Source organism: Mustelus asterias, chromosome 16 (assembly GCF_964213995.1).
Source record: "Mustelus asterias chromosome 16, sMusAst1.hap1.1, whole genome shotgun sequence".
Classification (NCBI taxonomy): Eukaryota; Metazoa; Chordata; class Chondrichthyes; order Carcharhiniformes; family Triakidae; genus Mustelus; species Mustelus asterias.
In genome coordinates, this window is record NC_135816.1 from 41,464,000 (window position 1) to 41,752,357 (window position 288,358).

The 288,358-nt window shown below is 43.1% G+C and overlaps 1 protein-coding gene across 1 annotated transcript; it reads left to right on the top strand.

Moving 5' to 3' along the window:
* Window positions 1–2,400: 2,400 nt before the first annotated feature.
* On the top strand, window positions 2,401–160,726 carry LOC144505484 (pro-neuregulin-2, membrane-bound isoform-like). Its single transcript, XM_078231602.1, has 10 exons — window positions 2,401–2,507; window positions 23,257–23,419; window positions 29,913–30,031; window positions 105,044–105,167; window positions 124,397–124,467; window positions 150,906–151,008; window positions 151,239–151,362; window positions 152,897–153,024; window positions 156,829–157,047; window positions 159,143–160,726. Exons 1-10 carry the CDS (start codon window positions 2,432–2,434, stop codon window positions 159,789–159,791), a joined length of 1,776 nt encoding a protein of 591 aa, XP_078087728.1. The 5' UTR covers window positions 2,401–2,431; the 3' UTR covers window positions 159,792–160,726.
* Window positions 160,727–288,358: the final 127,632 nt, after the last annotated feature.

The following is a 288,358-nucleotide window of genomic DNA, read 5'->3' on the forward strand; positions in this document are numbered from 1 at the left end:
CTATAACCTATCCCAGCTGGATGAACAGGGTGAAGGATTTAAAGTAATTAAAACTCAATGAAGTAATTAAAATTAAAACTCAATGAAGTAATTAAAATTGATCAATTTGACTAATCTCACACTGTTCTGGCTGTAATCTTAAAGGCCCCATTTGAATTACTCAATTCGTTTGAGTGGCTTCAGAGTCTGTCAGAAGTAGGCTCATGAATGTATGCAAAATAGATAGTCTTAAGATGTCATTAGGACACCAACATGATTTTGGCCGAGTGTTCAACAGCACTTTTCTTTAATCAATTTATGGGACATAGGCATTGCCAGCTGGGCTAGCATTTATTGCCCATCCCTAACTGCCCTCCATTTCAGAGGGCATTTAAGAGTCAACAACGCTGCTGTGGATCTGGATAAGCCAGACTAGGTAAGGACAGTGGATTTCCTTCCTTAAAGGATTGGTGAACAAGATGGATTTTTACGATAATTCACAATGGTTTTAACATTACTTCTATTTCCAGATATTTTATTGAATTCAAATTTCACCATCTGCCATGGTGGGATTTGAACGGGGGTCCCCAGATCTTGCCCTAGGTATCTGGGTTACTAGTCCGGAGATACTTTCTGACAGAGAAGTAGAATGGAATCAGGAGATATGAGCCTGTCATGTTTGACTTTGTGAATAAATATATTCCAAGTAGACTCTGGTTTATCCTTTCACCTACTGGCTACTAGAAGTATTACATCTACTGGCCCAAGTGGCCATGCCAATTACTATCAACTGATCACTGCTCTTAATGCAATACGGTAACTATTCTGTGGTCCATTATGTTGTGTGTTTTACAGCATACTTGTCTTTAATTGACTTGTAGTGGTTGTGTCGGATGAGTGCTTACAAAGGTTCATGGTGCTCAAGGCTCCAAGGAATTATAATTAAGTTATGTGGTGTTTGTATATTCTTGTATCTTCCTATGATGGATGGAAAAGAAAATTTCCCTTCCCATTCTCGTCTCTTTGATTAGGATCCCCAGGGAGACCCCAGGAAAACTGAGGATTTTCTGCCAAAACGTAGCCGCAGAAAATCTTCTTGCATCAGGATGCACGGTGGCATAGTGGTTAGCACTGCTGTCTCACAGTGCCAAACCTGGGTTCAATTCCGGCCTCGGGTGACTGTGTGGAGTTTGCATGTTCTCCTCGTGTCTGTGTGGGTTTCCTCCTGGTGCTCCAGTTTCTTCCCACACTCCAAAGATATGCAGGTTAGATGGATTGGCCATGCTAAGTTGCCCCTTAGTGTCCAAAGATGTGTAGGTAGGGGGATTAGCCATGCTAAATTGCTTCTTAATGTCCAAAGATGTGAAGGTTAGGTGAATTGACCATACTAAATTGTCCTTTGGTGTCCAAAGATGCACAGGTTAAATGGATTGGCCATTCTAAATTGCCCCTTAGTGTCAGGGGGATTAGCAAGGTAAATATGTGGGGTTATGGGGATTGGGCCTGGGTGGGATTGTTGTCAGTGCAGGCTCAATGGGCCAAGTGGCCTCCTTCTGCCATAGGGATTCTATGATTCTATGATTAGGATCAATCGTGTAGCAATGAGCTCAACCTCCCCTTAAGAGGTGTATTCCCTCTGTAAATAGGAGGCCCACCCAGGAAATACTTCCTCCAAATGGACAGGATAATGAATGAGTGAAAAACCTGCTTGTCAAATATAAATGAGGTCCAGGTTTTAAAATCTCTCCTGACTCAATTTTTTGCTCGCAAGTATGTTTCGCAGCCGCTCACCCTCCCATCCACTTGAAACCCATTCAGGATTAAAATGACCCCATAGCGTTGTTCATAGTGTGTACAAAGATTGATTTTTCAGAAGAGCACAGAGTTGACATTAGCATTTGTCAGCACGGTCAGTGTTTAAATACTCCATGCTGATTCATTTTGGGGTCTCCTATCACTTGTGTAATGATTGAAATAATATGATGCACTGTTGCTGTGAGTGTTTGTTAATGATGGTTTCTCATGATAACACAATTTAACTCAACCAGTTAAAACTACTTTTGAAAATGTACATCTTTAGGATTGGTACTATTTTCTGCTTGCTTTTCAGTGAATAAGTCAATTTTGATTTTAAAAAGAAGTGTGTCCAATTCCCTCTAAATAATGTTTCGGGATAGATTTAGCTTTTCTGGACCTAAACAAAATTGCCTCTGTGCTACTTTAACCAAAACAATTAAAACATACAGTCAATAAATCACTGAGAAAAGCAACTCGTTTAGTTAATGGTTGCTGGATGGGAAACCCCCATCCGGGCAGCCTCAAATAAACGTCATCAGTAGTAGGAGGCACCCTAGTGGGTGTTGAATAAACATAAGGGACGAGGAAGTTAAGCCAATCTTCATATAGCACAGTCTGTTGCGTCTGTGTTAGGATTAGTTTTCAACTGCACAGAATGTCTGAAAACAAGAAAAAGGGCAGAGGAAAAAAGAAAGGTGACAAACGTGGTAAAGGCAAGGGGAAAAGAAAAGGTAAATTGTTTCAAACAATGTCTCCATAAAGTTAGTGAAGTTACAAATTCAAATTACTTGCTATTCCTCTGACTTTTTTAAGGTTGTGCCCTTATGCAAAAAGGGACAAGTTACTGCAAATCAGTGTAATCTTTTTGAAGGTATGATTTGGATGAGTTTTAACATGTAAGGTTAACATGGGTTATTTTGACTTTTAAAGATAAACGGTACAATAAATTTAGTACTTTACAAAAAGTCTTGATGGAATGCTTAAGAAGTAGCAAATATATATTCTGAAGTTTATTTGCTAAAACTGGAAGAAATGAAAATAAATGCAGTCAAATATTCACTTCTTAAATTCTTGTGTAAAATTGGGCAGAATCCCCTTTGGGAGTAACCTGGCATACTGTTATGCTCATGCTCCATTGTGGTACCTGGAAAGACAGTCTGGCTCAAGCATGTGGATTTATTTGTGCAGCCTGTTGAATCATGGTGCCATCCCTAATACTAGCTGCATTCCTTTATGCCAAGTTCAATGTGGAAATGTCACTTCTTCTAACTTTTATACTCAATTTAAACTCCTTTACTGCTATAACCACTAAGGCATGGCTATTGTAACTTGTAACCTTGGTGAGATTTTGACTTGAAATAAGTCTGAATAGCAGTTTTCCTTCGAATAGTTTTCAGTGTATTTTAAAGAGAGTGGATTTTGTGTTACATTTTCCAATGTGCTATGGCTGCAACATATCAAGTGTATGTGTGTTGACAGCTTCTGTGCTGGTAATCGTTTAATATCTATTTGTTTACCAATGTTTAAACACGATCTCTGAAATGAATTATATGTTATATACTTTAATTTGACTAACCAGTTGTTAGTACTGGTAGATAAGTCAAACTGAAAGTGCAGTATTTTTATTTAAATGTATCACTACTCAGAACAGTACATCTATTCAACCCAGTGTTAATTTCTAAACAAGTAATCCCTTTCTGCATTTCTTTAAGCTGATGATAAAACACTTTCAATGTTGTATTACAGTTAGTAAAACATTGAGTAGCTAAAATTGTGTCCACGGGCCATGAATCAAATATTACCAAGAGGGTAGGTGTGTATCCTTTACCCAGCCCAATATCAATGTTGCTGTCAAGCTAGATGCAAGGCAGTGAATGAAACCATCCTCCATGTGGAAGTATGTGACTTTGTTTGGAGCCTCCTTATTTCTGCATGGCTGAGATTGACAACTCAACGCGGATAGCAGCCTGTGACATTCTGTTGTGCTGCACATTGAACTTCAATGTCGTGTGGAGCTGTGCAGCCCTGGATAAGCCATAACTCAAAAAGACATGAGGTTGTTGAAAAGCCAGCCACATTCAACTTTACTTATCTAACTGCAGCATCCAGCAATGAAATTCGTAAAATGAAAAAATTCAGAATTGATTTCTTGAAAACAACACAACCTGATTTCTGTAGCAGCAGATATTAATGTGTAACTCAGCACACTGTAGCAGCAGATATTAATGTGTATCTTAACCCACTGTACTTTGCTCCTATTGCAATAGAATCTGATCCCTCTGCTCCATCGCAACATTTCCGCTTTTAATTCACTCACTGCCAAGCTTGTGGACAAGTTCTATACTTCATTTCCATGAGGGGTTGCTGATGTATCACTGGATGGGGAAAAGTAATCAAATCTGAAACTGGGTTTGTCTGGTTTATGTTCCATTGCAATACACAACACGGTGAGCTTTGGCAGCTGATATTATTCAACTAATGCATGGGCACTCTTAACGAAAGTGTGAAAAATTTTAGGTGTGCAAAAGTTGGCTCACAATATTTCTGCTGTCAAAATTGTCATCAAGAGCATGGTTTAAAAATTGCCAGTTATCTATATCTGCAGGCAGGTTCAAAATATAATGCATCAATGCAAGTCAGTGTTCTTAAAGATTGTATTCAAAGAAAAGTGCATTAGACAGTGACTGGCTGGTATAGTGTTCAATTATAAACACTACATGTGACTGCTTAGGTTGACATGTGGAATAATGAACCTCCCAATTCCCCCTTGCCTTCAGCCTGTAGTCAGTTCAATTTTTATAAGGCAGATATGTGTTCCTAAACCCTCATTCGTGTGACGTCATCAGCAGCAAATTTCCATGAAATTAAATAAAGAGTATTATTTATTCACACACCCCCCAGAAAGGTTTATCACCACATCAATGACATTGCAGTTGCCCAAGAAAGATACAATTAAAGACAGTCGTGCACTTTCATAAATATTAAAACCAAACAGAATAGTTAGCAGTTCACGCGTCCTGGAGGATACAATGAAGGAGGGAAATTTTCCGACTTTGGAATTGAAGTTCAGAAAAGTTCATATGGATAGGGTCAAACCCCACTTATTTTCAGGGCTCCTGCAAAGTAAAGACTGTTGCAGGGAATGTAGGTAATCCCTGATGGCTGTTGTAACCGGGGGTCCAGTTTCTTATCGGTGAACTCGCAGCTGTTCCAAACAGGTTAGAGGAGACTTTTAAAAGACTTAAGTCCCACAGGTCTTGAAAAGGCAAGATGGTGCAGCCTTCTTTTAATTACAGCTGTGATATTGTTGTTGGTGTTCTGTGAGCTGCCTAATCTCAGTCTTTGAAGAAAAGGATTTCAAAAATCAGAGGACAGTTTTGATCACATGATAAATGGTCAAATGGCTATTGATACACAATGGAAGATAAATCATGGTCTTTCATAGTTAGGTGGGATTTCAGTTACACGGTCAAGTGATATCCAATAGAAGGGAGAGAGTGACCTTTAAATTTTTATTGTCTACTTAGTCTTGATAGCCCTCCTTTGTTATATGGCAGACCCAAAGTCAAAGAATCTGGGAATTTGTTGTCCTTGTGTTTTGGAATAAGCCTTAACAATAGCAGAAACTCCACAGAAGAGTACTGTTTAGACATGTCCATTCAAGGGAGACCCCTGTCCATTATAATCCAATTTGGAACCACCCAGAAAGCTTGCTTGGCTGCAGACGTTGCAAAATTGAGATTATCCCTTGGCAACCATGATACAGTTCATCAAAGTCCATTTTGAAAGGCTACAGTTAAGACAAAAGTAATTCATGCCTGCATTGGCATGTGTATTGTAAGGCTGTTCAGATTGGTAAGGGTTAATTTGGGACTGGAGGACAGTGCCTCCCGCAGTATGCTGTAAAGAATCACGTGACAATAGAAAGGAGACAGTTGCCGGAATTTTACCACCTCGCCCGCCCGAGGCTCGTAAGATCCTGCCCCAGGCCAACGGAGAATGCTGTTCTGCGAGCCTCGCCCACCCTGATTTCGGGGCGCGCATGGCGGTAAATTTCTGGCAAGTGTGTGGAGAGAATCTGAGAGAGGTTGACATGATGATGGCATCCGGATAGGGCTATAACTTGGAGATATTTATATATTTATGAATTGTTAATAAAGACTTTATGTTCTCGCTCAAAAGCTTTAGATCTCTTTGTTAAGACACCAAACAACCATATAGCATGGTGGCAGCGGTGGGAACCAAACCTGCCCCCCAAAGAGACTGGAGAGCTGAAGAAGCAGCTAAATGGAAAAGAGGAACATAGAAACCCTACAGCACAGAAAGAGGCCATTCGGCCCATCGAGTCTGCACCGACCACAATCCCACCCAGGCCCTACCCCCATATTCCTACATATTTACCCATTAATCCCTCTAACCTCCGCATCTCAGGACACTAAGGGGCAATTTGAGCATAGCCAATGAACCTAACCCGCACATCTTTGGACTGTGGGAGGAAACCAGAGCACCCAGAGGAAACCCACGCAGACACGAGGAGAATGTGCAAACTCCACACAGACAGTGACCCAAGCCGGGAATCGAACCCAGGTCCCTGGAGCTGTGAAGCAGCAGTGCTAACCACTGTGCTACCGTGCCGCCCAGGAGGCTTTAAACTGTAGAGCTTTCCAAGTTGCAAGCAGATAATAAAGCCACATGTAGCACAAATATAGAATTGAAATAAGTTAGGACTTTGCCAGAGACAGATCCAGCCAGATCATAAAAAGGGTGCGAAAAATTCAGGAAAATGCCGTTGCCAAATATAATGAAATGTAGAGTCAAAGGCCCCAGCCAGATCACAAAAGGATGAGCCAAAAGCCCAGCCAGATCGAACATAAAAGTCAAATGACCTAGCCAAACCACAAAATGGCATTCAAAAGCCAAACTTGATTAGAGGCAGAGTTAAATGATCTAGTAAGATCACAAAAAGTGTGAGCAGAATTCAAAAAAAGTCTGAACTTACCTTTAAAAATAATCAGGGCACTAACCAGGCAGTGCATACCGATTATTTAACCAGCACAGCTAGAGGAGTGCTGGAGCTGAGTCCGAAGCCAGTACCATACCACATAGTGGCTGAGTACAAATTATTGCCAAAAAAAGTAAGCTTAGCATGTAAGGACAGATTATATTGTTAATATGTTTGGTAAAGACTTGCGGGAGGTGTAGTATAAGGATGTTTAGACTAGTAAGGGGGAGACTGGGGAGCAGTTCCGCCAACACAGTATGCTGTAGAGAGTCACATGACAATAGACAGATAAGATGGACCGTCGACTTGATGGTAGCACCCAGATAGGTCTATACCTTGGAGATATGTATATTATTATAGAATTTTTAATAAACACTTTGGCCGGTATGTTACCACTGTTCACGCCAGTGGGATTTTCCGATCCCACTGCAGTGAACAGAGATTTGGCTGGGCGCCAAATTCTCCGATCTCGCTGCAACAGGACCGTGGCATGAACGGCCGGTAAGGTCGCACCCTTTACGTTCAACCACACAAACGTTCAGACCTCTTGGTGGGACATGGGGGAGGCAATGGCCTAGTGGGACTATCACTAGACTATTAATTCAGAAACTCAGCTAATGCTCTGGGAGCCTGGGTTCGAATCCCACCACGGCAGATGGTGGAATTTGAAATTAATTAAAAATGTCTCCTGATGACCATGAAACCATTGTCGAATGTCGGAAAAACCCATCTGGTTCACTAATGTCGTTTAGGGAAGGAAATCTGCTGTCCTTACCCGGTCTGGTCTACATGTGACTCTAGAGCCACAGAAGTGTGGTCGACTCTCAATTGCCCTCCAAGGGCAACTAGGGATGGGCAATAAATGCTGGCCAGATCCCACGAATGAATGAAAGAAAATGGAACAACCTTGCAGCAGCATGACGCTGTGTTTACTGAGTGTAGCCAGTGCTGATCAGTGCAAGCCACTTCTTAAAGTGGAGGTCTCCAAAAGGGTTAGGCCCAATGGTGATTGTCCCTTTAAGAGTAACACAGCCCCCTTCTTTGCAAAGGGAAAATGCTTGTTTCAGGTATAGGCCCTGAATGCCAATTTTTGATCCTGCACCGATATGGCAAGTGCTGCACTTCATGCCAGAAATATGCATGCGTTTCCTACCCATCGTCTTGGGGCCTATGCCAATCAGTTCCCAGAAACTGAGTGCTGCAGGATGGAATATATCAGCCGTTTTGTTGAGCAGTTACAGGATTAGCACAATAATGTGAAAGACTGTGTCATCTTTCCACTGATTAAATGTAGATTATGTGCATAAACTAAAATTGAAGCAGTTATTTTGGAGGGCATTTTGAAAATTAAGTAATATATTTAAATATTTACATGATGTCCACTGAATTTTGTTAACGCTTTGTTGAAGTTATCTCTGTCTTTAAAATATCTTAGTAAGAAGCCTCACAACACCAGGTTAAAGTCCAACAGGTTTATTTGGTAGCAAATACTATGAGCTTTCGGAGCACAGCTCCTTCGTCAGGTTGGGGTGGATATCTTAACATATAAGTGAGACTGATTGTTAATTAGAATGTTGTGCAATATAAAGTGCCCTTCCTGACCAAAGAGATGATGTCAGAAGAACTATTGGAGAGAGAGTCGATGTGGTCTAAATTCTTTTGAAATAATACTCATAAAATATAGTATTAAATTTAACATTAAGTTCTACAGTTGGTTAATGTGTTGCCTAACAAGAAATAATCTACATCATTTGCAGTTTTCTGCAAGTTATTAAAGAAGGAAAACTGTGAACCTTTCTTTTCATAGTCTAATTATGTGCCAAACTACTTCAAATTATGCTTGAAATGATGTTGTTTTGAACACAGCTAACATTTGCGTACAGCAAAGTCCTGCAGACTGCAGTCAGAGGAATGGCCAGTCTTCCTGTTTGGTGGTAGTTCGTAGATGAGATGAATGTTGCCCAGGAAACCAAGATCTTTGAAAAGTGCCATGGATTCATAGAATCCCTACAGTGCAGAAGGAGGCCATTCGGCCCATCGCACCTCCACCGACAACAATCCCACCCAGGCCCTATCCCCATAATTACACATATTTACCCTGCTAATTCCCCGAACACTAAGGGGCAATTTAGCATGATCAATCAATCTAACCTGCACATCTTTGGAGTGTGGGAGGAAACCGGAGCACCCGGAGGAAACCCACGCAGACACAGGGAGAACGTGCATACTCCACACAGGCAGTCACCCGAGACCGGGATTGAACGCAGGTTCCTGGCGCTGTGAGGCAGCAGTGCTAACCAGTGTCCCACTGCGACGCCCCATAGGATTTTTCGATCCATTTAAACAATCAGACTGGGCCTTGGTTTAATGTGGGGGTTGGCGGTATTTTTAAGGTGTGTGTTGTCTCATGAAGAGGTCTAGAGGCTTGTATAGTTGAACAATGACTGTTATTAATAACACATAACTATATATAAGCATACAGGATACAGCCCTGATTGGGTATGAACTTCATGTCGATTTCTACCAGCCTCACTCCATGTGACTCTCTGCATCATCATGTGGGTGGTACTGTCCCACATTAACCCTTACAGTTCCGAACATTCGAATACTATGTGGTGCTGATCTGCAACTACTGGCTGCCTGCTTATTATCAAACATAGGCAGTCACAATGGAAAATTGGATGGGATGGGGGCAATGATGATGTTGGGATGGACATCACAGTTGCCTCATAATGCCTGCATGTAGAGGAGCATGGAAGACTGTGTAAGATGCAAATCCGGATTCTTTATTCGTTGTAGGACCTCTGTTCACTGGGTGCCAATAGTAGAAGAAGGCAACTCACTACCACCTTAAAATTAGGGATGGGCAATAAATGCAGACCTTGCCGGCAATGCTCACTTCCCACTACTAAATATAATGGCCGGGATTTTCAGATTTGATGGTCCAGCCAAAGGTCCATTGACTTTGGGCAATGGGACTAGAAAATCCCAGCCATAGAGTTACATGTGGCCAGAGCCTGTATCGCACATACTTTAACCCAACATTTGTACAAAGCTAACCGAACAGCTAATAAGTTGGCTTTTTGATAGGCCTTGGAAGGAACAGGAATTCAAAGCTCTCCTGCCACCCTGCAGCCCCGACCTGACTGCCAGCTCTGTGTAAACTTATTTCGTACTCAGCCAGAACTAGAAAGCTTTGGCGAGGTGCTACTTGGCACCTGCAGCTTGCCAGTGGTTCAGGCCTCCCACTGGCACAAACGGGCAGATGGTGTGATAACCCCACCATTTATGTGCCCATTTTGAGCACTGAGGGTTTCACCAGTATCCCAACAATGCAGAATTTGCTCAGTATCTTAGTGAGGAATCTGGTTATCATATCCTGAAGTAATTCTCAAACCCCGAATTCCTGACTCAAGGCAAGACAGCTCTCAGTGAGAAATGTTACTCGAGAGGTAACTGGTTGCAAATATTGGTGGAATAAGAATCTATTAATTTCCTTGGTCGTCTAAGGGATTTCTGATAATATCTGTCAGTTATATGAGCCGTTGCGGACTGTTCTTTAGATGTGCCACTGTTAAGTTTTGGGATTTCTGTCTATTTGGCAGAGGAAGGAATCAGATGAAACTGATGCTAATATGTTACTTTGAAGTTAAATTTCATTCACAAGGGGTTCCATCCACAGAACAGCTTTGCAAGGGAGTGCAGATTAGATTTCAGATGTAGCTATTAATCCAGATTCTTTAGAACAATAGACGTTCGTTTGAAACAGCTCAGTAAACATTTACGCGTGAGATGTTGGAATGGCTCTATTCATTTGAAGTCAGCTGGGGTTCGTTGCCAGGAGCTCTCACCTAGGAGGGTGGTTAGGCAGATCTGATTGGAAACACAGCTGGTTGATCCCCAGACACACACAGCTGAGACAAAAACAGGCCAATGCTGCAAAAACCCAGCAGGTTAGGCTGCATCTAAGGAAAAACAATCAAGTTCACATCCCAGGAATGTGACCTTTTGCCAGTCCGAGCGTTATCCACCTGAAGCATTAACTTTCCATCCTTTTCCCACAGATTTGGTACTTTTCAGTTTTTGTTTTGGATTTCCAGCATACATGGTATTATGTATTTTCGGAGTTGGGTGATAGTCAGAGGTGAAGCCCTTGGTGAAAAGCAAAGGAACATCCCCATGCATGCAAATTATTAAAAGTAGTTACACAAAAGTAAAGTATTTCCAGCAAAAAGATGCTGGAAACCTGCAAAAAAAAAGACACCAAGTGCTGGAAGAATTCAGCAGGTCTGGCAGCATTTGAGGTTATTTGAGGACAGTAAGAAGTCTCACAACATCAGGTTAAAGTCCAACAGGTTTATTTGGTAGCATAAACCACAAGCTTTCAGAGCACTGCTCCTTCATCAGGTGAGTGGGAGTTCTGTTCACAAACAGGGCATATAAAGACACAAACTCAATTTACAAAATAATGGTTGGAATGCGAGTCTTTACAGGTAATCAAGTCTTAAAGGTACAGACAATGTGAGTGGAGAGAGGGTTAAGCACAGGTTAAAGAGATGTGTATTGTCTCCAGATAGGACAGTTAGTGAGATTTTGCAAGCCCAGGCAAGTCGTGGGGGTTACAGATAGTGTGACATGAACCCAAGATCCTAATTGAGGCCGTCCTCGTGTGCAGAACTTGGCTATCAGTTTCTGCTCAGTGATTCTGCGTTGTCGTGTGTCGTGAAGGCCGCCTTGGAGAATGCTTACCCGAAGATCAGAGGCTGAATGCCCGTGACTGCTGAAGTGTTCCCCCACAGATTGTGGCCTCTGGTCAACATACCATTTATGCCATCGAGTCTGCACTGACCACAATCCCACCCAGGCCCTATTCCCGTAACCCCACATATTTACCCTGCTAATCTCCCTGACACTAGGGTCAATTTAGCATGACCAATCAATCTAATCTGCACATCTTTGGAGTGTGGGAGGGAACCGGAGCACCCGGAGGAAACACACGGGGAGAATGTGCAGACTCCACACAGACAGTGACCCGAGACCAAAACTGAACCCGGGTCCCTGGCGCTGTGAGGCAGCAGTGCTAAGCACTGTGCCACCCACCAGTGGTTATGCTGAGACAATTAGTTAAGGAAGGATGGACGGTGGCCAAGTGGAACATAAACATTCCATGCAACATTACCATGACCCATTTGGCCAAAAGGCTTTTTTCTATGCTGAATGTTTGTGTAGTTCCATGGTTCGGAAGTCTAACCTAAAGTGCGAAAGATCTCTTATGTTCCGCTTCCACCAGAGTTAGGGAATCTTCTAGTCAATACTGTTTACTTTTCCATAGATTTCCACTATGACGGAGGAACTTGCAGAGCAAATACACAAATGCCCAAAAATCTAAAGTCCCATCTCCAAACATGGCACTTCCTATTTTCATGGGGGTAGGACTGGGGTGGGGTGGGACTGGGGGGGTGGGGGCTAAGGTTGCATTTCACCATGCACATTTTACAGAGGCAGCTGGCCATTTAAATCATCAGCTGCCTCCACTGAAGTGGGATTTTGTTAGGCCAAGAGTGTAAAACCCAAAATATGCACTTTACAGCAGGTAAGAGCAGGTGCGGAGGTTTTCGTGAATGAGTGATTTTTTCAAGATAGTAAACTGTGCATCAGACACTTAGAACTTTATTTTAAACATTTTTACCTAATCTCTGTATGGGGCCCGAGGTCTGTCCATGGTGAACACTGGGTGAGATGGCATGATAGGTGTAAGGGCAAAGGTTGGTGGGTGGGGTTGGCCTCAGTTGGCATGAAGTTGGCATAGCGACTATAAAGGGCAATGGGGTTGGGTGGGAAAATAGGTTGGCATGAAGGGTCAGAGGGGTTATGGGGTAGGTGGGGAGAATAAAGTGGCATGGCTTGGCATAAATGAGACATGGGGAGTGTGTGGGGGATTGAGGGGGGTAGAAAGGGTGAGGGTTGGAGGGATGTTTCATGCTTTAATCATAATTTTTAAACGTCAGACATCGTGCTAGAGCCTTGAGGCTCGTCTTTTACCCAGCCTTCCTCCGCACTCAGCATCCTCCTCAGTTTCTCCCAGGTCGCCCACCCTGACATCTAATCTAGTGCCGAATAAATCCGATGTCCGGGCGGTCACTGACAGGGCAAGTGAAAATCTGGGCTCTCGTCTGCCAAGAGAGCAAAGTGCAACATACTTTGCAATGAAGTAAAATGAGACTTGCTATAAAATGTGAATCTGTTTTAAAATGGAGCTGCCTGTTGATCTATAATCAGCTACATCTTCAGTGAAGTATTTATCAGACTGCCTTTGGAAGATTGGTGTAATGGACATAATGAGCCATGTGGGATAATAGTGTAAATATCATGTAATTAGATATTGAGCAGCAACAATGAACTACTCCTGATCATAAGGAGCACAGGTTCTGCTCAGAAGAGCAACCAGAGACCAAGCGATGCCAAACCCAAGAGAATATCCAGTGCAGATCAGAAATTTATATAACAGCCTTTTAAGCATGGTCATTTTACTTCTTGCCTGTGTATATTTGATTTGTTTCCCTCTTACCTTGTTCTGTTCCCTTTGAAATGCCGTTCATTTAGAATTTTCTCTAATTCTGACAAAGAATCTATACCTGACACATTAACTTATCTGTTCTCTGCATGGATGCTGATTGATCCACTGCGTACTTCCTGCATTTTCTGTTTTGCTTTTAGATTTCCATCCATTTGTTTCAGGTTGATCTCATGAATCTTCTCTGCAGCAATCAGTGTGGTGTATATTTGTGGAATGGGGAAAGGAAGGAAGGGAATAATATAAGAGTATTGGTAATGAACTTTGACTTTTGAGTCTGCCGTTGGAGATTTTCTTGAAATGAAATGACTCATTAAGCTCCCATTTATACCCTGCATGTTTGTATGACCCATGGTTGGGATGCAAACCAGTGCTGCACATCCAATTAGTGAGGGAAGCTTGTACATTGAAAGGTGTTTGTAAATTTCTGGCTGCAGGTCAGGAAAAAATGAGCAATAACTTCTTGTTTTTCTTCTCCTTTTTATTGTGCTTCTGACACTTTTGAATGTTAACATTTCAGCTCAATATTGACCTTTTAATATATGCCAGAATTTGATTTGCTTTCCTCAATGCCACCAAGCATTATTGCAATAGCCTCAATTTATTGTCAATCCAGCCTTCCAGATCGTTTTCATTTACCATATATATTATTTTCTTTCCTTTTAAGTAATAGTCCTTTGCTGATTTTTTTTTGCCTCAGACGTTTCTCTACATTGAATTTCATCTGCCGGTCGTCTGCCAAATTCCGAAGTGTATTCTAATCATCCTGTAAGTTTATTCTATTCGGTTTTGCAGTCTACCCCCTCCATATGTTTGCATTTTCTGCAAATTTAACCACTGAACTTGAGACTCCCAGCTGGGGCTGCTTATGTAATTTATTGTGGTATATGAACAATGCTGTTTCCCAGGAATCTATACAGGGGCCTCAGCTTTTCAGCGTCTATATGAATGACTTGGATGAAAGAAGAGAAAGTTATGTATCCAAGTTGGTAGTTAACGCTTGCTCGGGGGCAAAATAAGATGTTTAGGTGAGAGCAGGAATTTATAAAGTGGCATATACACTGAGTGTTGAATCCGAGAAAGTGGAATGTTACCTGACTGGTGGAAGACTAAGCGAGGTGGAGGAGTAAAGAGACTTATATGTCCATGTACGCAAATCACTAAAAGCCAGGGCTCAGGTACAGAAAGTAATTGAAAAGAATAATGTCATGTTGGCCTTTATCTCAAAAGGCTGCATTTCAAAAGTGAATAAATGGTACTTCAGTTGAACAGACCTGGAATAGCGTGTCAGTTTTAGACAACAAACCTCAGGAAAGCTATTTTGGTCTTGGAAAGGATACAGTGCAGGTTCACCAGAACTATAAACAGAACTTGCTGGAAATACTCAGCAGGAGCTGCCAGCGTCTGATGTATGGTCATTGACCTGAAACGTTAACTCCATTTCTCTCTCCACAGATACTGGCAGACATGCTGCATGGTTCAGTATTTTCCATTTTTATTTACGATTCCCAGCATACACTGTATTTAGCTTTTGTTTCACCAGAATTATACCTGGGTTCATCTGGGTGGTAGAGGTCCCAGTTTTGGTGTATTAAACAAAGCAGGTGAAAACAGGCCCTGAATGAGATCCCACTGGCAATATTCTCCCAGACTCATAGCAACCCCTGTACATTGGGTTCTATTAATCAACATATCCATTGTAAAATATTTCCATTAATTGCAGCCGTTTTTATTTTCAGTACAAAACTTCCAAACACCTTACCTCAAAGACCTTAGAGAAATCTGAGCATACTGCCAACAGTGCCTTACTCCAATCAACTAACTTTGTCGCATCCACAAAGAAAACCAACAATTTAGATTGCAATGACCTCCCTTAATTCATAAACCCATATTGGCTATGTATTTTTATAATTCATTCTTGGGGTGTTGGTGTCACTGGTGGGGCCAGCATTTATTGCTAATCTCCAATTATTCTTGGAGCTGCAGTCCATGTGATTCTATTTCTATCCGATTGCCCACGTTCTTATCTGTTATTCAGAACGTTACACACAGTGAACGTCAGGCTTCACTGCCTGTAGTTTCTAGGTCACGTTTGCAGCCCAACATCTGTCCTTTTTCCAGACTCAGGCATTCTCTAGTATTCAGTGATTTCTGGAAGAATCATGCCAGGATTCTGACAATCTCATCCTTTGGTTTATTTATCCGAGGCTCAGTTATTTGGCAACCCATGCTGGTAGTAAAGTGAATAGTGTCACAACACACCACTGCAACTCCCTTTTGTTCCTCTTTCAGATCCAAAACGTTGCCTGTCCCCTTGAGAACATTCGCAGCCTGTGCAGCATCAGCTGTCATGCTCTCATCGAATCCCACTTTCGGTATCCCTGCGCAATCTTTGAGTTTGCTTTTTCTCTTAAAAACCAAACTTTTATGATCATCCTTTACTTTTGTGGCCATGTAAAATCAAAATGCTTATGTGGCATTCTAATACCTTTTTATTACACTCCCGGAATACATTGTATCCAGCTTCATTCAGCATGACCTAGAATTCCTTCTATTTCTTCTTCAGCTTACACAGCAGCCTCGTTCAGCCAGGCAGAAGTGCTTTTAAGTTTTCAGGGGTGCATCTTAGTTCACTGCATTCAGAATCAAATTCCATCATTTCTCTATTCACTTCTTAATATTCAAACCCGCCAAGTCCAAACTGCTCAAGTACAGAAACTTGTCCTCTTAAAATTTGACAAGTTTGTTAAGGTATCTATAACTACTCCAATCCTTGTCATTTCAAATGCAATCACAAAATGATAATTGGAACTTAATGCCCCGCCCACTTTTGTGTTAGGGATTTAATTGTCCCTATGATATATAACTAAATCAAAGATATTTTTTCCCATGTTGATAATTTAACAAACTGAATCGTAACCAATCTTTCATGAACTCCAGACACCCCTTTCCTGCCTTGCCAGTAGAGACATTATTATGACAATCAATTTCTGGGTAAGTTAAAAACATCAGCTATTCCTGCTGGTCCCTTATGAGTCGCCTTCACCCAACCATTCCAAATCAAGGCTTTCCCTGGGCCACACAACCCGATGAATGGTATCCTTTGTGTAAAGATGGAACTTCATATCCACAAGGACTTTGCAGTGATCACTCCTACCAATGCTGTCATGGACAGAGACATCTGTAACAGGTAGATTAGTGGGGGTGAGGTCAAATCAGTATTTCCCTCTCGTTGGTTTCCTCACCACCTGCTGCAGCCCCAGTCTAATAGCTATATCCTTAAGGAATTGGCCAACTTGGTCAGTGATGGTGCCACCAAGTCATTCTTGGTGATGGGCATTGAAGTGCCCAAGTGCATCCCCCACCCCCCATCCCCCGGGTACATTCTGTGCCCTGACTACTTTCAGTGCTTCTTTCCAGTGGTGTTCAGCTAAAGCAAGGTGGTAACTAGCAGGGAGGGTTCCTTGCCCATGTTTGACCTGATGCCTTGAGACCTCGGGTCATGTGGAGTAAAATGTTGAGGGCTCCCAGAGGTGTAATACCTGATTTTAAACATCCTTACTGGAAACTGGGCTATCCTGGGTGAAGCCCACATCCTCAGCTTTTCCAGGTTTGGATGCAGCCTAACCAGCAGCTGTGATAGAGGATGTAAGTAGTTTCTTTTTAACTGCATGTGATTGCTAACAACAGCCAACTACCACCGTCCCATGCCCCCTTGGATACCCTTGCCCTCATCTCTCCCTTACACACTTTTGGAGATAGTCACAAAAACAGAAAATGCTGGAAAACTCAGCAGTTCTGACAGCATCTGTGTAGGGAGAATAGAGCCAATGCTGTCAGACCTGTTGAGATTTTCCAGCATTTTCTGGTTTTGTTTCAGATTCCAGCATCCACAGTATTTTGCTTTTATCTTTGGAGATGGTCAAGCTACTGAAGGCATGACCCGATTGGTTAGCCCGAAAATAGACTGAGATTAATCTTTACCCCATTAATATTGATTGGTCAGTAGTTACAGTCATCACAACTATCCCCACTTCTAATTTTCACGCTTCCCTGCCATTCTATCTATCCTATCTGTCGACAATTCTATGCATCATTTTTGTTCAGATGGAGTCTGTGTGCTCTGTAATGTTCCAGACGTTTCCAAGTTTTGAAAAGCCTCAGCCACACGTCAGCCTAATTATCTTCAACCATTCATCACTGGGTTGTGGCAATTGTAATATAATTTTTTTAAAATGCCTTTCAGGTCCTTCCCTTAAACTTGATCCTTACTATTGTCTCCATTTAGCCTGAGCAACCTCTTGTCTGCCTTTACCTATGTTATTTTGTTCCCACATGGGTGACAACAGTTTTGCTCACCTATACCTGCTGGTATTCTTAAAAAACTGGGACATTGGGTTCTCGACCTGTACACCTTCCAGGCATTGCACCGTTCATTTTTCTGAGTTCAGCTTGCTCAGAATGTTAGTGTGAATCAGATAATCAAATCACCTCATAACAGAACTTGTCTGTTACTCTTCCTCTTTTTCCCACCTTCACTGACAGGCTGCAGAATTGACTCAGCGAATGGCATATCTCTTAAGTCTCCACATCATCTCCTTTGAAATGAAAGGAACTGCTGGCGAGTACTGGGGACGTCCTACTGTCCATTCGTGACTTCTTTCTAACGGACAAAGGCCAGAATTTTACTGCCTTGCCCGCCAAGGGAATCGGAGTGGACGAGGGGTAGATCATAGAAAGGTCTGTTGACCTCGGGCGGGATTTTACGGTTTTGGGACAAGCGAGACCGTAAAATCCCGCCCATATCCTCCTCCTTAAGGCACCAGGATTTTATTTTCCCTACACTGACTCCCAGCGTGGTCTTCCATAAAAACATAAACCTTTCTAATCTTTTGATGCATGATCAAGTGCTCACTAAGGCTGACCATTTCAGTCTTGAGTCCATCAACCAACTTGCACTTGTCACAGGTGATACCCACCAGAATCTCAGTCTGGAAGGCAATATTTCAGAGGTTCTGCCACAAACTTCAACAGAAAAGACAAATTTGGTTAAAATTCTTGAATTTTCTCTTTGTCATTTTATTTTCTGTTTTTGTATTTGTGTCTTTAATTTAGTGAGAGCATCCTTCCCACCTCTGTACCAAATACCCACTTCTGGCAAATTCCTCCTTCCCAATTCATTACATTACCAGCTCCGCCTGCTGTGTGCCCCCCACAGCCACAGAGGAGGTCATTTGTGATTTTCATTTGGTGCTGTGGCAAGGGTGGAGTCATAGAGCCATAGAGATTTGCAGCATGGAAACAGGCCCTTCAGCCCAACTTGTCCATCCGCCCTTTTTCTAAACCCCTCAGCTAATCCCATTTGCCCGCATTTGGCCCATATCCCTCTATACCCATCTTATCCATGTAACTGGCTAAACGCATTTTAAAAGATAAAATTTTACCAGCCTCTGCTACTACCTCTGGCAGCTTGTTCCAGATACTCACCACCCTCTGTGTGAAAAAAATGCCCCTCTGGACACTTTTGTATCTCTCCCCTCTCATCTTAAACCTATGCCCTCTAGTTTTAGACTCCTCTACCTTTGGGAAAAGATATTGACTATCTAGATGATCTGTGCCCCACATCATTTTATAGACCTCTATAAGATCACCCCTCAGCCTTCTACGCTCCAGAGAATAAAGTCCCAGTCTATCCAGCCTCTCCTTATAATTCAAACCATCAAGTCTTGGTAGCGTCCTAATAAATATTTTCTGCACTCTTTCTAGTTTAATAATATCCTTTCTACAATAGAGTGACCAGAACCATAATAGGGAACCAGAATAGGGTGGAATTGGAGAGATTCAAATGCGAAGTTGCAGCAAAGGTGTGCTCCAACTTGGGAGGGGGCAACATTTGCAAGAATTTTGGAGAGGAAAGGAAGGTTGGAAATTGAGCTGTACTTTGCAAGACAGAAGGGTCGAGGGTAGGCTTTTTGAATTGCTGGGCTTTCAGTCTGAAGTGGACTTTGGTTCCATGGCATAATGTCAGGAAGTGCAGTAAAGTGTTCCCAGAAGTGCTCTAGCCAAAATGTATCTTTCAACCAACATGATTTAGGAGTAAAATTCAATTTCAGAAGTTGTGCAAAATGTCAGTCGTGGATCATCTTCCCATCTTGGGTTCAATCTGATTTTCCTTTCCTGAGACGTCAGCCTGTTTAGCACCTGTTGACTGTAATAAGTCTTCAGAGGCAGAAGTCCCTTCAGCAAAATTCCTTTGTTTACAAACTTTAACAGCAGTACACAGAGTGTTAGCAGTCTACCTCCAGGGGTGTCAGAGGAACTGACACACCTGGTTAAGTACAAGGCAAAGACTCCCTGATTGGCCCATTAATTGGATTCTTAATCAGGGTGTTCATACTCCAAGAGGACAACCTCAATGGCCTGGTTGAAATCATTACAAGATATTGAATTTAGTCTCATTAACTAGTCACTTATCTCACCACTGTTTGTGAGTTGTTGCTTGGCACAAACTATATAAGCATACTTTACAACAGTGACTGCACTTCACAGGTGTTATATTGGCTATGAAGCACCTCATGACACTCTGAGGATGTGAGAAGTGCTATGTAAATGTGAGGGAAAGGAGGAACACGGGTCTGGGGGTTGTTCAGTGGGCTGCCCAAGAAATCGAGCCAACATGGGGAGGCACAAGGAGGGACAACATGGGGAGACACCAGCAAAGGAGAGGTACAGAATAATATCTGATTTATCTACCACACATGTTCTGAAAGTCAAATTAAACTGCTGACAGTGGTGATACATAATCCATCACTGATCAGTCTTTCGGTGGGCTTTGTGTGATGATTCAAAAGGAATGTGCAACTCTCAGGGAATATTTCAAGGTTGTCCATTTCTGCCGGGGGAGGGAAGATAGTTGAAGCACAGAGCAGTCAGCTATCAGCGGGGGAATGCTGCCAGCAAGATTTAATGTTCGAGATTTCTGAAGGTTCATTTACGGCAATTGCTTGGTCAACACTAACCAAGTGAAGCCCAGACATATAAAATGACCTGGGCTCCTGAAGCCAGTGACTGAAGGAATGAGTCATGAGCAATTCTCTCACTGCCTTTCTGAGCTGTAAATCACTCCACTGGTTTCCACCAAGCTTCCACCAAATGTACTGGAGACAGAACCACAAAGAAAATTTTCAGCAATGCTGTAGATTCAATGGAACAGAGACAAATATAGTTATTTTAGATCCACCTGTAGTGGTGGGAAAAACACTATTTATGATCCAGGATAAAATAAATGTCCTTCATCAGCTTTTGTGGATCATTTCAGTGGAAATGTGCTCTCCCAGGCTCAAAGAGCATCAGCCCACTGGAAGCAAAGTTGTGAAACCGGCCAGTCTAGCAGAAAGAAACCCTCTGACCCTTCCACTTCACCAACTGTCAGAATGAACACTGTTCAGTCCTGGATGTGATTAACAATAGAATCCAACCCCTGTCATCACTTGTGAACTCACTGATGTCTCCGCAGGTGGGATAAATCAATGAATTCCTTCCCACACACACAGCAGGTGAACAGTCTCTCCTCGTGAATTCACTGGTGTGTCTGCAGAGTAACATCCCAACTTTCCTTTTTGACAAACTTGAATGACTTTCTTGTGTCTGTGTCATCTAAGAGTCAAACTATTTTCTGTTTCTGAAGTCAAATCTGGTATTCCACTTCTGTCTGTTTTTCTCAAATTGTACTAAACGCATATGATTTAACTCAGTGAACTATACCCATTGGTTTACGGGTGTTAGGTTGCACTGTTAAAGCCATTTTACTATTGAGCTGTGGGATGGCATGGTGGCACAGTGCTGCCTCACAGCGCCAGGGGCCCAGGTTCAATTCCCAGTTTGGGTCACTGTCTATGTGGAGTCTGCACGTTCCCCTGTGTCTGCATGGGTTTTCTCTGGGTGCTCAGTTTCCTCCCACAGTCCAAAGACATGCTGGTTAGGTGCATTGGCCTTGCTAAATTCTCCCTCTGAGTACCTGAACAGGTGCCGGAGTGTGGCGACTAAGGGATTTTCACAATAACTTCTTTGCAGTGTTAATGTAAGCCTCCTTGTGACTAATAAATAAACTTTAACTTTATTGGTCAACAGTTCCTCCCTTTCCTCCTAATTGCTCTCTTGCCGGCTTATTCCTCTTCTGCATATTTTTGTCTGTCTCCAGGAGTGTTTCCCAATCGTTTCCACCTCTTTGTCACTCTGACCCCACAGCTCATTTCATTGAACTTCCACTGCAAATGAATAACCTCGCCATGACAGACAGATCTCCCAGTGACTGACCTGTGGACCAGCTCTCCATCCACAGCCAGCGCTTCCACCAAAATATACTACCGGAAAGATCTTCAAATGATAATATGGAACAGATCAGGACAAAAAACGAATCTCAGGAATACAGGGATAACGGAAGATAGAAAAGTACATGCAGATAATGTTTCATAGATTCTTGTCAGGTCAGGATATCCAGGGGTGTGGAGCAAATGTGGATAAGCAGGGTTGAGGTGTAGATGAACCATGATCTAATTGTATGTGGAACAGGCTCCAGCAGCTGAATGGCATCCCACTGTTCTTCTTATTCCCATGTTGCTGCTGTACTGCAACACTCAAGTTCTGTAGCTTTATAATATGCAATGATTTATTTCACAGAGTTCACTATTTGCCAAAGAGTAACTTATATTTATCACCAAAGGAAGCAATTATAGAACTTTTAAAATCTGCTTTAGTTATTATCAGAATATTGACTCTGATGCCTACAATCCATATAATTTCTATTTAACATGTTGTAAGTCTATTACACAAGTAGGAATAACTTTATGTGGTTGAAGTCTGGCAGTGTGTAGTGGGGATGGGAGTGGAACAGATTCTTGTTACACACATTGCACCATGTTATGTAATGCTCTGTGTTATATAATGGAAAGTGAAAGTGGGTGGGGATTTATAGCAAGCGACTAATCCACTACTCTGTTTTGCAACCCTGCCAAAGTTGAATTTCACCCCCTCTAGCTTTATGTTTTCACACCAAAGGCATTTTTTTTGGATAATTCTACTGTCAGCAAAGCTGAAAATGTTATGCGTTTCAGATTGACTTGGAGATGCAGGTATCAACAGAGAATTGAATGATAGATCCCAGCTGTATCTGATTTGCTTTCTGTACTTCCCCACCCTTCAAACTGGCATCAAATAGCTGAATATACGATTTGAAAATAATGCTGTTAAATCACTGACAGAGATTTTAGTAATTAAGTTGCAGCATTCCAGCAGACGATACACTTGTGTCAACAGATTATTGAAAATAGTCCTATGATAACTCTAGAGATTAAACTAATTGAGGAACTTTGACAAGCTCCCACTAATATCAAGTGTTTTTAGGCGACCATACAGAGTAGGAACAAATTCCTACTTCGTGTATTTATACCCAAAACAGTTCTTACAGTTAATATTATAAATATATGCCAAATACAATCTTTCTGGAGCTCCTCATTTATTTGTTTGATATCAGGCATATTTTCATTTGGCATTGTATCGTGGTTTCTGCTATGAGCTTATAGAAACGTTAACAAATGAATGCTGAATGTTACAGTGTGCATCAGTTCTGCAGCCATCCAAGATCAGAAATCTTCTCGGGGGTTTCTCCCTACCAGTAATAGTTATCACCATGGCTGTGGTAGAAGCCATGTCGACAAAAGCCCCTCTTTTATCCGGGCTTTCTCTTGAAATTTTGGTGACCAATTGGGAGAACCCCTGAGGAAATTTCTGGCTACCACTTTTTAGAGTAATGATTACTTAAGTGAATATCTATTAGTATTTGAAGAGAGTTGATCGACAGGCTCTTTCAGTGAACTGATTCCAAGGCTAAATTGTGTCTTCACAGATGCCCCTCCAAAGCTTAAGAAACTGAAGAATCAGACTCTGCTGGAAGGACAAAAGCTTTCTCTGAAATGTGAAGCTGTAGGAAATCCCCGACCCACGTATAAGTGGTTCAAAGATGGAAGAGAGATAAAGAAAAACAAAGAAATCAGGATAAAAACTGGGAAGTAAGTTCATAAAATATGCATTGCTGCATTTATATTTGACACGAGAGTTTTTGTTAATTCGCTAGGCAATTGTGTAGAGCACTGTTTAAATCATGTTCCACTTACCCTGGATTTTACAGCTGGAGACAAAAATACAAGGAAAACTTTATGTAGTAAATACACATTAGTAGATGTGAGGAGCTGCTTTGGTTTAACCACTGTCCTTTTTTCTACCTGGACCTGGGACTGAATTCAGCCAGATTGATTAATTGGAAGTTTTCTGATTGATGTAAGAATCCTGTCAAGGGAGTTCAGCAACTTTGAGTGTAAGAAATCCAGCAGAAAGGCCATGAGAATTGGCTGGGGTTGAAGGAGGGAGCAGGAATGGAACATTGACACTGGTACAATAGGCTTGGATATAGGGGCCGAAAATGCAAGTTCCTGCTCTACTGCTCTAACTATGACAGAATAGTAATCACGCTGTGATGAACCCCAAAGAAAAAAAGGAGGAAAAAATCTGTCCTTAAATCAGAGGTCAGACCCACTTGGGTTCAGGATTTGCAATTCCCAGTGGGCTCTATGTAAAATGGCCACACATGCTCAGTTGGTCCATTTTCACCGTCTTCAAGTCGGTAAAAAGCCCCGTGCATATGCACCGTTTGTTCTTTTTATATTTTCAGCTGAAACTGTTCCTGCGCAGAAAGGAATAACAAGGAAGAAAGTGAAACAGCATGTAATTTGATCTGGAAGAGGAACGCCATTACGAAGAAGGTGCCAAACAGAGCAGGCCACAGAAGGGAGTCATGGAGCAGGTCCCAAACAAAGGAGAAGGTTCCCAAACCAGGGAAAGGGGTGGAAAGAGTCCCCAAGAAGACAGTCTTGTTAAGGGACAAGGATGGGGATCTGAAACAGCTCCTGTTAACTGAAGTTAAACGTAAGAGGCAGAGAAAAAAGATCCTGAATTAAAGAGAGAGCTGCAGTGAGCAAACTTAGAGCAAAGTGGGCTTGAGAGAAATCTGAAGATCCGAGGCAGCAGCCAAAGGCTGGTGACCCGGCCTTTGAAGCAGTGGCATTTTGCTTGGCATTGCCAAATATCAAAGTGTGTGCAGAAGATGAAGCATGAATGCATGTAGAGATCCAGGGGGAAGGAACATCAGAAAGAGGGATTGAAACCCTGGAGGTGGATCATTGTTGAAGACATCTGGCTGAAAGCATCATTAGGGAGTTTGTGATAGTATCCCAAGGTAGGTTCTTCAAGCGAGGAGATTGGAAGCCCTGACAAGACTGGTTGGCTTACGATGTGACAAGCATCAGTGGGGGGGGGGGGGGGGGGGGGGGGGGGAAATGATAAACCCATAAAATCTGTTTTGGTGGCATCTGTCACTTGGTTTTGGAGTGTGGGATGTCCGACCACAGTTTGCCTATTAGTTTACATGTACTGCATACTTACTGTGAATATTAGAGTATAAGCTGGATATTGTAAATTGTGTTATTTTTACAAATTTGCATTTATCTGTAAAGGTATAGTTAAGGTGAACAAATTATGTGATTTGACTTAATTGCTGACATTTGTATTGAAATCTTTCCAACCTTTTTGTCCAGTGTAATATAGTATTTTCCTTGTTTAATAAACATTTTATCCTTTGTGTTAAAAGTACACTAGCAGAGTTCTGTGAATGTGTTCAGTAACTGCCCTCCATGGTTTCTTTAAAAAAACGTTATCCATCAAGCCAGGTTCCACTGTGGGATCTGACTTGTCCAGTAATAAAATCAATTGGAATCATGACAACATCTTGTCAGTGACTCAAAAGCTGACCCCACTAAGTTTCCTGGAGTAAGGTCATTTAGATATTATAAGTGGGCGCCAGTATTTCATGCATCTTGGAAACATGCAGAAAATGAGAAGACAGTTTGTTTCCAACCTTCAAATTCACCAGGTTGTACAAGGGCAATTATGAATGGGCAAAAAATGCTGGCCTTGCCAGCAAAGTCCACATCCTATGAAAGAATAAAACAAACTCTTTGGCCAGAATTCTCCGGCCATTCATGCCAGCGGGATTCCCCAGTCCTTCTGGCAGCGCATCCCTGCCCGTGGGTTTCCTGGTGGCATAGAGTGACATCAGTGGGCATTCCCATTGACGGCAGTGGGACCAGAGAATCCCGCCATTAGCAAACAATGCGCCACCTCCCGCCGGCGGGAAACATGTGGTTGGCAGGCTGGAAAATCTCGCCCTATGTTATTTTTTTGAGAGTACAGTGACATCATCAGGATACAATGGGCCTGGAATATTCCTATGGGCCTCATTTAACAGCTCCAATATCTTGACGGCTGGTACCCGTCAAAATACAATGTGTTTTGTATAGTCAGCTCTTAAAATAAATCTTTACTGTTGCTAATGGGAGGAATGGACACATGTGGCACATGATGAGTAAAGTGCCATTCCTCTTATGATCAATGAAGCATATGTGAGGAGATGTAAACTGATAGCGTATTTCTGCTAACTCTGCTACATAACTGGAGACTGGTGATGAGATTGGTAACTTGCCTTTGATTTTCCCTCCCACTTTGGGTAAGTGCCTTCTATTCATTTGGTATCTTTCTCTAATGACAGTGTTGAAGTCAAAAACTCCCAGTTTGACACATCGGGGGAGAAAGCACGACTGTCATGGGGAGTGCCTTTTCCATACGTATTTGCAATTCACCACAGTTTTTATGTTTCTGGTTTATGATAATTATGTTACCTCTGAGAACAAGGTCACATTCAGTTGTAAATTTTCATTTAGTGTAAATAGGCAAGGTTGGAGGAGTTGAGATGCTTTTTCTACTGGCATTAAATGTGAAAAATGAAACTAACCATATAGCTCTTCATGCAACGTAAACAATTGAAGGAGAAAGCTCTTAAATGAAAGTTAGAGACCTGTGCTTTAAAATTCATACAAAGCCTCAGTCTTGCAAATGCACTTTCAACTGAATATGTCTAGACTTTTAAATGATAAACAAAGCAGTTTGATCTATTACAATGAGCCCAAGTAAATTCCTCTCTGTAATTCTTGAATCATTAGGATGAGTGAAGCAATTTGCTCACCTATGTTAAAAGGATGATGAGGATGCTTTAAATAACTCCAAACTCCTAAACAAATCAATGATCAAACATTCTAGAAATTTTGCAGAGTCCTATCTTTAGCAACCATTTTATAAATAATTTAGCTATGCTGTATATATCAAAAATGGAAGACTGGAAAGCTTTTGCACACAAAATGCTTTGGTACATGCTCCACCGAATTTAGGAGAGGTGATGGCCTGATGGTATTATCGCTTGATTATTAATCCAGAAACTCAGCTAACGATCTGGGGACCCGGGTTCGAATCCCACCAAAACAGTTGGTGGAATTTGAATTCAATAAAAAAAATCTGGAATTAAGAATCTACTGATTACCATGAAATCATTGCAAGTTGTCGGAAAAACCCATCTGGTTCACTGATGACCTTTAGGGAAGGAAATCTGCCGTCCTTACCTAGTCTGGTCCACATGGGACTCCAGAGCCACAGCAATGTAGTTGATTTTCAACTGCTCTCCAAGGACAACTAGGAATGGGCAATAAATGTTGGCCAGCCAGCGATGCCCATGTCCTATGACTGAATTTAAAAAAAGACCACTGTGCCACAGCTAATTTCTAAACAGAAAAGCTGAATAGGGATTTGATCTTAGCATTGAATCCATTGCTGTGATGTTTGAAAAGACATCAGAACTTGACTTGACCTCCAATTTTTACCTCAGTCCCTTTTGGTCAATGACTCCCTGGGATTTCTTGGAAGGTTTTGGCATAACTAAGGCCCAATATCACAGGTGCACTGTTTTGTTTTCAGAGCAGATTTGTATGCAAGCAATTTATGGAGTTTAATGCTGAAACATTGTGACAATTATATTCCTAATCATTTCCACTATCCCACATTCACCTGCAGGAACACCACATAGCTCCTTAGGATGGTTCCCCTCCCATGTAAACAACCGGAGAACACAAATTTCCTGCATTTACATCAATAATATAAAACAATCACTGGGATTTTGTGATGGTAATGGTGGTGAAACTTTCAAAGTTCACTGTCATAACTTCACTGAAACTGAGAGGAACTTTCAGAGTCTACACATGTGCAGAATAATGTGGAAATCCAGGAGTTGCTGCTAGTGATTCTATGCTTTTCCAGAAGGTGCACTATTGAGGTACCTCTATACTGTAATCAATAGTATATCTTATTAATTGATGAGAACTTCCAATCTTATGCACTTAATCTCACTGTGAAAAATCTTGTAAAACTTGCACTTTGTTGAATGAGGCATAACTGAATTTTTAATGCTATCCTAATCTCACAATTACTGTTAAACATTTTTGTTTGTGGTATGTCAAATTTCTCCATTGTGATTTTAAAATTTTTAAAATTTTTTTGAAAAGCCTGCTTATATTCACATTTCAAATACTATCTGAATTAATTTTGCTTTTATCTGAAAAGTATGAATTAAAAGTTAAGGATAATTCCTCGTTTGCTGTGGATGAATACTTCAGTGTGCTTTGGCTGCCATCTGCTTGCCGCCATCTCCTTGACTTAGCGCTGGATTTATACAGTCAAAAAGAATAGGGAAAAACCCACCACAGAGATCACGAGATATTTGTGGGCAGTTTTCCTTGAAGTCAGTCGCTCATGCTTGCTTTGCCACTAACTGCAAAATCCAGATCAATATTTCTGAATTTTGCAGCAATAGTGCAGTCTAAAATGTGGATTAATTGCACTAATAATTATGGAATAGGACATCAAAAGTGATGCAATTTAATTCTCCATAAGTCTTTGTAAAACGTGTTGCTGGCTAGATCCCAAAATGAATGTAAAGCAAAATACTGGTCCTGTTATTTCCAATAAGTCCCAGTAGATTCATATTGCACCTGTTTAAAATAAAATTCATAGAATCCCTACAGTGCAGAAGGAGGCCATTTGGTCCATCAAGTCTGCACTGACAACAAACTGACCCAGGCCCTATCCCTAGATATTTATCCCGCTAACCCCTTAACCTACGCATCCCGGGACACTAAGGGGCAATTTAGCATGGCCAATGCATCTAACCCGCACATCATTGGACTGTGGGAGGAAACCGGAGCACCCGGAGGAAACCCATGCAGACACAGGGAGAACGTGCAAACTCTGCACTGACAGTGACCCGAGCCAAGAATCGAACGAGGTCCCTGGAGCTGTGATGCAGCAGTGATAACCACTGTGCCGCCCATATTCTCCTGGTCAGATACTAATGTCATTGGCAGCCTCGCCATATTCCTCAGTGTTGTCAATTTTATTTATGAGGACAAATGTATCAGTAATTTATGCTGAAGTATATCATTTAAATAATTGTTATGACAGGGTGAGGAGGAGTGCACTCAACAGGTCGCAACAAAGGTATTTAAATGTATATTCCCCGTAAATCCTTTTTCCAATTCAAATGTATTTATTTATTAATTGTGAGCCAATCAAACCAGGTTTTCTTGAGTCAAAGGAAGAGTAACTTTATTAGCTACGAAACACACTATCACACAGATATCAGAAGAAAGTTAGAGTCCAATAAAAAGTTAAAAGAATATATGATTTTGCTTGCCTTTAAAGCATAGAATGTCAAACAATGTCGCCATTTGAAGTTAGTTGATTTCCTGCAGAATTCTGGAGTTGATCTGGTCCAGGCCCCAGGTCTACGCTTTGTTAAAGACTGGCCTTTAGCTTCATTGAGAAAGTGAGAGAGAGAGAGATCTCTATCGCTCTGTACCATTAGTATTTTTAGATGACTGTAATAATTTTTCTCTTCCTCCTGATTCTGCTTGACAGAATTAGTTTTTAAAACTTCTGTCTGTATATTCTCAGAGAGGAATTTGATTAGCATATCTTAGAGTCATTGTTGCACTGCAAGTAATCAAGTAATCCCATTTCTTGATCTTCTCATCTCGACACATTTGACACATTTCAGGATAGAAATCAACTGGAAATGGGTTATTTCATTCTCCACAGGGGGTTCTGAATGTCGGCTGAATATCTGGCTGGTTAGCAGTTCCCATTGTCTTGATAGAATTGAAATTGACCTTGACACCTCCCCCCCCCCTCCACCCCATCCCCCAAAAAGTTCCATGCAACACATCTGCACTGCAATTTGTATAAAAACTTTCCGGAGATGTGATCAATTTAGATGTCAGATGACTCATGGCAGTCATTTTCGATCAATGTCTTTTCTTGTGTTTTTTAAAACAGATCTCCTTTAAACAGTTTAATATGTCTGGTTAGCTGGTAAAGATATAGACAAATCTCACTCAGTCACAGTTTCCTGTTGTGACACAATTTAGAGCAAAGAAAATGAATCAAAGTGCAGATTACAAATGTCGTCTTCAGTAAAACTGTGTCTTGTTCAACATTTCCATTTCATTATTCTGACAATTTACATAGAGATATACTTTAGATTGATTCAATTTCATTTTCTTTCTGCAGAAAAAACTCAAGGCTTCAGATAAATAAACTGAAGGTGGAAGATGCTGGGGAATATACATGTGAGGCTGAGAATGCATTAGGCAAGGACACTTCAAAAACTACCATTAATGTGCAAGCTGGTGAGTATGTAAATGTACTGTAGCTTTGTTAATGTTTCTAATATGTGGAGTGGAGAGTGTTATCATATGAGTATTAGGGAGTTAAATTGTGTTGATTTTTAGAATTTTCTTCATAAGAAAGTATTTATACATGATCTGAATGTTCTTGTACAGTCAACATACTTGTAAACAGGACAGTGCTAATTAAAGTCTACCGAGGAATGAAATAATGAGTAGACTCTTTCACCCACACTGGGAGAGGGAAGTTGATGCAGGCAAATGGGTTTTCAGATATTTTGGTATGTCATTGTTGTTGTGGCCAAGAAAAGGCTGTTGATTCCTATGCATCTTTTAATAAAACAGTTTTGACAATTTTTGTTGATGAAGAACAAATATTGTCTGGGGTCCTATTTCAATTTTGTAAAGAGTTATTCAAGTACTGAAGCATTAAGTGCTGCTTCTATGAAAGGAAGCCATTGAACTCTCTCTTTTGTTGAACTGCTACTATTTCTGCACAATCATAGTCAGCTCTGCTTTTGGTGCCCTTATTCCCAGTAAAGACCACCTTCAGTTGCTTCATCAATGACCTTCCTTCCATCGTAAGGTCAGGAGTGGGAATGTTTGCTGATGAATGCGTAATGTTCAACACCATTCACAACTCCTCAGATACTGAAGCAGTCCAAGTCCAAATGCAGCAAGACCGGGACAATATCCAGATCTGGGCTGACAAATGACAAGTAAACTTTTTGCCACAGAAGTGCCAAGAAATGACCATCTCCAATAAGAGAGAATCTAACCGTTCCAGCAACACTCAGGAAGCTTTACACCACCCAGGTCAAAACAACCCTATTGATTGACACCCCATCCACAAATATTCACTCCCCCTACCACCAATGAACAGTGGCAGCAGTGTGTACCACCTACAGGGTGCACTACAGGAGCTCACCAATACTCCTTAGGCAGCACCTTCCAAACCAATCATCTCGTCCATCTAGAAGAACAAGGCTCAGATAGCTGGGAACACCACCACCTGGAAGTTTCCCTCCAAGTTACTCACCATCCTGACTTGGAAATGTATCACCGTTCCTTCTGACTTCTCTTCCAGGAATGTCTACCCTGAAGAAGTACTGCTCTTCTCTTCGACACTCTTTTGGTTTCAGATTGCAACATCTGCAGTAATTTGCTCTTATCACCATTCCTTTACTGCCGCTGAGTCAAAATCCTGGAACTCCCACCCGAACATCATTGTGGGTGTACCTACACTACATGGACTGCAGCAGTTTAAGAAGGCAGCTCACCACCACCTTCTGAAGGGCAATTAGGGATGGACAATAAATGCTGGCCTAGCTAGTGATGCCCATATCCAAAAAAAAAGCAAGAATGACCTTGTTCTGAGTAGCTGTAGTTGGCCAGATCACTCAACATCTGGTATCAAGTTCTGTTCATTGGTACCTAAAAATTGTCTGGGGATACTACATATATCATATTGGAATGTTGCTCCAGTCTCAAACATTTCCCCAGGGAAATGATGGCAAACAGGAATGGGGTCAGAATGGGTCAGTAAGTACAGCACTTAAAACAAGATTTTCATTCCTACCCTAGCAGAAGAAGCTAAAATGATTGCACCACCCAGCCACCTTCTCACAGTTAATGCATATGGCAGGAAAGTAATGACATACAATTCGTTGTTTGTTCTTGGAGGCAAAGATGACAAAGTTCATATTCTGAGGTGTTTGGTAAGGTTCCGATGAGTATATAGATGACTGCCAAGGCTGATCTGCATCTGGAAACTTCCGCTGCAAATAGGGCAGGATACCAAAAATGATTGAGTTTTGGGTGAGTTACTGGTTTAGAATTTCCTCTCCTGGCATTTTCTCACTGCTTCTAGTATTCTTTTGTTTTCAAAGGAGACCACACCCTTTATTATTTGATTGCAGCGATCCTGGCAAGCTTCTTCCAGAATGAATAGTTGCTGTCAAAACTCTGAAGTGAACCTTCAGAGTGTCTTTGTAGAATTCCTTTGACCACCATGAGAGCGCACCACAGACTTGAGCTCTCCACAGAAGATATGCTTTGATATGTAAGTGTCAGGCATTCTGGATACATGACCAGCCTAATTCAGCTGTGACTGTCTCAGTATGGTGTGGATGCTTGGATTGCCAGCTTGGGTGAGCACCTCAATGTCTGGCATTTTGGTTTGCTATCTCATCTTTAGAAGCTTCTGAAGGCAGCTACATAATAGAATAATAAACAAAATAGTAGTCTGTGGCGTTTTCTTTCTTTCTGTCTTTCTTTACATTGTTGTTTTGTTCATTAATTCTTTCACCAAATCATTCAGCATTTTAATATAAATAAATAGCCAGGCTATTTAGTTTCAGTTGACCATCAGCATCAGGGAGTTCAGGATCCTGGTCCAGGATGTAGCCATACAGCCAATATGACACTGGAGGCTGTTCACATATCTAGGCTCCACAAGCACCAGCAATCTGTCACTTGATGCCGAAATCAACACACACATTGCAAAAGTTGCAACTGTTATATCCAAGCTGAGTAAGAATATGAAACAACATCAGGCTGAATGAGAACACCAAACTGTGAATTGACCAAGCTTGCATCCTCAGCGCACTCCCCTACAGTGGTAGGCAGGAGAAAAATTTGAACAGTTTCCAAATTTGCTGCCTCAGGTGTATCCTCAGCATCTCTTGGCAGGACAAGGTCACCAACTTGGAGGTGGTGGAGTGTGCTAATTCCATCAGCATACACACATTGCTAGGTCTGCACTGGCTCATCAGCTGGATGACAACCGTACACCCTAAGGCCATCTGTACAGTGAATTGGCCACTGAGTTATGATCTCATGGTTGTCCATACCTCCACCACAAGGACACCTGCAAGCGAGATATGAAAATGGTGGATATTGACACTAAGAACTAGGAGACAATTGCTGATGGCCATGACCTCTGGAGCCTGGACTGTTTGGAAGGGCAATGGATGAGGTGAGCAGAAATGAAAAGCTGAACTGGCTGAGAAGAGGGTCCAGAGAAAAGAGGCTTGCGGAATGTGCACCTTCTCAGCCCACTGTTTTCCTCTGCAGCAAAAAACTGCCATGCCAGAGTGGGGCTCCTGAGCCACTGCAGGTAACAGTTAACACAGAGTTGATGACCACGGCACAGACCATCATCTTACAAGGCATAAAACTGCCATATGCCTGCCATATGATATGTTTGCAGCTCAAGAACCGCAATGGCAGAACACAACAGGGCAGCAATCTTAGTGAACAGAATTTGTGCCAGATACAGAGTTGATATTCAGTGGATTATTATATAAATCATTACTTCCCTAACAAATAAGTTTGGGGCCTCCTGAGGACCTGTATCACAAGTCTTATTGATTGATTATGGATGGCATGGTGGCACAGTGGTTAGCACTGGTACAGAAGGTGAAGTCAGAATTGAGGGATCAGAATTGAGCTGGCAAGATGGATACAGAACTGGCTCAGTCATAGAAGACAAAGGGTAGGAGTAGAAGGGTGCATTTCTGAATGGAGGGCTGTGACAAGTGGTATTCCTCAGGGATCAGTGCTGGGACCTTTCCTGTTTGAAATATATATATAAATGAAAGTGGCAACGCAGATGGAGAAGGTAGTCAAGAAGGCATACGGCATGCTTGCCTTCATTGGCCAGGGCAATAAGTTAAAAAATTGGTAGCCATGTTGCAGCTTTATGGAACCTTAGTTAGGCCGCACTTGGAATATAGTGTTCAATTCTGGTCACCACACTACCAGAAGGATGTGGAGGCTTTCGAGAGGGTACAGAAAAGATTTACCAGGATGTTGCCTGGTATGGAGGGCATTAGCTATGAGGAAAGGTTGGAGAAACTTTGTTTGTTCTCACTGGAGGTTGAGGGGTGACCTGATAGAAGTCTACAAGATTATGAGGGACATGGACAGAATGGATAGTCAGAAGCTTTTTCCCAGGATGGAAGAGTCAATTACTATTGGGCATAAGTTTAAGGTGCGAGGGGCAAGGTTTAAAGGAGATGGACAAGGTAAGTTCTTTACACAGAGGGTGGTGGGTGCCTGGGACCCGCTGCCGGTGGAGGTGGTGGAAGCAGATACGATAGTGACTTTTAAGGGACATCTTGACAAATCCATGAATAGGATGGGAATAGAGGGATGTGGTCCCCGGAAGCGTAGGGGGTTTTAGTTCAGTCGGGCAGCATGATTGGTGCAGGCTTGGAGGGCCGAAGGGCCTGTTCCTGTGCTGTAATTTTCTTTATTCTTTGTTCACTGTTGCCTCACAGCACCAGGGACCTGGGTTCGATTCCTGGCTTGGGTCACTGTGCTGAGTTTGCACGTTCTCCTCGTGTCTGCATGAGTTTCCTCCAGGTGCTTCGGTTTCCTCTCACAGACCGAAAGACTGGTTATTGGCCATGCTAAATTCTCTTTGTGTACCTGAACACGCGCCGGAGTGTGGCGACTAGGAGATTTTCACAGTAACTTCAATGCAGTATTAATATAAACCAACTTGTGACTAATAAATAAACTTTAACTTTATTGGTCTTTAAAGGCATTCTGACCTTTGCTTTAAAGGAAACAATATCTTTGGTTAAGAAGTTTAAAATTGTTGCTTCCTTTACATTTTTGAGTCATCTGCTCAAGTCAAGTTACAGGTGATTTCCACCATCAGATTTTTTAATTGGCATCTGGGATCCAAGTAAAATGCCAGGAAAGAGCGAGCATGATCAATTGTAATAGCCTTCTGTATGTGAGTACAACTCTGTAAGCAAGAGGACAATGAAAGCAAGACGATGCTGTTACTGTTCTGCCAGTAATGTGCAATATTGATCTACTGCTGTGAATTAGGGATTTTTAGCTGCATAATAAAGTGGTTTAGATAATTATACAGGTGGCCCAAAACCTACAGCAGTAGTAGTTAAATTGCATAATTATGGAGTAATCAGAATCAGGTTATAATCCAAGACAGAGGCTGATTTATCAGTGATACATTTGTTCAAGCAGATTACTGAACTACGTTCTCCAGCATTTCTAATCTTGGTGGAGTGGAAACCATGTCACGTTGCACAGAAAAGGAAAGTGATAACTCCACAAGGTCTTTCTCTTTACCAGCAGCAGCTTCTTTTCTTTTATTTCACATAAAGCCAATGGGTTCATCGAGTGCTGACCAGACCATAAATAAATGTGTTCTTAAACCTGCACTTGCTGCCATTAATTTTTGCACAGGCAATAACTCTTTCCACAGCAAGTAGCTGTTGCCAAAATCTATGAGTTAAATCTGTTTATCTTTGCAATGTTAAGATAGAAAGTTTACAGAACTGAAATTAACATGATCACTTAGTATCTCGGCACTGATTACGGGTTTGATCTATTGTTCGTCTTCAGGCTTTTTACCCGGGTTCGGTGCCCAATATCCATTGCTTTAAAACATGGCAGGTTATGCGTATTCAATTTTTTTTTCCAGTGTTCCCCATTGCCAGGTCTAAGTGGCCAGGACAGAAAACCTTTCGTGAAAAAAACTAAGTATTATGGAAAATAGCCTTTCTTAATGTCTTTCTTATTGAGGAATCTACAATTTATCATTTTCAAGTTTCACAGTAATTTCACCAAGTACAATTAAAGCCAATGAAACTTTAGTGTTATAATTTTAAATGACCTTATATATACATAATGAATTATGTTCCCATAACAGATGCAAAGCAGATATGTAAGCTGAACTCACTGTATCATCCTTTAGAGGGCAGTGTGACAATTATACATTGGCTATTATGTCCTAATAGTGCTATATTGTCATATTGTTAGGCATATTGCTGTCTATAGGCCGAGTGAAGCAGTGATGCAAAAGACAGCTGCTGTTCCAAGTAAGAAATCTGCTGTCAGTCGTAAGTTTCCCTTTGTACAGAGTATGAGCTGGTTGACCTTTCCATTGTGACACACAGGACTTAATTATTGTAATTATACAACAAGTCGTCCGAGGCAGCAGGTGCAATTGTTCGGAGTTCTAAAACGTGATGACATTAATGGCTAACATTTTGTATATTTCTGAACATGAGATGCACAACTGATTGACTGAGGTGGTGTGTGTGTGTGTGCTCAAATAAATGCAGAGGCTGGAAGTAAATATTAAATTGCATGGCTAAAATCTCTCAAATCCACAAGATGAGTAACTATAGTTACATTAATTTACACTGCTAGAATTAAAAAATGTGAAAGTGCTTGATTCTTGCATTGTTGTTCTTGCGTCAAACGTTACGAGGAAAATCTTAGTCAATATATTTTACCTGTGGTCAAAAAATACAACTATTAGTTACTTATTAATCTCGTCTTCTTATGCATTTTTCTTTATCATCTGAAATCCTCTCTTCATAATCAGTGGTATATTGTCGAGTGTATGATGGCAAACTGCAATCTGAAGTAATTCATGAAAAGCTGTTTGATTCAAAGTTAAATTATAATTTTAGAAATGCTGACAATTTAAAAGTGACAAACCAAACTTTAAGTCAATAATAGTATTATAACTTAGCAGCAAAAGTGCCACAATTGAGCATATGTTGCTCTTCAAATTACTCTGTAGGTAAATTAGATGCTGCTCTGAACTTGGGAGTAAACCGGGCGACTTAGAACATGTGGTTCATTTTACCAAATCAAATCCACCAAGATCTAAAAACTCGAATGCATCAGCATTAATTGTTACTGGACTAAGAATCCAGAGGCCTGTGCTAATGATCTGGTGACATGGGGCTAGAATTTACATCCACCAACCACACCCCCTCTCCCACCCTCATCGATAAAAGCAGGTTTGAGGGTGGGGGAACCATGTAAAATCCAGCAGATAAGAACATAAGAACATAAGAAATAGGAGCAGGAGTAGGCCATCTCGCCCCTCGAGCCTGCCCCGCCATTCAATAAGATCATGGCTGATCTGAAGTGGATCAGTTCCACTTACCCGCCTGATCCCTATAACCCCTAATTCCCTTACCGATCAGGAATCCATCTATCTGTGATTTAAATATATTCAACGAGGTAGCCTCCACCACTTCAGTGGGCAGAGAATTCCAGAGATTCACCACCCTCTGAGAGAAGAAGTTCCTCCTCAACTCTGTCCTAAACTGACCCCCCTTTATTTTGAGGCTGTGCCCTCTAGCTCTAGCTTCCTTTCTAAGTGGAAAGAATCTCTCCATCTCTACCCTATCCAGCCCCTTCATTATCTTATAGGTCTCTATAAGATCCCCCCTCAGCCTTCTAAATTCCAACGAGTACAAACCCAATCTGCTCAGTCTCTCCTCATAATCAACACCCCTCATCTCTGGTATCAACCTGGTGAACCTTCTCTGCACTCCCTCCAAGGCCAATATATCCTTCCGCAAATAAGGGGACCAATACTGCACACAGTATTCCAGCTGCGGCCTCACCAATGCCCTGTACAGATGCAGCAAGACATCTCTGCTTTTATATTCTATCCCCCTTGCGATATAGGCCAACATCCCATTTGCCTTCTTGATCACCTGTTGCACCTGCAGACTGGGTTTTTGCGTCTCATGCACAAGGACCCCCAGGTCCCTTTGCACAGTAGCATGTTGTAATTTTTTTCCATTTAGATAATAATCCAATTTGCGATTATTTCCTCCAAAGTGAATAACCTCGCACTTGTCAACGTTATATTCCATCTGCCAGATCCTCGCCCACTCACTCAGCCTGTCCAAATCTCTCTGCAGACCTTCTACGCCCTCCACACGATTCACTTTTCCATTTATCTTTGTGTCGTCTGCAAACTTTGTTACCCCTACACTCAGTCCCCTCCTCCAGATCATCTATATAAATGGTAAATAGTTGAGGCCCCAGTACCGATCCCTGCGGCACGCCACTAGTTACCATCTGCCAACCAGAAAAGCACCCATTTATTCCGACTCTCTGCGTCCTGTCCGATAGCCAATCCCCAATCCATGCTAACACCCGACCCCCAACTCTGTGTGACCCAATCTTCCTCAGCAACCTTTTGTGAGGCACCTTATCAAACGCCTTTTGGAAATCCAAAAACACCGCATCCACCGGTTCCCCTCCGTCAACCGCACTAGTCACATCTTCATAAAAATCCAATAAGTTCGTCAAGCACGACTTTCCCCTCATGAATCCATGCTGCGTCTGCTTAATCAAACCATTCTTATCCAGATGGCCTGCTATTTCTTCTTTAATGATGGCCTCCCATCCCCCACCCACCCTTGATCTCTCTGAAATTTTATGGAGGAGAGAGAAGCATTGGACGGCCTGGCAATCGTTGGGCCTATTGAGACCCTTAGCCAGCCAATTAATGACCACCAAAAGGCCCCACCCCGCTCCATGCCATGCAGGAAACTCAACAGCTTTAGCTTCACAGGTTGGTGTCATGCAAGGTGGGGAGAATTTCCTTTTGGGTGCCCCTTGGCCCATCAGAGTCACCCTCCTGCCTCCCCCCTACCCTGGCCTTATGAACCTGCCCACTCACCCCATCATCCCCCCACCCCCTTGTCTTGATCCCCAACCACAGATTTAGACATCAGCCCAAGTTCCTCAGTGCTTGGGACAGAATGTCAACCCCAATTGATATAATGGACCCATAAATATTGCAATAGTAAGCAGCACGTATTTAAAAACTCTGTGACCATCGTTTACATTGACAACATGTAACCACATATGCATCAAAAATCATGTAGAAGAATGTGTCCTTGTTAAGTGGATACTGTAAAACGTAAAATGGAACATTTTTAAAATTTTACTTGATTCATTTCTACTTTAATTGTCAAACTTTAAAACGAGGAGTGAAAGCTATTGTACAGTTGAGCCTTCAGGCAGCATTCCAGAAAACAGTTGTGAAGTAATAACTTTGTATGGATTGACTAGATTTGCTATGGGCCTGATTAGGAATGAGATTCGAACATTTTAAACAGTCCGTTTTTGGCTGAAGCTACTTTGTACACCATTGATAGATAAAAGCGAGCAGTTTCTTTGTATTTGTGCCAGTTCCGAGCTTACAAGCAGAAAAAAAAACCTTAGCAAATGCAAAGCAAGTAAATTACTCAGTCTGAGGGAGCAGTGACTGGATGTCAAGAGTGCTTGCATTGAAAGCATATGGTTGAGTGTTTGATTTTTCGTAAATCCACAAGTGTCAGAAATGTAGGGGCATGTAATTTGTAAAATGAGATAACTCAACAGCTTACTGCAGAAGGAACTCTTTTGTACTGCTCCGACATGTTTACAATGAGGAATAGGATAGTCAAAGTGAAAAATTGCATCTGCAACCTTTAGTCAGAAAATCTGAGACTGAATGACTGAAGTCTGCTAGACAACAATTGTGAAATGTGCAAATCTCTCTCTTGGTGGTTACCCTCCAGTGTGTAAAAGCAAATCATTTGTTTTCAAAGGCATGGAGTGAAATTGGTATTCAGTGGCAGAACAGAACAGGTTTTACTGAATCTGCAGCCTTTTTAACAGCCTGTCCAATTGTTTTCCAGTAAAGTTAATGGAAAACCAAAATGGATTTCAATTTGCAACGGTCTATTTTGTGCTATCGCTTAGATCACAGCACCACCCGTCCCCACCCCACAACATTCATACACAAATACTGATGTGCATAATTTACGCATTGTTTACGTATTGTTTGCAGTGTTATTTTTCTAACAACTTTATCAGTACGATTATTTCGGTGCCGCTTCATGGTCTCGTCTGGACCTGGAAAAATGTATCAATTTTGCTTCCAATTTCCACCCCTCTATCACCTTCACATGGTCCATCTCTGACATTTCGCTTCCCTTCCTTGACCTCTCTGTCTCCATTTCTGGTGTTAAACTGCCCAGTAAGAAGTCTCACAGCACCAGGTTAAAGTCCAACAGGTTTATTTGGCAGCACTAGCTTTCGGAGCTGGTTAGTGCTGCCAAATAAACCTGTTGGACTTTAACCTGGTGTTGTGAGACTTCTTACTGTGCTTACCCCAGTCCAACGATGGCATCTCCACATCATGGTTAAACTGTCCACCAGTATCCATTACAAGCCCACGGACTCCCACAACTACCTTGACTACAGCTCTTCACACCCCACATCCTGTAAGGACACCATCCCATTCTCTCAGTTCCTTCACCTCTGCTACATCTGTTGATGATGTCACTTTCCAACATAGCGCTGCCAATATGTCTTCCTCAATCGTGGTTTTCCACCCACTGTGGTTGACAGGGCTCTCGACCGCATCTGACCCATCCCCCGGGCCACTGCTCTCCCACCACCACCCCCCCCCCCCCCCCCCCCCCACCCCGACTTCCCTCCCTCCCAGAACCAGGACAGGGTCCCTTTTGACCTCAATTCTCACCCCATCCACATTCAAAGGATCATCCTCTGCTATTTCTGCCAATTCCAGCATGATGCCACTACTCACTACATCTTCCCCTCATTCACCCTGTCAGCATTCCGTTCTCTCTGGAACACCCTGGTCCACTCCTCCATCATACCCAACACCTCATCCCCTCCCCACGGCACCTTCCCATGCAATTGCAGAAGGTGCAATGCCCACCCCTTTACCTCCCCCCTGCTCACCATCCCAGGACTTAAACACCCTTTCAGGTCAAGCAGTGCTTCGCATGCACCTCCTTTTAATCTGGTGTATTGTATTGTATTTGCTGCTCCCAATGCAGTCTACTCTACATTGGAGAGACCAAACGTAGATTGGGTGATCGCTTTACAGAACACCTTTGGTCCATCCACAAGCAGGACTCAGACCTTCCTGTCGCTTGCCACTTCAACACACCACCCTGCTCTCCTGTCCGCATGTCCATCCTTGGCCTTTTGCAATGTTCTAGTGAACCCCAATACAAACTGGAGGAGCAGCACCTCATCTTCCGATTGGGCACTTTACAGCCTTCCGGACTGAACATTGAGTTCAACAACTTCAGAGTATGAACTCTCCCCTCCACCTTCTCCCTCATTTCCATTTATTTTTTCATTCTGTTTCTTCTTTTCATCTCCTTCTTGCCCTCCCCCCACCCTTTCAGGGCAACTGTCTTAACCATCTGTACCTCTGTTCTGCTTTTCACACATTCTGATCACTTAATGGACACTTTTAGCACCTCTCTCAGCCTTCTTCATCCTCGATGTGGTGATGCCAGTGTTGAACTGGGGTGGACAAGATGAGAGGTCACACGACACCAGGTTATAGTCCAACAGGTCAGGTTCTGGACCTAAGAACATAAGAACTAGAAAGGATGAAGGAGCAATGCTCCGAAAGCTTGTGATTTCAAATAAACCTGTTGGACTATAACCTGGTGTCGTGTGACCTCTCATCTTCTTCATTCTCATTCACATTCCCTTTGTCCCATTACTGCCCCATCTCCCACCACCCTCATAGTATAAATCTTTTCTGATTTTCTTTGCTCTTAGTTCTGACAAAGGGTCACCCAGACTCGAAACGTTGGCTCTGTTCTCTCTCCACAGATGCTGTCAGACCTGCTGAGATTTTCCAGCGTTTTCTATTTTTGTTTCTGAAGAAATTGAATTAATATGAGCAAGATGTCTGATCACTGATTGAACAGAGAGTCTGCCGTACCCAGAGATTACGGAAATGGAAGCAGAATGTGAAAAATGGATTCATAATTAAGTGAGACAGCTCCAATGCTTTAGACTCTTTAAAGGAGCTAATTTAATTAAGTCATGCTCGTTTTCATTGTGGCACTGCATTAGAGTATCATCTTTCAAAAATGCTTTCTTATTGCAGGCTGCTGGAATTGTTGTTTTCGTATATTTATATTCATATGAAAAATTACTTTTTTCAAATGTTCTTTATAAGCCTGATGGTCATGTATTAAGACATTAGGAATTAATTTGTGGGTAATAATGGTTGACAGTGACCAGAACATGCATCTTCACTTTAACCATTGTGGTTACAATTAGCAAGAATCATCAGTTGACGTCAAGATAATGCCTTGTTGGAATATTGTTGTAGCATATTTATGCCCATGTATAAGCAGAAGATATTAATTTAAATCAGCAATGTTCGAGATGAGGAAAACTTGTTTTCTTTTCCAAACATGAATATGCAAAACTGATTCCCAGAAAAACAGTTAATGTTAGGCTAATTAATTCCTTTGAAGGGAGTTGGACAAGTGTCTGTTTAAAACTAGGTTGCAGTTTATCAGAATAGTCTCACATGATGTAATACATTATGGAATACAAGGGTTCATGCTCTCCTGAGAACATGGATAAGTTGTCTATGCAAAGCAGCTGGTTAGAGTTGTGTGTTTGTGTTGTGTGACTGAATTAACATTCTGAGGTTATAGCTTCTTCTGTTTGCTAGTATTAGCAAAAGGTTGTCATTAATATGGTGTTGGGTTATGCCAACGTTAGTGAATGGAGGAAACAATGAAAAGCAGGGAGAACTTTTACTGATCTTTGCTTTCGGCTACCTGTTTTCAGTGTCTTCTTTGATGGAATGAATAGATTGAGTGAGTTCTCAATGGGACAGATTGCATGTAGTTTGTAAAGAGAGACCTTGGTAGATTGATTGCCATTATTCTTAAACCTTCCAAACTGTGTAAATACTATGTACTTTATCCTATCATTTGGGACTGCAGAAACATTGAATATGATTTTTTTTGCTCAGGCCAACAGCATTTAGAATTCTGCATGCTGATTCAGTGCACCAACAAAGATTGATTTAAAGGACACTTGATAATAGGCTCCACAAGTAACATTTCTCCACTGACTACCACAACAGTAGTATACAATTCTATCCATCCATTCCACCCACCATCTACCATTTATATGCAGTGAAATTCAACTATGGCAATAGCGTAAGATGTACGGTAATGAATTGGCTGCCTGCTATGCCCAACTCAATTGAGTTCAATAGAAAAGAAAGCTAGGTGGGACACATAAGTGTGACTAATTCTCGACCACAAGTTTTGTGAATACCAAAGTTAAAGTTCACTTCTATAATCCCCTCAATACAAACGTAAATTCTAGTTTTCTCTTTCAAAATATGAAAAGTTGATCTTAAAATTAAACCAAAATCATACCAAAGTCTCATTGGAATATATTTTGAAAAATTGAACCCAAAATGACACACTTTAATGCATCTGTTATCCACCCCACCTGATTTCCTTCCTGTTGACTTCAAACAGCCTACTTAATGAGACTTCCAATTTAATGCCATGGGCAGAATTTTATTGTCCCGCCCGTCACGGGAATTGTAGCGGGTGGGACACAGACTGTGCAAAGGTCTGTTGACCTCGGGCAAGACTTTCCGCTCTTGGGACGAGTGCGGCCGGAAAATCCCGCCTCATGTGTTTCCATTACTAATGTGCTATTCTACTGGGTAGTTGTGACAAAATGTTGCTTTCAGTGATGTCTTGATATTTATTCACTACATATCTACCAAAGAAATTTAATTAACTAAAGGAAAATTAGTTGTCTGAAGCTGCTACTTTAATATTTGGCTCACTTTTCCTCAGGCATTATATATTGTGTGATTTTGTAGAGGGACCTAATGAATTAGCTCTTGCATTACCTGATTCTAACTGGGTTTAACTTAATAGTAAACTGTATTGCTCGTGTACTTCTTCACATCCAATTACTTTGTAATGGTGGTCTTCTGGAAGATATCTGCCATAACAGACATTGGCTAATGCTGCAACTGAGGTACGTAAGAGAACAAATCCCACCCATAACAGGTGAGTTACACAATTTCCTACATTACAAACTGGTGGGTGGTATTGGAGCCTGATGGATTGACAGCTGCCTGTGGGCAATAGTTCAAACAGAAAACTGCCCATGGAAACACTCAGCTATACCATGTCTCAGGGTTAAAAGCAAAAAGAAAGTCACTGCATTAATGATTGAATACTTGAAGATTTTCTTATAATCCAGGAGCTGCGTCACAAGATTCTTGTCTTTCTTTGTTCATAGTAGTCGACTGAAATCTGATCAGTATGTGCACAAACTGCATTTGGTATTCCTCATGGAAAGACAAACTGTGATTGCTATTCCCCAGGGCAGCATCATGTGCCCTTCATATCAGTTTACCAGCAGCTCTCCATATGTGACTCTTTATATTAGCACAATCGATTGCTCATCTTTCTCACCTAGAGATATATTAGATGGTTTTCCTTGTGCCCTGTTATGACGATGTGCTGAAGGTTGTTTAGGCGGTGTGCAGTTCTGACTGGAATATTTCGATTGCAAGTAGTTTTTGACTGGAGGACACACTGCCGCGCTGCTAGTTAGATTTTAATACAACTGACAGCTAAGGTGTTCAGAGACCTTGTTCATCTGCAAGATGTCGGGGATTGCTTGTCAGTTGTGCATATCTAGTAAAAGGGAACAGCTTTCTCAGCAAAAGGAGCTGCAATATTTTATCTCTTGGTAAGAAATAGTGCAATTTAAAAATAATATCAATTCTTGTTTCTACTCATCCTAACTCCATTATGTTAGAAGAAAGAAACAAAGAACTTGCATTACGCAATGTATTTTTGACAACTTCTGTTTATTACCCTGGGTGAAGTGGAGAACATAATTTTGGCATAATTCGTGCATTTCCCCCAGTTTTTCTATGATACTAACATTTTCTGCCCTTCTGGATTTAATCGTGTATTTCAAGACATCGGCAATGGCTCAAGGTGGGTCTGCTTATTCCTTGGCACCACCTGTGCCCTGTTTCTCTGCCTCCAGCCCCATTGATGCCTCAGGTGAGGATGAGGAAACCCAAAGCCAACTCGATGGACATGATCCAAGTCCAGCAGAACCTACTGTTGATTATTTTTGTTGTGTCGGCACAGAGAGGAGCCATGTGCAAAAGTATATCAACCCTGACAAGATCTGTATCATTCTGGTCCTGGCATGTTTGATTTTCTTGATATTGTGCATTGCTGGTGCAAAATGGTTTCTTGTGAATGGAAAAGATGACGAGCGTGATCTTCCAGATTTACTTGATCTAAAAGGAGTTGCGCAGAGTTCAACTGGCACCTATTTCACTGAAACGTTACCTGTGCCTTCAAGTGAAGTGACTTCGGAAGGATCACTTCTCAAGACAGAGCAACAGGCTACAACTTTCTTCGATGTGCTGCAAGCTATACCCACTTCAAACTCTCCCTTCAAAAGTTCAGACAGTTACCCTTCGGCCGTATCCTCAACTATGAAGTTATTGTTACAGTCATCATCTGTTGCAGAGATTTCAACACAATCCTTATCCACCACAGAGCACAACATGATTACAACACAGGAATTCCGTAAGTAACCTCCTCTGTGGTTTATTATGCTAACATTGAGCATATGGTCTAATTATTAAACAATTATTTATTTGTATAATCTGTTCCTTAAAAATCTGTAAAATTAAATACTTCCAATACTTCCTATTTGTAAAGTCGCTTCTGAATTCAGATTGGTGTTTGGTACTGCACCATGGTATCATTAATTCTGTCCCAATGAAACACATATTGTTGCATTTTCTGTGCTGTACTGTTCATAATATTCTCACTCACTGGCTCGTTGCCTAGTCCTTGATTTAGAACACTTCTAATATTGTCATGAATTCTTCAAAATGTCAAAGTGCCAGATGTGTTTTATTTTGTTAATGTTTAACTTTTAAAAGTACAATGAATTTGAAGACATGTAAACATTTAGATTAGAGAAAATGTCAGAATTAATAGATGGCAAGAACCAATCACTAAAACAGAACTGAAAAAAAATAACCAAGAAGAATCTGTGCTTCATCAGTAAGTAGACAAAAGGGCATGGAGGTCACTAAGAGGAGTAGAGATTGTGCAGTTCATGCTAACATGCTGCATATAGAAAGAATCTTTACTGTCAGTATTCTGAGTAGTCTTATTCTATATTTGTATTTTCCTTTAAAAGAAGTGCTACCCAAATATTTCTGCTAAGTAAGTTTATTTATTAGTCACAAGTAGGCTTACGTTAACACTGCAATGAAGTTACTGTGAAAATCCCCTAGTCCCCACACTTTAGCGCCTGTTCGGGTACACTGAGGGAGAATTTAGCATGGCCAATGCACCTAACCAGCACGTCTTTATGACTGCAGGAGGAAACCGAAGCACCCGGAGGAAACCCACGCAGACATGGGGATAACATGCAGACTCCGCACAGGCAGTGACTCATGACAGGAATCAAACCCAGGTCCCTGGCACTGTGAGGCAGCGGTGCTAACCACTGTGCCACCGTGCTGCCCAATTTCCAAAAACATTAATTGAAATGCTGGGGGGGGACTTCTCTGGCCGTTCATGCGGACGGGATTTTCTGGTCCCGCTGGCAGCCCACCTCCCCATCCCGGATTCCCCACTACTGTGGGGTGGTTTCCCTGGGAAATCCCACTGACAGCAGCAGGATTGGAGAATCCCACCACTCGCAAACAGCGTGCCACTGAGAGAAACACAGCTAGGAGGCTTGTAGAATTCCTTGAATTTTAATTTGGATACTACAGTAGGAAAGAGAACTGAACAAGGCAGAAATAGAGCTTTTGGTCTCTTTTCTTGCAAATTGAAATCTCAGTGAAGGGCCTATAGTTTGGGCCCCAACTTCTGCAATTCTCTTCTTAAACTTTTCTATCTCTCTACTCATTCTCAACAATGGTTTATATTTATATCGTGCCTTTAATGTAATTAAATGAAATGTCCCAAGACACAGTAGCATCACAAAGCAAAGTTTGACACCAAGGCACATAAGGAAAATTAGGTTGGATGACCAAAAGCTTAGTCAGAGAGGTAGATTTGAAAAAAAGGGCCTTATTTTACCAATTTGATTCCAAGTGCTGGATGGACTTGAAACTGGGAGTGTATCAGATCTGACTTTTAGACCCGTTCTACGGCGTCCCCATACGCACTCTGCCTGAAAAAAAATCAGCGATTCCGCATCGTGCTGTACAAGCCTGTGGGCGAGGCTTAACACGTCCAAAACACTGCAGCTACAATCAGCGCCTCCAGCTGCGCATGAGCAACAAAACAAATGATAGAATGGTGCTCCCCTGCCACATTGCTCCCGGCCGGATAATGCCCCCTGTGGCCCCCACAGACATTGCCCCACCCCCACAACATACTGACCCCCTTATCCCCCACTCCCCTGTCACCAGACGGATCTCGATCCCCTCCTCGCCTTCCCCACACCCTGCCCCACCGATCTCAGGCAGAGTGGCAGCGCCCCCCCCCCCCTTCCCCCTCGTGCCGAACCAAGTTTTTGTGCCCGGAAATGGGAGCAAAGCCCAAAGAGTTAATGGCAGAAAGTGAGGTAGAGGTTCAGAGACGTGTAAGGAGGGTATTCCAGAGTTGGGGCCTGGGCATATGAAGGTGGAGTTAATGCAAAGGAAGACAGAGTTCGAGGAGTGAAGATATCTCATAGGATTATGTAGGGCCAGGGGAGATTACAGAGATTGGGAGGACAAGACCACGGAGGGATTTGAAAACAAAGTTGACAATTTTCAAATGAAGATGTTGGTACGTCAGCTAGTGCAGGGTTGATGGGGGGAAAGGGACTTGCAGCAAGTTAAGACACAAGCGCCAGAGTTTTGGATACCTTCAGGTTTATGGAGGATAGAATGTGGGAGACCAGCCAGGAGAATTGGCTAATGGTCAGGAAACAGAGTGGGGATAAGGGGATCTCTTTCAGGTTGGCGACCTGTAATCAGTGAGGTTCAACAGGGATCAGTGCTGGGACTGCAATTGTTCACAATATATGTTAATGACTTGGAGGAAGGAAATGAATGTACTGTAGCCAAATTTGCAGGCGACACAAAAATAGATGGAAAGGCAAGTTATGAGAGGGATACAAACAATGTACGAAGAGATATTGATTGATCGGTTAAATAAGTGGGCAAAAAGTTGGCAAATGGTGTACAATATAGGAAAATGTAAAGTTCATTTTGGAAAGGAGAACAGAAGAAGAGTATTATTTAAATGGAGAAAAACTGCAGAAAGCAGCAACACAAAGGGATTTGGGTGTACTTATGCAGGAAACACAGAAAGCTAGCACACAAGAGCAGCAGGTAATCAGAAAGACTGATGCAATGTTGGCTCTTATTTCAAGGAGGTTGAAGTATACGAGTAGGGAAGTCTTGTTGCAACTGTACAAGGTACTGATGAGACCACATCTGGTGTACTGTGAGCAGTTTTGGTCCCCTTATTTAAGGAAAGGTATTATTTCATTGGAGGCAGTTCAGAGAAGGTTTACAAGGACGATCCTTGGTATGGAGGGATTGTCTTATGAGGAAAGGTTAACCAGGTTGAGACACTACTCATTGGAATTTAGAAGAATGAGAGGTGATCTCATTGAAACATATGGGATTCTTAAGGAGCTTTACTGGGTAATGCTGAGAAGGATGTTTCCCCTCATGGAAGAGTCTAGGACCAGAGGACATAGCCTCAGAATAAAGCGATGCCAAATTAAGACTGAGGTGAGGGGGAATTTCTTCTCTCAGGGGTTGAGAGTCTTTGGAACTCCTTGCCACAGAGAGCTGTATTGGCAGAGTCCTTTTGTATATTTAGGCCTGAGATAGGTCGATTTTAAATCTGTAAGGGAATCAAGGGTTATGGAGAGAGGGCAAGGATGTGAGGAATGTTGGATCAGCCATGATCCTATTGAATGTTGGAGCAGCCTTGATGGGCCGAACAGCCTACTGCTGTTCCTATTTCTTATGCTTTTATGGGTGCATTTTTAAAAATTCATTCACGGATGTGGGCGTTGCTGGCTCGGCCAGCCTTTATTGTCCATCCCTAATTGCCCTTGAGAATTGCAATTGTTGAGTCTAAAAGTAACAAAAGTAACATGGGTGACGGTTTCAGTACCAGATGTGCTGAGATAGGGGCAAAGTCGAGTGATGTTATTTCTGCTCATCCAAGACTGGATGTCAATACAACACTGGAGGAGTCCTCATTTAAGATGCACCCACCTTTATCATTGACCTTAGAAGATACATATTTGATCATGTTTTGGTTACCTGCCCTAGCTTCTCGTAATGTAGCTCAATGTCAAATTTTGTTTGATAATGCCCCTTTGAAGCCTTTTGGGATGCTTTATTACATTGGGGGCCCGATATGAATTTACTTTTTGTCGTTGAATTGCATTTACCCAAATCAATCGGAATGCATTCTAAAACCATAGAATGAATCTCATCGAGAGCAATTATCTCAGTTTGAATTAACTATACATGGAATATAGAACTCGGCCTTTTGGCCCAGTCAGACTAAGGCAACTTTTACCCTCCATGGAAGGAAAATGATCCGAATCACATTTAATCACCCTGTTTCTATTTCCTTTTAACCCCTTTTCCTTTATCGAATTAGCCAATCTTATCTGAAATGCTGACATAGCTTCTGCACCATTCAGTGATTCTGGACATCTGTAACACATCCACACAACTCTCTGCATAAACTCTTGGCTGCCCTTTGTCCTAAGTCTCTCACATTTAATCTTGTATCTATCACTATTCATTCTTTCCATTGACTCACCTTTTTATAATATTAAACAAATTTTATCATTAGAATAGAAAAGGACTTCATTTTTCAAGTGTTTCTTCATATTTGTATTTCCTCCAACCAGGCAGCAACTTAATGTGTCTGCACTGTACTCTCTATAAATCCTCATTATCCTTCTTGTAGTGCGGAGCCCAATAATACACATAGTGATTTGAGATCATACTCATTTCTATCTATTGGCTTTTATATTCTAAACCTCTCCTGACTCAAACTTAGAATTCCATTATCGCACCCGAGGTAACATTTTCTTCAGCACCCAGGTGCTGAGAAGGAAAAAGGATGAGATAAAGTGGCATTGGGAGCCCAGTGCCATCCTGCAGTATCACTGGCAAATTTTGTTAACAGTGTAATATCCCCAGCAAACTAACTTTCAACAACAGCAGTGTGTATTTATGTAGCACTTTTAACCTAATAGAACTCTCCAAGACACTTTACAGGAGCATGATGAGACAAAATTTGACTCCAATTCACATAACAATTTGCTATCCCAACATACTGGTCAGCAATGTGACATTCCTGGGAAACTAGCTGAAACTGCAATATCTGCAGCAAACTGGTAAATCTGTGGCCTAATCTCATTCATCAGAACTCAATGGACGCATTGAAAATATTGGAGCTGCTCTCCGAATCTGTTCCAATGAAATCCATCCAAGGCAATGTAACCCTTTTATTGTCCCACTTATTTAACCATTATTAGTCTTGAATCTCTTTACATATCCATAACGTCCTGAAAGTACGAGTAGTTTCCTTTTTTTAATTGAGTATTCTTTAGCTGCAACTTGGCAATCTCACCTTGTTGTTTGACAACTTGTGTGCCAATTTCTCCTTCCACCTCACCTCAGTTAGCTTCCCAAATTCATGGCTTTCATTGCAGTTTTTCAGGAAATTGTACCAGTGTAAAGGTTTTAAAGGGTGGATAATTAATTTAGAAAATACAATGAAATGAAAAAGATTAGTTTTTTTTTCAAATATGCTCTTAATACATTCGAGACCATTCTAACTACACATGTCTCACTTTTGACCTGAAATTCTCCAGTAATGATCAGCACATGTGCTGCCACTTCCTCTGTTATTATATCTGAAGTTGTCACGGTCTGTCTGTTTAAATGCTGACAAATTACTTGGACAATGTGCTGATGGCTCTGGTCTGGTTACACTCAAAACCTGGTTTAAATCAGATGTAGTATTTGATTTTGACTTCTAAAGAGGTGTATGGGACAGTGATGATCTGCATGAACTTGCTTAATTCTTTGAGGTTATAGTTAGTATTTCTAATGGTATGTAAGTTGGACCCTGCATGTTCCCCATCTAAATCCCTACCCCTCCATCCACCCCAGAAGTCCCTTCAGTTTGACAAAGTTTCATTATAATTAAGGCCATTTATGAATTGTGCTTTAGCCTATGAAACATCAGACTTATGTGCAGCTATTTACATCATCTCCTTGAAAGAATTTTTACCTTATTCAAGATGAAGCGTGTTGTCAAAAGGAAAGTTTAATGGTCCAAGAAGAAAGAATGGCAAGTCAGGGTTCTAATTATTTCTAAACCTTGGTACATTTCCTGTGAAGTTTGGGAAGGCTGAAAGCCAAAACAATGCTTTATTTAAGTATTACTGTAAATGTGACATTATCTCTCAGAGGAAATGGTCAAATTACTCAATCTTTCCTGCTATGTAACTGGATCTGCCATACTGTGAAATTCTTCATATTCCCCAAGTCAAGTAGAAAATAGTAAAGTTAACTTAAAATTCTCCTGGAAAATCTCAACTTTTATTAGCAACGTTCAGCATGTAAATTTCTGTATTCAAACATTTTAAATGTTATGACCATAGTGAATGAATCTCTTTTGAGTCAGTGCTACTCCAGGCATGAGTGCTGTTTCCCGATTATGCCTCTTTTAAAACCTTTAGGTAAGTTATTCCTGACAAAGACCTTTTAGCATTAGTTTTATTGTTGGTGTGTGATTTTTGGATAGGTTTTATGGTGCCGAGAATTTGGATTGGTGATTGAGTGAAGCATTTGTTTCGGACAAATGGGCCTTGACAACTTAGCGACCGTTTCGGTATTGGACCTCATTAGAATTGACAAGGCAATCGGGCATCTGGATGCAGCTTGTCGGTGGGAGCCTAGCAAATTATTGCTGACTCCTATTCTGATCATCCCCCCCATCATGTGGATTCATGCAGTGACGCCACTGATTAACATATATGACCTCTGAACATGACTGGAAATAAAAATATATTAGCACAGTGAAGGTAGGTGTCCGACGTAGTTATGCGCCTTTAATGAATTCTGGCAACATTTGTTCATTTATTTTCTATCTTCACTGATGATTCTAATAACTTGTAACAGCTCTTTCAAAATGGCCCATTTGTATTTAGCAAGATTTTGATGTATGCTTCAGATATCAGCAATCCCAATTTAACCAATTAATGTATAGGACAAGAAGCCTTGTGAGGATGAAAGCGGCTGTTCCCTTTCAGCCACTCTAGTGTCTACTTTAATGATTTTCAGATGTAGATGTTTTATTTCAAAAGAATCATTTGTTTTCTGCCCTAATTAACCATCTTGTAATAAAGTTTTCAGATTTTTGAATTAAGCTTGATCAGACGTCTACTTGGAACTAACGATTTTCCCTTTCATTCATGCATTGTGTTAGAATGATGCTACAGTCTATGATCTCTGTTGTAACACTTGCAACTTCAGTATGTTGCTTACACTGGAGCTATCTCAGGGAGGGATTAATTAATGTTATCAGTTCCCACAGATACAAGTATGTCCCCTCACCTTAACACTTGAATAATCTTAATTCTGTCTGAGGAAACATTTATGCTCTTGGCTATCTTCCTGCCCTGGTCCAGGCTAATTGGAAACCTGTAATCCTCTGCAGGTGTATAAAGAAATGAGCGATATAACAACAAATATTAAATATGCCACTATTTAATTCGCACAATGCCGTGACTAATTAGAAATCTCACCGTTTGTGATCCAAGCTGTAAAGTAGCACCTGCCAGAACACTGGAAACTGCTGGAAGTTTCAGGAGTTTCTTAAGCTACATTATTTGGTGGGCAGGTTTGTGGGAGTGATACCCACTCATTGGGTCATTGGACATGGCACATTTTGGGGACTCAGCAATTAAGCCAAAGGAGCCAAATAAAGCCTTTGGAAAGACACTGCAGAGAGATCTGATGTCACTGATACATAAGAAAAAGAATGTTTTTAAAGTGGCTAGGCAGAATAGTGATGGAAGAGAATCTGCTTTTGCAACATCCCCTATTATCATAATCCATACACCCTACTGTCATATCCAGTAACCGTGAAAAATTCTGCTGTTCTGTGCTTTTGTGGTGCTTTTAAATGTTATTGTGCGGCTACACATGCCTATCTTTTAACATGGAACAAGGCCTTTATGATGCCTTCAAACCTCCTGTATTGCTGTGCATTGCACGCAGTTTACAAAAACATTGGTTGTAGCAGAATCATAGATTAATAATTCCTATAGCAACTTATGCCACCAATGCGCCAATTTTATTAATAACATGTTATGTATTTACATGACTACAATTTAAACCGGCCTCTATTCGGCAGTCATAAGCATTTTAATCCTTCCTCCTTCTTTATAGTCTCCCTTTTTTGAATATCTGCCAATGCTGCCTCTCCCTTTTGCTTTTCTTTCTGCTTCCACATCATGCTTTTTCCTTTGTTTACCAGGCCACTCATGCGCCAGAACTGGTCCCAGGAGCCTGCATGCTTCTCATCTATGATATTTCTCCAAGCATGTATTTAATTTCTTGATATTCTCTCCGATACTGACAGCATGGTACTCATAAAGTCATCAATTTGTTGAGATTTCTTTCGTAGGACCTCATTTTTCTTATATGCCACTGGTCCCAGCATGCACATAACTTCTGGGCTGATTCCTCCTCTACCCAAAACCTCTGTGATCATCCATAACACACAGGAACAGGAGTAGGTCATTGAGCCCCTCAAGCCTGTCTGCCATTCAATTAGTCATTGCTGAGCTGTACGTCAAATTTATTTGCATACCTTTGCTTCATATCCCTTGATACTCCCATCAAACAAAATCCTCGATCTCAGACTTTAACATTTTGATTGTGCCTAAGAGAAAGGGTACAGATTTAAGAAAACAATGGCAACATGAGGAAAAACTTTTTCATGCAGTGATTGGTTAGGATCTAGAGCAGCCTGCCTGAGAGTGTGTCTGAGGCAGGTTAAATCGGGACAATCCAGAGGCAAATGGATTGCTATCTGGAAAGGAAGAATGTGCAGGGCTACAGGGAGAAGATAGGGGAGTGGCACTAGGTGAATGGCTTCTTTGGGGAGCCAGGCAGACACGATGGACTGAATGGCCTCCTTCGGGGCTATAACAATTCCGTGATTCTAGTAGGATTTCGCCCATTAGGCTTGTCAGCAAAATTGAAGCTCAATGGATTAAAGGGACATTAGAAGCTCGGATAAAAAATTGACTAAGTGCACTGTTGCACTGAATGGTTGTCTTTTGGGCTGGAGGGAGTTGATTTCACCCCAAGGTTTATCCAAAGGTTTACCTTGGAGTTACCCAAGACTTAGTACAAACAACACTGCTGTTTTTGATAAACATTAATGGCTTGGGAATGCAGGGGCACCATTTCAAAACTTGCAGATGTTACAAAACTTGGAGATGCAGTAAACAGTAAGGAAGATAGTATTAGAATGCAAGAGAAGATAAACAGGTCAGTGGAATGGATGAATGACTGATGAAACTCAATGCAGATAAGTAACAAAGTGGTACATATGGCAAGTAGAATGTAGAGATGCATATTAATTAGTTCAATGTTAAGGGACTTGCAAAAAGAGAGAGATCTTAGGGTATTTGTGCACATATCTTTGGAGGTGACAGGACCGATTACTAAATAAATTGTTAAAACAATCCTATTCTTGAAAAATACAAGTATCGAATACAAAAGCCAAGAAGTAATGCTAAACCATATAAAACATTAATGCAGCCCTAGCTGGAAATCTGTGTCCAATTCTGAGCCCTACTCTAGGAAGGTCATGAGACATTGGAGGGGGGTGGAATATATTTACTAAAATTGTTCTATGGTTGAGGAATTACAGCCCTGTGGATAGATTGGAGAAGCTGGGATATTCTCCTTAGAACAGAGAAGGCTCAGAAGAGATTTGATATAGTTGTTTAAGTCGTGAAGGGTTTCGATCAAGTAAATAAAGAGAAATTACTTTCAATGGCTGAAGGGCCAAAATCAGATGGCACAGATTTTAAACAATTAGCAAAAGAATTGGGAAAGCCATGGGGAAAATACCTTTTTAATGTAAAAGATGCATGGCTTGGACCTCAGTAGGAACAGGACGAACATTTTTGCAGAGATTTGCTAGTGGTAAAGGGATGTTTTAAACTATATTGGCAGGGGGATGGGAACTTGAGAGAGAGCTCAGCTTGGAGGGAAGCGAAATGGATAACAGGAAATTAGAAAGCAGACAAAACAAAGGCAAGCATCAAATAGGATCAGAATGCAGAATAATGTTAAAAAGGCAAAGTTAAGGGCACTCTATCTGGATGCACACAGTATTTACAACAAGGTAGATAGCTTGAAAGTGCAAATAAACGGAAATTGGTATGATTTAATTACCATTATGGAGGTGTGGTTACAGAGTGACTAGGACTGGGAACTGAAGTAACAGGGATATTCATTTGTTAGGAAGGACAGGTAGTTAATGATTTGGAACGCACTACCTGATGGAGCATGGATACAGATTTAATAGTAGTCTTCAAAGGGGAATTGGGTAAATGTTTGAAGCTGAAAAGAAATTGCAGGAATATGAGGAATTGCAGTGGAGTGGGACTAAATGGATTGCTTTCAGCAATGGTGGAGCTGGCTCACAGGGCTATGTGGCCTACTCCTGCTCCTATGTTTTTCAAAAGAACTGGTGTAAACTCTATGGACTGAATGGCCTCCTCTTGTGCTGTATTTATTATTCATTGTGTGAAGAAGTATTTCCTGATTTCACCCCTAAAAGACTGAGCTCCAATTTTAAGATTGTGCATTTTGCCACCAGAAAACATAGTTTCTCTGTTTCTACCCTATCGATACCCTTTAATCAATTTAAACAATCAATTAGTTCATCCGTAAATCTTTTAAATTCAAGAGAATTCCCTCATAATTTAACTCTTTAATTCTTGTACCCTGTCATGAGTCCCTGCCCCTTTAATTTTGAAAATATGATTTTTCAACTTTCCATTGATTGGAAATTTTGTAATTTAAAATGAGACCGAACAAACTACTTAAAAATGCAAGGGCACCTTCCAAGGTGAAGATGAAAAACAATCAAATCACCCTCGGGAGAATGTGAAGAGAGGGACATTGCCTATAATTCAGAGACCAATCAAAACCTGCTACTCGCTAAGGAAGAAATATAGAAATGCCAAGTGCTGAATATTGAAACAATGGCTAACAAAGACAGATCCACGGAAAACCTCTTACACACAATAAGGCAAGGCTGCAGCCACGTGCTGAAACATAGAAAATAGAAGGAGGAGTAGGCCATTCAGACCTTTAAGTCTGCTCCATGATTCATTTTGATAATGGCTGATTATCAGATTCAATATCCTGATCCTGCCTTCCTCCCATATCCCTTTAGAGTGCGTGTGTGCGTGCGCGCGCGCGTGTGTCACACACACAATGGCCGAATATATGGATGACTGTTCCTCAGATGCAGTGCGGAATGTGTCTGCTCTTTCTTTTACTGAAGAAAACCATCTTTGATTGGCTCCTAGTTGTTAACAGCTTAAATATATGTGGATTCGGAAAATGCATTTCCTTGTGAAAAAGAAGCTTGAACCTTTGTTGTAACCAGCGAGGAGGTTGAGTAGAGGGGAACCAGTTCACCCCTTCTCATTGGGTCCTAATAACACTTTTTGAGGCCAGTGATTGGAGTCCTAATAGCCATTTTTTGAGTTTCAGTGCCCAAAACTAAAGGCTAATACCCTAGGCTCTGTCTTTTGGGCTCTTGATTGTAGTCAGAAGGACCAACATGGATTCATCTGAAAACCTGGGAGCCCTCGCTTCAGCTGACCCCAGCCCTCTCTTCCTACAACCACTCCAGCTCCACCCAACCCACCCCACCCCCTCTCTTCCTGAGACTGGTGATCGTTGAAACATCTGCTGACTGTCAACAGCTGGGAGATAGATGAGGCCCTTTAACTCACTATGGTGACAGACATAACAAATGGATTAGCAGTGGATTCAAGTGGACAGTCAACATTGCTGTTCTGCTGCTAATCATGCCTACATCAGCTCCTGATGGTCTTTGCCAAAGAGCCAACTGGCTTCTAAAAGCGCAACAACAATAACTCTCTAATGTCTGCACAATCTAACTGGTACCATCAGTTGTCCTCCTGTTGTAGTGCCATAGCTCGAGACAATGTTCATGGTCTTCTCTGGTTTACTGCTGTGAAACACTTTTAACCAGCTTCCTCAGATACCTGTTCATACAGTGTCAGTATATAGGCTCAGTTTTTCCATGTAACTACAGTGGCAAAACATGCTGTTGAAGAGTAGGTTAGATCTCTGCTGACAACTGAAAGATCTTGTACTGAAATAATTTCATTTTAATTAATTTGCATTCTTAATGCTCATAGTGATGTATGTATTTATTAATAGCCTTTATTGATTGTTTATTACCAATCTGTAGTGGAAAGGTTTTTGAGACATTTATCACCATAACCAGCAGATGTTCCTGTTAGCATAGAACCGGTTAGTCATGTGTGCTCCTGGATATGAAAGAATTCAGTGGTTGCTCACAGACTTACTTTGAACATCACAGACTACATTGAAATAAAGGATTAATACTAAAAAAATATTCAAAATTTACAGTAACATTAGACTATTAACTGCAATAATCTCATTTGTAGTTGTAACTGAATATCTGTGTCTTTGAATGAAGTAACCAGATTTGAATTTGAGCTTATGCTGGTTTTGAGCTTGATGATTATTAATTACTGTGCCATAGGGGGGAATTTTCTCTGCCCTTTCAAGGCAGGCTTAGAGGTGGGGGGGGGGCTGATAGGGAAAAAATATATTGGTCTGTTTTCCTGATGTGCTCCCACCTCCTTGTGCTTTTACCAGGGGGGGAGGCTCAGTCCAGTGTTGGCAGCCTGTATGTCGGAAGCACAAATCCTGTTGAGGCACTTAAAGGATCAGTTTACAGCTAGTTTCCCACCTCAAGGCAATTTTTGCAGGTGATGCTTGGATGCAGCCACTGTGTCAGCATCCTGCAACTCAGAGCAGGCAGCTGCACCACAGGAAGTTGTGGTTATAACACGGTAAGACTTGAAAGTGTTTTAACGTGTATTAGCACAAAAGGGCAAGGCTGATATCTCCCCAGGTCAGAGGTTTAAGAAGGCATGCTTTCCTGCCACTCCAGCTATTTGATCTTCAGCAATCATCTCACTGATGACGGAGTAAGGCTGCTGTGTACTCTAGCGATTGGCAGTACTGTATCCACCTCATCCTTTCAAAACCCCAGCTGCCTGCCCCAGTGGAACGTTGGAAAATGGATTCTAAATTGGCCCACTCCCAGACAATTGCTTCTGAAGTCTTGTTATTGTTGCGAGCATGATGGGGACATAAAAATGATTTTGTCACCAAAATTTTTGAAGTTCAGAACTTTCAGCCCATATAGTTAAAATCTCAAGGTGGATGCAAAGAAAACACAGACTACAAGAGCAAATTAACATTAGACCACAATGCATTAACAATTGTAGTACAAGACAGATTGCTCTGTTGTTAGAATCCTTTTGGATTCCCGTGATCAACTGAAAGGAGCACACAACAATATTTCACATTAAGACTTTAATTGTAACAAATGAGCTAAAAGCAATATTGACCAAACACTATTTAGTAGGAAACTAATATTCTAAACAACAGAAAAGATACCCCCATTAATACGACTGAAAACACCAAACTAGTTTTACTTCATTGCCCACTATCTGCAGAATTGCAGGTTTTACAGGAATGAGTCCAACATCATTCATAGCTTCCAATGAGTTCACTTCTTCCTGTATGGCAATAAGTGACTGTCAAAAGGCTCTTTCTCTCAGTTTCGCTCTTGCAAAATGTTTGTGTAGGACCAGCTGCTTGTCACTGAGGTATTTTAAATACACATTAGAAATGGAATCTGTCCCAGTCAATAAAATAATGTTATTCTGGAAAGCACTTGGATGTTATTTCTGAAAGTACACTCATCAGGTTTGAATTACATCAGTGGTTCTCAAATCTTTTGATTGAAGAACCCTTTTTCAAAGGGTGCACTTATGACAGACCCCAACTCCCATCTAAATTATAATAGCACATAATAATCATAATATGAAAGTTCTGTGTGGAAAGAGTGTGTTGATAATGCTTTTAAGAAAATTGGTTTTCCCAATCTCAGTGAGTGAGTTGGATGTACCTGCTTCTTACTCCGGAGCCTTTCTATCCCTCATGGAGTACAAGAGAGTAGGAGTACAGAGAGGGCAGGAGCCCAGAGACATCAGTCGCCTGGAGAAGGTAGAGGACATAAAAAGCAGTGGGGAATGGAGGAGATCATGAGCATTGGAAAAATTTATTTATTAGTGTCACAAGTAGGCCTAGATTAACACTGCAATAAAGTTACTGTGAAAATCCCCGAGTCGCCACACTCCAGCGCCTGTTCGAGTACACTGAGGGAGAATTTAGCATAGCCAATGCACCTAACCAGCATGTTTTTTGGACTGTGGGAGGAAACTGGAGCGCCCAGAGGAAACCCACACAGACATGAGGAGAACGTGCAGACTCCACACAGACAGTGACCTAAGCCAGGAATTGAACCCAGGTCCTTGGCACTGTGAGGCAGCAATGCTAACCACTGTGCCACACAGTATAGAGAGAGCAAAATCTCAGGACGTGGGGAGCAGTGAAAGAGCAGGTGCACTGTGGAAGCAATACAGAAAGGGAGCAGGACCATGGGGAGAGCTGGAATCCAAAGAGAGCAAGAATAGAGCAAGGTTGGAGTGGGCAGTTGGTAGCAGCAAGAGAAGCAGCAGAAGGGCAAAAGCAGAGGGGTGACATAAACCACTTCTAGATGCCTTTCACTCGCTTACTCTTGATCAGACTCCCTTGTCTACCCTCTGTCTGGCTTTGCTTCATAAACCTCCAGAGAGTTCCTGTAGTCACCAATTTGAAAACTACTGAATTACAGGCACTGACCATGTTCTCCTGTGTTTACAATTTCTTATGATTTCAATGGCTTATTAGTAACTGATCTTGGAGCAATATCTCAGGCTGCTGCTTAGTCACAAAGAGCCCAATGGCCAGTGCCATTATTTTTAAGGTTAAATGACAGCACTGTGAAAACTGGCATAATCCAGAAGGATCTGGATCGCCCTTTGTTTAGCTAGATGATGTTAATTAATATCCGACTAAGTCAGTTAGAATTATATTCAGTGGAGTTTAGTAATGTGAGAGGGGATCTCATAGAAACTTATAAAATTCCAACAGGGTTAGACAGAATAGATTCAGAAAGAATGTTCCCAATGGTGGGGGAATGCAGAACTAGGGGGTCATAGTTTGAGGATAGGGGGTAAACCTTTTAGAACTGAGGTGAGGGGAAATGTCTCCACCCAGAGGGTGGTGAATGTGTGGAATTCACTACCACAGAAAGTAGTCGAGGCCAAAACATTGTCTGATTTTAAGAAAAAATTAGATATAGATCTTGGGGCTGAAGGGATCAAGGGATATGGGGGAAAGGAGAGAAAATCAGGATATTGAATTCGATGATCAGCCATGATCAAAATGAATGGTGGAGCAAACTCAAAGGGCTGAATGGCCTACTCCTGCTTCTAGTTTCTATGTTTCTATCCCACTGTTTTCAGCTGGGGTAAATGTGGCACAGCACAAATGTCTCAGGAAACTATGGAAACATAGAAACATAGAAAAACGACAGCACAATACATGCCCTTCAGCCCACAAAGTTGTGCCGAACATGTCCCTACCTTAGCGGTTACTAGGCTTACCTATAACCTTCTATCTTACGAAGTTCCATGTACTTATCTAAAGGTCTCTTAAAAGACCCTATCGAATCCGCCTCCACCACCGTTGCTGGCAGCCCATTCCACGCACCCACCACCCTCAGTGAAAAACTTACCCCTGACATCTCCTCTGTACCTACTCCCCAGCACCTTAAACCTGTGTCCTCTTGTGGCAACCATTTCAGCCCTAGGAAAAAGCCTCTGACTGTCCCCTTGATCAATACCTCTCAACATCTTATACACCTCTATCAGGTCACCCCTCATCCTTCGTCTCTCCAAGGAGAAAAGGCCGAGCTCACTCAACCTATCCTCATAAGGCATGCCCCCCAACCCAGGCAACATCCTTGTAAATCTCCTCTGCACCCTTTCTATGGCTTCCACATCCTTCCTGTAATGAGGCAACCAGAACTGAGCACAGTACTCCAAGTGGGGTCTGACCAAGGTCCTATAAGCTGCAACATTATCTCACGACTCCTAAACTCAATTCCTCAATTGATGAAGGCCAGTACACCATACACCTTCTTAACCATACGCCTTCTTAACCACAGCCTCAACCTGCACAGCTGCTTTGAGCGTCCTATGAACTCGGACCCCAAGATCCTTCTGATCTTCCACACTGCCAAGAGTCCTTCCATTAATATTATATTCCGCCATCCTATTTGACCTGCCAAAATGAACCACCTCACACTTATCTGGGTTAAACTCCATCTGCCACTTCTCCGCCCAGTCTTGCATCCCATCAATGTCTCACTGCAACTTCTGACATCCCTCCACACTATCCACAACACATCCAACCTTTGTGTCATCAGCTTGTGTGGAGTAGGATAATGACAGGTATATCACAAACTACAGAAATTAATTTATTCTTTGTGCTATTTAAGGGTCTCTGTGCCATAGGATACACGATGGATAGAAGCGAGAAGCAGGTGTAGGCCATTCGGCCCTTCGAGCCTGGTCCGCCATTCATTTTGATCATGGCTCTGGGATAGAATACAAATGTAGCTCATGGGGGTAGTTGTAGTTATCAAGCTGAAGGTGGGAGACTGAAAGGATGATCAAAGAAGCAACTTGTAAGGATGCTTTTGAAATAAGGAAACTGTTACGAATTCAGGAATGCTGCAGATAACTTGTTGGATTCGGTAGCATCACTTTCATTTGTATGCTAAATATCTTCACTTTATAACTGTTGACTCACATTGCTCTGTATTTGTTTGATAGCCTAACTTAGGGAGGAAACAGTAGCATCTGGGCTGGATTTCTGCATTTTTTTAAACGTGTGTCTTAAAAACCATGAAGATAGATTGAAAAAATACTTGGTTCGACGAGTCTGATACAAACAATTAAATTGATTTGTTTCATAGAAAAGTGAATACATGGAATATCCATTCCAGTCAGATTCAAGTTAATCGTTTATCTTTGCATGACAATAAAAAGTAAAACTATCCCACCCTTGTCCACATCTGTGGCTGTGTGGCTTGACTCATGGGCGATATTCTCCAGCACTTCCCACCGGCGGAATCTTCTGGTTCCGCCAAAGTCAACTCCTGCCGCAGGTTGCCTGATGGCGTCAGGAGTGAGGAATTTGCATTGCCATCAACTTCAGCAGGACTGGAAGATCTCACTGAGAATTCCACCCTTAGAAATTAACCACCCTGCATTCTAACCATCGTGCTGTCTTTTCTGGGCTTTGCAACTGTCTCTTCAATGATCTCTGCTTGATTGCCTGTGTTCATACATTTTGTCTTATATCCTTCACTAATCAGAGCTATAGAACATGATCAAAAACTATACAATAGTCATGAGATCTTTATCATTTATCAGGACCTGTTAATAAATTGCTCATTGACGCGCGATATAACTCACGAGGCTAGAGATGCTCGAGGAAATAAAGGCTTTTATTAACTACTACAATAGAGCAACCATATATAATACACGATCCCAGACTGAAGGGTCCCAGACAGAGCAGTGACCTTTATACCTCTTCCAGGAGGCGGAGCCCAACTGGGATGTACCATAATAACTATAATACAGGTAGAACAGCCCAACTCTAACCCCAACAGTAACATGTAGAACAACCCAACCCTAACCCCAACAGCAACATATATACAGACTCATAGTACTGGCCAGACCCTGGCTCAGTACTACCTGGTGGGAACCAACGATGGTTCACCACACTCATAATTTACAACCAATGAGAAGAAGCTAGCCCATTAGCATCGAGACTTGCATTCTGTTTTAAAACTCGACACTAACAAAGATATATTTCCGAGCATTTCTGTGGATTCCAGAATGTGACAGAGACAAGCAGCAAAGCAAGATGCTTTGTGAAGAGAATACCAGAGTGTAGGTACCTGGTAATTGAATGTTCCAGGAAAACTTGCTTCAGACTGGTCTGAAGAATAGAGGGAATGAGCTGGGATGTAGGGCTGGAGGGGATTCATAGAATCCTACAGTGCAGAAGGAGGCCATTCGGCCCATCAAGTCTGCACCAACTGCAATCTCACCCAGGCCCTATTCCCGTAACCCCATGCATTTACCTGAGCTAGTTCCCCTGACACTAAGGGGCAATTTTAGCATGGCCAATCCACCTAACCTGTACATCTTTGGAGGAAACCGGAGCACCTGGAGGAAACCGATGCAGACACGGGGAGAACGTGCAAACTCCACACAGACAGTGATCCGAGTCTGGAATTCAATCCGGGTCCCTGGGGCTATGAAGCAGCAGTGTTAACCATTGTGCCAACCTGCCACCCTGATTTAGGATGGAGTGAGGAAATAAGATTGTGTGAGATCAGGATGGGCAATATCAAATCTATAAACCAGGGGATGGGGATATAATGGATCTTGCTGAGGACAATAGTAATGAATAGGGGAAAAATATTTGTGGGAATAGGTTACAGCTATTGAGTTCTAGATGAGTTAGGAGTTGTGTAAAGTTGAGAAAACCAGGGAGTAAAGTGTTTGTGAAATGAAAGCTTGACATGAAAAGGTATGAATGAAAGTTTTAGCAGTGTAAGGGTTGAAATGGGTGTTGTTCCAGAGATGGAAGTAAAGGCTTTGGCAATGGACCAGAAATGCAATTCCAGATCAGTATGGACATTGTGATTGCAGCCTTGTGGATTCTGTATGAGCGAGCAGCTGAGGAGGCAGACAGAAATGGCATCTTAGGTGCAACATTTCTGGTTAAGAGCTGAATCAAGTTGCATTTTCAACTGCTCATCAGTTTGCAAACACTTGTTGAAACGATTGATTTTCGAACTTGCTTTGGTCAAAATAATTCATTCAGATTTTATGATATTCAAGGACACTTTGCATGCAGAGTGATTTGGTCTGCTCAATCTTCAGTGACAGGACAACTCAACTAATGCTTTGCACTTCTGCAGGGAGCCTGGTAAAGGCATCAGCAATGTAGAAATAAGTACTTGTGATGCGTGAAATTGTGAAAATTACCAACCAGTGGGAATATGATGACTCAAACTCTCTTCCCGCTGAAAGGAATGTCATGTTGTAGCATTGTCCATCAATTGATCTGTGGGTTGGTCTGTCAACCACAACTTCCACTTCAAAGATATGCTTCATTATATTCAGCCAAACTCCATTAGTAACTACCTTTCATGTAATACTTAAGGGAAACACCTCAGGGAATAACAGTTCATGGGAAATAAACCATTGCGTGGTACTGCGTGATTTCTGATGGATTTATAATTAACAACAGCCAAAGTAATTTATTGTCAATAATCTAGCAGCCCCAGATGTGAATTCTATTTCTATGACAAATACAATGAATACTAAGACTACTTCAAGGAAAACGTACTTCAACTTTTATTTAATTCATAATTTTATGGGGAGACTGTGGTGCTGTGCAACGTCACTAGGCCAGTCATCGCACAGCCCAGGTTAATGATCTGAGCATATCCCACCACGGCAACTGGTGAAACTTGATTTCAATTATAAATCTGGAATTAAAAAGCTAGTCTCAGTAATAGTCCCTAAGAAGCTATCATTGATTGTTGCAAAAATCCATTTGGTTCAATAATGTCCTTTATGGATGGAAATCTGCTGTCCTTATCTGGTCTGGTCCACATGTGACTCTAGATCCATAGCTATGCGGTTGACTCTTAACTATGAAATGGCCTCGAACGCAACAAATGCTGGCTTTTCCAGAGATGCACACATGCCCGGAAAGAATAAATTAAAAAAATGGTTTTCAAGCATCATTATCATTTCAGTTTGTTACACTTACAATTATTTTGGGGAATCATTAAAATTAGATGGCTATTATTGCAAAATCTTCCACTTCCAGCACCCAGGTTCAAAATTTAACTCGCCCTGATTGATGAGAAGAGGATGGGTTGAGCAGTTAGAATTGCGAAAACCCTTGCAGTTGGAAACCCACCGACTGCCATTTTAATTCCAGAGCTGAAAGGCCGGGAACAAGCCTGTTCTATAAACAGATGTGTGCCTCGTGAATTAATTCAAATACAGATCTAATCATCTCTTTTGGAACCCAATGTAATTTTTAATTGAGCGGGTTGGAAGTCGGCCCAGTAACTAGCCCACTGAGCAAAATTTGGCAGCATTGGTTTCACAAACTGGCTGACATGATTGAAAGCTAAATATAAAAAGGTATTCACCAGTACTGCACTTAACATGAGAATCTGTTGCCATTGTCAATGGAGCATTCCAAAGGCTTTTATGGGCTTCCAGTTTGGGTTGTTCTTTTTTTCTGTTTTTTTATCTCCTAACTTGACCTCATTGAGCACACTCAGATTTTGCTTCACTTAATTTGGAAGGATGAACAGTTAGAGATGAAGAAGCAATCTGAACAACCAGAAAAAAACAGCTGTTGGATCTTTTAGAAGATAGCAGGTCTGTTTGTAAAGGTCTTACTTAGTCTGCAAGATCTATAGGCCAGAACTCCTCATTGGATATGATGAGCAATGCCTGTTGCGGCAAGGACCAGCTGCCTGGTGGATCAGGGGCCATACTTTGCCACACTCACCATCGCTCATAACTTTCTCACTGCAGAGGACACAATCAACATCTCCTAGTTCACAATACAATACTACATTAAATAAGTTATCAAAAGCAAGCTCGTGCATTACTTTCCCAATGGATGACAATGGGCAGAATGGAAGAGCTGTGAGATTTGCAGCAGCGACTGGTTTTGTTACTTGTACAGGACATTTTACTCATATAGCTATCAGAAGATTATGTGGACATCAGAACATGCGAAATAGGGACAGAAGTAGACCATTTGGCCATATAAGCTTGCAATACCATTCAATAAGATCATGGCTAAATTGATTGTGGCCTTTGCTCCATTTCCCGGCTGCCCCCTATAGTCCTTGACCCTCTTGTAGATCAAAAATCTTTCTTGAAAATATTCAATGGCTCAACTCTGGGGCAGAGAATCCCACAGATTAATGATCCTTTAAATGGGAGACTCCTTATTTTGAAGCTTTGTCTTCTAGCTATTCCCCCACCAGAGGAAACATCCTGTCAAACCCCCTTCAGAAATGTTATGTTTTAGTAAGACCACCCTTCATTCTGCTAAATGCTGATGAGTACAGGCTCAACCTGCTGAATTCTTTCCTTATGAGACAACACCTTCATCACTGGAATCTCCATAATGAACCTTCACTGAACTGCAACTGTATCCTTCCTTAAATAAGCAGACCAATAAGGTACTTAGTACTCTAGACACAGTGTCACTACTGTTACCAGAATTTCCTTCATTGATACTCCATTCCTTTTGCCATAAAGGCCAACATCCAACACTGAACAGGCAAAGTTTCTGCTCCACGAATGTTGAACTGGTATGTGACCATCACAGGTGGATATTGCAAGCCTACATCAGTTTCACTGACAGCTGCCACATTACCTTCATTCTGTGACACTCATCCATCATCTCACTTTGGTTCTTCTCAGAGTTGAGGGATACCCCATTGACAGCAGGCTGATAACATCCCTCCTTGTTCTTGATCAACACATGTACATGGGACCACCAAGAACATCATGGGTTGAATTTCACAGAGGAGTACGTTGCTTGTCCCCATACACCATTGCAAGAATCAGCCAGCAGTCGACAGACCTGAAATAAAAAAGAACGTGCTACAGTGATAACATGCTGCGGGTGGGTTAATAGAGAGTGGGAGGAAGACCCGCCCTCAAGAACTGCCAGCCAATCTGATTGGCTGGAAACTCTACCAATCCCAGCAGCACCAGAGCTGAGAACATAGAACAGCGCAGCACAGAAACAGGCCCTTCGACCCACCAAGCCTGCTCCAACACATGACGCCTTTCTAAACTAAAGACTTTTTGTCTCTACGCAGTCTGTATTCCCCCATTTCCTGCCTATTCATGTATCTGTCAAGATGCCTCTTAAATGTTGTAGTATGGACACGAAGACCTCTGATGGATCCTGGACTGGATAGGTCATGGGCGTTTAGGGCATGGGGAAATTAGGCACCATAGGGGTGAGTGTGGTGGGAGCGGGGTGGGGGAGGGAGGGTAGTTATGGAGGCCAGGAGGGGAGGAACAAATGTTGGGCAACATCCTGGGGATGGGATGCCTGCGATGCACAAAGAACACCCCCAAACGCTGTGCACCCACTTTTCTTCCCAAATTTTTTTTTTTTCAAAATCGGGCTCCCCACTTCTGCCCACCTGCCCATGCCAACCATTTTATGATTTAAGTAGACATGAAATACAAGTCAGTTGCCTTGGTAACAAGCTCAATTACCCATCCATTATTTCTTTAAATGGTGGGCTGGCTGGGCTGCCGGTGTTGGTGCCGGCTCAGCCACTGTATTGTAGGGACCAGGTTAGGGATGGTTGAGAGGCAGTGGGCTTGCCACACCTTGTACTTAACATGTTTCCTCTCCATCCGAAACCATGCCCAGCAGGGGATTGTGAAATCCAGCCTCATAGAATATACCATGGGGCTTTGGAGCAAAAGTTCAGATGCTTCCATCATTCTGGGAATCCCTGCAAAATATGGCAGAGACTAAATGGGCCGCATCTTTGTACTTTTGTGCATTCTGTACAACCTGGCAATGCAGTTGGATTTGCAGGAGGCAGAACAACAAGAGAAGACAACATCAGATGAAGAAGAATTGAATGAAGGTGAGGGAGAACCACAAGAAGTAGGGCAAGCAGAATACATTGCAGTTAGAAGAGCCAGGGGGCAGTTGAGAGCAGTTCTATTGGTGATCCCCTCAATCCCTTACTTGAAAAGTCAGAAAAAACCTCTTCACTGCATCTATGACTGTACATTGGATGCACTTAGCCTTCCTCTATGTGACATTCCAACAATTCAGGCAAACTGCAGTAGGAAGAAACCATAGACCAAAATATCTAATGTGATTAATCGTGGTGTTGAGTTTTGTTCCAAACATGATATTTATTTATTGTCACCCAAGTGGTCGACTTATCTTCTCTTTAAAAACAAACTAACTCTGCTGCTCCTATGTGGTTTTCTCCCAGTGGCTTCAGCAGGTTGCTGTTGCTCCTGTGGGGCCACTTGAGGTTCTTGTTGATGGTAACTTCGGGCCTCTGAGGCCCCAGCTGCAGACGGCAGCACTCTGTACTGATGTTCTGGCACTGTGATTAGTATTGGTTCAGGGAGTGGCGAGGAAGCATGCAAGTGACATCCTGAGAAAAGGCACCACATGCCATTAGAAGCCTATCAATATTTCCACTGATTTGCAGAAAAGCAAACTACAGGAGCTAAATGATACCTTTATCCATTTGCTCTGCTGCCCTTTCAAAGATGGGTATCTAGCTCTACGAGGTGAAGCACATGTTTGAATCCAAAGGTTGTATGGGAACTGTTTGAGCTTCCAGCAAAGCTGTTGTAGGCTGCCAACATTGACTGCTGGTCCCAGTAACAACATCCCTGGACGTGGCTGAACTCTCAGGTAGACTGCAGAGTCCTGGAACTGAATATTCACCATAGAGACAGGTTTGCTTTTGGGTCAGAAATTTGCCTCTGGTAGGAAACCGACTAAAGTTCAAACTTCCACACGGAGAGTCCTTAATTGATAAAGGGGCAGCTTTCCTGTCCACTTCGGGGTACTCGGGTTGGGAAGGGATGTGGGTCAGATGAAGTGTGTGACCTATTTAGACTCCCCAGTACAGCCTTATTGAGGCTGCTGGTTGTCCAGAGGGAGGATCTGCAGTTTGTGTCACAGTTTTCCACGGCACCAGAAGAAGGCAAAATGTTACAGGGGAGCTGGAAGCCTGACACTCGTGGCAGGGCAGCTCCTTGCTTCATCAGTGCTGACTTGGATCTAATGATGGAGGCCATGGGGGAGAGGCGAGAGGCCCTCTTCTCAGTGGGTGGGAGGAGGAGGCCACCGCACCATGCAGCAGGGGCATTTCTGTCCTCTGTGTCCAGTGACATCTTCTTCAACTCCCAATCCATACTCCCCCCTCACCTCCTGCTCCTCCCTTGATGAATTATAACCTTTCAGGGCCTCAAGGTCCATTCCTCTCTCGAGGGAAATGTTGTTGAGAGTGGAGCAGATCATTGGCACCACCTAATCCACCCAGGAACTGGAATTTCATCTTCAGAAACCATTGGTTGTCCTCCTAAGCAAATGGCATTGGTTCTGTGCCTCCGAGGGAGGGTTCAGTTGCCATCCCTTCAAGGGACCTCTCTGACCTACAGGGATTGATCCAGGCACTTTCAGAGCTGGAATGAGGATATGAGGCAGCCTGGGCTGGCCTAGGAATCATGGCAGCTTCCAGAAAAGCACCTGTGCAAATAAAAGACAATCTTAATGTGGTCACAGACCAGTTGGATGGTGAGAGTGTGGAGGTTTTTCCTGTTGATGGATCACACTGGCTGGTTGGTGGATACCGTGATGGCCACATGGTCCCAATTGATGATGCCCTGCATGTGGGGGTATCTAGTGATGAAGGTGAAACCCAATTCTCTCTGTGCCTGTGAGGCCATGTCTATTGTTAAAGGAACATGTTGTCCAGCACTGGCAAAACACCCTTCAGTGACTAGTGAGGTGAAGTGGGATTCGGCTACTTTGCAGTGCCACTAAGTCCTGATCTTCGAAAGGAGCCACAAGTGAAGAAGTTCAAGGCTACAGTGACTTCGTTGACCACTGGTAGGGCATGGCGACTGGTGCTGCAAGTGAGGTTTTCGGCATGAGGGCACAGATCTAGTGAGATTTCTAACGAGCCTTGGATCTTCCAAACCTAGTCCCAAAAGTAGCATCGGGACACAAGGGAGATGCAGTAGGAAACAGTTCTTTCTTTTGTCAAATTTTTGAAGGGCCAGAAAAGGTTTCTTCCCCAACTTCTCCCCAGTGCTTCTCATTTGTGCTTTTAAATACCACTCATTTTCCTGGCCAGGAGGGTGTGATTAGAGAGATATGTATGCGTGACTGTGGGTTTTTGTATATTCTTATTTAAAATCCATCGATCTTACATTTCCTGGTTTTTAATTTGTCTGTATTGTAAACTCTTTTTCTGACTTTCCAGAGTCCTGTCACTGCCATTGAGTTCAAAACTTTCATGTATGAATGGTTCGACTTAAGTAAGCTGTTTTGAGGGAAGAAGCAAATGCTGATTAAGAAAGGGCGGCATGGTAGCACAGTGGTTAGCACTGCTGCCTCACAGTGTCAGGGACCCAGGTTCAATTCTGGCCTTGGGTGACTGTCTGTATGGAGTTTGCATGTTCTCCCCGTGTCTGTGTGAGTTTCCTCTAGATGCTTTGGTTTCCTCCCACAGTCCAAAGATGTGCAGGTTAGGTGGATTGGCTATGCTAAATTGTCCCTTAGTGTCAGGGGATTTGCAGGGTAAATACTCGGAGTTATAGGGATAGTGCCTGGGTGGGATTGTTGTTGGTGCATGCTTGATGGGCCAAATGGCCTCCTCCTGCACTGTAGGGATTCTCTGACTCTAAGATATGCACCCAAAATCAGACCATATTTTAAGATCTTTTCTCAACCACCTTTAGAACATTGAACGTAGAACATTACAGCGCAGCAGAGGCCCTTCGGCCCTCGATGTTGCGCCGACCAGTGAAACCAATCTAAAGCCCATCGAACCTACGCTATTCCAATATCATCCATATGTTCATCCAAACACCATTTAAATGCCCTTAATGTTGGGGAGTCCACTCCTGCTGCAGGCAGGGCATTCCATGCCCTTACTACTCGCTGAGTGAAGTCAGTCTTTCAGGAATTCTTTGTTTCCGATTGTTTCATGTTTATTCTACCCAGTAAGCAAATCTGGAATCACATTAAATTGTGCATAAATGTTCCATATATTAATACTGAAAGAACACCAAATTGTGATTCAGTTCCGAAACAGACAAGACTGACCTTGAATTTTCTGGTGAGTTCTGCTGGGCTCCTGTCATAATTCAAGCGATACTCCAGTGGAATGTGCCAGAAACCGGGACCCAGATACGTTAGATCCCAGTCAGTGCTGTGAAAACCTGGTCAGGATTGTAAGATATTGTGTGGGATGCAATCTTGGCCGTGCCATAGTAAGATGGAAGTAGTTGGGATGAAATGTTTGTTTGCTGATCAGTTACACTTTACGAGAGAGACCCAGCTCAATATTGGTGGTCATTATGTCAAGGCAGCTAAAACACATGATGGCCTTCAAAGGGGTGCCTATGAGTAGATTAGGAAGGGAATTGGAGAATGCCAGAAGCAGAAGCAACCACCAAAGGTAAAGTTAAAACTTTCCTAAAACTCTTGGATTGGCTCTCATCTACAAAATACTGAGAGGGGACTCCATGATATTTCTATGGAATAGAGGGGCTGCCTCCCACGGAGTGACCAGACACTGGATTTCCCAGCAGAATTAAACATCGAGAGAGCCCGAGTTACAGATACCCTCTCTGACCCCAATGCTAATTTGACATCCTCTGCTGGTCATCATGTAGACACTGAGATTGAGGCCAATAAATATTTATAGTCAGAATCTCGAGTTGCTGTGTGGGATCCACCATAGCAAAACATCTGCAAACAATTGCTGGTGCAGTATAGAAATAGGATTTAATTTTTTTGTGTGGTATTTAGCAGCTTTTGCAACTTTTTCTTGGACATCCTTCCTGGTCTGCACTGCATTGAGAAGCGCATTGAGGGAAATGTTGCTGAATTTGGGGGCTGGAACTCCCTGGGATCACTGGCTCACATCTATCTTTCACTGTGGGTTTGTGATAAAGGAAAGGTGCCAGACATCTTTTAAATATGGTGCATGAATATGATGGCGGGACACACATCACCCAGCCTGCCACAAAACACAATGTTTTAGGCAACCCCCGACTGCATAATTAATAAGCCTCTATCAAGTCTCCTCTCAGCTTTTTTTTCTCCAAGAAAACAAGTCCCAACCTCTCAATCTATGCTTACAGCTACAATTTTTTATCCCTGGGATCATTCTTGTAAATCTCCTCTGTACTCTCTCCAATGCCTTCACATCCTTCGCGTAAAGTGTGGTGACCAGAACTGTACGCGATACTCCAAATGAGGCCTAACTTGTGTCTCACACAAATACAGCATGACCTTTTTACTCTTGTACTCAATGTCCCTATTAATAATACTTCAGTTATTATATGCTTTTACTAACTGCTCTATCAATGTGTCCTGCCATTTTTAATTACTTATGTACATATACACAAAGGTCCGTCTGTTCTTGCACCTCCTTTAGAGTTGCTCCCTTCATGTTATGTTGTCTCTGTATTCTTCCTCATAAAATGAATCTCCTCATACCTCTCTGCATTGAACTTTTGAAGTTCAAGATTATCCTCATTACAGTGTTACTCACCTGATGAAGGAGCAGTGCTCTGAAAGCTCGTGATTCCAAATAAACCTACTGGACTTTAACCTGGTGTTGTGAGACTTCCTACCATGCCCACCCCAGTCCAACACCGGCATCTCCACCTCATCACAGTTGACAACAATTCAAATCTTCATATCATCTGCAAATTTGGAAATCATGCCCTGAACACCACAGTTTAGGTCATTAATATATATCAGGAAGAGCAAGGGTCCCAACACTAACTCCTGATGAACTCTTGATGAACTCGACAAACCTTCCTCCCAGTCTGAAAAAACAACAATTTATCACTATTTTCTGTTTGCCTTCACTCAGGTAATTTCTTGTCTAAGTTCCTACTTTCCCATTTGTTCCATGAGCTAGAATTTTGCTCAAAAGTCTGCTGTATGGCATTGTATCAAATGCCTTTTGAAAATCAACTCCACCACATCAACAGCATTGCCCTTATCAACCTTCTCTGTTACCTCCTCAAAAAACTTCTGCAAATTAGTTAAACATGATTTTTCCTTAATGAATCCATGCTGGCTTTGCTTATTTATCCTTGTCGAAGTGGCTATTGATTTTGTTCCAAACTATAGTTTCCAGAAGTTTCCATAACGGTGAAGTCAAACTGACTGATCTGTAGTTGCTGACTTTATCCTTGCACCCATTTGTGAACAAGGATGTAACATTCGCAGCTCTCCAGTCCTCTGGCACCATCCCTGTGTCTAAGGAAGTCGGAAAGATTATCACTAGTGCCACTGCAATTTCCGCTCTTATTTCCCTCAGTACCCCTGAATGCATCTCATCTGATCATGGTATCTTATCAGTTTTAAGTAAACATAGTCTTTGTAACACCTTCTCAACTGTAAATTTTTCTAGTGCACCAGTTGTCTCCTCTCTCACCTCGGCCTGGGTAGCATCTTCTTTTATAAAGAAGGATGCAAAGTACTCATTTAATTCCTCTGCTATTTCTCCTGCCTCTATATGCAAGTCCCTTTTTTAAAATCCCTAATCAGCCCTACTCTTTCTTTCACCACCCTCTTATGATTTATGTTTAGAGAAGACCTTGGGATTCCCTTTTAAGTTAGCTGCCAGTTTTTTTTTCATGCTCTCTCCTTGCTTTTCTTTTCAGTTTTTCAGTTCCACTCTGTCCTTCTATATTCAGCCCGATTCTCTATTGTATTTTCTATTTGACATCTGTCATACACGCATTGCTTCATTTTCATCTTCACCTCTATCTCTCTCGTCATCTAGGATGCTCTGGATGTATTTGTCCTACCTTTCACCTTCGAGGAAATATGCTTTGATCAGCCTAGTCTCCTCTATCCCTTACCCGACATGATGGAGCCCATTATATTTATGAAAATATTGTTTGTGACATAACTTCTTTTTTCGATGCTCAGTCAGTAATAGAACAATTTTTGTAGCCACAGAAATGCTGCACATGCCTCTTGTTTCCTCTACTGGGTCAGGCTGTCTTCAACAGTATTTGGACGTGTAATAAGGAAGACGTCTTTTGAAATAACCAAACTGAATTAATGTTGTATAGGCAACTTACTACCTAAGTGATGGTTTGTCATCAGTTTTGGGTACAAACAACACTTAAACACAGAGTACTCAATTTCCAAGCTTTAATAACTTGTGCAAAGTGAGAACATGGTGCAGCGTAATGCATCTGTTGACACATACAAACAATTTAGCAGTTATAGTTAATTACAGCAAATGAGAAATGAGCAATTTTCTAATCCTTCATTTGCATACATATCCACCAATCATAGCATAGCTTTTGCCCTTTCTTATCCAATAGAAAACGGTCTCCTTCATTAGCATAATATGTCCCCATATCTTGCTCCTTGGTATTTTGTTACGGAATTGGCTCATTTTCTATCCTCTGGAGAAAGCTGGGAACAAAATATTTACGGAACTTATACAAGGTGAAGATTAGTTGTTTATCCGAATGTGCAAGCACTGGCTTCACTGAAGGCTTCGTATGCTGAAAAAAATATTTTCCATTACCTGACTTTTTTTTGACAATTATGGAACTTTAATTTTCACAATTGTTGTGGCCTAATTTGCACAGGTTATTTTCTTTAAGTTGTGTGTTAATTATCATTCAGTGCTTGAGAGAAGGGTGTGGTATTTAAGAATTGATTTCAGCATGGCTGTGAGACTGTATTGGGAGAAGGATTCCCATAGAATAAAAACATCCAGCTGGTGTTGAGCTCCAGGCAGTGCTTCATTTATGCAAAAGACCATCATGGCTTACTTGTGTCTGCATGCAATGTTCATGAGTAAGGGTTTCTCATATTCAGGAAGGAACTGCCTTTGCTCCAGGGTTACTGTTCAGATTTAAAAACATTAAATGTCAGGATGTGAAGGAATTAAATGGGTGAAATGTTCTGTCCTGTGAGGCATTGGCTCGCACACAATCTTAATACAGTAAATTCTCTTAGAACTGCATGTTTCACATATCTGCCTGTGATTATTTCTATACAAATAGCTCAACTGGCAGAACAAAGGTTTTGAGAGGTGGGGGTGGGGGCAGAGATGGAGTGAAGCAACTGATCTCAAAGGCAGACTAATACATTTCATTCATTCCATTGGTAATGGTAAAGAAGAGTAATGATGTGGAAATGCCAGCATTGGACTGGGGTAAGCACAGTAAGACGTCTCACAACACCAGGTTAAAGTCCAAGAGTAATGTCAGAGATGCAAGGCAATAAACTAGTTTTACTGCCATCACTGTGGCTGAGAAGTGTTTTTTGGCCTTAGCGCTAGGCAGCTGGAACCTTCTCCAGAATGGGGAGCTAAGCCCATTTAAATTTTTAATAGGGTGTCCTATAATGTACTAGCTAAAAGAAAGGACTGCCACTTCAGAGAACATATAGAAAATTACAAGGGCGTACAAAAGTAAGGAGATTTTCGAAGTGTAGCGGATAACTTTGGCAAGTGAACACACCTGGGCTGGATTAAGATTTATTACTATAGTAGGAAAGATAAAATTTGTGCGTTACCCAAGAGATTACATGAATCAAACAGATACCGGGACTCTATCAAAGCAGAATAAGATGAGGCCTAAATAGAGATGCCAGCTTCTATTGAACACTTCATAGAATCATAGAAACCCTACAGTGCAGAAAGAGGCCATTTGGCCCATCAAGTTTGCACCAACCACAATCCCACCCAGGCCCTACCCCCATATCCCTACATATTTACCTGCTAATACCTCTAACCTACGCATCTCAGGACACTAAGGGGCAATTTTAGCATGGCCAATCAAACTAACCCGCACATCTTTGGACTGTGGGAGGAAACCGGAGCACCCTGAGGAAACCCACGCAGACACGAGGAGAATGTGCAAACTCCACACAGACAGTGACCCAAGCCGGGAATCGAACCCAGGTCCTTGGAGCTGTGAAGCAGCAGTGCTAACCACTGTGCTACCGTGCATCTTGTAAATCAAAATGATTTAATGGGAGGGTCAAGCTGGTTAGACATCCCAAATATGAAAAAAAATCCCAGGTAGCATTACTCCTGGTCAGCTTAGGCAGGAGGATATTTTTCTCTGTGTAATAGTATGAACTGGAAAGTTCCACCAATCGGTCCCCCAAAAGTCAAAACTAATTCCATTATTTGTAGGACTGGAAAATAGAATGGATTCCCAGGGCTCAGATTGGGGCGATTAATATAGCTAATAACCTAGCTTTTGAAGCACAATGCAAATGAGTCAGTTTTGCAGATGATACCAATTCATTCAGAGTTGATTCAGAAGAGACATTGTGAACATAATAGAATGAGTTGGATAGAATCAATAAATAAGCAGGAGAATGGCAAATGCAGTTTAATGCAGACAAATCTGATATATGACATATGAAGTGAAAGTAGGAAATGCATGCATCCCCTGAATAGTATTGAAATAGCTAAGGAAGAAGATGAAACAAACCATGCCGTCTTAGTTAGGAACATAGGAATAGGCCATTCCATCCCATGGAGACTGCTGCGCTGTTCAATATGATCATGGCTGAACCTTCACTTCAATGCCTTTTTACGCATATATCAACTTATTCCTTTATGCCACTGGTATTTAGGAATCTGTCAAGCTTTACTTTAAACATACTCAATGACTAAGCTTCCACAGCCCTCTGATTTCCAAAGATTCATGACCCTTGAGTAAAAGAAATTCTCCTCATCTCGGTCCTTATTTTGGAATTGTGTCCATCCACCAAATCTCCTTCATCAATTCTGTTAGCAACATCCTCAAAAAATTCCCAAGACTCAAATTGACTCAAGTCTCAACATGCCCCCCCCCAAAAAAAAACAAAGCAGCAATCAGCATCACCAATTACATGTTAGTGTTAGTCAGCAAAACAATTAAAATCAGATGTAAAAAATATTACTGATGTTCCAGTCAACCTATGCCTTGCGTAGTTTTGATTACAATACACAAGTAAGGCATTCAAGCACTTGAGACAGTGTAGAAAACTGCTAAAGAGTTAATCACTAGTGTCATGGTTCTTGGCTGCCAAAACAAAACCGGATAATCTTGGGTTTTTCAGGTTGAAGGGATGTGTAACAAATTATCTCATAGCAACAGTTAAGAGAATGGAAAAGGTAAACATAAAATGTTATGATAACCAATGAGAGTAGGACAAAAGGACATAGATTCAAATGAACCAAAATTAAATTTTGGACTGAAGTCAATAAATTGTTTAAAGGAAACAGTAATCATCACACAGATTAGACTTGCAGGAAGGCTAAATAGGTGGGGAAAAAACTGGAATTTTGGAAAATAAAATCAGATGCTAAAATCATAGTATTTTACAGCACAGAAGGAGGCCATTCACTCCATCGTGTCTGCACCAGCTCCCAAAGAGCTACCCAGCTAGTCCCACTCTCCAGCTCTATCACCGTAGCCCTCAAAATTCATCACTTCCAAATATGTATCCAGCTCTCTTTTGAAGCCTCCTATGGTATCCGTCTCCACCACTCTCCCAGGCAGCGCATTCCAAATCCCAACAACTTTCCAAGTAAAGAAGTTTCTTCTCATCTTGTTCCTAACTCTCTTGCTGGCCATCTTGAAATTGTCACCCCCCTAGTCACTGACATACCAACTAATGGAAACAGAATATCTACTTCACCCTGTAAATATTGTTCATAATTTTGAACACCTCAATAAGGTCACCTCCTAATCTTCTCTGCTCGAAGGAGAATAAGACCAATTTCTCTAATATTTCCTTGTACCTAAAATTCCTCATTACTGGTATCATTCTAGTAAATCTAGAGTAATATAAATGGTAAATAAGTGTAATGTTAGGATCATTTTCATTGGATAGTGTTTTGAACAATGTGTAATTTTCAGTTGAATTTATATATATTGGTGTGTTGTAAGGGGGTGGTTAGCTCAGTTGGCTGGACAGCTGGTTTGTGATGTGGAGCAATGCTAACAGCGTGGGTTAAATTCCCCTCCTACCTGAGGATATTCATGAAGGCCTTGCCTTCTCAACCTTGCCCCTCAGCTAAGGTGTGGTGACCCTCAAGTTAAACCACTGCCAGTCAGCTCTCTCTCAAAAGGCGAGAGCAATCTATGGGACTGTGGTGACATTTCAGTTTTCATTTTGTGTTGAGAAAGGTAAAAATGTTTTCAGTTTCATGTAGGCTTTGTTTATGAACCTTGGTGCCTGGGAGTCTGGATAGATTTGTGGCTAAAAGGTCTTTTGGTGACTTTGTATAAATACATTTTAATGAGATTTTACAACACCTGAAGATAAAGAGGTGGGTTAAAAGGTGTTCAAAGTTCAATGAGTCTTGGAAAACAAATACAAAGTAGAAAACTTTACTGTTAAGATACACAGAATAGCTTTCTTCATTCTATCTATGGTCATGGCAAAAATATTGGATTTGTACAACCTTCTCTATTCATTTTCACCGATCTACTTTCTACTTCTTCTGGAATGTTTTTAATCGGCACTGCAAGTGATTTTGCATACCGTACATGTTTTTCAAATACTAGTTCCTTTCATGTCCCTACAAGGGCAGCATGGTGGCACAGTGGTTAGTACTGCTGCCTCACAGCACCAGAGACTCTGGTTCAATTCCCGGCTTGCGTCACTGTCTGTGTGCAGTCTGCTCGTTCTCCCCGTGTCTGTGTGGTTTTCTTCTGGGTGTTCCGGTTTCCTCACACAAGTCCGAAAGACATGCTGGAGGTGGATTGGCCATGCTAAATTCTCCCTCAATATACCAGAACAGGCGGCAGAGTGTGGCGACTAGGGGATTTTCACAGTAACTTCATTGCAATGTTAATGTAAGCCTACTTGTGACAATAATAAATTTAAAAAAGTATTGCATCTTTCACAGCTCAAGACATTTTATATTGGGTAATGAGTTAAATGCTTTGAAGTTTAGGAATGTCAGAAAATATGGCAGCCTTTCTGTGCCAGTCAAAGGTCTCTCAGCAATGAGATAAATGACCGGTTGCATCTGATTATTTGATATTAATGGCATTGCTTGAGAGAGAAATAATAGTCAGCCTGCTTGCAGATCTCCTCTTCTGCTGGACTAATGACAAGGGATCTGTTATGTCCACCTTAAGAGGGCAAATAGGATCATGGTTTAATATCTCATCCAAAAAAATGACATGTCCAACAATACCCTACTCACTCAATATTGTATTGAATTAAGCATCAGGCTAGTTTATGAGCTAAATTTCTAAAGTGGGGCTTGATGCATAATCTTTTGATTCAGAGGTGACAGCCTAATCACAAAGCCAAATCTGACCCTCAAGTGTTCTGTGTTCCCTTACTTCACAGCAATACTATTCATGATTTCTTTTGCGCTCACTTTCAAATCCTGCTACTTCTCAAGAACAGCTCATCCGACGAGTTGACTATTTTCCTCCAAATTTATCCACTCCACAGGAGATTAATGATCTTCTCAACATCTATGCACTAATTAAATTCATTGCAATTGGCTATTAGTTTCTTTTGTAACATCAATGCAAAATGTTTGGCCGGAATTCTCCGGCCGTTCACGCCGGTGGGATTCAAAAGAAGAACAAAGACCAAAGAAAATTACAGCACAGGAACAGGCCCTTCAGCCTCCAAACCTGCACGACCATGCTGCCCGACTGAACTAAAACCCCCTACCCTTCTGGGGACCATATCCCTCTATTCCCACCCTATTCATGTATTTGTCAAGATGCCCCTTAAAAGTCATTATCATATTTGCTTCCATTACCTCCCCCAGCAAAGAAATCCAGGCACCCACCACCCACTGTGTAAAAAAACTTGCCTTGTACATCTCCTTTAAACTTTGCCCCTTGCATCTTAAACTTATGCCCCCTAGTAATTGACTCTTCCACCCTGGGAAAAAGCTTCTGACTATCCATTTTATCCATGCCCCTCATAATCTTGTAGACTTCTATCAGCTCGCCCCTTAACCTCCGTCGTTCCAATGAGAACAAACCAAGTTTCTCCAACCTTTCCTCATAGCTAATGCCCTCCATACCAGGCAACATCCTGGTAAATCTTTTCTGTACCTTCTCCAAAGCTTCCACATCCTTCTGGTAGTGTGGCGACCAGAATTGAACACTATATTCCAAGTGCGCCTAACTGAGGTTCTATAAAGCTGCAACATGACTTGCCAATTTTTAAACTCAATGCCCTGACCGATGAAGGCAAGCATGCCGTATGCCTTCTTAACTACCTTCTTAACCTTCGTTGCCACTTTCAGTGACCTGTGTATCTATACACCCAGATCCCTCTGCCTATCAATACTCTTAAAGGTTCTGCCATTTACTGTATATTTCCTACCTTTATTGGACCTTCCAAAATGCATTACCTCACATTTGTCCGGATTAAACTCCATCTGCCACCTCTCTACCCAAGTCTCCAACCAATCTATATCCTGCTGTATCCTCTGATGGTCCTCATCGCTATCCGCAAATCCACCAACCTTTGTGTCGTCCGCAAACCTACTAATCAAACCAGTTACATTTTCCTCCAAATCATTTATATATAGTACAAACAGATGCCCCTTATATATATATTACAAACAGCGCACCCCCGCCAGCGGGTTTCCTGCTAGCGTGGGATAACGTCAATGGGAATTCCTATTGACAATGGCGGGACCAGAGAATCCCGCCGCTAGCAAACAATGCGCCACCTCCTGAGAGCAGGAAACACACGGCTGGGAGGCCGGAGAATCTCACCCTTCACATTTGAAACCTAGCATCATTTTTCATCTGTTTAAGCCAAGACTGAGCTTGGCTGCTTATTCCTCCATTTGGAATGGATGAAAAGCATCACGAGCTTGGGAGCTCTTTAAAAAGTTCAGGACTTTTGGCTTTGTTTTCTTTCACAGAGAGTTTTTAGTGTGGCATTCAGTTTATAAATGTTTGCTGACAGTTTTGTGATTTATTTATTTTTCTCTGAATGTGTATAAAGAATCCAAACAAAGTGAATAGTATTTGCCAAATCACTAGAAGCATGAGTAAATAAAGTGTGCGCTTGACAAAACAAGAGAGCTGAAAGAGGGATATGAAAAAGGAACTCCTACAAGACAAATTTTCACGAAAGCTTAGAATTATACAAGATGAAAGAAGACGGCCAGAATTCCACTGCCCCGCCCGCCACGGGGATTGGAGCGGACAAGGGACAGACAATGGGAAGGTCTGTTGATTTTGGGCGAGATTTTACGGTTTCGGGATAGGCGAGGCCATAAATTCCTGCCCGGCATGGGAGATCAGCAGGCATCAGATCCAAACTGTTTACAATCATCTATACCATCAGATCCTGGCACGCATATGTCACAATGAGACTGAGGAACCACCTCTACAGGCACTGGGTCAGCATGGCATCAGTTACAGAGATGTGCATGGGCCTGAATCAACTTATACCCAAAGATCATAAAATGCAAGAGCAGAATTGGGCCATTCGGTCCATCGGGTCTGCTCCACCATTCAATGATGGCTGATAAGTTTGTCAGAGGATGACACTACTGATGTCCATGAATGTTATCTCTTCTGTTCACCTTTTTCACTGCCATCTTTTGTTAGGTGTTCGTCTGGACTTTGGGATGAGATCTTCAGAGTGTTTTTTCAAAAAAACAGCAAACCATCCCATGCAGTAGCACTCCACTTCTCACGGAATCAGATGAGCAGTGTGGATGCTATGTCATTCCAAGAGTTGCTTACAGACTCCATGAGCTGGATTTTCAATCTGGGGCTGGGGATTTTCACTTGCAAAGTGCCTAATAGGCCCCGGGAGTGATTTTGGTGCCCAAATAGAGGATCCTGGAGGTGGGACCCAGTAACTGAGGGCCCTTTGAAAAGGAGGGTGGGAGCCGTGACTCAGAGTTGGTCTTCGCTGATGAGGTGGAAAACTGTCAAATGGAATTCACTTAGGCAAAGATTTAAAATGATTTGTAGAATATTTAGAGGGGACAGGAGGAAAAACATCTTCATCCAGGGAGTGATGGTTGTCTGGAATTCGCTGCCTGGTTTGATAATGGAGGCCAACTCATTTAAGCGATAATTGGATCTGTACCTGAAGTGCTGTAACCTGCGAGGCTACGGACCAGGTGGCATTAGAATGGTTGGTTAGGTTTTTATTTTTTAACCGGCGCAGATACAATAGGCTGAATGGCCTCTTTCTGTGCTGTAGCCTCTCTATAATTCAGCAGAGTGCTCACAGGGCCAGCACTGACACAATCAGGTGCCTATGGGCAGCACAAAGGTTTCCAATGGCTTCCTTATGACTTTAACCCAGGCAGTGGTTGATAGGCATGAGATATTGCTCCTGGAGTCTGGCAGAAGTAGTCTATCCAGAGACATCAGGGAGGCCTGAATGGAGATCAGCAGTGGAGGAGTGACTGGATGAATGTAGGTCCAATGTAGAAAAAGATGCAGTGACCTGATAAGGTCTGGAAAGCTGAGTGGCAATCAACACCCAGATGTCAGTCTGTATGCAGCAGCAGCATGTCCCCCGATCTGAGAAGGTGTGTGCCCATTGTTCTCCCTAACACTGTCAGAACAAGTGGTCAGTTAAATCACTGAGATGCCAGTCAGCTTCACATACTGGGTGTAATTGAGAAGGGGCATCACTGAGGAGCCCAACAGCTCAGGTCAATGTGATGCTGGAATAAGTGAGCAATTCCAGGCTACTCCTACATCATTGTCTCCTCAACCGGCAGGAAAAGAGAGTGCACAAATCTCAGGAAATGTCTCAGACAGCTGGTGGTGTGGCAGAGTTTCACATTCTGACCCCAGTGGAGGAGATGGTGATGGATATTGCGAGGGTGCCATCGCAGTTGGTGATGGCAAGGACATAAGGTCATAAAGCACAAGATTATTGGATGGTTCCATCTTTAGGTGAAGGGAATAGAAGAAACGTCTACCCAGTGTGAACTGTGGTTGTTCTATTCTTGGCGTACATGGAGTTAGCAGTGCTGGTGTATTTGCTGAGTAATCCCAGTTCTCATTAGCAATCTCCTTGTCTCTCCCTCAGAATCTGCAGCAGAAGAGAAGCTGTGTATCCGAGCACAGTCACTGCCAGCGTCTTCAACAGGCAGACTGTTCACAGAGCCAGCACCAACAAACGATTCCTCCGCACTACCCCAGTAGTGGAGATCCATTTACCCCAGTGGGGCCTAAAGTAAGATTAGAATGGGGAGCACTGGGTGAGCAGGAAGAGAGAGTGAGGCAGAGTCAGCATTGCTGCATTAGCCTGGCCTTGCCAGCCTAACAGTTGCCGTGAGCCTCAGGACATCTATGGCAATCTTCCTGTAATACATGGCGTAGGCCTCCAGGCTGCCACCTTCATTCTCCAGGTCCAGATATGCCAGGTCCTCCTTTTCATCCAGCTGACAGCTTCCTTGTATTGACATTTTGTGCAGGACACAGCAGGTGACCACAAAACAGGACACACTGCCTGGATTGTACTGCAGGAAACCACCTGATTAGTCAGGGCAATGGAAGAGCATCTTCAAGGTCTCAATGGTCAACTCAGTACAAATTCATGCTAGTAGATGGCTCTGGTTGTAGGGCCTCACTGCTTCCATGTCTAGGTACAGACGGGGATCAGGAGTTACTTCCTTAGAAGCTGGATGTTGGCCTGAAGAAGTGCAGCACCTGGGAGTCCCAAAGGATAAAGAATCATGCCAGCTGCCTGGGAACCAAACAGAGACTTGCAATATACTCTTCCTGCGGTCAAAGAGCAACTGGATGTTCAGTGAGTGAAAGCCTTTACTGTTCACATTTCCGACTGGCTCATCTCTCAGTGCCTTGAAGGTCACACTAGTGTGATCAATAATGCCCTGGACCAGGAGGAATCCATTCATGGCGGCAGACCCAAATGCCCTCTGTGCCTGTGCTGGCCCATCGCTCTCAAAATGAATGTATGACCCCACGCTCCACAATTGAACATCTCTGACCTGCCTGATGACGTGATGAACTTCTGAATGGAAGATGCCATTGATGTTCATAGATGATCCTTGGAGTAACCTGAATTCAAAAAATTCGGGGCAGCGGTGTCTAGATGGTTGCAGGTAGATGGTTACCATGGGGGCACCAAGACTCAGGTCATTATGGACCAGAGCACAAAATTCGGAGACCCTCTCCCTGGATAGGCACTGCTATCTATGGTACTAGCACTTTGTGATTTGAAGGTAGCTCACTCTGTACCCAATCACATGGGTAGCACCTTCTCTCCTTTGCAGGCGCTCTCTGTTCTCTTCTAGTTGGTTCACCAGGACTTCCTCTGCTGCCTAATTGATGCCAGCAGCTTCATGTCCCTCTCAAGAGTCTAACCTCATAATGTTCACAGTTGGGACGCTTTGTTAAAGTTGACATTGGTAAGGCCACACTTGGAATACTGTGTACAGTTCTGGTCACTATATTATAGAAGGGATATTATTAAACTAGAAAGGGTATAGAAAAGATTTACTGGGATGCTACCAGAACTTTGAGTTATAAGGAGAGGCCCGATAGACTGGGACATTTTTCTCTGGAGCGTAGAAGGCTGAGGGGTGATCTTATAGATGTCCATAAAATAATGAGGGGCACAGGTCAGCTAGATAGTCAATATATTTTCCCAAAGATGGGGAGTCTAAAACTAGAGGGCATGGGTTGAAGGTGAGAGATACAAAAGGGTCCAGAGGGGCAATTTTTTCACACAGAGGATGATGAGTAGAACAAGCTGCCAGAGGTAGTAGTAGAAGCGAGTACAATTTTGTCTTTTAAAAAGCAGTTACATGGGTAAGATGGATATAGAGGGATATGGGCCAAATATAGGCAGTTGGGAGTAGCTTAGGGGTTTCAAAAAAAAGGGCAGCATGGACAAGTTCCATGCTGTAAACCTCTATGGCTCTATGTTCATAAATACCAGCCTCTCAGCTCCAGCAATGATATCTCTGTGCCATTGGTTTAACAGGGAGTATTATTCTCCACTTGTTATGTGTGTTGAACAGTGCACACATTAGCTCTCATGACTCCCTGTTGTGTTCACAACAGTTGTGCTTTGTCATGTCATTGGCACTGCGTTTTCCCCTTGCCTCCTGATTCAATAGCTAAAACTGCTACTTTGAGATCTGTTAATGCACTTAGCAACAAGCTTAAAATCACCCATCATCTCTTCCTGCCAACCACAACCGCCCTTTGAACCTCCAGAGGTGATGGGGTTCAGTGAAAAAGACGTATGCACATCCACCGTCAAGTCACCACTGCCCTGTGCTCGCCTCCAATTGTATGTTGAAAACCCAGGCCCATATTCTGCCAAAACAGAAAAAGGAGTCTATAAGCAAGTGAAGGAATGACACAGTGTCTGTGTACTATTATTTTGGTGCTTGGAAAGTGACTGCTACTGCATGAGGTGGGCAGGAGTGCGTGGGCGAGTGATTGGATGGTCCAGCAGACACATTATTGAAACAGTGCCACCCTGTCCGACTCAATCTCCAGCTGTGGTGGGGGCATTAATTCCCGAACTGGCATCAAGAATCCAACTGTTGGGGCTCCCAACTCCATGGGGACATTTAATTCCAGGACTTTGCCCATCGGGTGGAAATCCAACCCCAAGGGCTGCCAACCAATCAAAGGTTGCCAGCTCTTCATTACCAGCAGCACCACCTGAAGCAATTGTTGCAGCAGTGGTACACTTGGGACTTCATCAGGGTTCATTGTGAGATCCTTGGAGAATGGTAAGTGAGGATGGAGTCTGAGGAAGGGGGTCACCAATGAGAGAGGGAGGAGGGTTGGATGATAGGGGCAAAGGGTGTCTCTCACTAGTCTCTGCGCCCCCACAAAATGCTGGGTCTTTCAATCAGGCACTGAGCGCCTTTGAACAAGGGACGTGCACCTCACATGGTGTGGTGAACCATTGTTGGTTCCCACCAGGTAGTGCTGAGCCATGGTTTGGCCAGCACTATGAGTCTGTAGATATGTTACTGTTGGGGTTAGGGTTGGGCTGTTCTACCTGTTAATATAGTCCTATGGTACACCCCAGTTGGCTCCGCCTCCTGGGAGAGGTATAAAGGTCACTGCTCTGCCTGGTGACCCTTTAGTCTGGGATCGTATATTGCCAACAATAACAGTAGCTCTGTTATTGTTGGCAATAAAAGCCTTAATTTCCCGAGTACATCCTGCCTCTTGTGTGTTATATTGCGCATCACATGGTAAGACCCTACCCACTGCTAGCCAAATTGTTCACTTAAGGCCATTAATTGCTCACTTAAGGCCCTCAAGTGACATCTGAGTGGGAAACCATCCCCGAGCCGGACTTCATAAGGGCAAGGCAGAGAGGCCCAACCCACACCCTCCGAATTCGCCCAATCGAATGGCTCCCTCACCTCCAAATGTGCCTCGGAGGGTAGGGAGATGCACACACACACACACACACAATTCAACCCTACATTGTCAGCCATCTCTTAAGACACAAAGGTCAAAATTCATTAAATTTATTTACAGCATCATAAATGAGGGCTTATAAAATGTTTGTCCCTACACATGGGCACACCTTTTATTTTCCACATCCTTTTAATTTTCCCCACCCCTCCAGTGAGATCTCAACACACAGCTCAATTTAGACCCGCAGCTCCCTTGCATTTTTAATTAAGTCTAATCATGGAAATCACAGTTACTACATCCTCTTGAAACATAATATGCATAAACATTGCCTTTTCATTAATTAATGTGTTTTTAAACCTATAGAGAATCTATGCTTTAAAGAAAAATAAGATTGTTTTGTAAAACATTATCTGGAAAAAATAAGATGTACCCTAATTGTGTATGTTTGGCTGGGAGCCCAGACTCTCAAAATGATTTTCTAAGTGGGCATTTGTTTTGATTGCTGGAGGTAACTGTTGACTTGGTTGTCACCTGTCGTGGTTATAATCAGTTCTTTTTTCTGTGATCTCTTTTGTCAATATCTCAATGTTTACTTGAACAAGCTTAAGAGGTATGAAGTCTTTGGAGCCTCTCTGTTTTTAATACTTTAGTGGTATGTCCGTTTGACATTTTATAGGGTTATAGGAACAGCAGCTTGCTTGGAATAAAATGCTTTGTAAATGGGTTGTTTTTTAAACAGTTTCACACATACCATTGTTACAGTAGAATTCATTGGTGCTGTCCAGAGTGTAGACTGGATGAATAATGGAAGGCCATGTTTTGGCACGGAGGGTATGAAGACTCACTGGGGTGTGTGGGGGGCATGTGTTGACATGGAATGGGTAGGGAGAATGGAGAGGGCATGGGCAAGAGCTCTGACGAAGGGTCATCCAGACTCGAAACATTGGCTCTATTCTCTCTCCACAGGTGCTGTCAGACCTGCTGAGATTTTACAGCATTTTCTGTTTTTGTTTCAGATTCCATCATCCGCAGTATTTTGCTTTTGAATTCAAGCAAAATATCGTGGATGTTGAAACTCTGAAATTGCAACAGAAATGCTGCATAGACTCAGCAGTTCTGGCAGCAACTGTGGAGAGAGAAACACAGTAAACATATTGAGTACGTATGGCTCTTCTTCAGAGCTGAAGAGGATCTAGTAAACCTCAATCTAGCAAACCTTCTCTGAACAACCTCCAATGCATTTACATCTTCCCTTAAACTTCCAAAACTGCACATAGTATTTAAGATGTGGTCTCACCAATGCCCCGTATAACTGAAGTCATGGAGAAGTTGGCCCGACTCAATAATAATTGCAAGGTGCTAGGAGATGCCTACTCCTGCAATGGAGCCAGCCAGATTGAGATTGCAGGGTGTAGGCTTTTTACCTGCATCCATATCCCATGCCAGAGATAATCGAGGGCACCAGGAATGTGGGAACCTCAGATTCAGGTCCACCCACCAGTTTCAAATGACTCTGGAACCATTCCAATTGTACAAAAATCCAGGCAAGTCTCTCAGACATCGGAGTATTTTGCTTCTGCGTATAGTAAATAAACCAAATCACTATCTAAGGGCAGAATTCTTCCAAGCCCCCACCAGCGGATTCAATGGCGGGAGGCGGTGGTGGGAGAATGCAGTGGGAGGCCCAAAAATTGGTTTTCCGCCAGTTTGAATTTACAGCGGGATTTTCTGCTGGTGCCTGCCATTAGGGATCTGGAAACCAGCTAGAGGCTGGCTAATGGACATGCCAGCATGAAAACACACTGGTGCAAAACATATTTGGAACATATTTGGCATGCAGATGTTGGGACTTACTTGAATAATGCTTGGTGTGTCTCCAGAGTTCAGGATGGAGGCCAGTGACAAGTCTGGACCCTAGAACACCACAGCAGAGGGTCAGGGAGCATTTACAGATGGACCTTCCAGATATGGTGTCCTGGAGGAGGTCCATTTTCAAGCCTCCGATTGTTCCTGAAGATCCACCTTCTTTCTCAGGAAGTCCATCTTCTGGCCTCAGATTGGACCCAGAGATCCATCTTTATTTTCAGAATATCCACCTTTCTTCAAGAGTGGGACAGTGATGTTGAGTTTCTGTTCAATATGGCGCCTGGATAGGATGGCAAACTATGCACCATGAGGCCTCCCTTGCCGCGGAATATGGCGCAAAGCGCCCAGTTGCATAATTATTGAGGTCGGAGCTGGAAATTTGGTGTGTTTTCCCGCCAGCATCCGCAGTGTGAAACACTCCATGTTCTTACACCCACCATGGGGCTTTGTTCCCGGATTGGAGAATTCCACTCTCCAAAAGAGATTGCTTTGTGATTATAGGTACAGGAATGACAGTTTGTAACCTCAGATATGTAGCTAGGGGTTTATTTTAACGTAACCCACTTGACACATAGAAAATCCCAGCCTTAGTCTTCTTTCCAAATCACCATATTGTTGCTATATTCTACAAAATAATAAAGAAGGAGCCATTGTTCACACAGCCTAGTGACAGTACTTCGGTTTTGAGAAAAGGAGAAATATTTATCCAAGAATAATGTTTTCCAAATGAAAAAAGTTACGGACACAACTTAGAAGAATCTAAAACTTAATTGTAGCGGCGAGTTTTGCCTTGCCTTTAGTGCGAATCTAGCATGAATCATTCAAAGTGAAAAATAATCTTTTAAGAAGGAGAGACTCAGTCATTTCCAAAAGCTTCTTCTGACCTTGGAGAGTATCTGGAAGTTTAAAATCGGCTTCTAATTTACACAGAGAAACAATTACCATCTAATTGACCTCATGATATCCTTCAGAGGAATTTGCTTGTGATTGCCCTTGGAATATTTCTCTTATGATGATTAGTCTTGTCATGTTAAAGGGATAGACTGCAGACGCAGAGCTAATACACTGCATGGTGCTTGATATAATGCTCTTTCCCTTCTAAAATAATATATCCTTTGACTTACTGTGAGAAGCGCTGTCAGAAATCCACTCCGATAAATTTGAAAAGAATGTTGAGCTTATCTGTTCCTAGTACGAGGTCTGACTGGACTACGTGACTGCTCTCTCCATCATGGTAATGTGTTCTATTGGGCAGGTGTTGACCTTTAGTACAGAATGTGTTTGGGGTGAGGTGGGATGGGTCGCCGCACAAATTGATGTTGGATTGATATTGCGAAGATTGCAGAAAATGACATTAGGAATCCCCGCTGAAGCAGGGAACCAAATGAAGTTTTTAAAAAGGCAAAAAAAGTGAACTTGGGTGTTGATTCCCTCTTCGCACCTGAGTTCCGTGTTATATCTGCAACCCGGAAAGCTCGAAGAGTTGAGTGCACGCCAGCAAGAACTTCCTCAGTGAGATTGAACAAGTAGTGACGGCTTTGATAAGTTACACTGAAGAGCTGTAGCCAAGGCCAGGTGAGAGGCTGCTGTTCAGACTATTCTTTTTGTCAGAGAGTGTCTTCAATGCTTGACGGATGATTTCTGACTCCGAAGAAGACACTGCATTTGTCCAACACTTCACCCATCTTTCGCTGCAGTGCTCTGCTGCCAGCCATCAGAGTAACTGTGTTTAAATAAATAAAACAGAAAAAAGGTTGATTGGCCATGCTAAATTGACCCTAGTGTCAGGGGGATTAGCAGGTAAATGCGTGGGTGACGGGAATAGGGCCTGGGTGGGATTGTGGTCGGTGCAGATTCGATGGGCCAAATGGCCTCCTTCTGTACGTAGGGATTCTATGATTCTATGATTCATGTCAGTCTATGCCAAAAACCAACCACTCTCGTGTCCTTGGACTGTTCCTGGAAGATCTTTGACACTTCCTAGATAGCTTTGACATATCTTTAACAGTTCCTGTACAGTTCTTTGACAGCTTGAAATTTCCAATGATTTTGTGTGTAAAAAGTACAATTCATGTTCACTTTTTACAATCACAAAGGGTGCTTTATCTCTCCCAAAGAGTGTCATAACTCCCCCATTTACACCACAGGACCCTATCCAATGAGGTAGCTTACCTCTCAAATGAGGTAGCTGGCTATTCAAATGCATCCACCAAGTTCAGACCTCCTCTTAACTGTTCTAATCTGCACATTCTGGATTCCACACTCCTGTTCTTCCAAAACCCCACTTCAGTGAAGGCAGCTCGTGCTTTAAATGGCCAGCTGCCTTTGTGAATGCGTGAATCCTTGCCCGACTCCAGTCCCACCCCAATGAAGATGGGAAATCATAGAATCCCTACAGTACAGAAGGAGGCCATTTGGCCCTTTGAGTTTGCACTGACCCTGACAGTGTATCTTACCCAGACCCTCTCCCCTGCCCTATCCCCATAACCCCACACATTTAGCATGGCTAATCCATCTAACCTACACATCTTCGGACACTAAGGGGCAATTTAACATGGCCAGTGCACCGAACCTGCACGTCCTTAGACTGTGGGAAGAAACCGGAGCACCCAGAGGAAACCTACGCAGATATGGAGAGAATGTGTAATCTCCACACAGGCTGGAATTGAACCTGGGTCCCTGGCGCTGTGAGGCGGCAGTGCTAACCACTGTGCCACTCTGCTGCCCCAGATGCTGGGTTTGAGGGCAGGTCTTAAAGATTTTCACCATGATGTAAAAGTTGTCATGATGAAAATCTGAGTCAGTGTTCCAGATCAATGACCTTCCATCAGAAGCTCGGAAAAGTCATATGTTTTGAGCAAGGAGTGGGTGGGTAAGGACAAAAGGAAGTTCTGTGCACTGATGGCAACCAGCTCTCCCCCGCCACTATCTCCCTTGACCCCCCTTCTATCTCTCAATGATCTTGTTCAACATCCAATACTGGATAAACAGAAATTCCTTCTAATTCAATGCTAGGAATACTAAAGCCTTTGCCTTTGGTTTCCAGAGCGAACTCTGTTCCCTCGCCACTGACACCATCTCTCTCCCTGGCAAGTATCTGCGGTTGCACTAGACTTTTCACAGCCACCATATCCTGAGACAAGCTTGCAGCTATCTATCCAAGCCATCACTTCGATTGTCTACTTCCACCTCCTTATCATCGCCTGATTCTGCTCCTGCCTCAACTCACCCATGTTCTTGTTACCACGAGACTTGACTATTCCAATACACTCCTGGCTGGTCTTGTGTTCTACCCTCTATTAACTTCAGTTCATCCAAAAATCCTCTGCCCTGACTCACGTCAGATGCCATTCACCCATCATTGCTGTGCTCACTGGCCTACATTTACTCCTTATAAGGCAACACCTCAATTTTAATTTTTTCTTATAATTTGTTCATATGAGGTGGGTGTCGCTGACTGGGCCGGCATTTATTGCCCACCCCTGAGGACATTTAAGAGTCAATCACATTGCAGTGGCTCTGGAGTCACATATAGGCCAGACCAGGTAAGGACGACAGATTTCCTTTCCTGAAGGACATTAATGAACCAGATGAGTTTTTACGACAATTGACGATGGTTTCATGGTCAGTATTAGACTTTTAATTCCAGATTTTAACTGAATTCAAATTTCATCTGCCATGGTGGGATTCGAATCCAGGTCCCCATAGCATTACCCGGGTCTCTGGATTGCTAGTCCACCGACAATACCACTATGCCACTGCCTCTCATCCTTGAGATCAGATGTCTCCATGGCCTCATCCCTCTCTATCTTTAGAATTTCCTTCAGCCCCCTAAACCTCAGATATCTGTGTTCCTCTAATTCTACACCCTTGATTTGAATCACTCCATCATTGGTGGCCCTGCCTTCAAGGCCCCAAGTTGTCAAGGCCCCAAGCTCCTAGAATGCTCACCCTAAGCCTTTCCCCCTCACCTCTATCTCATTTTTCACCTTTAAGACACCCCTTATAACTATTTCTTTGATCAAGCTTTTGGTCATTTGTCATAATATCTCATGTGGCTTGGTGTCAGATTTTATTTTATAACGTTGATGTAAAGTGCCTTGGGATGTCTTGTGTTAAAGGTGCTATGTAAGTATAGGTTATTGTTGCTTGTTACCCAGAGTCTCACAAGCACTGTCAGTCAAAGCATGTAATTCTCACATTTCCAGTACACACTGCAGCTGACCTCAGTCCTGGCTCCTGGTTTGTTTGGGCCTCCTTTCTTTGGGCTTTCACCGTGGTCTCAGACGGAAAATTTGGAAGACAAGTAGGAAGCCAGAAAGACAGATAGAACCAGCCTGTGAAATACAAGCAGAGGGAGAGAGAGACAGATGATTTTTTTTCTCCCCCCTGAGATTGACACATTTTTCCAATAGTTGTTTTCGTTTTGCTTAAAAACTTCTGCAATTTCCCCATGGAATACAAGCATCAAAATACTTAATGTTTTCATCTGAAATTTATTTCTGTGCTGTGTTAACAATGGTTATGCATCTTTATTCAAATAGCAGATAAGAGAAGTTTCAAATGAACATATGAAGTGTTTGTTGGAATCCCACCATGTAATTTTAAAACCTATGTTAGCTAATAATGCAAACCCATTTGCAAATTAATTTATGTGGCTTATCTTATGCTGCTGACTGCCATCATTCTAATTCCATTTGATCCAATCACATATGTATCCTGCATCGTGTCTTCTTAGGGTTATTTTACAACACCTTTTCTCAGATCTTTTTTTATTCCCCATGAGTTCAGGATCATGTCCTTCCAAACTATCATAACAAATTATTTATACCATATGTGCTTAATCATTTTAAATTCAGACTGACTGTCTTCTATACCTGAAGGTGAATGATATGTTTTGGCTTTGTGCCACCAAAGCAAGATGACACTCTGAGTGAATGGTCTGGAATTATGCATGAGGAATGATTCCTGTACTGCATATTTAAAAGACGTATAATCTTGCACGGCACCAATTTCTGTAGGATAATTTATAGTTACAATAACTTGCATTTATTTAGTGCCTTTACCACAACAAAATATCTCAAGGCACTTCAGCGAGCACATTATAAAACAAAATCTAACACTGAGCCGGAGAGTAAGATGTTAAGAGTGGAGGTTGGAGGCATGGGTGAAGGGGTTAGCAAAGGTTTTGGAGGGGGGAAAGGTTTGTGGAGGGGCTGCAGATGGCCGAGGGTGTCCAGGGAGAGGACGGGGTGCTGGTGGAGAGCGGTGGGACCATGGGGGAAGGTGTAGCAAAAGACGTAAGAGTGAGGGAAGGTGACTGCACTGGTGTGGTAAGTGGGGGTAAGGGATGAGGTTGCAGTGAGGATGGATGAGGAGTGAGGGAGGGAGTCCCGAGTGCTGGAGGAGTAGCGGTTGAGGAAGAGGTGAGGGAAAGAGTCAGGAACGCTGAACGAAGAGGGGAAATAGAACAGGGTCAGGGAGGATGAAGGACTGGAGGAAGAGGATGGAGTGAAGGACAATATTGAGGTGGAGGGTAAGGGTAGATGCCAGAGTGGAGGGATAGGAGGAGATGCTGTAGGATGGAGGGGTGGAGAGTGAGGTTTGAGGGAAGGATGATGCTGGGATTGAGGGAGAGGATAGACGGAGGGTTGCCCGGAGGGAAGGGAGAATGTCAGGAGGTGTCAAGCTGAGCCATGCATCCTTGCATGATGCCTGAACCAAAAGCTCAGCCCATATGTGGGACGGACACAGGTGCTCCATGGGAGTGGGTGGGTAGAGACACTGATCAGCGCAGGTGGACAACTAAAGGAGAACTCCAGTGGACAGCATCGGAAAATCTCGGGACAGTGAGATGAGTGAGATGGATGGAGGATGTGTTTGCATGAGGGAGTGCTTGCACGATGCTATGAAAGGCCCTGGCACAGACACTTCCCCCTCAGAATCACTCATGGTACAGCTGAACTGCAAGTGTTGTGGGGGTGTGGGGAGGCTTCGCAAAGCCTGCAGAATGACACTGAAAGACAACACTAGTAATTTAGTGCATCCGTGAATATATTTATATAGAATACAGTGACAGTGCTCACCCATGCAACTACTTGTGCTCAAAAGTTCTTTATTTTTCTTGGCCTAGATGCTGCCGGTGTTTCTGCAGCAGGGGTGGGTCCGCTGCCACTCTGCCTAAGATTGATGAGGAGAAGGGGGGGAGGGGACCGTGATCGGTCTGGGGGTTGGGGGGATTCGGGGGTCAGTAATGTTGTGGGGCAATGTCGCTGGGGGCCAGGGGTAGGCATTATTCGGCCCGGGAGCAATGTGGCGGGGAGTCGCATTCTATCTTTTTTTTCTGCGCATTCGCAGTTGGAGACGCCGATCGTCGCTCAGGATTGCGGGCGCGTTAAGCCCCGACCACAGACTTCTGCAGCACAATTCAGAATTGCTGATATTTTTTCAGGCAGAGTGTGTATGGGGGCGCCTGAGAACGGGTCTAAAAGTCAGATCTGAAACACCCCCAGTTTCAAGTCCGACCAGCACTTAGAATCAAAATGGTAAAATAGGGCCCTTAGCGTCTCAAGGTGTGTAGGTTAGGGGGATTAGCATAGTAAATACTTAGGGGTGTGGGGATAGGGTGGAGGTGGGCCTGAGTGAGATGTGCTGTCGGAGAGCCGGTACAGAGTCGATGGGCCAAATGGTCTCCTCCTGCACTGTAGGGATTCTAAGTTCTATGAGTATAACAGGGATAACCCCTCAGCTCTTCTTCAAAATAGTGCCATGATATATTTTACATCTACCTAACAGTGTCTCGGTTTAACATCGCATCAGAGACTCAGCACCTCCACCAGTGCAGCACCCCCTCAGTAGTAAGAAGGCATGTCTGCTTGGAATTTTGTGTTCAATTGACACTACATTGTGTCAAGGATGGTAAAATTGCAGCTAATAGTTAAATTACCTACAGGGACAGGCAACTGTGACAAGAAAGACAAATTCAAAGGAAGTGGGGAAGGATAGGGAAATTGACTCATTAACTGTCTAACTTGAGAAGTTATTTGTTTAGGAAAGTAAGGACCAAATAAAGGAGTTGAACAAGGGACAAGAGGGTAAAAAGAGGAAAGGCGGGGTGCACAAAAAAGTGATACCTGCCATCCTGTAACATATCAGTGGAATTGTAGAAGAGTCGTTGGAATATAATCAATTGTGAACTGCAATTGTGATACAATAAAAGAGATTAAGTGGCATAAATTAAATTAGGAAAGTGGGTGAAGAATTGGGCCATTAGAATTAGAAAAAGGTGACTTCACTGTAGATGGAGAAAAACTCTGTTCACAAGAATTGGACAGCAATGACACACTGTGAAAGGAACGGCTGGTGTAGAGCAAGGTCGGTAGACCTCATTTGCTGGACCCATTGGGGCAACCACATCCCCCCAAAAATCAACCCCTCTCCCATCCTCTTGAATCCGGACTTATGTCCCCCCTCCCCACCCCCACCCCCACCCCCCCACCCCCCCACACCCCCACCCACCCACCCCCACTCCCTACCCCACCCCACTCCCCACCCCACCCCACCCCCCCCACACCCCCCCACACCCCCCCACACCCCCCCCACCCCCCCACCCACTCCCCACCCCCCCCACACCCCACCCCACCCCCCACCCCACCCCCCCCCCACACCCCCCCCCCACCCCCTGTACACATTGCAGAGACACCCAAACCCAGACTTATTTAGGCTCATCTGCATGGTGGGACTGTCTGTAGTCCCGCCCAGTTTGCCAGTGCTTCTAATGGTGCTGGTGGGACGACAAAGCTCCTAGTCATCAAATTAGCTGGCAGCTCTCTTAAAGTGAGATTTCCTCACTTCGGAACAGCAATCTTGCCATAAAACAATTAACGCAGCTCCCAGTGCTAAACTGCTGCGAGCAGCCGTCCAGATTGTGGGTCAGCTCCACACCCAGCAGGGGTGGTGGGGTGACGGCGCCCTTTAAAATCCAGTCCCGGCTCGCCGCAATGCACAATTCAAGGAGGTTTATGTTCATCAGATTCTCCCAGTGAAACCCTGCAGCTGGTCAGCAAACCAAACTCTTTAAAAAAGGGAATCAATTAGAATGACTAGTAGCTCAGATATTGCATATATGAAACGAAATATAAGCATCAAGGGGCAACACCTCACCATATCAAGCTGACATCCTTCACATACTGCGTAATGAAAAAAATAAACGGCCTGCACTTGATTTGAACAATGACGTTGGTTTTAATGAAGTCAGAATCCAGCATAATAGAGCTGTAAATAATATTTGAAAAACTGAACATGGAAGTCTAGGAGGTGGTAGTTTCAGTAAAATTGCTTTATTGATGTAATTTGCAGCTTTGGGTAATGGTGCATCTTTAGTTCATTGAAAGGCATCTTGAATTAGTGCCAAGCACTCTCGTCTTCCCTGTTGCATTGCTAAGTCCACAGCTAATTCTGTCATTTTCACATATTTGCTCTGGCATTTCCAACCTGTTCTTTGAGCTGCAGGATGAGGCCTATTCCCAGAACTTGACCAGGAATTCTACATCACTTCATTGATTAATTTCAGTGTAAAATTGGAAGGTTACATGAGTGAAGCACCTCGGGATGTTTTACCACATTTAAAGGTGTTATATAAATGCAATGTTTTATTGTTGTTGAAAAGGTAACGTTTTTGGCAGAAGAATGGAATGGAAAGCAATTTATGCTGGTTTTCCACCCATCATCAAACTCCCTGAACACCCTTAGCCTTTCCCAATGTTCACCTAATAAGTCCTGGGGAAATTTGTTTGCATATATTTTCAGATGCAATCAAATCTCTAAGCCGTGAAGTTTCAAATGAATGTATGCATTAGTTCACCCATAAATAAAACCTCCAGGCCATGAATTTTAACCACTGCAGTAAATCATATGATCGTTGCTAATGCTTTGAACATAAGATGCAGTTGATTTGGAGTCTGGCTGAGGATTGTAACTTTATTGCAAAATTTTCCTCCAGCAATTTCCGATGCTCTGCACATAGACACAAATTAAATTTAAGATAAGCATTATTGTATAACAATGCAGAGATTAAGTTTGACACTGACACTAATTCCCAGCTTCATTTTAAAAGGCAGACTTCAATAATCTGGCACTAGCTCTGTGTTTGGTGTGTGGTATTTAATTAAGAAATATGAAATTATCCCCACCAAGCAGGTGACTGGAGCCGTAGTTTCTGAATATTATGTTGACATCCAGCAGGGTATTTGAGCTTGATGGGAATGAACTGACAACCATCCGTCACATTGAACCATATCTCCAAGTAGGGAGATGTGAGCCAGGCTCACAACCTGTCACATAAAAAGGGACTAAGTTATGGAAACAGCACAGAGTAAGATCTCCTGCATATAAATCAGTGAAAGAAACGGCTTGCCTCGTGGGCTGTTAGGTATGGAAGAGAAGGGGAATATGAAATTACACATATCATACAAGACAATGTTGAGAATCTTCAATTAAGAAAATCTGCAGACAAATTCATGTCGACATTGCAGTTGCACATTAGCATCAATGGAGGAAAGTTGAGCAGGTTGTTTTAAACTTGCACTCCAACTCAGCTAACTTCTGATATTTACTGCATTGAGGCAATCCAGTAAATCTGAATACTGATCTCCCCTTAAATACCATCAATGTTGCTTACTGCATGACAATGTTAACAAGGATTCAATTGGAAGAACACTGCTGCTTATTGTCCAATCTTTTCAAGCAAGTCCCAGTCTGTAAGGCAGGTCTTATTCTTGCATGCTTGCACAGCCATTAGACATTTCTGTAAAATAAATTGCTGTTCAGATTGCTGAATTGTCTTTCTAGATACAAGTTTGCACTTTAATGGGACTGAGTTGAAGGCGTAACATTTTTATGATGTTCGTAGTTCACTGGCTGTTCAGCTAAGAAGTATAAAAACCTGTGGGAGCACTCTTTTATCGTTGTTAGAAGAAAGCAAATCTTTGTATTTACCTGTTTAGTTCAATTTGCTTTGTCCATTTATGGATTGTTATTCATGGTTGTGCCATTATGTATAGGTTAAATCATACACAGGTAGAATTATTTAAATGCATTACTCTGTGCTATGATCTGAATTCAAGTTTGAGTTACAAAGGCATTTACACACACAAACAGCAGATGGGAATTAGTGTCATCTGGTAACTTTTGACTATGATTAATAGTTCTGTCTTGGTATCTTGCATAAGGTGCAGGCATTAGCAGATTTTTGGTGCATGTAATCAAGCTAACTTTGTTAATTAAACCTAAAGTAGCATGTGGTATATGTATTTCAAGGATTTCCATGGATAATTATTTAATTGTATAGTTGGTTAAAAGCAGCAACATAATTTGCTTTTTCAGCTATCTGTTAGAGGTGATGTTCTTATTTTTCTTGGTCCCCATTGTTGGTCTTATGTAGTGCAAGGAAAGTCATCTTAGAAGGTTAATTAAGAAGTTCACAACATGATAATGCTGCATGAACAAATATAATAGGACCTAGAGACTTACTGAACCATGGAGATGGAAGAAAGTGTCTCTTGAGCCTGGCTGACTTGATCAAACAGCACTTTCTGGATCCATTAATTGTATTTTCCACAAACTAACATGTAGAGTGAATGCCAAATAACACTTGATTATGGCTCATTTATATCCCACACATTGGGTAGAATTTAATTGTGTGGATGCATGCAAGAATAAGACCTGCCTTACAGACTGGGACTTGCTTGAAAAGATTGGACAATAAGCAGCAATGTTCTTCCAATTGAATCCTTGTTAACATTGTCGTGCAGTAAGCAACATTGATGGTATTTAAGGGGAGATCAGTATTCACCCACATTATCTGTACCTTTAAGACCTGGCTGGCTGTAGAGATTTGCATTCTAATTAGTATTCTGTAACTTGATTTCTGTGTCTCTGTGCACTGTTGGAGAACAGATTTTCACTCCATCTGACAAAGGGGCAGCGCTCCGAAAGCTTATGGTATTTGCTACCAAATAAACCTGTTGGACTTTAACCTGGTGTTGTGAGACTTCTTACTAGAATTTAATTGTCAGGTATCCAGCCAGTGGAGTGAAACAGCTGGTGTGTGTGAGTGTGTGTGCTCCACCATAGTCCCAGAGAACCAGGGGCTGCTCTCCCCTTTGTGGGGGAGAACTGACTAGTGTTGATTTAACATGAGGTTCACCACACCTCAGGTGAGGGGCAAGGTTGAGAAGGTGGGGCCTTCATGGATAAACCCGCGCTGTTTGTGTAACTCTGCATCACAAACCAGCCATCCAGCCAACTGAGCTAACCAACCCCTGAACTAGCTGGTAGCCCATTAGTGTTGGCGCAAGGACTGATCGATATTGAGGGTCGAGCCTCTTTAACATCATTTGGCAGGCTTTGGGTGGCAAACTGTCAGCTTGCTGGCTCTGGGTCAACCCGAGGGAGGAGTTACGACTGCAGAGGTAGAAGAGAAGCCTAGTGTACCAGCAACCTATATTGTTCTTGTGGTGCCCAGAGGAGAATATCAGGGAAATAAATTTAGCCCTTACCTTTCTGAGCCTCTTCTGCTGTACTATCAAGGTTTACTGAGAGTAATATTGTTATGATGCCCATAGAGACTGCTAACTTTCAAAAAGAGATATGGATCTCCCAGAAGCCGATGGAAAGAATTGCATAACAAGAGGTTGACATTTTCGACAGTGACTGTAACAAACAAACAAACTAAAATCAACATCGACTAAACATTACTTAGTGGGCAACTAATTCATTAAACTACAGTTAATATAGTTTCCCCATTAACTAATTAATAAACCTCACGCCACCTTCATACATTATGCTACGCTGCCAGCAGAAATGTAACTTTAGATAAAGTTCTAACCTCCTCCTGGCTGTTCAAACTGTTCTCTTCTCCCTGTCACACCAATGTGAATGTTCTAGTCTTTCAGTATCCCTTGAAAGCACCCTTAGCCAATCTATTAGGCATCATCTAACTGACTTCCAGCAGCAATGCACGCTCTGGAGTCACATTGGTCTTGAAAGGATGACAGATCCTGTCACTTAAAACAGGGAATCTGTAAGCACCATCCTTCTGCATTGGGTTAACAGCAAAATGATCTTTCCCTCTGCTAAGCAGCACAGCTGCTGTTTTTGGTCTTACTCTTTAGGTCCCTCTGTCTGTCTGAGTCTGAGAGTCTGCATCCAGCAGACCAGCTGCTCCTCTTCTGCAACACCAGATCACATGGGCCAGTCTCTAGGCAGATGATTACCATCCCCATCTCAAGGGCATTCTGCTTTACCTCAACTTAAAATCAGCCGTTTAAAACATCATCGCCTTATAAAGTCTCACATTTGTTGTAATATACGCTATGGATATTCTGTTCAGTAGGCATTTAAAACACCATTGAAGTGCTATACATTAAATTTTATTTATGAGTGTCACAAGTAGGCTTACATTAACAATGCAATGAAGTTACTGTGAAAATCTCCTAGTTGCCACACTCGGGCGCCTGCTCGGGTACACTGAGGGAGAATTTAGCATGGCCAATGCACCTAACCGGCACGTCTTTCTGACTGTGGAAGAAAACAGAAGCATCCGGAGGAAACCCACGCAGACACAGGGAGAACATGCAGACTCCGCGCAGTGACCCAAGCCGGGAATTGAATCCGGGTCCCTGGTGCTGTGAGGCAGCAGTGCTAACCACTGTGCCACCGTGCCGCCCCAGAAGATTGCTGAAGATCCCTGCGTAAAGTTATGATTTAACAGGTGCCTAGTGTTGCCCAGTCGAAGAGTCTTAAGCCTGTCACCTCTATCTTGACTCCACCAGGTGGAAGAGTTTAAAATGCCCCCATTGTATGGCACTTGAACAACGTTTATACATGAGGCATTTGAAATTGTTGTAGAACCAATCTGAGATCCTAGATTATCACTCCACCGTGAATAGCAGAAAGAAAATTGATCTTAAACTGGAGGTCATCGAGGCTTTCCAGGGATCTGTGAAATAAGTGAATGAATGGTGGCTGGAAATGTCACTGGGGCAATTGGATTGGAAGCCAATCATTAGTACATATTTGCGACTCTCTGGGTTATTGTTAATATTCATGACTTCAACTATGATCGCACTCGCACAGAAATATTTCAAATGCTTACAAAGGTACTGCTAATGACTGACATCCAGTCAACATATGACATTTCATCAATGAACCAAAACAAAATTTAGGGAAAGTTAGATTTTTTTTTATAAAAGCTCTCCTGTGAGCATGAAGGTGGTATAAAGAAGTCAATAAAAAGATTTGACCATAGCAGTTAAAGAAGCTGACTAATGTTTTTGGACTAGTTTCAAGTTGCAAGCTTAAGTTGATCAAGCACCATAATTTAGGTGGATGTTCTATAATCACTATTCCATTCGAAAATGGCCCTTCAATCAAAAAATGTTGAAAACCACTGCATTACAGAATTTATAGCTGTCATCAGTTACTTATTCTGCACTTTTAGATGTTTGGCAAGTTTTCATCGTATTACTTTCACACACTTTAACTTTATTATTGAGTAATTATTAATACATGACTTAAATGATATGAAATTGCATATTCATGATTTTTGCAAAAGAGGCATTACATGTCTCCTGATTCATTTAATTTCCATTTGATACAAAACTTTACACTAAAAGGTTTGATTCTAACATCGCCTTAGATATTTTCAACTTGCCACCAGAGCATTAAAGGTCAGCTATAGAAACTGTCCTATTTCCATTTCTACTGATGGGGAAAGAAAATAGGGCCATTACTAAAATAGGTGGCCAATCCACAATGCCAGAGGTGTACAGGGCAGCAAGTTCAAAATCTGCCCCAGAAAAATAAATTTGTAATCTTGAAACAGATCTGTGGGTTTAAATGACTCCTATATGTTCTTGAAGACAGTTTAGAAGCAAGAAATCAATTAACCGTTACTTTGATAAATGATATATATATATATATATGTGTTACTCTTGTAATTGTGCAACCAATTGTCATCATGACAATTTTGGAGATTGATTTGACTACGCTACCATCCTTACCAAGGAACAGGCCAGCAATATCATGCAGGCTTTACAAATAGAACATGATTATTATACTGACCAAGTTATCCTTAGGGTGTGCTCTTACCGGCCGTTCACACCACGCTCCCGTTACAACAAAGTCGAGAATTTGGTGTCCAGCCAAATCTCCATTCACTGAAGCTGGATGGGAAAATCCCGCCAGCATGAAAGGCCATAACATTTCGGCCTTAGCCTTTTATTTGCAATATTACAACTCAATGATACAATTAACCAACTTGAAAATACAATGGGATCTTCACAACGTCACTGTGATCTGTGATTGAAATGATAGGCTATCCCACTGCTAACATAAATGATTGTAATTTAAAATATGAATCATCCAGGAAAGACATTGTTAATTAAGGATTTAAAAACAAAAGATCTTGGATACATTGAGAAAATTTGGCAGCATCTGTGGAGAGAGAATTAGCGTTAACTTTCATTGTTATCTTTGTTTCTCGCTCCAGATATTGTCACGCCTGCTGCATATCTCCACCATTCGGTGTTTACATTTCAGATGTCCAGCATCTGCAGTATTTTACTTTCTCACCCATGGTTTTGCACCCATGGGTGCCACGAGTGGTTACTCGGGTTCGATTTCAGCCTTGGGTGACTCACTGTGTGGAATTTGCATGTTCTCCTCGTGTCCTCCAGATGCTCCAACATCCTCCCAAAATCACAAAGATGTGCATGTTCGGTGGATTGGCCATGCTAAATTGTCCCTTGGTGTCCAAAGATGCGTAAGTTAGGTAGATCAGCCATGCTAAATTGCTCTTTATTGTCTGAAGGTGTGTAGGTTAGCCATGGGAAATGCATGGGCTTACAGAGATAGGACGGAGGGGAGGTGGGCCTGAGTGGGATGCTGTTTCGGAGAGTCAGTGCAGACTCGATAGGCTGAATGGCCTCCTTCATTACTGTAGCGATTCTATGATTCTAAAGATTATCAACACACATTTTTAAAATGCAAGTTACGTCTGATGAATTTAATAAAATTCTTTGAGGAAATAATGGAGTACAATGATAGAGGAGATGCAGTAAATGCTGTGTATTGGTAAGGTTAATCTTGAGAGGCTTATTGATGAAATGAGTGAAAATTATATTATAAGTTCTGTGATACTATAGTAGGAAGTTTGTTGTGGACATAGAACATGTGTAGTGATTCATGGATATTTTTCACACCAGAGAGATGTCAGTTATGGCATTCCTTTGGGCTCCTGTGTTGACATGGGGACCATTACTTTTTCAATATATAAAATAGTCTGGACTTGGGTATCAAAAGCTGCTAATAATGCAAAAATAGGGAGTGCAATTAACTAGTCAAAGTGACTTCAGGAAGGTATAGACTGGTTAGCAGATTGAGCAGCTAGCAATCAGATGAAATATGAAACAAATGAATATTAGGTAATAAATTTTGGGAAAAGAGTAACAAGTGACATACCTAATTAAATCTTGAAAGATTCAAGGAGCAGAAAGATTAAGGCCAGAATTCTCCAATGTCATACATACCACTGCCAGTGAGAATGGAGAATCTGGTGCTCAGCCAAATCTCCATTCACAGCAGCGGGATCGGAGAATCCCAGCCACGGGCATGGCGAGAGAATTCTAGCCTATCTGTGGAAGGACAAGCTGAATGATAAACAAACTGACGCCTTGATTTTAATGAGCAAAGATATAGGGGGCGATTCTCCCAAAAAATTCTAAGTGTCGAATTTGCATCAAAACTGAAGTAAATCACGTTGGTTTTTTTCAGTGGGAGTTTCCAAAAGAATGTCCCACACTCTGTGCACTGCAGAGTTCGCTCGCGTGATTCATGTTTAAATGATGGGGGCGGGGCCTATCTCCGCGGAAGAGGCCAGCAGCATTGCGTCGAGCAGGCCACTGTGCATGCACTGATCTGTTAGCGCCGAGATCAGCACATGCGCAATGGCTCCTGTCTGCCAGCCTACCGATTGCTGGCCAGATCGATCGCTGGCCAGCTCCGTGGCCCCCACAATGCTGGCCCTCTGCCCCACCTACCTCCCCTCACGGGGGGCAAAGGGCCAATCGCTAGCCCCCCAAACATGCCCAGGTCCAACCTCTCCCCCCCCCCCCCCCGCAGCCCCGATCTCCTACCGCCTACCCCATCCCAATTTCCCCCCGCACCCTACAGTCCCAATTTCTCCCTGCACCCTGCAGTCCCGACCTCCTCTCCCATCCCCACCCCGATGCCCAGCCCCAATCACTGGCCTCCCTCCCTCTGCCCGATGCCAAAGTACAGAGTGGCAGCGGGACCCCACACCCCCATTGATTCCCCCCCTATTAGGCCCTACCCCCTATTAGGCCCCCATCCCTGGTGGGCAGTGCCAAGGTGCTCCCTGGGCATTGGCACTTTGACCTTTGGGCAGTGCCAGTTGCCCATGTCCAGGGGGCACCACCCCCCACCACCCAACTCTCTGCGTGCCCCAATTGTCCTCCCCTTCACTCCAGCTGGGTCAGGCCGCCAGCTCCCTGAAAGTGGGGAGCTTCTGTACATCCTGCTGGAGTGAAACACCCTGGCGGGTGTAGGGGAGTTGCTAGCGGGCCTGGAAACTTCAGTCCCGGCATGCCCGGAACCGAAGTCTCCACACCCGCAAATCGTATTTAAAATATATGGAGATGCTCATTTAAATAATTTATGCACCTCCTTTGAGTTTGAAATGGCTTTGGATCAGTCAGAGTCTCTCCGGATCATGGGTGCTGAGCACTCACCATCCTGAAAATTCAGGCCTAAGGCATGAGAAAGGGCAGTGAAATGGAAGTAAGTGGATTGCTCTTTAAGGGAACCATATCAGATAGAATGAATTCTGTGACCTTTTTTTGATGTGCAGGAGATTCTAAATTTGTCCCATGTTTTATTTTGCAGCTGCTACTACAACACTCTCACCTGAATCTGGCCATGCTAGAAGATGCAATGAGTCTGAGAAATCCTATTGTGTCAATGGCGGTGTGTGTTATTATATTGATGGTATTAATAAAATTTCTTGCAAGTAAGTGAGTGCACTTTTCTATAATATTTTAGAAGGGGTTTATTCAGTATCTCCTTTGAGATTAAGCATGTTTCATTTGATAATATTGAAAATATTTTGGCTTTCGAGTACTGAAGGGTTAGTTTGATGATAATCAAGGGACTGATTAGACTAATTGGACTGTGAAACTACAGCACTGCTGCACAGGGGGCCCAGAAATGTAAGTGTCGAAAAAGTTGTCACTTCATTGTACTGCGAAATGTAGCAACTATTCAACAATAATTACAATTAATATTGATATAATATCTTTGATACAGTAATATGCCCCAATTCACGTCACAAGAACTATTGTAAAGCAAAATTTGACACCGAGCCACATTGGAAATTATTGGGACATATGACCAAAAGTGGTAGACTCTAAGGAGCACCTTTAAAGGAGAAAAGAAAGTTAGAGAGGCAAAGAGTTTAAGGAGAGCTTAAGATCTTGACAACTCAAGTCAGGGATGTTCAAGAGGCAAGAGTTAAAGGGGGGCAAATATCTTGGGGGGCTGGAGGAGATTACAGAGGTCGGAAGACACAAAGCCATGGAGGAATTTTACAACAAAGATTAAATATTTAAAGTTGAGGTGTTGCTTAAACAAGGACGAATCTAAATCAGTGAGCACAGAGGTGATGGGTGACAGGAATTTGGTACACGGTAGGACATGGGCAGCACAGTTGGATGATGTCGAGTTCGAGAATGTGGGGGAGCATCCAGGAATTTGTTTTCATTTGTTCATGGAATCTGGCTGTCGCTGGCTATGCCAGCCTTTATTGCCCATTCCTAATTGCCCTTGCCATAATAGTGGTGAGCAATCTTCTTGAACTGCTGCAATCCATGTCTTGTAGGAACATCCACATTGCTGTTTGGAAGGGAGTTTCAGAAGTTTGACCCAGCGACATTGAAAGAATGTCGATATATTTCCAAGTCAAGTTGGTGTGTGACTTGAAGGGGATGGTGATGGTGTCCCCATGCATCTGCTGCCCTTGTCCTTCTCAGTGGTAGAGGCCTTGGCTTTGAAAAATGCTGCCAAATGGGTGCATTCAAATTTTTGTGTCCAGAAGTAACAAAGGTATGGTTGAGGGTTTGAGCAGCAGATGACTTGAAGCAGGGGTAGGGTCAGACAATATTACGAGGTGGAAAGAACAGTCTTAGTTATGGCGCACATATATGATTGAAAGCTCACCTTGTGGTCAAATTTGATATCTCAGCCTCAGACTGTTGCTGAGGAGAGAGATGGAATTGCTGGCTAGGGGACAGACTTTGTAGTGGGAACCATTGGCAGTGGTTTTAGTCTTCTCAATATGCAATTGGGATATATTTCTGCTCATCCAATACCGTATGTCGGACTAGCAGCCTGACAATTCAGTAACAGTGCCGGAGTGGAGAGAGATGGCGATGAAACAGAGCTGGATGTCATCGATAAACTCATGGAAACTAAATCTGGTTATGATGCTAAGGGGCAGCAAGTAGATCAGGAATAGGAGAGGGTCAAGGAATAGATTCATTGGGGACACCAGATGTAGTGGTACATGAACAGGAAGAGAAGCCATTGCTGATGATTCTCTGGTTATGACAGGATAGATAAGAATGGAAGAAGGTAGTCCCCATCTGAATGACTGTTGAGAGGCGTTGGAGGTAGATGATGTGGTCAACTGAGTCAAAGGCTGCAGACAGATCAAGAACGACAAGGAGAGATTCTTTACCTTTGTCATAGTTACCCAAGATGTCTTTGAGAGGAGCTCTTTCAGTATTGTGACAGGAGCTGAAACTAGCTGATTGGAAGGATTCAAACATGGAGTTCTGAGAAAGATGGGCAATAATTTGAGAGGTGACAACATGTTCAAGGACTTTCGAGTGGTAAGGGAGATTAGAGAAGGGCCAGTGGTTTGCAAGGTTTGGAGGGATCAAGTGTTGTGTTTTATGAGGAGAGGCTGAATAATGGAATATTTGAGGGAGAAAGGGAGACTACCTGAGGGGAAAGAGTAGTTAATAATATCTGCTAATATGAGAGCCAGGAAGGGAAGTTGGGCAGGCAACATTTTAATGTAAGTAGTATCAAGGGAGCAGGAAATGGGTCTCATGAACAATCTTCAAGTTGTGTAGCTGATAGGATTCTTTCATATTGTGTGTCAACTAAATTAAGTAAATACCTGAAAACTACCCATGTCTTGGCAATGCTTATTGTAATAAAATGAAACCCCCTGTAAAAACATTACAGAAAGGCACCTTCAGTACTCATTGCTTGATATCTACACAGATATACTTATTATTGTATCATGCAGAGGGTATATGGATCTTAACAGTGTGCAGCGTGGCATTTCTGATTTTGGCTAAATGTTGGAAGAAATGTTCAAGTAACAGGATATAAATTGAAACCAGCAATAAGTCACTCCTTAGAGTTTATTCTCTAGGAAGATGGCATGAGTCCAACAAATCAGATAATACAGCTGATGCCTCTTGAGATTTGAAGCCCTAAGCTGCCATGTTCAATAGGTACATTCCTGCTACGTAATAATTTATCCCTTTACAAGAGAAAAAAGACAAGCTGTTCCTTATTTATTGTTAAATCTTTCACTTTGAAATATAAAGTTGTTCAGAGGCTTTTGTTAACAAATCATTCTGTACAAACCCAACGGAAAGCATTTCTTATCTGACATATTGAAGTGATTTCAGGTAACATCTATATTGTTTGTGAAATATTTCTCAAATAGGTTAATTCATTTGTATGCCCTAACAGCTCTCTCTCCAACACAATTTACCTTACATCAGTTTAATATTTTCAGTCCTAAGCTAAATTCCCCACAGTGCATTTTACCAATCTAAATCATTGCTACGATGTGGTTCTGGCATTTACACAAGGATGAAAGATCATTCCTCTCTAATCCTATGGCTGTAAATGAATTAACTACATTTGGGACTTTTAGTAACTGCTTTTCGTACTAGTGACTGGTTTTCAAAATCTTTGATGGAGCAATGACCCAAGTTGCCTAACTGGTTTTATTTATTGGGGGAAAGATAAGTTTCAAACAATCACAACAGCATCGTGTCTGCGTGGGTTTCCTCCGGGTGCTCCGGTTTCTTCCCACAGTCCAAAGATGTGTGGGTTAGGTTGATTGGCCATGCTAAAATTGCCCCTTAGTGTCCTAGGATGCGTAGATTAGAGGGATTAGCGGGTAAAATATGTAGGGATATGGGCCTGGGTGGGATTGTGGTCGGTGCAGACTCGATGGGCCGAACGGCCTGTTTCTGTACTGTAGGGTTTCTATGATTTCTATGAACATTATTAATTGCAATAAGTTATGAAGACAGTAATGGCAGCTACAATTCACCTTATCATCTTGGTTAATTGGATAAGAATTTAACTGCTCGGGATTCAATTTCCTGTTCAAAATAGACACATTTTTGTTCAAGAACGTGTGCTAATGTATGTGTGAGAATGTTTGGATGTTGGGAGAAGGACAGCATTTATGTTCAGGGACTTACGAGGCTCTGTGCCCACTCTCTATCCTGCAATGAATTGAGATGGTGAAGAATGAAATAAGGTAGGTGGTAGGGGAGGAAATTAATTGTATATCAGATTAGTATTAAATTTTAAATTCAAAATATTGAGCTATAATACACAGATTAAAGAGGATTTTTAAAAAGTGCAGCAAAAAAGCAAAATGTCTCTGATGTTGAAATCTGAACCAAAAGCAGAAAATGCTGGAGACACTCAGCAAATCAGGCAGCAGAGAGGGGAAATTAGGCCTAATGGGTTGGATTTAATGGATGCCGTGACCATTGCCCTCCACTGAAAAATTCAAGGGTTGCCTTGGAGAGATCTAACTCTCAGAGTGGGAATTAATTGGTTTAAAGCAAACCTTCTGTCCCCATCTGGGTAGGCAATCCCACTTCAGCAAGCTGCCGGCCAGTCACTCTGGTCTTAATAGCGCCACCGGGTGTGGTGGCCATTGTTGGGCCTACAAAAGCCTCCAGTGCTGAAGGCTTCTCGGCCTTTTGGCTACAATCAAGCATCAGATCGAGCCCAAGATGGTGTGCAATGCCTTATCTTGTCAGCTTGGATCTTGTTTGTCTCCCTTGTGCGGGACTATGAATTGGATTCAATTGGAATTTGGATTTGTTTTTTGGAGCAAGCAAGGAATGAATTTAGATCTGCCCAGTCCAATAAACAATGGCTTCACAACTTTAAGGATGAAGTAATTGTTTTTTAAAAAGCCATCCGTGCTGAAGAACTTAAGTGAAAGATAAGTGTTAGAGGGAGGGTGGGAGGGGGTTATTACTGGTACCAAGGGGCAAAGGGAACAAAAGGATGGTAGGGCCTGGAATTGAGCTCAGGAGGAAGGGGGTGCCTCCCCTTTGCCTGCCATGAGCCCGTGCAGTGATAGCTGCTTGGTTTGATGCTTGGCAGCCTCTCCTACTGCTGGTTAAGTCCCAGAAGCGACAGATTGAGGTCCTTAAATGGTCATTCATTTGTCACTTAAGAGTTTCAATTGGCCCAAGGGTAGGCAGGCTCCTCAAAAGCTGGTAAAGTTGCAGCATGCACGTCATTCATGGCATTTTACCCACTGCAATGGGCCTGTAAAATCCAGCATAATGTTTCAGGCCAATGACCTTTTGTTAGAATGGAGAGGTGAAACACATCAAAAACTTAAAAGGAAAAACAAAGTCTGGGAAAGTGTGCGAGAGATTAAGTAGAGGACAGGAGATGATTAATAACAGAAGTGATATGAAGTGACTAAAGGAGACCATAATAAGAAATAAAATTGAAAAATAAAAGATATATCCAGGCCTCAGAGGATGTGTAGATGATTACAGCATAATAGCATGTATCAGGGGTGGGGAACGAATGCTTGGCCTTATTCTGACTCCATCCATTGTAAACAAGAGTCCCATTAATAAAGTATTGGATGGATATTTTGCTACTTTAGCCTTTTCCTACTTTTATTGAATTTATACTTGTACAATTCTCTTGCTTTCAATCTTTGTTAAAACACAGTGTTATGATTCTCTATTCCCTCTGCATAATATGGAAAAATTTGCCTGGTCCAGTTACTGAACTCTATATAACCCGTACATGTTTTGTATAATTTATATCCATAGATCTGTTTCTGATGATGTCAGTCTTGATGTTAATTAATAGATGTCAGTTTGCAATGCCATATTTGAAAATCAAAGTTAAAAGAAAAAAATAGAATCAGAGAAAAGTAATGAAGCCTTTTAAGTTAATTCTCTATTTCAATGGGGTTTCAGACTTTCTCCCAGTGAAATAATCTGGAAAATAAATGTCACTTTTTAATGTGGTCAGTTACGACTCTCCTAAATGATGAGCTAATGGAACCTCTGCTGCTTAAACTGAAGTTCTTTGTATATCAGCATTGGATTCTCAATACTTTCCCAGAGTCAGTGTAGCTTGAATGCTCCCTCCAATGAAGTGCATTCTCTCTCTGTCTCCCTAGCATACGTTCCATATGAACACGAAGCAGGAGTAGGCAATTCAACCCCTCGAGCTTGCTCTGTCATTGAATAAGATTGTGGCTGATCTGATAGTAACCTCAAATCTGCACTCGCCTACCCCAATATCTATCGCCCCACTGCTTACCAACATCCACCTCTGCCTTAAAAATATTCAAAGAATCTGTTTCCACTGCTTTTTCAGGAAGAGAGTTTCAAAGATTCATGACGCTCTGAGTGAAAATCTTTCACCTCATCTCTTTTTAAATTGGCAACTCCTTATTTTTAAGCAGCGACCCCTCATTCTCGATTCTCCCATAAGAGGAAACATCCTCTCCACATCCACCCTGTCAGGACCCCTCAGGGCCTTCCATTCTTCAAACAGAAGGTTGCATAGGAAGGGAACACCTCATGTTACAATGAAAAACATACTTGCTTCCATTTCTATTCAATAACATGAATTAGAAATCATAGAAACCCTACAGTACAGAAAGAGGCCATTTGGCCCATCGAGTCTGCACCAACCACAATCCCACCCAGGCCCGACCCCCATATCCCTACATATTTTACCCGCTAATCCATGCATCCCAGGACACTAAGGGGCAATTTTAGCATGGCCAATCAACCTAACCCGTATCTTTGGACTGTGGGAGGAAACCGGAGCATCCGGAGGAAACCCACGCAGACGCGAGGAGAATGTGCAAACTCCACACAGACAGTGACCCAAGCCGGGAATCGAACCCAGGTCCCTGGAGCTGTGAAGCAGCAGTGCTAACCACTGTGCTACCGTGCCGCCCTCACTGCAGTGCCATAATGGAATTATGCTCAAACTAGTTTACAAAACTACAGGTATTGCTCCAATACTGTATGTTTATCTTCACTGTATCACTTTTTATATGAAAGGAAATACAAGCATGTGACTTCCAGAATTGTTTGTCTCTCTTTAGAAATTATGCTTTCAAGAGCCTGGTGCATAGTTATCAGTTACTTGTTCCAGCAGCAATCATTTTCCCAAATGTGAAACATTGTAAAACACCATCAATACTTTTTGCATCACCTGGAAGCTGATGAATGATAAACCTCATAATCCTATGCTCTTTCAGCCTTCAGCATTAGAACTGTCATGTTGATAAGAACGAGCTACACACCTCCTTGAGCTGTTAAGGGTCAAGAAAAGTAATAGTTACTAACTTTTAGATCCACATTAGTGAAACATCGTTCTCCTCAAATATACTTGAAACTGTACATTAAGTGTGTAAAAACACCTGGCAAGACAGTGGCTCATTGCATTTGACACCAAACACTATTCTTGTGTTTTTGCAGTCATGGCTAAATGGAATGTTTCACGTCTTTGGGACAAATGCTCATTTTCATAGAACTATCCAGATTCAATGTTAAATGTTAGAATTTATCTTTTAACAACCTTGTTCATGTAGGCCAGATAAGAATGTCAAATTCAACTTCTAGCGATTGCTGCAATTGGATTAGTTAAAAATAGGCTTCTCGGTTTACATAGCTTACAAAGAAAGTTTTCGGTTGTATAGTTAATTGCAATACTTTTAGAAAAAACATAAACAAAATGACAATGCATTGCCATTTTATTACTTAACCGCTTTTGCGCTGGAATTTTACGGTTGATATTGCCAGGTTAACAGACCTTTTGACCTCGGCTCTGAGTGACATCACAGAAATTGATCTATGGTGCATTTCTTGCCTTCACAGCTGCGAAAGACCTCCGGCTTTACAGACCCCTGAGTTGCTATCAAAATGAGTATCGGCACGTAGAGGCGTTAGTCGATTTGGGTTTACCTGACTCTGGGAGAGCTAAAATAATTTATCATGCTTCCTGATTACTTTATGATAACCTTGTTAAAGGATTTTCCCATTGTTCCACAAAGTTTTAGAGGCAGATCAAATGGCTGGAGATAATATACCATTCAGCATCTTTGAACTTGTCTGTATTTTTAATTTACATGTGTTTTGTGATATTTCTCTCTCCACCTTTCCTCCCCCTTATCTGTATCTTTCCTATTACTGCCTGCAGCATCATTTGTCCTTCATCCAGTGAAGCAGGATCACCTGACCTTGAAGCTTATTCTGCAAATATATGAAAGAAGGTGGTATATGGCTTATGTGGGATGAGGACTAATCTTTTCATCCCAGAGGTGAAGTGCTAACCCCTCAAAGGCTCTCCATCTAATAATCTGGTAGAGAGCTGATAAAACTTGCCCTTTGAATGATTACCAAGAGCAGGATTTAAACTCGGGCCTGGTTGGAAATCCAACACTGCTGTAGAGCTCTGTGCGTTCCAGCTACAACATTCTGCTGCTGTTGGCCATAGTCAAACAACCTCTTAAATTATACTTCGGAAATGGTACACCAGTTTTTCTGATATTTGTGGGAAATGCTTCCTGATTTCACCTTATTTCTGATGCCATAAACATCATCGACACATGGGTCTCACATAACCAGCAACGGCCAAAAGATAAACGTGCCAGACTTTTTCCGACTGGTGAAAAGAACCCACGTTTTTTAACTGAGTCTTCCCAATGGTCTTCCTGGATGTAGCTCCCTTGCTGTTAGCATTACAGCCCCACTAGACATCCCAATCAACATCACAACATCACAAATGTACAGTATTTCCATATGGCATGAAGATATAACTAATTGCTGACATCATGATGCCAGTACTTCACAGAAGGACATTATTCAAATTGTCACATCCAGTATTTAAAAAAAGACCAACTTTGCTTCCAATTTACAGGAAAGCTGGCCGTACAATTGGGATGTAAATGCGTGAGTACTGTGACCACTCTGCTCAGATTCATCCTACAATGTGTAAAAGCAAGTTTTGTCAAGCTTAATAAAAAGATTAACTAAATACTGAAAATGTTGGATTGTAATATAAAACCATTCCTATTATAAATGGTAGCATACAAGGAAGCAAAATGAATGGATAGAACCTTGCTTATCAAATTCTTTAATACAAGTCATCGCATTGAAAATGAATAAGGCAGAACAGAAAAACGAGTCACTTTACATTGGTATGAAAATGGAAAATTTGCTGGAAACTCATTTTTTTAGCACCTCAATATTAAAACCATGAATCTAACATGTGCTGTGTGATGGAGGCAATGAAAAAGTAAATTGTCAATATTTCATAGAAGAGTTATCATTGTATAATCAGAATTTGTGTATCTTTTTTAAATGTACTAAATACTAATGAGAGTCAATGGATGTTAAGTGTTCTCTGTGCTGTGCAACTAACACACTGTTTTTCAAAGGTGGTTGCTCTGAATACTGGTCTACAAAGAATAGGTGTCTGGGTCTGATCTGGGGATAATGACAGAACAAACACCATGATTACCACCACTAAGCATGCCATCTTTATATTTGTTACTTTCTCATCCCTAATCTGCTGAGTGACTGGGCACATGGTGCGTAACACTTTACACCATAAAGCTTTGTGTCTTAACCAACAATAACCAAATGATTTTAACTAATTTCACAGGGGAATTAATTTAAGTTCAGGCAAAATGAAAATAAACAGCCTGTGCTGACTATGAATGAAGCAGTTATTGCCTCTCATGTCGTGTAGGCCTGTTTTGCCTTTGTAAAGAGGCATCATAGATTTACTCCACTAGCCAGTTTCACAACCAGCTTGATTCATTAAAGCCAGTTTAATTAATCAACTGGAAAAGGTGAACTGGGAAGACACGTACCAGAAAAGGAATTAATAACACCTTCCAATAAGATTGAAGCCAAGTCTTACAAAGGTGAAGGCCACAGAGGTAAATTCGTATCAATATGACTGATGCCCAGATTTTCTTTTGGTCCTGTCCTGTCCTCAAATTGTACCAGGGTTGAAACCAGGACCAGACTGAATTACAAGGAAATTCCCATAACATCTCTTGTCATTGGTCAGACAGTTTAATCTAATAAGCAGGCAGGTTATGACATTATATTCCATCACCAGTTGCTATTAGAAGTTAGCTAATCAGGATGTTGCAGTCTGGGGTTTCAATTCAAAGCAGCTAATTCCCCACAAATATTCTTATGTCGGGAATTGAAGATTTGCTTTGATAGAAGATCCATTCTGAAACTTGATGTTGCTAAAAACCCCAATCATTGCTGGGCATTTTTATTTATTTTCCACCAACTTATCTCTTTTAATCTTCCTAGTTTGAAGATATTGATTTATGCTGGGATATAGTTCCACCAACAGCAGTAGACAGCCAAAACTGCCATGTGCAAACTTGAAAAGTGTGGTCGTTGAACTATTTTATGTGTGACACGATCCAAAGTGAATCCAGTGCATACAAAAGCAGAAAATGCTGGAAAATCTCAGCAGGTCTGACAGCATCTGCATTTTGCCTGAATCCAGTGCCTATCTGACACCTACAAATTTTCAGCAAGGATCTCTGGATCACATAAGAAAGCTCTGGGCCTTTTAAAATATCCATACAAACCAGGAGTCAGATCTGATATAGCTTCTTACCTTAACTCTAGTAAAAAGTCTCACAACACCAGGTTAAAATCCAACAGGTTTATTTGGAATCACGAGCTTTCGGAGTGCTGCTCCTTCATCAGATGAGGAGCCCTCCGATAGCTCGTGATTCCAAATAAGCCTGTTGAACAAAGAACAAAGAAAACTACAGCACAGCAACAGGCCCTTCGGCCCTCCAAGCCTGCACCGACCATGCTGCCCGACTGAACTAAAACCCCCTACCCTTCTGGGGACCATATCCCTCTATTCCCATCCTATTCATGTATTTGTCAAGATGCCCCTTAAAACTCACTATTGTATCTGCTGCCACTATCTCCCCTGGCAGTGAGTTCCAGGAACCCACCACTCTCTGTGTAAAAAAACTTGCCTCATACATCTCCTTTAAATCTTGCCCCTCGCACCTTAAACTTATGCCCCTAGTATTTGACTCTTCCACCCTGGGTAAAAACTTGGACTTTAACCTGGTGTTGTAAGACTTCTTACTGTGCCCACCCCAGTCCAGCACCAGCATCTCCACAACATACCTTAACTCTGCCTTTAGTCACTCAGCTGACCACACTATTCATCACTATTTTTATGAAAACAAGGCAAACCCGAATAATATTTTCAGGTCCATTACTCCAGCAGTCTTGTGGAGTGGTGAGTAGCATCCTTGCCCCTGAGTCACAAATTCCAGGTTCAAGTCCCACCCCAGGACTGGATGGTCAAGTTCATAATGTGGCCAACAGATTGCACATCAAATCTGCAAAATCATTCCAACACTCCAAAGGCAGGTGATAAAAGGAGGATAGACTCCAGGGCAGCCAAGCTTGATGTGGTGTGGCGCCCCTCAAACTATAAGCCTCTGGCAACAGCACAGGCTGGTGCCCTGTTTGAGGAAAAACCTTGCTATGGCACCACTGGGTGCAGGAAGCGAAACAACAGGTCCATCACTGAATTCTTTTAATGTTCTTTCCTTCAGGGCCTATTCAGCAAATGCTAACCATGGATTCTGTTGATATACTCCCATAACTTCAACAGAAACCCCAGAATTAAAGCATAAGCAGCTGTTTATGTTAATTCTCCAGCATTTCTTTCGACATTATGGCTGGAGATTTGGAGAACCCCCACAGGGATTCTATCTGAGAAAGTTATTTTTCAAGCATTTTGTAAATATATTCCGCTCGATTCCTTTTGAATGCATCATTCATTTTCTAAATGTATGGGCTAGAGAACCATTTCCAGGATCATCTAATACCTTTTAATCAGTCAAGAGCAGATTTGTGAGGATAAGGTGACATGATCAGCTCATTAATTTTCTTTCAATTGCCACACTTCTGCTGACATCTTGCATTATGAGGTGGTGAAACTTGCCACATGGTAAATCAGAGAGACAAAAGCATATTTCATATTTAGTGACAGAGCGGATGAATACATGTGTTGCAGTTCCAACCATCTGAACATAGACATTGAAAAATGGAACTGCCTTATTAATAACATTTAATACCGCAACTGAAAGAATGAACTTGATTATTTGATCCATGGTCATTTAAATTATGAAAATAAGAATTGCAGAGTTTGGAGAGAATAGTAGATGACAATTGTCTCAGATCTTCTAGTCTTTGGATCATCAAAAGACCAGACTTGCCCCCACAAGATGTGCTTCAGGATCTTGTAGAAGTCCCAACACACTGATCCTGTAGGAATTGCCTGGGAATTTTGACTTCCAATGGTCAATTCCCCACTTCCCGAGACTGTTAGAATCAGAGACTTCAGACAGTTACAGCTTACTTACTCAAGAAATGTCAGACAGAGAAATCCTAGTCTAGCTCCAGGATAACTACAGAACTAACACCCTAAACACACACTGAGTTCTTGAACTGCTCTCCAACTCACCGACCCACTCTAACTAGCCCCATCACCTGACTCCTCCCACACTCCCAACTGACCAGACATGTCGAGCCCCAACCTGACAACCCCTCCCACTCCAACTACCACCCTATCCATTTAGCACCCTACCCATTTATACCCACTCACTCATTTATACACTCATGCACTAACACAAACGCTAAACGCCCCAGAGCTTCCCAGCATGTTAGTGGATACTTTACAGCAGCTAGTGCCAAAAAAAGGAGGCATGTCATGTCCTCCGCTATCCGCCTCCCCCATCCGCAATGATCCTGCATTACAAGGAAGCAGTTCAATGGAAGGCAGTTCCTCATTTCGGAAGCAGGGAGTGGTAAACCCAACCAGAAATGTGGAGTAGAGTCATGGTGCAGCAAAGTAGGAGCATAACAGCAACCTGACAGTGCTTGTCGCTTCTCAAAAGATTCGGGTCATTAAACTTTGTCCAGTCACTTCAGCAACTTTTGCGATGAGCATTGAACATAAATTATACTTCTATATTGGTGGCTTCCATCATGTTCAACATTCCTTTGTTCAAAAGCTTCATACATGCTTCACTTCACACATTATCGATCCATGCAAGGCATCATATATTTTTCTGAAGACTAAGTGCCCTTTCCCCTGGTTATCACATTTGTTCATCTGCAGTCTTCTTGCATTTAACCTTTTTCTAATGTGCTACACCACGTTGGTGTCAGGAACAGGCAGAACCAACCTCAATTGGCTGCTTTCACCTCTGATCCTATCACACTTGTGCATGATTCAGTCACATTTATGATGATTTGGCCCACAGCCATTTTCTTTTAGCAATTTTAACTGTAACTATATACTTCATAGTCCCGCTGTTTTTCTGACCTTCTGCATATACGGGTGAAAAAGAAAGGCAAGCAAATTAACTGCAATGTTATATTCTAAATAAATAAAATTTTTATTTTCAAAGCTTTTAAAATGAAAAGGATAATTTTGAAAATTTTGGCTCTAATGTACTCCTTAAAATATAAAAAGTAATTTTATGTTTCGAAAGCAGCAAATTCCAAAAGTTTACAAACATGGTCCTCTGCCAAGTATTCTGGTATTGTGGAGAAATCTATCCTTTAATATTACAGGTTCAAAGGTGGTTTTTCATGATAAAAATGTGCACTTAAGCAAAATATCATAAAACTGAAAGGAACATAACTTGGAATGCAACTTCTTCTAGGATTACACTATACTTGGTACAAAGCCCAAACTGTGTAAAGGTATCTGTTAGAGGTATCTCATAACTCTTGTTTTCGATGGGCAATCAGATTCCTGAGCGACATTTTCACATCAGATTACATTTAAAATAGTTTTGTACGTATATGTTCGTGAGAGTCAACCCGCAGTCTAACAGGTTGGTTTACATTGAAGGATTATTTTTTTCCTGCTTTGCTACGCCACTACATTGTTGACCAGAATAGACATAAGACAGAAGAAATTTGCCAACTCCTCTCAACAGGGTAAGCTAATGGTAAAGTTGCCATAGTCCGACATGATCATTGGCTGCCCTCCCTTTTGCGGGGAGAGAGCTGACAGGTGGTGATTTAACCTGAGGATCACCACACATCAGGCAAGGTTGAGGAGGCAGGCCTTCATGAATAACCTCATCAACTATGGGAATTGAACCCGCAATGTTGGTATCTCTCTGCATCACAAACCAGCCTGTCCAACCAATTAAGCTAAACCGACCAACTATATTTAATTATTCACGGAAGAATATAACTAACTATCATTGTACAGCACAGAAGGAGGCCACTTGGCCTATTAACTCTGCACAGCTGTTATTAATAGTAATTCAATTATTCTCACTCTCTTGTTTTTCCCGTATTCCTGTAATATTTTCTCCTTCAAATATTTATCCAATTCCCTTTTGAATCTGTCAGGTGGTGCATTAAAAATTCCAACCACATGTTGCATAAAAAGATTTTTCCTCATGTCACCCAGTTCTTTTGCTAATCACCTTAAATCTCTTCTCTTTGGTTATTGGCACTTCAGCTATTCGAAGCAGTGGTGACAATTTTCCAGGCACATTGGGGATGGGCTGGGGGGAACAAAGCTGGTAAAATGGCACAAGGAGGTGTTAAGTGTGGGATCCCTGACCTCTTTCTGTGCCATGCAATTTTGCCAATGGCATGAAAGTTGGTGGCCCAGATACCAACCAAGGCCAATTGAACCACTTAAAGGGCCAAGTAAGGACCATGTCCCACCACTACGGCCATTTTGCCCACATTTAGAGGGCTCTCGACCATATGTGAAGATCACCCTGTGAAACGCAGCAGCCTCCAAGTGGGTTCCATGAGGAGTTCTCCTTCATGGACTCTCAATGGCCAATGGAAAGACTAATCTCTCCACCCCCATTGTGGCAACGGAGCTGCCAGTTCTGAGCCCACCTCTCATTCTCCTCCCCCTCCCTAGGTATCTCCCAACCTCAGTATTTAACTGTCTTTGAGAGAGCCCAGCCACTGAAGCACCATATTCTTGTAGCTACAGCCTCAGCAACCATCACTGCTAGTGGTAGCACTGCTGAGCTGCCAGCCCTCTCTGGCAACTCTTGGAGCAATATGTTGTCCTGGATCCCATCGTCAACCAATGCAGGTCACTTCCCGCTTTCAGCTCTGGCTCCAGGTCTTCTGCCATCTCCAGAAAATTCAGCCAGTTTCTTTTTATTTACTTTATCTAAACACTTCATGATTTTAAACTTCTCTATCAAATACTGTTTTCTGTTCTAAGGAGAACAGTCCCAGCTTCTTCAGTCTATTCATGTGACTGTTATCTCTCATTTATGGTATCTTTCTAGTAAATCACTTCTGTACCCCCAATACATTCTTCTTAAACCCATACTCCAGCTGGGGCCAAACTTGTGTTTTATATAGGTTTTAGCATAATGTTCCTGGCTTTTATACTTTATGGGTCGAATTTTCCGGCCGCGCTTGCCCCAAGACCGGAAAATCCCGCCTGAAGTCAACAGACCTTTGGGTGGTTCATGTCCCACCCGCTTCGATTCCAGTGGCAGGCAGGACGGGAAAACTCCACCCTATCGCTGGAATTTTATGGCCGTAAAATCTCGCCCGAGGTCTACAGACCTTTCCATGGTCCCCCCCTCGCCCGCTCCTATTCCTGTGGCGGGGGGACCGGTAAAATTCCGGCCAATGTCTCTCTTTACAAAGTATAGGGTCCCTGCTTTGTTAATCTGTCCTGTCAACTTCAGAGGCTTGTTATTCTTCTTATTCTTTCATGGAATGCGGGCAAATCTGCCAATGCCAATATTTGTTACCCATCTCTGATTGTCCTTGAACTAAGTGGCTTGCTAGGTCATTTCTGAGGGCAATCAGCTGTGGGTCTGAGTCACATGTAGGTCAGACCAGGTAAGGATGGGAAATTTCCTTCCTTAAAGATGGGTTTTTGTAACCATCTATGGTATTTTCATGGTCACCATTACTAAGACTAGCTTTATTCTAGATTTATGATTGAATTTAATATACACCAGCTGCCATGGTGGAATTTGAACCCATGTCCCCAGAATATTTGGCTGGACCTCTGGATGGCTAGTCCAGTGATATTACCACGACACCACCACAGGGAGAAACTATCCCAAGTCTTTCTCTTCTAGCACCCCTTTTAAAATTGCAACATTTGTCGTATTGCCTCTCCTCATTCTTCATACCAAAATGTAACATCTCTCACTTCTCTGGTTGAATTTCATCTGCCTTATGTTTGCCCATTCCTCCAACCCACCTTTGTCCAATTGAAGGTTATTACTAACTTCTTCACTGTTTACTGAATTTTCAAGCTCTGTGCAAGGTTCAAAATTGTGCCTGGTATCCCTAAGTCCAAGTCACTAATCAAATCAAAATCACCAGTGATCCTGAGCCCTGGGTACTGAACCCTGGGTCTAGCTGTCTAAACATAGCCATTCACAACATCTCTGTTATCTATCCCATGGACTTTAATTTTGCTAACAAGTCTAATATTTAAAGTTAATGCTTATTTATTAGTCACAAGTAGGCTTACATTAACACTGCAATGTGTGGCACTTTATCAAATGCCTTTTGAAAGTCCAGAAGACAATAACAACTGCATCATCAAGTAGCTAGACATGACTTGCCCTTAACAAGGGCAGGCACGGTAGCACAGTGGTTAACACTGCTGCCTCACAGCTCCAGGGATCTGACTTCAATTCTGGCCTCGGGTCACTGTCTGTGTGGAGTTTGCACATTCTCCCCATGTCTGTGTAGGTTTCCTCCGGGTGCTCCGGTTTCCTCCCACAGTCCAAAGACATGTGGGTTAGGTTGATTAGCCATGCTAAATTGCCACTTAGTGTCCTGGGAGAGTAGGTTAGTGGGATAAATATGTGGAGTTCCAGGGATAGGGCCTGGGTGGGATTGTTGTTGGTGCAAACTCGATGGGTTGAATGGCCTCCTTCTGCACTGTCGGGATTCTATGAAAGCTGTGCTGGCTCTTATAGGATCCCTACAATACAAAAGGAGGCCATTCGGTCCATCTTCTTTATTAGTCCATGCCCAACAGTTAATTTTCACACTGATTATTGTTTCTACAAGCTTCTCCGTAACTGAATTTAAACTGACTGCATGTACATGCCATGTTTATTCTTCTCACCTTTTTCAACACGTAACTGATAGGCCCCGTGTAAAATCTTTATAATGGTGTAACAATACAGTTAAAGAGCAAAAGTTCTTTGTGACATGATCCAATTTGTTAGGTTTTGTGCCAGATAGATGACCTCAGAGGACTAGCAAAAATGTCAGTTGGTTCTTTGGAAACTTCACAGCCTCTGGTTACGAAACCGGAATGCATTGTTCACTCTGTCGTCCTCTTCAAATGTAACTTGTGGTTTCATTTCATCAATCTACAGGATTGAACTGACCCTATATGCTTCTAATGTGTTCTCTTAACCAAAAGAAGACATGTTTTAGCTTTTCAACAAGATTGGGAGAACATAGGTTAATTAAATTGGAATCTGGGCAAAGCAACAAACAAAAGGAGGGAATTGGCAAATTAGCTGGAATTAGGCAAAAAAAGTAAAGAAAAATTAGCATTTCTATAGGTCAGTGAGGAAAATATAATGAGATAAATCATGTTTTGTAAGATGGCCAATTCAGTAATTATTATTTTTGATCAAGGCTCTATTCACTTATTCTTAAAGATATTTAGAACATATGAACCTCGCGTATCTTTCTAAGTAGATTTTCAGCAAACTAAATAAGTAAGACAAAATGATGTGGAAATATATAATACAAGATTACAGATTATATACAAATGTCACGTTTGTGGACTTTTACCCAGGATACATGAGAAAGATAAAGAAGTGCTGTTGACCACATATGTTCCTAGCTGATTTCTCCACAATATGTTGAAACTTAATTCAGAGTCCTGTGTTTGTGAGAAACATCGTTAGAATTAAATGAGGTGAATTTCCTTTGAAAAAAAATTACACGTAGCTGGTTATTACAAAATATTGTCAATACAACTACAATTTTGTTGCCATTACAAAAATTCTGCACCTAATACCTAACTAATTTGCAAAGTTATGTTTTGAAATGTGTTAACACAATTTCATAGGTTAAACCATGGCCCGTAACTTCCTGGCTCTCCAGGGTCAGATTTGGGAGTAGCCCAAAGATGTGCTGGTGAATCCCTCTTGGATGTTCGCAGGTAAGTGTTCACCTGGCAGTTGTCCAGAAGCGTTAACTTCCTCTGGACAATTGTGCTGCACTGGGAACCATCCGACAAAGCGATTTAAATCGCTAACTTAGGGTGGTTCTGCCTGTTTTACACTCAGTTACTCTGAAGGAGTTAGAAGGAAAGAAAGCACTTCTGGCTTCAGAGTAACTATTTTTAAAACCGTAAGCCCTGCACACATGACCACCCCCCCCCCCCCCCCAACCAACCCACACCCCTGCCCCCCCCCCCCCCCCACCCCCGCTCCAACTATGCATCCCACCCTTTCCCCACCCTCGATCCAACTGGACCCGACCATGCCCCCAACCTGAAACTGCATCCCTCCACCACCAATCTCCCATACCACTGGACACTCTCCCACCCGACCTGGCCCAGACCACCCCCCCCCCATGTCTGACTCCCCCAACCACCTTGATGTCTGCACCCACCACCCTGCGATGCCCAACACCCCTCCCCATGTCTAATTCCCTACCTCTGTCGATGCCCAAAATGCCTCACCCCTGCCGATGTCCAAAGCCCCCAATCCTGCCGATGTCTAAACCTCCACCCCACACAACCCATTCACTTATCTTAGAAACTTACCTCTCCCTTTCAATGGGACCTTTAAACTCATCTACTTTACAGCACCTAGTGCTGTAAAAAGGGAGTCATGATGTGGAGTTGCCGGTGTTGGACTGGGGTGGGCACAGTAAGTAGTCTCACAACACTAGGTTAAAGTCCAACAGGTTTATTTGGTAGCACGAGCTTTCGGTGCGTTACCCCTTCATCAGGTGAATAAAACTCACCTGATGAAGGGGCAACGCTCCGAAAGCTCATGCTCCCAAATAAACCTGTTGGACTTTCACCTGGTGTCGTGAAACTGCTTACTGTAAAAAGGGAGTGCATCCTCCTTCGCTCCACTCCTTTTACACTTCGCCACATGATCTTGGGGCACACTTTGCTTCTTGAGTCGCACCCGAACTGAGTCAGGAAGGTCAGGCGAGACAAGTGCTTAAGAATGTGAGCGCAAGTAATCAATATGGAATGGCAATCTGCCATTGATTGCCACTCCGCGGAAGTTACGGCCCCATGAGTTGTGTTACTTAAAATTATATTTATATTTTAAATATTTATATAAACCTTCAACTTTACCAGATGCTATTTATATATTTAGTACATGACGTGTGGTAACGCCATTCATTAAATTATAATAATTTCATATATTAGTATAACTTTCACACTGACTTGTCATTGCAGCTTGAATTACTTCAAGTTCCATAATTTTGCCTGTTCTTACCTTTTTACTGCAGTTCTCAGAAGTATATAGTGCAATTTTGTCAGCGTTGTTTTAATGCAGCATCAGAAGCATGAACCAACATTTTTGTTCATTTTCATCCAAACTTACTCATTATTTAATTTTATTGAATTTAATTATAATGATTTAATGCACTTGTTATCATTTTTCTATGTTTTCTTCGTACTGAAATAAACTGTTCCAACCTTCAGTGGAACCACCTGTGGTGGTTAACAGGAACGTGCTATTTCAGCAGCTTCTTCGCAGTCTCATGATAACACAAATGATTCCACTGGGGATTGAAGTTATTTTGTAACTTCGGCCTAGCATTTGCCTACATTTGTTTTGTGATTTGTCCCCTTTTCCTCCCCCAGATGCCAACCTGGATTCTTCGGACAAAGATGTTTGGAGACTGAGCCCTTGAGAACATATAAACCTGATCTAAGTATGTTATGTAAGGAAGTGTTGCACTACTTCTAGGTATCCTTGGTGACACCACTGGAGTTGGAGATTTTTACAGAAGCAGCATATTAAGGCGACTAGGTTTTGAAAGAAACAATTTATTTTGATAACTCTTCTTCTGCTGCTGAATAACCCAGTGGTCTTACCAATGCTTTTGGGATGTGTGTCCTCGAATGCTCTGTTCTAATGTTAAATCCTTTCTATCTTGTTTCTTTCTCTATGGTTTTTGTTTCTTTTGTCAGGTGTCCAAATGAATTTACAGGTGATCGCTGCCAACACTACGTAATGGCCAGTTTCTACAGTACGTCCATTTCTTCTCTTCTTAAACTGAAGCATGCTATTGCTGAATCATAGCATGCTTTTCTGCTACTGTTTTCTGTTGATGATGCTATTTACCTGTCTTTCCTACATCACAACCCCTAATAACCTCCCTGAAACTATTAAACCCATGTATCTTCAGAGTAGAATAAGGACATGAAATTAGAAGGTTAGTACCACTTATTGGATGTTATATAAGAATATGACTTGTTTCCATCAAATATCAAAATTAGGCATCACAGAATAAGATTAGATTTTTGTTATAAACATATTGTCCATTTGACAAATGATACAACCATGAATATCTATAGAATTCTATTTCAATACACTTTACTGTAGGGTGCATGGAAAACATGAATTTCTTCAACTCCAATGAATCTGGTCAAAGATTGCACTTGGAATTGCCTTTTGCTGAATATAGGGTCAGATAAACCATGTAGTTATCATATATAGTTCATGGACACATCAGCTATTAGCAGTAGCAGTTGATTCCTTGTTAAGACCATAAATGTCAGTCAACATAGTGAAAGCAATAGAACTCTGAATTCTATGAAACAGTTGTACCATCTGAGTGACACAGCTATGTGAATTGAGCTCTACCTTCCTTGAAAAGCGTTTGGGAGAACATGTTTTTTGAGTTGGAGTTATTGAGGACTCGGATCTAATCTCTGTGATGGTGAGGTGTTATATCAGTGTCATGCATTTCAGTTCAGTTCCATGGTTGTGCCGTGACACTTGAAAACAAAGAATAAAATGTTTGCCAAACATTTTTCATGGAACTTCTTTCATAAGTATCTAAACGTCATTCAGACTAAACATCTGCTGCAGAAATAGACAAATGACTATTCTATACAGGTGATCAGAGAAGGAAATTGTGCTACATTTATTAAAAATGATGGTTATTAATAACAATAAGCATCACAATATTATATTAGTAATCCAAAATTAATTTAATATTTCAGTGTCTATGCGATTTGTATGCAGTTTCTCTTCAGTCACTTTTTTATTCAAAAGCATGTCTGAGAACGGTTTACAGTTTGTTATATCTCATCTGGTTTTAATTGTGTAATTCTCTTCCTATCCTCCTCTGCAAATTAAATAGAAATGCACCTAATGTGAGAGATGCTTCCATGCAAGGCAGAGAGGTAGAGGAGCCATTAGTGGTCAAACAACATTCAAAGAACAGTACAGCATAGGAACAGGCCCTTCAGCCCACCAAGCCTGCGCTGATCATGTTGCCCTATCTAGACCAACCGCCTGTATGCTTCTATTCCCTACCTGTTCATGTGTCTATCCAGATAAGTCTTAAATGTCACCAACATGTCTGCCTCAATCACCTCACTTGGCAGTGCATTCCAAGCCCCCACCACCCTCCATGTAAAACTTCCCCCGTACGTCTCTACTGAACCTTTCCCCCCTTACCTTGAACTTATGCTGCCTTGTAATTGTCATTTCTGCCCTGGGAAAAAGCTTCCAACTTTTCACCCTTTCTTTGCCCCTCATAATTTTATAAACTTCTATCAGGTCACACCTCAGCCTCCAACTTTCCAGGGAGAACAATCCCAGTTTATTCAATCTCTCCTCATAGCTAATACAGGTAACATCCTGGTAAATCTTTTCTGTACTCCCTCCAAAGCCCCCACATCCTTCTGGTAGTGCGATGACCAGAATTGGACAAAGTATTCCAAATGTGGCCTAACCGACATTTTATATAACTGTAACATAATTTGCCAACTTTTATACTCGATACCCCGACCAATGAAGGCAAGCATGCCATATGCTTTCTTTACCACCTTTTCCACCTGTGCTGCCACTTTTAAGGACCTGTGGACCTGTACTCCCAATTTCTCTGTGTGTTTATGCTCCTGATGGTTCTGCCATTTATTTTATAGATCCCACCTGAATTGGATCTACCAAAATGCATCACCTCGCATTTGTCCGGCTTAGATTCCATCTGCCATTTCTCCACCAATTTTCCAGCCTATCTATATCCTGCTGTATTCCCTGACAATCTTCATCACTATCCGCAACTCCAGCAATCTTAGTATCATCTGCAAACTTGCTAATCAGACCAGCTACATTTTCTTCCAAGTCATTTATATATATTACAAACAACAGACGTCCCAGCATTGATCCTGCGGAACACCACTAGTTACAGGCCTCCATTCAGAAAAACACCCTTCCAGTGCCACCCTCTACCTTCTATGGCCAAGCCAGTTCTGAATCCATCTAGCTAGTTCACCCTTGATCCTGTGTGATTTAACCTTTTGCACCAGCCTGCCTTGAGGGACCTTGTGAAAGGCTTTACTAAAGTCCATGTAGACAACATCCACTGCCCTTCCGTCATCAAACATTTTTGTCACCTCCTCAAAAAGCACAATCAAATTAGTGAGGCTTGACCTCCCTCATAAAAAACCATGCTGTCTGTCCCAAAAAATACCATTCAGCTCCAAATGTGTATAGATCCTATCCCTAAGAACCTTCTCCAGCAATTTCACTATCACTGGCCTATAATTACCCAGGTTATCCTTGCTACCCTTCTTAAATAACTAGACAACATTGGCTGTCCTCCAATCGTCTGGGACCTCACCTGTGGCCAATGAGGAAACAAAGATTTCTGTTAGCGGCTCAGCAATTTCCTTTCTTGTCTTCCTCAAAAATCTGGGATAGATGCCATCTGGCCCTGGAGATTTGTCTATCTTAATGCTCAATACACTTCCTCCCTTGTAATGATGACTTGCTCAAGAGGGTTTACATACCCCTCCGAGACTCAATCAACATGTCCCTCTCCTTAGTGAATACCGATGCAAAATACTCATTAAGGATCTCACCCACTTCCTTTGCTCCTACGCATAATTTCTCTCCTTTGTCCTTGAGTGGACCAACTCAAGGTTAAAGTGCTTGGGATTGGGGGAAGTGTATTGAGATGGATAGAAACCTAGTTGGCAAAGAGGAAACAAAGAGTAGGAATTAAGGGTGCTTTTCAAATTGGCAGGTAGTAACTAATGGGGTGCCACAGGGATCGGTGCTGGGACCCCAGATATTCACAATATATATTAATGATTTGGATGAGGGAACAAAATGTAACATCCCGAAGTTTGCAGATGATACCAAGTTGGGTGACTGAACTGTGACGAGATGCAGAGATCCTTCAGAATGATCTGGACAGGTTGGGTGAGTGGGCAAATCAATGGCAGATGCAGCATAATTTGGATAAATGTGAGGTTATTCACTTTGGAAGCAAAAACAAGAAGACAGATCACTACCTAAATGGCTGTAAATTGGGAGAGGGAAGTGTGCAGCAGGACCTGGGTGTCCTTGTGCACCAGTCACTGAAGGTAAGCATGCAGATGCAGCAGGCGGTAAAGAAGGCAAATGGCATGTTGGTCTTCATTGCGAGAGGTTTCGAGTACAGGAGCAGAAATGTGTTGTTGTAATTATACAGTGCCTTGGTGAGGCCACACCAAGAATATTGTGTGCAGTTTTTGGTCTCCATTTCTGAGGTAGGATGCTCTTGCTCTCGAGGGAGTGCAGTGAAGGTTTCCCAGGTTGATTCTGGGGATGGCGGGACTGATGTATGAGGAGAGATTGATTCATTTAGGATTGTTTTCCCTAGAGTTCAGATGAATGAGGGGGGGATCTTATAGAGAATAATAAAATTCTAACAGGACTAGACAGGGTGGATCCAGGGAGGATATTCCCGATGGTGGCGGAGTCGTAATGAGTGGTGGAGCAGGCTTGAAGGGCCAAATGGCCTCCCCTGCTCCTATCTTCTGTGTTTCTATGTTTCTAACTCTTTCTCTAGCTATCCTCTTGTTCCTAATATATGTATAAAATGTCTTGGGATTCTCCTTAATCCTGGTGCCAAGGACATTTTGTGACCCCATTTTGCCCTCCTAACTCCCTGTTTGAGTGCTTTTCTAAGTTCCCTGTATTCTTCAAGTGCTTCATCTGCTTTTAGTTGCCTAGACCTTATGTATGCATCCTTTTTCTTTTTGACTGGACTCACAATTTCCCTGGTCATTCACAGTTCCCGAATCCTGTCTTCCCTGTCCTTCCTTTTCACAGGCACATGCCTGTCCTGCACTCCGATCAACTGCTCCTTAAAAAACTCCTACATGCCAGATGTGGATTTACCCTCCCTCAAACAGCCTCTCTCAAACAACAGCCTCCAAATCCTGCCTAATCCAGTTGTAGTTAGCCTTCCTCCAATTTAGCACCTTAACCCAAGGACAATACTATTTTTTATTCATTTGTGGGACATGGGCATCGCTGGCTGGCCAGCATTTATTGTCCATTCCTAGTTGCCCAAGGGCAGTTGAGAGTCAACCACATTGCTGTGGCTCTGGAGTCACATGTAGGCCAAACCAGGTAAGGACGGCACATTTCTTTCCCTGAAGGACATCAGTGAACCAGGTGGGATTTTACAACAATCGACAATGGCTTCAAGGTCATCAGTAGATTGTTAATTTCAGATTTTTAAAACATTGAATTCAAATTTCACCATCTGCCGTGGCAGAGGCGATGGCCTAGTGGTATTATCACTAGAGTAGTAATCCAGACCATTAGCTGAGTTTCTGGATTACTAGTCCAGCGATAATACCACTAGGCCATCGCCTCCCTTTTCCATGAGTATTTGAAAACTTATGGAATTGTGGTCATTGCTCACCACATATTCCCCCACTGCAACTTTGATGTCCTGGCCAGGCTCATTTCCTAGTACCAGGTCCGATATAGGCCCCTCTCTAGTCAGACAATCTACGTATTGTTCCAAAAAAACGTCCTGGACACAGTTAACAAATTCCTCACCATCTGGACCCTTAGCCCTAAGGGATTTACAGTAAATATGAGGAAAATTAAAGTCCCCCTCTACAACAACCCTATTATTTCTCAATCTGTCCAGAATCCGCTTACAAATCCATTCTTCAACTTCCTGTGGGCTGTTGGGAGGCCTGTAGTACGTCCCCATCATAATGACTGTCCCCTTCCTGTTTCTGAGCTCTACCCACATGTCTCGTTACATGATTCTTCCAAGGTGTCCTCCCTCTGTACAGCTGTAATATGTTCCCTAACCAATATTGCAACTCCCCCACCTCTTTTGCCTTCCTCTCTGTCTCGTCTAAAACACCTATATCCCAGAACATTTAGCTGCCAGTCCTGTACCTCTTTTAAACAAGTCTCTGTTCCCGCAGCCACATCCAAGTTCCACGTGTGAATCAAGGCTCTAAGTTCATCAAAGGCTCATGTTATAGCAGGCGTCACTTGTTATGCAAACAAATCTATTTCCTTTGCCTAAAAGATTTTTTGCATTAATCGAATAATTAAATTCTGTGAAAGATTGTTGCAGTGGTTATAATTTCAGTTAACTTTCAGATGTTGATTAGTTAGGACTCAGTAAAGACTAATATCTATAAGATATGATAAAGTATGAAAATGTAAAGCTGTTGAAATTTTGATACAGTATGAAGAAATGATGCAGGATTATATTAACATAAAAATCTTTTCAAAGTGCTTACAATTTTAGCTCATTAATTGTTCTTTATGCGAGGGTTTTATTCTAGTTTTAGTATTATATCAAGTTTTACTTTCCTCCTACAATGCGCCTGCCCATACTACCTATCCTTTATACTTCTGATGTATTTTTTTTCATTCAAGTGTATTACTGTCATTCCTCCAGCATTCTCTTTATAATTCTTATTCTCCCTATCGCTTTTGCCAAGCTCCCCTCCCTCAGGCTCTGTATGGAGTGATTCCAATCCTTGATAACTACAGTTTTACTCTAAATGCCCCCAGTCCTCCCAATGACTTCTCACTCAAATTTCCCCATTCACACACATAGCTACCCATTTGCCACCTTGAAGATTTTAATCTGTGACAAGGCCATCTCTTATCACTACCTTATCTTCTTTTCCGATGTAATTCCTGCCCACTCCCTCTCACATCACACCTCAATTTTAGGAAAATATTTCCTTCTCCGTTCAAACACCCCTACACCATTTAAGTCCTACCCGACCTCCTCTGCATTTCAAGTCACTAGAATGCATTGTTACCATACAATTTGAAATTTAAAATCCTAAATCCCTCTCCAAGTCACTACAACCTGATTTTCATCCTGCACTGCCAATATAAAACTCCATTTATTATGGTAGTAAGTATACTACATTATCACCCCAAATCTTCAGCTTTTCTAAAGTACAATGTGCTCGATCATTCCATTGTCCTCTGTGTTACAATCCAGTTGATGTTATAACTGGACAGGAAGTTTCCAGAATGAAACCCAGGATCAAAAGACTGTAACCTTTATCTTTTTTTATAAAAGGTGGAGGAACAAATCACAGGACTGCTAATTAGTTTTAACAATAAGGAAAAACGTTTATTAAACATGAAAAATTAGGTTATGATACAATACTCCTTTACTGCCCCCCCCCCCCATTATCTTAACAAATGCACACAGATTTTAAGATTAACATGGATTACAAAGTACATCTTAAATTACAATAGTCTAAGTGATACGAAGTCCCTTTAAGCACAACTGATTGGCTGTGGTCAAATACATACTCCGCTCTGAACCGAAGTTAGTGTCTGTGAATGTTTCCTCAGAATTCTGCCAGATCATTGTCACATGAGAGTTTCCAAACTCCTCTCCCAAAACATACTTTAAAATCTTCTTTCACAATAATGCTTTCCATTAGTGGTTGCATTTTGAAATCCAGTCGAAGTTTTTCAAATGACTCTTTTAACAAAAATCCAGTATCCAGGTTTTACACCACCTTGGATTTCTTTGTTTTCACTACTGTACAAACTGTTCACAATTGCTTTAACTCTTGATTTGTAGACTCTATTCAATGGCACCAAAACTTTGATCTACCTCTGAAGTCTGCTTTCCCACTTTAAATCTGGTTACTACGATTGTGTCTTTAACTCAGAACATGCTGCTTACTCTTCCTTGAGTTCTTCTGAACAGTACCTTGATCTCTGTTCTCTTGACTTCAGTTGTCTTAAATCATTCTTTCTGTCCCAATGCCCTGTTTATCTGGGCTGTAACTAGTTCGTTGGGAAGCCTGCCTCTTTGTAGCTCCCATCCTGTCCAGTCTTTCTCCTGGCAGAGTCGAGAAATGTTCACTTCCTGGTGTCCTTTTCAACTGCAATGTATCCAGCTAAAAGTAAAACTTAGAAGCTTTTCTACCTTTCAAGGCCCCCAGTTGCTAAGCAACCACTGATGGTTCATTTACTCTTCATGCCATAGCCCTCTCTAAGCACAATGGAAACACAGTTGGAACTGAACCAACCCCACACATATCCAGTGTGAATCTAACTATAAGTTTTACCCATCCTACCATAGTAACATGAAATCAAGCCGACTTAAAACTGTACCTTATTTCTAATATTTACCAATACAAATATAAATCCCTTAAAACTATGATGCACTTCCAGATTATTGCACATGTTTGGTTCCACTGCCACTTGCCACATTGGAGCATGTATTCAGCAACAAGTTTTGCCTGCTGCACCACAGTCATTTCAGCAAGATCCCATAATTTAATCCTTGTCCCTTTTAGGTTTTTTATTGGGTTATAAAATGTAATAGTAGATTCAAAACTCGCCAACAAACTAAAGGTGTAGGGCTTCATATGATGTCTCAGCAAATGACTCAGGCAAATATGAGCATATTTGGTGCTGAATATGACCAAAAATTACCATGAAATTGGTGCAAACCACATGCTTAAATCTGAATTCAAATTTGAGTTAAATATTGTTTTGTGAAAGGAAATAAAAAGAAAAACAACCAATTTGATTTTAAAGCACAATGTCAGTAGGGTAAGTGAATTTTTTATCAGTATTGTGATGATAAGTAGATTGTAATACATATGTATGAGTATATATGAGAAATTGAATTTCATGTCTTTGATGCTTATGGAAATTTTTCTGGGTCATTTCAACTCTCTGCCTCAACTCATCTTCAACATCTTACTTGCTGTAAATCATATTGCCTAGTTCAGTTATCTATTTAACAAAATTGTGAAGTACGTCAGCCAGTATTATTGAGACCCAATAGGGGACCAAAGAGGAATCAAACTGGTGAGTCAAAAGATCCTGGAATAATTTCCACACATTATCAAAGGCAGCAAAAAGACAGAAATCGGATTTATTACTTATATCCCTGAAAGAATTAAGCAATTCTTTATAACAAAGCAGAGGAAAAGCTATGCAGACATGGTAATGTGCAGCTTGAATCCTGCCACGTACCTTTGCAAAGTTTCATCTAATGTGAAAGGTCAGTTGGATGCACTGACATGAAGTAGACAAGACTTTTTATTCTCTGAGCATTGTTAAGCTGGGGTTTAAAATTCCAATTCCAGTGTGGACTCTAAATTGTACACATAGGGCGCAAACTTACCTGCCATTCATGCCATGCTCCCGCTGCAGTGAAGTCAGAGAATTTGGCGGCCAGCCAAATCTTCATAAATTGCGGTGGGATGGGAAACTCTCGCCGGCATGAACAGTGGTAAGATTCCGGTCATAAGATTTACTTTTGATTCATATCAAAGCTGATTATCTTCTTGGAAGGCGAAAATACTGAGAATGTCGACAGAATAAAATTAGAACCATAGAATAGAAAAGAACCATAGAATCTCTACAATGCAGAAAGAGGCCATTCAGCCCATCAAGTCTGCACCGACTGCCTGGAAGAGCATCCCACCCAAGATACCCCCCCCTTCTGCCTTATTCCTGAAACGTCACACATTTACCATGGCCAACCAACCTAACTAACACTCCTTTGGACACCAAGGGGCAATTTAGCATGGCCAATCCACCTAACCTGCACATCTTTGGACTGTGGGAGGAAACTGGAGCATCCGGAGGAAACCCACGCAGGCACAGGGAGAACGTACAAACTCCACGCGTTCACCTGAGGCTGGAATTGAACCCGGGTCTCTGACGCTGTGAGGCAGCAGTGCGAACCATTGTGCTGCCATGCTAGGAAACTAATTACTCATGTTCTCCTACATCATTAATACCTGCATGTGCAAATGGTTCAGAACAAAAACAAATGAACAGAGAGAAAGTAGGGTCTTTTGGCCTATCATGTCTGTTTTATCAAGTATGCTACATTCAGAAAATGTTTTCCTCTGATTTTCCATCCTTCAAATTCTCATGTTTCACTGAGCATTGAAGTGTGATAAGTAGCTATATTATTTTGTACATTCTTGAGCAGAGATTTTGTCAAATTCCTTGAAAACAAAAGCCATCAATTCACTGCAGTTATCCTATAATTTAACAAGTGCATTAAAAATGCTATTCTGAACACATTGGCAGATTTCTACTTTAAAAGCATTAACTCTTGTATTTGATTCCAGATTCTGTTCAAAGAATTTACTGACTTGCATTCTGAATGCTATTTCAACAAAAGTGGGTCATATATTACTCATGCTCTCAAGACACTTAAAAATTCAATTGCAGCCAGGAGTCACTATTCTGAGTGCAATTTTGCTAATGCAATATACAGAATGTTAGTCAATATCAGTTCTATGTACGTGCATTGTTTGATTCTCATGAAGCGTCCTTACTAAGGCCTAAGTGTTCACAATGACAGGAGAAAATAGCAGAGGAGGCTGAAATATGGAAGTCCTACACCAAACATGGTGGAAATGGGCCTGGTTGAGTTCTGCACCTGCAGGTTTTGCAGGGGCAGCTGCCGATATAAATCAGCTATGTCTGATTTTGGTGACCTTGGAGTGTGAAACATGACATACGCAGAGTAGACCTGGTAGGATGAGGTCTGTTCTTTACAGGGACCCATTTGGAAATTGCTTAAAAATTGTATTGACTGCCACAGAAGTGGTAAATATTCATTTGCAAGTTTTTGGCTTTAGAATCATAGAATAGAATCCTAGAATCCCTACAGTGCAGTAGGAAGCCATTCGGCCCATCAAGCCTGCATTGACTCTCTGGCAGAGCATCTTCACATATCCCCCTAACCTGCACATCTTGGGACACTAAGGGGCAACTTAGCATGGTCGATCCACCTAACCTGCACATCTTTGGACTGTGGGAAGAAACCAGAGCACGCGGAGGAAGCCCACCTAGATATGGGGAGAATGTGCAAACTCCACACAGACAGTCACCCAAGTCCAGAATTGAACCCGGGTCCCTGGTGCTTTGAGGCCGCAGTTCTTTAACCCAAGGCAATAGGAGGGTAGGGCTTCTGGACTTGGCAGGGCAATCTTTTTGCCCCTACAGACTCAGGGTGAGGGAGTAGTGGGGCAGAGGGCAGGAAGAACATTGTGCTTGAGAAAGGCAGGAAGAGACAGGTTGGGCATGGCACCCTCACACATAAGCACTGTTGAAGCAAGTAACCGTGACCAGCCAGAGGGAGGGCAGTAAATCAGGAGCTACAGGTAGCACCAAGCATCACCAGGGAGGACTACCAGGTGTTACACTTTGGGAAGGTGTCGCAGAGATCATATCTCAATATAGAAATTAGAAGCAGGAGTAGGCCATTCAGCCCTTCGAGCTCATGTCCCATGAATGAATTTTTTTAAAAACTATTTTATTGCATTGATGTCATCACTCATACTCTGAGCAGACTGATCCAGGCTATTGAGTGAAGCTTGCACCCTTTCCTGACCAAGATACTGCTCTTGCATCCAAACCAAATATTGCTGCACATATCTCTCCATGAGTTTGGACAATCTCTCATGGTTGGGGCTCATGCAGTTGAGCGGTGATGCCATGCCATGAAAGCATACAGATGTGAGAAACTTGGTCAAGGATCAACTGTAGTTGCATCCTGATAGATGGGCAGTGTGAGGGCACTTGGATAGGCTAATATGGCAAGGTTCATTATTCATCCACTGAGGCAAAACTGCTAATTACATTTCCGCAGAATATCTTTACCAGGTTATGGTACCAAAATGGTGCCATCTCCATGGCTATGTATTGAGAAGCCATTCCATGCTTTAGTGCAGTACAGTACACTGTAAATAGGCAGCAACATTGACAATGTTTTCCTGAGGGAAAGCCCAGGATGGGCCATTCTGTTCCAGGGTCGGCAAACAGTTGGACAACATTTAAAGAGTTCCCACTCACTTGAAAACCTTGTCTCCTCTCCCCAAAGTAAGAAGTCTCACAACACCAGGTTAAAGTCCAACAGGTTAATTTGGTAGCAAAAGCCACTAGCTTTCGGAGCGCTGCTCCTTCGTCAGGTAAGTGGGAGTTCTGTTGGAAGAAGGAGCAGCACTCCGAAAGCTAGTGGCTTTTGCTACCAAATAAACCTGTTGGACTTTAACCTGGTGTTGTGAGACTTCATACTGTGTTTACCCCAGACCAACGCCGGCATCTCCACATCATCCTCTTCTCAAAGACATAGGGACAACACAATGGACTTTGTAACTCACAAACCAGCCTTTCTGAAGGTTTGCTTTCTATGTCCATCCGAGTTGCCCAGACCAAGTTGGGCCCACCTCTAACCCCACATGACTTCTGGATTTGCCTGCCCTGATTCCTAATATAGCGCTCGTAGCAAAAATCAGAAGCTCGGGGCCAGTTTAATGGATGTCAAGTTTGCAGAGACAGGAATTCTCCCAATTTTGCACTCCGAGCACAAGAGCCAAATTCAGGCCTTAATTTTTATTCATCACAATCTTACAAATTTTTATTTATTTGTTCATGGGATACAGGCATCGCTAGCTCAGTCTGCATTTATTACCCGTCCCTAATTGTCCTTGAGAAGGTGTTGGTGAGCTGTCTTCTTTGAACCGTTGCAGTCTGTGTGTTGTATAAACATCTACAGTGCTGTTGGGAAGGGAGTTCCAGGATTTTGACCCAGTGACAATGAAGGAATGGCGATGTATTTCTAAGTCAGGATGTTGTGTGCCTTTGAGGGGAATCTCCAGGTGGTGGTAGCCCTATACATCTGCTGCCCTTGTCCTTCTAGGTAGAGGTTGTGGGTTTGGAAGGTACTGTCAAAGGAGCTGCAGTGAGTTACAGTGGTACACACTGTGCGTCGGCGGTGGAGGGATTGAATGTTTAAGGTGTTGGATGGATTGCCAATCCGATGAGTTGCTTTGTTCTTGATGGTGTCAAGCTTCTTGAGTGTTGAAGGAGCTGCACTCATCCAGAAAAGCGCAGAGTATTCCATCACACTCCTGTCTTGTGCCTTGTAGATGATGCACAGGCTTTGGGGAGACAAAAGAAGAGTTACTCACCACAGGATTCCCAGCCTCTGATCTGCTGCTGTAGCCACAGTATTTATGTAGCCGCTTCAGATCAGTTTCTGGTCAGTGGTAACACCTGTTTGTCCACTTTTCTTATTCAACGGCAGGTTAAAAGGGGACTGGAGCATTGTCTGTGTGAGTTGTTAGGTGTTAAGATGAGAGTTTGCTGTTGCTTTAGTCTTGAGATTTCAGACATCTTCCTCTGTTCTCTTATGAAGTATTTGCTTTGTTAGTCTTGTTCTGAGGACTCATTTGTTTTATATCTGTTGGAGCATTTCTGCTCATTGCAGCCTTCAGTGCACAGGGCAGTGCCATCTGTATTTCAGCAGTTGGGGATTGTCTACCCTGCTGAGGGCACCTTCTTTGGAGGGACCAAAGGGAGAGGATGCCAGGTGTCCACAGACAGCATCTCAGGGAGAGACTTATGGGAGGGAAGGCACAAGGGATGCAGGGCTAGCGGGAAGAGCAAGGCAGACAGCACTGCAGCAGATGGCACTATCCTCCTGCTAGAATATAACAAGCAGAGATCTAGCTACCTCAACATGTCTAAGGTCCACTGCCGTAGGTGGCTCCGTCTCTCTCTGCGACATTGTTATGCCGCATGATTGGCTCCATCTGTGTGCGTGGGCCCCCAATGCCAGTGACTCTGAAGGTCACAGCAGCTTTTAATTTTTATGCATCTGGATCATTCCAGGGGTCTGAAGGGTATCTGTGTGGAGTGTCCTAATCAGCTGTCCATTGCTGTGTCAAGCGTGTAACTGATGTTCTGTTCAGATGGGTCTGCACATTCATTCATTACCCGACAGACCAAGTCAGCCAGACTGAGCAAGCCAGAGGCTTTGCAGCTATTACTTGGATCCCTCACATTCAAGGTGCCATAGACTGCATTCATATGACTATCAAGACACAAGAGGGTCCGCCAGGTGCCTTAGTGAATAGGAAGGGTTACCACTCCATGAAAGTGCAGATAGTTAGTGACCACAGGACCCAGGTTTTTCAAGTCTGTGCAAGGTACCCAGGCAGCTCCCATGATGCATTCTTCTTCGACACTGCAAGGTGCCAAGACTGTGTGACTTCAGCTTGGTTGGATGGTTGGTTACTGGATGACAAAGGATATTCATTGGAAAGGTGACTCATAACTCCATCTGGCATCCTAGGACAGAGGTGGAAGAGAGAAACAATCCATGTCATGCCTCCACAAGGACAGTGGCTGAGAGGACAATAGGACTACTGAAGGTGAGGTTCCACTGCCTGGGGTGCGCTGCATTATCCTCCAGAGTGAATGCCATTTTATCATCATGGTTTGCTGTGTTCCACATAACCTGGCACTGACTAGGGAGTACCCACTGGAGGATGAGGGTAGTAGGGCAACTCAACATGCCTCAGAGGAAGATTCAGCAGATTGATCTGAAGAGGAGCCTGTGCATGCATAGGGATATAGACACAGCTGTGATGAACCCTCAGGGGACCCTCACCCTTCTGGAGTGCTATGAGAGGAGCACACAGAGATGACAGGCTGTTTGACTGCCCGAGTGAGGAATGCCTGGACCTCCCTGCTGACCACTGATGGATGGGTACCTAGCAGGGAGACTACGTGCCTCATCCATCTCTCACGCTGGCAGGGACCTCCTGAGTTCACTGCCAGTGTGTGGGCTTGCAGATCCGAGCACAACCCCATGTACCCCTGAATGATATCTTGGATCTGCCTCTCTGTGAGAGTTACCAATCTCAAAAGTGGAGGTTGTGTGCTCGGAGCTCAGGGTTAACACAGTGTTCACACTCTGCATGGATTCCTCCATGACAGAGACCATGGCAGACAGGCCTTAGAGATCTCCCCGTGCATTCCACTGGACATCCAGCATTTGCCACCTTATGGACAATGCTGAAAGTTCATTATCTGCCTCGAACTCAGCATGGCCCTGGTCTCCAGCAGTCCCCCGACTGCACCCACACCAGTCTCTGCCTCCATCAGCTCCTTATGCGAGTGTGCCATGCCCTCCCCAATGTACACTACCAGCTGAACCGATGAATTAATGCCCACTGATGTTCTTGTATCTACACTGGCGCCTGTTAGCGAGAGAGGATGTAACGCAGATGAGTCTGCCAATGGCTCCTCCTCAGCTGTCAAGGGAGGGTCCTTGGGGCCCAGGCAGTCTCTGAAGGATGGCGCATTTGGGTAAGGAAAAAAATATGTCAATAGTATCAAACATCACATAGTCAATGTGCATGCTGGGCAAACTAGTGAGACTGTGGACAGTTGCATCATTGTGGCATCGTCATTGCTGGACCACTCCGCTCAGAGATCTCATTTGGAATGAGATGACCTTTCATTGTTTGCACTCTCTAACAGACTCACATCTATCTACTGGACTCTTAACCTCCTCCAAGATGTCTTTCACTTTGTGACCTGAGGTCATTGCTCCACGCTCACGTTCTAACACGACGGAGACCATCTGAAATATGCTCAGTATAAGCAGGTTGGCCACTCCATCACCCATTCATGTCAATTCCACATCATTGTGGCTGCTCTTCACCTGTACAGATAAAAGTGCATTCATTTGTCTACCCTCTATTTGCAACACTAGACCATCCTTGCACCGCGAGGAGAGCCAGGTTCAGGTGGCTGTCCGATTTGCACATCTTGTCCTTCTATCTCCCCAAGGCTAGTGGGCAGATCCCCAGCCTTGGCTGGCACAGGTCTATGTGTCTTTTGTAACTCTGAGTGCCACAGGACATTTCCACATTGTACATAGACAACTCGGTACTCATCTTTGCCAAACACAGAAGATCATTAAACTTTTTGCGTGATCTGTGCGCAATGCACCACGTCATGCCCGCTGACCTGGGCTGCCAGCTCTGATCAAACCTTCTTCCTCTGGTGCAGTGGCCTCCTCTTGCCATCTGCAGCATTAAGATGTCCCGCCTGGCACTCACTGCCTCCACTAGAGTGCACAAGCACTTACCCAAAAAGCAAGGAGCAGAGTGCCCACTGGCATTGCCCAGTTGGTGCTGAGGCCATAACTGATGCCAATTTTTGTATCAATTCATCAGCCTCGGGCACCCTTCAGGAAGTTGCATCTGCTGACTTTAAATCCCCCACTGGGTCCCCTTTGGACCCAGCACCCATCATGCACCCACCCCTGCCAGCAGCGCTGTGCCAGCGTCCGGTCACATTTCATGCTGGTCAGCCTTTAATTGGTCAGCCAGCATGAAACTGCATTTGGGTTCCGACCGTGGATAGAAGCGGAAACCACAGCCCACATGCGATTGTGTGTAAAACCCAGGCCATGTTAACATTTTCACTGACAACTGTTCCCCTTCAATCCCTTTACTTTCATGAATAATATGCAATCATCTTGTAATCAGAGTTAGGGGTAATTTTCAGCCTTGCTGCTTGGGCAGTGACCTGGCAGAGCAGATTGCCTGGCTGTTGTGGAATCTGCCTGATTCATTGATGCACATAGGACACTGATGTAATTTTAAAGTTAACACACATGGTGCTGGTACTGTGTTAGTCCTGCCCACACTTTGAGATGACAGTGATCTCTGGAAGCAACTCCAAAAAATCCAGAATTCAAGTAAGTAGTAGATTTTTTTTACAGGGAGAAACAGAGCATGAAGACTGTTCCTCTGTTCCCACAAAAATCCCTGCTAGATCTCCGATCCTCCGTCCCCTGATTGGTCTATCATCTATATCCCACCAACTGTGCCAGTGACACTGCTCCATCACTCACTCAGCAAAATTCTCTATCAATCATGACTCCTACTTAATATTCATAATTTAACCCCCACCCTGCCAACCCCCAACCCGCACTCCCCTCTCAGACACCTGACACTGCTGCAGAAGCCTCATACCCACACATCTCACAGAGCCTGGCCACACTGTCAGCAATTCAATCAGACTACTCAAACAGACTGCAAGACACACACTGACTCACTTCCCTCTCTCTTGTAGGGCAAGGTGGAGCATTACCAGAGACAGCATCACCTAACTGGCAGTGGACAGGAATGGCTGTGTGTCCTTATGGATGGGACACGGCTGACCATTATTGAAGCGGCACGGTAGTACAGTGGCTATCACTGCCAGGGACCCTGATTTGATTCCCAACTTGGGTCACTGTCTATGCGGTGTCTGCATGTTCTCCCCGTATCTCCGTGGGTTTCCTTCAGGTGTTCCAGTTTCCTCCCACAGTCCAAAAGATATATTGGTTAGATGCATTGGCCATGTTAAATTCTCCCTCAGTGTACCCGAACAGGAGACGGAGTGTGGCGACTAAGGGATTTTCACAGTAATTTCATTGAAATGTTAATGTAAGCCTACTTGTGACACTGATAAATAAACTTTAAACTGAAGCAGCCATTGCTAGGTCAAAGTCACTGATGGGTTAGAAACATCAAAGATGACAGTATCCTCACAGCTAATCCTGCTTCTCAGTGACAGAGGAAAGATAAAATGTGGAACTGTTGGTGAACATAGAATTTGGTTTGCAGTTACTGGTATCACTGCCAGAAGAGTCATTCGAGGACATCCCCATCAGCAAGGGGCCGTCTACGTTGCTTCGTGTCCTCCTCTTTCGCTTCCCCCTCCTGTTCCACTTTGTGCTGTGTAGCTGTTTGTTGTATAACTGTTAGCAAGGCCAAATCTGTGCAGCAGATCACTATTAATCTTGAAAACTCCTCTTTAACTCCTACATGGGCTGCCGCAGTCATGATCCCCATCAAAGGACAGACGCCGTTTCCCGGTCGTCACCCTCTGATTTGTCGTCATGCTGAAACGCTGATGGCACAGCAGATTTCTGCTGAATGAAGGCATTATGACTGCTATTGGGAAAATGGCATTGAGCAATAAGATATGCTGCCTATGGTTAGGTGGCCACTGAGGGAGTGGAATAGGGCGGTGTTAACATGTAGCACAAAGCAATGTGTGTGCAGGTAATAACACCCTGCACCAAAATAGTAGTGTTGACTTCACATCAGTGGATGTGTGAACACCCTCATTAAAATGGTTGCAAGTCGGCTTGCACCAGAAAGGTGATTGTGTTCCACTGATGCCAAAGTAGCATTTTAGTGCTAAAACTACGGGTGCTAAGGAGCTGCATTATGCGGGTGCTAAGGAGCTGCATTATGCAGCTGCTGAGTCTGATTGTACAACAAAGCTGAATTATTAAATGATTTGATTTTTGTCACATGTATTAACGTACAGTGAAAAGTATTGTTTCTTGCGTGCTATACAGACAAAACATGCCGTTCATAGAGAAGGAAACGAGAGAGTGCAGAATGTAGTGTTACAATCATAGCTAGGGTGTAGAGAAAGATCAACTTAATGCAAGTTAGGTCCATTCAAAAGTCTGACAGCAGCAGGGAAGAAGCTGTTCTTGAGTCAGTTGGTACATGACCTCAGACTTTTGTATCTTTTTCCCGATGGAAGAAGGTGGAAGAGAGAATGTCTGGGGTGCGTGGGGTCCTTAATTATGCTGGCTGCTTTGCCGAGGCAGCGGGAAGTGTAAACAGAGTCAATGGATGGGAGGCTGGTTTGCATGATGGAATGGGCTACATTCACGACCTTTTGTAGTTCCTTGTGGTCTTGGGCAGAGCAGGAGCCATACCAAGCTGTGATACAACCAGAAAGAATGCGTTCTATTGTGCATCTGTAAAAGTTGGTGAGAGTCGTAGCTGACATGCTAAATTTCCTTAGTCTTCTGAGAAATTAATCTTGAGACACAAAATATTGAAACACAATACTAGGGTGCATTCATTCTTGTCAACTCAACATATTAATTCAACTCCCCGACGCTGTGGAACTTAGTGAATCCTCAAATATTTTAATGACCATTGCGACTGATACAAAATATATTTTGAAAACATTGGTGAGAGAGAAGCAAACCAAAGGAGTTTAAAGAAGACATTATTTTGGCCTTGGTAAAGTATTGACTGAGATGTAATTATTTGATACCTTGGTTTAAATTTTACCTCAGCTTTAGGACCCTAACTTTGGGACCAAATGGCGACCTTGAGCCTTCACTTGCAAGCTGCGGAACCGGCTCAGCAATTTTACCAGAAGCAGCTTCCTAATTGGCCACCTCTGGATCTGCCGTCTGTTTAAGCATGGCGGGCAGGTGCCTGATGCTGGCAGTTTAATCAGAGGGCCAGGAGCTTGTAAACATCTACAGTCCCAGCAAGAGAGGTGGGTGCTGCTGGGGAATACAGGAGACCTTGGAGAGGCAACTTTGGATGGTTAAGGGAGAGAGGTCCCACCAATCGGAAGGGAAACCCATCCTGGGCGATCAGTGGAGTTTCAAGGCTGCCTTCCCTGCCCTCCGTGGGGCATAGAGCTTCTGGCTTCAATGGCCTCACCAGGGAGGCCACCTCCATGAGGCTGAAGGTCTGCCCACTTAGCGGGGAGCAGTGCTGCCAACCCCATAAAATTGCTCTTAATTGGGACCTTAAATGATCTAAATTTGCTGTCCATCAATGGGACTGCATCAGGCAGTCATCCCCACTATTGTCTCAGTTCCTTCACTTTCCAGCCCACGCTGAGGTCAGAATATTGTGCCCTTTGTCTTAAATCCCAGCCTATATTTGTGTTGAAAGTAAAGTTTGGTTATGTTTAAAGATCACAAGTACAGGCAACTATCAATTTTATGTATCAGTAAATGACTTTGTATAATCAATTGTTGGCCACATAAGGCTTAAATTCCTAAAGAAATTGTTCTAAGTTACTTTTGTATTAAATATATGCAGAAAATCTGCACTCTTCAAAGGCAGCCAATCAGGAGAATCCTGAGGAAGTTTCTGGAGATTATTACTACATTGTTAAAGGAATAATAATTAGCTGCTACTATTGTGATATGTTGGGTCTGTACACCCAGGCTCTCACTCTGATTGCTCCCACTGCTATCGTAATGTAGTAAGAAGGCTCACAATGCAAGGTTAAAGTCCAACAGGTTTATTTGGTAGCAAAAGCCACTAGCTTTTGGAGCACTGCTCCTTCGTCAGGTGAGTAGGATTTCAGTTCACAAACAGGGCATATAAAGACACAAACTCAATTTACAAAATAATGGTTGGAATGCGAGTCTTTACAGGTAATCAAGTCTTAAAGGTACAGACACTGTGAATGGAGAGAGGGTTATGCACAGGTTAAAAAGATGTGTATTGTCTCCAGCCAGGACAGTTAGTGAGATTTTGCAAGCCCAGGCAAGTCGTGGGGGTTACAGATAGTGTGACATGAACCCAAGATCCCAGTTGAGGCCGTCCTCATGTGTGCGAAACTTGGCTATCAGTCTCTGCTCAGCGACTCTGCGCTGTCATGTGTCATGAAGGCCGCCTTGGAGAACGCTTACCCGAAGATCAGAGGCCAAACGCCCGTGACCGCTGAAGTGTTCCCCAACAGGAAGAGAACACTCTTGCCTGGTGATTGTCGAGCGGTGTTCATTCATCCGTTGTCGTAGCGTCTGCATGGTCTCCCCAATGTACCATGCCTCGGGACATCCTTTCCTGCAGCGTATCAGGTAGACAACGTTGGCCGAGTTGCAAGCGTATGTACCGTGTACCTGGTGGATGGTGTTCTCACGTGAGATGATGGCATCCATGTCGATGATCCGGCACGTCTTGCAGAGGTTGCTGTGGCAGGGTTGTGTGGTGTGGTGGTCACTGTTCTCCTGAAGGTTGGGTAGTTTGCTGCGGACAATGGTCTGTTTGAGGTTGTGTGGTTGTTTGAAGGCAAGAAGTGGGGGTGTGGGGATAGCCTTGGCAAGATGTTCGTCTTCATTGATGACAAGTTGAAGGCTCCGCAGAAGATGTCGTAGCTTCTCTGCTCCGGGGAAGTACTGGATGACGAAGGGTACTCTGCCATGTCCCATGTTTGTCTTCTGAGGAGGTCGTTGCGATATTTCGCTGTGGCGCATGTGGAACTGTCGAATGATGAATTGAGCGCCATATCCTGTTCTTATGAGGGCATCTTTCAGCATCTGGAGGTGTCTGTTGCGATCCTCCTCATCTGTGCAGATCCTGTGTATATGGAGGGCTTGTCCGTAGGGGATGACTTCTTTAACGTGTTTAGGGTGGAAGCTGGAGAAGTGGAGCATCGTGAGGTTATCCGTGGGCTTGCGGTACAGTGAAGTGCTGAGGTGACCGTCCTTGATGGAGATGCGTGTGTCCACGAATGCAACCGATTCTGGAGAGTAGTCCATGGTGAATCTGATGGTGTATGCCCTGTTTGTGAACTGAAATCCCACTCATCTGATGAAGGAGCAGCGCTCCAAAAGCTAGTGGCTTTTGCTACCAAATAAACCTGTTGGACTTTAACCTGGTGTTGTGAGACTTCTTACTGTGTTTCTACCCCAGTCCAACGCTGGCATCTCCACATCATCGTAATGTAGATCAGTGATGTTCAAAATGTAGTTCATAGGTTAATTAATGGAAGCTCCCTATGTAAATGGGGTGGCACGGTGGCACAATGGTTAGCATTACTGCTTCAAAGCGCCAGGGATCCGGATTCAATTCACGGCTCAGGTCACTGGCAGTGCAGCGTCTGCACGTTCTCTCCATGTCTGCATGAGTTTACTCCGGGTGCTGCGGTTTCCTCCCACAGTCCTAAAGGTGTGCTGGTTAGTTGCATTGGCCATGCTAAATTCTCCCTCAGTGTACCCGAACAGGTGCTGGAGTGTGGCGACTCGGGGATTTTCACAGTAACTTCATTGCATTGTTAATGTAAGCCTATGTGTGACACTAATAAATAAAATAAAAATAAAATAAACTTATGGTACTGGTGCACTGCAACATCTCCAGTGAGGAAGTGTATAATTACAACTTAACCAGTTTATCTTAGCAGTTCCATGGAAATTCTTTCTTTTACAGAAAGCATGCACAATATAAGGGTTTTTAATATGTTATATCAATCTCCTGTGATACTGCACATAGAGAGTCAATCTAAAGTGTGGCCGTCAGGTGAAGTGAGAATAGAGGGTGCATGATAATTCGAGCAAGCTGCACAGATGTGGTTCAGTTATCTTTTAAAGGTTTTCTTCTTACATAGCACTATAAATTTTTAATTCCAGGTTTATAATGGAAACTGCCAATATAAACTTGTCACGCTGAAATTATACTCTATTGTTAGTGGTACTGCTACAGTGGATCAACTACAAGGAAGAATGGGGATTTCTACTTGCACGTTTTGAATGGAGATATTACTTTGGGTGTGGGGGACCCACATATTTTTATAAAAGGGAGTCTTGCTGTATTTTGTATGGGCATCTCACTTTTGTGCATATAAATTCCTCCATTTAAAAAGATTTTTGGGTCTTTTTCTGTATATGGGGGCAGAGATTTCACCCTCAGCTCCGAAAGGTTGGATATTTCTGGCAATGCACAGATTGATAAAAGCACCAAATCAACCATTCAATTGTAATATACAACATTGCAGTTGAAAAGTACCAGAATTCAATTCTATCCAGTCTTACACACTCTCCCCACATAATGATGGACTTGTCTCTGCTTAACTCTTTCTTTTTTGGAAAATCCAATGAGACAATTAAACTACCTTTCTATCTGTCTCGACCTTAATATCTCTGGAAACGTTCCCATTTTGCTGCTTCCGTTTATAATATGTTCCTAAAAGGGTATGAGACATTGATCAGTTGGCAACAGCTTCATCTCTGAGTCGGGAGGTTGTGTTTTGAGCCTCATTCAAGAGACTTAAGAACCATTTAACAGTGGGATAGTGTGTGCCCAATCTACACTGCACTGTTATCACTGTTAAATTTGTGGGCACCATGTTTTTGGCAGTCCAGGTAGATTAGTCAGTAACCCTAAAAGAGATTCTTAAAAAAAATGCTTACCTGAAACTAAAGGAGCACTCCAGTCCCTCCTGGATTCACATCAGCCCCAACAACCATTGGAAGCCTTCTACTTGGCTCCTTGTCTATTGTCTCCCTCCGTCGTTCTCGGATTTGGGAACTGCTCTGATGTCCACAGCTCACCAGCCTAAGTTAAATGAGACCAGTGGATATCTGTTGCATTAATCAGAGTTTTCTCTGTTGACCATGATGTTAACTCCTCACTCCATGCAATGTTCCTGGTGCTCTTGTGGTGGTGAAGTGCAGCCTTTTCACTCATGCAATGCACTAATTTAACAAATAATCAGCAACCAAGGAAGTAAAGAACACACAAAAACAAAACATACTCGCACACTGGGCTTTTTGTCTTACAATTTTACCGGCCGGTGCACATAGAGATTGAAACACACAAGCATGTGCTGTGTGAATATGAGTTTGGAGAATTACATACCCAATGACATTGCCTATTACTCATTTTTTATTTACTAATCAAAAATGCAATTAGCTAGAATTAGATTCCCAATTGGCTACACATGGCTAGCAGCGCATGCATTGAACACTTTAGAATACTTTAACAGTTAAGAATTAGGGACATTTCAGTAACTAGTATGCAAGAATGTTTTTCTTTTCAAATTATTTCATTTCACGCACTTGGAGGAAGAACTCTACGAGACATTATGCATTCCTTGCACTTATTTCAATTTTGTAACCTTCCTTCTCCCATTTACTTTACAGCCATTGCTTTATACTATAATCTTCTTTTGACTGTGAATGCCTGTCCCTGTGTCACTATTACTCCTGCAATACCACATCAGAAGGTGTGGGATAATCCTGATATTCCGATGCTTTAAGGTTATTCAATGTTTAAAATTATAGACATTTAAGTATGTGTTACAAGACCATGAGAATAAAGACCTAATAGTGTGTCAAACTTAGATGAAACTCACAGCTTTGGATTCATTCTCTTATATCCATTATTTTATATAGTAATTACATAGAGTTAGACATTATGGGGGTAAATTTCTGTCATTTTTCTCCTGATCTTTTGATGTAACATCTAAAGTTTCTATGCCTCTTCTGCCAAAGTTACAGTTTTGATAAATGGGAAAAATTTTATGACAATCCACACCCATAAATTTTGTTCCTTAGTTATCAGTGGAGCTACTGTTCCAAAGTCCTGCTGCATTTTTAACCACTTTTGTGGTTTCAGCATCATAACATACCAGCTCATAGTTTATTGTGATGTGCAGCAAGAATGATTCACTGTAAATCATGGTGTAACTTTGAACAACCATCATTGCGTTCCCTAACTGGATAGCTCAGATAACTTAAGCAACAAGAAGTTGAAGCATGAAGGTCAGCAAGTTCCCAGCAACATTCCTCAGTCTGTGCTTATTTAGCTGGATGTGATGCTACAATTGACCTCCGTATCTTTGGGCTAAGGATGATAAAATTGGATCAGGTTCCTGTTCCTTGCTGCTGTCTTGTAACATATGAACATTAGGTAAGGACAGGATCAGGTTCAGTGATGTTCCCATATAGCCTGCCTATAGTCACTTTCAAGTCCAAAGGCATTGGATTAAGGTACTGGAAGGCAAATGAGACCTATTGGATTATATCTTAAGATGGCAATGATTTCAGAAGAGGAAGGGAAGGGAGAAAATTGACAAGAGAATAAACTATAAAAATCCCAATTATAATCATCCATTCTACAAATGAGAAAATATTTCATTTTGCCACTGTTGTTATTCATGAATATTCCTTCAGAGTCTTTTTGCCAAGAACAACATATCAAGCTTATTTTTCGAGAAGTAGTAGCTATACAAGTGCATACAATATATACCGAGGTTGAATTGCTATTAAGATTTTCAACCCTATTTTAATGTTAGTATACATAACATTAGTTTATGGAAAACATTATTGTCACAGCAGAGATAATGCCACTTCGCTATCAAACCTGATAAAGCCATAAATAATAACTGTTTTTACTCCTAAATAATTACCTATGATTTTCACAATATTGTTCCTTAGAATGGTTAAAAAAAAATGAAGTAATTATTTGCAACTAACTGTATGCCGCCCATTCCTGTCTTGTTTTGCATGTGTAAAACTTTTGCCTGTAAAGGTAGTGCCCATTGTCCGGGATCCCTGAGCACTATGTTACATGTCAATGTTCCACCTACCATGTTTCTCTACCAAAGTTTGAGCTAACCACATAACATGTATAATTTTTGGTATGTTTTAAATATTTTTCTCTGAAACTGTTCTCCTTTTTTCTTTCTTTTTTGTCAACTTTCTGCATTGGCAGAGCATCTTGGATTTGAATTTATGGGTATGGAAAACCATTCATTTTAATCTGCAAATGTAAAAAGCTGCCTTGGATTTCTAGCAACCTCTTTTGCTTTGAAGGGATGATCTGACTGCAGCTGTCTAGTTGTATGAATCCATCCATTACCAAAATAAAGGAGTCCAGTATCTAATGATGACATTGAGCTACAGATAAGCACAGCTTTTCTATAGCAGCACTCTTTTTGACTAGAGATGAGCTGCAGCTGGCCCAGGAGAACTCTTCCAGATTTATAACTGTTGTAAATAGACAGCATAAAACCACTGCTTAAATGTTTGACCTATAAATTTCATGTTAGCTCCAGATGTATGTAAGTTTGTGTCATCTGTTAGCTTTTCAATAAGTGAAGCTGGTATTTAGATTAGGGAGACCTTATTCTTTGAACTCCAAACTTGGTTTATAATAAAGTTGATTTAATAGTAAACCAAGCGAGGTTGCAGGTCATAATGTTTTTGTTGAAGTTGCAGCTAATATAAACAATTTTTATGGCAGACAGCTTAAAAACTAGAAATGGACCAAACTAAGAAAAACAAAAAAAACATTCAAGCTAAAGCAAATGCAAGTTATTTATTGAGAGCAAACTAAACAGTTTCATAAACTTGTACCAAATTTGAAATATAAACTTTCAACAAGTTTGTCTTCATCCTGAGTAAGATTGTGCAACTAATTTCAGATTTTGAGCTACACTTGTGTACTTTAGGTTGTGCCCCGGTCATGCACGTGATAAATACGATTACCATCACAGCAGTTCCCTAATACTAAGTGCAAAAGGGTAATAATGAAGCATTAATAACACATAAACTTGTTTGTGTCTCTCACCTTCAGCAAAATGAGTGCTGCTGACATTCTGATTATTGGTCACAAAAAAAATATTCCGACTCCCATGTCTTGTCAGGACACCTTTTATTTAGTCTGGGGCATCCTTTCACAGTCTGCTTTACCCGTTCCCTCAATGTTCCCATTCTCCTCTTCAGTAACAAGCATGCTATGCCAGGCTGTTGACTTCCCCCTTTCACCACCCGCAACCAACCCCCCCACCCCCAATCCCCACCCCAACCCTGACAAGATATTTGTATGGAAAAAACTTCTTGTGTCTCCCATTTTTCCATTGTCTTTTTATTTCTTTATATTCTCACTACTGTGATCGTTTCACGTATGAACAGCGATCATTCAACTAGCTCGACTACTGTCGATTCTTAATCTCTATAATTGTTAGGTTGCAGAAAATAATGTTTTAACTGCTTTTCAACAGCTGAAAATGCATATCAAAATTAGAGAGAACATTTAAACAAAAATGAAAATATCATTAAGGATAACTATTCCTCCTTAACTTGAACCCTCTCTGAAGCTTTACTTTCTATTGAATAAACTGATGCTTTACCTTTAATACCCAGTCATTTTTATTTTATTGCATAGCTTAAAATAGTTTAGCTTTTTAGATGATTTTTTAAAAAAGTTTTATTATGAAGTCTGTCCTTAGTGTGTTGGTGAGGGTGGTGGTAATTGTAATTTTATTTGCTGTGTATTTAGTACAGTTTATTTCTATTTTGGGCGCTACTTATTATTGTACCTGCATATATATTTGTGTGTCAAGGTGAAGTGAGAAATGCTGTTGGGTTTTTATGAGTAGCTTGCAACTTAAAGTCATGCTTATGTTTAAGTCCGACTGTTTTAACCGTTTTGTTCGCTGTGTTTCTGTTTGCAGAAGCTGAGGAACTGTATCAAAAGAGAGTCTTGACCATTACCGGCATTTGTGTTGCCCTTCTTGTTGTTGGAATAGTGTGTGTAGTGGCATATTGTAAAACAAAGTGAGTCTTTAAACTTGCCTGTTACCAAAATGTAAAGTTTCTTATCAGATTTTAAAATGGTTTATGGACTGTTGCAGTTTAAGGTAATCTGTTTTTAAAAAAAATTTGCATATAATTTAATGGATACATTTACATTTCCAATATCTAATATGTTCGTAGGTGTCTTGCAATTTGTTGAAGTTATTTCAATAGCCTGCCATGAACTTACCCTAGTTATTGTATTCCTTTAGAAAACAAAGAAAGAAAATGCACAGCCATTTGAGGCAAAATCTTTGTGTAGACCATCAAAACCGAAACCTTGCCAATGGACCCAATCATCCTGGCCCTCTCCCAGAAGATATTCAGATGGTTGATGTATGTGCTACTATTTAATAAACTGATTTTAGGACAACCAAATGAGCTGTAAGAAGAGATTAATTAGCAATAATCCTGTTTAATGCTTAGCAATTGTTTGGGTTAAAATTCTTTTGATTAAAAGATTTCTGAGTTCATTCTAAATAAGAGTCTTCAGTTTGCAGCAGGGAGAATATCAGGCAGCTCAAATCAATAGCTGCAATCATAGACTACTTCAAAGACATAGTGGGCGATCTTACCAAAAAGATTCTAAGTGCCGAATGAGCGTGAAAACGAAGAGTTTCAGATCCATTTCTTTGGCGACAAATGAAATCTTACGCCACATGGTGCAAAGAATGATGTACAATCTGATTCCTGCCAGTAGAGGGAGACGTCAGGCTCTATTCTCGCCAGAAAGCCAGCTGCTCACACTAGAGGGCGCTATTGTGTAAACGCAGATCTGATGGGCACCTCAGCCCCCTCCTGATTGCTGGCCTCCCTGGCCAATCGCACCCCCTCCCTGATCGATCACTACCCAAACCCCCCACTTGGCCGATCTCCGGTTGCAGAGTGTGCAGCTCTCGCCCCCATCATGGCCCCGCCTTAGTTCCCACCCCATTATGGCCCCACCCCTTGGCACTGCACAGTGCAGAGTGTGCAGTGTCAAAGTGCCTGGCTGGCAGTGCCAGGGTGCAGGCTGGCACTACCAGGGACCAGGCAGGGGCCTCACTGGCCTCCAACCCTACCGGCGAGGCCACCACGCCAAGTCCCCATTGATGGGGACCATACGTGATCCTCACCAGTGAGGCCGTTAAGACAAGTGGGGTTGATTCCATTCTGGGCTCATTAATTATATGTAAATTCAAATTTCAAAATTAAAATCATCTTCGCACCCTTTTTGGACGCAAGATCGCGAGAGGCGAGAAACCTGATTTTTTTGCCTCTCTCGCAATCTTATCAACTCGCCCTCGGATTTACAATTCTGTTACAATCAGTTCAAAAAGCAAATCTCCCTCCCCATCCTCCACAGTGAAGATATTTTTGTGAATTGTCCTTTAGGCGCATCTGGTAATTATGAAGTGTGTGTAAGGATTCGAGTTTGTGATGCAAAACCCACAATGTTTTGAACGACACACAAGCTGCCACAGGTGCAGGAGACTAAACGCCTTCCCTGTGCAGTGTAATTCTTATGATTGGATCATAACCAAAAGCATTTTAAGTCCAGTTGATTCCTTAACCCTTAATCTCCCAGAATGGTTTGGGGAATTTCATTTACAAATTATGAGCCTTCTTGGGAATAACTTGAGCTGCAAGGAACAACTGCCAGGAAATCCCCTAAAGAAATTTGAAATATATAAACCCATTCAAAACCTATTATAAAAATGTGGTTTTTGAGTAATTGCAATTATTTGTTTCTAATCATTTGTTGTGTGAATAATTTACCATAGTGTTTTTAACTAGTTAAGTTTCAAAGTGAATGACATTTAATACATAATGGCTGTGGGCCTTATTGCTTGACTCTGAAGTTTTTTTTATTTCTCTTCTCCATGTACAGTACATTTCAAAAAATGTTCCAGCCCCTGAACATGTGAGGCGACATGAAACGGAAACTTCATTTTCTGCAAGCCAGCCATCGTCCACATCTCATCACTCTTCCACGGCCACACACACATCCAGCCATAGGTAATTTTTTATTTAAATTCATTTATGGAATGTGGGCATCACTGGGTAGGCCAGCATTCATTTCCCATCCCTAATTATCCTTGAGAAGGTGATGGTGAGCTGCCTTCTTGAACCGCTGAAGTCCCTGAGATATCGGTACACCCACAGTGCTGCTAAGGAAGGAAATCCAGGAACTTGACCCAGTGAAATTGAAGGAATGACAATACCTTTCCAAGTCAGGTTGGTGAGTGACTTGGAGGGGAATCTCTAGCTGGTGGTGTTCCCATGTGTCTGCTGTCCTTTCCTTCTAGATTGTAGAGGTTGTGGGTTTGGAAGATGCTGCCTCAGGTACCGTGCTGAGTTCCTGCAGTGCATCTTGTGGATGATACACATGGTTGTCACTGTTTGTCAATGTGGAAGGATTTGTGGAAGGGGTAGTAATCAAATGGGCTGCTTTGTCCTGGATGGTGTCGAGCTCCTTGAACGTTCACACTCTTGACTTGCATCTTGTTGATGGTGGACAGGCTTTGGGGAGGCAGGAGGTAAGTGGTTCACCTCAGGATTCCTAGCCTTTGACCTGCTCTCGTGGCCACAGTATTTATATGGCTAGTCCAATTCAGTTTCTAGTCTAAAATATTAATGAACAAGCACTGTCACTCACAGATGAAAGAGAATAGTATAAATAATATTTACTATCTTTCAAAAGTATTGGATGGTGCAGAATTATTGCTGACTGTTAGTCCAAATATGTCACTGATGGAAATATCTGCACACAATACTTGTACATGAGCACAGAATACAAATCATTGAATATATGATTAATTTGATATATTTCATTATTTCTGTGTGTAAATTCAATCTCCATATTCAATGCCTTCCCTTTGAGTGAACCAGCTCTACTTTTCTCAAATGCAGAGTTGTTTAATGTCACAAGTGCAATTATCCTTTGAATGTAGTGTCCCTCTATATGCATGAGTTTTGCATTTGAATATAAGTAGTGAGGATTAAAATGTGGTCATTTTCCACCACAAGCATTTGCAAGGTATAATTGTTAAATTTTCAACTTGCTGTTCAGTCATTATCAACAAAATTGTATTCCACGGCCAGATTAATAAACACTTCAACATTTATTCTGATTAAATGGATCATTTGCCATTTTCAACTATTAAAGTCAGGTGCATTGTAATTACTACTAGTTTTTCAATATCATCAAAACTGCATATTTTGAAATTATTCATTCCTGTGAATTTGTTAGTTCATTAATTGTGCTGAAAGTGGGTCTGTTCTTAGTCATCAAAAAGGGTTTGTAAGACCCAAACTTGTAAAACGTCGAGTTTCATGGATGCAAAAATGCCTGTGCAGCAAATCACATTTGACGCTGGTGAATCTTTTCATTTTAAGATTATGAAACTAGATATGCATTGGCAGAATTTGGTGTGTAGTTCCAGTTGGCTATAATTCAGAATTTAGAATTTCTCCAATAAATTAAACTCCAATGGACAAACAACATACAGTGGACATTGGAAATTTGAACTAAAAACAGACAATATTGGCAACATTCAGCAGGTCTGTGATCAGAAGAAACAGAGATAACAATGTTTCAGGTCTGTTACCTTTCCCCGGAAATCATAGGTCCAGATCTTCTGTTCTCTGTGCTACAAAGTCCCTCAGATGTCCCAATGCAAAGACTCCATGGGAATTGCTCGGAATATTTCAACTTGCAGTGGAAAATTTCCCAGCCCTCCAAAAAAGTATCTAACTCTGAGTTAGAGTCAAGACTTCAGAGGGATTTACTCACCTGGATAGTTACCTAGGAAATGTTAGACAGGAAAGGAGTCTAAGTCCTGTGTAATTATACAACAGTACCTGTACAAGGAGGTTTCCCATACCCATTGGACATGAGTACCCTGCTGAGTGCCAACCCAGAATTCAGAGTGAGAACTCTGATCTGCATTCAACAGCACATGGTTCAAATCCTGCATCTTCTGAATTGAATTCTATCACTAAGCTAAAAGCTCATTCATTCTAATGTGTGAAAAAGAGGTGTAATGGTTTTTTTCTTGTATCATGTTTTCTCATATCCATATTAATTTTTGGCAACCTTTCCATGACTATTAGTCTAAATAATAAATGTTAACAAAAATTGGCATGTGCTATTTCAGCAACAAGTTATGTATTTTCTTGTTTATTCATGGAATGTGGGCATCGTTGGTTAGATCCTCCTTAATTGCCCTTGAACTGAGTGCCAAGCTATTTCAGAGGGCAGTTAAGAGTCTGGGTCTGGAGTCACATGTAGACCAGATGGCAGATTTCCTCATTCATGAACGAGATGGTTTTCACAACAATTGACAATGGTTTCATGGTCATAAATAGATTTTTAATTCCAGATTTTTATTTTATTCAAATTTCACATCTGCCAAGGTGGGATTCAATCCCACCCTTGGTCTCTGGTCAAGTGACAATACCAATCCCCTGACTAACTTTCGAGGCAGTACCCTTGTAGTCAGTATGGCGCACATTGCAACTTCCCACACTGGAACGAGCTGACTGTTAGAAGCACTGATTAGAACCAAAGCATCCATAGAACCACTGAGTCTGGACCAACTCTCTGAAAGAGCATCCCACCCAGGCCATCCCCTCCACCCTAGCCCTGTAACCCTACGCAGTTACCATGTCTAATCCCCCTAACCTACTCATCTTGGGACACTAAGGGACAATTTATTTGTTTCTTGCATGCTATACAGACATTGCATACTGTTCATATAGAAGGAAAGGAGAGAGTGCATAATGTAGTGTTACAGTCATAGCTAGGGTGTAGAGAAAGATCAACATAGTGCGAGCTAGGTCTATTCAAAAATCTGATGGCAGCAGGGAAGAAGCTGTTCTTGAGTCGGTTGGTACGTGACCTTAGATTTCGGTGGAAGAGTGTGTGCCAAGGGTGCATGGGGCCTTTAATTATGCTGGCTGCTTTTCCGAGGCAGTGGGAAGTGTAGACAGAGTCAATGGGTGTGAGGCTGGTTTGCGTGATGGACTGGGCTTCATTCACGACCCTTTGTAGTTTCTTGCGGTCTTGGGCAGAACAGGAGCCATACCAAGCTGTTATACCACCAGAAAGAATGCTTTCCATGGTGCAGCTGTAAAAGTTGGTGAGAGTCGTAGCATACATGCCAAATTTCCTTAGTCTTTTGAGAAAATGGAGGCATTAGTGGGCTTTCTTAACTATAGTGTCGACATGGGGGGACCAGGACAGGTTGTTGGTGATCTGGACACCTAAAAACTTGAAGCTCTCGACCATTTCTACTTCGTCCCCATTGATGTAGACAGGGGCATGTTCTGCATTAGCATGGCCAATCCAACTAACCTGCACATCGAAGCATCCGGAGGAAACCCACGCAGTCATGGGGAGAACATGACAGACAGTCACCCAAGGCCGGAATCAAAGCCAGGTCCCTAGCGCTGTGAGGCAGCAATTCTAACCACTGTGCTGCCCATCCCCCAAAGGATGTTCTCTTGTGCCTCCTAGTGGCAGTTTGCAGCATGTCATTGACCCTCACACTTGAGCAACCCGATAATAAGAAATTTTAAAATTTTCTTCATAAAATCTGAACATTGATGGTGTTTCTATAATTTTGGGTAATTGATTTGATGCATTGCTGCAGCAACAAGTGCTCGTAAATTAAGAATTATAATTCCTGCCATCCTATCAGCCAAGATTATGCTTTATTAAGGCAAAGGTCAACCAAGCAGGATAACCTCACATCAATTAAACTCAATTACTGGTGTGCAGCCAACAAATTCTGAGTAATATATGATTCTTTCCTATAGAAATGGAGGTCACACATGGAGCATAGAGCGGACCGAGAGTGGAACTTCAGAAATGCACTCGGGGATGATGACATCGTCACTAGAAACCAGTAAATGTAATAGCCCCATAGAACCACGAGGCAGACTAAGTGCAGTTTGTGGTCACCATGACACAAGGCATCCGATCTTCCATTGCAGGGACTCAATAGATTCTCTCAGAGACTCGCCTCATAGTGACAGGTACGACATGAATCATATTACAATGCAAGGTTGTGTTCTACATGTATTTATTTGTGGACTGAATCATTACAAGTTATTCCCCCAACAATTGTGTGACAGTCTCCAGCTGTAAATCTGGCAGGAGTCCACTGCCTTGGCCACAAAACTCCAAGTACTTGAATTCTCTGCCTCGTGCGCAAGCTTACATGCACGATTTTATTGGACTTAGGTCTCTCAATGTAACATGGGGCAGAAAACCCGAGGGCCTCAGTATACCATCAGCATGAGTACATTTGGACTCACCAGGCTTATCTCAATGATAGCAGCAAGTGTCCTTCTAATCTGAGGGTCCAAAACTGGGCTGCGACCTGGGTCCCAAAAGATTAGAGGGCGACAAGCAGATACTTCTGCCCTATGAGGTGGCAGACTTCTGATGGACCCGCCTCCCCTCCCACCTATCATTTTGAAGATCTGCACATGGAAGTCCCTCCCCTGGCCCTGTGAATTTATATAGGGTGAGCTTATTTAGAGATGTTTTGCAGCAAGCATAAAGTGTGAACTACCGGGATTACCATCCTGTATACTTTCTGGGCTTATGCATTTTTGCTTTAAACTTTTTGACAGACATAAAAATACTTCTAAATATTTAATGCCAAAATCCAGTTGCTTATTTGAATTACTTTTTTCCATCTCAGAATGTGTAAAGCTTTAGTTAACTTTAAAGGTCAATCTGCTGTTACGGTATGCATTTATTGAAAGAACATGCAATGTTTCTCTAAAAAACTGACAGGGAAATATATCTATCAAACTGACAAAGAACATGCAAGTTCTGCTGGACGCCATTATAAAGTAAGGTGCTGAATTACCTTCAGTAAAGATACAATATTAAAGCTAGGTTTCTTATCTTTACATTCTTTGTTGACATTGTAAAGTATCCTGTACAAGAATGCTATAGTTCACTGAGTGGATGGAATATGTCCTGTAGCATTGAACCTTACAAATCTTTAACTGTTCTCATCCAATGCGACACTGGAGCTATCTACATTGTGCTCAGTAACCCCATGTTCGGGCTGGAAAATTCTAATAAAATTCCTAATCCTGAGTCCTATGCATAATCCCTGATGGAAGTGTTTACGTGTGGCATGTTGGTTAAGGATAGGTTTAGGCTTAAATAGCGTGAGTAAGTTCACTGTCCACATTTAGTAAGAAAGGATGACCACTAGTGAGGAACCAGGGGCTAGTTGCAATTAGTAAATCTATGGTCCGCTTAGGCAGGATCATGGACAGTCAGCCCACAATTTCCTGCTGTCAACTAGTGTTCAGGTTTGTTGACATGATCCTGCCTTGGAGCCATTTTTGAATAGCCTGGTTGTTGGGGGGGTAGGGGTGGTTGTGATGAGTAGCCAATTAATCCCCTTTTTGTGCTGATTAAGACCAATGTGCAGATGCTGGCTGGAGTTTGCAAGGCAGCAGTTGGGACCCACCAAGGGCGAATAATGGAGGGGGCTGCTCAAAAGCAGACCTTTGGGGAGATGGCAGGGGAGGGTGGGGGGAGCTGATAGCGCTCCACATATTTTTTTAACCTCCCCACCATCGCCGTGAATGTATGATGGCCAAAGCTATTGCCACAGGCCACCCCATGTGGTAAGCTCCCCCTCCATGGTGATGGCTTAGCAGCTTTGGCCTCCATTCATTTTTAGATGTTTATCATGTCTTCAGAAGTCTCTTTTCCCCATCGCATTGGCAGCTGCAAATTCAGATGGTGGAGCTGCCAATACATGTCAGTGCTGAAGGTCTTTCACCATTGACCCTCCAGACTCGGGAACCTGACCTCCATCCCCCATTGGATGGGGCTGCTGGAGGTGGTCACTTAATTGGCCGCCTCTTCAAAAATCACATTGAGTTTATGTGGGTTCCTAATACCTGGATCAGGACCTCAAATGAAATTTCAGCATATAATCCTGCATGAGGATAGAATTCACCAACACAATTAGAGAGAAAATTTAAAAAGAAAAAAATACAATATATCATGCATACAGACAAATTGAAATGGTACAATCTTTTAGTTGCACTATTTTACACTATTTCAATTGTTGATTGCTGTGATTTTCTTTAGGTATGTGTCTGCCCTCACAACACCAGCCCGTTTATCGCCTGTTGATTTGCATTACTCTGTCCCTTCATATGCAACTGGTTTTGAGATGTCTCCACGTGGATCTACCCACGCAACATCAATGCCTCAAGCGGCAGTTGGTTACACAGTGGAGGATGAACAGCCTTTGTTGAGAAGATACCACAAGTACCAACAGGACAACCAGAGACACGACCCCTACAAGCAGCGCCACAGCTACCTTCATGACAGCTTTGGAAGTCTCCCCCCTAGTCCGATGAGAATGGCGGAGGATGATGAGTACGAGACGACGCAAGAGTACATCCCAGCACTAGATCGACCAAAGAAAATGGCAAACAGCAGTAGAAGGTGGAGAAAAACGAAACCAAATGGTCATATTTCACACAGAGCTGAATGCGACTGTGACTCAAACTCAGAAAGTTGCTGCTCTGACACTGATTCTGATGGTGAGAAAGCAGGAGAGCATACACCTTTCTTAAGCACTCAGAACCCTCCAGCAGCAAGCACAGAAACAGCGTCAGTATTCCGGTCTTCTGATAATAGGACTTACTCATCCAATAGGCACAATGTGCGAGAGGACGGACACACCCGAGTAACACGGGTAAAATCAAATCAAGACACGACAACTGTGTAAATGACATAGATCCGCAACTGTAAAAATATTTTATTTTATATAATTATCAAATATTCTAAAATTAAATTAAACATTTTATTTTCATTTTAGCAAAGTTGTCTTACAGCTAACAGGAAAGTCTTTTATAGGAAAACATGTATTTATATGTAAAATATGATTTACAGTTAAAGATGATGATGGTGTGTCAGTTTTTCACATCATAAATAGAATAATATTGTGGTGCCTTTTGCTGTATGCTGATACCAGATTTCCTGCTGATGTTTCAGTTTTTTAGTGTTTCTACCTTGGACTCAATATATTACACACCCTTTATTTCATTTTTCTTAATTTGTACCATGGACTCTCTTACATTTGGACAGTTATATTTCTTTGAATTCTGGACACAGACATCTGTATCTGATACTATTTATCTATGTACTGGTTCCTGAAACATCAAGTGACATCCTGGCTGAACTCTGTTCTTTAGTTTATTTGATTGGGAGGACAGAACATAATTATATTTATTTTTCTGTCCCTCCCCTCCCCCCCCCTAATAAACATTTCTTACTTTTTACAAGAAGAAAATAACAGTGAAGATTAGATTAATGTTTGCAGCCCATTTCAACCTAGGAATTTACCAGGATAAGATCCCTTGGCACCAGATTGGCAGCATGTTATCTTGAGTCCACTTTACTGACAGTCTCACCAACATAAAAAAAATCGAAGGTCAGTGCAAACCAGACATGACATTTAGACGTCACTAAAGAGTCTGCAACATTTGCAGTTATTTGGGTTTTCCTTATCAGTATTCTCAACTATTTTCATCAGGAAAGTACAAAAGCACCATTCGACAAAAACATCAGACCACTTTCATTTTAATGTTATTTTCAAATATACTTTGAAAATGGTCAGATTGGAAACTGGAAATTAATAAGCAACAACTTTGTGGTATTTGTTTTTGATGGGATTTTTTGCAACATGATTTTGCATGTCTTTACCATTCCAAATGGACTGATGCATGGGAAGCTAGGAATGAGAGATTTAACATGTTTTTTAATGAACTGCATAACTTTTCATCTGTTGTCCCTTTTAGTGCAGGTTTATTATGGGTTCTGCAATCTTTTACTGGTACATTTCAACCGTTTGCCATGCAGGGCTGAAATATGGAATTAGCATTATCCATTTTGAAATAAACCTATATTCTTTACTTCCAATGAACCCCAAATGCTTGGTGTAAAACACTGCATGCCAAACAGCACATAGCATTAATCTATAACATGCGACTGAGGAAATGCAGCGCCCACAATACAACGATTAACTGTTTTCCAAAATTCTCACAATGTATTCATCCTCAGCAGAGTAGTGACAGGTCCCAGCAGCCAGCTGTGCAGATTCAGTTATATTACACCTTCCACAAATGGCTTGCTTCACAAGTGATAAAGCAGAAGGGATGAGGCTAACGGCAGCATTTTCTTTTATTTGTAGAGTAGGGTACAGTATGTGACTTTTAAATACTTCATTTAAAGTTAGTTGTTGCCATTAGCTCTTCAAAAGACTGTTATCACGCGCATTTAAAAAAAATAAGCAGGAATTTTGTGCACTTCAGTGATTCTTATGTTTATTAGCAATGAATCATTTCTGGCAAGAAATCTTACCCTGCTGGATTTTTACTTTCAAGATCTGTGAATCCAAGTCCCGAGGCTGGTTGTTTTTATAAACATAACATACTTGGGACAATAAAAGACGTGAAACCATAACAGATTTGTGCTTGAAGGGGAGGGAGGGTGGGAAGAGAAGATCTTTGCAAAAGGTGAATGTCATATTATGTTTTTCATTAAAAGAAACAGAATTGCTTTATTATTTAATGGGAAGCCTATTTCACTTCACCTATTGACAGCATTGCCTCCTCATTTGATTTTTCTAATTTCCACTTTACCCTTAACCTTAAGAAACCATTTGAAGTGATGTCTTACAACCCAACGTGCTGTGTGCCAAGTAATAATTTTATTTGAGAAACGCTCCTATTTTACAGCAAGTTACCTCTGATTCTCTGGAGATTCATACTATTGTTTGATCCATTGAGCCAGCCTTCCTGATGTGAAGCGTATCAAGGTTAAAGAATTTTCTTGCTCAGGATTAATTCCTAAAAAAAAACAAAATTTATTTATTAAAACTTTCAATCTTTATACCAAGGAGGTAGGTGGGAAAAATAAGCCCCGATTTTGATCTTCATTTAACTACATGGGCAGTGAGACTAAAATTACAAACAATTACTTACTGACAACTTACTTCCGGTCTGAGGCCTGCCTGCTGTGATTTTCGTGTAGGCCTCAATTTAAGCACCAGTGCTCCTGCTGTTAGCAGGCATAAGCCTCATTAAGCTATGCAAATCAGGGTCCTATGAAGTAGTTAGAATGTTAATGCTATTCTGATAACATGGCACCCACCCAGGGAGAAACCTACCCCACAGGGTGGCAAACTAACCGAGCAAGTCACTTAAAGCAATCCTTGGAAGCAGCTCTGACGAGAACAAAAGATAATTTGTTTGGCAGTTAATTGGCTTCAGCATGGATCTTTGTTGCAGCCCCAGGTCCCTGTTGGTAATTTCCAACCCAACCATCAAAACAGTTGCCAACAACATTGGGTGGATACTGTAATCATTCAGCACATTTCACCCAATGTAAGTCAAAGACAAAAACCTGGGCCATAATTATAGTGGTAACGTGTGATGCAACTAGTGTCAGAACATGTGTTTATTTTTTAATCACATACATCATTTCAATGCTCCTAAGATTATATGTAATAAATCAAAGGTATAATTTAGAACAATTTTGTTTCACATTAATCAGTCAGATACTCCAAAATGACATCCTTGCTTGCTCACTGAAAATCTCTTTTAAAATACTGATCAAAGGTGCATGGTAGAGAAAACAATGTGGATCAGAACAGTGGGGCTGGTCTTCATTTTGAAATGGGTTTACATTGTAATGCAGCATTTAGAATTCATCAGTTACAGTCATGCAGCCTGAATCATATTTACAGTGGTTCTCGGTACAACTGTGTATATTTATACTGCTGTTAATTTTGTATCTCGATGCCAAGCTACTAAATCTTTAAGTTGTTAAAAGTTTCCTCGACTGTACTTTGAGGAGGCTAACTTGCAACATTTACCTCTTTTGTAAAATAAGGTTACCGACATTTTGTTTCCCCTTTAGTTTTGTTTTACTGGCTGATTCATGTGGCAGCCACCTTGATGCTTATTTTGAAATAATCTAATACGGTTCTAGCACATTAGCATGTGATACATATCAGGATCTTATTTTGTATTAAATTCATACAATTTTGTTTTTTGGTGTTATTTTCCCCCCTATTTATGCCCTCCGTGAGTACACTATCTCCAGCTGGCACATGTTTTATACCCAGTCACAGGAATACAAAACCACAGTCTGAGCTCCGTTCCTTTCCTAGTTGGAAGTACTTCATTCCAAACCCTTTCACCCTGCGCTTCAAAGATTTGATCATTTCCAATGGGAATTCACAAGTATTTATGCCAGCTTTGAGTGGGTGATGACAAAGTAAATGATTCTTCTATTCCCTAATTACAAGATTCTATTCAAATCATTATAAAGCGCAGTGCATGAAGTGGTGTTTTAATCTTCAAAGCTGCATTAGACACTCATCACTTGATGCTCTACAGTTGGATTCTGCAGTGCATCTAATAATTTGTGGTCATAATTCATTATCCCCTTCATTAACAACTTGCCTTTGTGCTAATAGCATTACTCAGAAAAAAATATTTAATATTTCAGTTCTGATAAGGCAATTTCCTCTTTACTTCAGTGAGTTAATCATCGATAAGGATATTTTGGAGAATCTCATTGCTATTCATCGGCAAGAATACAAAATGTTTCACGATTGAACAGGTCAAGACACTGTGCAAAGAAATTATAAATGAATTTCAGAAAAGGTTTGCAAACGCTTTTTGGAGACCCTGATGAATCTCACAATTGAAGTGGCAGTTCAGCAACTATCTGTCCCTGACGTGAGAAGATTTATTAGGCTTTTCTACAAGTGCCAAAGCCAACTACTTGTCATGTCTGACTTTTGCCTATATACATATCGAGGACAAGTACCGAGGATTTGTCTGAGAACAGGATCAATGCCACGACATCCAGCAGCAGTGATGAGGTCTCAAACAAGCAACCACTGCAAAGTACTCTGTGTTTATGAAGATGATTTTGCTAAACCAATTTCTGCAATGTTTTATAGTCAAAACAGGCGTTTATATACACTGCTGTAGTATATGAAAATAATTACACATGACTGAAAATAAAATGATTATTCACAAAAATTGTTCTGATGTGAAATTCTAAAGTGATATTTATCCGAACAGCAGATAGCATTAACCTTGCATTTCTCTCACAAGTGACAATGGACTGAGATACTCAAGTGATATGTGTTAGGTTATTTCAATAATAAAGTAATAAATTTATTATTGAAACAAAAAATTCGGATAAAGTAGAATAGTTTTTGACCTTCAATGCATTGTATGATTTTGGGTTGATATGAAAAACCACTACAGAAGTAATAAAGCCTACACTACGCAGCCCCTGCTTGGCAGGCTGGTCCGACAGGCTTTACTGAACATAAGAGGTCGGATGGGAGCTTGGGGCCCCTAAAATTGGGCATCATGTCAGCCAGGCCGTGTCCCCTGTTTTCTTCCCCAACTTTGATTTACTCGTTAAAAGCAAATTACTGCAGATGCTGGAACCTGAAACCAAAAGAGAAAATGCTGGAAAATCTCAGCAGTCTGGCAGCATCTGTAAGGAGAGAAAAGAGCTGACGGTTCGAGTCCAGACGACCCTTTGTCAAAGCTAAAAGGCATAGAAAGTGGGAGATATTTATACTGCAGGGTGAGAGAGTGAAGGATGAGCCACAGAAACCAGGGAAATCAGTTAATAGCTGTCCATAGAGAGAATAAAGGGTGTGAATGGCCATACGGCAGAGAAGCTAAAATGAAGATGTTGGGGGGAGGGGGGGGGGGGGGGAATGGATGGGACAGAGGTTTGATTTACTCGTAGTGGGGGAGGAATAGGCCCACTCACCTATGGGTCAATTAAGGCCCTCCCCTACTCTTGCTTTGATTTAACTTATGGCAGGAGAGGTCAACCCCCCAAAAAGTAACTTCTTTATGGACCACTTTCCAACTCTGCATTTCTCCTCCCCAACCCTCCCTCACCATGCCTACCCCAGCCCCCTCCCCACCCCCACCCCCCAAAACCCCCAACAATAGCAATCATCGATGGAGCCAGATAGATAAGTTAAGTGATGGAGGGAATTTAGCTCATGCCAGGCTGCCCACATGAGGGGGTAGGGGCTGGGGTAAAGAGGGCAGCAGAGAGTGGGGAAATGCCAGGTCGGAAGACCTTGATGGGGTATGGGAAATAGGCCTCCAATCACCTCAGGCAGCCAATAGCGGAGCTACCACCTTCTTGAGCGGTCAGCAACCCGAGGAGTCAAACCTGAAAGTTTGGACACTTCATGAGGGCCTCTCCCCCTGGGCTTATGTCTCAGCAGTGGTAGGAAGAGGTCATTAATGGGCCACAAAAAAGCTTAAAACATAAGATGGGTGGGTGGGCTGCCTGGAGCTTCCCTACCACTGGTAAGATCTCAACAGGGACAGGGAGGTTGCAGGCACGGCGCTGCTGTCATGTTGCCCAATTTTAAGAACCCCCCCAAATACCAATACATATCCAGAGGGAGTGGGGGGACATAAAAGTCATGCCCATCTTTCCATTGCAGCCCGATCCATCAAACATCTGCTCAGATTATCATAGCGGATAATAGATCCTCCTCTAATGGCTCACCAACCTAAATCAGAAGGATCAGAAGGATTCGCCTTTTGCGAATTGTTTTCAAATGATATATTTCAGCCTCTTTAGTACTAACTTGCAAAACATATAACTTCATAGATTTAATTGTTAGAAAGCATTACACAGCAGTTCAACTAGCAGACTTAAAAATGGTGAAGCAAGAAATTTTTGTAAGTGCTGGGACGCATGCAAGCCGGACCTCCATCGCTGTCTTCATTGCATGTAAAATTTGCCCATATAAGTAACAGATGCCCATGCCTCCAGGGGTCCACCTTGAACAGTTGAGAGATTACAGGGAGACTAGTTCTAAGTGGAGTGTTCAGGTTTTAATAAAGGTATCTCTAACAAGATTCAGATAAATAATGTGGTCAGTGGTTGGACTTTCAAATAAGACAAGAAGTCCGAGGTCTTCATTTTGGTAACTAATGTATTTTGAGCTAATAGAAGGGAAAAAGGGTATGTTTTATTAATGTTATCATGCGTGAAAAAGTGGTTGGTTGAGATTGTATATTTTGAAATTAAGTAGATAATGAATCTATTGGTAACTCTGGGAGATTTAGTACATGTGGCTGTAGAATTTTTTAAGCTTCTTTCTGTGATAGATTTCTCCCATTCCACAACAAAAAGAGAGCTTTACTTGGTTGTACCAATTCTCCTGAGGTAAACTGCACATATTATTTTTTCAAAAATTAATGTAGTACATAAACATGTTTACAGGTGCATGGAGTCCCTTACCGAGTGTAGTTTTGTTGTTTTCGATTGTTTTTGGATGAAGATCCATTTTTCAAATAGATTGCCGATCAAGGACACTCCATTTATATGATATAATACTCGATAATATTATATTGTATACTATACAATACTCATAAAATGGAAATGCTTTAATAATGTTTTTTAGAAAATAGGTATTTACTTACAGATTATAGTGATCTACATAGAATCCTACAGTGCAGAAGGAGGCCATTCAGCCCATCGAGTCTGCACCGACCACAATTCCACCTAGGCCGTATCCCCCTAACCCCACGTAATTACCCTAGCTAGTCCCCCTGACACTAAAGGTCAATTTAGCATGGCCAAACCACCTAATCCGCACACCTTTGGACAGTGGGAGGAAACCGGAGCACCCAGAGAAAATCCGCAAAGACGCAGGGAGAATGTGCAGACTCCACACAGACAGTTACCCAAGCCGGGAATCGAACCTGGGTCCCTGGCGCTGTGAGGCAGCAGTGCTAATCACTGTGCCACCGTTATTTATAAATAAACAAATTTGCAACCCTCAATTCTGCCGCAGCTTTTATATCCTATACGTGTCTAACAATATATCTCAGTTTCAAATTCCAGGTATGCACTATTCTCTGGAGTCCTGTATCACTTAACAGTAACAACATGCATTGTATAATGCCTTTAATGTGGTCAAAAACATTCAAAGTGCATCACAGGAATCAGACAAAATTTGCCAATGAGACAAAGGAGGGGACATTAAAATAGATAGCTAAAAGCTTGGTGAAAACAGCAGGTTTTAAGGAAGGAGGAAGAAAGGCAGAGATGTTTAGGGGGTAATTCCAGATCGGAAGGTTGAAGTGAGTGAAGGCACGACTGCCAATTGTGAGACAGTGTTGTATACACAAGAGGCAGGCTTGGCCAAAGTTGGAGAAATTTGGGGCTGAATTTTTCCAGCTTTTTAGGGACCGGCTGTAAGGTGGGAGGGCTGGCAATACAGCCGGGATAGATATTGGGAGGGAAGCCAGACATCTTCCTATCACCGTGGCAAATTGCCAGTGGTGAGAACATCTCAGCTGCCCAACACCCAATTTAGCCCATTAACGGGCCACTTCTCACCCTAGGGGCCTGTGCTTGGAGGGATTGCCACTGTGTTGAGAAACTATCAGGTAAACGCTGGTAGCCTCTTGTTAAGTTAGCAGAGGTGGGTGGGGGGGTTCTCCTTGATGGCCACTCCATGGCCCATAGAGCTGGTGGCAATGATAATGACCAAGGTGTTACTGTCAGAACAGCTGTCTGCTCCCCACAATTAGTGTCCTGGTGGCCTGCCCAAACCAGCTTCTCCAAAGTAATTCACCTGACTTTGAGGGTCACGCAATAATGCGGCACCCTTTCTTTTGTGATGCAGTCTCAGAACTGGCCTTTACTAACAGTGGCACTGATCAGGCTGAGGAGCTGCTGGCCAACTCATTCTGGCAACTTGGAAGCTGAAGGGTCACTTGGTCAATGAAACAAGAAAAATAGTCATTTATTGCGTTCTTTCTTGGTGCCACATTTAGACCTGTGGAGTCGCTCTATGTGTTTAAACATAGAACATAGAACAGTACAGCACAGAACAGGCCCTTCGGCCCACGATGTTGTGCCGAGCTGTATCTGAAACCAAGATCAAGCTATCCCACTCCCTATCATCCAGGTGTGCTCCATGTGCCTATCCAATAACTGCTTAAATGTTCCTAAAGTGTCTGACTCCACTATCACTGCAGGCAGTCCATTCCACACCCCAACCACTCTCTGCATAAAGAACCTACCTCTGATATCCTTCCTATATCTCCCACCATGAACCCTATAGTTATGCCCCCTTGTAATAGCTCCATCCACCCGAGGAAATAGTCTCTGAATGTTCACTCTATCTATCCCCCTCATCAGCTTGTAAACCTCTATCAAGTCTCCCCTCAGCCTCTTCCGCTCCAGAGAGAACAGCCCTAGCTCCCTCAACCTTTCCTCATAAGACCTACCCTCCAAACCAGGCAGCATCCTGGTAAATCTCCTCTGCACTCTTTCCAGCGCTTCCACATCCTTATAGTGAGGTGACCAGAACTGCACACAATATTCCAAATGTGGTCTCACCAAGGTCCTGTACAGTTGCAGCATAACCCCACGGCTCTTAAACTCCAACCCCCTGTTAATAAAAGCTAACACACCATAGACCTTCTTCACAGCTCTATCCACTTGAGTGGCAACCTTTAGAGATCTGTGGATATGGAACCCAAGATCTCTCTGTTCCTCCACAGTCTTCAGAACCCTACCTTTGACTCTGTAATCCACATTTAAATTAGTCCTCCCAAAATGAATCACCTCACATTTATCAGGGTTAAACTCCATTTGCCATTTTTCAGCCCAGCTTTGCATCCTATCTATGTCTCTTTGCAGCCTACAACAGCCCTCCACCTCATCCACTACTCCACCAATCATCAGCAAATTTACTGATCCACCCTTCAGCCCCCTCCTCTAAGTTATTAATAAAAATCACAAAGAGCAGAGGACCAATTACTGATCCCTGTGGCACTCCGCTAGCAACCTGCCTCCAGTCCGAAAATTTTCCATTCACCACCACCCTCTGTCTTCGATCAGATAGCCAGTTACCTATCCAATTGGCCAACTTTCCCTCTATCCCACAGCTCCTTACTTTCATCATAAGCCGACCATGGGGGACCTTATCAAACGCCTTACTAAAATCCATGTATATGACATCAACTGCCCTACCTTCATCAACACACTAAGTTACCTCCTCAAAAAATTCAATCAAATTTGTGAGGCACGACTTGCCCTTCACAAATCCGTGCTGACTAAACATGTGCAATCACTCTGTGTGTTTAGATGTGAGGGATCTCTCTGTGTGTTTGGACATGTGGGATCACTGTCCCTGAATGTGTAGACATGTGGGATCACTCTGCGTGTTTAGATGTGTGGGACCACTTTGTGTGTTTGGATGTGTGTAATCTCACTGTATGTTTATATGTGTGGGATCTATGTGTTTAGACGTGTGGGATCACAATATGTGTTTAGACATTTTGGATCTCTCCATGCGTTTGGACACGTGGGATCTCGCTGTATGTTTACACGTGTGGGATCTGTGTGTTTAGACATGTGGGATCTCTCTATGTTTAGATGTGTGGGATCACGCTATGTGTTTAGACGTGTTTGATCTCTCTGTGTGGCACTGTGAAAACAGGGCCAAGCTTCAGAAAAACAGCAGTCCGATTGCTCTTGAAAGTTTCTTGGGAACGTTCATGACTCAATAGATGGTAACTGGATGGTTGGTTATGTTAAGTTGGTAGTTAGTGATGGGTGTCTGATCGCTGCGTGGCTGCCAATGAGATCTGAAATCTGCAATTTCGGCAAGCTGCGGTGGTACAAATAACATCCAATCGTGTTCAACCTTCACCTTAATAGATCTGTTGAAACGACCAGGGTGTAATTGGCATAAATGGTGAGATTACAGGAGGTTGGCGAGGAGCCAAAGGTCCATTAAATGTCAGATGTTGTGTTTATAAATGGCAGGTGGCAAAACGTAAGGAAGGCAAGAGTCAGCATGTGGAAGCCAATACATCGAGGTTTGTTGATATTTTTTTATTCCCCAACTTTCCGAAACATCAATTCTGATAAAATAGAAACAGTTCCCACTCGAAGAAATTAGTTTTTTTATTTAACCTGGAGCACCTTGCCAGAAACAGAACATTTCCGTTAACTAATTGTCAGCACATTTTGAGAGTAAATACAGCTTTGCAGAACAGATAGATTGAAATACATCTCTGTAGCTGTCCTTCTGGCTTTAGCAGTGAGTGTATCAGTCTTGATTGCTGATAATTGAAAACCTCTAACCTTTTTTTAAAAGGGCGTGCACTTTATTAATATTGCATATATCTTGTATCATATAGTGAACGTGCTGACACGAATGCTACAGGTTTGGTGAGCATCAAAGTCCAACTGGACAACACTGTGATAGCTGCCTGTGATCTCGAAGACCCTGGCATATTGAGGGCCTCCTCCGTAGGTGGAGGAGCGCCCATTATCTCCACAGCATTGTGAGCAGTTGGTGTCATTGATGGAGGGGTGAAGGAGCTGTGTCCAGACCAGGATCACTCCAATAGGAGTTTCAAGATATTGGAGATGGCTGCTCCTCCATCCTTGCGGGCCACACTTAGTTCTCCCTGCTCTCCTGAGGAGTCCAAAGACATGTTAACGGCCTCAGGCATCTCGTCCCTCTCTTTCGCCCACCCATTCCTTCACAGAGTTCATAGAGGTGGGAATGGGTGCAGGTCCTCATGCACTCTGGCATCCACCTGGTGGATTATTGGGCTAAGGGGCTCTTCATGAGGTTCGCCACTCTCTTGATGAAGGAGGCAGAGCCGTGGTACCAGTCATGGCATAGATAGGCCCCTGTGTGTATGGGTGCGCGTAGCCTCTGGAATCTCTGTCAGATATTCACCTATCTCACACTGCAGCTCTAGCATCTGCCACGTTGTGGAAGATTCCAGACACACATCATCAGCCTGAAACTGAGCATCTCCCTGGCCTCCCACAGTGTGCCCAATGCGTGTGACCTCGACTGTCACTGCCTCACGAACTGCTCAGGAATGTCTGTGCTGTGCTCACCAGATAGTGACTCCCCAAGCACATGTGACTACCAACGGACATGATTTGCACTGGTGGAGGATATGAAAACTCCTCCTCCTTGGGTTGGGGTGGGACTGTCTCTCAGGCTTGTTGGCTGGCTGCTTTAGTCTATGATCTGCTGCAGAAAAAATACTGATGAGAAGACTAAATGCTTTCCAAAACTTCCTTCTGATTACTCATCATCTCAATATGAGCAGTAATGCACTCATGGATGCTTCATATTTGCCAGAGAGTCACTGGGGCAAGGACTGACTTCCTGTCTTAAGGCCCCACTCACCCCAACATAAAATCCTGACCAGTTCAGAGTGGAAGGGATCCCGGAGAGAACCCTGTTCCTGCAATTTTACACTCCCGCCCACCTCAGGCTCTACCTCGGGGGCAGGAGAGGGGGGGTGGGGTGGGGGGGGGGGGGTGTATTGCGGAGAGTGTAAACTTCTGGCAATTACTTTTCAACTGATCTGCCTGATTATCCATGACTAAACCTTTTAAAAATCCCAACCAATGTAATAAATTCCATGTGATTTATTTTAAAATCCATTTAAGTGATGGAGTGTTATTTATTTTAATGAGCTGATGCTTTAACTTCTACATAGCGAGGTCCCACAAATGGCAATATTGAACAGATACTCTGTTCATAATGATATTGGTTGAGGGATAAATATTGGCTCGGACACACTGGGGAGGACCCCACTGTTCTGTGCGGAATCTTTTGAAGTCCGCTGGAGGGAGAAACAAGTTAGAAGTCCCACAACACCAGGTTAAAGTCCAACAGGTTTATTTGGTAGCACAAGCCACTAGCTTTCGGAGCGCTGCTCCCTCATCAGGCAAGTGGGAGTTCTGTTCACAAACAGGACATATAAAGACACAGGCTCAATTTACAAAATAATGGTTGGAATGCAAGTCTTTACAGATAATCAAGTCTTAAAGGTACAGACAATGTGAGTGGAGAGAGGGTTAAGCACAGGTTATAAAGAGATGTGTATTGCCTCTAGCCAGGACAGTTAGTGAGATTTTGCAAGCCCAGGCAAGTTGTGGGGGTTACAGATAGTGTGACATGAACCCAAGATCCCGGTTGAGGCTGTCTTCATGTGTGCGGAACTTGGCTATCAGTCTCTGCTCAGCGACTCTGCATTGTCGTGTGTCGTGAAGGCCGCCTTGGAGAACGCTTACCCGAAGATCAGAGGCCAAATGCCCGTGACCGCTGAAGTGTTCCCCAATAGGAAGAGAACACTCTTGCCTGGTGATTGTCGAGCCGTGTTCATTCATCCGTTGTCGTAGTGTCTGCATGGTTTCCCCAATGTACATCCTTTCCTGCAGCGTATCAGGTAGACAACGTTGGCAGAGTTGCAAGTGTATGTACCATGTACCTGATGGATGGTGTTCTCATGTGAGATGATGGCATCCGTGTCGATGATCCAGTACGTCTTGCAAAGGTTGCTGTGGCAGGGTTGTGTGGTGTCGTGGTCACTGTTCTCCTGAAGACTGGGTAGTTTGCTGCGGACAATGGTCTGTTTGAGGTTGTGCGGTTGTTTGCAGGTGAGAAGTGGGGGTGTGGGGATGGCCTTGGAGAAATGTTCGTCTTCATCAATGACATGTTGAAGGCTCCAGAGAAGATGTCGTAGCTTCTCCGCTCCGGGGAAGTACTGGACGACGAAGGGTACTCTGTCCGCCATGTCCCGTGTTTGACTTCTGAGGAGATCGGTGCGGTTTTTCACTGTGGCGCATCGGAACTGTTGATCGATGAATCGAGCGCCATATCCTGTTCTTATGAGGGCATCTTTCAGCGTCTGGAGGTGTCTGTTGTGATCCTCCTCATCTGAGCAGATCCTGTGTTTTTCGGAGGGCTTGTCCGTAGAGGATGGCTTCTTTAACGTGTTTAGGGTGGAAGCTGGAGAAATGGAGCATCATGAGGTTATTTGTGGGCTTGCGGTACAGTGAAGTGCTGAGGTGGCCGTCCCTGATGAAGATGCGTGTGTCCAAGAATGCAACCGATTCCGGGGAGTAGTCCATGGTGAGTCTGATGGTGGGATGGAACTTGTTGATATCATCATATAGTTGTTTCAGTGATTATTCACCATGAGTCCAAAGGAAGAAAATGTCATCGATGTATCTAGTGTATAGCATCGGTTGAAGGTCCTGTGCAGTGAAGAGGTCTTGTTCAAACCTGTGCATGAAGGTGTTGGCATATTGAGGTGCAAATTTGGTTCCCATGGCTGTTCCGTGTGTCTGGATGAAGAACTGGCTGTTGAAGGTGAACATGATGTGGAGATGCCGGCGTTGGACTGGGGTAAGCACAGTAAGAAGTCTCACAACACCAGGTTAAAGTCCAACAGGTTTATTTGGTAGCAAATACCATAAGCTTTCGGAGCACAGCTCCTTCGTCAGATGGAGTGGACTCCATCTGACGAAGGAGCTGTGCTCCGAAAGCTTATGGTATTTGCTACCAAATAAACCTGTTGGACTTTAACCTGGTGTTGTGAGACTTCTTACTGTTGAAGGTGAAGGCATTGTGGTCCAGGATGAAGCGGATGAGTTGTAAAATTGCATCTGGAGATTGGCAGTTCTCGGCGTTGAGTACTGAGGCAGTTGCAGCAATGCCATCATCGTGGGGGATGCTGGTGTAGAGTGCCGAAACATCCATTGTGACAAGGAGTGCTCCTGGTTCAACTGCTTCATGTGTGCTGAGTTTCTGTAGGAAGTCCGCAGTGTCGCGACAAAAGCTGGGGGTTCTTTGTACAATGGGTTTCAGGATGCCCTCTACACAGTCGGAGAGGTTCTCGCACAGGGTCTAATTGCCCGATACGATGTCCAGGATGAAGCGGATGAGTTGTAAAATTGCATCTGGAGATTGGCTGTTGTCGGCGTTGAGCACTGAGGCAGTTGCAGCAATGCCATCGTCGTGGGGGATGCTGGTGTAGAGTGCCGAGACATCCATTGTGACGAAGAGTGCTGGTTCAACTGCTCCATGTGTGCTGTGTACAACCAGTTCTTCATCCAGACACACGGAACATCAACAAGTTCCATCCCACCATCAGCCTCAGCAGGGACTACTCTCCGGAATCGGTTGCATTCTTGGACACACGCATCTCCATCAAAGACGGTTACCTCAGCACTTCACTATACCGCATGCCCACGGATAACGTCACGATGCTCCACTTCTCCAGCTTCCACCCTAAACACGTTAAAGAAGCCAACGCCTACGGACAAGCCCTCCGTATACACAGGATCTGCTCAGATGAGGAGGATCGCAGCAGACACTTCCAGGCGCTGAAAGAGCCCCCATAAGAACAGGATATGGCGCTCGACTCATCAATCGAAAGTTCCAACGCACCACAGCGAAAAACGACACCGACTTCCTCAGAAGACAAACAAGGGGCATGGTGGACAGAGTACCCTTCATCGTCCAGTACTTCCCCAGAGCGGAGAAGCTACAACATCTTCTCCGGAGCCTTCAACATGTCATTGATGAAGACGAACATCTCGCCAAGGCCATCCCCACACCCCCACTTCTTGCCTTCAAACAACCACACAACCTCAAACAGACCATTGTCCACAGCAAACTACCCAGCCTTCAGGAGAACAGTGATCGCCTCAGGGGGTCGGAGGGGAATTTCCCAGATTTTTTTCCCCCATATTGGCCCTGGGGTTTTTCACTCTGGGTTTTCGCCTCTCCCTGGAGATCACATGGTCTGGAATGGGGGGGTGGGGGTGAGTTAATAGGTTGTAATGAACAAAGCATCGTAGCTGTGAGGGACAGCTCGGTGGATAGGATATTGGTATGTAGATAGGCTGGAAAATTGGGCGGGGATCCTGGATTCAGGATTCAATCCTGGACCGGGGAGCGGCACGGGCTTGGAGGGCCGAAGGGCCTGTTCCTGTGCCTTATTGTTTTTTGTTCTTTGTTCTTTGACCATGACACCACACAACCCTGCCACAGCAACCTCTGCAAGACGTACCGGATCATCGACACGGATGCCATCATCTCACGTGAGAACACCATCCGCCAGGTACATGGTACATACACTTGCAACTCGGCCAACGTTGTCTACCTGATACGCTGCAGGAAAGGATGTCCCGAGGCATGGTACATTGGGGAGACCATGCAGACGCTACGACAACGGATGAATGAACACCGCTCGACAATCACCAGGCAAGAGTGTTCTCTTCCTGTTGGGGAACACTTCAGCGGTCACGGGCATTTGGCCTCTGATCTTCGGGTAAGCGTTCTCCAAGGCTGCCTTCACGACACACGACAACGCAGAGTCGCTGAGCAGAGACTGATAGCCAAGTTCCGCACACATGAAGACGGCCTCAACCGGGATCTTGGGTTCATGTCACACTATTTGTAACCCCCACGACTTGCCTGGGCTTGCAAAATCTCACTAACTGTCCTGGCTGGAGACAATACACATCTCTTTAACCTGTGCTTAACCCTCTCTCCACTTACATTGTCTGTACCTTTAAGACTTGATTATCTGTAAAGACTCGTATTCCAACCATTATTTTGTAAATTGAGTTTGTGTCTTTATATGCCCTGTTTGTGAACAGAACTCGCACTTACCTGATGAAGGAGCAGCGCTCCGAAAGCTAGTGGCTTGTGCTACCAAATAAACCTGTTGGACTTTAACCTGGTGTTGTGAGACTTCTTACTGTGTTTACTCCAGTCCAACGCTGGCATCTCCACATCATGGGAGAAACAAGGCCAGCAACATCGTGTCTCATGCAACAGGCTGCACTTTTGACAGTGCTATGTTCCCTTGGTCACCCTCAGGTCTGTTGAAACTTCAGCCTCCTGTCTCCTAGGTGAGAGCACCTCGCCTGAGGCAAAATGTATTTGAAGATGTCATTCACATAGCACTTGGGTACAATCCTGTGTCTCCACTCGTTAATGTTTCCCAGTCTTCCTGCAAATATGGTTTACCCTGTTGCAACTTTACAGAGTGTCATTGTTAACGAGTGTTTTCCTGAAAATCTGCAAGTCTCAATCATATTGAAGTTAAACATTAAAGGGTGAGAAAATAAAGTTATAATTGTGCAGGGATACGAATTATGCAGAGGACTAGCTTTATTGAAGCATTACACTGCTGCTGGAAAGAACCTCAGCTCTTGCGATGTAAACGTCTTCTGATTAATTTATTTACCACTCTTATCATCTATCTATGAAGTCATTTAACAGAATTTATTGGAAAAAATTATAGCTTGGCTTTGCTGGCTTATTATCAAGGTAAGGAGTCTAACAACACCAGGTTAAAGTCCAACAGGTTTATTTGGTAGCAAACGCCACCAAACTTGCTACCAAATAAACCTGTTGGACTTTAACCTGGTGTTGTTAGACTCCTTACTGTGTTTATCCCAGTCCAACGCTGGCATCTCCACATCATTATTATCAAGGTAACAGTGAGAGAGGGAGAAAAGCTCAAATTTAGATGCACACCAAAAATACAAAATATTGGTTAAAATAGGAAATAGAAATAATCTAAGGTATTCATTTTTTTGTTGTGATTTGGGAGTTGCTGGTGAGTGGGGTGTTAATTACCCACTCTAGTTGCCCATGAGAAAGCAGTGGTGAGCCACTGCAATCCATATGCTGAAGGTACTATTGCACTGCTGTTCGGTAGAGAGATACAGAATTTTTAAACAATAACAACAAAACGAATTGTGGTATTCATCTAAGCTTGATGGGGAATTCAGAGATGATGTGTTCGTACACTTGCTGCCCTTATCTTTTTAGGTGGCAGAGGCTGAGAGTTTGGGGAGGTGCTGTGTGCACTTTGATGAATTGTTGCAGCGCAACTTGTAGATGGTAACACTGCAGCCATTGTAAACTGGTTGTGGAGGGAGTAGAAGTTAAAGTTCGTGACTGGGATGTGAATCAAGTAAAATAGTTTTGTCCTGAATGGTGTTGAGCTTCTTGAGTGTTATTGCTGTGGGATTCAATCAGGCAACTGGAAAATATTCTGGCACATGTCACGTTGAGCTGGTGGATTGTCTTTGAGGAGTCAACAGGTGAGCCACTCACCACAGAAAACCCAATACTCAAGTATTCACAGCACTTATTTGGCTGGTCTAGTTCAGGAAACAGTGACGATAATGCCACGGGGAACTGGTTAGGTTCAAAGAGGGTTATTGTCTGACACTTCTGTGGCATGAATATTATTTTCTTGCTAATTAACAGCTCATGTGTGTATGGCACCAGATCTTTATGTCTACTGGCATGGAATGCTTCATTATTTGATAAATTGTGATTGGGGTGAAACACTGCAATCACCAGCAAACAGCAACATTTGTTGATGAAGCAGTTGCAGATAGATGGACTAGGGCACTCCTCTGCAGAGCTGCTGTAGCAATGTCCTGGGGCTAAGATGTTTTGCCTCAAATTACCATGACAAATCTTCTTTTGTACCATGTATGTGGCACGGTGGCATAGTGGTTAGCACTGCTGCCTCACAGCATTAGGGACCTGGGTTTGATTCCCGACTTGGGTCACTGTCTGTATGGAGTCTCCATGTCTCTGCGTGGGTTTCCTCCGGGTGCTCTGTTTCCTCCCACAGTTCAAAAGCTGCGCTGGTTAGGTGCATTGGCCATGCTAAATTCTCCCTCAGTGTTCCTGAACAGGTGCCGAAGTGTGGTGGCTAGGGGAATTTCACAGTAACTTCATTGCAGTGTTAATGTAAGCCTACTTGTGACTAATAAATAAACTTTAAAAAATGTTAACTTTACGTATGACACCAGCCATTGAGAGATTCTCCCCCAACTATCCCAATTCTCACTGATTTTGCTTTAACCAGGGTCCCTTGTGTCACATTTGGTTAAATGTTGCCATGAATCACAGTCACCTTATTTCACCTCCGGAATTCAGTTTGTGTCTCTTTTTGGAATAAGGCTGTCAAGAGACCTGGCATCAAGTGTTCCAAGTGGAATCTAATCTGAACATTGATCAGCAGGTTATTAATGAGTAGGCACTCTTGATACCACTGTTGATATTTCTTTCCTTCCATCAGTTCTCTGGGAGCAAGTATTCCTGGATACAAGGTGTTGAGGAAAAATAGGAAAGATAGAAAAGGGGGAGGGTTGTTGATATTGATCAAGGAGACCAATCTAGTGCTGGAGAAAGAGGATGTCCTGGAGAGTTCAAGGACCTCTCTAAAATCTATGTGACGCAATCAGAAAGGGAAAGGTAGGGCAAACAGCTACAGAGCTCTCTTGATGCCAACAGCAAGGAAGATAAAGAAGAAAAGTGTGCATATAATGTCAGGTAAAAAGTACAAATGAGCATCAAGCTGAATATAAAGGGTTCAAGAGAAGGTGAAAAAGGAAATCAGAGGAAATATGAAAAGAAATTGACAGCAAACATAAAAGGGAATCTCCAAGGTTGGATTTTAAGACCCCTCCCAATGGCAGCATTTTCCAGTTCAGCCGAAGTCAATGGACTTTTGAAAGGCTTGCCACATTTTACAGTCCCACCTCCCGTTGAGAAGGGGAAGTAAAATTCCGCCCCAAGTCTTCTGTAGGTGTATAAATAGCAAAAGGGTGGTGAAAGGAGGAGTAGAGCAATTAGGGACTAAAAAGGGATGCATGCATGAAGGCAGAGCACATGGCTGAAGTATTAAATGAATACTTTGCATCTGTCCTTACCAAGGAAGAAAGCTCTACCCAGGCCACAGTGAAGGAGGCGGTAATTCAGAAGTGTTTAAAATTGGAAAGGAGGAGGATAAGGAGGAGGTTGAAAGTTGATTATACAAGAGGACCAGATGATATTCCTCTAAGGATATTGAGGGAAGTGACAGTGAATGTTGCAGAGGCACTGGCCATCAATTTGCAGTCTTCTTTAGATTGAAGGGCAGAGGAATTGATAGCAGATCCATTGATAGCAGAGGACTGGATAATTGCAAACGTTACTCCTTTGTTCAAAGATTGATGCAAAGTTAAGATCAGCAACTATAGGGCAGTCGGTACTTGACCTCAATGGTGAGGATATCTTTTAGAAACAGTAATTTTACAATTACCGTTTCTAGAAGACAAAATTAATCATCGCATGGACAAATGCAGGTTAATTAAGGAAAGCCAGCCTTGATTTCCTCAGGGGAAATTGCATTATCATTTTCAACTAGTTTGCCTGAGGGTTTTGGAAAAACAACCAAGAGGATTGACGAGAGCAATGCTGCTGATGTGGTGTACATAGATTTCCAATAAACATTCAATACAGTGTCGCACAACAGACTTGTGAGCAAAGTTATAGCTCATGGAATAAAAGGGACATTAGTAACATGGGTACCAAATTGGCTGAGTGACAGGAAACAGAGTAGTGGTTAATGGATATTTTTCAGGCTGGAGGAAAGTTTGTAGAGGAGTTCCCCAGAGGTCAGTGTTGGAATTGTTGCTTTTTCTGATATATCTATATATATATATATATATACAATATATATATATAAATGACCTAGAGCTTGATGATGTGTAACTTTGAAACATTGTGAACTGTGCAGAGGATGGCAGAGAACTTCAAAACGACATAGGCAAGTTGGTGAAAGGGGAAGACAGGTGATGTATGAATGCAGAGAATCAATGGGGAGAAATGTGAAGTGATTCATTTTGGTAGAAAAAACATGGAGAGGCAGTATAAAATTGAAAGCTCTTTGGAGAAAAGGAAGCTGAGAGAGATTTGATAGAGGTATTCAGGAGAATTAAGAGTCTGGGCAGATTCAATAGGGAGAAATTGTTCCCAATTGTGAAGGGATTGAGAATGAAAGGGCACAGATTTAAAGTAATTGGCAAAAAAGCAAAAGTGATGTAAGAAAAAGCCTTATCACCCAGCAATTGGTTGAGGTCTAGAATGCACTGCCTAAGTGTGTGGTGGAGGCAGGTTCAATCGAAGCATTCAAGAGGGAACCGGATTGCTATCTGAAAAAGAAGAATATGCAGGGTTACAGGGAGAAGGTGAGGAATGACATTCAGTCAAATGCTCATTTGGAGAACTAGTGCAGACACGATGGGCCAAATGGCCTCTTTCAGCACGGCAACAATTATGTGATCCTGTAATAAAGCAGGAACTGGTTGAGTTGGATTTGACCTCTTTTACAGTTGTAAATGCTTCAACGTTTTTTTATCTTCACCCACTTGATTTTGCTGGGCTCTGCCATCATTGAGGAAGGAATGTTCATGGAGCCTCCTCCACCAATTGTCCACCAGAGAATATATAGGACAGATCCAGTAAGAACATCTGATTTCCTTCCCCTGCAGATATTATGAACCAGCTGGGGTTTTTGTAATGACAATCTGATAGCTTCATGATCAGTTTTACCGTTGCTGTATCATTTTTTTTAAAATTACCAGATTTTTAAAATTAAACTTCAAATGCTCAAACTATACTGGTGGAATTTGAACTAATTTCTCCTACATTGAGTCTAGTAGCAAAACGACAATGACAGCCAACCCCTTATTTTAATGTTCTTTCCAGCTATGGCTGAGTTGTAATCTAATTATTCCCAGCAGAACTGTTGGCCAGACAATGATTCTAACCAAAAGTCAATAGGAACATTAGGATGGAAGCAAGCAAAGGTTGGATGATGTGAAGCAGTACAATAAAGAAATTTAAAACTGAATAACTGAGCTCTGTAAAAGGGCCCGTTGCCAAGGATAACCTTCCCAGGAAAGTGAAAAGAGGAATTCATTATAGACTGGAACTTTTGGCAATGATAAATTCACGATCTTATTATAGGAGGCTACTTTTGTTTTGCATTATGGTTATTGGTATAGCTCCTGCTACTTGTCCTGAAAACTTACCAGGAACACAAAGCCTCTCAGGGATGGCAGGAGGAGGGAAGAGGCAAATTGCTGCCTAGTTAAATACTAAAGCTGTAAGCTTTTAGAAATGTACCTTTTATTTTATATTTATACATTCCTCATTCTTCCTATCAAAATGTATATCTTCATGCTTCTCCACATTAAAGCCCATCTGCTATGTGCTTGCACATTCCACCAGCCTGTCTGTGGCTTCATGAAGTCTATCACTATCCCTCTTACATTTCACAATACTTCCAAGTTTTGTGTCATCTGCAAATGTTGAAATTGTGCCCTGCACCACCCAACTCTACCTCAGTAGTATATATTAAGAAAATCAGTGATCCTGGTAAAAAACATGGGGGACCCCACTATATGTCTTGCTTCAGCCTGAAAAACAATCATGTATCACAACCCTCTGTTTCCTGTCACTCAGCCAACTTTATATTCATGCTGTCACTTTCCCTTTTATTCCATGAGTATCAACTTTTCCAGCAAGCCTGTGACATAAGAAAGAAGAGCAGGAGCCTGGCGAATCCACTCCACCGCTCAATAGGATCATAGCTGATCTTGGGTTTCAACTCGACTTTCATATCTGCTCCTGATATCCCTTTCTTGACTGAGAGACCAAACATCAGTCTATCTCAGCCTTTAATATATTGAATTATAATGTACCCACATTCCTCTTGGGTAGGGAATTTTACAACCCTTTGACTTAAGGAATTTCTCCTCATCTCAGTCCCAAATGATTGACTCTTTATCCTGAAACTGTGCTCCCTTGTTCTAGATTCCCTGCCGGGGATTAAAAAAAACCCTCAGTATCTACCTTGCCTAGGCCCCTCATAATCTCAAATGTTTCACTGAGATCACCTCTCATTGTTCTAATCTCCAGAGAATATAGACCCAATTTTAACAGCCCCCCGTCATAATACAACCTTCTCATCCCAGGGATAAATCTAGCGAACCTTGTCTTACTGCCTCAAGTGCAAATATATCCTTCCTTAAATCTGGACACCAAAACTGTACTCATTGTTCCATGTACAGTCTCACCAAAGCCCTAGACACTTGGAGCAATAATTCTTTATTCTTGTGCCCTTCACATTAAAGGCCACACACCATTTGCTTTCCTAATTGTTTGCTGTGTCTGCATGTGAAAGTTTTGTGTTTCTTCTATGAGTACACCCAAGTATATCTCAACATCAACATTTATAAATTTCAAGCCTTTTAAGAATATTCTGCATTTCTATTCTTAGGACCAAAGTGAATAACCTCATGTTTCCCCACATTGTAGTACATCTGCCACCTTGTTGCCCACTCACCTAAACTGTTCATATCTCTTAACAACCTCTTTGTATCCTCCTCACAGCTTTCATTCCCACCTAGCTTTATATCATCAGAAAATGTTGATACATTACTCTGTCTATCTGTCTAAATCATTAATGTAGATCGTAAATAACTGAGGCCCCAGCACTGTGCACTCCACTAGTCATAGCATGCACCATGAAAATGTCCCCTGTGTCCATACATTCAGTTTCCAATCCATCAACCAATCCTCTAATATATACTCCCCAGCTCCATGACCCTTCATCTTGTGTATTAACCTTTTGTGAGACACTTTGGACCCGATTTTACCATTTGGAGTCTAAGGGCCGGATCCGGGTGTAATGCAGATCCGAGCCTGGAATCCTCTTTGCAACGCGCCCATATACTTTTTGCCGGCTCCGGTCCGATCTGCGCAGTGGGCGGGGCTTAGCGCTGCCGGAACAATCGGAGCTCTGAACTGCGCATGCGCAGTTTGAAAAAAATCTGAAGCAGCGTGCCCGGGCGCGAAAGAAAAAAACAGCAGAGAGAGCAGAGAGGGGGAGGGAGGATGGACTTGGGAGAATCTTGCAAACTGAAAATAATGTAGCATCTTCTTTGTGCTGCCTAATTATCTATGGGAAAAACAATTAAACTACAGTGTCTTAGTGAGCAATTAGTGACCCGTATAATACATTTGTGATCTGTAACTGGATTGTTGATGTCCCTGGAGCCAAGAGCCAGGTGCTGAAATATTCAGAGTCATGTGGTGAACTTGGAAGAATTGTCCCCGTGGTGGAACTTGGTTGGAAATAAGATTCAAGGAGATTACTAAATCTGGGAAATCAACCATAGTGAAAAGAAGTTTGTATTGGCAACTCTTCTCTCACATTCCATGGCAGATGTGCCCCTACTTATGAATGTGATTTGCATGGGCAACGTTGGGTGCAGCTAATCTGCCTCTGGAGCAGCCTTGGATCCTTTCTTTCATCTTGTTTTCATCTGAACATTGCACAGAATTAGAGGAATTCCCTTTGGAAGATAATGTCAAAATTATAATCACAGGAACTAAAAACCTGACAGTCAAAAATTTGGGAAAATATTCCAAAATATTGATGGGGGGATATATATTTTGAAATATTTTCTCAAATATTTGACTGTCAGGGTGACAGCATGGCGATTTTGATTCAACCAATCGATCTTGCTGTCCTTTTGGTTGCTGCTGGAGTTGAGGAGGAAGATCAGGAGGAAGAATTTGGGCACAGGAGGCCCGGGCCTTACCACTTCCAGGACCAGAGGGAGATGACCACCAGAGGCTGGAGGTGGCCGCCATTCACCCGGGGAGGGGTGGGGGGGGGGGTGTTTTGGGGGGGGGAGCGTGGGAGAAGGAGGGAGCAGAGATCCCGGCAGTTCCGTGCACGAGTGTCCTTCGAGCAGATGTCGGACACCGTGTGCCGCTGATGTCTCCGACTCCAAAAGGAGACCGTGCAATACCTGTTCAATCTGTTGCAGGACCTGGCACCTAGAGGCGGGGGGGGGGGGGGGGGGGGGAAGGAGGAGGCGGGGGGGGGGGCACCCACTCTCGGTGGCTGTCAAATTGACGGCCGCTCTGAACTTCTATGCTACTGGCTCTTTCCAGACCCCAAGGAGATGTCTGTGGTGTCTCCCAATTTGACGTGCACCCCTGTGTGAGGCAGGTCACAGAAACCCTGTATACCCGGGCTATCATCATCTTTAACCTGGACCAGGTGCAGCAGGAAGCCCGGGCACAGGGTTCGCAGTCATTGCAAGGATGCCTAATGTGCAGGGAACGATCAACTCCACACACGTCGCCCTCAAGGTCCCCCTAAAGAATCCGCGGAGATTTGTCAATAGGAATGGTCAATGGTTTTGTGAGAGGGAGGTCAGGTTTTGTGAGAGGGAGGTCATGCCTCACTAACCTGGTGGTGTTTTTTGAAGAAGTGACCAAAATGGTTGACGAAGGAAGGACCGTGGATGTTGTCTATATGGACTTTAGTAAAGCGTTTGACAAAGTCCCTCATGGTAGGCTAGTGAAAAAGGTTGGATCTCATGGGATAAAGGGGGAGGTGGCTAGATGGGTGGAGAACTGGCTTGGTCATAGAAGACAGAGGGTGGTAGTGGAAGGGTCTTTTTCCGGCTGGAGGCCTGTGACTAGTGGTGTACCGCAGGGCTCTGTATTGGGACCTCTGCTGTTTGTGATTTATATAAATGATCTGGAAGAAGGAGTAACTGGGGTGATCAGTAAGTTTGCGGACGACACAAAACTGGCAGGACTTGCAGATAGTGAGGAACATTGTCAGAGGCTACAGAAGGATATAGATAGGCTGGAAATTTGGGCAAGGAAATGGCAGATGGAGTTCAATCCTGATAAATGCGAAGTGATGCATTTTGGTGGGAATAATGTAGGGAGGAGCTACACGATAAATGGAAGAACCATAAAGGGTGTAGAGACGCAGAGGGACCTGGGTGTGCAAGTCCACAGATCTTTGAAGGTGACGTCACAGGTGGAGAAGGTCGTGAAGAAGGCATATGGCATGCTTGCCTTTATAGGACGGGGCATAGAGTATAAAAGTTGGGGTCTGATGTTGCAGATGTATAGAACGTTGGTTCGGCCGCATTTGGAATACTGCGTCCAGTTCTGGTCGCCACACTACCAGAAGGACGTGGAGGCTTTGGAGAGAGTACAGAGGAGGTTTACCAGGATGTTGCCTGGTATGGAGGGGCTTGGTTATGAGGAGAGATTGGGGAAACTGGGGTTGTTCTCCTTGGGAAGTCGGAGGATGAGGGGAGACTTAATAGAGGTGTATAAAATTATGAAAGGCATAGATAGGGTGAACGGTGGGAAGCTTTTCCCCGGGTCGGTGGTGACGTTCACGACGGGTCATAGGTTCAAGGTGAAGGGGGGGGAGGTTTAACACAGATATCAGAAGGACATATTTTACACAGAGGGTCGTGGGGGCCTGGAATGTGTTGCCGGGCAAGGTGGTGGAGGCGGACACACTGGGAACGTTTAAGACTTATCTAGACAGCTATATAAACGGAGTGGGAATGGAGGGATACAAAAGAGTGGTCTAGTTTGGACCAGGGAGCGGCGCGGGCTAATTGTTCTTTGTTTCTCGTTTCAAGGCTTCATTCTATGATCATCTTGCTGGTGCCAGTACAGAGCGAGACTGCGGATAGTTGGGAACCTGTCTCGGGGGCAGGGAATTCAGATGGTGTTCGTAAAGCAGAAGTGGAAATGAATAGGGTTGGGAAGCATTTTCTGATCAGGGCCAGTGTGATCTCCTGGACTCGTTTCGATCGCCTCAGGGGGTCGGAGAGGAATTTCCCAGATTTTTTTTCCCCATATTGGCCCTGGGGTTTTCACTCTGGGTTTTCGCCTCTCCCTGGAGATCACATGGTCTGGAATAGGGGGGGTGGGGGTGAGTTAATAGGTTGTGATGAACAAAGCATCGTAGCTGTGAGGGACAGCTCGGTGGATAGGATATTAGGATGTAGATAGGCTGGAAAATTGGGCGGGGATCCTGGATTCAGGATTCAATCCTGGACCGGGGAGCGGCGCGGGCTTGGAGGGCCGAAGGACCTGTTCCTGTGCTGTATTGTTCTTTGTTCTTTGTTCTTTGTTCTTGGAAGCGGTTCCACTCCCTGAATATACAAATCGTGTATGAACATCATGCATGTTTGCGCAAGACATCCAGGCAGCGTGCATGATAGCTCCATTGTCAGGAGCTCGGACATCCCGGAGGCATTTGTGAAGAAGCCCAGGCTACAAAGTTGGCTCGTGGGTGATATGGGTTACCCGCTTCAGACATGGCTGATGACACCTGTGTGGAGGCCTGTGTCTGAGGTGGAGACTCGCTATAATGAGGCCCATGTAGCCACCCGTGCGATAGTGGGGAGTTACATTGGGATCCTCAAAGTGCGATTCCGGTGCCTCGACTGATCTGGCAGAGCCCTCCAATACAACCCCTTGATCTCCTCCTGCATTGTGGTGGTGTGCTGTGCCTTGCACAATCTGGCACAGCAGAGAGGTAACCTACTGGAGGAGGAGGAGGAGGACGTGGAGGCTGACCAGCTGAGCGTCGCTGAGGAAGATGGCCAGCAGGAGGAGGAGGAAGAAGAGGAGGAGCATGCCAAGGAACACCAACCAGGCACTTGAGGGCTGGCAGCCCAAATGAGGCATGTGAGGGCAGCAAGGGAGAGCCTGATCACCAGGCGGTTCAGTCGCTAGGGGCAAGTGTCTGTGGGTTCCATTCCGCGCCCCCCCAAAAAAAATTCCTTCTATATCCTTCAACATTGTCACACAGAGTGGTGGGCCTGGGTACTCTGTGTTAGTGAGTTTTGTGGCAGGCAGGACGGTGATGACGACTCGCTAAGCTCCATTATGATGATGCCCTGGTGCAAGCTAGTCTGACTCCTACCTGAGCTCTGCATGCACGCTGGCAACTGGACCCACATCTGTGTAGAGGGTAAGTGATCTGAAACCCCCTTACAGGGCCCTGGGGCAGGTGGGGTGGGGACAGGAGAGAATTGCTCCTGGGGTCTAGGGAACCAATGCCTTCCTTTTCTCAGTGACACAGCATTGAGGGACCTCTTCAACTGACATCAATGTGAAGCATCCCTCCGGCGATCATCAATGAAAGAGGATTCCATCGAGACAAATCTGAGACAAATTTGCCACAGGTGGGTGGTGAAAAAACATTTAATTGCAATAAAGGTGTTTAAATAAGACATCCTATCATAAAAACTTGTGAACAGAAAACGTTAAGGTGCTTAAATATCTTTCTAACCAGTGCATCCCTTCACCTGTGCCATCTCAGTGCAACTACAACTTCCTAACCTGACGTGGCCTACCACTACGTCTCAGTGACTCCCCAGAATGTACATTAGAGGTGGAGGGGGCCAGCTGCCCACCATGTCCTGTGGCCTGTGATGTGCGTGGCGGGCGTCCTCTGGAGGCCCTGGACCTTGAAGGCCCTGGCCTGCTTCCAGGTGTCTGGGATGTTTCCATGACACCCTCTTCATCCCGCTGCCCCGAGATGCCCCAGTGTCCAGAAGGTATAATCACAGCCACAGTCTCCTGGCTGGAAGGCCCTGGTACGGGCTCGAATCCTTCCTCCTCCACTGGGGTTCCTGTGGGCCCCTGGGTCACTCCACAGGACGGCAATGCTTCTGCAGTGATCTCCAGAAGCTCCAGCATCATCTGGCACTGTCAATCCTGGAGGACCACTTGCGTCCTACCCATGATGGTCGAGCCCTCTGTGATGGCCACCTGAGTCGGGGGCCACCTTTTAATGGCCGCAGCAAGTGCTCTCTGAGAGTGGGCCATACTCTGCAGCCCCTCAGCCATGACCCTCTGTGACTGGGCCATGTTCTCAAGGGCCACTGCCGTAGCCCGCTGTGTCTCAGCACTGTCCCGCTGGGTCTCCTGCAAGCTCTCGTGCCTCTCAGCCATGGACCGCAGAATTTCGAGAAGCCTGTTCAATCCCTCAGTTGTGACCCGCTGTGACTCGGCCGCAACCCTTTGGGACTCTGCTGTGGCCCGCTGTGACTCAGCCATGGCCTTCTGGGACACAGCTGTGGCCTGCTGTGACTCGGTCATAGCTTGGAGCCTGCCACTCATGTGAGGATCCCCTGCCCCAGGCTTTCCATTGTAGATGACACCCTTGCAGTGTTGGCCTGGGAAGCACGCAAGACAGGCAATAGCTGGTCCATCTGAAAGCTTTGGGACTCCTCCCAACAGCCTTGCATTTGATCCAGTGTGGCCATCAGCCCCTCCCGTATTCCCTGGCTCTGTTGCTGCATTTCCAGCAGCTGAGGGAGAAGTGATCTCAGAGGACAAGCATATAGTCTGGAGCCAGCTGTATCTCACCTCCGGCAGACCCCGTGTGCCAGAGGCCTCGGATGTTCCCTCCTCCACTTGATGTACATCAGCAAATGTGTCGTGCTCACCAGAGAGTGATCCAGAAGCCTCAACATTAACTGGACCCACCGACGTGTCAGTATCTGGGATGGTGGGTTGTGAGGTGGCAGCTGACACAAAAACGGTGCCACCCTCGGAGGTCCCTTCACCCATATCCTCCGAGGACTCGTCCGAGCTGTTTGAACCAGGATGGGCAGGAGCTGCAGTAGGGGCCTGGAGCCCAGAAGGCCCCAGTGCATCCATATGTGTCCCTGCAACACAGGACACAAGGTTAAGTGCAAGGGAGGGAGAGGATTCTGGGATGTCAAACACATGATTCACATGTATCCATTGAACATAGAACAAAGCACCAACAAAATTACATCACAGGAACTTGTCCTTCAGCCCTCCAAGCCTGCAGCGACCAGGCTGCTCATCTACCTTTCTAGGGACCATATGCCTCTATTCCCATCCCATTCACAAAGCTGTAGAGATGCCCCTTAAAGGTCACTATCGTATCTGCATCCACAACCTCCACCAGCAGCGAGTTCCAGGTACCCACTGCCCTCTCTGTGCAAATAAACGTGCCTCGTACATCTCCTTTAAACCTTGCCCCTCGCACCCAAAACTCATGCCCCCGAGAAGTTGCCTCAAAGTGAGTGAAGGAATGACAGGTGCTCACATCTTGACGGCAGCCCGACCATGCTGTCACTGACAGCCCGCATCTCCCCTTCCCTTGAGAGCTCCAGCGCCCACTCCTCAAAGGGAGTGAGGAGCCGGAGGTCTGGCTCACCACCCCCTGTTTCCGTCCTCACGGCTGTTGTGGTCGGTCTTCTCCTGTGGAGACAGAAGGAGCCATGAAAGAAATGATGGCGTGACTCCTGCAGAGTGTCAGGTGGTGGCCTTTAGAGGTCATGCGCATTGAGAGGAAAGATAGGAGATGCTTGGGGGTCAGGAGCTGGAAGAATGCAGGGTGCTGGGGATGGGAGGATCTGGGGGAGATTTGGGGGAAGATACAAGATGGGGTTCAGCACTTACCCTTGCTGCATGGATGAGGTCATTGACCTTTATCCGGCACTGATTCCCGGTTCGGGGGGCCAGTGCCCTGGCACTGACCGAGGCTGCGACTTCCTCCCGGGCCTCCCTTGGTCTGCGTCCTCCTGGGGGGAAGACGGTGTCCTGCCTCGCCTCTGCTGCATTCAGCAGCCTCCCCAGGTCTCCCTTATAAAATCAGGGGGCTGGTCATGTGCACATTTTGTGCAGGAATGCCTGCCTGCCTGTCCATTCTTGAGTTTTTAATGGAGCTCCCCCTCGTTAGGGCAGATCAGCTGCAGGCAGTTTAGAAGAGCATTCCAGCAAGTTCCATGCAGTTTGCTTGTTAGCATTGAGGGGAAGGCAAGTGAGCACTTGCAGGTGTGCTGATGGGGAGGGGGGCGGGGGGGTGGGGGGGGGGGAAGATGGTGGATGAGTGCCTCAATGATTGGGGACAGGGGAGAGAGAGGGATGTGTCACACAGCCATCGGAGTCCGGAGGAGATGGGGGCTTTGTGCGGAAGGGTCCGGGGTGGGGCTGAGGGGGATCACCCTGCCTGATATCTGTGGAGTGTAGGGGGGAGGGTGGATTTCTCTGCCTGTGATGGGTGAGGGGGAAAGGGGGGGGTCCGCTACCACTTTGCCTGTGATGAGTGAAGGGTAAGGGGGGGGGGGAGTCCCTTGCAACTTTGCCTGAGATCATTGGGGGAGAGGGGGGGTCCGCTGCCACTCTGCCTGTGATGAGTGAGGGGGAAGTGGGGGGGGTCCGCTGCCACTCTATCTGAGGTCACTGGGGAGAGGGGGGGTCCATTGCCACTCTGTCTGAGATCGTTGGGAGGAAGGGGGAGGGGGACGCTATCGGTCTGGGTGGCAGGCGGGTGGGGGGATAAGCGGGTCAGTAATGTTGTGGGGGTGGGGCAATGTCTGTGGGGGCCAGGGGGAAGCATCATCCGGCCCGGGCGCGATGTGGTAGGGGTGCAGCATTCTATCTTTTTTTTGTGAGCGTGTGCAGTTTGAGTCGCCGATCGGAACTGCAGGATTTCGGGTGCGATAAGCTCCGCCCACAGGCTTCTGTAGCGCGATTCAGAATCACTGGTATTTTTGCAGGCAGAGTATGCATGGGGGCGCCTGAGAATGGGGTTAAAAGTCGGATTTGAAACATTCCCAGATTCAGCACTTAGAATCAAAATGGTAACTTTTACTTTTTAAAAATAGAACATAGAATCCTTACAGTGCAGAAGGAGGCCATTTGGCCCATTGAGCCTGCACCAACAACAATCCCACCCAGGCCCAATTCCCATAACCCCAAGTATTTACCCTGCTAATCCCCCTGACACTAAGGGGCAATTTACACACAGCGAATCTACCTAACCCACACATCTTTGGAGTGTGGTAGGAAACCGGAGCATCCGGAGGAAATCTACGCAGGCGTGGGGAGAATGTGCAAACTCCACACAGACAGTGACCCAAACCGGGAATTGAACCTGGGACCCTGGCGCTGTGAGACAGCAGTGCTAACCTTCCCGCCACTGTGCCGCCCAAAACATGGAGGAATAGAGTCACAGGACTGCTAATTACTTTTAAGAACACAAAAAAAATTAAACATGGAAAGTTGGATTATGATACAATGTTCCTTTACCTCCCCTTTTAGCTTAACAAATACAGACAGATTTTAAGATTAATACGGATTACACAGTACATCTTAAATTACAATGGTCCCATTACTGCAAAGTCCTTTTTAAGCACACAGATTGACTGTGATCAAACACACACTCCACTGTGAACCCAAGTTAATGTCTGTAGTCTTCTCCTCAGAATCACCCCCCCCCCCATGATTGTCACATGGCAGTTTCCAAATTCCGCTCCCAAAACACGCTTTAAAATCTTTTCTCATAATGATGGTTTCCTTTGCAAGTCTGCATTCCGAAATCCAGTCCAAGTTTTGCAAATGATTCTTTTAAACAAAGTTTCTGCTCCATTTTTAGCAGCTAGTCCAGTTCAGGATTTACACCACTACCTTTAGGATTTCTTTTCTCTTAAAGTCTTTTACATAAACTCTGAGGTGCACCATTGATTTCCTCATAATGTCTCCCAAATTGTCGTAATTTCTCACAAACCTTAGCACCACTGCAGATATCCTTCTGACCTCTCATGCTCCAATGCCTTTTTAACTCCACATGACTTTACTGAACAGTAATTTGTACCATTAACTCCAAATATCTTGGAAAATTCTCTTAATTTCTTTAGTTTCCTTAACTAGCTGAGCTTTAGGTTTCCGGCAACTATTTTCTTAACCATTAATCCATAGTATGGCTTTTCTTTCAGCAAGGCTGAGAAAGATGTTCCTCATTAGCCTTCAAAAACCAACTGCTTCTAACAGAGCTATGAGAGCTGCTTCTCTCTCACTGCCTATCTCCAACTGCAATCAAATTAGCTGAACTAAAGCTTAAAAGCTTCTCTGCCTTACAAGGACCCAATTGCTACGCAATAACTGCTGTTTATTTCATTTTCATGCTGTAGCCCTCTCTAGGCACAATATAATTACAGTTAGAATTGAAACTAACCTCCACATATAGAAACACTTTTGTCCAGCATGAATCTAACCCTTATAGGTACAGAACCATTAAATTATACACATTTAAAACTGTAATTTGTTTCTAATGTTTACGAATACAAATATTACTCCCTTAAAACTCCCTTTGTTTACCTAACAAAAATAATAAAAATTCTCCATCTTTCACACATGCACACACAATGTGGGTCTTGTAGATTGATGTCAAGGATGCTTCACCCTCCATTCTCAAAGTGCACAGCAGACATTCAGTAATATCCTTGACCATGGTACTAGGGAGGCAATATGTCACTAATACGAAAACAATATACTGCAGATGCTGGAAATCAGAAATGCTGGAAATATTCAATAGGCCAGACAACATGTGCAGAGAGAGAAACAGTGTTAACAGCGAAGATTAATGACTTTTGATCTGATGAAAGAGTATTGACCTGAATTGCTAACTCTGCTTCTCTTTCCACAGATGCTGCCAGATCTGCTTTCTGACACCATTTCAATCATATTCTGATTTAATTATAGGCAACATACCATCTGGAATCATGCCTGCAGCCACAGGATTACCTCAAACTATAGAATCCCCAAACCCTATTGTTTCCCAATCTTCCTCCCAGCTAAGCCAGTTGATTGCACCTGCACTCCCCAGAGGAACCATTACTCTCACCACTATTCAGAATATTGGAGAGTGGGATACACGGAAATTACTCCTGCAGTATGTGCGTGGTTCTGCTCCCCTGCCTTGTGATCATCCATTCCATCTCTGCCTCACACCATTAAGTTGCATGGTGACCACATCCAGAAACATGCTATCCATGAAAGTCAGTCTTGTGGATGCTTCACAGTGACCCTAGTTGCTATTGAAGATCGTCCAGCAGACAACACTTCCTGCACATGTGGTTGTTTAGGACACAACAGCTGTCCTGGGGTTTCTATGTGTAGCAGGATGTGTCCTACTGTGCCTTTATTTATTGCACAGCTAGCTAAATTTATCAGAAGTTAAATTTAAGACTTTACAGCAAACTCAAGGTTGAAAATCCAATTTAATTATTTAGTTTCTTATTTTAGAAATTAGGTGCTTACAGTCGGTGGTAGTACCTCATCCTGACCTATAAGCAGTGCTGGAAAGACTGCCAGATTCGGCAGTTCCATCACTTCCTCGGCAGCTGGTGTAAAATTTAAAGTAGAAATAAAATCAGAGGCTTGCAGCCCCATTAATATAGTTAAATCATCAAACCCTAGCCCCCACCACACACCTGGGAGCGAATGAATTGTCTACCACCAACCCACCTTCAGCCCAAGTCTAGTAGAAAGTGGGTGGTTGAGTTCAGATTTGAGATTTTTAAAACTTCAACGTCTTACTTAACCCAAACTCATCCATTTTTGGGGGTGTCTCAGCGAATTGCGTGTCTCAGTGAATGATTCATCAATCTGATAGTTCACAATGTTGCTTGCCAAACTCTCTCTCATACACACACACACACACATGCATGCACGCACATACACATGCACGCAAGCACACACACACACCATAAATCTTCCTTTGCAGGCATCATGCTCAAAAGATTTCTATCAAAAAGAAAGTCATGAAAGATCTGTGGGCATCTGTAGGTGCAATAAATGACACAGCACCATTCTTTTCCCTCTCACAGCAAAACCTGAGCAATCAAGTGCAACAGAACCTTAAGACGAGTGAGAGAGAATAGTGACTGAGTGTGAATATGGTGTGAATTTGACAGAAAGTAATTACAGAACGTGTTACAATTACAGGGAGTAGTTAAGATGTTTGTTACTGGATAGTGATCTGGATAGATTAGTTCTGGAGTTGATGGAAAAGCTTTGCTCCAGTAGGAGCAGTTATGGCCCTATGGTGCATTTTGTTCTGACCAGGTGAGAAGGGTTGAACTGCCTCTCTTGTATTCATCCTTCTCAGTTGGTCAGAACAAAGATTTACGTATCTTCTTCATGAGGACATATTTCTTCCAAATCAGAATGCATTTAATTAAGATGTAACCATAAGGAGCCAATCAAATAAGGTTTCCTTGAGTCAAAGAATGCAAATTTACTAACAACTACCTAGGAAGAAAATACACACACACACACACACACACGTGCGCACACACACACAGACATACGCACACACGCGCGCGCACACACACACACGCACACACACACACACATACACACACGGACACACTTCAGAAATAAGGGAAGTGAGAGTCCAAGTCAAGAAACTGTTAAAATAATATACATTTAAGTATCCTTCGGTTGTTCTTAAGGTGTAGATCTTTAAACATTGAGCCAATTCAGATGATTTGGTTTTGTGAATGCAGTCAGATACAAAAGATCAGTAGGAAAAATCAGCATGGCTTTCTGAGTGGAAATTCATGTATCACAAATTTGATTGCATTTTTTGAAGGGGTAACCAAGAAGGTAGATGAGGGCAGGGCAGTTGATGTTGTCTACATAGACTTTAGCAAGGCCTTTGGCAAGATACCACATGATACGTTGTTGCATCAGTTAAATCTCATGGCATCCAGGGTGAGGTAGCCAAATGGATACAATATTGGCTTGACAGAAGGTTGTTGTAGAGGATTGTTTTTCAAATTGGAGGTCTGTGACCAGTGGCGTGCCTCAGGGATCGGTGCTGGGTCCACTATTATTTGTCATTTATATTAATAATTTGGATGAGAATATAGGAGGCATGGTTAATAAATTTACAGATGACACCAAGATTGGTGGCATAGTGGACAATGAAGAAAGTTATCTAGGATTGCAACAGGATCTTGATCAATTGAGCCAGTGGGCTGACAAATGGCAGATGTAGTTTGATTTAGATAAATGCGGGGTGATGCATTTTGGTGGATCGAACCAGGGCGGGACTTACCCAGTTAATGGTAGGGCGTTGGGGAGAGTTATAGAACAAAGAGGTCTAGGGATACAGGCTCATAGCTCCTAGAAAGTGGAGTCACAGGTGGACAGAATGGTGAAGAAGGCATTTGGCATGCTTGGTTGCATTAGTCAGAACATTAAATGCAGGAGCTGGGATGACTTGTTGAAGTTGTACAAGACATTGGCAAGGCCACACTTGGAATACTGCGCACAGTTCTGTTCACCCTATTATGGAAAGGATATTATTAATCTAGAAAGAGTGCAGAAAAGATTTACTAGGATGCTACAGGGACTTGATGGTTTGAGTTATTAGGAGAGGCTGGATAGACTGGGATTTTTTTCTCTGGAGCGTAGGAGGCTTAGGGGTGATCTTATAGAGATCTATAAAATAATGAGGGGCATAGATCAGCTAGATAGTCAATATCTTTTCCCAAAGGTAGGATAGTCTAAAACTAGAGGGCATAGGTTTAAGGTGAGAGGGAGAGGTACAAAAGGGCCCAGAGGGGCAGTTTTTTCACACAGAGGGTGGTGAGTGTCTGGAATAAGCTGCCAGAGGCAGTGGTAGAGGCGGGTACAATTTTGTCTTTTAAAAAGTGTTTAGACAGTTACATGAATAAGGTGGCTATAAAGGGATATGGGCCAAATGCGGGCAATTGGGACTTGCTTGGTGGTTAAAAAAGGGGCAGCATGGAGAAGTTGGGCCGAAGGGCCTGTTTCCATGCTGTAAACCTCTATGACTCTATGACTCTATGTTGCAATTATTACAAGGCCTTGGTTCGCTAGCAAATTTCTAGTAGAGTTGATTTCTGAACTGAGTCCAAAAGGGAAGGAGGAAGAGAGCCGAGAATGCAGCCTCTTTATTCTTCTGAAAGCTTCCTTCAATCTCTCTGCAGTGGCTGCAGCCTGGCCTGTTATACTTCATGCATTGTGTGTTTCGTAGAGGTTTTATATGGGTCTGTCCATGGTAGCCATTGTTTCAATATCCAACACTTTGTATTTTAATGTATCTTCCTCAGACAGTGAAAAGTATTGATTGGCCTCTAAATGATAGGAAATGCTTTTGATTAATTATTCCGCTTCATGATGAGGGTTCTGGTGTAGAAGGATAGTTGTATATAAACAAGTGGTCTTTACAGTTACACAGACACTGCTTTACTCCTTGACTGCTTCAATATATGTAGAAAATTAATAAGTAATCTGTAGACTGGGTGGCGCAGTTACTCACATCAAAGTTCTGTCCTTCGGTTCATCTGGATGTCTTTTTGCTCCAATGGGAACCCTGTTTGAGTGAGTTTGGCATTTTCAATCCAATTTTTGTGTGTCTAGGAAAACAAAACTATTCTCAAACAATAAATTTGTATAATAATAAAAAGGCATTAGCTTTATAAGTAGTCGTGCTGATCATAGACATGTGTAAGGGAAGGCCATCCAAGGGCCTGAATCATTGTTTTGTTGAACAGGACTAAAACTTCACCGTATGTTTAATGAAAGAGCAACAGAAGCAACAAACTACAACCCTCATGAGGTTTCCTTAAAATCAATATCCACTTAAGATGCTGAAAAATTCATATTTGTTATCTGTGTTACAAGCTGCACTCCAGCTCTACTGAACCTCTTGCCTTTCTACTTTTATTATCCAATCCAGTTAGAGTATCAGACATTGTAGCATGAGTCTTCTAAGGAAATAAATGCAGGTTATTTTAATACTCACAAATACATGGAATATTCCAATTCTCTAGCTCAGCAATACACATCATCACAGACACAGAAGGAAAATACAATGAATGGTGAAAATCCGGGTTAAAAACGGAAAATGCTGCAAATGCTCAGCAGGTCATCCAGCATCTGTGGAGACAGAAACCAGGTTATCATTTACCAGTTCTAATGAAAGGTCATTGACCATAAATGTTTCTCCGTGGACACTTCTTGATTTGCTGAGTATTTCCAGCATTTTCTGCTTTTAATGCACATCATCAGTTTTGTATATCATTAAGAAATAACTTAAAGTTTGTGTTTCATGCAAAATATATTCAAAATTATTGATTGTTCTGATATCATGTGCATGTACCTTCAGGATGTGACATAATTGCCACATACATCATGACACAAGCATGACCAAATGGTAATGACCACTCTGGTATGTCCAACCATAAATGGGGTGGCATCTGAAAGCCCACTTGGACACGTAGCCACATAGATCATGGTCATGCCTAGCTAAAGAGTTCAAGGTCTGTAAATTTGTCTTCATTCTTCACTTGCAGGGAAAGAAAGCTCAAAATGTACTAGTGATGGCCTGGTCAGGAGGTTGGTCTGCAAACCTCAGGCGAGATTCATCCAATAGATGAGTGTGTCATAGAAATAGCACGTGTGTCTTCCCTGGCCAGTGTAGGAGCTGGCAAATTGCCCATAGCAAATGCCAAAGGCAATGTTAAAGGCACATTTGATCATGGTTTCACTGGTGATTGTTCAGCATGGAGGAGATGAATCAGGCATAATTGGCATTTGGTGCATGGTAGAACATGAAGGAAAGTTTCTGGGCCAAGGCTTCTGCCCAGATGGTATTTGATAATGATCTGTAGCTGCATGTGCGCTCACACTGAGTAAGTTTTGCACTGACTCTCTCCTGTTCTATCTCATACAGATCCCATTGCTGCACGCCCATCCCTGGAGCCAGAAGTTCCTTCAGGAATTAGGGGGACGAAGAGGAGAGTGAGGAGGAGTCTAACTGTCCCATCTGACCAGCCCGCAATCCATCAGCACTAGCACGATGGAAGGAGGTAGCATGGGTTCAGACTCGGTTGCACATGATGAAGGGCACCAGGCCAGAGTGTCTGAGTCAGAGATATCTGTGCATAGCTCTTTCAAAGGAGGGAAGACACTGACAATGATGCTTCAGCTGGCATAGAGATGGGGGCCTCAGGAGTCACCTTATGGGACAAAGTGCAACATTAGCAGATGTGTGGATACCTGGTGGAGTACCCTGTGGCTGATTTCATGGAGAATCATATGAAGATTACTCGCAGTGGATGCACTGAAGAAGGCTCACAAAATAACCCAGAGCAGTCCATTCAGGGGCTGAGTGCTGTCCTCCATAGAATACATGAGGAGCTGCAGACGCATAACAGGACATTCTCGCTGGTAGTACAATGGATAATGGAATGGATGATTGCTGCACCCCAGCAGCCCATCTGATCCAAGCCTTCAGAAAGCCAACTCAGGGCTTAGACAGATTCAGAGGAGGATGAGTCATCTGCGAGTAGTTCTGCACACTCATTCCATGGATTCACCGGAAACCTCATCTGTGGCAGGTGCTCCAGTGACCACGGCTGCCCCTGCAGAATTGTAGGTCCCATAGTCTCAGGAAGGTCCCCAAAATGTTCTTACACGAACAAGCTGACCATGAAGCTCCTCATTGCCTTACAGACAGAGAGGTGAGCAGCCAGTTTCCACCTTCTCCAAGGCAGCAGAGAGGGCACCACGTAGGAATGTTTAAGTTGAAAGGCATCAAGCTCGAAAGGCAGTATGGCATTTCCATTACTGCCGGATTTACATGTGATATTATATCTCACATTGTTCATTGTACTTTTTTCATTTTCTGTAAATAAACAATATAAATCAAAGTAAAGATGTATTGCTCTGTACTTGCTCAGTGGTGCATACAATAACCAGTTAACCATACAAATGCATGATCATACCAGTGTCACTGAAGTTTGTTAATCATAGAGTCCCTCCAGTGCAGAAGGAGGCCATTCGACTCAGTGAGTCTACACCGACCACAATCCCACCCAAGCCCTATTCCCATCACCCCACGTATTTACCCTGCTAATCCCCCTAACACTAGGGTCCACTTACCATGGCCAATCAACCTAACCTGCACATCTTTGGACTGCAGCCAGACTCTCGAGGACATTTTTATATTTTATCTCTTGTGGTTATAGGGCATCTGCTGGAAATTTGAGGGACAATGCTATCAAATGCATTCGTCGAGCAAGACCATTTGCATCTATATCCTGCATGTGGCTTAGGAGAAGTGCCTTGCTATTAGATTCTCCCTGTCATGTGCTGAGCTGTCTCTAAGTAGCCAGGCACGCCTCTCATCATTTTCCTGTCCCTCTCATCCTCCTGCTTATCCTCCACAGTTACACCCTCACCTGAGGCAGATGGCTCTACTTCCTCCTCCACCTCTTCTTCCAAGGAGTGGTCTATTTCACCAGGCACATCCAGCAAGATTGGCAGTCTGAAATGTCACCCTCTTGGGTTTATGCAGCAAGGAATGACACAGATGTGACCTCACTCTTTTCTAGCCAGCCCACATCCCCTTCCCTGAGGTCACACAGCAGCCTCTATCTCAGAAGCAAATTCAGCTTTAAATCTGACACACAGCTCTAAATAAGACTTCTGTATCTCAGGCCTTCAGAGCTGTTTACATCTCCAGTGGCAAGTTGTGGAACACCCAAAGTGATTTTTGCGCTTTTGACAGTGTAAATCACAAGTTCCTTTACGCTGCTATCTTTTTTAAGGGACCGATTGATTTGTAAATACCACAAGTGAACTTTGTGCCCCACCCCCTTTCACACTGCTGTGAATATCAATGAGGGGGAGAGACTTACAGTTCCAGATTGAGGCCTCCACATGTCCACAGAATCTCCCCAACCCATGAAAATTGAGCCCATAGAATATGAATGCCCTCTGGTTGTCAAGACACAATCCCATCATGCTGTCAGCATTCAAATTAATGTAGAGTTGCAACATGCAGTGACATGCAACAAGCAAGTAATATGAAGTGGGCCTTTCAATGCATTTAGCCATGTTCAGCTGCAATTGCAAGAAATAGTGATGAAACAGTAGTTGATTTAAAACCTGAGTGAGTTTGGTTGGGAATGGGGTAACTAGAAAACAAACTCTTTGGCCTAAGTTTCAAGTCTGGGGCATTTTAATTGCTGGGAATCAGGTTTATGCCACAGGTCCACTCCATAATTATTTCAGATGTGAAGAGGACACAGGCTGGCTGTGTGACTTTCCTGTCAGTTTCAAATATAGTCCTGAAGTAATTTAATAAAGTAGCTAAAACATTGCTTGAACAAGATGTCTGAAAAACTGCGATAAATCAATATCCAAACAGATAAAAAAATTTAAATTCTTTACTTTAATCAGTTTTTACATCAGACATCAGTTTAGATACCAAAAACCTTTTGAATAACGTTATAGGCTTAAATTAATAGACATGTTATCAATTTGCAATCCATCTTTTTTTAAAATTCATTTTATGGGATGTGTGCACCGTTGGCTAGGCCAGCATTTATTGCCCACCCTTAGTTGCCCTTCAGAAAGTGGTGGTGAGCTGCCTTCTTGAATCGCTGCAGTCTCTGACGTGTAGATACACCCATAGTGTGGGGAATTAAAGATGCACTGAATCAATGAGCATTTTATACCTTGACACTGAAATATTTTACTTAATGGGCATTAACCACCTTTCCCAAATAACAAAGACAAAACTGAAACCAATTAGTCAGTGATGTCTGTTAATGGATTTGCAAAATGTAACAGGTACCTTTTCAAGTTGAAACCTACAATTTTGTTAATTTTCTTCTGGGAAAATCTGGAAACAACTCAACAATTGTTTTATTTTGTTTCCAAAAATGATAGAGATTGGAGAAACTTGGTTTGTTCTCACTGGAATGACGAAGGTTGAGGGGCGACCTGATAGAAGTCTACAAGATTATGAGGGGCATGGACAGAGTGGATAGTCAGAAGCTTTTTCCTAGGGTGGAAGAGCCAATTACTAGGGGGCATAGGTGTAAGGTGCAAGAGGCAAGGTTTAAAGGAGATGTACAAGGCAGGTTTTTTACACAGGGGGTGGTGGGTGCCTGGAACTCGTAGGTATGATAGTGATTTTTTAGGGGTATCTTGACAAATACATGAATAGGATGGGAATAGAGGGATATGGTCCCTGGAAGGGTAGGGGGTTTAAGTTCAGTCGGGCAGCATGGTCGGTGCAGGCTTGGAGAGCCAAAGGGCCTGTTCCTGTGCTCTAAGTTTCCTTGTTCTTTGTTCTAAAAAGGTTCAATTATTTTTAGAATGCATTTTACTTATAAGTGTGAATGATCTCTGCGACTTGTTATTTGTTTTAAGCTACAGTGTCTCATTTCACATTTTGAGATTCCAGCCAGTTTTTCTGTTGATCCTTTAAATCAGGATGCTGCCAGGCTACCAGTGTCATTACTTTTCATCTTAAGCGACAATGGTATGAAAACTGGCTTGAACACAGGAAAATGGATCACCATTGATTTGAGTGAGGGCACAATTACCTTGTCTTTTTGTCAGGGGTTGTGGTGGAGCAGTACATCATTCCCAGTGTTAAGGAGCACTTGAATGAAGGTGACAGACAGGCATTGAGGGTAATATTAATGCTTTTTTTCTGGGTGAAAACAGATGATAGTAAATTGCTGGCCAACTTGACACCTCTCCTGACGTTTCTTTCTACTGAATTCAATGAGAGAAAATGCGAAAAATCAGGTGAAGTGGGCTTCTGATTTGCTGTCATTCATTCTGTCCAAGATTAGAGAAATAGGGGCAGGAGTGGACTATTCAGCCCATCAAGCATGTTCCAACGTTTAGTAAGGTCATGGCTGATCTACCTCAACTCCACTTACCACCCGATCCCTATATTCCTTGGTTTCCTTTAATATTCAAAAATCTTATCAATCTCTGCATTGCATATGCTCAATGACTAAGTATCCGTAGGGATAAAGGGATAGAAAGCAACCTCCTAAGTGAAGGCATCTCCTCGCACCACAGTGCTAAATAGCCTATCCCATATTCTGAGACCATGACCCCCTTGTTCTAGACTCTCCAGTTAGGGAAATGTTCTGCCTGGATCGACCCAGCCAAACCCCTGAAGAATATTTGTATGTGTCAATGAAAGTACCTCTCATTCTTTCAAATGCCAGGGAATATATGCCTCATATAGGGCTGGGTTCTCCAACCTTTTCCACAGCTGGGATACTTTGGTCCTGCTGCAGTGAATGGAGCTGAGTGCCAAATTCTTTGTCCTCGCTTGCAGTGGCAGCGGAGGATGAACGGCCGGAGAATTCCAGCCATAGTCAATCTCCCCTCACAGAACAATCCCTTCATTTAAAGAATTGAAAATGTCCAAATAAGGTCAGATGCTCGGCCCTGTGTCGCCTTCCTCCTTCTCCTGTGGTTGGCACCAATCCAGTTGGATTCAGAAGAGGTAGCCCATTCTCTGAGCTCTTGAATACTGAGGCCTAAAGATCGAGATGCAGAAGCTGAGATAAAAATCTGCTGAGAGTGTAAATTGTAATGCAAAGTTAGGATTGAGAGGACTAATCACCTTTGTGACTGTAACGTGTGATCTTCCATAGCATTTGCATTGCTATGGTGTTCTCTAATAAATTTATAAACATTCTCTGGTGTCTAGGTGTGATAACTCCCAAGACGTACATGGGGAACCACTGATTGACCTCCCTGTAGGACTCGTTGAACACGAGCTCCCTGGGAATTGGTAATTTAGCTCACCAGGTGGAACTTGTATACCGAGCCCTTTATACAGCAGGCCCTTGAGTGGGTCCAGTATTGTATTTTCTTTATTCATTTGTGGGACATGGTCATCGTGGCTAGCCAGCATTTATTGCCCATCCCGAGTCGCCCTTGAACTGAGTGACTTGTAAGGCCATTTCAGAGGGCAGTTGAGAGTCAACCACATTGCTATGGCTCTGAAGTCACATGTAGGCTAGACCAGGTAAGGAAGGCAGATTTCCTTCCCTAAAGGACATTAATGAACCAGATGGGTTTTTCTGACAATCGACAATGTTTTCATGGTGATCAGTAGATTCTTAATTCCAGACATTTTTTTTTACTGAATTCAAATTCCACCATCTTCCGTGGCGGGATTTGAACCTGAGTTTCTAGAACATCAGATGAGTTTCTGGATTCATAGTCTAGTTGGGACCTGTGTGCATTCACCACAGGCTTGTGATTTTTGCTTTACTTTATTTTGTGCAATAAAGCACTGTTCTTTTACAGCTGACTCCTGGAGTTATTATACTAGATATCTCATTTCTGCCTAATAGACAAGAAGATCAGGCCTTTTCTATCCTTACAGAATTAAAATGTGGAGTCACTAATTAATGGCATAACTCAGTTCAGAATGTCCTACTTTGCAACGCACCAGAGCCCCCAGGCATAGATATGTCATGACAGGAGCACAAGTGGCCAGGAAAATCTAGGTCAAAAATTATCTAGAGGTCACAGAGTAATGTATCAGTGCAGAAAATCTATTCAAAATATGATATCCTACTTCATCAGATTACCCAGCTCTCCAGCCACAAAAATCTTCAAAGCACATACTTGATGGATGAAGCAAGATTAATTATGCATGACAGAAATAAAATTGAAGCATATTGAGCACAAAGAATCCATCTGAAGAAATCAGAACAAAACTCAAAATGACCAAAACAATTTAACACTGGATTCAAAAAAAATGCATTCTGAATTGATCTTTACACACAAGACTTTCGTAAATCAAAAAATTTCCCTGACAAAAATAAAATGCTACTTGATTCAGACACTCAAAACATAAACATTTAAAACATTTTGTTAGGTGACATGAACAAAGTAAATAATACAAATTTTAAAATAATCTCCTCATTCCTCTGCATATCCTTTTTCCATTAGTGAGATAATGATATGCCACAGCAAAGATAAAACTCTTCAAGAAGATTGCGTCGTAGTTTTGATTTATAGATTTTGACAATTTGTCTGATGTATTTTACCAACAGCCCTTCCTTTTGAAAGCAGTATTATCTTACTCCTGATACACAGGATTCTTTGTGTATTCTATTAAATGGTGATTCAATTTTGCCATCATTTTTAGGATGTTCCAAAGGCTTGAGTATAAATGTTACCTGATCCATCCGAATTCTGGACTAGAGCGATACACAGATGTAATTTACAATTGTTTTGATTCCAGCTGGTGTTACTGCTGGACAAGTCAGATCCCAGAGTGAAACCTGGCTTGATAGATCCTAACTTCCATTTTTTTTAACAAATTGTGGAGATAAGTTTCTAGACAAATTCATGAAGGTCTGCTGGTGAACTTTGAACAGAAAGAATAAAATATTTATTAAGCAAGACAAATAGCTCTATTAATGCCAGAAAATAAAGTTGGAAAGATCTGAATACAAACACAAGTATTCACTATTCCTCCACACCAGCTTTATCTTTATAGACGCATAGAAATTTGGATAGGTAAAGCAATTTACCCTGACCAGGATTTTACAGCCCCACTATGATGTGTCTCGCTAGGCAGATGTGATACCTTTCCTGCACCTTTGGTCATAATTTCTCACTGGATGGGAGGGGTAAATTCCTAGCCCATATCTATCTTTTACTCTAATATTCAATACATGCAAACCAGCTGGTGAACACCACAGACACTTCGGACACACCACTTCCAATGTAAACGACAGATGTGATCAAAACAGTTTCTATGGACATCTCAAAACTCACCTAGATGCTTGTCACACCTTGAGCGAACCAGTCTCACTGGTCTTTCTCACAAAGGTTTTCAATTCTACATTTGAAGAACTCACCTTGGTTTTCATATAGCTCCTACATGAATGTCTTCAACAGGGATCCAACTCCAGAGTTTCAATCTCACCTTCTGAGATTCATTTCCTCTGGATCTCTGCATAAATTAAGCTTCACCTTCCAAGCACACTTTCAGATCTTTGGTCACGCCAAGCAGAATACACCATTACTCCAAAAGGATACCTTTGCCCATATGGCCCACAGCACGGATTCACCAACCTCCAACTGCGCTCTCAGATCTTCTGGGTTTCTTTCAATCCTGCTTCAGTTCCAGTCTGCTTTCTGCAGCTTTCCCTTTAACTTAGAGGCCACTTTATTCCTCAGTTCCTGTTGCTTATCTTGACTCAGATCTCTGATCCCTGTCTTTGTTCCTACCTGGGATCTTATTTTGGGACATCTTCCTGTAACACTTCCTGGTTTGGGACCTTCTTCTTGGTTTCCTCCACTCCCTGTGTCCTGCTCCCTGGAACACCTTCTCTCAATTGGTGCTTCTGTTCAAATCAATTGACCTGCAGTTTTGCATTCCTCCACTTCCTTTTCTTCCTGAAGACTAACTGTGCATGTCCCTTTTCTGGCCATTGTACATGCAGAAGGTTGGAAGATTATGAGAAAAACATGAACTGTGCATGTGCGGCTATTTCCCAGCCAGTGCATAAGCAGGAGTGCTGAGATCTCAAAGAATCCTTACAGTGCAGAAGAAGGCCATTTGTCCATTGGGTATGCACCCACAACAATCCCACCTAGGTCCTATCCCAGCATTTACCCCATGTATTTACCCTGCTAATCCCCCTGACGCTAATTTATCAAGGCCAATCAACCTAATCCACACATCTTTGGATTACAGGAGGAAAATGGGGCACCCAGAGGAAACCCACGGAGACATGAAGAGAATGTGCAAACTCCACACAGGCAGTCACCCAAGGCCAGAATCGAACGCGGGTCCCTGGCGCTGCGAGGTAGCAGTGCTAACCACAGCGCCACCATGCCAGGAACTGCAGTTTCTGGACTGCACCTCACAAACTCAACTCAAGGTAAGGTAAATTCATTACACAATTCAGAACCAAGGTTTGTGGAAACATTCATCACCCCCTGTAGGGATTAACAAACGGTAAGCATAACATACACCTGACTCTTCCTGCATTAATTTTCTGGGGATGAGCCAGCTATGGGTTAGTAAGAGGCAAGGCTACCATCAGTCTCCAGCTGGAAGTCCCGCCTAAAAGTGTTGCCAGCCAATCAGAGCAGTGGACATTGTTGGTACTGCAGGCAGGCTAAGGAGGTGGCATTGAGCAATGGAGTCAGACAGTCAAGTACCTCTGGAATCTCACTAGACCAGGCTAACAGGCCCCAGTGAGAAGGCTACAGGACTTGTTGGACAGGCCAATGATTGGCGGGGGAGGGCAGTGAAGTATGGTGGGGAGGCATTCCCCATTGAACTGACAAGTGGCTCACAGGGACATCCCTGCTGGGCTCCATTTGAAGCAGACCTCTCCCACTACTTGTTAATTGCCTAAGTAAGGGACAGAATGGGGTCAGTGGCAGACAACACACCTTACATCACCCCCGCTGCTTGTAAAACTGTGACGGAGCAAGGACTGGTGGGGCAGCAGTGGGGATGATGCCCATAGCATGGCACTGTAATTTATTGCTCCGCTCACCTGCTTTCTGGCTCACTGGTGGCCCACAAAACAAAGCCCACTGATGAATTTTACATATTAGCAGATAGGGGAAAATTGAAAATTGTGTAATATAAACATATTTATAAAGAAATTTCAGTTACACAAAGAGACAAAGAGGAAATTAAAGATGAGAGGGAGAACTTTCAACATCGGCAGATGTGTAAAAGAGAATTTGTCCCTGATTTGTACTGTGCCTAATTTTACTTTTCAGTGGCATCCACTGCATAATATGTTTGTCCTATCTCTCACTCTTTGAACACATTCAACTGAATCATCCATGCTTTGTTTACAAACTTGGTTGGAAACAGTTGTTACTGTTTGTCACAGCAATGAACAAAGGTGCTACTTCAATAATGAATGCGGTTAAATGCAAGCTGTAAATTCCACTTCAGCAAAACAGAAACATAGGAAAGTGTGATAACCCCCACGGGGTCCATGAGGAATCACTGATTGCTCTCCTCGTGGGGTAAGAGTTCCCCTGTTAACAGCTGGACTCATCACCTGAGCTTTTATAAGGCAGGCCCAGGACTGGGCCTGCTGAACAGTAATCTCCAGCAGGGACTAGTGTGTGTACATCATGGTAGTGGTTTTACTTTGCATTCTGGAATCAATTATGTTCCTTTGCAGTCAGGCTTCCTGAATTATTAGAAAGGTTATCCAGCCTTTCTACCTTTATTGGGGAAATTGATTGTTTGTTGTTTTTTAGCTCTAAGAGAACTTGGTTTGAATTCAGACCATTCGGAAAGCTGTCTGTCTGACAGCTGTATGGGTCCAACATAAAATTCCTTTTGACATTCTAAACTGGAAATCAGCAAATAAAACTACACTATTTCAAACTGAACACAGATTGGTTCTAAGTGGTAAACTCACTGAAAAGATTTTGTTTAGGATGTCTGGTGCAGAGAATGGAAAAGCTTGTATTAACACTCATAGCATACTGTCACTGCACATTAAAACATCTTCATGTTTTTAAATAAACAACTTCTCTATAAAAGACGACAACACTATGTAAGCCTCTCTGTCTACCCCAGCGTCCTATTAGGTCTGCCAGATTTACAACAAATAATGATCCCACATATGTTTATTTGGAAATACAATTCTCTTTTAAAAGTCTATATAAAATGTGGTACATGAGGAGAAAGCAGAATAAATTGTAGAGATAAGTGGATTGTGAAAAAAACTAGCCCTCGTTGTATGTCATAAATCCTGCCTTGTCATGAATGCTGCAAATGTCATCAATCTATGCATTTGTGTATTTACTACATCTATTCAAATTTCATTGTTAATGCTATTTGAAAACTAGTTTCATCTGAATCTCAAACAAATATTTGCCAAATGTGGACATATATAAACTATTAAAATTGCTAGGCTTTTTATCTGTCCAATTGGTAAACAAAATATAGCCAGAAAATATTAAATAAGGATTCATTATCTTAATAGAAATCTCATTGAATTTGTTGCTTGTGCAAATTAGTAATTGTCATTGAAATCTCTCCTGCCTTTTACCTTAACATAGTGTGAATTTTCCCGTCCCACCCGCCATGGGAATTGTGGAATATTTCACTCATAGACTTTGACATTATCTTAAGAAATCTCATTAAATTGGCTGCTTGTGCAAATTAGTAAAGAGAATGCAGGCCTTCTTGGCGCTGTTGTCTGTTATTACCAATGTCTACTCTGATTGTTGGCACCAAGTGCACTTCCAAGTATCTTTGCACAAGCATTGGATCAGTCCTTGATGTCCCATCTAATCTGCACATTCAATCACATCTTGTGGCCATATTAATCTTTGTCCATATCTCCATTTATTAGCAATGTTTTTCAAACAATGACAACACCAAAATGTCTTGTCCCTTCTAAACAATGTGCACAATATAATTGCATCTTGATAATCAGCCTGAAAACATTTTTCTTCTTTAATTTTACTTCTTGAATTATTTTCCATCTAATTCTGTAGCATCTCACGTCACACAGCTCCAGCTGCCTTCCTATTTCAGTATTTGAGGTTTAATTTTCACATCCAAACAATATTCTTAACCGCATATGAGAATTCTAGTTATTCCCACTTTCATTTTATAGTTGCACCAAAACTCTCTTTCTTCTTCTTACCCTCGGAGTCAAGGGGACTTGCTTCTACAATAAAAATGAGTTACATAAAAATGACTGAGGAGTCCAATGCGCAACCTACAGTCTCTGTCACTGGTGGAGCAGATGGTGGTTAGAGGATCGGGTGGGTGGGGTGCCTGAGTTGTCATGCCCACCTTTCACTATCAATACATGGCTTTAGCTTGTTCTCCATGATGAAACTCAAGGTGTTCAACTCTTCCCTGGATGCTTTTCCTCCACTTCAGGTGGCCTTGGGCCAAGAATCCCCAGGTGTCGGTGGGGATGTTGCATATTTTCAAAAAACAAAGAACAAAGATAAGTGCAGCACAGGAACAGGTCCTTTGACCCGCCAAGCCTGTGCCGATCATGATGCCCTAACTACACTAAAAAAGACCCTTCTGCCCTTACTCGGTCCGTATCCCTCTATTCCCTCCCTATTCATGTACCCATCCAGATGCCTCTTAAATGTTGCCAATGTGCCTGCTTCCATCACATTCTCTCGCAGCGCGTTCCAGGCACTCACCACTCTTTGCATGAAAAACTTCCCCTGCACATCTCCCTCAATCTTTCCCCCTCTCATCTTGAATCTGTGCCTCCTTGTAATTGATGCTTCCACCCTAGGAAAAAGCCTCTGACTCTCCACCCTGTTATGCCTCTCATAATTTTGTAGACCTCTATCAGGTGGACCTCAGACTCCGTCTTTCCAGTGAAAACAATCCTAGTTTATTCAACCTCTCCTCATATCCAACACCCTCGAGACCAGGCAACATCCTGGTGAACCTTCTTTGCACTCTCTCCAAAGCTTTCATGTCCTTCTGATAGTGTGGTGATCAGAACTGTTCCCAATATTCCAAATGTGGTCTAACCAAGGTTTTATAAAGCTGCAACATTATTTTCCAACTCTTGTACTCAGTGACCCAGCTGAGGAAGGCAAGCATGCCATATGCCTTCTTAATCACCTTGGCCACTTCTGTTGCCACTTTTAAGGAACTGTGGACCTATGCTCCCAGATTCCTCTGTACGTTAATGTTCCTAAGGGTTCTGCCATTTACAGTATAATTCACACCTAAACTTGATCCTCCAAAATGCATGTCCTCACATTTGTCCAGATTAAACTCATTTTTGTGCCCAAGTCTCCAATCTATCAATATCCAGTTGTATCATCTAACAATCCCCGGCACTATCAGCAACTCCAATAATCTTTGCGTCAGTCGCAAAATTACTAATCAGACCACCCACAATTTCCTCCAAATCATTTATATATATTACAAACAACAGGGGTCCCAGCACTGATCCCTGCAGACCACCACTAGCTACAGATCTCCATTCTGAAAAACACGCTTTCCACCGCTACTCTCTGTCTTCTATGACCAAGCCAGTTCTGTATTCATCTAGCCAGGTCACCCCGAATCCCATGTGATTTCAGTTTTTGTACCAGTCTGTCATGTGGGATCTTGTCAAAAGTCCATATAAACAGCATCCACTGTCCTTTCCTCCTCAATTATCTTTGTCACCTCTTCAAAGAACTTAATCAAGTTGCTGAGACATGATCTTCCCCATACAAAACCATGCTGCCTGTCACTAACTAGTCATTTTCTTTCAAATGTGCATATCCTGTCCCTCAGTATCTTCTCCAAAATCTTTCCCACCATGGACGTCAGGCTCACTGGCCTGTAATTTCCTGGATTATCCCTGTTTCTTTTCTTAAAAAAGGGAAAAACATTTGCTATTTTGCAGTCCTCTGGAACATTGCCTGTGGACAAAGAGGATGTGAAGATATCTGTTAAGGCCCAAGCTATTTGTTCCCTTCCCTCCTGCAATAATCTGGGATAGATTCCATTTGGCCCAGCGGATTTGACTACCTTAATGCAATTTAGGATACTCAATATTTCCTCCTTCGGTATATTGACATTCTCTAGAGCGTTCACACACCTATACCTGACCTCAACATCTGTCATATCCTTCTCCTTGGTGGACACCAATACAAAGTACTCATTAAGGGTCTCACCCACTTCCTGTGGCTCCACGCATAACTTCCCTCCATTGTCCTTGAGTGGGCCTACTCGTTCTCTTGCTACCTTCTTGCTACTAACATATGCATAAAAAGCCTTGGGATTCTCCTTGACCCTCTTTGCTAAAGACATTTCATGGCCCCTTTTAACTCTCCTAATTCCGCATTTAAGTTCCTTCCTGCTTTCACTGTACTCCTCAAGGGCTTTGTCAGCTTTTAGATGCCTAAGTCTATCGTATGCTTCCCTTTTCCTTTTGACTAAGTTTACAATTTCCCTTGTCATCCATTGTTCCCGAATCTTGCCATTTCTATCCTTCATTCTTGTGGGAATATACCTGCCTTGCACTTCGACCAACTGACCTTTAAAAGCCTCCAACATGCCGGTATGGATTTGCCCTCAAACAGCCGCCCCCAATTCACATTCCCCAGTTCCTGTCCAATTTGGATGGAAGGTTTGAGAGTGCCCTTGAAGTGAGTCCTTGGAACTCCTAGGACTCTCTTGCCATGTCAAAGTTCTGAGTAGAGTACTTGTTTCGGGAGTCTCGTGTCAGGCCAGTGGATGATGTGGTCCACCCAGCGGAGCTGATCGAGCCTGGTCAATGCTTTGATGCTGGAGATGTTGGCCTAGGCAAGAACACTGACAATGGTGCTCCTATCCTGCCAAAAGATTGGCAGGAACTTGCGAAGACATTGCTAGTGGTATTTCTCCAGGGTTTTGAGGTGCCTGTTCTACATAGGCTACGCCTCTGAGCCACGTAGGAGGGCAGACATCACTACTGCCCTGTAGACTGTGAATGTGGTGCCTCATCTAACGTCCTGGTCATCAAACATTCTTTTCCTCAAGTGACCGAAGGCTGTGCTGGCACACTGATGATGGTATTGAACCTCATCATCAATTTTTACCCTTGTTCACAGTAGGCTTCCAATGCCTGGAATGCGCTGCCAAGTAGGGTGGTGGAGGCAGGCACGCTGACATCGTTTAAGACTTACCTGGATAGTCACATGAGCAGCCTGGGAATGGAGGGATACAAACGATTGGTCTAGTTGGACCAAGGAGCGGCACAGGCTTGGAGGGCCGAAGGCCTGTTTCCTGTGCTGTACTGTTCTTTGTTCTTTGTTCTTTGAAGGGGGGGAGGTTTAACACAGATATCAGAAGGACATATTTCACACAGAGGGTCGTGGGTGCCTGGAATGTGTTGCCGGGCAAGGTGGTGGAGGCGGACACACTGGGAACGTTTAAGACTTATCTAGACAGCTATATGAGCGGAGTGGGAATGGAGGGATACAAAAGAGTGGTCTAGTTTGGACCAGGGAGCGGCGCGGGCTAATTGTTCCTTGTTTCTCGTTTCAAGGCTTCATTCTATGATCATCTTGCTGGTGCCAGTACAGAGCGAGACTGCGGATAGTTGGGAACCTGTCTCGGGGGCAGGGAATTCATATGGTGTTCATGGAAGTGGAAATGACTAGGGTTGGGAAGCATTTTCCAATCAGGGCCATTGTGATCTCCTGGACTCGTTTCGATCGCCTCAGGGGGTCGGAGAGGAATTTCCCAGATTTTTTTTTTCCCCATATTGGCCCTGGGGTTTTTCACTCTGGGTTTTCGCCTCTCCCTGGGGATCACATGGTCTGGAATAGGGGAGTGGGGGTGAGTTAATAGGTTGTAATGAACAAAGCATCGTAGCTGTGAGGGACAGCTCGGTGGATAGGATATTGGTATGTAGATAGGCTGGAAAATTGGGCGGGGATCCTGGATTCAGGATTCAATCCTGGACCGGGGAGCGGCGCGGGCTTGGAGGGCCGAAGGGCCTGTTCCTGTGCTGTATTGTTCTTTGTTCTTTGTATGGAAAGTAGTCCATGTTTTCCAAAGCTTCATTATGGATTTTGATAATTGGCGGGGGGGGGGGGGGGGAGTGCTGTGTGGCAGGGCAGATTGGTAGAGAACCTTTCAGTGTAGGGCCCATGCTCTCATACACCTTGATGAATGTAATAACTGTGAAGGTGACTCATTGCGGCTTAAAGTTATAAAGTGTTTATTACCAACGCTAAATAGATATATACAAACAATGGTCTGACAGAATTGGACACACAACTACTCTCCACTCCTCCTTGGCTCCAACTGAGGATCCTCCCCAACCCGGGATATGTATCCATGCACTCGATTGGCTCAGCTCCCCGCGCAGCGTGTCCAAATTTGGTTGAGATTCAATTGGAAACCAGATGCTGGAGCGAGGGAAAAGGTAATGGGACAGGTAAAGAAACAATTATTTGATGGATTTAGAGAAGTTGTAAATGGCAACAGCAGAATCATTATCATTATCATGGGATCTGGTAAAATGGCAGTCAAGGAAATGATCTAATTACACCTGGTGGGTGGGATTTTATGGTGCGGTGGCGCAGTCTTGCTTGACCCCAGTCCAAATGTGAATTGGGTCTCTGGCGGATTCAGTAATGGGAATCACAGGTGGAATGTCATTGTGGAGCAGGCAGAGGATGGAGATCTACTTTTGGGGGTAGCTGAAATAGAGGAGGATGCTCCATAATCCCTCATGGTTGACAGTGTCAAAGGCCTTTATGGGGTTAATGAAGGCTATGTACAAGGATTGGTGTTGTTTCCCGCATTTCTCTTGTAGTTGCTACACAGCGGAAAACATATCCATTGTGTCCCTTAGTGGATTCCATCCATTATTGTGTTAAACACATCTTTTTAAATTACAAAGCATTTAATTTAGCTTCTTTGTTACTTGATTTTGGCGGTATTAAACTACCTAAGGAAAGATGGAACTGGAAATTAAGGAAGAAGCAAAACAGGAATAAGAAGTGTATATATATGTTTTAAATTATGGCAGAATGCTATTTTAAGCTAAGATCTATGTGAAGGTAGAAGGCAGGAGGGATTTCAATGGCAATTACTAATTTGCACAAGCAACAAATTTAATGAGGTTTCTGTGGAGATAATGAATATTTATTTAACATTTTCTGGCTATATTTTGCTTTCCAATTGAACAGATAAAATGACTAGCAATTTAAACAATTTATACATGTCCAAATTTGGCTGAGATTCAATTGGAAACCAGATGCTGGAGCAAGGGAAAAGGTAATGAAACAAGTAAAGAAACAATTATTTGACGGATCTAAAGAAGTTCGTAAATGGCAACAGCAGAATCATTATCAGTACCTGGGATCTGATAAAGTGGCTGTCAAGGAAATTATTCAATTGCACCTGATGGGTGGGATTTTATGGCTTCACTCATCCCGAAACCGTAAAATCCCACCCGAGGTCAACAGATTTTTTTATTGCCCGCCCCCCACCCGCTCTGATTCCCGAGGCGGGCGGGGCGGTAAAATTCCGACCAATACCTTTACCCTGACTTTATGAACATCAAAATAGCTTATCGAGTATACAGTGACTGTTCAGTGTTCATTAAGATTTTAAAAGAAAACCTTTGACGGTTTTATAATCATTGGCCTATCCCATCCCACATGATCTCGTGGTAAGAATGAAAATGCTTGAACCTCTCAGAAGCAAAAGAATGTAACAATGGAACAGAGTACAAATAAAATGACCCAAAGAATACGTCCCAGTAGTCTTCATGTTCAATATTACAATATCATGAACACTTTTTCCTTTCAGTTCGTGTAATCATTACGGACAGAAATAGTTACTCATGATTAACTGATGATTTCATCATGTGTTTCAACTGCAAAACGCATACAATCTGTCACTGTTTATTTATTGCTTGGATGGTTTTACTTTTGTAACAGAAGATTGATCCTGCGTTTTACATTCCCTGCTTGCGTGGCCAATGGACATTAATCCAGCTCCATTCAGTTTCAATTTGAAAGCTGGAGTTTGAAAATTATCTCCGCTAATGGCTATGGTGCGATCTGTAGCTGAATTACAAGCTGCTCAAAACATTTGTCCTTTATTCTGTCATAGAACCGGCGGAGACGGCATCATAGCTACGTGATTGGTATTGAATCCTCTCTCACCACATGTTCTTGCAAAATAAAAACAATTGTATTGCGAATATTTGAAGACACTCCCTTAAGCCTTTAGCAGGGATGCTTTTTGAACTATTTTTGGGGTCATGCAGCACACATTATGCATGAATGTATGAAGGTTCTGCAGCAAAACGAAAAGGTATGGCTGTGTGACTTCCCAAGTGTTGGGGCACAATTTCAGAAACTCAACAAAAAACGGTGTTTTACATGGCAAAGAGTGACGTTTTTGATTAATTTGCACGATATATTTTAGGAATGGAAGAAGAGTCCAAGATGTATATACAGTTGAATGGTTTAATTCATTTTATCTAAAGTCCTATTTGTCTTGCTTCTGCTTTCTTTTTGGCATTTAATGATATGTTTTGTCAAGCTCTTTATCCCCAGATAAGGAAAACACATGCTCAGGAGATGAACTGTTATTCGCTATTAGTAATGGGTTGTTCCGTTCTAGCAACTATCATTCATGATCCCACGCTTTGTATTCTTTACATTAGCCATTGCATACTATGAATATTGTGATTGCTACCATATGAGTCATCATTCCTGTGCTTGCTGAAACCACATGAATCATAGGGCAGTTTAGCTATTCTAACCCCTATCAGGACCGCTTTCCCTGGAATTCATTCTTTTGATGTATTTGGCTTCATCCAGCCCACCCTCTTTGCTTGGTCAAGAAACCTGGAAACAGGATGCTTTGTCGTAGCTAAGTTAAAGAGCCAACCCAAAGCCTGCTGACAAAACATTCCTGTCATCCTGTACCAGCTGCATCACTGCATGTGGGTCTGTACTGGTGAAATTTGGCCCAACATCTTAGATTGATAGTATTTCATCAGATCTGCAGTATTCTAAAACTGATCTAAGCAAGCTCTTTTACAAGGTCACTTTGATATATTTTATCTTATATGGAATGTAAGACAACATGTTACTGCAACCAACCTTTTGTTATTGGTCATGAACCGACGATGTGGAATCTGAATGGGCTGAGAAACACTAAGCAACAAAAAACGTTAGTGGAGGTTGTATATAGACCCACAAACTGTCATGTTGATGTTGGGAGTGGCATTAAACAGGAAATTAGGGATGCATGCGTTAAAGGGACAACTATAATTGTGACTGACTTTAATCTGCATATAGACTGGGAAAATCAAACTAGTCACAATAGTGTAGAGGAGGAATTTCTGGAGTGTATATGGGATAGTTTTCTGGACCAATACATTTAGGAATCAACTAAAGAACAGGCCATCCTAGATTGGGTATTGTCTAGTGAGAAAGGAATAATTAGAAATATAGTTGTGTGAGACCACTTGTGGATGAGCAACCATAATATGATAGGATTTTTTATCAAGATGGAGAGTGATGTAATTGATTTTGAGACGAGGATCTTGAATCCTAATAAATGAGACCACAATGGTATGAGGCATGAGTTGGCTCTGATGGATTGGCAAATGTTACTTAAAGGGATACGGTGGATAGGCAATGGCAAACCGTCAAATAGCGCATGGATGAACTGCAACAATTGTTTATTCCTGTCTGTTGCAAAAGTAAAATGGGAAAGTTGGCTAAGCCATGGCTTACAAGGGAAATTAGAGATAATATTAGATCTAAGGAAGAGCGATACAAATTGGCCTGGAAAAAAAAACAACAGACCTGAGGATTGGGAACAGTTTAGAATTCAACAAAGGAGGACCAAGGGATTTATTAAGAAGGGGAAAATAGAGTGCGAGAATAAGCTTGTGAAGAATCTGTAAAACTTTCTATAGATATGTAAAGAGAAAATAATTGGTGAAGATAATGTAAACTCTTACAACCACAAACAGGGGAATTTATAATGGGGAACAAAGAAATGACTGACCAATGAATACATACTTTGGTTCACAAAGGAGGACACACATAACATATCTGAAATATTAAGGAATATGGGATTTAATGAGAAGGAGGAACTGAAGAAAATCAGTATTAGTAGGCAAATTGTGTTGGAGAAATTGATGGGATTGCACGCCGGTAACTCCCCAGGGCCTGATATTCTACACCCCAGAGTACTTAAAGAAGTGGCCGTAGAAATACTGGATGTATTGGTGGTCATCTTCCAAGATTCGATAGACTCTGGAACAGTTCCTACAGATTGGCGGGTAGTTAATGTAACCCCACTATTTAAAAAGGGAGGTGAAGAAAAAACAAGGAATTATAGACCGGTCAGCCTGACTTCGGTAGTGGGGAAAATTCTGGAGTTCATTATCAAAGATTTTGGGGGCGATTCTCCCATTCCGACCCGCTAACTTTTGGGTGGGTCGGGTTGGGAGACGCGCGAGTGCCCCAATTTGCGGGATTTGCACCTGCATTGCTAACGCATGCACGTCTCCCACCACCGGAGAGCAGGCGCGGTCAGGACCACATTGGAAACTGGCGGGAAGACCAGGTAAGTACTTTAAATCTATTTTTAATGTAATTTAAATGTGATTATTGGGCCCGGGACTGAATTCTCAGAGCCCGATAGCATCTCCCACCCTGCCAGTACAATTTCACTCCGGCAGGGTTTACAGTAGCTCCCCACTTTCGGGGAACTAACGGAAGACCCCGCTGGAGTGAAGGGGGGCAATCAGGGCCCCCCAAGGGTCGGGTGGCGGGGGGGTGGTGCCCCCGGGCATGGGCACTCTGGCAGTGTCAGCCTATGCCCCCTGTCACCACCCAAGGGGCAAAATGCCCATGACCAAGGGGGCACCTTAGCACAGCCCACTAGGCATTGGGCAGTGCCAAGGGGCCAGGGCCTATTGTGAACGCTGCTTAGGGATTATTGGTGGGGGTGGGGGGTCCCGCTGCCACTCTGCATGGGGATCGGTCGAGGCTGGAAGGAGGCCAGTGATCAGGGTGGGCTGGGAGGGTGGTCTGCCGGAAGGTCTGCTTCCCTGGGGGGGGTCTGCCTCCCATGGGGGGGGTCTACCTGCCGTGGGGGATGTCTGCCGGAGTGGGAGTATGTCTGCCAGGGTGGGGGGCGGGGGGGGGATCATCATTGCTGCAGTGGGTGCTGGAGATCGGGCGCTCCAGGACAGGGGGGTCATGGGCTGGCCCGGGAATGGTCGTAGGGGCTGCAATTGGGTCATGGGGGAGGGGGCTGCAGGGGCAGCACTGCGGGGGTCCCGGGTTGGCCAATGATTGAGCTGGCCAGCAAACTGCAGGCTGACTGATTGGGGCCACTGCGTATGCATAAAGTTCCGGAGCTGTCAGACTCTGGTGTGAATAGGCCCCGCCCCCTGAGCTTTTAATGAGACTCACGATTGTGACCTCTGCAGTGCACAGAGTGTGGGAGATTCAACTCTGAACTTCCACTGAGAAAACAAGCGTGAATGATACCATTTTCCCCGTGAACTCAGCACTTAGAATTTCTTTGGGAGAATCACCCCCTTTATATTAGATTTTATTTATTTAAATATTGCTGGCACTATTGCAGAAGTGAATATTTTGGCATCTGTTTGAATGCATCTGTTTTCACGACAGTGAAAGGTGATAGTACTTTGATTTGTAAAGGTACATGACCATTAAATAATATGCTTATCAGGTTGCTACTTCTATCAGCTGGCATGTTGTTAAGTGAAAGAACAACACTGTGAAAGTGTAAAAGTCTTCATGTGCATTAGTATAGATTTTCTACAGGATAAAGTATTATTTAGATACAATTTTAAAAGACTAGCTCAGTTTGAATTCCTTAGCCAACTGTTCAGCTGTTTCAAACCTTTGACAGATGGCTGAGGCTCTGGCTGTTTCCAAATTCTCTATTGAATTCTGCTCAGGTGGGGTTGCTTACACAACCTTCAGGGGTATGTCAGTTTGAATGCTTGGTTACCTTTCAAACCACTAATGGATTCTTATCATTAGTGGTTTACGCAGCTTTCCAGAGGAATGTGGGCCTATTTATTTTGACAGATTTATGAGCTTCTGGAAAGGATAATGATTTTTTTTAGTGGCTACTCAAGTAATGTTTGATTTATTTTGACAGGCTTGTGAGCTTTTCAAAGATGTCCAAATGTGATTTTCAGGCTTTTGAGTCCTATTTATTGTGGATACTGGATGAGTAAATTGGGGAGGTTAAAGGGTGAAGGAATTAAGGGGGTGAAGTGGGTTTTGGGATTGGAGGTGTGTGGATGAAGGGGGTGAGGGGAATGGGTGGTGTGAGAGTTATATGAGCCTTAAACTGATCTCTAGAATTGGACCGATGCTTCTGTGACTGGTGGAGGGCACTTTAACCTGGTCACTGCAGCATCAGTCCACCTCCAACTCCACCTCAGCCACACATTGATGAAAATCCAGGTGGGCACCACTATCAGGTAGAAGTCTGGATCATGATGAGTGGAAATTTCCTGATTCCCAATTCCTACCTCATAGATAAAAATCCAGCCCTATGTTTGCTCATCATCCTGCTGTTTGTCATTTTCATAAATGACCTGGATGAGGAAGTGGAGGGATGGGTTGGTAAGTTTGCCGATGACACGAAGGTTGGTGGGGTTGTGGATAGTCTGGAGGGATGTCAGAAGTTACAGAGGGACATAGATAGGATGTAAGACTGGGCGGAGAAGTGGCAGATGGACTTCAATCCAGATAAATGCGTAGTAGTCCATTTTGACAGGTCAAATGGGATGAAAGAGTACAATATAAAGGGAAAGACTCTTAGTATGGTAGAGGATCAGAAGGACCTTGGGATCTGGGTCCATAGGACTCTAAAATCAGCCGTGCAGGTGGAGGAGGTGGTTAAGAAGGTGTATGGTGTGCTGGCCTTTATCAATCGAGGGATTGAGTTTAGGAGTCCGGGGATAATGATGCAGCTATATAAGGCCCTCGTCAGACCCCACTTGGAGTACTGTGCTCAGTTCTGGTCGCCTCATTACAGTAAGGATGTGAAAAAGATTGAAAGGGTGCAGAGGAGAGTTACAAGGATGTTGCCTGGATTGAGTGGCATGCCTTATGAGGATAGGCCGAGGGAGCTCGGTCTTTTCTCCTTGGAGAGACGTAGGATGAGAGGAGACCTAATAGAGGTATATAAGATGTTGAGAGGCATAGATCGGGTGGACTCTCAGAGGCTTTTTCCCAGGGTGGAAATGTCTGCTACGAGAGGACACAGGTTTAAGGTGCTGGGGGGTAGGTACAGGGGAAATGTTAGGGGGAAGTTTTTCACACAGAGGGTGGTGGGCGAGTGGAATCGGCTGCCGTCAGTGGTGGTGGAGGCAAACTCAATAGGGTCTTTTAAGAGACTCCTGGATGAGTACATGGGACTTAATAGGATGGAGGGTTATAGGTAGGCCTAAAAGGTAGGGATATGTTCGGCACAACTTGTGGGGCCGAAGGGCCTGTTTTGTGCTGTAGTTTTCTATGTTTCTATCTTAACTCACTGTCATGTTGAAAGTCTTGTAGCTTTATACACCATACTACCATGCAGTTAAAATATTAACATTTAATTCTTGTCAAAAGATCTTTGCAAAATATGCAAGTATTAATATATTTTAGAAATGTGCATTTGGACAAGGTCTAGCCATTTATTCCAAATAAAACAAAACTTTAATTAAAATAATTCAAAAGCCCTACAGTGGCACAGTGGTTAGCATTGCTGCCTCACAGTGCCAGGGACCTGGGTTCAATTCCCGGCTTGGGTCACTGTTTTCCCTGTGTTTGCGTGGGCTTCCTCCGGGTGCTCTGGTATACTCCCACAGTCCGCAAGATGTGCTAGTTAGGGTGTGTTGGCCATGCTAAATTCTCCCTCAATGTAGCTGAACAGGTGCTGGAGTGTGGCGAATGGGGGATTTTTACAGTAACTTCATTGTAGTGTTAATGTGACACTGATAAATTAGCTTTAAAAAGAGTTGATTATTGTTCGGCTAAGTAACGTTGTAAATGTCAAACACTAAGGTAAGTTCTTGGTACACGACATCTATTTAGTTGTACCATTATCGGTCTGGTTTTCACTTGTAGAATGTAAGCAGCGGCAGAGATAGCAATTCAAACATTCCACAGATACAAGAACGCTTAGGGGCTACACATGGATTAACTTGTACAGTGAATGTAAAAATGAATCTCCTCTCTTGTACAAACAAGCGAATTAAATCTTTTGACCAAGACTTTGCTTTCTCAGGAGCGATCATCGTATCTCAGCTAACCCAATATTTTGTCTAATAAATTGCAATGTTAATTTGCAATGTCTAATCTTCCAGTTAACATAATAATAATTTAAGAATTACAAATATGCAGATCTCATTCAAGTGAAAGTCAAAAAAAATTCCAGTGCAATTGAATAGTTGATAGAACGAAACGGAACATTCTGGAAATACTTAGCAAGTCTGGCAGCACGTGTGGAGACAGAATTTTGACCCTTTCACTTTCCACAGGTGCAGCCAGACCTGCTGAGTATTTCCACCATTTTCTGTTTTTATTTAAAATTTCCAGCATCCACAATGTTTTGCTCTCAGATGAGTTAATGGACTATTAATAGGTGACAGACTTGGCTGATTGGTTGTGCCCACTGTTACTGGGCTATTTCCCATAAACTGCAATGTTCTGCTTCAAAGTGCTTTTTTTGCTTCAATCAAGTACAATTTACCTTGTTAAAATTCAAATATTTAATAAGAGGGCTGTGAATTTAAAAACTCTTTGAGTTGACTTCGAATAGTAGCCATGGTTTTGATTTGATTTGATTTGATTTGTTATTGTCACATGTATTAACAATCAGTGAAGAGTATTGTTTCTTGCGCGCTATACAGACAAAACATACCATTCACAGAGAAGGAAACAAGAGAATGCAGAATGTAGTGTTACAGTCATAGCTAGGGTGTAGAGAAAGATCAACTTAATGCAAGGTAAGTCCATTCAAAAGTCTGACGGCAGCAGGGAAGAAGCTGTTCTTAGTCGGTTGGTACGTGACCTCAGACTTTTGTATCTTTTTCCCAACGGAAGAAGGTGGAAGAGAGAATGTTCAGGGCGCGTGGGATCCTTAATTATGCTGGCTGCTTTGCTGAGACAGCGGGAAATGTAGACAGATGGGAGGCTGGTTTGCATGACGGATTGGGCTATATTCACGACCTTTTATAGTTCCTAGTGGTCTTGGGTAGAGCAGGAGCCATACCAAGCTGTGATACAACCAGAAAGAATGCTTTCTATGGTGCATCTGTAAAAGTTGGTGAGAGTCATAGTTGACATGCCAAATTTCCTTAGTCTTCTGAGAAAGTAGAGGCATTGGTGGGCTTTCTAAACTGTAGTGGAGGGAACAGGACAGGTTGTTGATGATCTGGACACCTAAAAACTTGAAGCTCTCGACTCTTTCTACTTTGTCCTCGTTGATGTAGACAGGGGCATGTTCTCCTTTGCGCTTCCTGAACTCGATGTCAATCTCCTTTGTTTTATTGACATTGAGGGAGAGATTATTGTTGCGGCACTAGTTCACCAGATTCTCTATCTCATTCCTGCACTCTGTGTCATCAGTGTTTGAGATCCAACCCACTACGGTGGTATCGTCAGCAAACTTGAAAATCGGATTGGAGGGGAATTTGGCCACACAGTCATAGGTGTATAAGGAGTATAGTAGGGGGCTGAGAACGCAGCCTTGTGGGACACCAGTGTTGAAGGTGATCGTGGAGGAGGTGCTGTTGCCTATCCTTACTGATTGTGGTCTGTGAGTTAGGAAGTTCAGGATCCAGTCATAGGGGGAGGTGCCGAGGCCCAGGCCATCAAGTTTGGAGATGAGTTTAGTGGGAACAATGGTGTTGAAGGCTGAGCTGTAGTCAATAAAGAGGAGATGGAGATGTCGGCATTGGACCGGGATGGGCACATTAAGAAGTCTCATAACACCAGGTTAAAGTCCAGCAGGTCCTAATAAACTTGTTGGACTTTAACCTGGCGTTGTGAGACTTCTTACTTTTACTTTGAATGTCAAGAGTTAATGACCTATGGTAAGGGCAATTAATTACCAAATCAACCATTAACTATTTCTGACATAACATAGAAACAAAAAATGCTGGAAAAACTCAACAAGTCTAACAGTATCTGTGGAGAGAGGAACAGAGTTAACATTTCGTGCTTGTATGTTACTTCCCCAGAGCTAAAGAGAGCAAGAAATGTCTTGGGTTTTATACCGTCTAAGAGGGGGGTGGAGCATGTGGAGCAAAATTGGTGGTTGAAAGATGTTTTGTTTCAGATTATATCCAATTTTCTAGGGCTCTTCCTTCCTGCTCCTTGTTAAAACAATGTGGTTGTTTGTACAACTAGTTAAGACCAGTTCCAGGGCTTTGTAAGTTGTGCGCATAAAAACAGAGGTCTCAGAGTGCTGTTCTGACTGCACGGTGAGTGCTGCCTGACTGAGAGGAGTGCTTTTGGAGTTGGGTGAAAACAGGGAGTTAGGTGAAAACAGGGAGTTAGGTGAAAACAGGGAGTTAGGTAAACAGGCAGCAGAGTGTTGATTGATAAGTAAGTGTTATTTTTTCTTTTTTCTCTTGGCATTGTAGTTGTTGTTGTTGTACACTACAACAGTGTTTCTGTGTAATTTTTGTGGTTTATAGTTTGAAAAGGTTATATTCTGTCGTAACAAGGAGCAGGAAAGAAGGGTCCTAGAAAATTGGATATAATCTGAAACAAAACATCTTTCAAAAGTTTAATTTAAAGGGGTAAGACATGACAGGAGAGATCCAAGCTGTGGTTTGCTCCTCTTGCTCCATGTGGCAGGCTGGGGACAGTTCCAGTCCCTTGGGTCAGCATGTGTGCAGGAAGTGTCTCCAGCTACAGCTCCTGGAAGCTCGAGTTTCAAAGCCGGAGCAGCGTCCGGAGACACCGTAGAGCATCTGCAAACACAGTAAGGAGTCTAACAGCACCCAGGTTAAAGTCCAACAGGTTTATTTGGTAGCAAACGCCACTAGCTTTCGGAGCGCTGCTCCTTCGTCAGATGGAGTGGAAATCTACTCTCAATCAGGGCACAGAGACACAAAATCAAGTTACAGAATACTGATTAGAATGTGAATCTTACAGCCAACCAGGTCTTAAAGATACAGACAATGTGAGTGGAGGGAGCATTAAGCACAGGCTAAAGAGATGTGTTTTGTCTCCAGACAGGACAGCCAATGAGATTCTGCAAGTCCAGGAGGCAAGCTGTGGGGGTTACTGATAGTGTGACATAAAGCCAACATCCCGGTTTAGGCCGTCCTCATGTGTGCGGAACTTGGCTATCAGTTTATGCTCAGTGACTCTGCGCTGTCGTGTGTCGTGAAGGCCGCCTCGGAAAATGATATCTTGTATTGGCCCGGGAAGCTCAATGAGCCACCTGACGCCCTGTCGCGTGGAATGTGCGCCAGTGCACAGGTGGACCAGTTACAGGCTCTCCACAATGACCTCTGCCACCCAGGGGTCACCAGGTTTTTCCACTTTATTAGAGCCTATTTGTCTTGCTCACAACTAGTCTCGGCTCGATTGATAGTGCATCAATGGTTGGAGCACTTCAGCGGTCACGGGCATTCAACCTCTGATCTTCGGGTAAGCGTTCTCCAAGGCGGCCTTCACGACACACGACAGCGCAGAGTCACTGAGCAGAAACTGAGAGCCAAGTTCCGCACACATGAGGACGGCCTAAACCGGGATGTTGGCTTTATGTCACACTATCAGTAACCCCCAGAGCTTGCCTCCTGGACTTGCAGAATCTCACTGGCTGTCCTGTCTGGAGACAATACACATCTCTTTAACCTGTGCTTAATGCTCCCTCCACTCACATTGTCTGTATCTTTAAGATCTGGTTGGCTGTAGGGATTCGCATTCTAATCAGTATTCTGTAACTTGATTTTGTGTCTCTGTGCCCTGATTGAGAGTAGATTGCCACTCCATCTGACGAAGGAGCAGCGGTCCGAAAGCTAGTGGCGTTTGCTACCAAATAAACCTGTTGGACTTTAACCTGGTGTTGTTAGACTCCTTACTGTGTTTACCCCAGTCCAACGCCTGCATTTCCACATCATGAGCATCTGAAAGTCAGAGAGTATCGTGGATAGCACGTATAGAGAGGTGGTCACACCGCAGGCTCAAACTCCGCAGCAGGAAGGGAATGGGTGATCACCAGACAGAGCAAGAGAGATAGGCAAGTAGTGCAGGAATCTCCTGTAGCCATTCCCCTGCAAAATAGATATACGGCTTTCGAGGGGAAAGCAACAGCAGCCAAACTCGTTGCACCATGGTTGGTTCTGCTGCAAAGGAGAATGGTAAAAAGTGTGCCAGTGCAATAGTTATAGGGGATTCAATTGTAAGGGGAATAGACAGGCATTTCTGTGGCCACAAACAAGACTCCAGGATGGTTTGTTGCCTCCCTGGTGCTAGGGTCAAGGTTGTCTTGGAGCAGCTGCAGGACGTTCTGAAGGAGGAGGGTGAACAGCCAGTGGTCGCAGCACACATTGGTACAAACGACAGAGGTAAAAAAAGGGATGAGGTCCTAAAAGCAGAATACAGGGAGCTAGGAAGAAAGTTAAGAAATCGGACCTCAGAGTTAATGATCTCAGGATTACTATCGATGTCACGTGCTAGTCAGAGTAGAAATGACAGGATATATTGGATAAATATGTGGCTGAAGAGATGGTGTCAGGGGGAGGGTTTCAGATTCCTGGGGCATTGGGATCAGTTCTGGGGGAGGTGGGACATGTACAAATTGGACGGGTTACACCTGGGCAGGACTGGGACTGATGTGCTAGGGGGTGTTTTGACTAGAGCGGTTAGAGAGGGTTTAAACTAATATGCTAGGGGAATGGGAACCTATATAAGGAGTCTGAGAAGGAGGGAGCAAGGACAAAATCAGGAAAAAAGTTAAAAGGAAGGAGAACTCACGGGATGTTATGAAAGGAAGTGTTAGAATTCAAAAAGAAGGTACAAAAACTAGCTAAGGGCACTTTATCTGAATGTTCGTAGCATTTGAAACAAGGTAAATGAGTTGACGGCACAAAGCATTGCGAACGAGTTTGATTTGGGGCCATTACAGAGACGTGGTTGCAGGATGGTCACAACTGAGAGTTAAATATCCAAGGGTATCAGACTGTTCGGAGGGACAGACAGGAAGGTAAGGGGGGTGGTGCAGCTCTGATACTTAAGGATGACATCAGGGCGGTAGTGAGAGATGATATAGGTTCTATGGAAAAAAAGGTTGAATCCATTTGGGTGGAAATTAGAAATAGTAAGGAGAAAATGTCACTGATAGGCGTAGTCTATAGGCCATCAAATAATAACATCATGGTGAGGCGAGAAGTAAACAAAGAAATAACTGATGGATGTAAAAATGGTACAGCAATTATCATGGGGGATTTTAATCTACATATCAATTGGTCAAACCAGGTTGGTCAAAGCAACCTTGAGGAGGAGTTCATAGAATGTATCCGTGATAGCTTCCTTGAGCAGTATGTAATGGAACTTATGAGGGAGTAAGCTATCCTGGATCTGGTCCTGTGTAATGAGACAGGAATAATGAATGATCTGACAGTTAGGGGTCCTCTCAGAAGAAGCGATCACAGTATGGTTGAATTTAAAATACAGATGGAGTGTGAGAAGGTAAAATCCAATACCAGTGTCTTGTGCTTAAACAAAGGAGACTGCAGAGGGATGAGGGAGGCGTTGGCTAAGGTAGACTGGGAGCAAAAACTTTATGGTGGGACAATTGAGGAACAGTGGAGGACTTTCAAAGCGATCTTTCACAGTGCTCAGCAAAAGTATATACCAGTGATAAGGAAGGACTGTAGCAAAAGAGATAATCAGTCATGAATATCTAAGGAAATAAAGGAGATATCAAATTGAAAAGAAATGCATACAAAGTGGCAAAGATTAGTGGGAAACTAGAGGATTGGGAAATCTTTAAAGGTCAACAGAAAGCCACGAAAAAAGCTATAAAGAAAAGTAAGATGGATTATGAGCGTAAACTAGCTCAGAATATAAAAACAGATAGCAAAAGTTTCTGCAAATATATAAAATGAAAAAGAGTGGCTAAAGTAAACATTGGTCCTTTAGAGGATGAGAAGGGGGATGTAATAACTGGAAATGAGAAAATGGCTGAGGCGTTGAACAGGTATTTTGTGTCGGTCTTCACAGTGGAAGACACAAATAACATGCCAAAAATTGAAGACAGGAAGGCTATGGCAGGTGAGGACCTAGAAACTATCATTATCACGAAAGAGGTAGTGTTGGCCAAGTTAATGGGGCTAAAGGTAGTCAACGCTCCTGGCCCTGATGGAATGCATCCCAGGGCACTAAAAGAGATGGCAGGGGGAATAGCAAATGCACTAGTGGTAATTTACCCAAATTCGCAGGAGTCTGAGGTGGTTCCCGCAGATTGGAAAACAGCAAATGTGACGCCACAGTTTAAAAAAGGAGGGAGCCAAAAGATGGGTAACTATAGGCCGGTTAGCTTAACTTCTGTGGTAGGGAAAATGCCTGAACCTATCATCAAGGAAGAAATAGCGAGACATCTAGATATAAATTGTCCCATTGGTAAGTTGCAGCATGAGTTCATGAAGGGCAGGTCATGTTTGGCTAATTTAGTGGAATTCTTTGAGAACGTTACATGTGCAGTGGACAATGGTGAACCTGTGGATGTGGTGTATGTGGATTTCCAGAAGGCATTTGACAAGGTGCTGCACCAAAGATTGCTACATAAGATAAAGGTGCACAGTGTTACGGGTAATGTATTGGCATGGATAGAGGATTGGTTAACTAACAGAAAGCAAAGAGTGGGGGTAAATGGGTGTTTTTCTGGTTGGCGATCAGTGACTAGTGGTGTGCCCCAGGGATCAGTGTTGGGACCACAATTGTTTACGATTTACATAGATGATTTGGAGTTGGGGACCAAGTGTAGTGTGTCAAAATTCGCAGATGACACTAAGATGAGTGGCAGAGCAAAGTGTGCAGAGGGCACTGAACATCTGCAAAGGGATATAGATAGTCTAAGTGAATGGGCGAGGATCTGGCAAATGGAGTACAATGTTGGTAAATGTGAGGTCATCCATTTTGGTAAGAATAACAGCAAAATGGACTATTATTTAAACGGTAAAAAAATTGCAGCATGCTGCTGTGCAGAGGGACCTGGGTGTCCTTGTGCAAGAATCACAAGGAGTTGGTTTGCATGTGCAGCAGGTAATTAAGAAGGTAAATGGAATTTTGTCCTTCATTGTTAGAGGAATGGAGTTTAAAAACAGCGAGGTCATGTTGCAGCTGTATAAGGCGCTGGTGAGGCCACACCTGGAGTACTGTGTACAGTTTTGGTCTGCTTACTTGAGAAAGGATATATTGGCACTGGAGGGGTTGCAGAGGAGATTCACTAGGTTGATTCTGGAGTTGAGAGGGTTGGCTTATGAGGAGAGACTGAGTAGACTGGGGCTATACTCATTGGAATTCAGAAGAATGAGGGGTGACCTTATAGAAACATATAAGATTATGAAGGGAATAGATAAAATAGAAGCGGGGAAATTGTTTCCAATGGCAGGTGAAACTAGAACTAGGGAGCATGGCCTCAAAATAAGGGGGAGCAGATTTAGGACTGAGTTGAGGAGAACTTCTTCACACAAAGGGTTGCAAATCTGTGGAATTCTCTGCCCAGTGAAGCAGTTGAGGCTACCTCATTGAATGTTTTTAAGGCAAGGATAAATTTTTGAACTGTAAAGGAATTAAGGCTTATGGTGAGCGGGCGGGTAAGTGGAGCTGAGTCCACGAAAAGATCAACCATGATCTTATTGAATGGCAGAGCAGATTCGAAGGGCCAGATGGCCTACTCCTGCTCCTAGTTCTTATGTTCTTATTTTCTTATAAAATGGAAAGTCAAAGATAGAGGAGAGCTACAAGAGATTTGAGAAAAAAATCATGTAACACAAGACAAAGGGAGTGTTAATGGTAGTGTTGAAGGCGAATGAAGGTGCTGATAGTGGCATAAAGGTAAGAGAGCAAAATGTGCTAATCGCAGAACAAAGGTCAGGTAATAACTATTTCTAATTGACAGAACCCACAAATATGAAGCACCGGTGAGTCATATGTGAACAATTGTTTGCATCGGGTTCATTATGAACCTGGGTGTACAGTTTAAGAAAATATAAACTACTTTCCTGCCTATATGGTTTGCTTAATCATATTCTGGGCGCTGCTGGTCTCAAGGTCACATGAAACACCTTTGAGAAATACATTCATCTACCTTTCCAGAGGCTAAATTGTGCTGCCACTGTAATACATTGACAGTAGTGAAGGTGCCAACTGAAACCACAAACATTGGATTACCTGAGGCAAATAATCCAGCCTGGTGCACCTGATAAATATCACTTAAAATGGGGTTTTTCTTTTTTGAACCAAAATATCCATTTAAGTTAGATTTTCTTCACACAGGGTGATTTATATTCCATGTTAGCAGCAGAATCAATATAACATTGATTTCTAGTGCTGTCAAGTAATGTACCTGTTAGAAGTACCTAAAAAGTGTTTTTATTGCAATTCTACTTAAGGATAATTTAAAAATTGTATTGAAATCTGTCACTCAATGTGATTTTGTTACTCATTAAACAAACAGTAAATTGTAAAAACTATGGGTACAATTTAACGGGCCTGTTAGCCATGGGCGTTAATCACATTGTTGTCGTTAAATATCACAAGAGGCCAAAAACAGGATTTGCGCCGTTCGATCTTTCCAGGAAGGACGTGGACCTAATTAACTTGAATTTGAATCCATTAGCATCTACTTAGCAGGCTTAACGTCACATCTTCAGCCCTCATCAAATCATTCCATCCACCACGCGTGATGTCCCACGGCCACAAATCACTGCGGGAACCAGGTGCAATGGCCTCCAAGAGGGAAGAAGGAGATGATCACCACTGTCTCCACTGAGCACCAAAAAGTCCAAGGGGTCAGAGGCTGCTGTGCAGCTCCGGGCGAGGGAGCTGGTAGGAGGGGTGTTCGGAACAGAGGTTGGGAGCGTTCGCATGGGACCTGTTAGGGACATAAGGCTCTACTTGTTGGGTACAATGGGGTAGGTTGGTGCTAGTGGCTGGAAGTCTGAATTCAGTTCTGTGTGAGTATGCAGTCTGTGGCATGGGAGCCTATAGCAAGGGCAGTGAAAGCAACACGGTGCCTACCCGGGGGAGGGGGGTGCAACTGCTGGCTAAAGATGTAGTTGCCATGCATGCTCCCTGGAAAATGGCACATATGTGCATGAAACCCATCTGGTGGTCTCACACCAGCTGGATATTGAGGGAGGAGAAACTCTTCTGGTTGATGAAGGGAACTCCCTGGTACCAGCCAGTCGCAGAACCCTAGAACCTTTGAGGAACATCCCAGGCCACAGAGATAGCTCCTTGGGGACAAAGGATATTGTTTGGAAAATAAAGTTAGTTTTAAGGGATTTCTATTTGTATTGGTAAAGATTCGAAAAAAAGGCATAGTTTTCAGTGGGTTTAATTTAATGTTTCTGTGCCTGGAAGAATAAAATCTACAGTTAAACTCATGCTGGACAAAGGTGTTTTATGTGTGGGGATTGGTTAGGTTCTGTTGTGGGGAAATTTTAAAAGATGGCCAATTGTATCTTAAACCAAGACAATTCAAAACTTGCAAGGTGAATATCTCTGTGCAAAGACGTAACAACATTTATTAAACATAAAATATAGAACAAGACAAATACAAACATAGAGCTGTAGAGCCGACCGGAGTCTCACAAAAGGTTAAATAGCTCTGGAACAGAGTGACAGAACCTCTCTGAACGATCTGAAGTACATAGTCAAAAACAGATCAATTATAGTTTTTTCTAATCAATAATTCTGCCTTTCATTAGCTTAAAATCAATTTCATTTAACAGTGATACATCAATACAAATCTCTGTCAAGTACATCAGCCAACCAGATGATACTTAATAGCATGGTGATATCTTATTCGTCCAACTGATTCCGGACGTATTCTCTCCGCTTGACACTAACTCATCCCTGTTGCCTGGTAACGGTAGATGCCACTGCAAGGTCAAAATGGACATACCCACCGGTTCACTGCCAAGTTGAATAGACATGTGTTCCTGCGTCCGGATTCATATCGATCCTTATGTCTGGGCAATGAATGCATCTATTCACTAATGTTGCATAATGCATACCCTCATAAAAATTCCCCCCAATAAGACTGCTGCTGACTAACAAGTTCCCAGACATTTGGCTTTAAACTAATGACTTTTACCACCATGCCTTTCGGTAACTTAGCTTGGCCAAAGTGAACAGTGCATTTGAAATACGTTAAAATATCATAAAATATCAGCAAGTATGTTTTTAAATCTTAATTACTTGTTTTGATTCACTTACTACACTCAGATATGTGCAAACCTGTTTGTGTTAGCTGGTCTAAGAATCATTTAACTCCTGACTGATTTCTTGTCCTCTGAAAGACTGCATTCTGCTTATAAATCTAATTAGCTTGTTAGAAATTCCCTTCCACAAGTTCCAACTGTTTTCTATTGTGTTTAGAGAGGGCTATAGCAGAGGTATGCAGGCATGGCATAGCATAGCAACTGGAGGCTCTTTAAGAGAAAAAAGCGTTGTAAGTTTTAGTTTTAGCGAGATATATTGCAGTTGGAGACAGGACACTGAGGACTGTACCTCTCTGAACTCTGCCAGGAGAAACTGGACAGGACAAGGGAGTTGCAAAGATGCAGGCTTCCTAAGGTACAAGATACAGTGCAGATAAACTACTAATACTATGTTGCTCTCCTTGCAGGAACATTACCCGGTCAGCCTGGTCCATCCACCAACAGGATCCCACTACCAACCCTCGACACAAGCTCGGAGGAGAGGTCAGAGGAGGACACTGAAGATGCGTACAGCTGTTCTCACTGGGCATTCATGCCCACCAGACAATCAGGCCCTCTCAGTGTCAGGCAGCCCCAACCACCCGGAAGATAGTAGTTGAGAGAGAAAGAATATTTAAGATGACTGGAGTTAAGAGAACAGAGATCAAAGGTATTGTTCGGAAGAAATCAAGGGAGATTAGACAAAGGGCTCTGAGTCAAAGAGGCAAATGCAGTAGCCAGGTTTAAAGTGGGAAAGCAGACTTCAGAGGTAATGGAACATTTGATGCCATTTTAACATATTCTGGGAATTGAGAGTTAAAGCAATTGTGAACAGTTTTTACAGCAGTCAAGTGATTGATGTAAAACCCTGGACTGGATTCTTTTTTAAAAGGTGGAGCGGAAGCTTTGTTTAAAACGTCATTTGGAAAACTTGGTCTGAATTTTGGAATGCAAACTGCTAAGGGAAAGCATTATTATGAGAGAAGATTTTAAAGCATGTTTCTGGGAATGGAATTTGGAAACTGTCAAGGGGGGATTCTGAGGAGAAAGCTATAGATATTAACTTGGGTTCAGAGCAGACTGTGTATTTGACCACAGTCATCTTGTGTGCTTAAAAAGGACCTTGTGGCCGGAATTCTCCCACCCTGCCTGCCACTGGAATTTTAGCAGGCAGGTTGCGGAGAATGTGAAACACCATTGACAGTTGGGCGGGAATTTCTGGTTTTTAGACTAGCGCGGCCGAGGCATTGCACCCTGTGTGTTAATGAGATCATTGTAGTTTAAGATGTACTTTGTAATCCATATTAATCCTAAAACCTGTGTGCAATTATTAAAATAAAAGGGGAGTAAAAGATTATAATTCAATTTTTTAATGTTTAATAAATGGTATTCTTATTGTTAAAATTAATTAGTGATCCTGTGACTCTGTTCCTCCATGATTATAAACAAAAGTTAGTCATGGGGGTGATCTTACCATCTCGCCCTCGCGGTCTGGTCAAAAAATTGGGTTTGCGTCTGATATCTTGCCTGCCACGGCCAGAAATCCAGCAAGATCAGGTGCGAGGCTGATTGGAATTTAACTTCAATTTAAAATAGAATTTAAATATCACAAGTGAGCCCAGGACGCAATCGTCCAGGCTCACTTAGCTTTACAAACTCACCGGTGAAGGGCTTCACTGACAAGGGACACATATGGTCCCCGTCAGCGGGGACCTTCGCGATGGCCTCACCGCTAGGGCTGAAAGCTATTGAGGCCCTTCCGGGTGGTTGAGGCTGCCTGACACTGAGAGGGCCTGATTGTCTGGTGGGCATGAATGCCCGGTGAGAACAGCTGTATGCATCTTCAGTGTCCTCCTCTGACCTCTCCTCCGAGCTCGTGTCGAGGGTTGGTAGTGGGATCCTGCTGGTAGATGGACCAGGCTGACCGGGTAATGTTCCTGCAAGGAAAGCAACATAGTATTAGTGCATGGCCAGGGCAATGGTCTGTGATACACAGAACTCACTTGAGGCTGGCCATTTGGTTGAAGGTGCAGTGGTTCCTCACTTTTGTCTTGCAGGCCCACCTCACTCTCAGCACAAGCCCACTCCTGCTCCTTCCATGTGAGCTCCAGTGCTCTCTGCTCTAAAGGAGTCAGGATCCTCAGCTCTGGCATCCCATTACCCGTCGTCTCCCACTTGCAGTGACTGTGGACAACCTTATCCTGCAGGAACACAAATGGGGATGATGTTAGCTGATCCCTTGGTCATCGAAGAAGCCTGACATGTGTATGCCTGGTGTGTGAGCGGTGAGGACATGAGGAGAGGAATGAGTAGAGGAGTGCCAGAGAGTGTGAGGAAGCTTGTGGGAGGTCAGGTGCTGGGGCCCTGTTAGATGGCAGCTTGTGAGGTCGAAGTTACATTCCATGGGGTGATGGCAAGATGGAGTGCAGAGAGGAGACAGGGAGTACTTATCCTGGCATAACGGAGTGGATCGTTCCATCTTCTTGTGGCATTGCACCTCCGTCCTCTGGTGGAAGGTGCTAGCGGGGTTTGTGACCTTTCTTTAGGGTCTCCTGCCAACCTGAGGGGAGATTGTTCCCCCTCTCACCTCTATGGCATCAAACAGTCAGTGAGGGCCCCCTCCGCGAAGCAAGGAGCAGACTTCTTCACTGCCAACCTCCTGGCTTAGAGTCATAGAGTCATACAGTGTAGAAAAGGTCCATCGAGTCTGTACCAACAATAACTACACTAAAGGCGCACTAATCCCATCTTCCTGCACTTGCCCCATATCCTTGAATGTTATGATATTTCAAGTGCTCATCCAAATATTTTTTAAAGGTTGTAAGGTTTATCGCCTCCATTACCTTCCCAGGCTGTGCATTCCAGATTCCCACCAACCTCTGAGTGATTTTTTTTTCTCAAATCCCCTCTGAATCTCCTGCCCCTTACCCTAAAACTATACCCTCTCGTGATTGACCCCTAAACCAATGGGAACAGCTGCTCCCTACTCACTCTGTCCACACTCCTCATAATCTATACACCTCAATCATCAGCCTTCTCTGCTCTAAAGAAAACAATCCAAGCCGATCCAGTCTCTCCTTATCGCTCAAATGCTCCATTCCAGGCAAGATCCTGGTAAACCTCCTCTGTACCCCCTCTAGTGCTATCACATATTCCAATAATGAGGTGACCAGAACGGCACACAGTATTCCAGCTGTGGCCTAACCAATGCTCTGTACAATGCCAGCGTTACCTCCTTGCTCTTATACTCTATACCACGACTGATGAAAGTAAGTGTCCCATATGCCTTCTTAACTATCTTATTCACGTGCTCTGCCGACTTCAGAGATCTGTGAATATTTACCCCAATATCCCTCTGTTCCTCGAGTCTACCCAGTGTCCTGCCATTCATTAAATACTCCCTCATTTTGTTTCTTCTTAAAAAGTGCATCACCTTGGACTTATCAGGGTTAAATAGTTTAAGAATTCATTTAATCCACTTTGAAGAGCTGAAATTATCTGAGAAAATCATCTGCTAAGATTGAAAAATCCTTATGTTTCATAAAAGACTTCCATGTCTTCCATAAGGTTGGACCAGTTGCAGTGCCGTTCCACTTTGTATTTCAAAATTGTTTCAGCTACAGTAGAAGTGTTCTGCTTTATCGATCTTTTATGCATTGGATCTTTGCTGGTATTGTGTGGAGTGAGTGTGCATTGACCACTGAGTCAATTCTGATTTGGAAGAAACTGTATCATCATTACATTTTGCTATTTTAACCTTCTTACTACATTGAATGCAATGAACTGCTAGGTCATCGCCACATGAGTCAAATCCATGGGAATTTTCACGCTTACTTGTCCTTCTCCTGGTGAGGTCATTACTGTGGCACATTGCTGATGCAGTTGATGATTCAGCCACTTCTTCCCATGCCCTGTTTTTCTCAAGATGCTTTGACGATTTTCTTCCGAGGCAGGAAAAAGGACACCCCTCTCTCTTCCTACTTTCTGTGACAGCCATTTAATGTCAGAGTGCCATTCTGAGCTCCTTACCCTCTCTGCTGACTGATTGCAAATGGTGATCTCTATTGTTAGAAGAAGATTTTGCTCTTTGACACTGCCACTTTAAATATCATCTTCAGGCTTCTCAGAAGCAATCCAAGATAACTGTTTGAAAGTTGTATACTTGTACACCTTGTACCTCAGGTCTACATGTTTCTCTCTCAAGATGCTCCAGCGCTTATTAAGCAACCTCAGAGGTTTGAGGGACACAGACTGGTTCTTGCCCACACACAGGACAGAATCTTGTGGAGACAAAGTGTTGTAAGGGGGTCTCAGCCATCAGCTGGATAGCTGGTGACACATCCGTGTAGCCTGTTTTCAAGAAAGCCCATCACATTCTTAGGCCACACAAGCATTTAACAGGCCAGCAGCGGACCTTCTCCTAAGATTAAGCACACCCAGAGCAGAAGTCCTGCCTTCTCAAGAGCTGTCAGCCAACCAGAGACCTACCACTTTTTCGTACTTGGCAGTGCCACCAGGGAGGCTGCAGCTGCTGCTGGCACTACACCCACCTAAGACCTCGGATCAAGGCAGGACTTAGACATAGGTGAATACTAGCAGGAAGGCGAGTGCAAAGTGGTGGTCATGGGTGTATTAAGGAAGTTGGCAGGAAGGGCAGGAGGGTGGCACTCAACAGACTTCCCCCTTCCCAAAGCTGGGTCCCTTGATAAAGCACTAAATGCCTTTGAACGAAGGAGCCTCACCTATCCAGGCGTCCTCGGCAAGAAAACACGCCAGGGTTGGTATGTCGTGTTCTCCACATGATGAACATGCCCCAGCTATTATATTAATATATTGCACACTCTGACATGTAAAGCTAAAAAAAAACTAAGGCCATAACTTAGTGAACACACTAGCTGTGGGCACAAATCCCATTGTGGCCACTATATCTCACCCAGGAAGGGCATGAACCTGATTTGCAAACATTATATACATTATAATTAGCAAGCTTAACTTCCGCCGCTACTTCTGCCCTCAACACATTTTCCCACCCGGTCGTTGGGTGGAGGTTGACCCAATGTTGTGTAGTAGGGGGGGGGGCGTGCCCAAATGTTTGGGGAGGGGAGGGTTCCCCTGATGCTTTTGGAGGGTGAGGAGTGGCCTGATGCTTGTGGCGTGGGAGGGGAGTGCCCAAATGCTTGTGGGGGTGGGGAGAGGGAGAGGGGAGAGGGGGGCCTGATGCTTCTGGGGTGGGGGGGAGGGCCCCAATGCTTGTGGGGTGGGGGGGAGGGCCCCCAATGCTTGTGGGGTGGGGGGGAAGGGCCCCCAATGCTTAGTGGGGTGTGGGGGGAGGACCCACAATGCTTGTGGGGTGGGGGGGTCCAATGCTTGTGGGATGGGGGGGAGGGTCCCAATGCTTGTGGGGTGGAGGGAAGGGGCCCAGTGCTTCTGGGGTGGGGGGGGGTAGGGCCCTAATGCTTGTGGGGTGAGTGTTTGGGGGGGCAGTGGCTGATGTATGTGTGGGCAGGAAGTGGGGAGTGCCCTGTTGCCTGTGTGGGGGGAGTGCTCCGATGTCTGTGTGGTGGTTATATTGGCCGGCAGCCCTCCAAGATAGGACTTCCTTCCAAGTGAGGATGGAAGTCCTGCCAGCTGCCAATCATGCCCATTAGAGTTTGAAACGGCAACAGGCCTGTCAGAGTGGGCGGAGATGTGTTCCCTGCCAACTCTCATTTCAAGCCAATGTATATTTTCCTCTTTTTAGGAAATCAACTTTTCTTTCTAATGTAGGCTACAAACCCGTTCTCAGGCATTCATTGAGATCTGAGATGGCAGAGTGTGGATCTCTGCCTGCTGCAGACAGCATGTAATTATGAGAAGACTGGCATGAAGCTGAAATTCTTAAAGCAGTCATAATGGTAATTACACTCACGCCTTTGTTACTCCATATTAATTATCATCGAGGGCTAAATATTCGCTCGGGCGCGGGGAAAATTCATCTTGTGATCTTACAACTTGTAACATCAGACATCATTTCTTATTCTGAACAGGTTATTTATTTCCTTGGTGGGCACCAAAACAATTAGCACCAAATTAATTTGTAATCAAAGAGAAGACTTTTCAATTGAGTAAATAAGGGAGCCTGACATTGAAGAGATGCTGCACTGAATCTCCATTGGCTTTGTGCAAGTTAAGTACTTGATGTGAAGCAGCTGCTGGTTGAAATGTGTGCCTGTATGATGACTAAGTTTTGTATGTGTGTTTGTATATCTGGCTGCATTGCATCCTTGTCCCCCTGTTTGGATATATATCTGTCTATCTCTGTGAAGCATTTTATGATGTGGAGATGCCAGTATTGGACTGGGGTGGGCACATCAAGAAGTCTCACAACACCAGGTTAAAGTCCAAAAGGTTTATTTGGAATCACAAGCTTTTGGAGCACTGCTCTTTCCTCAGGTGAGTAGAGAGTTGGGTTCACAAACACGGCATATATAGACAGAGACGCAATTGCAAGGTAATGGTTGGAATACGAATCTTTACAGGTAATCAAGTCTTTACAGGTACAGACAGTACAAGTGGAGAGAGGGATAATCACAGGTTGAAGAGGTGTGAATTGTCTCAAGCCAGGATAGTTAGTAGGATTTTGCAAATCCAGGCTAAATGGTGGGGGTTACATCTGGACTTGCAAAATCCTACTAACTGTCCTGGCTGGAGATAATTCACACCTCTTTAATCTGTGATTATCCCTCTCTCCACTCGCATTGTCTGTACCTATAAAGACTTGATTACCTGTAAAGACTCACATTCCAACCATTATCTTGCAATTGCGTCTCTGTCTATATATGCCGTGTTTGTGAATCCAACTCTCTACTCACCTGAGGAAGGAGCAGCACTCCGTAAGCTCATAATTCCAAATAAATCTGTTGGACTTTAACCTGGTGTTGGAAGCATTTTATGAGAATTGACCTCTCTGCTATAGAATAATTTAGATCTATTAGTCTATTTCATTAAGTTTTAAGTTTATTTATTAGTGTCACAAGTAGGCTTACATTAATACTGCAATGAAGTTACTGTGAAAATCCCTAGTTGCCATACTCCAGCACCTGTTCGGGTACACTGAGGGAGAATTTAGCATGGCCAATGCACCTAACCAGCACGTCTTTCAGACTGTGGGAGGAAACCGGAGCACCTGGAGAAAACCCACGCAGACACAGGGAGAACATGCAGAGTCCGCACAGACGGTGACCCAAGCCGGGAATCGAACCCGGGTCCCTGGTGCTGTGAGGCAGCAGTGCTAACCACTGTGCCGCCCAAGATACAGAAACATGACAAATTATATAACTTGCCTGAATAAATTATGTTGTGAACCCAATTTGAAATGTTAAGACGGTATTAGAATTTCCAAGGCTTCAGTGGAAACAGATCTGGTTAACAAATCTGGGGCAAGACTTCTAGTTTTAGTACCACTGAGATGTTGCAAACTCTAACCTGTTTGAACATTGTACACATTCTGGCTTCTGCAGTCATTTTTATAACAAATTACTGGATTCCGATAGTGAGGAATGAGGGCCTTTAAAGTAACATGTCACTTTGAGCTTAAATAGATTGCTGGTTAGATTAATTTTACAGTATTCAAAGTTTGTTGCAAAACTATTTTCCCCCAAATATCAGCAGAGAGCAACACATTTCTTCCTGTCATAATTTATTATGGAAATATACAGTGTCATCCATTTGTGTTACTGACCTTTGCTTCTTGTCCCAGGAACAACTCATGATTGGAAATCCTAGAAGCAAAAGTGGAGGTCATTAAGGTCACTAAGAAAAAAGTGCATTCTTAAAATTGTCCTCGCTATAATATCTGCATAACAAATGGTCAAAGAGGAACACATTTTACTACCTGTACACAAAGGGAAAAGTTGATAATAAGTACTGCAATTTGAGAAAATATGACAATTTTAAGATCCTATTAATGAGTGGGTGGACTCCAGATGTTGTCAACAGCTCCAGAGTCTTGTTGGTCCCACTAGGAGGGGTGGCCACTACTAGGGAAGAATGGAGACCACAAGCGTGACTCAAAATGGAGGGTCCTTCAGAGATAAAAATTTAAATGAGAATTTCAGGGAGGCCAAGTGTGCACTCCCTTGGAGAGAAGGGAAATCCTCTCTAGCAGAAGTGTCTGAGCACCAAATGCAACCTTTCCTTCCAGCGGTTCCCTCTTTGGAATATAGCACCTCCAGCTCTAATGCCCCCACCCCCCTAGCCTGCAGCAGGGAAACTCTCTCCAGGAATCTGGTGGCTTCCTGAAGTGGCAGAGGTGGGGATGGGGGTGCACCTGCCAGTGTTGTAGCAAAGTCACGCAAAATTGCGGCCTTATGTATGCAATTGGTTCCCCACTTCCATTCAATGGGCAGTCGATCCATTTCCCAGGCCCGCCCCTGGGAATCTTCCCTGGTGGCGGGAACATGTTGGTGAGCAGTTCTGGCCCCGCTGCTGACTTTTTTCCTGGACCACAGGTCGAGGAAATTCAGCCCATAATGTCTGCCATTTTAGTACCATCTGCAAATGTAGACACTGATACCTCGAGCTCTACATCAAAACCATTGATGTACACAGTGAACAGAAGTGGTTGCAGAACAGTATTGGGATCGCTGCCTAAATGTTCCTCTCTTCACCCACCCTAGGAATTCTGAGAACCATTCAAACTTAAAAAAAGGTAGGTTTTCACCTAGTGGCCCAGGCATAAATTTGCCTGTTCCAGAATTTGCCAGATTTTCACTTCGGCTAGAATCAATGGAAATGAAAATGAGTCAGTTTCTAAAATGGGTGGCTAATTCACTATGCCAGATTAATGCCAATGGCCCAGATTTGTAGAGAATTCCAGGCTCTGTGAACCCAACCTTTAAAAATGGCTGCTTGGATGTTAGATTTTCAGTTGGGAGGGGCAGGCACATGCTAGAATATGTTTCAGTGTGGTTGACCTGGGAAGAGGTGAGAAGGTTGCCGGGTGTGAGGGAAGCTGGGCGAACGTCCTGCTTCGGCACAGGGCTTCGGCACTGTGCCCAAAATTTTTTAAAAGATTAGAATATAAAACATCCTTCCAACCATTACTCCTCACACTCTTCATGTCCCATCCATGCTAATCCATACCGCCTTATGCCCCCCTCCCCATGGCCCCTCATGCACCCTATGACAACTGTGGCACTCTACACACCCTCATGGCCCTTCACGACTCTTATGCCACCCTATGTCCCTCTACCCACACCAAGGCCTCTCATGCCCCATGCCAGCCTCTGCCCCACAACGTGGCCCCTCAAAAACTGATGCCAATTCATGCTCCCATGCATCCAGCCCTTTGTAGCCTCTATGCCAACTTAGTGCCAACTCAAGCCAACACATGTCCCCATCCACAACTGTTTGCTCTAACCCCCCTCCATGCCAACTCATCTAGTATCCAACTTGGGAAACATCAAGAACAATGCCAACATAAAATAAAAGTTGTGTCTGTTGATGACATCTCTGGTGTAAAAAAAATCTCATTGATTAAAAATACATTTAATACACTGAAATTCCTTCAACTGATGTCTTCTGAAAACAAACATTTCACTTCCGGTCTTAATGTCTTATGAAAACAAACATTTCTATTCTATAACCACTTGGAGATGTCAATCAAACTGCTCACATCACAGGCACCCCATTGTGATAATGTTAAAACGTAAAATCAGTCATTGCAGCACAAATTCCATAATGATAACCCTCAGGCTAAGTCAATAGTGTGAAATATCAAGCACTTCTTTAAAAACTTCTCACATTTAAAAAAAATATAAATACCAGCAGAGTTAATTCCCTTCATAAATTTGACAATGCCGATGAGTTTTGACAGAGCTTAGACAATTCTCTGACAGCTTTGGCAGTTGACAGTTTTGACAGCAATTTTGTGCACTTTCTATGCACAATCATTTCTACTTTCAACAATCCAAGACACACTCTACCTCTCCCAGAAAGTGCCTTACCTCTTCAAAATGGTGCCTTGCCTCTTCCAAAGGTGTCCCACGACCAGGGCAGTACAGTGGCACAGTGGTTAGCACCGCCGCCTCACAGCGCGAGAGAACCAGGTTCGATTCCTGGCTTGGGTCACTGTCTGTGCAGAGATTGCATGTTCTCCCCGCATCTGCATGGGTTTCCTCCCACAGTCCGAAAGACGTGCTGTTAAGATGCATTTGCCATGCTAAATTCTCCCTCAGTGTACCCGAACAGCAACTGGAGTGTGGCGATTAGGGCATTTTCAAAGTAACTTCATTACAGTGTTAACATAAACCTACTTGTAACTAATAAATAAACTTAAATTTATATCCAAAGGGATACCTTACTTCTTCAAAGGGGAAGTCCAAATGAATCTATCAAGTTTAGACCAGTTCTTACCTTCTCTAATCCACACGTGACATGTTTCACATTCCCTACAAAAATTCTATAACTCATACATGTACAAACTGTGGCCCAACTCACTTTCCGCCCCCACAAATAAAGGAAATGCCTTGCTCATTGGCAGGACTTAGGACTTTCAACTCTTTCTGTTATTATCAGCATGGTGGAGAGCCTCTTTATAGTAGTGAAAATTTGGACCAGTGTCTCTAACTGTAGCCATTGTGTAATGGTAACTAAATATTCAATGTGACTTTGGAATGCACTAGCAGAGTTAAAGATTAAAGCACAGACCATGTCAACATTTTACATTAGGTTAGATAGGTGGTTGAAGAAATGGGAAAAAGGCCTATTGAATTCTGACTGCTGTTATAGTTTGTGTGAATGAATGTACAGCATGACAACTGCCTAAGATTTTGCCATGTTATGCCCTGTGGTCAAAAACCATGCCAACATTTGCTAGTGAAGAATGGGCACTTGTAACTATCGGAAGCCAAAAAAAGCTCCATTGAACCATCCCCCACAAAAAGGCCAATGACCTTGATTTACTGACGAGCATTATTTTAATGTTGGAGTTAACTCATTCATTTTTAACTGATGATGCCAGCATTACAATAACTCCAAGAGGAACACCTAAGCTAATGTTTCCCTTTTGAAAAATAAATAAGGATGTCTTTTAAATTGATAGATTGATGATAAATTGGTCCATGCTATTAAGATGGACAGAGTAGGCGGTCAGATGATTTCTGAAGTATAATTACAGAATGTCTTGCTAATTTAATGAGAATAATTTGAGCTGTCTTAAATTGCTCTCCCATATATATGGATCAGGGCAAAATAAAGTATGTCTTCAACCAGAATTTACTGCCTCTGTGAGTTCTTTGTATCTGCTGGCTGAACGAATAAACAAAAAAGCCAGCATAATACTTGGGCCTCTGAAAAGCTCCTATGCCAGCATTACAATAACACAAAGAGGAACATCTAAAATCTTTTCCTTTTGAAAAATAGAGTTATGTCCTCAAAGCATCCGTGAAGAGATCACACATCCCCGCCGACTCATGGGTGTCCCTGGCTTGTGACCATCCAAAACAGAGCCAGTCAGAAAACCCCCAAACACATTGTGCACAAAACCCCCAACAACTCACCTATCAAATGTTTAAGCACATGCTCTACATATGCAGAGTCTACAGATCACAAACTGGACTTAACGGCCAGCTTAGATCACACCAAACAAAGAACAAAGAAAAACAAAGAAAAGTGCAGCACAGGAACAGGCCCTTTGGCCCTCCAAGCCTGTGACGATCATGATGCCCCAACTAAACTAAAACAAAAACATCTGTCCTTATTCAGTCTGTACCCCTCTATTCCCTCCCTATTCATGTACCCATTCTGATGCCTCTTAAATGTTGTTAATGTGCCTGCTTCCACCACCTCTTCTGGCAGCGCGTTCACTCTGCATGAAGAACTTTCTCCACACATCTCCCTTAAACCTTGCCCCTCATACCTTGAACCTGTGCCTCCTTGTAATTGATGCTTCCACCCTGAATATGCCTTTCATAATTTTGTAGACCTCAATCAGGTCTCTCCTCAGCCTCGGTCTTTCCAGTGTAAACAATCCTAGTTTATTCAACATCTCCTCATAGTCAACACCCTTGAGACCAGGCAACATCCTAATGAACCATCTTTGCACTCACTCCAAAGCTTCCACGTCCTACTGGTACTGTGATGACCAGAACTGCATGCAATACTCCAAATGCGGCCTAACCAACGTTTCATATTGCTGCAGCATGATTTCCCAAATCTTGTACTCAGTGCCCTGGCTGATGAAGGCAAGCATGCCATATGCCTTCTTAATCACTTTGGCCACCTATGCTGCCACTAAGGGAAGTGTGGACCTGCATGCCCAGACCCCTCTGTATATTAATGTTCCTAAGGGTTCTGCCATTTACAGTATAATTCACATCTAAATTTGATTCTCCAAAATGCATCACCTCGCATTTGTCCAGATTAAACCCCATCTGCCACTTCTGTGCCCAAGTCTCCAATTAATCAATATCCTGTTTTATCCTCTGACAATCCCGGCAATATCAGCAACTGCACCAATCATTGTGTCATGCACAAACTTACTAATCAGACCACCCACATTTTCCTCCAGATCATTTATATATGCTACAAACAACAGAGGTCCCAGCACTGATCCCTGTGGAACATCACTAGCTACAGATCTCCATTTTGAAAAACACTCTTCCACCGCTACTCTCTGTCTTCTATGACCAAGCCAGTTCTGTATCCATCTAGCCAGCCCACCTCGAATCCCATGTGATTTCAGTTTTTGCACTAGTCTGCCATGTGGGACCTTGTCAAACACCTTATTCAAGTCCATATAAACTACATCCACAGCCCTTCCCTCATCAATTATATTTGTCACCTCTTCAAAAACTCAATCAAGTTGGGTGAGACATGACCTTCCTCGTACAAATCCATACTGCCTGTCACTAGCTAGTCCATTTTCTTCCAAGTGTGCATATATCTTGTCCCTCAGTATCTTCTCCAAAAGCTTCCCCACCACTGACGTTAGGCTCACTGGCCTATAATTTCCTGGAATAATCCTGCTTCCTTTCTTAAACAAGGGAACAACATTGGCTATTCTCCAGTCTTCTGGAAAATTGCCTGTGGTCAAAGAGGTTGTGAAGATATCTGTTAAGGCCCGAGCTATTTCTTCCCTTGCGTCCCACAGTAACCTGGGATAGATTTTATTTGGCCCCAGAGACTTAATGCAATTTAAGATACTCAACACTTGCTGCTATGAAAAAATTGACATCCTCTAGAGTGTTCATACAACTATCCCTGACCTCAACATCCGTCATGTCCTTCCCCTTGGTGAATACTGATACAAAGTACTCCTTAAGGATCTCACCAGTTCCTGTGGCTCCACGCATAACTTCTCTACTCTTTCTCTTGCTACCCTCTTGCTCCTAATATATGCAATAAAAACCTCGGGATTCTCATAAAATCATAGAAATCATAGAATCCCTACAGTACAGAAGTAGGCCATTCGGCCCATCGAGTTTGTACTGACCACAAGCCCACTCAGGCCTTATTCCCGTAATCCCCACATTTACCCTGCGAATCCCCCTGACACTAGGGTCAATGTAGCATGGCCAATCAATCTAACCTGCACATCTTTGGACTGTGGGTGGAAAGCGGAGCACCCGGAGGAGACCCTCACATATATGGGGAGAATGTGCAAACTCCACACAGACAGTGACCCAGACCGGAATTAAACCTGGGTCCCTGGCATTGCGAGGCAGCAGTGCTAACCACTGTGCCACCGTTTGACCCTGTTTGATAAAGACATGGTCCCTTTTAGCCCTCCTAATTTCACATTTAAGTTCCTTCCTACTTTCACTATACTCCTCAAGGGCTTTGTCAGTTTTTAGGTGCCTAGACCTTTTTCCTTTTGACTAAGTTTACAATTTTCCTTGTCATCCACGGTTCCCGAATCCTGCAATTTCTATCCTTCATTTCTGCGGGGACATGCCTGTCCTGCACTTCAATCAACCGGCCTTCAAAAGCCTCCCACATGCCAAACATGGATTTGTCCTCAAATAGCCGCTCACTATTCACATTCCCCAGTTCCGGCCTAATTTGGATGTAATTGGCCCTCGCCCAATCAAACACCCTCACCCGAGGGCCACTCTTGTCCTTATCCATGACTATCTGAAATCTTATGGAACTATGGCCACTCAGCCCAAAATGCTCCCCCACTGAAACATCGATCATCTGGCCTGGTTCATTCCCCAATACCAAATCTAGTATGGCCCCCTCCCTGGCTGGATTGTCAACACACTGTATCAAAAAGCCCTCCTGAATACATTTAACAAATTGCTCTCCACCCGAGCCCTGGGCTGTAAGGGAGTCCCAGTCAATACGGGGGTCGTTAAAGTCACCCATCACAACGACCCGACTTTTTTCACACCAGAATGGAACCAAGTCATCTTCTATCCCGGGGGGCTGCCTAAGAAGAAGGAGGACAATAAAGGGGAGCTTTTATCTGATAGTTTATCCTGTTAGATTAATCATAATGAAGGAATTGATCACATCACTGATTGCATCTGCTGTTAACAGTGGAAAAAAGGTTCAAAAATCGGAACTAAAACTGAGAAAGCACAGTTAAAAAGTTAGTTCTGGAGCAGATGGAATGTGAATATTCTCTGGTGTCCAATATGGAAGGAATTGCAATGCCAGGAACTGTGTCATTGAGGTGATAATGACCCTTTTAATGCATCAACAGCAGGAGCTGTTTGTTCCCTCAGGCATTCCAAATAAATAGAAGCCAACGCTTGACCGGCCTTTAATAAATCTACACATTACATACGAATCCTGCGGAGGTTGTGAGTTTTACAATTGTTGAAACATCAATGTTTTGACTCCTTACTGCTCCCAATTTAAAAAGTCAACAGATTCTTCTTTCCCTCTTACTAGCTCCTTGCACTGTATATGATAATAGTACACCAGAGTTTTGGCTATTTTTGGCACATCATATCCTCACGAGGTGCTCTCCTTAGCAAGCAGCAGAAAAAAATGAAGAATCTAAGACATGTTTTATGTCTGTGTGACAAACTTTCTGCTGGTCTGCTTCTGCTAAGTCTTAGACTTAAAAAAATCCAGATGTTTCTTCTTTAAATGTCACATATGTTTACTTTTATGTGGGTCCTCATTCAACTGCCAAGCTGTGGACCCAGCACATTGAAAGAATTAAATCTAAAACACTCAGCTCATTGATGGTTTCTTTCTCAATGTTTCACCTGTTCAAAATTTCAATTTACGAGTAAGAAGACTGTGATCGCAATGTTCTTGATTTACGAACTGGAATTCAGATTAATTTGCAAATATTAATCTAGAAACAAAGTAATATGATCATTCAACAGGGAGTAGTATATTTTCATTTGCAGATGTGAAAAATCACAATAATCCTAAAGTGAACTGCAATTTTAAACTGTTTAAAAGATCTGAGATGGCAAATTTACACAAATGCTTGTGAGACAAGTCAAATTCAAACTTTCTCTGCGTATTAAGTTTTTTTTATTAGCGTTACAAGTAGGCATACATTAACACTGCAATGAAGTTACTGTGAAAATCTCCTAGTCCCCACACTCTGGTACCTGTTCAGGTAGACTGAGGGAGAATTTAGCATGGTCCATGCACCTAACCAGCATGTCTTTTGGACTGTGGGAGGAAACCCACGCAGACACAGGGAGAATGCAGATTCCACACAGACAGTGACCCAAGCCATAAATTGAACCTGGGTCCCTGGTGTTGTGAAGCAGAGTGCTAACCACTGTGCCACCATGCAATAAAATAATGAAGATATTAAAAGTCAAGTAGATTAAATTCAAAATATTCCTTGATTTTAATTCTTCGTTGAAATCCATTTTTTAATTACTTTCCCAATTCTCTTCTGGGTCCCCAGCAAAGCTTGTGTGTTCCCACAATTCTGTAATCTTACATTTGATGCCACGGGTTATATCGGCTCTCCTGCCAATTATGTTTTGGCCCCGTAAGGAAGTGTCTCACCTTTGCCCATCAACTCACCAGGCCTCTTGTGCCTGTCCTCACCAGCAATTTCTACCAATTCCACCTCCTTGATTTCATTATTACGCTTAAATGAGATGCAAAACAATTATTTACTCTTATTTTATCATTGAAGCCTTTCCCACTGCCTACCGACAGAATTACAGTGTTAATATGCATCGAAGAAAAAGGATGATTAGTTGGGTAAGGAAACTTGTAAGCACCTGAACAACAAATCAATTTAAGATGATTGCCTATACATTTGAGTGCCTGCAATTTTGGGAATGAGGGTGGGATGGATTGGCAGCACAGATGCAATTTTGAGATGAATCCAATATTAGTCTCTGGACCACATTCAGCTGTGGAACCAGCTGACTGGTGAAGCGGCATCAAGCTGCTGATTGATTATTAAATTGGATCCAGATCCAGCACTTCCTGACCAACAAGAGACAGAAAGAGTGGTGTGAGGTGGGGAATCATCTTCCCCTGTAGATGTTCTCTCCGGAGTACCCCAGGGAACTGAGTTGGGATAGTTGCTCTCCTTGACATACATAACAAGCTTCCCAACAAGTTAAAAAATAGGGTTTGATATTTGCAGGTGACTGTGTAGTTTATACATCAGGGAAAGCTCAGGTTAACTGCAATATGAGCTTCTGAAATAGCAAAAATGCAGGACCAATGGCAGATGGCATTCAATATCAGTTTGTATCAGCAACGAAAATGATCCCCAACAGATAGCTTTAAGTTCTGTAATTAAATTCTTCAACAGGTAGATACACAACCATACCTTGGAGTCTATCTTAAAAACAACCTTCAATCTTCAGTAGATAACATCCAAAGCAAACAAGGTTCTTGGAATTCTGGCAAGTAACCATTTGTATTGCAACAAAAATATCAGAATTTTAGCTCACCAAAAATGTGATTGTCCAATCCTAGTTGTGCGTGGGATCCTTACTTGCGAGAGATATATAAATAAAATTGAAGTGATCCAAAGATGTACTGCACGATTCTGCACAAATCAGATGGGAAATATACCAGTGTCATATCCTCGATCAAATGGAATGCAAATGACTGCAGCCAAAGAGGGAGAAAATTAGGCTGACAGAAGGGAATGGGCCGATGGGCATTGACAGAAACAAGTACCTGGTGCCTTCTAGCAAGGAGAAAACATGAGGTAGTTGTCCACAAACTACAAAGACCAAAAACAGTTCATCAACAATCTTTCTTCCCAAGGGCAATCAACAACAGAACAAGTTGTCAAAGGAAGTAGTCACAACTCCATCACTGAAATCTTCAAGATGCATCTTTAGATTATTTCTATTTATAAGTTTTCATTATCGGGACTACCATATCAGCAGGTCATATCTGGTTTAGCTGCCATTACCCAAATAAAAGTAAGCAGAATATAGATAACAGTCTGTGATGCTGACACAACTAATGCAGAAGGAGAAGTATTCCAGTGAAAACTATCAGGTATGTGAGAAGGGAGAGTGACCGGGTCAGGAGGGAAACATTGACCGAGGAATGGTTGGAGGTAGCCATGGTAATTGGTGGAAGCGGTGGCCAGTAGAGGCCTATATTCTTTGAATATGAATATGAAGGAGCACTCCTGTTCCTCCCAGCTTTGTGTTCAGGCAGATAGATATATTCTAAAGTCTCATCTTGTTTGCAGCCAGCAGAGGCCCCTGTAAAGATTGCATGTAGACCTGGTTTCTGGGTACAGCAGGCACCAGCTGCCTCAGAGAAAACCTATCTTCTGCAGTGGAGGCCTCAAACAGATATTAGGCTCCTTATTTAAATCAATAAAGGCTAGCTATTTAGCGACAGTAAACAGGGCTTCAGCACCAGGGACAGGATGTTATTAGCTTTCATTCCTTTTCCTCTTTTAAAATTATTTCTCATCACTCACATGACGTTTGTTTCACTGCACACAAACTAACAAGCGTATTCTGCTAATCTTTCTCTCAAGATTTTACCACATTGACACAAATCAATCTGCACAGATAACCAATCTACCTATCGCATAAGTCTATAGGTAAGAATTATCAGTGCATAGTCCTTGAGGAGATCAAGTCACATCTTTAGAATCTGGGTATCCTACATTGTGTAATGGGGAGCTACCACTATGTGGGAGATATTAAAAACAGATGTAGTGGATTTGACAGCTCAAAACTGGGCATCCAATAGCAGTAGAGTAGTACATCATCACAATATGTGACTTCATGCTCTGGACTATCCTTCACCATCAAGCCAGATGACCGACCTTGAGTTCAATGCAGAGCGTAGAAGAACAGATCGAGGCACCTCTGCAAATAAAATGGCAACCTGGTGAAGTTACAGACATTCGCTTCTGAGTGAATGCTTCTTCTCAGCCTCTTCCTCCATCACCACAGTCTTTGATTTATGCAGACAACAGCCCGGCTGTACTGCTGAAATCTTGTGTCCTGAACTAACCACGCTCTGAGAGTGTCCATTTCCACCCATCCATAATGGTGGCAACAATCTAACATTGTGGAAAATTATCCAGGTATATTCTTTCTACAAAAACAGGGCAAAGCCAGCCTGATCAATTGCCATCCTAACAGCCTACTCACAATCATTAGCACAATGATATCAACAGTGAAAAAGTTCTTCAATACTAAGCTTTGGTTCTATCGGGCCCACTCAGCTTGAGACTTACAGCATGGTCCAAACATGGAAAAAACGCTCAGTCCCAAAGTGGAGGCAACATCCAGGCGACATTTGATAGAATGTGCCACCAAGAAACCCTAGTAAAATTAAAGGCAATTGGCTCTAAGAAGAACCCTCCAGTGCCTGCAGTCACACAGTGAGTGCTGCCTGGCTGTGAGGAGTGCTTTTGGAGTTGGGTGAAAACAGGGAGTTAGGTAAAACAGGCAGCAGAGGCCACAAGGGAGAGTGCTGATTGGTCAGTAAGTGCTACACTTGATTCTCTGAAACTGACAGTGAATTGTGGAGTGCCGCACTGTCAGAGGGCTGTGAATTGATTGGCTAACAGGGAGCTGTGCTAAATTTGAAAAGCCATTCAAATTACTGGTTGGAAATTGCATTGAGACTGAGGTAATAAGGAGATTTTTTTAAAAACTAATTAAAAACTAATTAAATAAAATAGAGATAAAGGATCAGGTGATGTGTTGTTCCTGCATGATGTGGGAGCTAGTGGACCCCATTGTGTAGTTCCCAGTGAGCATGTCTGTAGTAAGTGTTGGTTGCTTGAGGAACTCCGGCTCAGAGTGGATGAGCTGGATTCTGAGCTTCGGACGCTGTGACACATCAGGGAGGGGGAGAGATACCTGGACACTATGTTCTAGGAGGCAATCACACCCCTTAGATTAAATACTTTGATTTCGGCCAGTGGTCAGGGACAGGAGGGTGTGGTGTGAGTGAGGCACGTAGAGGGGTCCAGAAGGTAGGGTTGCAGGAGCCTCAGTCCCTGGACTTGTCCAACAGGTTTGAGATTCTTGCTCCCTGTGTGGACGGGAACAGGTACTGCAGGGAGGATGAGCAAACTGACCATGGCACCATGGTACAGGGAGCTGTTCAAGTGGGGGGAGAAAAAAGAAATGTAGTCATAATTGGGGATAGTATAATTAAGGACATTGACATTGTTCTCTGTGACCAGGATCGAGAATCCCAAAGGTTGTGTTGCTTGCCTGGTGCTCGGGTTCGGGATATCTCATTCTGGGCTGCAGAGGAACTTGGAGTGGAAGGGTAAAGATCCAGTTGTCGTGGTCCACGTAGGTACCAACAACATAGGTAGAATAGGAACGGAGGTTCTGCTAAGGGAGTATGAACAGCTAGGAGCTAAATTAAAAAGCAGAACCAAAAAGATAGTACCTGAGCCATGAGCTAATTGGCGCAGGGCCAATAAGATTAAGGAGGTAAATGCGTAGCTCAAAGATTGTTGTGGGAGGAATGGGTTTGATTTCATGGGACATTGGCACCATTATTGGGGAAGAAGTGACCTGTTCCGATGGGACGGTCTTCATCTGAATCGTGCTGGGACCAGAGTCCTGGCGAATCGTATAACTAGGGCTGTAGATAGGGCCTTAAACTAAATGGTGGGGGGTGGGTTCAGTTGTATGGAGAATTAGAAAACCATCTGATTCCAGCTTCTCCCTCTCAAACTGCAGGGTAAGTTCTATCATATTGTGGTCACTGCTCCCCAAGGATTCCTTCACCTTAAGTTCCCTAATCAAGTCTGCCTCATTACATATCACCAAATCCAGAATTGCCTATTTCCTAGTAGGCTCTGTCGCAAGTTGCTCCAAAAACCATCTCTTAGACATTCCACACATTCTTTTTCTTGCAATCCACTACCTACCTGATTTTCCCAGTCCATCTGCATATTGAAGTCCCCCATGATTATTGTAATATTGCCTTTTTTATATGCCTTTTCTATCTCCTGATTTATTTTCTGTTCCACATCCTGACTACTGCCAGGGAGCCTGTACTAGGCTACTCAGTAACCAGGGGGCCTAGTTAAAGGAGCTGAGAGCTCAGGAGAAGTTAGTAAAGTTTCCAGACCACATAATAGAACAGAGAGCATAGAAGATGGCAGGAATCTAACCTCAGGCAGAGCAAAAAAGGTGACAAGTATGAGAAGGGAGGTAGTCAATGCAGGACTGAGGGTGTTGTATCTCAATGTGCGCAGTACACGGAACAAGGTAAATGAGCTTGTTGCACATATTGAAATTGTCCGGTACGATGTTGTGGGCATCACAGAGTCGTGGTCAAGGGGATCAGGGCTTGACCCAAGAATATGTGTCCTATGACATTGATCATATGACAGATCCATGACATTGCTGATCGAGTTCCTCAGGACAAGCTTTGAGGCCCAACTATGTTCAGCTGCTTCATTAAAGGCCGCTGGAGAAAGCTGTTCACTGATGATTGCAGCATTTAGCTGTATTTATAATCATTTTGTATAATAAAACAATCTCTGCATGCAGTAAGACCTAGGTAGCACACCTTGGGCTAAGTTGCATTTAGCATTCACACCATACATAGTTGGAGTCATAACTAGCAATAGCCATCTACAACAATAGCGGGCTGAACCACATTTCTCTAGTATTCAATTACATTCTCATCACAGAGTCCCCTCCCATCAACATTCTAGGGGTTGTCACTGTCCAGAAACTGAATTGGAACAGTAAAATAAATGGTGATCTTCCTAAAGCAGGTTAGAAGCTGGTACTTGGTGTTGAGTATTCATCTCCTGGTTCCCAAAGCCTCCCAAGTCCCTACAAGGCACAAAACAAGAGTGATGGAATGTTTTCCATTTACCTAGATGGGCACAATCAGAAAAGTATCATCTAGAACAAAGCATTTTCCTTGTTTGCATCACATCCACTAGCCTAAAGGTCCATTCCCTCCATCAATGGCGTATCATGGCTGCAGGATGTACTGGTTTTTATAAATCAGGGTGTTTATAAAGTCCTGATGCAGCTTTAAACTTCAATAACATTGGATGTGCACATGATGTGCAAACATGAAATGGCAAATTAAAGTCTAATTATCATACTTAACAGCTATAACCTGCTCACAGCTGCTCAGTTTGGGTTCAGTCAGAGGTACACAGCTCCTGATTTCATTACAACCTTAGTCCAGACATGGACAAAAGGGCTGAACTCCAGAGGTGAGGTGAGAGTGACTGCCCCTGACATCAAGGCAACATTCCACCAATTGTGGCACCAAGAAGCCCTCAATCAAAACGTGAGTCAATGGAAATTGGGTAGGGGGGTGGGGGTGCTGGGAACCTGGGGGGGGTGGTTAGGGAGAGACACCTCTCCACTACTTGGAGTCACACCTAGCACAAAAAATGATGGTTTTGATTTTTAGAGGGCAATCTTCTCAATCCCAGGACATTGTTGCAGGAGATCCTCAGGGTAATGTCCTAGGCCCAACCATCTTTAGGTATTTCATCATTAATCTTTTCTCCATCATAAGGTCAGAAGTAAGGATGTTTGCCGATGATTGCATAATGTTCAGCAACATTCGCAACTCCTCAGATACTGAAGCAGTCCATGTCCATTTGCAGCAAGACCTGGACAACATTCAGGGGCTTGGGCTGATAAGTGACACACAAGTGCCAGACAATGTCAATCTCAAAAAAGAGAGAATCTAACCATCACTCCTTGTGTCATTACCGTCATCAAATCCCTCACTTTCAACATTCAGGGCTTTAATATTGACTATAAACTGAACTGGACCAGCCATATAAATACTATGGCTACAAGACCAGGTCAGAGGCTAGAATTCTGTGATGAGCTCTTCATCTCCTGATTCCCCAAAGCCTGTCCACCATCCACAAAGCATAAATCAGGTGTGTGATGGAATACTGGATGAGTGCAGCTCCAACAACACTCAAGAAGCTCAACACCTTCCAAAACAAAGCAGCCCACTCGATTGGCATCCAATCCTCCCCAATAAACATTCACTCCCTTCATCACCTACACTATTGAGTGTCAGCAGTGTGTACCATATACAAGATACACAGCAGCAACTCATTTGACAGCATCTGTGCCCTCTACTACTCAGAAGGAAAAGGACAGCAGATACATCGGAACACCACCACCTGCAAGTTTCCCTCCAAGCCACACAACATCCTGACTTGGGACTATATCACCATTCCTTCAATTTCTTGAGGTTAAAACCTTGGAACACCCTTCCTAACAGCATCTCTGTACCTCATAGACTGCAGTGGTTCAGGAAGGAATCTCACCATCTCCTTCCCAAGGGCAATTAAGGATGGTCAATAAATGCTGGCGCAGCTGGCCAGTGACTCACATATCATGTGAAAGAATTAAAAATTGTAATGTTACAACAGACTAACAACTCAACTTTCTTAGCTTTACCATAACTGCCATCTTTCGTGATATATTGATTTTCCAACTCACTGAAAACATTCTCCAGTTGCTGATGAGTGAGTTTATGAATTGCATTTGTGATCTTGGCCCTAAAAATTTATTGAGAGAAAGAGAGTAATAAAGGGGAATGTGGGCTCATGAAAGCCGGATGCAAGTGAGGCTATAAATGGATTATAAAGGAGTGGCAGATGTTAAATGAATACTTTGAATCCCTTTTCATAATGGGGGCAGTGGACAAAATAACCACCATATAAGGAAAACTAAAAATACATCAAGGAAAATAACTTCTAATTGTTGAATTTTATTAGGATACCAAAGGCATAGTGGATATCTAGTGGATGATCTTTTAATGTAAATTTTGAGAAGGCGTCCACAACAGGATAATTAATAAACATGCATTGTATTGGAACGTGACTTCATAACCGGGGAGAGTTTGGACAGTGAGAATGTTCCCTGGTTGGTGAACAGTGGTGTGCCTCAGCTTTCCACGTTAATGACTTGACTGAAGAAATAGAATGATTTATGTCTAAGTTTTCAGATGACACTAAGCTGGGAGACATTGTAAATCATGTAGACGGGAACAGAAAGTTACAAGTGAAAAACGGCAAACCAACTGAGTGGACACAACTGTAGCTGATTGACGTCAATGTGGGGAAGTGTGAGGTCAGCCACTTTAGATCGAAGAAAAGACAAATCAGAATCTTTTTCTTAACCAGGGAGGATTTCAGTGTTGATGTACATAAATCAATAAAAGCTAGTGCATAGGTTAGAAAGTAATCAAAATGGCTAATGGAGTGTTGGCTTTTATCTAAAGTGATCTGGAACACAAAAATGAGCAAGTGATGCTTCATTTATACAGCGTCTGGGTCAGAGTACAATGTTGAGTTTTGAACATTAGACCTAGGAAAGATATATCAGCCCTTGGAAGAGGTATCATTTTCAGAGGGCTATTTATAAGATTCCACACAGGACTTAATAAGTAAAATGGGAGTGCATGGGATTGGGGGAAATATACTAGTGTGGATTGAGAATTGATCAAGAGATAGAAAGCAGAGACCAGGAATAGATGGGTCATTCCCAGGATGGCAGGCTGTTACTGGTGGGGTACTGCAAGGATCGGCGCCAGGTCCATAGCTGTTCACAATCTATGGGGGTGATTCTCCCATCCCGCTGGGCCTAATTTTTTAGTGCAGTGGGCCGGGAGAATCATGTGTCAGCTGATTCGCGGAATTCGCACATGCGTTCCCATCACGCGCGCGTCTCCCAGTGCCGGATATCTGGCGCCGTCTGAGCCATGCTGGAAACCGGCGGGAACACCAGGTACATACTTTACATTTGTTTTTAATCTGATTTTAATGTGATTAGTGGGCCCGGGACTGAACTCTTCGGGCACCCCGTTAGGAATATTTCACTCCAGCAGGGGTCAGACCAGCTCCCACTTTCAGGGAACTAGTGGGGCAACCTTACTGGAGTGAAGAAGGGGGGCAATCAGGGCTTCCCAGGGGGTTGGAAAGTGGGGGTGGTGCCCCCTAGGCATGGGAACCCTGGCAGAGCCAGCCTGTGCCCCTGGCACTGCTCAATGGGTAAAGTGCCCATACCCGGGGGCACCTTGGCACGGCCCATCCAGAATTGGGCAGTGCCAAGGGGTCATGGCCAATTGGGAATGGGGTCTATTGGGGGTGGAGCCTACTGGGGGCAGGACCTTGGGGGGGCGATCATTGGGGGGGGGTTCCCATTGCCACTGCGATCGATGGGGGCTGGAGGGAGGCCAGCAATCATCCCAGTCCCTTTCTATGGGCACATACCAGATTGCGCTCAGAAAGGGTGTGAGGCTGATTAGCATATTTAAAGTAGCATTTAAGTATACTTAGCTGGCTCGACACTGGATTCGCTCAGCTCCCTTCCGACCCTCGGGCACGGAGCTGAACCTAGTGCAAATCAATACTGGTCTCCACTAGTGGGCACACTGGAAGTGGGGCCCGAGTGGGGGTGGGGCCTGAGCAGGGGCTATGGGAGGTTATAATGGGAGTCTATGACAGGGAGTCTATGATGGAGGGCAATGATGGGGGGCGGGGGGAGGGCTATGATGGGCAGGCTATGCAGGAGGGGAGCTCATGAAGGGGGGCTCCTTAAGGTAGGTCATGAAATTGTGGGGCATGAAGGGGTGGGCATGAAGGTGTAGGAAGTCAAGGATCAGGAAGAGGTGACATATTTAGGGTAGTGAAGTGGTGGCATGTCGAGGGTAAGGAAGGGGGACCCATTGGGAGTGCCCCAATGTCTCGATGTCGGTGATCCATGTTGGAGCGATGGTTGGGAAACATGCCACCAATGCGGGTGGGGATATGTCCCAATGTCCATGGGGAGAGAGAGGGGGGGGGTCTCCCAGTGCACTGTGAGATTGGGGTGTCCTTTGAAAAGAGCGCCCAATCACTTTGCAGCTGGGCTCACTGCCGTGTTTAGGCCCCACCCCTCCCAGAACTGGCACTCAACTCACCACTGTCCCATAAAGTGGTGGAACAATTGCAGTTCAGTCCCCGCCAATCGCTCCGGTTTTTCTCGCTGTTATGACACTTAGTCATTTTGGGGGAAAGTGATGGCCTATATAAACAATGTGTGGACCAAATATTTCCAAATTTGCTGTTGAAACCAAAATGGGTGAGAATGTAAGTTGTGAGAAGGATGCAAGGAGTCTCCAAGAGAACTTGGACAGGCAAAGTGAATGGGCTGAAACATTGCAGATGTTCATGGCCTGGCATATCTCCCAGTCTACCATTACCACTGAGCCAGGAGATCAACCCTTGTTCAAAGAAGAGTATAGGCGGGCATGCCAGGAGCAGTACCGAACATACCTAAAAATAAACTGTCAACTTGATGAAGCTACAAAATGGGACTACTTGCATGCCTAACAGCGAAAGCAGCATGTGATAGGCAGAGCTCAGTGATCACACAACCAACCAATCAAATCTAAGCTCTGCAGTCCTGCCACATCCAGTCATGAATGGTGGTGGACAATTAAACAACTAACAGGGGGAGAAAGTTCCATGAATATCCCTATCCTCAATGACGGAGGAGCCCAGCACACCTGTGATAAAGATCAGGTTGAAGTATTCGCAACAATCTTCAGCCAGAGTTGCTTAATGGATGATCCATCTCGGCCTCCTCCAGAGGTCTCCTGCCTCACAGATATCAGTCTTCTGCCAATTCGATTAATAGGATGTGATATCAAGAAACAGCTGAAGGCACTGGTTACTGCAAATGCTATGAGCCCTGATAAGATTCCAGCAATAGTAGTAAAGACATGTGCTGCAGAAATTGCCACACCCCTAGTCAAGCTGTTCCATAGAACCATAGAAACCATAGAACCATAGAAAATTACAGCTCAGAAACAGGCCTTTTGGCCCTTCTTGTCTGTGCCGAACCATTTTTTGCCTAGTCCCACTGACCTGCACTTGGACCATATCCCTCCACACCCCTCTCATCCATGAACCCGTCCAAGTTTTTCTTAAATGTTAAAAGTTTACCACTTTATCCGGCAGCTCATTCAACACTCCCACCACTCTCTGCGTGAAGAAGCCCCCCCTAATATTCCCTTTAAACTTTTCTCCTTTCACCCTTAACCCATGCCCTCTGGTTTTTTTCTCCCCTAGCCTCAGCAGAAAAAGCCTGCTTGCATTCACTCTACCTATACCCATCAAAATCTTATACACCTCTATCAAATCTCCCCTCAATCTTCTACGCTCCAGGGAATAAAGTCCCAACCTATTCAATCTCTCTCTATAACTCAGCTTCTCAAGTCCCGGCAACATCCTTGTGAACCTTCTCTGCACTCTTTCAACCTTATTTACATCCTTCCTGTAACTGGGTGACCAAAACTGTACACGATACTCCAAATTTGGCCTCACCAATGCCTTATATAACCTTACCATAACACTCCAACTTTTATACTCGATACTCCGATTTATAAAGGCCAATGTACCAAAGGCACTCTTTACGACCCTATCCATCTGTGACGTCACTTTTAGGGAATTTTGTACCTGTATTCCCAGATCCCTCTGTTCAACTGCACTCTTCAGAGTCCTACCATTTACCCTGTACGTTCTACTTTGGTTTGTCCTTCCAATATGCAATATCTCACACTTGTCTGCGTTAAATTCCATTTGCCATTTTTCAGCCCATTTTTCTAGTTGGTCCAAATCCCTCTGCAAGCTTTGAAAACCTTCCTCACTGTCCACTACACCTCCAATCTTTGTATCATCAGCAAACTTGCTGATCCAATTTACCACATTATCATCCAGATCATTGATATAGATGACAAACAACAATGGACCCAACACCAGTACAACTACAACACTGGCATTTACCTGGTAACATGGAAAATTGCCCAGGTGTGTCCTGTACACAAAAGTATGGCAAATCTAATCTGGCCATTTACTGCCCTATCAGTTTACTCTTGATCATCAACAAAATAATGGAAATTGTCATTGACACCGTTATCAAGCGGCACTTATTCAGCAATAATCTGTTCATTAACATTGGGTTCTGCCAAGGCCACTCTTGACCTCATTACAGCTTTTGTTCAAACATGGACAAAAGAGCTGAACTCAAGAGGTGAGGTGAGATTGACTGCTGTGGGTATCAAGACAGCATGTGTCCAAGTGTGGCACCAAGGAGCCTTAGCAAAACTGGGGACAATGGGAATCAGAGGGAGAATTCTCCACTGGTTGGAGTCATACCTAGCACAAAGTAAGGTGGTTGTGCTGGTTGGAGGTCAATCATCTCAATTCCAGGACATCACTGGAGGGGTCCCTCAGGGTAGTGTCCTAGGCCCAACCATCTTCAGCTGCTTCGTCAATGGTCTTCCCTCCATCATAAGGTCAGAAGTCTAGATGGTCGCCGATGATTGCACAACGTTCAGCACCATTTACAATTCCTCAAATATTGAAGCAGTCCATGTCCAAATGCAGCAAGACCTGGATAACATTTAGGCTCAAGCAGTTAAGTGGCAAGTAACATTTGCTCCGCACAAATGCCAGGCAAGTACCATCTCCAACAAGAGAGAATCCAACCTTTTCTCTTTGACATTCAATGGTATTACCCTTGTAGAATCCCCTACTATTATTATCCTGGGGGTTACATTGACCAGAAACTAAACTGGACCATTGATATAAGTACTACAGCTACACCAGCTGGTCAGAGGTTGGGAATTCTGTAAGAGGGAGAGTAACTCAACTCTTGACTCCCCACAGCCTGTCCATGATCTCGAAAGCACAAGTCAGGAGTATAATGGAACATTCTCCATTTTCCTGGAATCTCCAGCAACATTCAAGAAGCTCAACACCATCCAGGACAAAACAACCCATTTGATTGGCACCCCATCCTCCACCTTCAACATCTAAAACTCCATCACTGATGCACAGTGGCAGCAGTGAGCATCATCTATATTTTGGAAGATGCAGCAATTCACCAAGGCTCCAGCGACAGCACCTTCCATACTTGTGACCTCTACCACCTAGAAGGACAATGGCAGCAGATGCATGGGAACACCATCTACTATATGTTACATTTAGCTACATATCATCTTGACTTGGAACTATATTGCAGCTCCTTCACTGTTGATGGATAGATCCCTCCCAAGCAGCACTATGGATGTACCTAAGCCATAAGGCCAGTAACACCCACATGCCATTAATAAATTTTAAAAACCATAACTGAGTAATATTGTATATGAGTTTCAATGCTGGTGTGATGCCAGGTATGTTGGCAGTACTTCCTAATGACTGGCAGATCATATGAAACAGCAAAACCCTTGGGCTGTTCCCAGTAGGCAGAGTACTGACCATACTCAACTAGTCCATGCTTGCAAAACTCAGAACATAATTTCTAATATTCGATGTCATTCTGTGATTGGAGAGCATAAGGTGAGCTATCCCGCATCTGCTTAGAATTACACTAACAACCAATTTCAGATTATCAGTCATGCATGCAATATGGTTCACTTCTGCTAAGTAGAAGCTACATATATTCATATGAAGAGACATGTCCTCTGCAAGCAAAACTAACATGTCCATACCTTGCATCTCTTTTGAATTAAAAAGCGAGGGGGACGGTAGTTTCCTGGTGCATTCTTCATGGCAACTAATCAGAATCAATTTGCCGAACCAATCTTTTTTTATGCAGTGTAAATTGTTGCTCCCTTTGAAATTTGGCATTCTTGCATCTGTCCTGATGAGTGCACGTTGAAAAACTTCAACAGTTTGTTTCATTTTTTCAGCAATACACAAATTATAGTCAATATAAATTTTCATTTCTAAGATGATGATCCCAGAGCCAAGCAATTTACTAAATTGAGCTTGGATGAATGTTTATCAATAAACATTGGGGCTTCAACTTCTTAAATTATTCCGTTTTGGCTGGATTATCTCATCAGCTTAATTGTGACTACTTCTCATATTCTGTGTCCCTTTGCTGTGCAATGCTAAAACAATGCTCAGGGATTATTAAAGTTTTCATTTTCCAGTCAAATAAGTTCATGAATTCTTTACCAAAATGTATTTCAGCCCAGAATTACCCCAAACATCTCAATGTCAAGTTAGAACAAATGTCCCCAAGAATTTCAAGAGCATACATAGAAATTAATAACCAATAACGGACAACATACGATAAGCAGAAATCAAAATTAACAATCGGTGCATAGGAATTGGCAAACTTACATCATATTCCACTTTTAAGTCTGTCTTTATGCATATAGTTTTAAGTTAGAATCCATTCACATTAGTCAAGCTCTGTTTAAGAAAATCCAATTGCTGAAGTTATTTAATTTTTAATGCAAATCATTCTAATGCCATAAAAATGCATTCAAAGTTACAGAAAAAGCACCACAGGTCTCAATGAAGAGTAAGAAAAACTGCTGACAAAGTAGTCATAAAACATGCGTGACTTCAAGTCCTTTTGTGACTGAAATATAAGGTGCAAAATTAGATCCTATTCAGAACTGGCCATAATTCAGAAAATTTGCATGAGCTGCATTTCGGTTATGTGCTGTCTGAATAAAATTTCCTAAGTATATGATTGCACAACAGGAAGCAGCCTGCCTGGGCAGACAGCATTGCAGTGCTAATGACAGGAGACTAATAATCCAAAGACCGAGGCTAATGCTTTGGTGACGTGGGTACAAATCCCATCATGACAGCTGATGGGATTTAAATGCTTTAATAAGGCTGGAATTTTTTTTAAAAAGCCAAGGACCGTGAAATCATGAAACCACTGTCGTAACAATCCATCTGGTTCACTAGTGCTCCTTTAAGGAAGGAAATCTGCCATCTTTACCCAGCTGGCCTATATGTGACTCCAGACCCAGAGCCCTCTGAAATGGCCTAGCAAGCCACCTATCCTGTCGATCCTACAAAGTCGAAGGGCTTGTGCCAGAATTGGGAGAGCTGTCTAATAGACTAGTCAAGCAATAGCCTGACATAGTCACACTCACGGAATTATACCTTAAGACAATGTCTCAGTCACCACCGTGCCCAGATGTGGCGGCACAGTGGTGTACACTAGGGAGCGAGTAGCCCTTTAAGCCAAAACATTAATTCCGAACTGAATGAAGTTTCTTGGCATCATCAAACATGGGCAATGAAACATCCTGCTGATTACCACTCTGGGTGGGGTGAATCAATGTGTATCACAAAGAATGGTTCAGTAGCACCATTACTAACTGAGCAACCTACCTATCGCAGTGGCATCTATCCAGGGCAGGTAGGAGTTATCACCTTGTGGAGACAAAGTCACAACTTCACCTTGAGGATAGCCTCCATCATGTTGAATGGCATTACTAATGTGCTAAGTGGGATAGATTTTGAACAGATCTACGGACTCAAAACCAGGCATTTGTGAAGAGTTGTGAGCCATCAGCAGCAGCAGAAATGTATAGAACCCCAATCTGTAACCTCGTGGCCCACCATATCCCCAACTGTATCATTATGATCAAATTGGGAGTTCAAACCTGACTCAACGAAGAGTGCAGGAGGGTATGCCAGGAACAGCAGCAGGTATTCTTAAAAATGAGGTATTAACCGGGTGCAGCTACAACACAGGACTACTTGCTTGCCACATAATGGAAATAGCATGCAAAAGACAGAGTTGGGCAATTACAAAACCAATGGATCAGGTCTAATCTCTGCAGTCCTGCCACATCCTTCAATCAGGCCAAGCTCAAGAGCGTACTACCAAGTTACCACAAACACGTCTCCTGTTCCACCAGAGGCCCAAACATCCTAGGCTACTACTGCACAAATATCAAACATGCCTACCGCTCTATCGCCCAACCACACTATGGCAAATCAGACCACAAGGCTGTGCTCCTGTTCCTGGCTTACAAGCAAAAACTGAAGCGGGAGAATCAATCAAAGAAAGTTGTGCAATGTTGGTCTGAGGAATCGGATGATCGCCTACGGGGCTGCTTGGAGTCAGTGGACTGGTCAGTATTTAAAAACTCTGCGGCCAGCCTGAACGAGTACGTCACTACAGTAACTGACTTCATTAGTAAGTGTGTTGAAGACTGTGTGCCAAAGAAGCAAATCCGCATGTTCCCCAACCGGAACCAATGGATGAACAAGGATATCCACTGCTTGCTGAAGTCCAGGTCTGAGGCGTTCAAGTCAGGCGACACTGACCTATACAAGAAAGCCAGATACGATCTAAGGAGATCCATCAAAGATGCCAAAAGACAATTCTGAACCAAGCTAGAGTCCCAGGCTAGCCACACTGATCCCTGCCAACTATGGCAAGGTGTGTAAAACATAACAGGCTACAAGATGAAGGCATGTAAAATCGCCAGCTCTGCGCATCCCTCCCTGATGAGCACGATGCATTCTATGCCCGTTTTGAGCAAGAGGTCAGCAAGTGCCATCCACCCTGGAAGCCCTGGCTGAACCTGTATCTGGGGTCACCATTGAAGATTCAGAGCAGCCTTCACGAAGGACAACCCACGGAAAGCAACTGGCCCAGATGGGGTACCCGGACAAGCACTCAGATCCTGCGTGGGGGTATTCGCAGACATCTTCAACCTCTCTTTACAACAATCTGAGGTCCCTATCTGCTTCAAGAAGATGACCATCATCCCGGTATCTAAGAAAAGCCAAGCAGCGTGCCTTAATGAGTATCGGCCGGTGGCTCTGACATCCATCATTATGAAGTGCTTCGAAAGGCTAATCATGGCACGAATCAATTCCAGCCTCCTGGACTGCCTGGATCCACTACAGTTTGCCTACTGCCTCAACAGGTCCACAGCAGATGCTATCTCCCTGGCCCCGCACTCAACCCTGGAACACTTAGATCACAAAGACACGATGTCATACTCCTATTTATTGACTACATCTCAGCCTTCAACACCATTATTCCTATAAAACTCCTCTCCAAACACCATGGCCTGGGCCTCGGTTCCTCCCTCTGCGACTGGATCCTGAACTTCCTAACTCTCAGACCACAATCAGTAAGGATAGGCAACAACACCGCCTCCACAATCATCCTCAACACCGGTGCCCCAAAAGATTTTCTCAGCCCCCTCCCATACTCCTTATACAACTATGACTGTGTGGCTAAATTCCCCTCTAACTCGATTTTCAAGTTTGCTGACGACACCACCGTAGTGGGTCGGATCTCAAACAATGACGAGACAGAGAGCAGGAGTGAGATAGAGAATCTGGTGAACTGGTGCAATGACAATAATCTTTCCCTCAATGTCAACAAAATGAAGAAGATTGTCATCGAGTTCAGGAAGTGTAGAGGAGAACATGCCCCTGTCTACATCAATGGGGACGAAGTGGAAAAGATCAAGAGCTTCACATTTTTAGGTGTCCAGATCATTAACAACCTGCCCTGGTCCCCCCATGCCGACACTATAGTTAAGAAAGCCTACCAACGCCTCCACTTTCTTAGAAGACTAAAGAAATTTGGCATGTCAGCTCCGACTCTCACCAACTTTTATAGATGCACCATAGAAAGCATTCTTTCTGGTTGTATCACAGCTTGGTATGGCTCCTGCTCTGCCCAAGACCGCAAGAAACTACAAAATGTAGCCCAATCCATCACGCAAACCAGTCTCCTGTCCTTTGACTCTGTCTACACTTCCCGCTGCCTCGGCAAAGCAGCCAGCATAATTAAGGACCCCACACACCCTGGACATTCTCTCTTCCACCTTCTTCCATCGGGAAAAAGATACAAAAGTCTGAGGTCACATACCAACCAACTCCAGAACAGCTTCTTCCTTGCTGACGTCAGACTTTTGAATGGACTTACCTTGCATTAAGTTGATCTTTCTCTACACCCTAGCTCTAACGGTAACACTACAGTCTGCATTCTCTCCTTTCCTTTTCTATGAACGGTATGCTCTGTCTGTATACCGAGCAAGAAACAATACTTTTTCCTGTATAGTAATACATGTGACAATAATAAATCAAATCAAATCAAATCATCCACTCATGAATGGTGGTGGACAATTGAACAACTAACAGGAACATCAGGCTCCACATCGAATAACATTCCTGTTCGGAATATATGTAGTCAAAATAAATTGTTCCATGAATCATAAACAATTCACCAACGTTGCTGAAATTTCTGTGTCTGTAATACAGCCTAATTGTTGAAGGTTTGTTGGAGACCATGGTGCTGATTGGTGTGTGCTAACTTCATGGCATTATAATTTGCATGAATCGGACTGAGAAGCTGGGTCGTGAAGGCCATTTCCAAAAGACACAATGATTGCTTTCTGTTTCCCGGTCTGTCCCTACCATGCTCGCGTCTTAGCCAATCTCCCCAAGTTTCCAAATTATTCACAGGCCTCCTGACATTACATTAAAGGTCTCTTCAAGTCAGGCATGGCCATCTAATGTTCCTCAGCTTACCAGATTTCAATTTCGAGCTCACATTTATTTTCAGACTAACCCCTTTACCCAATTTCAGTCACTATTACAATGTATTTTCCTCCAACACTGTTTCATCCTAAGATTCAGCCTCAGAATCTTCTTGCCTTTCTGCTTGTAGCCAGTTGCACCAGGCCTCGACCTAAAGAGGTACTGTTACTATAATGGCTCAAGGCATTTATCTGACTTAAGCTCTATATCTCAACCTATCATCAAGTAACTGAGTTTTCAGCTCCCGCCCAATTATATTCCCTTACCCGCCATGTTGCCCATTCTGACAGGCCCTATTAAACACCGCCCTGCAATCTATTTTTCTCTCTGTATCTTTCTCTCACGCTGTCTCATAGGTGTTAGAAATGAGAATATCCATCACATGGATACAAACCAATTAGCACTGACATTTATTAACTGGCAAACAAATACAGGTGAAATCGTTATGCTTTCAAAAGTTGATTTAACTTATTTTTTTAAAACTTAAGCAACAGTGAATAAAGAAAACATTACCTATTCCTCTTGGGCTGACCTTGTTCTGGCTCTCACCTCTTTTGCATTTCTCTCTCACCCTAGTTTAGGCTACAATAGAGATACTGGAAGACTCTAATTTTCTCTCTCCACACAGCACAACTTTTATAGTAAGGTTCATTGTAAATTATACCTCTGTAAAAATCTTGAACTTTATCCTCGGAGACAAATCCACTGAACAGAAAATAGTAAAAGCTAAAGAAAATATATAACTCAATGAGATAGCTGACTGAATATCTCAGGAAATTAGATACGATATGGATGTTCAGTGCGCACAGTCCAAATTCAACACCGTAGTTCTAGAAAAATATTACATTTATGTTGAGACTTTTGGCACGGTGGCACAGTGGTTAACACTGCTGCCTCTCAGTGCCAGAAACCCGGTTCGATTCCCGGCATGGGTCACTGTCTGTGCGGAGTCTGTACGTTCTCCCCATGTCTGCATGGGTTTCCTCTGAGTGCTCCAGTTTCCTCCCACAGTCCAAAAGACATGCTGGTTAGGTGCATTGGCCATGCTAAAATTCTCCCTCACTATACCCGAACAGGCGCCAGAGTGTGACGACTAGGGGATTTTCACAGTAGCTTTGTTGCAGTGTTAATGTAAACCTACTTGTAATACTGGTAAAATAAACTTCGGTAGCAAAAACGGGAAGGTAGATTACTATCTGAATGACCAGAAATTAGGAGAAGGGGATGTGCAATGAGACATGGGTGTCCTTGAATAACAGTCACTGAAGGTAAACATGCAGGTGCAGCAGGCAGTAAAAAAGGCAAATCGTACGTTGGCCTTCATAGCAAGAGGATTTGAGTACAGGAGCAGGGATGTCTTGTTGCAATTATACGGGGCCTTGGTGAAGCCACAACTGGAATATTGTGTGCGGTTTTGGTCTCTTTATCTGAGGAAGGATGTTCTTGCTCTAGAGGCAGTGCATAGAAGGTTTACCAGACTGCTTCCTAGGATGGCAGGACTGACGAGGGAAGAGAGATTGAGTTGGTCAGGATTGTATTCACTGGAGTTCAGAAAGATGAGGGGGGAATCTCATAGAAACCTATAAAATTCTAACAGGATTTGACATGGTAGATGCAAGAAGGATGTTCCCAATTGTGGGGGTGTCCAGAACCAAGGGTCACAGTCTGAGAATACAAGGTAGACCATTTAAGACAGAGATGAGGAGAAATTTCTTCACCCAGGCAGTGGTCAGCTTGTGAAATTTGCTTCCACAGAAAGATGTTGAGGCCAAAACATTGTATGTTTTCAAGAAGCAGTTAGATATATACTTGGAGCAAAGGGAATCAAAGGATATGGGGGGAAAGCAGGATCAGGAGATTGAGTTGGATGATCAGCAATGATCATAATGAATGGCGGAGCAGGCTCGATGGGCCAAATGGCCTCCTTCTGCTCCTATTTTCTATGTGTCTATCTTATTGTCCAAGACCGAGAGCAAGGGAAGTCCAGATTAAACTGCATTTATTTCAATGCAAGAGGCCTGACGGGCAAGGCAGATGAACTCAGGGCGTTGATGGGTATGTGGGACTAGGATATTATAGCAATTACTGAAACATGGCTAAGGGAGGGACAGGACTGGCAGCTTAATGTTCCAGGGTACAGATGCTATAGGAAAGTTAGAACAGGAGGTAAGAGAGGAGGGGGGTTGCACCTTTGATTCGGGAAAGCATCACGGCCGTACTGAGAGGGGCTATATCCGAGGGTTCGGTCACTGAGTCTATATGGGTAGAACTGAGAAATAAGAAGGGGGAAATCACCCCTTCTTAGGCCCCCAAATAGTCAGTGGGAAATTGAGGAGCAATATGTAAGGAGATTACAGATAGCTCCAAGAAAAATAGGGTGGTAATAGTCGGAGATTTTAATTTTCCCAACATTGACTGGGACAGTCATAGTATTAGAGGGTTAGATGGAGAGAAATTTGCTGAGTGTATTCAGGAGGAATTTTTCATCCAGTATGTGGATGGCCCGACTAGAGAGGGGGCAAAATTTGACCTCCTCTTGGGAAATAAGGAAGGGCAGGTGACAGACGTATTAGTGAGGGATCATTTTGGGACCAGTGATCATAATTCTATTAGTTTTAAGATAGCTATGGAGAATGATAGGTCTGTCCCAAAAGTTAAAATTCTAAATTGGGGCAAGGCCAATTTTGATGGTATCAGGCAGGAACTTTCAAAAGTTAATTGGAGGAGTCTGTGGGAAGGCAAAGGGACGTCTGGTAAGTGTGTTAACCAGGGTTCAGGGTAAACACATTCCTCTTAGAGTGAAGGGCAAGGCTGGCAGAAGTCAGGAACCCTGGATGACTCGGGATATTGAGGCCCTGGTCAAGAAGAAGAAAGAGGCACATGACATGCATAGGCAGCTGGGATCAAGTGAATCTCTTGAAGAGTATAGCGGGGGTATAAGTAGAGTTAAGAGAGAAATCAGGAGGGCAAAAAGGGGACACAAAATTGTTTTGGCAGATAAGGCAAAGGAGAATCCAAAGAGCTTCTACAAATACATAAAGGGCAAAAGAGTAACAAGGGAGAGAGTAAGGCCTCTTAAGGATCAACAAGGTCATCTATGTGCGGATCCACAAGAGATGGGTGCGATCCTAAGTGAATATTTTTCATTGGTATTTACTGTTGAGAAAAGCATGGATGTTAAGGGAACTTGGGGAAATAAATAGTGATGTCTTGAGGAGTGTACATATTACAGAGAAGGAGGCGCTGGAAGTCTTAAAGCGGATCAAGGTAGATAAATCCCCGGGACCTGATGAAGCATATCCCAGGACGTTGTGGGAGGCTAGGGAGGAAATTGTGGGTCCCCTAGCCGAGATATTTGAATCATCGAGAGTGATGAGGTGCCTGAGGATTGGAGAGTGGCAAATGTTGTGCCTTTGTTTAAAAAGGGCTGCAGGGAAAAGCCTGGGAACTACAGGCCGGTGAGCCTCACATCTGTGGTGGGTAAATTGTTGGAAGGTATTTTGAGAGACAGGATCTACAGGCATTTACAGATGCAAGGACTGATTAGAGACAGTCAGCATGGCTTTGTGAGTGGAAAATCATGTCTCACAAATTTAATTGAGTTTTTTGAAGGGTTAACCAAGAAGGTAGATGAGGGCAGTGCAGTTGATGTTATCTGCATGGACTTTACCAAGGCCTTTGACAAGGTACCGCATGGTAGGTTGTTGCATAAAGTTAAATCTCATGGGATCCAGGGTGAGGTATCTAAATGGATACAAAATTGGCTTCTTAACAGAAGCCAGAGTTGTTTTTCAAACTGGAGGCCTGTGACCAGCGGTGTGCCTCAGGGATCAGTGCTGGGCCCACTGTTATTTGTCATTTACATTAATGATTTGGTTGAGAATATAGGGGGCATTGTTAGTAAGTTTGCATCTGACACCAAGATTGGTGGCATAGTGGACAGTGAAGAAAGTTATCTCCAATTGCAATGGGATCTTGATCAATTGGGCCAGTGGGCTGACGAATGGCAGGTGGAGTTTAATTTAGACAAATGCGAGATGATGCATTTTGGTAGATTGAACGAGGGCAGGACTTATTCAGTTAATGGTAGGGTGTTGGGGAGAGTTACAGAACAAAGAGATCTAGGGGTACATGTTCATAGCTCTTTGAAAGTGGACAGAGTGGTGAAGAAGGCATTCGGCATGCTTGGTTTCATCAGTCAAAACATTGAATACAGGAGTTGGGACGTCTTGTTGAAGTTGTACAAGACATTGGTAAGGCCACACTTGGAATACTGTGTGCAATTCTGGTCACCCTATTATAGAAAGGATATTATTAAACTAGAAAGAGTGCAGAAAAGATATACTAGGATGCTACCGGGACTTGATGGATTGAGTTATAAGGAGAGGCTGAATAGACTGGGACTTTTTTCTCTGGAGCGTAGGAGGCTGAGGGGTGACCTTATAGAGGTCTATAAAATAATGAGGGGCATAGACAAGGTAGATAGTCAATATCTTTTCCCAAAGGTAGGGGAGTCTAAAACTAGAGGACATAGGTTTAAGGTGAGAGGGGAGGGATACAAAAGTTTCCAGAGGGGTAATTTTTTCACACAGAGGGTGGTGAGTGTCTGGAACAAGCTGCCAGAGGTAGTAGTAGAGGCGGGTACAATTTTATCTTTTAAAAAGCATTTAGACAGTTACATGGGTATAGAGGGATATGGGCCGAATGCGGGCAATTGGGATTAGCTTAGGGGTTTTAAAAAAAGGGCAGCATGGACAAGTTGGGCCGAAGGGCCTGTTTCCATGCTGGAAACCTCTATGACTCTATGACTCTAAAATGACTTTATAGAATCAGCTTCCAGCACCTTTTCAGGTTGGACATTCCAGACCCTGACAACTCTGAATTAAAACATTTCTCTTCATCTCTCCTCTTGATTTTTTAAAATTAATGATTTGAATCTATGTCCTTCAGTTATTGACCTACTTGCCAGAGGCAATAATTTTCTTCTATCTACTCTATCAAAGCCTTGCCATCTTGAAAACTCTTAGATTACCTCGTAACCTTTCCTGCTCCAAGGAGAACAGCCCTAACTTTTCCAATCTCTCCTCATAATTGATGTCCCTCACCCATGTTAACTTCTTGCTAAACGTCCTCTGTATCCTTCCTAAGGCCTTTATCTATTTTCTGAAATAAGGTGCCCAGTAATACTACAGTTGAGGCCTAGCCAATAGTTTATAAAGTTCTCACATGATTTCTTTGTTTTTATATTCTGTCTCTTTGGTTATAAACCCAGGTAACCCACATGCTTTTTAACCACATTATTAACTTGATCTGCTATCTTTACGGAATTGTGTATATGGACACCAAGCTCTTCTGCTCTTCTACACTTCTCAAAACTGTATCATTTATAGTATGATGTCCTTCCCTCTAAGCCTCTTCATATTTCTCCATATTGAGCATGATCGTTCTTGCTTCTGTCCATTTCACAATCCTGTCTATGTTATCTGAAGCCTATGATTATCCCTGTTACTATCTACTACTTTGCCAAATTTTGTATAATCTGCAAACTTTGTAATGCCTTACACCTGAGTCTATGTTGGTTATTATAATTGCAAAGAGTAATAGGCCATAAACTGACCGGCGTGAAACATCAATGCAAATCATGAGCTGTAACTTCTAAGTTCCCAGCTTCAGATTGGGAGTTACCTCAAAGATGCGCTGGGGAATCCCTCCCAGAACTTCACAGGTAAGCATTTGCATGGCAATTGCCCAGAGGTGCAAACTTCCTCTGGTCAATTGCCCTAAGCTGTGAACCATCTGAAAGGGCAATTTAAATTGCCAATGTTAGATAGTTCCGACTGGGTTACACCCAGTACAAGTTAGAAGAATTAAAATCTCTGACCAACTGTTGTAAACACCTGGACAGACACCCTCATGGGATATCTCCCACACTCCCAATGCCCCAGGCGATGAGCCCCGACCCCCAGGGGACCAGCCTCATACCATCGACTCCCCATAGGACTTGCCCCACACGCATGGGACTACTCATCCCCCACCCATCCACACAGAGGCCCAATTCCCGCTACCAAAATGACTGGACCCCCCACCCACAGGCCTGACCCTACTCCCCCACCTGCAGACTGACCCACCCTCCAACTCGTCCACAGTGTATGCCCAACACAACACGCCTACACATGATGGACCACATCAAATTTATTGTTTTGAGGTCAATGGATCTCGAGTAGTTTGAGGGTTGGACCTTGGAAGTGGTTGTGGGGGATCGGATTTCGGGGATGGGGGGGTTGGGAGTTGACATTAGAGGGAAGTGGGGCATTGGACGTTGAGAAACCGAGGATGGGAGGGTGGTCAGAGGTTAGGGGGTGGATGGGTTGAGGTGGTTGGATCACACGGCAATAAAAAATGGAAAAATCACACTTGTAGAGGTAGTCTACAAACCACCTGGCACTGGAAAGGAGGTGGGGAAAGAAAATATAAAGACAAGTTCAGAAAATGAGTAAAAAATAAGATAATAATTATTGGGAACTCTAAAATTATTTGGTAATTAATAGGAAACAATTGGGTAAAGGGAATAAGAGAATGGAGTTCCTACATCATTCCCTTCTAACCTAGTATGTAAAAAGTCCAACAAGGGAAGGTTTCCTATTGGATCTGGTAATATGGAATAAACCAAAGCAGATAAGAAAAGTTAAAGTAAAAGCAATTCACCTCATGACCTTCCTCTGCCTGCACATTCTTGACTCCCCAAAGCCTGTCCATCATCTACAAGGCACAAGTCAGGAGTGTGATAGAATACTCTCCACTTGCCTGGATGAGTGCAGCTCCAACAACACGCAAAAGATTTGATACCATTCAGGAAAAAGCAGCCCACTTGATTGCTACCCCCTCCACAAACATTTAATCCCTCCACCACTGACAACAGTGACAAGTTTGCTGATTCTGCCAATGCATTTTCCAGCTTTATGTTTTGCGCCACAGATACTTTCACCCTGTGACATATCCCTTATCCTCCTCCATTGTCAATGGAGGCAGCGTGTGCCATCTACAAGATGCACTGCAGGAAGTCACCAAGGTTCCTTAGGCAATACCTTGACTACTACCATCTAGAAGGACAAGAGCAGCAGATACATAGGAACACCAGCACCTGGGGGTTCCCATTCAAGTCACTCACCATCCTGAATTGGAACTGGAAATATATTGCAGTTCAAGAGGGTAGCTCACCACCATCTTCTCAAGGGCAATTAGGGATGGGTAATAAATGCTGACCTAGCCAGCGACACCAATATCCGCTAAATGAATTTTTGAAAAGAATCTTTAAAGAATACAATAAAAATTACATATTCCATTATTCACATTGCAGTCATATTACACATACAGTTAAGCCCCAGATGACGAGAATAATTTATGATTAATTACCTTGCCGTCATTGCAGAGGTCCATGGCTGTGTCTCCAGGTTCTGGAAGTATTTGGGGGTGGTTTGCCCTTGACATTGGTGCACCTCTAGGGCTGCCCTTCTAACAGCAATGTTGGAAAATAGTTTGTGCCATTCTCCATCTGGGTGCTACTTTGAGAGAAGGAGAAGAGGTTATACAGATAAACAAGTTAGTTGACTCTGCCAGCACATTTTCCAGCTTTATGATTTGCGTCTTGATTACCTTCACCCTGCGGCATAGGGTTGTCCCCTTATCCTCCTCCTCCTCCTTTATCTGCTGCAGGGCTGCCCTCCCTTTCAAAGAACAAAGAACAGCACAGTAACAGGTCCTTCAGCCCACCAAGCCTGCACCAATCACGTTGTCCTATCTAGACCAACCGCTGGTATCCCTCTATTCCCTGCCTGTTCATGTGTCTATCCAGATATGTCTTAAATGTCACTAACGTGTCTGCCTCAACCACTTCACTTGGCAGTGCATTCCAAGCCCCCACCACCATCTGTCTAAAAAAAAACATTCCCTGCACATCTCTACTGAACCTTTCCCCCCTTACCTTGAACTTGTGCCCCCTTGCAATTGTCATTTCTGTCCTGGAAAAACTACCAACTGTTCACCTGATCTATGCCCCTCATAATTTTATAAACTTCTATCAGGTCACCCCTCCACTCCGTCTTTCCAGGGAGAACAATCCCAGTTTATTCAATCTCTCCTCATAGCTAATACCCTCCATACCAGGCCACATCCTGGTAAACCTTTTTTGTACTCCCTCCAAATTGTGGTTGGTGCAGACTCGATGGGCCAAATGGTCTCCTTCTGCGCTGTAGGATTCTAAGATTTTATATCAGCATATCACTTCCTGCCACAGTTTGCAGTCTTCCCTTACATGTTTTCACAGCGCAAGGAAGTCAAGAGCAACAGTAGAGATGCCTAACAGCCATGCAGGGCTTTACAAATAATGAATCTGGCCAGACTGAGCACCACAGCTAAGTTACGGGAGTTCTAAGAAAAGAGAAAAATATAGATCAGTTCCAGCAACCAGCAACAACAAAAGACTTTCTAATACCACACCTATGCAACATCATCTCAAAATTGCACTCTCCCAATTGCTCCTTTCTCTATATTTCTCTACAAATTTATGCAAAGTAAAAATGGGTTTCCTAACTGCCCAGAAATACATACCTTCAGAAATTTAAGGATCATTGATGCTGAAATCTCTCCTGCTCTCTCTCTCTCTCCTCTCTCTCCCAGAGCAGACACCACAAGTTGCAGCACTGATTTGAACCCAATAGATCGACCCCTCACTTTAAATTGTGGGTATTCTTTAAGTGGGTGACAGAAATCCTATCCTCCAATAGGGTAGATTGCCTGGCATCACTGAAAACACATAAGCTCAACAATGAAATTAAACAACAAACAAAATGGCACAGGGCTCAGACTGATGACATGTACTGATTATCTTTAAGTAGGTTATTCTTCTGTTTCTACCATTTTACCCTTAAATGCATTGTCTTTTATGATGCTTTGCTTTTAATAATAATTGTCTGGATAAGGGTAAGTTTCAAATTGAGGCCATTCTATATTTACTGTCATTATTAATTCAGTCTGTACTTACTACATTGAACGAAAGCAGCTTTATTGTATTAGCATGTTGTATTAAAACATCAGCTAAAATAATGATTAGGAGCAGAGCTGACTAAAAAAAACTCAACTGACATTTACTGCGTTGAATTCCCTTGCAACTGTGTGTGCGCTATAAGCCACGATTGTACTAATTTAAAATGCGGTTAGCACAAATCGCTTCTTCAGTCACTACATTGAGTTCGGCAATGTCTCATTTGGGTAGTGTGTTCATTGTGACTGTTAATTATTCTTTCCAGATGATTTGCAGGCCAGGATCCAACTCCTTGGCACCGGCGGAGCAAATGCAGCTGTGCTCTTTCCTTCCCAGTGAAGAAATTCTTACTGATATTTGCCATCTGTTTAATGTGACTTGAAATCACCCGTAATTCATAAACTCTCCATTGCCTCTAGCTGGGAAGGAAGTTGCCACAAACATGGTCACAGAAAGAAAGAAACTTTGAAGGGCTATTGCTGATTTCGCAACCGCGAAGTATCGCAAAATGAAAACAGGAGTATCCCAGTTCGCCCTTCAAGCCTATTTGGCCAATCAGTTAGGTTATGGCCAACAAGTATCCCCTTTCAATTCTAAATCTAACAATAATTTACCGATTTCAGTCTTGAAATTTTCAACTGAGCCAACATACACATCTTTCTAAGGGATAGAGTTTCAGATTTCCATGAACCTTTGTATGAAAATGCATTTCCTGATTTGACCGCTGATTTGAAGATTGTACCTTTCTGTACTGGCTGCCACCACCAGAGGAATCCATTTCTTTCTTTCTATTTTATCATATCTCTTTATATTTTCAAATATTTTTATTGGACCAGCCCTCAAGTGCCTGAACTCAGAGTCACAAAAATATTCAGGTTTATCTATTTTAGGTCCAAAGTGGATGATATTTCCATGCACCATCCTCCATCGACCACACTCATGCCCTTATTTAATCCATGTCGCTTTGCAATGTCCTGCTCCCATCTATACAATTAACTGTGTCCCTTCACTTATTGTTATCTACAACTTCTGGGATAGCAGCGGAAAGCCCAGTACAGATCCTTGTGAAACACCAATGTACATAACCCACTTGTCAGAGAAACATTTCCTATATCCCTTACCTTAGTCGTCAAATTCCAATCAACTAAGAACCCAGGGCATAACATTATTTCCAATTGCGTACTCTTCCATGTTTGCTAATAAACTCATTTGTGAATCTTTTCAAACGTATTTGGGGTGTATCCATAGACACTCTTCCATCTGCACTGACAACAAATTCCTCAAAAAATTCAATTCAGACATGACCTAACCTCTAGAATTCCAGGCTGATTTGTTTTGATCGGTTCATATTTATCTGCGAGCCCATTTCTGGTGATAGATTCCAGTAACTGATCCTACAATCAATGTTAAACTGACAGGCCTGTAGTTACCTGGGGTGCAATCTTGCTTGCAGATTGGAGAGCCGGTGAAAGACCAGTCCTGCCTCTTCTTGGATAGGCCCTTCATGAATCATGTGCTAATCAGGCAGTAGCAAGGCCAGTGGTGGGCTTTCTCCAGAATCAAGACCCCAGATGCATAAATCTTGAGAATTGAGATCTGCTGACCAATCAGAAGCTGTCAGATCTTGTGCTCAGTAGCACCCCGAGGAGGCCATGGCTGCTGTCAGAAGGACAAGCACCAGAGTCCCAGGATCTCAGTGTAACTCAAGCCCCAGTAAGTAATGTGGACGAGATTTCATGAGGTGGGGGTCATTTGCAATTTTCCAATCCAAATGCACAATTTGCAAATTTAGGGAGATTTTGTACAATTATTGTGATTAATTGTGCTCGCCTTGGTTCAGAGTCACTCTTGCCTCTGAGGCACAAGTTGTGGGTTCAGGTCCCACTCCACAACTTGAGCATAAAATCAATATTGACATCCCAGTGTAGTACTGAGGGAGTGCTGCACTGTTGGAAGTGTTGTCTTTCAAATGAATTGTTAAACAAAGGTTGTGTCTGCCATCTCAAGTCAACTTAAAAGATCCGGTGGCAGTAAATTGCAGAAGAGTATCCCTGGTGTTCTGACTGATATTTATCCCTCAATCAATATCACAAAAACAGATTATCTGGTCATTATCACATTGTTGTTCATAGGAGTTTACTGTGTGCAAATCAACTGCTGTAATTCCTTCATTACAATAGTAATTTGACTTCAGAAAAACTTAATTGGCTATAAAATACTCTAAGCCAACCAATGGTTGTGAAAGGCACTGTATCAGTGTTTCATAGAATCATAGAATCCCTACAGTGAAGAAGAAGGCCATTCGGCCCATTGTGCCTGCACCGACAATAATCCCAACCAGGCCCTATCCCCATAACCCCACGTATTTACCCTGATAATCCCACTGACACTAAGGGGCAATTTAACATTGACAATTTACCCTAACCTGCACATCTTTGTGGAGTGTGGGAGGAAATCAGAGCATCCGGAGGAACCTCACGCAGACATGGGGAGAACATGCAAACTCCACACTGACAGTCACCCAAGGCCAGAATTGAACCCAGATCACTGGCATTGTGAGGCAGCAGTGCCACCATGCCACCCATTGATTGTAGGGCAGTTACTGGAATCTAGCACCAGGAATGAGCACTCCGATAAATATGAACGGATCAAAAAAATTGAAATTGAAGAAATGGGATTCCCTCTGGGTTCCTGCCCATCCTGACCTTTCAGTGATTTTACATTGGGGTGGGCAATGCTTCGGACGGATCTATCCTTGTCCCAACTGAGGTCCTTAAGTGGCCAATTATTGGTCACTTAAGGGCCATGCCTTGCCCAGCCTCAATATGTAGGCTGGCAGGAGGATTAGCCTATCATGGGGAAGCCTGATAATGAATGGATGGGGAAGGGAGGACCTGTGCAGGAGGACGCCTCCATCAGAACCACCCTTCTGACTTTAAACTGAAGGAAATTATGAGTAAATATGTAGAATACTGTTAAGGACCAGTTCAGAAACTCCAAATTATATAATGAAGTTAACCTGGACCCCAATTTTTTTGATTTTGGCATTAGTGTGAGCTTAAAGTGTTTCGCTCCAGGTGTGATTTGATTCACCCACTAGGAAACTTTTATTATTAATACAAACTTTATTTAACAATAAGTTAAAATATAACCAAAAGAATTAGCAAAAATGTTATCAATTGAAATACTTAAACATGACAAGCTTTAATACTTAACATACTTATACTTATCTCTATAATTCTAATGTAAGCAATATCCCCACAGACAAAAATCCCTCTTCAGAAATATTGGGGGAATTTTACGACCTCATCGCGTCTGTTTTGTTTCCTGTTCACACTAAGCAAAGATAAGAAAAAGCTTTAAAGTCATTTCAAAGGAACTTTAAAAGCTTTTATGATGGTATTGTCTCTGTTTACCTATTCTGAAGGCATTCTTAAAACTTACATCAGCAAATTAGAAAAACAGACTTTGCAAATCTATTCTTCTATAAAATGTTTAAAACCACTTCCATAGAAATAGAAAAAAATGGAGGTAAACAGGAAAGATATTAAGGATATACTTTTGACCACTATGACCACATATCTGGCTCACAAGGTGAATAATAAAACCATTTGAACAAATAATAGAGAATAATAAGGATGCGTCTAAGGGGAAGAGTTAATCAAAGAGGTAATACCCATTGCTGTTAAAGAATGAAGTCATCTGGGTTAGAAAGGTTTTACTCGGTTTCAATTACCTTCCAGAACATCAAGAATATTGCAGATGATACTGGAGAACCCCATCAATGTTTATCCAGCTGTGAAGTAGTTGGATTCGTAAAGAAGGCAGCTTTTCTATCCAACTGTCCCAACAACTGACTCACTCTGGAATTCAGGTCAAGTGTTACTTGAATATTGATGGATATTCTTAAATTGATCTTAGCTGTAGCGTTGTATTTTTAAAGTTTATTGAATTCTGCATTAGAACTAAATCTATCTTTTTATCTTTTATAGTCATTAATGGTGCAATATTCAGATCCACTTTAATGTGTATTGCATGTTAAATAGGTCTGTAATAAACTTGCAAGCTTGTTGGTAAAGTAAAATGTCCCTTACACAGTCTTCTGAACCCACCTTTCTTGTATTTTCTGAAAGTGGGGAGAAACAATTTTTGAAGAGAGATCCCTGGACCCTTTATAATATCTCAGCAGTTATAATTTGGCCAACAAATTATTTAGCAGTTTATCTGGGAAAAGGTAATATCTCTTAATAGTTGCTTTCCTTGGGGGAGATATGGTTCACTTTCTCAGATCCAAAATAAGTGTCTGGGAAGTTGCTGCCTTGAACTCAGGTGAGGGTGATTGTTGAGAGTGCTCCCGATCTAGGGTAGTCTATATTTTGGGCTAGAATTATAATCCAATCCAGAGTGTGCCGCCCCTCCCTTAAGGTCTGATGACCACTGGACCTCCCCTCCCCCCTCCCCTCCCCCTACCCGGCCTTGCCCCTGACACCACAATTGCCCCCTTCCCACTCCACAGACCTTCTCTACCCTCCTTGCCTGTGACAATTGTCCCTTTAAGGATCAATCTGCAGAGTAAGGGTCACACGATCAGAGAACCAACTGGGGAACAGGGTGGGGGAATCACCCTGGTAAGTGCACCTTCTGTATTCAGAGTCATCCTGGAGCTGATTGCAGCCAGGATTGCAAGCCTCCATATCGTTTTAACCTGAAAGTAAGCAAGTTGTGTTTTTGGTGACCGAACATCTTTACCCTGTTCCTGGGGCCCTGTAAATGTATCTTGCTGTTCGTTCCCAGGACTTAGGTTCAGGCATTTTCCTGAAGTTCCTGTTCTATTCACTGCAGCTCTTGTAACTGCAGGGACTAGAAGCTGCCAGCTTGGTTAAATTGGCCAGCAGTTCTCGCAGGTGGGGCTTCCTCTCGAGAGAAGGATAGGAGTCCCACCCACAGCCAATTAACACAAATGGCTGCAAGGCAGTCAGAGTCATTGTGGATGTGTTCCCTGCTGACTCTATAGATGACGGGAAGGGGAAACCTTGACCTCCAAAATATTTAGGCCCCATTTTTTTCTCATGGAAAGATCAAATCTGAACTCTCATGTATTTGAATGCTCATTCTTATTCCTAAAATCAGCCATTCAACTAAACTGCAAGGTTATAAACTGCAAGGTTTAGAATGGGATACATGTTGGTTTAATTTACTGTATCTAATTGTCACTTAACTCCATGTCAATTTCCTGTCTTTACCTCCTTTGCTACAGGTTTAGAAAAAGAATCAGTGCTTGTAGTTTGCAATGATTGTTCACTCGTGCTGAGCAAAGTAGTTATGGAAAGCAAGGCCTTCATGGAGAATGGCGATAAGGCTTTCTTTTAAGAAAGTGTAAGATCTTTTCCAGTTGAAGAGGGAGAATAAAGCAGGAATATAAGAGGCAGTGATTGAAATCACAGTCAGACAAAGCTCACGCTGTTTGCATCCTTCTTCACCTGACATGCTCAGAAGTATAAATTTAATCACATCTCCACCAAAACATGCACAGCTGTTTGAGCCATCACACATGCAGTGACAGAAGACATTTTCCAAATAGAGCATATTTGAAACTGCACAATTATATATACCGCAATCGTTCAGCAATATCTAGTTTAGATTTATTTTGTAATTCATATTTTTAGCTCAAGTTTGTACCTGTTAAGAGGCCATAAGTGAGATTATCATGAGCTTATCATAGTAATTTGTCAGCTAATCTGCCTTAATGGGCACAATGGTTAGCACTGCTGTCTCACAGCACCAGGGACCCGGATTTAATTCCTGGCTTGGGTCACTGTTTGTGCAAAGTCTGCACGTTCTCCCAGTGCCTGCATGGGTTTCTTCCGGGTGCTCCAGTTTCCTCCCACAGCCCAAAAGATGTGCTGGTTAGGTGCATTGGCCATGCTAAATTTTCCCTCAGTGTACCCGAACAGGCACCGAAGTGTGGCGACTAGGGGATTTTCACAGTAACTTCATTGCAGTGTTAATGTCAGTCTACTTGTGACACTAATAAATAAACTTTAACTCAAATGGCGGGGTTTCCAGAGAATTGATCTACAAGGGAATGAAGGTTTATGAGAGACAGGCAAGAAAGTGGAGTTAAGGTCACAATCAGGTCAGCATAATTTTATTGTCTGGTGGAGCAGGCCTGAGATGCCAAATAGTCTACTCCTGCTCCTATTTTTTATGTTCTTCCTGCAAAAGTAACATTTCTCCACATTCCACTCAGGGCAGAATTTTCCATCCGTAGATTAAGTGCAGGGGCAGGCTGCATCATTGGTGTGATTCCTGCTGGGCAGCAGGATGGCTTAATACATGTGATTGTCCGTCTTCAAGCTCATTAATTATGCATAAGCAAGGAACTTAGTGAATCCTTTGGTGGGGTGGGCAGGGATTCACCCATCCTGCTATTACCTCATGTGGTCGAAGGTCCTGGCGCTTTATTTAAATGGCACCTGGACAGACCTCCATTCACTGCAGACCAGGTGTGGTGTTGCAAAGGGAATCCATGATGCTGAGGAGAACCAAACCATCATTCAGATATTTCAGCAAAGCCACCTTGGGCCTGGCTATCGAGGAAAGGTGAAAAGTCCTCTTCTGTCAGGATGGGAGCAGGAGACCCTCCTACCTGACCACGTTAGCCTAGGAGGAGGTCACCAGGGAGGTTTGTAGGATATGGGTGTTTGGCAGAGTAGGATTATAATCCCTACAGTGCAGAAGGAGGCCATTCGGCTCATCGGCTCTCTGACAGTCTCTCTTACCCAGGCCAACTCCCCACCCTATCTCCATAATCCCGCGCATTTACCATGGCTAATTCACCTAATCATCTTTGGATACTAAGGAGAAATTCAGCATAGCCAATCCATCTAACCTGCACATCTTTGGACTGGGGAGGAAACCGGAGCACCCAGAGGAAACTCACGCAGACGTAGGGAGAACGTACAAGCTCCCCATAGACAGTGACCCGAGGCCGGAATTGAAGCCAGATCCCTGGCGCTGTGAGGCAGCAGTGCTATAGACTGTGCCAACGTGCCGCCCAGAGTACTGACATAGAGAATCACATGATTGTAGACTGTCTGTGGAATAGATTCTGGAAGGATCCAGCATGGAGACAGCTCCTCTGTGTGACAGCACCTTGGATATGTACTTAGTTAAGGATTATAATAAACTGTTTATGTTTAACCATGCAAGCTTCCAGATCTCTCTGTGAAACACAAAACAAGGTTAACAGCTATAGCAAACAAAAAAGGACTGCCTGCAGTGCCACAAAGCGACAAATGATCTGCTCCACTCCACCAGGTTAAATGAAATGTCTACTCACTCCAAAAGCACACTCTCACAAGAGAATCCTCAGGGATAACACACACGACCAATAGATGGGGCATTAGCACCGAATGTCTGCCAGGCACTTTAACATCACCATATTATGGAAGTTCCTGCACGAACTGTCTTAATCCCCTACTGGCATGGGGGATCAACAGGTATGCATGCTCCTGAAGTGCACACAGTCAATCCATCTATATTTATACAGGTCAAGATCTCCCACAAAAGGGAGAGATCCAAGTCGGGAGAGGAGCCCCAGCGTTGAGGACACTCTCACTGTTCAGGGAACAGGCCACAGAGCTGGCTGAAGAGAATAAGGATCATTCCTGTGCAGAAGGTGAGATCAGCCTACCCCAACAAGCTTGTGATGGTGTATCCTGTATACATCAACAATGTACGGACAATGACTGTCAATGAGCGATGATGTCGAAGCCTGCCTAGTCAATTATTAATTCTCTCATCTCTCTGTTTCAGATATTAGCAAGAAAAGTTGTCCTCCAGACAACTCATTCCCAGCCTCCAGACCGTGTCTGAGGAGGAAGCAGACATACCCTCTGAACCATCACTGCGTTCACCTGCACGCTCCATCAGTGCAGATACACGCACCTCGGTGGGAGCTAGTTCTAGACTTGGCTTGAACCAACACAGGCCCACAGCAGGCGAAGGCAGTGACAGCTCCAGAGACACTTGGATGACTGATGAAGATCAGGCCCCTTTCAAGTCCGAGTCCGGAAAATTGTTTATCCAGGTTGGTGATTTTCCTGCGGCTGTTGCACTGATGTCTGTTGTTTGTGGATAGCACATGTATTTGTTGTGATGAATGTTATAACTCTTTTTCCAAAGTGTACTTTACAATTATTTTTATCTTATGACAAGCGAGTTTTTGGAAAAAGTTGTATCAAATGTTGAACACCAAATGTTTTCAAGCTTCACTGCAGTTTGTTGTCATTTCGGTATTTAAGGCTGAACATCATTCCAAACTTAGTTCCCAATCTCCCCATGCACGACGCTGAACTAGGGAATTAAAGATCGATTGGGAAAATTAGAAATGCCTACAGGAGGGGCATGAGTGTGTGACTTCAGAGGTGTGTGCTCTTGGTGAAGACGTTAGCGGTGAGGATCTTACTTTGCTCCTGGACAGTTGCTTAGCCAGGACTTTACGTGATCCTATGTAAAGGCACAGCCCACAACTCGATGTGGAATTCATTGGGTGACAGTGCACTCATTGACCTAAAGTTTCTAGAAAGAATTGGTCTTTGTGAACTGGACCATTTCGAGGACAGTCAGGCTCTGAAAATGATGCTTTTGTATATTTCCTAAGTCTTCAGCAAGGTCCATGAAGGGAAGAAGTTGTTGTTGACTGCAGTGTCAGTACTGACTGAGCCATGTATATTTCTCCCTAATGCAATGGTCATCCAGGACAGAAACTTGTCAGTCTTTTGATGAATGCAGGGTCCAGAGTGTTAGTAATTAATCAAACCCTGGTCCTGGTGAAGCACTCTCTGATGACAATGCGAACAAACCTCACAACTTTGCAGCATGATATGGAGTTACTGGCCACTGTAAGCTGATGTGTGTGGTGAACCATCGTTGGTTTCCACTAGATAGTACTGAGCCAGGGTCTGGCCAGTACTACAAGTATGTATATATGTTGCTGTTGGGGTTAGGGATGGGTTGTTCTACTTGTTGCTGTTGGGGTTAGGGTTGGGCTGTTACACCTTGTATTATAGTTATTGTGGTACATCCCAGTCGGGCTCCGCCTCCTGGGAGAGGTATAAAGGTCTCTGCTCTGTCTGGGACCCCTCAGTCTGGGATCGTGTATATAATTAGTAGCTTCGTTGTACAGCAAATAAAAGCCTTTATTTCCTGAGCATCTCAAGCCTCGTGTGTGATAACACGCATCAATGTGCAAGGGTCTTTTCAGGATCAGTAATAAGATGATGCCTCTGCACTATGCATTCATAGGAGCTGGCAACGGGAGAAGTAGAGTTCTCAGGATGCTGCTTCCTCTTGAGACATGGAAGTCCAAACCATTCAACAATGTTTTTGTGTTAGGGCTGTCTTACTAATCTGGTGTCAAACTGTTCGAGTGCATCCATGTTTGAATTGACTTTCCAGCTGCTTAAATGCTGCCATACCCACTGACTTGGTAGCACCATGGTTGAAAGGATTGTACTATGTGGAGTTGCTTAAGAACTAATCCAAAACAGCTGCATGTTGCCAATTCTACTGTGCCTTCCAAGGATGACCGCATTGTTATAGGGAATAAGGTGGCTGATGCTGCTTCCATGATCTTTGTGATATTCCTGAACTGTCTTGAAGACACTTTGAATTAAGGTGTTGTTGTGTTCCCAGCAACGAATTGTGAAAATGTGTCTTTCCCTTATTCCCCTGGAATTTTGTAACGATGAGGTTGCTAAGGGCACATCTGCCACATTGTGCCTGTGTAATGGCATCCTCATGTGGCTTGTCTGAATCCGCTTCCTCAACCCCTTCCATATCCTCCTTATCCGAGGAGATGTCTAGCTCCTCGATATTTCCCCCTGGCAACACATACCCCCCTCTGCACGTGAAGGTTGTGCAGGGCATGGCAAACAACGACGATGCAAGACATTCTCTGTGGTGAGTATTGGACAGCCTCATCTGACTGATCCAAATATTTAAAGCACAGCTTTAAGAGGGCAATAGTCTGCTATATTAAGGACCTTGTGATTGAACCTGCTGCATTGTAGCTCTCCTGGGATGTACTCTGTGGCTGAGGAATGGATGTCAGTCATGTCTTTGAGGGGTATCCTCTGACACTGAAGAGACAACCCTACCCCGCTGAGGTACATCAAAAGCCTGTGGCACCTGCAAATGACTCAAGATGTAAGAGTCATGAGAGCCCCTTGGGTACCTAGTAGGATCCATGCAGGATCTGCTTTCTATGATCACAAATTAGTTGAACGTTCAGAGAGTGAAATCATTTTCTATTTAACAATCTGACAGGGTATTGTCAAGGGGCTCTAAAGACCACATGTGTGCAGTTAGTGGCACCGTGAACTTTTGGGAAACTCGATATCACAGCAAATCCCACAGCTCTGTCATCCTGACTTGCTTCATCCATATGGAACTGTACATAATAGTGAGCTTTATTGAAAAGGGCATCTCTCACCACCTTTACGCTTTTGTGTGTCACCGATTGTGGGATTCTGCAAAGGTTTCTAGTGGAGCTGTGGAAGGATCAGTTGGCAAAAGAGTTCAGTGCAGCGGTAACCTTCAAAGCAACACACATTGGAAGCCTTCCAAGTCTGTGCTTTGTGGGTTCCTCATGGAGAAGGTGGCAAATGTGCCCCTTGGGTACTACATCCCTAGGCAAGCAAAGGCGTCTGTGGCACTGTCTTTCGCTCATCTCAATAAATGAGCTTCATCTTCTGCAGACCCTTGGTTGAACCAAACATCTTTGTGGATTTTGCCCCTCCTCAGCAGCATCTGGGTTTTCCTGCAGGCCCGTTGGCTCTTGTTCCTCAGGGTGATGGTCTTCCCAGAGCTGTGCCAATTGACAACAGGCCATTTTTTCTCCTCATTCTAATCAAAGCTATCAACAAAGCAGCATTGCCTGCAGCCTGCATTGTCCAGTCTTCCCTGTATCTGTGAACAGATACAATGGAGCAATCAATGGTAGTTCTCCTTGGATGGTCTCCCTCCATATACAAGGCAGGAATCCAGTCTCTATCCTTTGACCCTCAGTCAGTACATGGCATCCCCAAGCCACCCGCTGCAGGATGATTACCTCCAGGATGTCGAAAGATTATTGAACATTACCCTCAGATGTGACTGCGCCTTCACAATGAGGGTCTTAATTTGGCTCAGTAGACCCATATGCTATAACCCTCAGTAAGGCTATTGTCAGTTCTCTTCCAGGAGCCTTGACTGATCCCTGGGATGGTAGAACTGTCCTGTGAAGAGAGATTGGATCAACTGGGCCCGTGTTCATTGGAATTTAGAATGAGAGTGGATCTCATTGAAATGTCTAAACTTCTAACAGGGCTGGACAGACTGGATGCAGGATGTTGTTTCTCTGGCTAAGGGGTCTAGAATGAAGAGTCATTGTCTCAGGGTGTGGGCCATTTAGGACTGAGATGAGGAGAAATGTCTTCTCTCAGAGGGTGGTAAACCTGTGAAATTCTCTACCAGAGAAGGTTGTTGAGGCCAAGTCACTGAATATATTTAAGGAAATAGATAGATTTCTAGACTCTAAAGCTGTCAAGGGGTATGGGGAGAATTTTGGAGTATTGCTTTGAGATAGAGGATTAGCTGTGATCATGTTTAATGGTAGAGCAGACTCAAAGGGTCAAATGGCCTCCGTTATATTTGTTCCAATTATGTCACTTTCCAAAGTGGTGCTTCTAATATGTGCTCCTTCTTCCTCAACAATGGTTTCCCACCTACAGCTGTCTTCAGGACCCTCAACAGTGTGTGGGCCATCTACCGTACCATGACCCTCACCCCCTCCCCTCCCTCCCAGAACAAGAATAGAGTCCCCCTTGTTCTCACATCTCACCTCACCAGCCTCTGCATGCAAAGCATAATCCTCCGTCATTTTCGCCAACTCCAGCGTGATGCCACCACCAAACACATCTTCCCTTCACTCCCTCTGTCAGCATTCCGCAGAGATCGTTCCCTCCGGGATAACCTCGTCCACTCTTCCACTATACCCAACACCTCTCCTGTCACTCATGGCACCTTCCCATGTCATCACAGAAGGTGTAACACCTGCCCCTTTACCTCTTCTATGTTCACCATCCAAGGTCCAAAACATTCATTCCAGGTTAAGCAGCGTTTCACTTGCACCTCTTTCAATTTGGTCTATTGCATTCGCTGCTCCCAATGTGGTCTTTTCTATATCGGAGAGACTGGGTGATCGCTTTGCTGAGCACCTTTGGTCTGTGTGCAACCAAGACCCTGACCTTCCTGTTGCTTGCCATTAAAAAAAGAGCTTTGACAAAGGGTCGTCTGGACTTGAAACGTCAGCAATCTTCCCTCCTTACAGATGCTGCCAGACCTGCTGAGATTTTCCAGCATTTTCCCTTTTGGTTTCTGATTCCAGCATCCGCAGTAATTTGCTTTATTTTGGCCTACTCCTGTTCCTGTTTTCTATGTTTCTAGACAGAAACTAACAATGCTTGTACCTATGTCATGACTGTAAGCATGTATGCCATGACCAATACACAGGGAACATTGATGTTTGTCAGATCCAATTAGTTTCTGTGCAGCAGCTGTGACTTTGATTGTTTGATGCTGTATCCATTTTCACATTGCCTCTGTAAGACAAACTGCATTGCAGCACCTAAACCTCATGGATTCTCGCCTGAATGCCCATACTAGTAAAAGAGCAAAACTTGTTTATTGTGCATTAGACCCTCAGGTTCAGCATTCAGCTGAGCACTGCTCACCATGGTGTGAGCAGGAAATTAATATGGTGCCCCTTCAATTAGCCCAAAACTGCTGTGCTGAATTCCTCCCACATGCCTTGAGGTGCCTCCTTAATTGATTTTTTTCCAGCTTGTTTTTCCAACTGTGTCATTACTTCGTGATTACTTCCAACCTCCCCCATCACCCACCAAGTTCCTCCCATCCTACTCCATACTTACCACCTTCTAACTCCCCTTCCTCCTGTGACTCTCCAGTCTCCCCCGTTACCCTTGAACCACTCATTGTTCATGTCAGTATTCCTGTTCTCCCCCCTGAACCTTCACGTTGATGTCCACATGCTGTTTGTCAACCTGACCCCTCTCCTTCTCAAAGCCACATGCACATTTACTGTTCCAGATTTCCTCCCATTAGGCCATCCAATACTCCACAAACATGACTTTTCAGCTATTGCCATACAGGATTCAGATACCCCCACCAAATATTACTCTGTCCTGTCTCACAATACTCAAATCCACATTATCAAATGCCTTAGTTGACTAACAACACCAAAATGCCCAGATAGGTCTTCCGCTGTGCAAGAATGGGACCAAGACATTCATGTCATGCAGAGCTCTCTAACATGTCCGATGCAACCCCAGGACAGTCTCCGTGATATTCCCCCAAGAGCGTTCCCTCAGGCCCAGGACAGTCTCTGTAATATGTCCCTGATACTGTGGCCTCAGCCCTAGGACAGTCTCTGAAATATACCCCTGACGGCGTGACCTCAGTTCCAGGACAGTCCTTGAAACATCCCTGAATAGGCTTCTAACTTTTGCCCCTGGACAGTCTTTCACTCTTCCATGGACATTCTTTTAACAATTGCCCCAGACATTGAGGCCAATTTTCCACTCTGTTTCTTGACACCCCCTCCTCCCAATCCTGTCTCAGAATCATAGAACCCCTACAGTCCAGAAGGAGGCCATTTGGCCCATTGAACCTGCACTGACAACAATCCCACGCAGGCCCTATCCCTATAACTCCATGTATTTACCCTGCTAATGCTCCTGACACTAAGGTCAATCTAGCATGACCAATCAACCTAACCCGCACATCTTTGAAGTGTGGGAAGAAACCAGAGCACCCGGAGGAAATCCACGCAGACATGGGGAGAACATGCAAACTCCACACAGACAGTCACCCGAGGCCGGAATTGAATCCGGGGCCCTGGCGCTGTGAGGCAGCAGTGCTAACCACTGTGCCACCCCTCTCTAATCCCTCCCAGTCTTACATCGGTCTCTACTTTGCCTCATGTATTCCCCTGTCCAAGTTGTGCCTCCATTTCCCTCTTCCCCTCTCCTGTTTCCCTGCTCCCCCTGTCCTTCCTCCGTCTCACCCATTTCCCGCTGATCATGCCTCCTATGCCCAGCCCTGCTACAGCTTGTGCTACAAGCACCAGTTATGGTGCGAAAGGAAGTTGAAAGTAGTGTCTACTGATCTCCAAGTTGCAGACATAGTGAAACTTGGTAGGTGAGTGTCACTTTATATCATCGTAAATCAGACCATTCCAATCATCCACGGGTGAAGCATTTAATTTGGAGGGGGAATATAATTCCAGCGAGTTGGCCTTTTAATGAGCATTCATGAAATGCGAATGAATGAAAGTATGGTTCTCAACATAGCTGAACAGTAAACTCGACCCACCTTTAACCCGCCATCAAAGTCAGAAGAACAAAATTCCATTCCAAATGAATTTTCTGTTGGTTGGGAACTCACCTTTTCCTTTATGCTATATTTATTGCCTCAGCCTGCCACAATTCCTATTGCTGGGTGGAGCGGAAAATTCCTTTATCTGTTACATTTTTGCCCACTCAACCTATCTATATCCCTTTGCAAATTCTTTGTACCCTCCTCACAACTTACTTTACTGCATATCTTTGGCTACAATATACTTGGTCCCTTCATCCAAGTCATTAATACCGACCATCAATAATGGAGGCCCCAGAACGGATCCCTGTAGAACTTCAGGGGTGGGATTTTCTGGCCGCACTCGACCCAAGACCGGAAAACCCCGCCCGAAATCAACGGACCTTTGCATGCTCTGCATCCCGTCCACTACGATTCCTGTGGCATGTGGGACGGGAAAACTCCATCCTATTTGTTCATTTGAAGATGGCCTATCTACTCTGGATGCCTATTTTCTGTTCGTTAGCCAACTCTCTATCCACGTTACCATCAACACCACAAGCTCTTGTATAGTAACCTTGTATGTGACACCTTATTGAATGACTTTTGGAACTCAAGATACACTGGTTCACCTTTATCCATCCTGCTTGTTACATCGATTTCCCTTTCATGAAACTATGTTGACTCTGTTTGGTTGTTTTATGATGTCCTGCTACTATGAGTTCCATAATGAAATATTCAATTCAGAGCCACGTGATGTCAGATTATGTAATTATAAGGGCTGCTTTGTGCTGTGAGTTTATACTCTTGAGGAACATGTTTATTTCACATAGAATGATACTTTCGGCTTGACAGACTAGGTTCAATTTTTACTTAAATCCTAAATCTGAAAGGGGGCAGTTTTAATCCACTGCAC

Excerpts from the sequence above, each read along its gene's own strand:
- LOC144505484 (XM_078231602.1), top strand. The coding sequence starts at position 2,432 with ATGTCTGAAAACAAGAAAAAGGGCAGAGGAAAAAAGAAAGGTGACAAA. Across the intron at positions 2,508-23,256 it reads AGGCAAGGGGAAAAGAAAAG|ATGCCCCTCCAAAGCTTAAG; the intron begins GTAAATTGTTTC and ends GTGTCTTCACAG. Across the intron at positions 151,363-152,896 it reads AAGATATTCAGATGGTTGAT|TACATTTCAAAAAATGTTCC; the intron begins GTATGTGCTACT and ends CTCCATGTACAG.